This window comes from Marmota flaviventris, chromosome 14, assembly GCF_047511675.1.
Source record: "Marmota flaviventris isolate mMarFla1 chromosome 14, mMarFla1.hap1, whole genome shotgun sequence".
Lineage (NCBI taxonomy): Eukaryota > Metazoa > Chordata > Mammalia > Rodentia > Sciuridae > Marmota > Marmota flaviventris.
Genome location: NC_092511.1, coordinates 62043961 through 62248595, shown reverse-complemented (window position 1 = coordinate 62248595; position 204635 = coordinate 62043961). Strand labels below are relative to the sequence as shown.

The 204635-nt window shown below is 41.1% G+C and overlaps 4 protein-coding genes and 1 pseudogene across 5 annotated transcripts; 3 read left to right on the top strand and 2 right to left on the bottom strand.

Annotated features, from left to right (window-relative positions):
• The first annotated feature begins 52954 nt into the window (after positions 1-52954).
• Slc4a5 (solute carrier family 4 member 5) lies at positions 52955-126146 on the top strand. Its single transcript, XM_027943830.2, has 23 exons — positions 52955-53022; positions 73572-73732; positions 74543-74698; positions 76137-76238; positions 78556-78611; positions 81916-82073; positions 82570-82657; positions 83604-83758; positions 91347-91535; positions 93176-93350; positions 95217-95350; positions 96038-96309; positions 101085-101143; positions 104773-104973; positions 108787-108900; positions 110427-110588; positions 111348-111526; positions 112800-112872; positions 118127-118195; positions 118833-119006; positions 122527-122682; positions 124377-124461; positions 126038-126146. Exons 1-23 carry the CDS (start codon positions 52970-52972, stop codon positions 126070-126072), a joined length of 3006 nt encoding a protein of 1001 aa, XP_027799631.2. The 5' UTR covers positions 52955-52969; the 3' UTR covers positions 126073-126146.
• LOC114099503 (large ribosomal subunit protein mL53 pseudogene) lies at positions 62655-63063 on the bottom strand (annotated as a pseudogene).
• Positions 126147-130693: 4547 nt separating the features above from the next.
• On the bottom strand, positions 130694-141604 carry Mthfd2 (methylenetetrahydrofolate dehydrogenase (NADP+ dependent) 2, methenyltetrahydrofolate cyclohydrolase). Its single transcript, XM_027943820.2, has 8 exons — positions 141489-141604; positions 137468-137652; positions 136160-136282; positions 135639-135791; positions 134435-134542; positions 133317-133409; positions 132808-132933; positions 130694-131959 (listed from the first exon to the last, which is right to left on the bottom strand). Exons 1-8 carry the CDS (start codon positions 141587-141589, stop codon positions 131796-131798), a joined length of 1053 nt encoding a protein of 350 aa, XP_027799621.2. The 5' UTR covers positions 141590-141604; the 3' UTR covers positions 130694-131795.
• A 6074-nt stretch (positions 141605-147678) lies between these two features.
• On the top strand, positions 147679-165975 carry Mob1a (MOB kinase activator 1A). 2 transcript variants are annotated; one of them, XM_027943778.3, is made up of 6 exons: positions 147680-147921; positions 151631-151797; positions 154762-154855; positions 156424-156557; positions 160812-160975; positions 162965-165975. In XM_027943778.3, exons 1-6 carry the CDS (start codon positions 147908-147910, stop codon positions 163040-163042), a joined length of 651 nt encoding a protein of 216 aa, XP_027799579.1. In that variant the 5' UTR covers positions 147680-147907; the 3' UTR covers positions 163043-165975. The 2 variants fall into 2 exon arrangements, with proteins under 2 accessions (XP_027799580.1, XP_027799579.1); XM_027943779.3 differs by lacking the exon at positions 160812-160975 and having other exon boundaries at positions 147679-147921.
• Positions 165976-169456: 3481 nt separating this feature from the next.
• Positions 169457-178719, top strand: Bola3 (bolA family member 3). Its single transcript, XM_027943819.2, has 4 exons — positions 169457-169565; positions 171854-171974; positions 175136-175224; positions 178476-178719. The coding sequence occupies exons 1-4, from the start codon at positions 169512-169514 to the stop codon at positions 178539-178541; spliced, it is 330 nt and encodes a 109-aa protein (XP_027799620.1). The 5' UTR covers positions 169457-169511; the 3' UTR covers positions 178542-178719.
• The last annotated feature ends 25916 nt before the right edge of the window (positions 178720-204635 follow it).

Genomic DNA, 204635 nt, shown 5'->3' with positions numbered 1-204635 from the left:
CTATATATCATATACCATAATTCTATAGAAAAAAGTCTTGACTAACATACAAACAAATGTATTTAATACACTTTGTAGTGGTGGAGCTTGATTGTAGTGTTTCTTGTACTCAACTTTATGGTCTATCCTTGAAGTCCAGATGCAAGTTGGGATGAGTGTCAATTTCTGAGATCTTTGGAACATCTCAGATGCCTCTCATCTCACCTGCCTTATCCACTTGAAATTATTTTGTAAGGAGATGCTAAAAGACATCATTCTGATCTATGAAGCCAATGTAGGCACTATGAAAAGCAGAATGAAAGCACTATGCCTGCCCACTGTCATCCTGGAACCACATTACAAAGTAGAAGTTGAAATATCTGTTTCCTCAGCAATGCCAGGATATTATTCTACTGGTGCTCAAGGAAATTTTATACCCAAAATACGGACTTTGAAAAATAGTTCTTTCAACAAATTAAATCTTGATCAGGATTTGGACACCTTTTGTGATTTCTGAAGGTTATCTTCTTGGGTAACCATATATAGTAGCTGAATGTTTTCTACAATAAGGTTCTGATATCTAATCATGCAAATGATGATGTTTTATACCCAAATTGGCTTAGGTAATTTTCCCTTTTGAAATAATTTTAAGGTGACCAATCTAAGTATCTGGTCCTGATTTCAACATGTAGCACTTACTGGGGCAGAATCTGGTAGATCTAGCTCATATTCAGGACAGGTTTATTTTCTGACTGGGTCACCATCTTGACTCTTTCCTCTGTGCCTATTAAGTCTCCTTTAGTGTCTAGCTTCTTTCTTGCATGCTTATATTTTCCTTTATTTTATTTGTTGAAAGAACTATTTTTCAAAGACTGGATTTTAAAAATCTGCATCTTTATGATATTATCAGTTTCCTCTGTCTTATGCATTTCTTAATTGTTAAATTGTTAGTTGGATTTAGAGCAATGATTCTCAAAGTGTAGTTGGCCAATAGCATCAGTATCACCTGGGGATCCTACCTATGTCAGAGAGGCTGGCCATACAGGTCAGCTTCTTGATGAAGTCTAGCATCCCATTTCTGTGAAGTTACTCATGGAAACAGAAAGATCGAAACAGGATGAGGAGGGATGATATATTGGGTGAGGTCTGAGTAATTGGTCTCTTGATCAGGTAACATGCTCATTATTGCTAAGTTTTTATTTTCTATCAATGAAAAATTTGGATTTCTTTCTGCATTCAGAGCAAATGGAGAGTTGAACATATTATGATTAAATATTTAGCTGATTTAATACACTTTGAAAACTCTATCATTACTCATGATTCAGTGTTTCCGGCCCTTCACCAAGTGAGGGGATAAGGGTTTACACTACCCCAAAGGTTAGGCCATCAAATCTTGACACTTTCTGGAAGATAAGGTAGCTCAGATATGGCAGACCCTTCTCTCTGAGATTGGAGTTTTAGGCCCTCTACATACTCCACAGACAAAGGTACCTGGTTTAGAAAGGTCCTTGGCTTGGGCCCTGTAGCTGTAGGGAGACTATAAGCCAGGCTTGTTTTTCCTTTTCAGAAGGGAACTTTCTGATCCTGGTAAAAAGGGTCAGTCCAGGACTGGCCATCCACAGATAATCAGAGCCTACTCAAGCAATTGAGCAAGAACCAACAGGTGAAACTGAACTTTTGTGAACTTGGGAGTAAACACAACTTGCCTACCATGTTGTGAAATCAAATTGTTTTCCAAAGTCTCAGTGAACAAATCTGAGGTAAACCACTTTTAATCCAACTTGGTACTCTTTTGTAAAAAATAAAAAGTAAAGGATAGGCTCTAAGTATTTTTAAATACTCATAGAACTGAAAACTAAAGAATGGATTTTATTGCATATAAGTTTTAAGAAGTGAAATTTACACTTTTTATTTTTTAATAGTGGGTACTGGGGATTGAACCCATGGGTGCTTTACCACTGAGCTCTATTCCCTGTTCCAGTCCTTTATTTATTTATTTTTCTTAAAATTTGAGACTGGGTCTTGCTAAGTTGCTGAGGGCTTCACTAAATTGTTGAGGCTGGCTTCAAACTTGCTACCCTCCTGCCTTAGCCTCCTGAGTCTCTGGGATTACAGGCATGTACCACCATACTTAAGGAATGAGTTTTTAAAAAGGAGTACTTAAATTTACAATAAGACATGAGAACACTTTCTTAAAGTTTTTATACATTTTAATGGTGATATTGGAAATTCATTTTTCACTGTGGAAAAAAAATCCTAAAATATATTTTAGAAGTAGGTAGTTAGGCTCCTGTTTTAAATGAAGATATGTTGTCTGAAAAAGTAACATGCAGAGTGAAAAGCGGTAAAGAGACTGCAATTTATCCTTTTTTTTTTTTTTTAACAGGGATTGAACCTGGGGGCACTTTACCACTGAGTCACATTCCCAGCCCTTTTTATATTTTATTTAGAGACAGGACTTGCCCAGTTGCTTAGGGCCTCGTTAAATTGTGGAGGCTGGCTTTGAACTTATAATGCTCCTAGCCTTCCAAGCCTCTCAGATTAAAGTCATGTGCCCACACCCAGGGCCATTCTACTTTTTTTGGGGGGAGGGTGTAAACTGGGAATTGAACTCAGGGGCACTCCACCACTAAGCCACATTCCCAGCCCCCCCCCCTTTTTTTTTTTGTATTTTATTTAGAGAGAGGGTCTCACTGAGTTGCTTAGCACCTTACTTTTGCTAAGGCTGGCTTTGAACTCAAGATCCTCCTGCCTTAGCCTCCTGAGCAGCTGGGATTACAGGCATGTGCCATTTGCTCCTGGCCTCATTGTACTCTTTTTTTTTGGAACTGGGGATTGAATTCAGGGGCACTTAACCACTCAGCCACATCCCCAGTCCTGTTTTGTATTTTATTTAGAGATAGGGTCTCATTGAGTTGCTTAGTTTTTTGCTGTTGCTGCAGCTGGTCTTGAACTTGTGATCCTCCTGCCTCAGCCTCTTAAGCAGCTGCGATTATAGGCATGTGCCACTGTGCCTGGCTCCATTTTACTCTTGATGGACCTTTGGCTTGCTTCCAAGTTTGAATAGCTACAAACCATGCTATATAAACATCCTTCCTTGTTAATGTGCCTTGGTACACACATGCAAAAGTTTCTCTAAGGAGTGAAATTAGTCATTTGGTATGTGTATTTTCACATTTATTAAATATTGCCACGTTGCTTTTGCAGAGTGGCTGTACCGGTTTACACCTTCACCAGTAGAATGGATCCCCTTGGCTGGATTCAAGTCTGTCCCTTTGGGGGAGGGGTGGGGTGGGAAGATAAACCTGGGAAGGAATGAGGAAGCCAGGCAAGGGAGGCCCTCAGTGCCAATTCAAGGAGTTCCAACTGGATTTGACTGCACTGGCAAGCCACTGGTGATTTTGGAACAGGGAACAAAGTACAAAAATGGGTTTTTAGAAAGGTGAGTCTTTAAAGCTCTCTTTTGATTTGGGTTGGGAGAAGGGTGGTAATGATGGTGGGATTTGGCTTAGGCCAGTGGCAGGACTCAGGCTCACAGGAGAAGAGATTTGTGGAGAGAGGGCACAAAGGGGAAACTAAGCAAATGCCTGGGTGCAGAGAACTGGAGCATCTCAGATCTACCAACTGGTTGTCCTTACATAATCCAGTTAGGTTCTCACATACTGTTTGTGGGAGTGTAAGCTGCTACAACCACTCTGAAAAATAGTGTGGCATTATTTAGCAAAGATAAAGATGCATATGCCCAAATGGCCAAGAAGTCCCAAAATATACCAAAGCAAAACAAATAGACAAACAAAAACACCCCTAACAAAAGAAGGAAAGAATTGTCAACAATGTGAGATATAGTAGAAGAGTCTATGAAGAAAAGACCTGAAAAGCGTCCACTGACTTTGGTAGTTAGGAGTCCGATGATATACTTTACCACAGAAATGCTTGTAATTCTGTAGGGAATGTGGTGTCAGAGGGGGGAGGGGGTAGGAAAGGGAATCAGTACAGGGCCTACTGTCAGGCTGGTTGGCTTAGAGCAGACTCAAACATATGGAAACACTTAGTTTGTGATCAAGGTAGCATTTCAAACCAGTGGGTACAGGATATATAATCTGACAATTGGTGATAAAACACATGGGAAAAACAAAGTTAAATCCTTGTCTGACACCATATACCAAGTCCAGATGGATTGAATATTTAAATATAATAAAACACAACAACTAAACTAGGAAAAAATATAGATGTATGTAAGCTTGGAGATGGCTAAAGCTTTTTTCAAACTAACAAAACTAGAAATCTTAAAGCTTTAAAAATATGGATAAATTTTACTTCATTAAGCTTCACATACACACACACACACACACACACATACACACATAAAGAAGAAAAACAAATGACCATAAAATTGAATGAAAAATGACAAACAAAAATATTTACAAGACAATCAGTCCCCTGTGTGTGTTTTATTTCCATGGATTCAACCAAATTCACACAATATATTCAGGGAAAATAGCTGCGTCTATACAGAACACGAATAGACTTTTTTCCATGTCATTATTCCCCAAACAATAGAATATAACTATTTATATAGCATTTACATTGTATTAGGTATGACTAATATAAAGATGATTTAAAGTACACGGGAGTGTGCTTAGGTTCTGTGCAAATACTACACCATCTTATATAAGGACTTGAGCATCTTAGGATTTTGGTATGAGATGGGGAGGGTGGAACCAATTTCCCATGGATACCAAGGGACAAAAGGAACTCATAAACAAATAGGAAAAAAACACATCAATGTCAATATGAATATGAATATACCCCAGGTCACAATTGCTCAGTACCAAATGAAAAAAACAACAGAAAATGGAAACTCTTAGTCAAGATGATGAGTTGAATTTTTGTATTCTCTTTCTTTCCTAAATCCAACTGGAGCTGTATTTTATAAAAAAGGAAAGAAAGAAAAGGGGAAAAAATTCCCAAAGCAGTGCTGGAAAACAGAAAGGTTTACAGTAGATATCTATCTCTCCCTTCTGCAGAAAAGTCCTATGTCCCTGCTTCTGTCATGGGTTCCATATGGGATTGCCATGTTCTTACATAGAGCTGGCATCCCAGCCATGGAAAATGGCCCAGGCATGGGCACTGTTAGGGGTAGGGATGCCTCTCCCCACCTTAGGTTCTGTTTCATAGAACAAACATGAGAGTCAATCAGAAAGCCAAATATATTTTTACTAAGTTGGTAAAGAGAAACCCTGTGATAGATTCTTGGATTGGCTCTTAACTTCCTTTTCATCCTCCTAATTGAAGAGATTAGAAAGCTGAAACTTTTATTTCCCAGAACCTCTTTACTACTAGAGTTTTGGGTGTGAATTAGATACAACTATATCACCTTTGCTGAGAAACTTGCCTCCTGGTAGAGGAAAGAGGAAGTCACCTAAATGAGTAGAATGGGAAATTCAGGCTCAGAGACAGTAGAATCAGGGAGCCGCTTCAGGGCACTGTGGCAGTTGTGGGGGCTTCAGGTTGTGTTCCTCACCCCTCCACTTTGCCTCTCTCTTTGCTCACACAGAAAAGTCAAGTGACTGTCCTTGTGTAACAAGACAGAAAGACACTGTAAGTAAATATGGAACATGTTTTGGTTAACAGCTAACTAGGCATTAGGGCTGAGCATTAGGGAAACAGGCGGTGTACCAGCCAACTCCCTGGACACTGGACACAAAAACAATGTTTCCAGGGTAATTCCTTCCATATTTCCTCTCTCAGGAAGAATCCTCAACCTGTTCTCTTTTTGTATCCTGGAAGGAAAGCTCTCCACTTTATATCTTTCTTTCCCTTCACTTTCCCAAGTGAAGCTCACCCTCAAATCCTTGTATCATGAGGAAAAAAGAAAAAACAACTAAAATATTTGAAATAATTGTCCAAATGATTTGAACAAAATCTGAGTAGGTAGAAATCAAAGGGTTTCACTTGAATGCTTTGGAGTAATGTCCCAACTGGTCTTTCCACCTATGTTACAATCCATTCTTAAGGCAATTTTTCTGTTGTTGTACAAAGTCCCATTCCACATTTCTCAGAATTCAGGCACTTTTGGATGTTTAGGTTTCTCCATAGAATGGCCCAGCCTGTCGTTACAGGCTTCAGCCTTTATCTCCCCAACCTGCCCTGTGCCCAGGGAAGATGTTCCCCAGTTCACAGGTATTTAGACTGTGTTCTTATACCTATCAGGTCTTTTTTTTTTAATTTTTTTTTTAGTTGTAGATGGACAAATGTAGATGTATATTTCTAAGGCCATTTCCTCCATAGAGCATTTCTTTGTCACAGAGAGTCCAGGCTAGGTTTAGGCCTTTAGGAGGTAACCAGTGAACATTTGTGGAATGAATTAACACACACACACACACACATACACACACACACATCCAAATGATTTGAACAAAATTATGTGTGTGTATGTGTATGTGTATGTGTGTGTGTGTGTGTGTGTGTTGCTGCACCTTTCTCTCTGCTGCTTTTTGGGGATTCATATTCTGCCTGTGAATTTGTCTAATTCCCAACTAGCTGAAACTCCCTAACAACTGAGACCATACTTTGACCTTGGACTAAAGGGGTTTCCTGGGTCACAGACCTTTAATTCTTAAACCAGGAAAGTTTCAGTCACCCCACAATGTGTTGAACTCCCTAATCTTGCTTTTCTTTGTTTCCATGGATTATTAAGAGAAACTAGGATGTAGGGTTTATGTGTTGGCTCAGCCTTGGCTTCCAAAATGTACCTTTCTATGTGCCTGTTGTTGACCATAGAAGTGGAAACCATGTGATATAGGAATAAAGAGGTCTTTAAATTGGAAGGTAAATTTCCTATATGAAAGAGAAGGCAACCCATGAAATATAAAGACTGAAGACACTCAGGCCACAAAAGGGACTGTAGAAGAAGAGGGGCAGAGTTCATTTTTGATTGGGGCTTCCAACCTCTGCTTTTCCTCCTGTCTATGAGTCCATAGGCAAGTATTATTTTCTGAGCATGTTTCCAAATCCATAAGGTTAGGGATGAGGATGTTCTCCTTGCAGGACTGTGGAGAAACCTCCACAGGGGAACATGTGTGTATGTTCAAGCACAGCACCTGGTCCCTGGAGAGGCTGTGACTTCCTGGCATGTCCTCTCCCTGTCCCCAACACTGTGTCTCTATCCTCTCTACTTGACCTTCTGTCATTTTCCCTCATGTCCACTCACTGACTTTCTCTTCTTCCTTCCTACTTCCCTTCCCACTTTCTATTCCCTACTTATTTCTCTCTTATATCTTTCCTACTTACAGAAAAAAAGAATTGATTTTTAAAAAAAGAAGCCCCCAAATCAGTATAAAACCTAGAAAACCCACAAAGCATACAACATTTTTCTTACAGAATGTGGCATGTTCAAATGCCTTCTTGTTTTCCTTGTCCGCATCCTCTGAAGTCAAGATTTGGGATTTGCAGAGTTGGGGTTATAAGTGGGATATAGAATGTTCTTGATGTCAGGACCATGGAGAAAAAAATGTGAAAGTTCTAACATCTTTTCTGAGGATTTTCTATTCAAAAGGATCTGACTCTCTTCTGGAAATGCCTTGGTTTTGTTGTGCTTGGACAAGCTGAACAGGCAAGTAACAAATCTACCTAGGACACACTGATTAGATAAGCAATGAAAACCATTGAAGACACAGACATGAGATTAAAAAACATAAATGTTACTTTTATAGTGTCTAAATAGACAAAGACTTTTTGATTCAAAAATAGTTGGTTGGTGAGGCAATAGAGGAGGGGCTATGTTAATAGCAGAGGTGGGTGGGTTCCATCTGAAAGGCCCACCCTTAGGGATTGAATTCAAGGGCCCAGGACTCACGGGCCACTACATTGGGGGTGAGTAGAGTGGATTTCAAATATATGGAGTTATAGTTTAATTGTAGATTCTGGTTTGGGAATGTGAGTGAAAGGAAACTGGGCAGTACAGGCAGGAATCCCCAGCCCACTGAAGGTCCAGTGAGAATTTTATTGCTTTCTGTTAAAGGGTGGTGCAAGACCTAGAGAGCAAAAACATAGGGCAATCTGATTGTTTAAATTAATCTGTAACTATTCCTACATAGTAAAGTGCGAAAACAGAATGTTGGCGTTGTTCTGTAGTGTTGGGCTCCCCTGCTTCCCTTGGTTTCTCTCCTTTAGAAAGGGGATCATGTATTTGTATGCACATCTGTGCAGTGTCAGATATCTACACTAAGGGGCTGAGACCTATATCTAGTTATATTTTCTGCACAAATGTCTGACTTTTGAATCCTGTGCTCTTGAGCCATGGAAGGCACAGTGTTTTGTAGTGTGCCTACTTCACACTTCCAATTCAATGAGGGTTATTTATAGCATCTTCTCTGAGTATACTTAGAGTACAGAAAAGATAGACTTATATAAAAATCCCCACTTCAGCTAAGCTTTCTGGCCTGCAGAAGGCATCCTTCTTATCAAGGATTTGCTTCTTGAAGTTTTTAGAGAATGAGTTAGAGGGAATACAGATAGAGTGTCCAGGGAGCTTATTCCCATCTCCTTAGAAGGGAGGGGCATATCATTCTTGGGCAGCAGGACTACTGGAGATGGGCTGGCTTTCCAGAGAAAGATTCACTCAGCCATTGATGAAATTCTGACTTAGAGACCCAGTCCCTTAGCTTTGTGGGCTTCTGTCCTGAGAGAGCGTCTTACCCTTATCCAAGCAGGCATCCTGGGATTTGGAATTCATCTGTGAGCTGATAAGTATGTGATGTTCCTAGGAGTACCCTGGAGACAATCCAGCCATGTTATTACCTACCCCTCACTCACTTATTTTGGGTGGACCAGTCTAAAGAGAGTTCTCTTTCCCCATCCACTGACTGTACCCAGTAGGTAGCTCTTGTTTGACTCACTTCTTGCCCACCCTATCACCAGTCAAGTTTATCTTCTAAGAGAGGCACTAACCAAACAATTAGTAATGAAGACACTCAACATCTCTTCCTTCTACTGCCCTATGAGCAGGGATGGTGGCCATGTCAACAACAGAGGCATTCAAGCACCAATGATAGCATCATGAGAAATGGATGATAGGGTGTATTTTCCAGTGTTCCCATTCCCCAAACCAGAATCAGCTGGTTTCAAATTTCCTTTTCTCAGCCTTCATCTATAGAAGAGTTTCTTTCTTGAGTGACTTAAGATCTACTTCCTTATCTTAAGAGTTGGGCTCTGTGCAGTTTCTGTTAATTTGTTCTCTCAAAAGTATATAATTTGGATTTTGAGAACCGGGCCCTCTAAAATTCTCTTACTCAAAAGAATGGTTTTAGCTCTGTTTGAGGCCTACTAGGTAACTGTAGTATCCACTTCTGGTACCACAGGATTTAAGCTGGGTTGGGCTGAGACCTTCTCTAATGTTTAAGCCTTCTTATTACAGAATAGGAGCAGCCTTAACAGAAAGTTTCCACAACATCTTTGTTTCTGCCATCTTACCCTGTCTGGGACACCTGCAACACCATTATCAGACTTACTAGAAAACAGACTCACTTTTTAGGAAGAGTCAATTCAATTTAACCAGGATTTATATCCATCTGTACTGTGCTAGACACCATGTAAGCTTAGCAATGTCATAGTGCTGCCTAAGGTAGAGTAATCCCTCTTGATCAGCAGTTTAGTCCACAGCCTATCAGTGTCTCCTGGGTTTGTGCAAGGCACTTTTCTAGGCTTTGGGAGACTAGCAAAAGATATGGGGATAAAGAGCATATGGGCTGGGCTGGGGTTGTGGCTCAGTGGCAGAGCGCTTGCCTAGTACATGTGAGGCAGTGGGTTTGATCCTTAGCACCACATAAAAATAAATAAGTAATTAAAGGTATTGTGTCTACAACTAAAAAAAATTTAAAAAAATGCACATGGGTTGTCATGTAAACTAATTAGAACAAATTTTTAAAAAATAATTAAAAAAGAGCACATGGGCCTCTTTGGAGAGCTTATAGTCTAGTGGGAAAGACAAGTTATATGCATATTAATCAACAATCAAGATAATATTATGCATCTGTTCCATTGGATGATCATGATTCATGGGGTAAGATTAGAAAGCAACTTGATTTTTGCCTCTCACTACTCTTTTAAATTTATTCTGAGACTCCTGATCTTGCTCTGTCCCTGAATGATTATTCTGATCACATGATTGTTCTGGTCATCCTTAATCTTAGTTTCATTTCAAGAATTATAATGTCTACTCCTTTCAAGTTTCCATCCTGATGAGGCCTCTTCTGCCCATCCTTGGGTGCTGCAAAAGGGAAGCCTGAGGGCGAAGGAGGGTGAGGAATCCCTGGTTTCCACTCTTCTTCACTCATTTAGCTACAGGGTTCTCCAACTCCTTCAAGGTTGTTGCCTGGAGATGCAAAGAGGTTAAAGATACAGGAAAAATTTCTCTACATATTTTTAGTCTTAAGCCTCACCAGGATCCTTGGTGAAATGTGGTGATTATTTTATGAGTTCCTGCTCTTACCCCTGTTTTTCCCCTCAAAAACCAAACTTAGAATTCCCCATCTGCTTATCTCCCTCCTCAAGGAGAAAGCCTATGTGGCCAGGTGGAAATTTCTCCACTTCTACCTGCAACAGTCATCTTTTCCTTTCCCTTCTTTCCCCTGACTTGGGAAAGCTGCTATCCTTCCATGGTTTAATATCACAGATCCCCAAAAGTCATCCAGCAGAGTCAAGCAGATCTGTTTGGCATAGAAAATGAGACCAACATTCCTTTTGTGTATAGGACCATTCTTCACCAGGACTCATAATACATCTTGTAATTTATCTCTACATTTAACATAACCCAATCAAAGTAATAAAGGTATGTTTTATTGTTCTTTTTGTGGTAAAATAAACACAACACAAAACATACCAGTCTAACCATTTTTACATGTGCAATTCATTGGCATTAAGTACATTCACAAACAACCATTGTCACCATCCACCTCCAAAACTTTCTCATCATCCCCAACTGAAACTCTGCACCCACTAAACATTAACTCCTACTCCCTGCTTCTCTAGCCCCTACTTTCTGTCTCTGTGAATCTGACTAGCTACCTCGTATAAGTAAATTATACAATATTTGTCCTTTTGCTTACCTCATACAGCATAATGTCCTCAAGGTTCATCAACATTTCATTACTTTTTAAAACTGAATAACATTCCATTATACATATGTATCACATTTTGGTTATCCATTCTGATGAACATTTAGATTGTTTCTACCTTTTTTTCTATTTTAGCTATTGTGCAAAACACTGTTGTGCATATTACCTTATGAGTAGCTCTTTGAGTTCTGGCTTTTTAGTTCTCTTGCTACATATGATCGGAAGTGAATTTACTTAGTTGTTTTTGATTAGGAAATACACATACAGTAGAAAATGTAAAAGGCACAAGAGATCATACAGTGAATGACCTGTGAGGCCCTGCCTCCCAGTTCCTCTCCCAGGACGTATCACTGGAACCAGTTTCTATGACTTCTTCCCTGGAGAGAACATGTACTCATAAGCAACCCACATACAAATGGTGGCCATAAACACTCTTGTACACCTTGATTCTTCCACTTACAGTATTTTAAATTTTCTTTTTCTCTTTTATTTCCTTCCCTCTCTTCCTTTCTCCATGGAAAATGAACCCAGGGACTCACATATCCTAAGCAAGTGCTCCACTGCTAAGCTAAACCCCTGGCCTTTTTTTTTTTTGAAACAGGGTCTCACTAAGTTGCCCAGGTTGACCTCAACTCTGTGATCCCCTTGCCTCAGCCTCCTGAGTAACTGAGAACTGAGATTACAGGTGTGTACCACCATGCCCTACCACTTACCAATATTTCCGTTTTCTTTCCTTCTTCTTTCTCCTCGTTCTCTTCCTCTTCCTCCCTCCTCTTCCTCTTTCTACTATTCTTCTTCTTCATTTTTTAAAAAAGAAATTCGAACCTTATTTTTTTTCAATACTGGGAATTGAACCTAGTGTCTTGTGCATGCTAGGCAAGCCCTCTACCACTGAGCTACAGCCTAGCTCTTCTTATCAATATTTCTTTTTTTTTTTTACTAATAAAAATTGTATTTAATTAGAATCATTCAGAATGTCAACAAAACAGCTGCAACTTTTTTTTTTTTGCAATTACAGAGTGTATTCAGTTAACAGAACAACAATTATTATTATTATTATTATTTTAATATTTATTTTTTAGTTTTCGGTGGACACAACATCTTTATTTGTATGTGGTGCTGAGGATCGAACCCGGACCGCACGCATGCCAGGCGAGCGCGCTACCGCTTGAGCCACATCCCCAGCCCCACAATAATTATTTTGTATATGCTGTATCAGAGACAATTGAAGATGAAAAACTACCATCCCCATATATAAATAATTTGTGCTGTGCACCAACAAGAACCTGCTTTAAATTCCCATGCCAACTTATAACCCCCACAGTGCACCAGGCAAGGTTAGTGGCTATTGAAAATACCATCAGGACAAGGCTATCTAAAGACATATTCGGTAGTGTGTTAACTATACCAAAAAAAGACACTGTATAGTTGAAAAACAAATCTTAGCCTTACATTCCAATTTTTTTTTTCTTAAAGGGAGTGAGTTTTTAAAAGGGGGGCTAAATACTTTATAGTAAAGAAAAAAACTGTGCTAGAACCAACTTATGTATCATCATTATTTTCTTCATCATCTTCTTCTTCCTCTTCTTCATCCTCTTCATCTTTGTTATCTCCTTTCTCTTCCTTCTTTTTGTTGCTTTTTTCATTCTTGACAACTCCTTTTTCTTAAAATATTTTATTAGTTGTTGGTGGAGCTTTATTTTTATGTGGTGCTGAGAATCAAACCCAGTGCCTCACGCTGGGCACACTCTCTACCACTGAGCCACAACCCCAGCCCGACAACTCTCTTTTTTGCTGTATCAGGTTTGCCTTTAGCTCAGTAGGCAGCAGTATCCTTTCATATTTTTCCTTCAGCTTAGCAGCTTTCTTTTCATAAGGCTGCTTGTCATCTGCAGCAGTGTTACTCCACATCTCTTCCAATATCACCAATGGATAGGCCAGGATATTCTCCTTTGATTTTGGGGCAATAACCAGAACAGAACAAGAAGGCCGTCGGAGGCCTCTTTGGTGCATTGGGATCCTTGAACTTCTTTTTTGTTTCCCCTTTAGAAGGAATATAGATTTTCATTTCTTTTTCATAATGAACCTTGTCCACCTTTGCCATGTCTTCATATTTTCCCATCTCTTTAGCAAACATGGTCTTCCACCTCTCTGAGCACTTCTTAAAAAACTCTGAGAAGTTGACGAAGAATCTGGATGCTTCTTCTTGTGTTCCTCCTGGCAAGTTTGCACCAAGAACACATATGATGACATTTTGCCTCTCAGCTTCTTAGGATCTCCTTTGCCCATGTTTAGTTGCTTTTCCTCAGTGAGGCACAGTCGCCCAGTGCCCATCTGGCTCTCACTTGCCCCAGCGCTGTCTCCATGGAACTCAATGTACTACAATGGCTGTGAAAGCTGGAGCCGCTGCCACCTCCTCACTCTCTCTGCTCTGTACATTAGTCTCTAGCCAGTGAGACTCCTATTGGCTCTCTTACCAATATTTCTAAAAGACCATGTCATAGTACTATCCTCATTCTATCTAAATGCTTCATGGTTTTCCAAAGTACAGAAAAAAATTTTTTTAGATCAATTCTCTATTGATGGGTATTCAAGTTTTTTCCAATGTTTTGTTGTCACCAACCATGCTATAATAATAATAGTCAGAATTTACTCCATGCTAATAATGTCCTAGGCCCTAGTTAAAATCCTTTCCATGTACTTATCATGTGATTTCCATGACAACCCACAAACATGTACACAAAGAGGTAAGTAATTGCACCAAACCATTTATCTGTCTTTGTCCACAGATGAGAGTGTGTCTGTAAGATAACTTTCTAGATGAAGAATTGAGGTTACCAAAAAGTATGTGCATTTTGAAGTTCTGTATATACTGCCTAAGTGGTCATGTTGAGGCTGTGCCTATTTATAGTCTCCCTGGCAAGTGTATATATGAGAGCCCATTGCCCTCTACACTTGCTGTTGTGAAACTTCTTGATTTGCTAATTTGAAAGATGAATAGTGGTATTTTATCATGGTTCTAATTTGCTCTTTTTTTTCTTTTCAAATATTTAAGGGCTGTTTGATTTACAATTACTGTTTTTTTTTAAATTCATAAAATGTTTCCATATTTGATCTAGAGGAATCTATGGGCAAAGTGGCCTGGTTTCCTCTAAATTTTAGTTTTGTTTATAAATTTTCTTTTTGTGGCTCAGGGGCAGAAGCCCAGGGCCTCCTGCATTCTAGGCAAGCATTCTATCACCACTGAGCCATATCAGTAGCTACATCCCCAGTCCTTTTTGTTTCATTTTGATACAAAGTCTCACTAAGTTGCCCAGGCTGGCCTTGAACTTGATGTTCCTCTTGCCTCTGCCTTCTAAATATCAGGGAATAAAGGTTAGTGCCACCATGCCCAGCTTATTTATAGATTGATGTTTGTTTGGGTTTTTTAAATAAACAATAAAGGCACAAGATAGAAAATTCAAAAGGAGCGAGGGTAGAGATAAGCTCCCTTCTGTGTTTTTTCTCAATTCTTGTTTAAGGCAGGAATTAGGCCTCCTCTTCTCCAGTGTGTTCTAATGGTCGTAAGCTGGGCTGTGCTGTTACCCTGAGTTGCTCTATTTCTGAAATGTTAAATTCTAACATCCCACTCTGACCCCACCACTGTCCTCTTAACTCCACCCAGCACCTGACCTTCAACTTCAATGTGACTCCTCTTGGGTCCTTTAGAGAATGAAAGGAGCACACTAATAATTAAACCAAAACAATAGGGGCAGATGGTGACTGCCCAAGGCAAATAAGGATGTAGTTGTCTTAAGGAGTAGTCACATTTAATGTCAGGGTAGAGATGAATAACCTGAGCTGAACTCAACCAGGGGGTAGTTTCCTGCATCCACAGCCTAAGCATCTCTTCTAGCTTGATTTTTAAAAATAGTTCATTTCCCCAATACTATCCTTAAAATATCCTTTAGAATACCAGTTTCAGATTCCCTAAACTCAAGTGTATAGAAACATGTTTATTTGTAAAACTTTCATCTGTATTTTGAGTCCTCATTTCTAAAATGTCACTGACACTTAATCCCAGTTGGTTCTGAGTTTCCTTTGTAATTTCCATTTTGAAGCCAGTTAGAATGGAGTGGAGGATTCTAGACCCTTAGGGGCCTTTGTCCTTATCTTATTTGGTCTTGGTTATTGGTACCTGCAGGCCATGGTAGGAATTAGTCTTTCTCCCTCTTCATGCTGCCTACTGAATTTGCCTGGGTTCCTCTTGGCTCAGATACAACCAGCAGCCTTTCTCTTTATACCTCGGAAGCAAGACACAGTTTTTCTCTGCTCTCAAACCCACAGAGCTATAAGGTATGCTACCTTCATTTTGGGGCTCAGCCCAGGAAGAGGGATCAAGACCTTGGTCTTCAGGACCCACCAACATCAGTGTCTCTCAGTGTCTCTTGTCTTTGTCCTAGGGAACCCTTCTTGGATGAGAAGTTGGGGATGGTCTTGAACTTTCTTGTGATCATTTTCTCCCTTACTTTACTTTAGGTCTAGGCCAGGAGTCTCTCCTATTCCTAAGTGAAGAGGCTATTTTACCTATTTTTATTTTCACACATCCTCTCTGAGGCACTGAGCTTGGAATGGCTGAGCTATTAGAATGGGGGAAAGGAGGGAGGTAAAGGAAATATTAGGCTGGTGGAGGCAATTGATAATATTGCAGAATGTAATTTTGCAAGGCATAAATAAATGTCTTATTCTAAGATGTGCTTCTTATATTAACTATTATGATTTTATTATTCTGTAGATCTTGTAATCCTTCCTACCCTCTTCCTCCAGGACAGTTCAGCTGTTCGCCAGCCGTGTGAATTTGGGCAAATTACATTATCCTCTTTAAGCTTTAGTTTCACATCTATAAATGAGAAAAATAATAGTTCCTATCAATTAAGTACTTATACTTGCCAAGCACTGTTCTAAATAATTTGTTTATTGGTTCATTTAATCCTGGCCATAAACTTCTGTGATAGCTACTATTATTTCCATTTTATGGGTAAGGAATCACCTCTCACAATTGTAAGCAACTTGGTAAAAGTCATGTGATCTAGCCAGGCATGGTGGTGCCCGCCTGTAATCCCATTAGCTTGGAAGGCTGAGGCAGGAGGATCTCCAGTTCAAAGTCAGCCTCAGCAATGGCAAGGGACTAAGCAACTCAGTGAGACCCTGTCTCTAAATAAAATATGAAAGCGATCTGGGGATGTGCCTCAGTGGTTGAGTGCCCCTGAGTTCAATCTCTGATACTTAATAAAAAAAAGTCCTGTCATCTATATTTGACCTCTGTTCCATCCTGTCCTTCAAGAATATTAATAATGACTTCACAGGGTTACAATGAGAGTTAACTGAGGTAAATTATGTAAAGCTCAGTCCAGCATCTGGCAGAGTTCTGAACTAAAACTTTAGTGATGCTTTTTTATTTTTGTTTTATTTTATTTTATTTGGTCATTCTCATTTAAAATGCCACTGGAATTGTATTTGACATGTATATAAATTTCTGAATATTTAACACATTTGCCCTATTCAGGTTTCCCATCCAGGAATATGATGCCTCATACATGTTCCTTAACAAAGTTGCTTTTTTTTTTTTTTTTGTATATGAAACATGCATTTCTAGACAAGTATACTTCTAGATGTTTTTACGGTTCTGTCACTATTAAAAATGACCCTCCCCCCCAAAAAAAGTCATTTCCTTCATGGTATCTTTTAATCAGACAGTGTTGGTGTCCCCAGTTTCTTTTAAATTAATCACACCTCCCCACTAATGCCTCCAGAGAGGTGGTTTAAATAATTTGAGCCCTCTCATTTTGAACTGTTGACATAAAAATCACTTTTCCCATAAGGCAACATGCTGTGACACAATGTGAGGCACAGGGCGAGAAGCAGCTTTCCAGGGTGGCTCAAATTGGCCAAGGTGACCAGAGCCTGTCCCCTAGCTGAGGAAGTACAGTCTGGGGGACAGGGGGAAGTGGCCAGCCCTTCTTGCTGCCTGCCTGCTCTGGGTTCATTTAGGGGACATGTCTGAGAGGGGTTCCCAGGTACCTGCAGCAACTCTGTGGTCTTAATGTATTCCATTTGTGTTTGCCAAACGATGGCTTCAGTGGCAGCTTTGCCAAGGACCGAGCTTGCCACCTTGAGTGTCTGTTTGCTTAACAGAGAGATGTCATCCAGTAAAGCTTCAGTTTTCTCTGTGGAAAATAGGTATTCATCCATGTCTCTGAACACAGTTGACTGCCTCCGTTTCAGACCTCAAGTGGGCAGCAGAGAGCAGGCAAGAGGAGAGAACAGGACCTTGGTTCAGGGTTTGTTGGGGATATTGGTCCTCAGAGAAGCAACAAAGTCTGCTCTACTCCTGCAAACTGCCAAAATAGCACTCATCCCCACACCCCACCTCCTTAGATATTGCCAGCTTCCTCGGGTACGATCATTGTAATAATGTTACCAGTTAATAGTAATTACTCCCTGTGGGCCGGATACAAAGATTTCACATACATTGATTTACTCAGATAGCGGTAGATGTGATTATTCATCTTATTTTTTTCAGTTGAGGAAATTAAAAAAAAAAGAAACCTTAAAATGACTTGCCTGAGGTCCAACAGATTGTAGAGCTGGAGTTTGAATCCAAAAATTTGAGCCAAGCTTTATTCTAGGTATCAGAGATACATCTGTGAACAAAATAATTCCTTGCCATACTAGAGGGAAGAGACAAAAATAAAAAAATTAAACAAAGCCAGGTGGTTCACACCTGTAATCCCAATAATTCAGGAGATTAAAGCAGGAGGATCTCAAGTTTGAGGCCAGCCTCAGCAACTTAACAAGACCTGTCTCAAAATAAAAGTAAAATGGGCTATGGGTGTAGCTCAGTGGTAGAGCACCCTGGGTTCAGTCCTCAGAACCACAAAAACCAACCAACCAAATAAAAAACCCAAACAAGTTAAGATAAAACAAAATAAACAAACACAGATGTGGTTTGGGATAGAAGTGATATATGTGCAAATAAAGTAGAGTTAAGGACAGAGAGGGGCATTTTAGATATGCTGTCAGGAAAGGTATTCTTGGTAGATGGCATTTGACCAGATAGTTGAATACATGAGGGAACAAGTCATGCTGAAAGTTGGAGAAGCAGTAAGTGCAAAAGTCCTGAGGTGAGAATGAGTTTGGGGTGATGGAGGAGCAGGAAGGCATACATAGTGGTTGATGCAGTGTGAGCTGAAGCTGTAGTTCACAGCAGCAGTCAGAGAGGAAGGGAGAGCACCATCCACAGCATAACCTGGGCGCGGCCTCCTAAATTTTCCCAGATTCTCTTTAAAATATCTCTCATCATTTTTTGCCTTCCCGTGGCGTTCTGATACCATCACAGTATGTCCCCTGCTCAACCCTGGATACTGTTCAAAAGCAGCTAAAGCCGACAAAAATCTGGGGCAGCCAGTTATTGTATCACCTGCCAAAGCTTGGCACTAACAATCTGGAAGCCAAAGAACATACACACTGGAGTGAGTCTTGCCCAGATTAGGGGGAACTTCTTGTAGTTAAAGTTCTAGAAAAGTCTGCCAGGGCCTCCGAAATGACTCCTTAGTCACACTAACAAGGATAGAAAGCTTCTTCTGTCTTTGTGGAAATTTGCCCCATGTTAGAGTTCTTACCAAACCTGCCCAAACCCTGTTGAATGTTAAACCCAGGTAGGATTCAGATGGATGTGGCCAGGAGATGGAAAGGAATCTGTCCCTATGAACAAGTTTACACATCTCCTAAGGAAATGGAGGTAACAGAGGTCAAACGCTACAAATTACTAAGAATCTTTGGCTCCCCCTTCTGGTAGAGTCCTGAAGAGTGAAGTGGCCCCATATTGAATTTTCCATTTCCTGGGTTAGACCCTAGAACTAGAGGAGCCAGAATGGTCTAATCCAGAATTTTTTTTGACCACTGGGGCTAACTCTCTTTTGTGGAAGCTGGCCTGTGTATTATAGGATGTTAGCAGCAACCTTGGCCTATCTGCACTGTGGGCCAGTAGTACCCTCCCTTTGGTAGGGATCTTCTCTCCAGTGTCTTCAGATGTAGCCAACTGTCTCTAGGAGGGGAAAACACCTCTGGTGGAGAACCACTGGGGCCAACAATCTTCCCCTTTCCCCAACCAATGCACAAGTCTCAGTTGTTACCATTCTGTTGGTGAGAAGGATTGAAAACACCCCCAAACATTTACTGTACTACAAATACCAACTGGTAAACTAGTCTTCTTGGCAGAAGGCCAGAGGACAGGGAGAGGAGAGAAAAGGGGTGGTTGGATCTTCTCTCAATATTTTTTTTTCTCACAAAACTAAACCATGGGAAGGAGCAGGGATGGAGTTGGACATACACATCATGGAACTAGATCTCTCTCTTACCACCTCATCCTTTCTCCAACACACACACACACACCTACACCTCTGCCACTGTGTATTGGCTGTGTTGCTGTGTTCTCTCACACTAAAGGCTGCGTTTCTCCAGAAATGAAAGAGAGCTTAGCACAGGAAGAGAAGGTTAATGGATGGGCTGATTTAGACCAAGAGTTGGCAGGGCAGGAATAAGAGGCTAAGATTATCGTTGAGGGAGTCCGTAAAGGGATCTGTCATGAAGTCCAGGTCTAAAGGCAAGTATATGAAGTCATGAGGAGCTGGCATAGAGGGAGAAGAGAAAGATGTTTGAAGATTAGAATATTTTTTGAGGGGGGGGTTGAAAAGCAAGAAAGAAGGGAGTCAGAGATTAAAAAGTTGTTCTTCTGGGTCTCAACATCTGACCCATCTCCATGAATATATGGTTGTTCTGCTCCAAAGACAAATCCACTTAGACTTATAGAATCATAGGATATTAGAGCTTGAAGAATTTAGAGATCACTGAGTCCAGTCAACTCCATGAAGGCTCTTTCACTAATTCCACAGTATGGGACTTGTCTATGTCCTCTCTGTGCTTATGAACAAATGAGAAATAAGACACAGAAGCCAAGCAGCTAAAACTTGAAACAGATTTATGACAGAGCTGATTGGAGAAGGTTGTTTAGATGTACAATCAGGCCTCCTAATTCTTTTTTTTTCTTTTTAAAAATATTTTTAGTTGTAGATGGACACAATACCTTTATTTTGTTTAGTTTTTTTTTTTTTTTTTTCATGTATGCTGGGATCGAACCCAGTTCCTCATGCATGAGGCAAGTGCTCTACCACTGAGCCACAATCCCAGCCCAGGCCTTTTAATTCTTTCTCACAGAATTAAACTTATCTACCCAGAACTGGAAGACTTCTCTGTCCCTCAAGGTAAGAACTCTGGGAAGTTTAATGTGAAAAGAAGAGGAGAGGAAGGAAGTGCAAGCCTTCTCTGGGGCATGCAGTTCCCAGGAGAAGGAAACCCAGAGGAATCTGGGTCATGGCCCCGGCCTGCTGTATTTTACCAAACTCCCCAAGCACATGAGCTACTCATCCCCAACCAGAGGGGGATGAGTGAGTCTAGATTTTCTCAAGACTTCAGAAAAGACAGAAGCTTCTAGCTTACAGGGCAAGGTAAAAAGGCTTGGAGGGAGAGTGATAGGTTGCCCTCTAAAAACCACCAATTAATAAGTGCAATGTCTGAGATAAGGACATTGAGGCCCAGAGAGGTGAAGCAATTTCACAAAGATCACACAGTTGGGGGACAAAATCAAGTTCTCCAGACAATGGCAAAGTTTGATCATTTCATTTGTGTAATTGCAGAAGGTCTTTTCTCCAGGTAAATCAGCATAATAATAAGAGTTTCCTATCATTTAGAAGGATTTCTAACTCTTCCTCCATCACCGTACTGTTCCCACTTCCTCCATCTACATCTCCACCTCTGTCTATACCACACACCTCCATTCTACCACTTATTACCTCCATCTACACCTCCACTACCATTCTGTTACTTCCATCATTGACATCACCTCTGTCATGTCCTGCATCATTGCTCCCACCTCCCCATTTGTCAGTAAGCAGCCACCAGCCACCCTCTGTGGGTGGAGAGGCAGGTGTAAGGCTACTTACATGGTTCAATCTAGAGAAGTCTCCAGTGCCTTACTGATCAAAGGTATCTCCAGTTTTTGGTGTCATTTGATGCCTCCAAAAAGATCATCTTATAGAACTTTATGAAGATTGAGACAGTAATAGCTAAATGTAAGTATATGTTTTTATACAAACTCATAGTATTGAGCGCCTAAATCCTAAGTCATGCCCTAAGTTGACATCTACATCTATAGGTACCTACAGTGTGATAGGATCCATCACCAGCATTTCAGCTATCTTAAAGCTCTTATCACCTAAAACTTGAAGATGTTCAAATGAGCTGTAACTTTGAATCCACTGGGGTCATCCCAATATGTAGCAACAGGCTCAGTCCTCTGTAGGATCCTAGAAATGCTGTCGTGCCTCTCTGGACCTCAGTTTTCCCCAGTATAAAATGGGCAATCTTGGAGTAGGGTTAGATCATCTCTAAGTTTTCTTGTAGCTTTAACATCCCTCTAAGTCAGAATCCAAAAAAGACCTGGGATAAAAACCATGCAGATCGATAAACTGGCATTTGAAAAATAAGGCTGGAATATACCACAGCCATAAAAAGATCTTCAAGTTAAAATCCAAGAAGAAATTTGGAGCAAAGTCATCAACCTATGACTCTATTCAGACCCTGCCCTACCCTGGTCAGTCAGCCAACCAGGCATTTGTCCCTGACCCTGCAGGAGTGTCCCTTCCCCCACTCTGGTCACATGGCATGCTGCCACTGAGACCCAGAAGTCAATCTCCGATGCCCCAAATACAGTTCAGCCTGGAAACCACAGAGAGCCCTTCGTGCTACCCAACAGGAATAGAGCAAGTGGCTCTGGCCTCCCTGGGACTTGGATCCTGGTTTCCAGCACTAACAACAGGAAGGTAAGTTTGCAGCTTGAAGCTTCAGAGAGTAGATGAAATCATTGAGGTGAGGCAAATGTGCTTCCTAGTATGAACAGAGCATTTAAAAGTGAGTTTCCCACATACTGAGAAGGAGAAATACCAGGAAAGCTGGGTAAATCCTTCAAATGAGCATTGGATGCTTGCCTTTCCTTTAAAACTTATACTGTATTTTGTTCACGGTTTTGGATGCAATTTTCATTTCAAATTAACAAAAAAGTTCGGAGACTCATACTCTCTGACAGCCTGGTGGATTAGTTCTATATTGTTCTCATCTGATGGAACTGAGAATCTTTCTCTTCTGGGCATATAAATTTCTGTTGTGTTTGCCAATTGTGTGAGATTGGTTGAAATATTTTCAAAGTAGGTGAAAAGCCTGAGACTCTCTTCTTTCCCAGAGAAGTTTGGGGAAATAGATTACAACTGTTAAAATAAATAAAGTAAATAGATAACACCTCTGAATAGAAACAGAATAGGGACTAGCCTTATTTCATTAGACATTTTTGTTTCTGGGTTTTGAATATGGTACCTGGTGTTATTATTGCTAGGTTGCTTATGGATATTTGCTTGTTTTGTCCTTCCTCTCCAGGGGCATGCGTGGGTGTTTGCTCTGCAGGCCCTGAGGCAATGGACAAACCACAGTTGGAAGGTGGTGTTTCCCTGGCTTCTAACTTAGCTTCCTAAAGCCCAGCAAGATTCTGTGTCATTCTTGTTGATTCAGTTCACAAAAATAATTCCAGGTCGACCCTTGGGGGAGTCCTTTCTGAAATACTCTGGGCCATCAAAAGGGCTTACCAGATGTCATGTGGATTGGTCTACTTCTTAGATGTTAAGGTCAAATGCCTTTAAAATACAGGGTGGAAGGAAAAAGCTCTCAAAGGGCTGATTAATGAGTGTGGTGCAAACATTTTTTCTAGTTATTTTCCTTCCAGAGACATGGATGTCTAATCTTGCAGATTTATTACCATACTTTGCCCTTCCTCCCTATAATTAAGCTGTTTTGTTCTGTTTGTTTCCAGCATCTAGAACAAATATCTGGAATAAAATTGGATACTCAATAAGGATTTGTTGAATTGAACTGATGTATCCTTGTGGATGGGGAGGGAGTGGGTACTTAACTGGCAGATAATTCCATCGCCATGGTTTTGATGACTAAAACATGCTGGGCATATTTGGGATGGCTGTTATCATTACCCTCTTTCTGTGCTGCATGTGACAGCTATTTGGGGAGGGTGCCTTGAGCTTCATTTTCAAGGGTAGCATTCTGGTTCTTAGCCTTCTAGACTTAGAGTATTGATTTTGTCAGTAGCATTTTAGATTCTTAGGTATTGAATATGGTATCCCAGATGTAATTCCAGGGTAGTGGTAGGGGAAGTGAAACGGAAAGGAGCCTCTTAATGACCAGGAAAGTAAAAGATTTAGTCTGATCTCATTGATTCAAAGGTGATTTATAATATGAAGATAGATGGGAGAATAATGGTGACCGTGGCAGTGGAGGGCCTGGTGGTAGGAAAAGCTGCCCTTACAAATTCTTCCACTTGCTTATGAGTTCTTCCACATGCTGGGACCATCACCACAATTCCTGTGGCAACATATTATAGTGGATGGTTTTACTGGTTAGAATTTTTGGGCAAAAGTAACTCAAATCAACTAAAGCTAGCTGAAAAGAAAAGAGGGTCTTATTATGAGGCCATTGGGGGGGGGGGGACGTGTTTTGTATATAGGAATTCAGGCAGACTTCAGTAAAAGCCTGGGACTCAGAAGTGGAAGGCTACCAGAAACCTATACCAGACACCCTGTACCTCTCACATCTTCACTTCTCTTTATCCTCTTCCCTTCTTTTCTTTTCTTTCCCTTCCCATCCCTCCCTCCATTTCTCCCTTACTTCCTTGGGTTTGTGAATCACAAAGAATCTATTTGAATCCTGGCTCCACCATGACTGTCTCTATGACCAAGGACAAATTACTTACTTCTTTTTGTTTCAATTTCCTCATCTGTAAATGGAGATGAAAATTATGTGTTTCACTGAATTATAGTGAAGATCAAATGAGATTATAAAAGCAAAATATCCAATATTTGATTAATATACATTATATGAAATGTTAGAGATAGAAATTGTTTCATAAGTTAGGTCAGGGCTTTTTTGGTGGGCAGTGCAGCTGCTGATCAGAGCAGTAACTAACCCAAACACTTCCCATATGGCCAACACTCAGTTTAAGATGAATGGCTTCCTTTGATGATCAGGGGTAGCCTGGGTTCTCCTGATTCTGCACATTTCTGGAAGGGAACTTTTTTCAAGCTGTGAGAAAGTAGGAACTAGCATAGAGGAGGTGACAGGTCAATGGTGTCATCTGGTCCAGAACTGGGAGGTATGCATCTACCTGAACATTAGCTACATCATATCTCCTTATGTTATGGTTTGGCTATAAGGTGTTAATGCAGGAATATTCAGAGTTGAAATGATTAGATTATGAGAGCTATAACCTACCCAGTTCACTCTAGTTTGAATGGATTAACCGGGTGGTAACTATAAGCATGTGGGGTATGGCTGGAGGAGGTACATCACTGGGGGTGTGCCCTGGAAAGGCTCATCTTTCCTGCAGCACCTTTGTACTCTCTCTGCTTCCTGGCTGCCAGGAGTGGAGCAGTGCTTTTCCACCACACCCTTCTGCCATAATATTCTGCCTCACTTTGGACCAGAGCAATAGAATCAGCCTATCATGGACTGAACTTCTGAAACTGTATGACAAAGAAAACTTTTCCTTCTCTGAGTTGTTCTTGTCAGGTATTTTGGTTATAGAGATGAGAAGTTAACTGACACAGCACACGTCTAGTTTTATGGAGTTCTCATCTCTATTTGTGTCTGTATCATCATTTTGTATTTAATTTTCTCCCAATCTGAGAGCCCACAGTACTTCAAATATGAAAGAACACATTTTCAGGGGATGGGATTGTGGCTCAATGGTAGAGTGCCTCCTAGCAGATGTGAGGCATTGGGTTTGATCCCTGGCACCACATAAAAATAAACAAGTAAACTAAAGGTATTGTGTCCATCTACAACATATATATATATATATATATATATATATATATATATAATATATAATTTTTAAAACATGCTGAAAAACGATTTCATTTGTGTTAGTCAGGAACTCTCAGTTTAAAACATCAGAAACCCAATTCAAAGATGAGAAAAAAAATGTAAATTTAACAGCTCAACACAACTGAGAAGGTCAGTTCAGGATTAACAAACTCTGGGAATCATCAAGTGAGCACTTCTCTGATTTTCTTCTCTTGAATACCTCCCTCTAAATGACAGGCACAATAGTAGCCCCCAAGCTTATTAGTTTAGCAGTGCCAGAGTGAGCAGTGTTTGGGGATGGATCAAGCAGAAATGTCCTGGAAATTCTGATGGGCCCACAATCTCTGTGACTGGGAATAGGGAGTGTTTGATTGGCCAGGCTGATACATGTGGCTTTTCCTGATTGGGGCTGGAGAAAGGTGGAATTAGCCCCCACTAAGCCACTTATAAGAGCTTTTATGTGGAAAAAGGAGTCTGTTACTCAACTTCTCTGTACTCTTCACACTATGGTGGATAGCTTGACCAATTTTTTAAAAAATGGGCCCAATTTAATGGAAAATACAAATTAGACTCTGAAGGTCAAGGGTAGTTGGTATGTTTTCTCTCATGTGGAAGCTAGAAAGGACAAAGGAAAAGAAAGGTGGTGAGGAGAAGATCTCATGAAAATCAAAGGGAGATCAATAGAGTAGAGGAAAGGGAACGTGGGTGGGGCAGGAAGAAGGGGAGAGAAAGAAGAAATAATGGGAATAATGCTGGCCAAATTATATTGTTGTGTATATGTGTAAATATGTAATAACAAGTCCTATCATTATGTACAACTATAATGCACCAATAAAAATATAGAAAAAATTACACATAAGGAGTTATTGCCTTTAAAATGGTGATTTTAAAAGTGCCCCTAGATCAGCAGCTATAGCTATAGCTATAGCTGCTTGTTGAAAATGCAAATTCCCAGTCTCTACCCCAGATCTACTGAATTCAAAATTCTGCCGTAGGATTGACATGCTGCATTTTAACAAGCCCTAAAGTGACTCTGAGGCACCCTTGAGTTTGAGAACTACTGCTTCAAATTGCTGGTCTGGGGAAGTAGCTCAGGGGTAGAGCATTTAGTGCAAGACGGTGGGTTCAGGGGGCTGGAGGTGTGGCTCAGTGGTAGAGCTCTTGCCTAGCATGTGTGAAGCACTGGATTCGATCCTCAACATCACATCAAATAAAACAAAATAAACTTATTGTGTCCATTTACAACTAAAAATATTTAAGACAAAAAAAAAGGCCCTGGGTTCAATCCCCAGGGCAACACAAAACAACAACAAAAATATAATTCATGGCCTGGGATTGTGGCTCAGTGGCAGAGCGCTTGCCTCTCAAGTATGAGACACTGGGTTCGATCCTCAGCACCACATGGAAATAAATAAATAAAATAAAGGCATTGTGTTCATCTACAACTAAAAAAAATTTTTAAATACAATTTACTATGATATATCAAAGTGCATAAATATATTCTACAGTCATCTATGACTGATTAAAACAAAAAAAAAGTTTAAAAAAGAAACATGATTCACTTTGAACAAGTAGATTTAATCATGAATTTTCAAGGATATAATTATCACATAAAGTGGGGACACATGTATCATATTAAACTATTTGCCTTAAATTTTAAGATAAAAATAATATAAAGCCATAATTTAAAAACCAATTAAAACATGTAAGAGCTTATGATAAAAAGCAATGGAACTCCATCCTGGCTTTTCTCATACTCCAAAGTGACACTTCCAAAATCCAACCAAAAAGGCTTCTTTTTAGCTTTTCTGTTGATTATATATAGAACAACAACAATAATAATTCATTTATGTAAAACATGGAAGATATAAGTAAAATAACACCATTAAATCTTACCTCTCTTGGAGGTAAACTGAAACTAGTGTGTGTTGATTCTCTGCATGATTTCATACTTATAAATATAACAATAAGCAAGATTGGTGGTGTTTTACATGTTTTAAAATTTTATATAAATAGTACTTTGTAACTTTTTATAACTTGCTTTTTAAAATCATTATGTTTTTGAGATTTATGCTTGTTATGGAATTCATGCCTAGGGTTGGGGAAAGTGACTATTGGCAATCAAGGGCCTGTGTCACTACCTGAACAAAATGGAGTTCTATAAACAGGGAAGAAGAGAAGGGAATGAATGTTGGACAGTGTAGGAGACACTTCTAGATGATCACTCAATGCCATTTCTCCTTTCTTTCCTTACTAAAAGAATGCCCTAATATAGCATATTATTTGCCTACTTAAAACTTGATTACCCAAGTCCTTTGTGACATTGTTCCAGAGCTAAAGCCTTTTGAGAAACTGAGGCAGTTTGAAGATCCCCCTATTTAAACCCCGATTCTTGCGACCAAGTCAGAAAGATTTCAGACATATTGCTTGGAGTAATAAGCATGCTTTATTGAAGGGCTAGGAAAAGGGAAAGGAAATTCTCAAGGGGGAAAGTGGGTCCTCTCAGAGAGGAGAGAAATGATGTGTCTCTCCTATATTCCAGTTTTATGAAGATCCTAGAGAATCTTCCAGAGAGTCCTGCCCAGGTCCACCTCTTGACTTTTGACTGACAGCAAGGTGACATCAGACTTTCAAGTCCCCAATGTCATGGCATGTCTAGGTCCCCTTAGCCCATGCGGAACCATCTAATTGGCTTCTTAATCATACATTCTTATAGATTTTATGGTTAGGAGGAACTATCCTTATCTTCCAGAATCTGGTCTGTGCAAAGGGTCACAAAAGTCTCTCCATTCAACTAACTTCCTCTTATCAATGTTATTTCATGTCTGCATTTCCTTGCAGATAACAGGTAGTTTGCTGAGGAATCAGACATATCCTTTCCACTTAGGCCAGGCAGGGCTGCAGGCAAATTGCTTTTTGGGAAAGAAAGCATGTGGGGGTCAGCACAGTGGGTCCATTTTATAGAATTTTTCTCTTAACCTAGTGTTCCCACCATCCTCATCTATCTGTCCCTTAACAATATGACTCATATGTGGTTGAATGACAAAAGATAGTTAGTAGTTTAAACAGGTAAATGGTTTCATTGTTCTCCATAACAAGATGTTGAAGTACAGGATATCCAGCACTGGTAGTATGAAGACATTAAGAACCTGACTTCTTCCTCCCTGTGAATTTGTAGTTAGCTTATGACCTTCATTCTCTACACTCCAGGAATAGTTTGCCAGATAAAACATAGTTTGCCTAGTTATAATTAAATTTCAGCTGTCAATGAATTTTTTTTTAGTACAAATAGAGCCTAAAAATTGCATGGGACATAACTTACATGAAAAATCGTCATTTATCTGAAATTCAAATTCAACTGGGCAAACTATTTTGATTTGCTGAATCTATAAATGCTATCTGGAAAGAAAGAAGGAAAAGCAAAGGGACTTTCTTTTGTAGAGACTTTATCTAGGAAGGGACTCTTCCCAGATCTTTCTGATATTTCTTTAGCCAGAAACAGCTAAAGGGCATCTTGGGGAAGTGATTATTTTTAGTTGGCCACAGGGCTGCCTTGAATCCAATCAGAGCAGAAAATGAGATGGATATCAGGCAGGGAGTTTATAGCATCCACCACAGATGTCCTATGACATCTTTTATCTCTCCATCCTCTGAAATAGTTATATCCAGTGGTGATATTCAAAGTATTTAACAATCAATATGACTTTGACACTGACCAATTAGAGTGTAGCTGACCATGAAGAATAAGCACCTGCCAAGATCAGCAGCCAATGTTAGTCATATTGGTGGGTACCTGCTAATATCACAATTTTTGGTAAAATTAATATTTACTTTTATTTACTAGGACTGTAAAAATATTGATTACAGTTGAGTAGAGGGTGCCATCTTTACTTTCCATTTTTCTAACTCTTTATTCTTGACAGATTTTTGATATCCTCTCAAATACATCAGTCAAATATATCAAAATAATTTTTTCTTGAATACATCATGTCCAGAGCCTGCTCTAAGACATCCTCATTGTTTTTTGAGCCTCTGTGTAGCTCCTCTGCTAGAACTTCACTTTGCCAGTCTCTTTCTCTCTCTCTCTCTCTCTCTTTTTTTTTTTTTTGGTAGCAGGAATTGAACCCAGGATGCTTAATCACTGAGCCACATCCCCAGCCCTTTTGATGTTTTATTTTGACACAGGGTTTCACTAAGTTGCTTAGGGTCTTGCTAAGTTGCTAAGGATCTTGCTAAGTTGCTGAAGCTGGCTTTGAACGTGTAATTCTCCTGCCTCAGCCCCCAAGGTTGCTGGGATTACAGGTTTGCTCCACTGCACTCAGCTACCTTGCCAGTCTTTTTTTTTTTTTTTGGTGCTAGGGATTGAACCCAGGGCCTTGTGCCTCGTGCATGTGAGGCAAGCATTCTACCAACTAAGCTATATCCCCAGTCCCTTGCCAGTCTTTTGTGGTAAATTTCATTTCCCAAATCCTTGCTGTATTCCTTTCTTAATATTCCTTCATCTTGCTGAAGTTCTTCCTTCAATCATTTCCTGAGGGAAAAAGTCATAATAAATAAATTTTTGAGGCATTTTTATGTCTTAAAGTGCCCTTAATCTACGGTTTGCATTTGATCGATAGTTTGATTGGGACTGGAGTTCTAGATTGGAAATATTTTTTTTTTCTCACATTTGGAGGTACTCTTTTATAGCTTCCACTGTAGTGATCGAGATAATGACAATTCTCATGTCTTTTTTTTTTTTTAATATTTATTTATTTATTTATTTTAGTTTTCGGCGCACACAACATCTTTGTTTGTATGTGGTGCTGAGGATCGAACCCGGGCTGCACGCATACCAGGCGAGCGCGCTACCGCTTGAGCCACATCCCCAGCCCAATTCTCATGTCTTATTCTTTGTAGGTGACTTATTTTCTTCTGGAAGCTTTTAAGATTTTTTTAAAATTTTTGTTTTTTAGGAGTATTTTTTTGGTAAGTACTCTTAACCCATGATGTTCTAACACTTCATGATGATGTGACTTGCAGTCTTACCTGAATATAAATATAAATGTGTGTGTGTGTGTGTGTGTGTGTGTATGTATATATCTTTGTATTTGTGTTCTATTACCTGACATATTGACATATTCCTTCAGCTTTATGTTCTCTTTTATTAAAAGTTTTTCTTCTAGAATTTTAATTGCCAAGTATTCTTTCCTATTTGAAAGTTCCAGATTTATAGCATTCTACTTTTATTTTTGTCACAGATACAATGCTTTTTCTTGTCTTCTTAGAAATGTTAATTATGTAGGTTGTTTTCAATGGTTTCCTTCTCTGCTTTCTATGGTTCCTTGGCTCCTTTCTCCTAGGAGCCTTCTTGTCTATTTTGGTCTCTGTCATTCTGATGATTCCTGTCTGCCTGCTCATATTTGGAGTGGAGCTGTCAAGTCTGTGTGGACAGGCCAAACTTATTGAACTATGGGCTTACAGTGGGCAGTTGGATGGAGCCTTCACTATTTTGTTAGAGGTCCCCAAAATATAGAATCTGTAAGTCTTCCAGTCTCTTACCTGGAGGATCTAAGCTTCATTTATTTTCTAGGGACCAGATAAGCAGAGAACTGTGGAGTAACGGTCTTTATTTCACTCCCTTTCCTGCTTAGCTATCTAGGGGCCTTCAGATTTAGCCTCTCCTTCTTCCAGGGGTTTGAAGCCTAGAAAATCTGAGATTTTTTTTTCCCTCTGTACCACTAGTGATTGAGCACAGGAGCGTTTTACCACTCAGCTACATCTCCAGCCTTCTCTCTCTCTCTCTCTCTCTCTCTCTCTCTATATATATATATATATATATATAATTATTATTATTATTATTATTATTATTATTTTGCTAAATTGCTAAGGCTGGCCTCAAACTTGGGATCCTCCTGCCTCAGCCTCCTGAGTTTTTGGGATTTTAGGTGGGCTCACCACACTTGGCTGAGATCTGAAGATTTAACTGACTTTTTAGGAAGATTCTCAAAGAAATTCCCCTGTCTTCAGCACCACTGTACATCCTGGTCTTCAGTTGTAACTACTGCCTCTGATTTCCTCTTTTTCTATTTTTAAGAAACATTTTGCATAAGTAGAAGCTATCTAATCCCTGAAAGTTCAGATAAAGTTTTTTTTTTTTTTTAAATGTGTTCCTGGTATTTATTTATTTTTCTACAAAAGTAGAAAAACCAATGATGACCCTTTTGAATCTATTATTAATAGTTATTGTTGATTCAGGTTTTCTAATTCTTTTTAAGTCAATTTTGAAATTTCGGTTATTTTTATAGTAAAGTATCTTTTATTAACCTTATGACTAAAAGATATAGTTCCAGAAATAAACTATATGGGTTTGAGCCTATTTCTCCATCTGGACATTAATTTAAGCTCTGTTTTCCTCAGTTTGCTCATCAATAAAATAGAAATAATCAGAATAGGGTTATAATTCAATGGTAGAGTACTTGCTTAGCGTGTGTGAGGCCCCGGATTTGATTTCTAAGACCATAAAAAGAGAGCAAAGTGGTAATGTTATTTATCTCTTAGTTGTTGTTGAGAAAATTCAGTTAAGTAGTACACACAAAGCATTTAAAATAGAGCCTGGCACAGTAATGGCAGCTATTTTATCTAAGTTTTAAAGTCCATTTGCATGAATTTTTTTCATAGAATTCTCTTATAATCCTTGAATTCTCTACTCTATTTTTAGTTATGTCCTTTTTTTCATTCCTTATGTTGTTACCTTGTGAATATTCTCTTTTATTCTGGAATCATCTTGTGTAGCGTGCCTTATAAATAACCTTTCCAAATAATTGCCCTTGGATTCGTTAATCATCTTTATACTTTTTTTCTATTTTCTGCTTTTATCTTTTATATTTATATTCTTCTACTTTCTTTTCTTTGGGTTTTAGTTCTTGTTCTTTTGGCTTCTTTAGTTGAATGCTTATCACATTTATTTACTTCCCTTCTTTCCTTCTCCCTCCCTCCCCCCTTTTCTCTTTCTTTCTAATTCCTTCTAAGTGTGCTGCATTCCATACATTTAAATATATAGTAGTTGAAAATGTTGAGTTCCAAATATTTAATAATTTCCATTGTGATTTTCTATCAAATCATGACTAGAAATTATTTTTAGTAACACACAATAGAAATACTGAGGCTTTTTGTGGCCTGCTATGTGTGCTCTCTTTGTAAATGCTCCATTTTTACTTGAAAAAAAGATATGTTCTATTTGTTGGAAATGCACACATATATGCATATATATGTATATTTATACACATACCTATATATGTAAATTTGAGAATCTTCTTTTGCTTTAGTTTTTTTCACGTGCATTAAGGTCTCCCACTCTGAGTACAGGATCTGACAACTTGTCCTTGAAATCCTGGCCTTTTTTGTTGCATACATTTTTGAGGTTTTGTTCATCTTTTACTTTATAGTCATGAAGGTGGAAGAAGAGAAGGCTGGGGCAGGAAAACTGGACCCCATGTACTACAGGAGATGTCCGGATCAAGGTAAAGACACTTTGAAAACATGATGCAAATCCTAGGAAGCTCTGAGAATTCCTTGGTGTCAGGCTCGGGATAGAGCTCAGAGATAGAGTGTGGGCTCAACATGTGCCAGGAATTCTCCTGAGAATTCCTGGTCATAACAGCATTTCCAGTTAGACACTCTGGAGAGCTGGTCTTTTTCCTTGACTCACCAGTGTCTCCTCGAAGCAGGTAGGACCAACCTTCACCATGTGTTAAAGTGACCATGTGATTGGGTAGGAGATAGGAAACTGGCACTCTGCCTGCATGAATTAGGTCACAGCTTCATCAGCATAAATTTACCTAATTTTACCAGATTTACAAACTATGATTAGTGTTAAATAGCAACATTTAGTAGATTCTGAAAATGGCAGCTTAATTAAAAGCATTGCAAGAGGTATTGAAAGGGTGTTTTTGTTGTTGCAGAATTGCCGACTCAGTGGCCCTAAGCTTTCAGCACAGACAGATGGTTTCTGATTTAACAACATTTTGATGTGATTTTTTTATTTTACTATTGTGCAAAAGCAGATACATTCAGTAGAAACTGTGCTTTAAATTTTAAACTTTGATCTTTTCCTTGGGCTAGCAATATGCTGAACAATATTCTGTCATGTTGCTGGGCAGTGGCAGTGAGCTGCACTGCCAGTCAACTAGGAGATCTTGATGGGAAACCATTGATACTTCCTCACTCAGCCAGGATGCTAACTGCTCAGAAGGTTCAATGTATTAAGTGCATTTTCAGCTTATGATATTTTCAGTTTATAATCGGTTTATCTAGATGTAACTCACTGTAAGTTGAGGAGCACCTGTATTCTATAGAGTACAGATCTTAGGAAGGGGCAACCTGGTAGGCCTCGTGCTCCTACCATTATCCCAGCCCTACTTGGAAGGAGGCATTAACCTTGCTTCCAGCTGGACGCTTGCTGAGCTGCAGAATATGTAGGACCTCTCTGGGGCTGTTGATGAATCAAGAGGAATGCAGTGTAGAGTTCCTAGGAGAGCTTGGCATGTGTCCTGAGCCAAAGTCTGCAAGATATTCACCATGGGAAAAGAGATCCTGCAGAGCCAGGAAGGAGAATTTGGGGTTAAGGGAGGAGTAACCTCTCCCCACAGTTCACCAACTAAACAGTCATGCTCTGATGATTATGATAGGAGTCAGGAAAAAGTGGGACAAGTTAGATGTGGGGCAGAGAGTAAAACATTCCCCTAATAGCCATGTCCTCTGGGTTCTTTAGTATGCATATTCTTCATGTGTATAGTCCCATGATTACAATTTTCATAAGCATGTTCCCATACATGATCCCATCCTATCCTCTCAAATACCTTGCCAAACCAGTAGAGAAAAGATTTTCATTTCCATGTTACAGATGAGGACAGTAAGTCCAGAGAGGTGGGAGGCCTATGGCCACAGAGTAGGTAAAAACTAGCCAGAGATTACTGAGGGTAGCAGACTCTTGGGTAGAGGCTTTTCTGATGCACGTATTGCTTCTCATTTCTGTTCCTGGCCTCAGGGGTAAAGAACAGGAACTTGAAACTCCCAAGCATGCTAAGCTCTTAGACTGGAACTATTTACCTCAAAATACTGGTGTTCTAGAATTACAGCTTGCTTAAGAAAATGTAGTGCAGCTTAAGAAAATGTAGTGTAGGGTATAGACCAGTGGTTTAGCACCTGCTTATCAGGCATAGGACCCTGGGTTCAATCCCTGGTGATATACACATATGAAGTCACACTGTACTGGGGAGGTAAGAGGATGGAAGAGAGTTTGTCATTTTGATACTATTGTAGAATTAAGCAACCAATCTATGACAAATAAAAAAAAAACAGGTCCATCCTGAAGCTAAACTATGAGAAGTTTCTAAAATATAGTAGTAACAAACAAAAATGACCACAGAGATTTCCAGTTTTCACTTTGACATGTAAAGAGCTTCAAAGTTGTCACTCCCACTCACACAAAATAGCTGAACAAGCTGAACAATCAATCATTTTTCTTTAATGCAAAAAAGAACTGAGGCCACAGGAGCAAAATACCATCCCAGTAATTGGAAAGCAAATATAGAGAATACAGGTCAGCTTATCTAAATCCAAACCTGATAAAGCGAGTAACTGGTACCAACACTGAAATGGTAATTTCAACAAATCAATGAGGGCTGAGTGTGGACTAATTTGAGAGTTAGAGATTCCCAGGGCCTAGTCTAAGAAGCCCTCACAATTTCATGACTCTTACCTCCACAAGTCCTACAACCATCTTTCAGTGAAGATCAGCAAAAATTTCTCTCATGTTTGTTCAGGAGGGGAAATGTTTTGAAATATGCCCAGAGTGTTATCCACAATAAAGATCTACCCATGGGGTGGGGGGAGACTTTGCCAGAGCCTAATCCAACTTTGTGGAAGAGAAAGTACCCAACTCAGTTTTCTGCCTCAACTAAGTTGGGAAAAAACACACTTGAAAGACACAGCACATGGATACTGGCTTGCTAAAAGGGTGGGACCTAATCATAGGATTATACAATTCTTTGCTTCCTCCCATAAGTCGCCACCACTTCAGCAGGGCTTCTGTATAATAGCAGTGGCTCATAACTGAAAGAATTGCGAAGCTCAGACCCTAAGAAGGAGTTTCTAGGGAAACCTAAAAACAACAGAGGTACAATAACAAGGACACAAGAGGAAACGGAAAATCTCTGACACTACTATAGCAAATGGTAAACATTGCCTAATCACTTACTAGAGAAACATAAAACCTCACACCAAAGGCTTACTTACCTCATAGTAATTCATATTGGGACAAACAATATCTTTGACTTTTAATTTTCTGGTATTAAGGCTCTAACTTGAATCACTTACATTCTGAATACTGATGCTACTTTCTTCTTTTGGATGTTACACTTCATTTGTTTTCCTTTATTCTTCTCCCTCCTCCTCCTCCCCTCTTCATATTCCTCCTCCTCCTCTTCTTCTTCAATTATCAGAACTTTACACTTTGTTTTCTTTTCTTTTTTTTTTTGAATTATCAGAACAGAAATTTAAAAATAACTATGATGAATATGCTTGGAGTTCTAATGGGAACAGTGGAAAATATGCAAAAGCAGGTGTATAATCTAAGCCGATAACACTCTAAGAAAGAATACAAAATAAGTGCTCAAAAATACTATAACAGAAATGACTGATGCCTTCAATAGATTTATTAGCAGACTTGGTATGGCCAAGAAAAGAATCAGTGATCTTGAAGCTATGTCCATAGAAATTTCCCAAACCCAAAAAGAAAGGGGGAAAAAATGAAACAAAATATACATAGACTGTATAGAACAACTACAAAGGCAAAACATACACATAATAGGAATATCAGAGGGAGAAGAAAAAGAGAAAGGAACAGAAGAAGTATTTGAAGTAACTGGCTTAAGATTTTCCAAAATTAGGGCTGAGGCTATAACTCAGTGTCAGAGTGCTTGCCTAGCACACGTGAGGCACTGGGTTTGATGCTTAGTACTACATAAAAATAAATAAATAAATAAATAAGGGCATGCTGACCATCTATAACTACAAAAAAACTTTTAAAGATTTTCCAAAATTAAAGAAAGAAACTAAATCGCAAATCTTTAAGGAAGATCAGAGAACATCATGCAGGATAAATATCAACAAGCTAGGCATATCATATTCAAGTAGGAAAAAAAAACAAGAAGAAAGAGAAAGACTGTAAAAGTTAGAGGGGAAAATCTCTACCTCTATGGAGGAACCATGTGAGCAAAAAGATAGTGGAATAAAATATTTACAGAATTAAAAGGGGGAAAAATTCCACTACCTAGATTTTTTATCCAGTGAAATTGTCCTTCTAAAGCAAAGGAGAGAAAACGACTTTCTCAAACAAAAACTGAATTTGTTGTCAGTAGACCTCCTTTGCAAGAAATGTTAAAAGAGCTTCTTCAAAAAAAGGAAAATTATATAGACCAGATACTCAACTGTATACAAATAAAGAAATAGCATCATAGAAGGAATAACAGAAAAGCATTTGTTCAAAATAATAATAGTAACAACATATTAGAGATTATGCACATGGATAGGTAATATGAATGGAATGAGTGGTTAAGAGGTGGGAGGGAGAGATTGCTTTTTTAAGTGTCCTGCACTACCCAAGAAACAGTACAATGTTATTTGAAAGTGGACTTAGATTAGTTGTAAGTATATATTGCAAACTTTAGGGAAAATACTTGAATTTTTAAAAATGTATACTGGGACTTGAAACCAGGGTTTTGCACATGCCAGGCAAGTATTCTACTGCTGGGTTACATCCCAAGCTCTAGAATTCTTTTTTTTTTTCCAAGTCCAGTTGATTTGCTGAAAGAAGGTGAAACCATATAAAAGGCTCAATTAAAACCTGAGTAGGGGGCTGGGGTTGTGACTCAGTGGTAGAGCGCTTGTCTAGCATGTGCAAAGCACTGGGTTTGATCTTCAGTACCACATATAAATAAGTAAATAAAATAAAGATTCATGAACAACTAATAAAAATATTTTTTAAAAAACCAGAGTAGGCATAACAATGAGAGAAGATTTCAAAAATAAATAAAGAATAACTAACATGAACACAGTCACAAATAGAGTAGACATTAATCTAATTATATGAATGATCAATTTAAATACAAATGGCTTAAACATATAAATTAAAAGAGTGTCAGAGTGAATAAAAAAACAAAATTCATCTATAGGACAGGAACCCCTACATTAGATATACAGGTACAGCTAGATAAGGGGGCTGGGGGTGTGGCTCAGGGGTTAATTGCCCCTAGGTTCAATCCCTGGTTGGGGGGTGGGGGATAGAAATAAATAAATAAATAATGAAGGGATGAAGCTGGGTGCTATGGTGAATGCCTATAATCCCAGCTACTTGGGAGGCTGAAGCAGGAGGATCACAAATTCTAGGTTGACCTGGGCAACTTAGTGAGAGCCTGTCTCAAAAAAATTTTTTAAAAAGTAAAAAAAAAATAAAAACTTAAAAAAGGGTTGGAAATGTAGCCTGGTGGTAGCATGCTCTAGGTTCCATTGCCAGTATTGCTGGAGGGGTCTGGGGGCAGGGTGCAGGAATAGAAAAAGATAAATCATGCTAACACTAATCAAAAGAAAGCAGTAATAATTATTTTAATTCCAAGGTAGACTTCAGATCAAAGAAAATTTCTCTCTTTTTCTTTTTAAACACGGATAGAGGTAAGCATTACATAATGATAAAAGGGTCAATTTTCTACAGAGACTTAAGGATCCTTACCATGTATGCACCTAATAGTGAAGCATCAAAATACATGTGGCAAAAACTGATAGCACTGCAAGAATGACAGGCAAATCAACAATTATAGATTATAGTTGTGAACTTCAGTATCCTCTATCATTAAGTGACAGATACAGCAGGCAGAAACTCAGTAAATATATAGTTGAACTGAACAGCATCACAAATCAACTGGATTTCATTGACATTTATAGAACACTTCATCCAGCAACAGTAGAATGTACATTCTTCTCAAGCTCCCAGGGAGCATTCACCATGAAGATCAAAATCTGGGCCATAAAATATAACTGAACAAATTTAAAATAATAAAAGTCACGCAAACTATGCTCTCATATCACATTGGAATTAAATGATAAATCAGAGAGAGAAGACATATTATTAGCATCAGAAATGAAAGAGGGGCCATCACTACTGATCCCATGGACATTAAAAGGATAATAAAGAAGCTGGATGTGGTCATGCACTCCTGTAATCCCAGTGACTCAGGAGGCCGAGGCAGGAAGATTGCAAGTTCAAAGTCATCCTCCGAAACTTAGTGAGGCCCTAAACAATTTAGCGAGAGCCTGTCTCAAAAATAAAAAATAAAAAGGGCTGGATATATAACTCAGTGGTAAAGTACCTGGGTTAAATCCCCAGTACTAAAAACAAAAATATTAAAGGAATATTTATGAACATTCTTAAGCATACAAATTTGATAATTTAGATGAACTGAATTAACTCCTTGAAAGACACAAGCTACCAAAATTTACATGGAGAAATAGGTAATCTGAATAGGTTATTCCTATTAAAGAAACAAATAATAATAACAACATCAATAATAATAAACAACTTTCTAAAAAGAAAGCACCAGGCCCAGATGGTATTAGTAGTGAATTCTACCAAACTTTAAAGGAAGAAATGATACAATCTTCTACAACCTCCTTCAGAAAATATAAGCAGAGAGAATATTTCCTGACTTATTCTGTGAAGACAGTGTTACCCCGATTCTAAAACCAAATAATGACACTATGAAAATGGAAAACAATGGGCTGGGATTGTGGCTCAGAGGTAGAGCGCTCACCTAGCATGCGTGAGGCACTGGGTTTGATCCTCAGCACCACATAAATATAAAATAAAGACATTGTGTCCACCTATAACTAAAAAATACATATTTTTTAAAAAAAGAAAATGGAAAACAACAGACCAATATCTCCCATGAACATATATGCAAAAGGCTAAATATTAGCAAGTTGAATTCAAAAAATATATAAAAAGTATTATATGCCATAACCAAGTGGGGTTTATCCTAGATATGTAAGATTGGTTTACTAATTGAAAATCAATTAATGTAATCACATAAATCATGTTAATAGCATAGAAGATGCCAAAGAATTGACCAGAAGACTTCTGAAACCAAAAGGTAATTATAGCAAGGTCATAGGCTATAAAGTTCATAAACAAAGTCAGTTGCTTTCCCATATACCAGTCGTTGCAATTTGAACTTTAAAACATTTGCATTAGCACCAAAAAATCATAAGCATAAATCTAACAAAATATATACAGGATCCATATGAAGAAAATTGTAAATCTGATCAAAGAAGTCAAAGATCTCAGTAAACACAGAGAGATTTCATGTTCCAGGGATAAGAAGATTCAATATTGTTAAGGTGTCAGTTTTCCTAACATGATTCAATAAAGATCCCAGCAAGTTACTATTTGGGATACTGGTAAATTTGATTCTAAAGTTTATAGGGTAAGACAAAAAGCCCAGAATAGCCAACACAATATTGCAGAAGAATAAAATGACACTATCCAACTTTAAGACCTTCTATAAAGCTCTGATGGTCAAGACAGTGTAGTACTGGCAAAAGAATGGACAACTTGGTCAGTGGAACAGAAGAGACAGCCCAGAAATGGACCCAGAAAAATATAGTCAATTGATCTTCGACAAAGAAGCAAAGAGAATTTAATGGAGAAAGGATAGTCTTTTCAACAAATGGTGCTGGAACTAGACCTCCATATTTTAAAAAATGAATCTAGACATAGTCCTTACACCTAAATTAATTTGCCAAATTAATTCATAGTGGATCTTAAACCTGAAATTCAAAACCATAAAACTTATAGAATGATAGCATAGGAAAAAAATCTAGGCGACTTTACAGTTGGCAATCAGTTTTTAAGATACAACACCAATGTACAATGTGTGAAAGAAAAAAATGAAAAGGTAGACTTTATTAAAATTAAATTTTCTTCTTTGTGAAAGACATTGTTAAAAAATGAAAGGAAAAAATCATAGATGAGGAAAACATATTTGCAAAATACATTTCTGGTAAAAGACTTGAATCCCAAAATATACAGAGAACTCTTAAAACTGAACAATAAGCAAACAAACAACCCTTTGTGTGTGTGTATATGTGTGTGTATGTGTGTGTGTGTGTGTGGTGTTAGAGATCAAATCCAGGGCCTTGTGCCTTCAAGGCAAGCACTCTACCAACTGAGCTATATCCCCAGCCCAAAGAACCCAATTTTTAAATGGGCAAAACAAACAGACACCTCACCAAAGAAGATACCCAGATGGCAACTAAATATACAAAAAGAAGCTCAAGGTTGTATGTCATTAGGAAATTGAAAATTAAAGCAAAAAACACTATGCTCTTGTTAGAATGGCTAAAATCCAAAACAAATAACCTTGACAATGTCAAATGCTGATGAGGCTGCAGAGCAACAAGAATGTTCTTCCATTGCTGGTGGAAATGCAAACTATATAACCACTTTGGAAGATAGTACGGCAGTTGTTACAAAGCTAAACATAGTCTTATCGTATGAACCAGCACTCATGGTCGAGATATTTACTCAATTTTATTAGAACAAGCAGAACTCCCATCTCCTCATTCTTGCTTGTCTATAACATTGATGACCAGATATGGCTTTGACAGGTAATCCAGGAGCAAGATTCTCAGTCCAAAATGCCAACTACCCTCTTTGGTTGTTACTGGAAATCATGCATTCCACTGAGTGCCTTTTTTTTTTTTTTAACTAACAACCAAGAACTACACAGACTACTTACCTAAAAACTTTTTACCAGAAAAGGGTGTATTTAGGTTTCTCAAAGTCAGCAAGAACCTTAAGTCAGAATTCCACCAAGAAGCCCAATTGCCATGTAACCCTGGATAATACACATTGTCCCCAGTAAGTCTGTGAACAGAGGCAGCTGGAATTCCTCAGTTCTCAGGAGGCATATTCTGTTACTAGTTTAACATCAGAGTTGTCTTGAATTAGTCAACAAATTTAAAAATAATTAATAAAGTTAGTACAGTTTTAGATTTACAGAGTAATGAATTCCTTCCTACTCCCACCTTTACCCGAGCCCTACCCCCACATGGTTTCCCCTATTGTTAACATCTTGCATTAGTGTGGTACATTTGTTACAATTAATGAATAAATATTGATACATTATTATCAACTATAGTCCAAAGTTCACGCTTCCTGTTGTACATAGATACTTCTGTGGCTTTTAACAAATGCATAATGACATGTACTTATAAACCATTACTGAATCATATGAAATAGCTTCACTACCATAAAAATCCCATTTCATCTACTAATTCTTCTCCTCCCGTCCCCTAAGTCTCTTTTCTACTATCTCTATTATTTTGCCTTTTTGAAAATGTCAAATAATTGGAGTTATACATCATGTGGCCTTTCACACTGGCTCTTTCAGTTAGCAATATACATTTAAATTTCATGCATGTGTTTTCATGGTTTGGTAGCTCATTTATGTTTATCTCTGAATGATATCCCATTGTAAGGAAGTATCATTCTTTTTTTATTAATTTATTTTTTTACACAAATGGAGTACAACTTTTCATTTCTCTGATTGTATGTGACGTAGAGTCACACCATTCGTGCAATCATACCCATACATAGGGGTAATAATGTCCATCTCGTTCCACCATCTTCCCCCCTCACATACCCCCTTCCCTCCCCACCCCTGCTCAATCCAAAGTTCCTCCATTCTTCCCTTGCCCTGCCCTCCACCGTTATGGATCAGCATCCACTTATCAGAGAAAACATTCAGCCTTTGTTTTTTTGGGATTGGCTTACTCTGCTTAGCATGATATTCTCCAATTCCATCCATTTTTTACCTGTAAATGCCATGATTTCATTTTTCCTTAAAGCTGAGTAGTATTCCATCATGTATATATGTATCACAGTTTCTTTATCCATTCATCTATTGAAGGGCATCGAGGATGTTTCCACAGTTTAGCTATTGCGAATTGAGCTGCTACAAACATTGAGGTGGCTGCATTGCTGTGGTGTGCTGATTTTAAGTCCTTTGGTTATAGACAGGAGTGGGATAGCTGGGTCAAATAGTGGTTCCATTCCAAGTTGTCTAAGGAGTCTCCATACTGCTTTCCAAAGTGGTTGTACCATTTTGCAATCCCATCAGCAATGAATCAATGTACTTTCCCCCCCACACCCTTGCCAGCACTCACTGTTGCTTAAATTCTTGATAATTGCCATTCTGACTGCAGTGAGATGAAATCTTAGATTGGTTTTGATTTGATTTCTCTAATGCAATTTTTTCATAAATTTGTTGATCAATTGTATTTCTTCTTCTGTGAAGTGTCTGCTCATTTCATTAGCCCATTTATTGATTGGGTTATTAGTTTTTTGGTGTTAAGTTTTTTGAGTTCTTTATATACCCTAGAGATTAGTGCTCTGTCTGATGTGTGTGTGTGTGTGGTAAAAATTTGCTCCAATTCTGTAGGCTCTCTATTCACCTCACTGATTGTTTCTTTTGCTGAAGTAGCTTTTTAGTTTGAATTCAATGATATAATGCCAATGTATAATGTGTGAAAGAAAAAAAAACTTGTTACATACTAGCGTACAAGGTACTCCTTCTAGCAACTACTAAGGTGGTTCAGAAATGGAATTCTGTCAAACCTAAGTCTTGGGACTTTGGCCCCATCCAGGCACCCCTTTGGTTTTCATTTTGCTTTTGTGACCCCATCTTTTTGTAACTAGTGGATATTATGGAGAAATGCCAATGTTTAGTAATTCTGCATCCCCTTCTCTTTTGTGCTGTGTTCGTAGACTGCCCTTCCATCCATATTGGGCTTCCAGTCCCACGTTACTCTCAAAGAAAAAGTGACCAGAAGGGACATCTTTCAGGCCTACAAAAAGTTCGTTGGGGACTGCGGCCAGACAAGCCACAGCAGGAACAACTGAACAACCCAGGGAGAGGAACAAGCAGTCAGCACGGCAGCGTGGATTTTATCGGCAGGACTCGTGAGTTCCTTGACGGCACACATATTATGGGGATTCATCCTGCTAGTGGGTCCAGAGGGGCACAGCAGGGCAGAGGAGATTCTCTGGAGAATGTGGGTAATGCCCTTGTGGCTCAACTTTGCTGTCAGGGCCCCTACTGCTCTGGTTCCCTTGCTGATCAGCCTCCGTGCCCATGAACGCTTACAATCAGCCTGAAGCCCTATGTCTCCCTATGTGGATTTTGAAACCTCCACATAGGTGTGTATGTGTATGTCAAGGTTTAATTCTTGGAATTATTTCTCTCTAAATTCCTAAATACTACACGGTTGTCTTAAGAACCAATAACAAACATGAGAATTTTGCCTGGGATGTTGCACTCAATCAACTTAACTCCTTGTTATATACCTTGAACGTAAAGGGTTGGGACAGAATTGTCCAGTCATCTTGCATCATAGGGACCCCTCAGAAGCATTCTTTCAGGACCACAAAGCCCCCCCAGTCCTTTCTCTATTCCTGTAGAAATCAGTTATAGGCTAATTAAAAGTCAGTATCTTGCTCCTTCCTGTGGAAAGAAAATTGTTAATCTTTAAAGGAGTAAAAAAGGATTGGAATTCTAGAGAATAGCTATGACATTTGATTCTTTCTAGGCTTTAAAATGTTTCTGGGTACATGATTTAACCCTCAGCATATCTTAAATCTACCTAACAATGGTATTTAATTGGTTTCTACTATATACTTGTACCATCTTGAGCATGGCAAAATGAGTTTATTTTACTATCTACACTTTCAAAAGAGTGTCAGATCAGTGACTGTGTCTTAGTGTCCTGGTAGGAAACCTATGCACCTCCTAAAGGTCACTGGAGCCACACTCTATCATGCAGATTCCTATACCAAATAAGACTCCTCATTGGCACCAAATCTACCAGGGGCCTGTGGCTTTTCCAGAGTAAATATGTCTGTGTTAAAGATGGAGTAGTGAGGAGTCCTTTGAAAGAGTCCAGAATAAGAGATGTACTCTGATTAAAATATACATGCACACATAAAAACGCACATGCGTAAGTACACACACACACACACACACACACACACACACACTCAAGAGTAAGAACATTAGAGGCTAAGAAGAAACCAAACCTGGTGGGCAGACCTCCTGCTCCCCATGTGAGTTCTGGATGCCAAAAGCATACTGATATGGTCTCATCCCCCAGAGCCCCCCACCTACATTCAGGGGTGAGGTTGCCCTTTGAAAATTGAATCTGCTGAGTCCCTTCTGAATTAGAGAAGAGGAAAGAAGTTTAGAATTGATGTTCTATGCTCAAAGGGTTTGGAGGAGGTAACACACCATATCACAAAAGTGGCTATGAACAGTGGGGTTTTGGTTGCTTTGGTGGTTTCTGATCCAGTTAAGGGAACATTGGTTTAAACTGGAAACCAAAGGAGAGAGAACCAAAGGAATCCTTTGGTATATTTGTTCATTAGATACATTTCCTTTGTGGCCAATTCACATACCGTGTGCATTATTGACTTGTCCCTGGCATGACTATGGAACAGGGGAGATAATGGGAAAGCCTAGTAGGTCAGGACACTTCAGGTCATGTCTCCCAAGCTGGAATGCAGTAAGGATCCCTTTTGAAGAGAAAATAACTTCTTATGATTTCATGAAAATGTATTTGTATTTATTCTTCATCCCTTTTGTCATTTGACGCCTTAAATCCTGAATCTCTAGTAATCACCATTGTAAACAGCATTCCCTCCTCAAGCACAAGAGTTATTCTCCTAAGAGCAAAACAAAAAACTCTATTAGAAGAAAACCCTGAGTTAGTAACCCCTTAAGGAGGACTCATGTGGAGCACCCTAGTTTGCAAATGAACAAATGAAAACCCTGATAAGTATAAAGTTTTAATAAACTTATTCTTTGAGAGTTACCTAAAATGGACTCCAGCCTCCTCACCCACATCCTGGGGAGGTCTATGCCTTTGCTTAAATGTCTATGGGTTTCCAGAGGCTTCTAGTCTCAGTATCACCCTGGTTCTGAGTTCATGCCTGTGAGCTCAGTCTTGCTATGTTTTGCCTCCTGCATCTGCTCACTGCTTTCACCTCAGCGACAGTTCAGTTGTGGAGTTTTGTTCTTTGGTTTCCATTAAATTGGTGATTTAAGGCCTATGTGTGAGCAGCAGGCTTTGTGGAAGTTTTGGGTTCGTGAACCTTGCAGAGATGCACAATCTTGAAAATGAGACACTAGGTATCCCTATTGTTAAAAATTCTTTGACCACTGAAAATTTGTCCTTGGACACCATGGTCTGTAGCATCTCAGTCTCCTACCATATTTTTGGTGCTTCCTAGCCCACCATCACCGCCCTTTTGGGTTTTCTCACAGTACCTTGTTGCTTGGTTTCTGAGCTCCCTTTTGGCTTAGAAAGGAGAAGAAGCAACTGTGTTGGTTTTAAATGATAATATCTTTACTTTATTGCATTCATATTCACAAAAACAAAATAATAAAAACAACATGCAAGTGGAAGACTGAGACATTTTATACTTCCTAAATTATGAATTATGTGGAACATTCAACTGCCTTCTTCCATTTTGGTTCTCTCAGAGTGGGTGAACGCCAGCAAGACGGGTGTCATCATTCTCTTTTCCCCGTGGGGTCTCCTACAAATGCTCAGGGTCTTTTTAATTTCACACCGAAGTTGATACCCTTTCTAAAACTGGAGGAGCACAGTGACCTGGGGGACTCAGAAGAAAAAGGCTGAGAGATCCTTTGTTTAAATTTCTCAGCGAGCCTTGCCAGAAGTCCCCCTGCTCCAATACACTTGAGATCTTTCTGATCATGCATGAGCATTTTGGGGGAACTAGCCATGCACATGCCAGCATCTCCCAGTCCCCCTGACCCAGCTGAGCTTTCTTCCTTCCTCAGAGCCAGGGCCAAGGTGACTTTCCTTGAGCTTAATCTGCCTCTGCTTTGCTCCACTTTCTTTGACCGATTCCCCACACCTTCTTGTTCTATTTCATCACAGTGACTCAGCATTCCTTTATAACTCTTAGACTTACAGTTTTCAAGAAGGTTCTCCATACCCTAGAATTTTACATGTGGAGACTCATGATTGAGAAGGTAATTTTATCACAGTATCAGAAACCTAGTTGAGCTGGATTGGGCAAGGAAGAAGAGACAGAAAGAGAGAGGGGAGGGAGGAGAGAGAAATCACTTATATTGTAAAAGCAAAGGAGTTTCTTACAGTCCCAAGACAGTGGAACAGTCAGGCTCCAGTCGGAGGATATGACATCTTCTCAGTCCCCTCTCTGGGGCTGCATGGTCTCCTCTGCTTCAGCTCCAGGTCTGCTTCATTCCTGTTTCCCTGCAGCTCAGCCCTTTCTGCCTGTCTGTGCCCTAGGCTCACTACAGTTTATATGTTCTCTCTCCTGGGAACCATTAGGAAAGGCCCAGCTAACTCAGAGACATGGTTCAAAATTTCAGGCTTAGGTTAGGTGTCCAATTTATTAACTGCTCCTGATCCAGTTAATTGTGGCCAAGGGCATAGGTCATGTGTTACCCAACAGCTCCCAGCAACTCATCCTTATGAAGCTGGAAGACATGGCTGGACAGACAGACCCATATGCACAAATGGGAAGAATCTCTCCTCTTCCTCTCTCAGAAAGTACATTTGAAGTTTATGTACAGTTTCAGAGAAAAGAATTTGCCCATGAAACTAGTACTGGGAGCCTCCAAGTTCCCTCTCAAAGGCTTTCATGCCAGGTGTAGTGGTGCTTAACATGCTTGTAATCCTAGCTACTCGGGAGGCTGAGGGAAGAGGATGGCAAATTCGAGGCCAGCCTGGGACAACCTAGTGAGACCCAGTCTCAAAGTAAAACATAAAAAGGGCTGGGATGTAGGTCAGTGGTAAAGTGCCCCTGGGTCCAATCCTCAGTCCTAGGGCATGGGGAGAGGCCTGCTTAATACAATGGGCAAGAAAGACTTTAGCACTCTCAGGTTTTGTCTCCCACTCCCCAATACTCTGTGGCCTCAAGCCACTCAAAGCAACTCCTGCTACCCCCCTGCTCAACCCCCAGCTCCATTTCCTTATTCTTGGCTCCTTTCTTGCTGCAGCTAATCCCAGCTGATGTGCTCATGAGTGTTAATCAGTCAAATTCACTCACCCAGCAAATATTTATTGAGTGCCCTTGCTGTGTGAACCCCGTGTCAGGGGCCAGCAGCGTGATGTGAACAAGACAAACTCTGACCTCCAGAGCTGAGTGTCATTTAATGTGGAGCCTAAGAGAGATGGAATCTCTGAAATCCTGATGCTGACTTCCTGGAGGTCAAAAATACCTCCTGAGTCTTTACTAGGAGTTGAAGTCTCCACCCTGCTTCCTGAAACTCATCTCCACTGAGCTTGTGTTTCTCCCAGTAACTGCTTGTTGAATTCATTCCTCCATTTGTGCCCATGCTATGTGACTCTTATAGTTGGCTAGGTGGCATTTCTCATTATGCAGATGAACTTGTAAGTTACTGTATGCATGTAGGACCTGCAGTGCATTAGAGAAACCCTGATGAGGTAGGCCAGCTTGTGGTGACCTAAACTTTCTGTGGGCAGGAGGGAGGGGCATCAAGGCAGGGGAAGGACAGGGGTGTTTAGAAACTGGAAAAGACTGAGCCCTTGGAATGCTCAGAGAGGACAGGCTGGTGACTGGTAATAAGGGAGGAAGGGTCACACCTCCTAGATACAGCAATAATAGCAACATCATGTATTGAGTGTTGTATTCCAAGCACTATGCTAGCTACATTATATATATAATCTCCTTTACTCTCCAACAATCCAGGATAGTAGGCATAATTATTCCCATTTTATGAGTGGGAAAACTAAGGCTCAGAGAGTTGAGTGCCTTACCAAGATCCTACCACTAGTAATTAGTGTAAAGTGTTGAACCCAGGTCTTGGCTGATGTTAAAAGAGAGGATCATTCTGGCATCCTTGGTAATCTCTTTTTCATGTTTTGAGGCCACCTGATTTGGTGTGACCTGCAGTGGCTGCTCTGCAGCACTTAGGAGGGACTGGGCCAACCTCAGCCACAGTGCAGTGCAAGCTGTGGGGCCCAGGACCCTCAGGGGAGCCCAGCCACTCACTTCCCACGAGGGCAGAAACTCTGGGAGGCTTGCTACAGAGGTCTATGTGATGGAGGCTTTGCTTGGAGCCCAGCATTCAACACATGGCCCTCACTCTCTGCCTCTGTTTTTTCACCTTTATAATGGGCATGTCAGATTTTCAAGACTTAGGTATGAACATGTAGTCAATAGTACCAGTCAATGGGACAATGTGGAGTGGAAGATGTCAGAAAGTGTGGGCTCCCTCTCTCCCAGACCCTGCACTGAAGCCTGGGGGGCCTTCTGTGGTGTAAAGTGAGTGTCAGTTTTCTAATCTGTGAAATGAAGTGTTTGGACACAGCCATCCTTCAGCTCCCTCTCAGCTCTAAGTCTTAGTGAAATTCAATGTTTGTAGCTTCTTGGAGCTGCCACCACTCAGTGACCTCTAATCAACCTTGGCTTATTCTAAGTACTCAGTAAGCACTTGCTGAACTAAACCCAGGAGATTAGGAGTTTCTCAGAGGAGCAAAATAATTCCCCAGTGGGGTTCACCACACACCCTGAAGTGACCCGTTCCCACCAACCATGGGCTCTCAGAAAACACCCACATAATAAGAACTTTTGGAATTTTATCTCACATGGTCAAACAGGAAGAAGACCCAGAGTTTGCATTTAAAGTTGGGAAAGGAGAGAAAGCAGTTATATGAAATGCTATTGAAGAAACATTGCTTGCTATGAAAGGTTGAGCCCCCACAGCAAACACCTTCTTCCATCACCCTACCTCCACCCCAAGGCCTTGCCACGCCACTCTCCAGACAATTTACCCTAGGCAGGGGCTCTTAAGGAGGCCCCAGGAGTCTCAAGGCAAATCCTACCAGGGCCTTTATAAAGGAGTCTGAGGAGAGGGGCCTGGGCTGTCCTGGAGCTTCCAGGAAAGGAGGAAGGGCACACTGGGAGAGGGAGGGGCAGCTCTGCCAGTCCTCTCGCAGGTCCTTAGCCGCCGCCAACCGTGCTACTGTAGGGAACAGCTTCTTGCTAGTTTCCACTGCAGCCACTCAGCCCTTTTTTCCAGTGCACCTGAGATCTCCCTCTCTCTCCTTCTCTTCTCTCTCTCACATACTGTATCTTTAATTCACTTTCAATGTAGTGTTTCTCTCTCACATAATTTCTCATAATCTCTTTCACACTTACCACATCTCTGTTCTCTCTACATATAGCCCTCTCTCTCCATCACCCTAGTCTTCTTTCACACATTCTTTCTCCTCCTTTGCTGTCTCCTCCTCCTCCTCCTCCTCCTCCTCCTCCTCCTCCTCCTCCTCCTCCTCCTCCTCCTCCTCTTCCTTCTCCACCTCCCACTACATCTCTCCAGCTGCTTAACTGGAAACAAAAGTGAGTTTGTTGTGTGAAGAACAGGACTTGTGGAGGCAGTGGCCAGAGTGACAGCAGGAAAAACAGGCTGGGGTCAGAGGCAGCACCGACAGCCGGAGACTCCAGCACTCGGCTATTCCAGGGAGCAGGTAATGCCCCATTCAGGGTTGGCTCAGGCCTCCTGCCCTCTGGCCCACCTCATCTCTCCATGGTCATTCCATTTATTTTCTTTCTTCATGGCTTTGAAGGGGGAAGGGGACTCCAGAGTTATGGAGTAGTAGGCACAGAGTCTCAAGGGGTGGCTTGCCCTCCTCTTCAGAGAACCATGTGTGCTCTGGTGTGGCTGGGATCAGGACAGCTGGTATCCAGGGTTGCTGGGATCCAGAATGGCTTGGTAAGGGACACACCAGAACCTAGAAAGACAGACAGGTCAGGGCCAGATCACAAGAAATGTTTTGAGTCTTATCACGAAACTTAGGCTTTAGGCAGTGGAGAGCTGGTGAAAGTTTTTCCCCTGGATGGTAACATAATCAAATCTACATTTTAAGAGTAATTATTGAGGGCTGGGGATGTGGCTTAGTGATAGAGTGTTAGTGTGAGGCTCTGGATTCCAACCCCAGCATTGCCAAAAAAAGAGTAATTATTAAACTCTGATCCCATGGAGAATTGGTGTGTGGTCCCTAGAAGCAAACAGTCATAGTCTTCTCCCAATTTGAAGAAAAAATAGAGTTTTCTCAATTGTTGGTTTTCTTCTATAAAATTTCCTTAAATCTTGTGACTGTCAGCAAGTGTCAGCAATCAATAAGCCAGTGAAAAGGAAATAAATTAAAAACAATAATAGAAACTTTTAGAAATAAAATCAACATAAATAAATGAGTTACTTTGATCTACATACAGATATATAGTATTTTCTGCTAGTAAAATTATTTTGAACTCATGCATGATATTCTAAGGTACTACCTAAAGAGCACTGTGACTCCCAGGAATCCACTACATGAACATGTTTGAAATGTGTTAAAAACAAACTCTGTTGCTACTTGGGCCATGGTGATACCTTGCAACCAGAGGCAGTGGGACAGAGGGTGGCTACTGCAGTGATAGGAGCAGGAGATGATGGAAGGCAGAAAGAGTCATATTAGTCAAGAGGAAGGATTCCTTTTGTTCAAAGATGGATGGCAGTAGGAGTGAGGACACAGAAGGACTAAAGAGAAGACTCTTGATGGATTTCATGCCTGATAGCCTTTATTTTCTTGGTGAAGTGGGGTAGAAGATGAATCAAGAAGCTTAAAGAGAGGAGCAAAGGTTAGGAATGGCATCGAGGGTAAGAAGGGTACAGGGAGGGGAACTGATGGGGATGAGTGGGAGGTGGCTGCACTTGAGACCTGCTGAGGGTAGACCTCTCCATTTGCACTGTTGAGTGGTTTCTATAGCAGGGCTCATGTACCTGAGGTCTGGGATTGGCAGTGAGGGGAGGTAAGCACCTGTGAAAGTGGCTCACTTTCATCTTTTTCATCTTAAGCCCTGTGTCAGGTATTTTATTCTCCTTAAATGATTTCCTCCTCCCCACAACCCTGTTCGCTTAGACTGAATTTACCCATGAATAAGTGACAACTCTGAGATTCGTGCCCAGGTCTGCATAGATTAGAAGTCCATTGTGCACTTTGCCTCCCCCTGGAAACCTCAGACACCTTTGCAGAGAAGAACAGGTCAATGAATTCTTGTTTGGGCCTTGACTGGCTGGTTTTATCAGCAAGTCAAGAAGGAATCAAGTGAAAGACATGATGAGAGAATAGTTGAAATTACTGACCATGGGGGGCCTGCTGAGAAATGAGTGAGGGCAGAATGGAATGATAGACTGAGGGTATGAGAGACTGGAAGGAAGGAGAGGGTGATGAGGTTGGGAGGCAGTTGATGGGAGATTGGATCAGGACAGGTCAATGGGGTTGAGGAGGAGTGGATGTATCTTGAAAATTCTAATGTGGAAGTGGAGATAAGGGAAAGACAGGTGAGGTGATGAGAACCCTAGGGTATCTAGCCTGTGCATTGGAGGGGACAGAGATGCCTTTAGCCAAGGCATTGCTCACCACTTCCACATCATGCTATTCTTCTCTCTCACTTGCTATTCTTCTCTCTCACTTGCTCACCGTGTTCCAGCCACACAGACTGGCACATTCCTATCTCAGGGTGTCTGGAACATCCAGAATGCTCTTCTTCCAGATGTGTGGAAGTGGCTCACTTTCATCTTTTAAATCACAATTCGAATGCCTTTCATGATCTTTCTATCTCCTGTAGCTTCCCTGGTCATGTTTTGTTTTTCAGAACACGTATTATTATCTAAAAAGGTCATTTATGGGTTTGTTTACTTATTTATTATCTGTTTCTGCCACTAGAACAGAAGCATAAGACAGCAAGGACACTTGGGTCTTTTCACAGCAATATAGTCCAATATCTAGAACAATGTCTAGCACATAATAGGCTTCCTAAATATTGGAAGGAAGGAAGGAAGGAAGGAAGGAAGGAAGGAAGGAAGGAAGGAAGGAAGGAAGGAATGTTTGGGAAGGGTGCATGTTCAGTATAGGTCACTGAGATTTGAGGAGACACTCAGATGGCAATTTCCAGTGATCCATTGGGGATCAGCCTGGGCACTCAAGAACACGCCCACCTTGCCAATGAAGAAAGTGGCCCACGTGGCACATTGGTGCAAACATGTTCTTTTGCATAGCTAACTACCTCTTAATGATCACCTTCCAGGAGGTAGTCAGCTCCTGAAAGAGTTAGTCAAACCAGTCAGTTTTGGAAAAAAAGGACCCTCCTGGGTTTGTTAGGATCAAGTTGGGTTACAGCATATTTCACTTTTCTATTCTGTTCTTGGTTCTTGCTGCTGTCCTGACTTTGGCTATTTTCCATCCTTCTCCACTGTTCAACCACCAGACTCTTGAGTCTAAATACAGACCAAATCCTTATCTTACCCACATCCAACCAAAGTAATGTGAATTCAGCTTCATCCAGAAGCTAGACTTAGTTTTACTAAATCAGGACATACTTTTCCTTTTCCTTTGACTCCTGCCCCATTTCTTTTTTTATCATTTTTTTAGTTGTAGATGAATACAATATCTTTATTTTATTTGTTCGTTTTTATGTGGTGCTGAGGATTGAACCCAGTGCCTCACACATGCTAGGCAAGTGTCTACCGCTGAGCCTCAACCCAGCCCTCTTGCCCCATTTCTGTTGGTCTTGTAGCCCTCCTGCCTTCCACAGGGCACTCAGCACACCCTCCCACCCTTCCTTTTCAGGGTCTCCAGCTGCTGAGCAGCTCCAGGACATCCTGGGGGAGGAAGATGAGGCTCCCAACCCCACTCTCTTCACAGAGATGGACACTCTGCAACATGACGGGGACCAGATGGAGTGGAAGGAGTCAGCCAGGTGAGGTGGAACCCCAGGAGGGAAATAGAGGGTGGCTTCCCACTGCAGTATTACCCAGGGACCCAGTTGGGCTGACCCTCCCAGTGGGAGTAACACCTTGCATCTTGAGTCTGCCAGGGAACTTTCTGGACCACACATACTCTCTTGCCTTTCATCCTTTGGGTCCACAATTGTATTGGATATTAAAGAGCAAACAGAAACTTGTTTTTATCCTTAAAGAAATAAAAAGCGGGAAGATAGGACAGTCACCCATGAGACCTTGAAAGAATAATAAAAGAACATATATTCTTTAATGGTAATATCAAATGGCTGAAAGTATATGCTGCAGAAGGGAAACTACCAAGCAACTGTGGTGGGGGTGGGGCGGGGGCTTCCTGGAGGAAGGAGAATGTGTGCTATGCACAGAATGATTGTAAAATTCATTTTGTAAAGTAGGAGCTGGGGGTGTGGTGGGTACTGGCTGCAAAAATTCTGACCTTTCTTTCCCCCAGCAATAAACTGTTTCTATAGGCCAGAGCCTCTAGAGGTTCTTGTGGGAATGGGACCCATACTGGAGTAGGGGCACCAGGGTACCCAAAACCTCACAGGTACTGTGAAGAGTTCATTTATTGGGATGATGGAATCGCTGTGAGTGGCAGGGAAAATCCAGATGGAAAGGTCTAGTGGGCTGCTGGGGAAAATAAAAAAAAGATGTGGTATAGCATTTTTGGCTGAACAAGTAGAATGAGCTTCAGAGGTGGAGCCATGAGGAAAGAGGGGGTGCAGAAAGAGCTTTAGATACAGGGGAAGGAGAGAGAATAGGAGACCTGGAAGGCTGGAGGGGAAGTGCTTGGTGGAGTCACAGGAGCTGAGGGAGGGTCAGAGTAAGGAGTGGTTAGTGCTGCCCATGTCTCTGGTGCCTGCCACTGAGTGGCCCCTGAATTGAACTGGCCTGGTCAACAGTGTCACATACTCCAAAAAGCCCAAGAAAAAGGAAGGAAATTATAAGAGCAGCAGGAGGGACAATGGGAGGAATGTGAAGAGGGTCTGAAAGATAGTCTGTCCTGATGTTTTTCAATCGTGTGTGTGTGTGTGTGTGTGTGTGTGTGTGTGTCTGAATATGCCCCTCCTCCCCCAGGATGGAAAATAATTTTAATTAACTTTATGAATTAAACTTTAGTTTATTCTAATGAGAGACATTAAATATTAAGGAATAATGTTGGTCATATTTGAGCTCTGGAGTACTGCAAATCACTAATGGTTAGTGTCAGCTACCATTTTTTTTTTCATTCTCTTAAAAACCGGTTTTTCCCTCCTGGAAGGCAATAGTGCTCTGTTGAGAATGCATGAACTAGCTCCCAGCTGTGCCCAGGACTGGCTTTGTGTGGCGGCCACCATGATACCCAGGGCCTCTTTGTGTGGCGGCCACCATGATACCCAGGGCCTGACAGCTCTCTCCAACTGTAGCCTGGGCTCCTCCCTCACCCACCTTCCTCAGTGGCCTGGGCAGTTGCTGTGCAGTGAGAAGCAGCAGATTTCAACATCCTTGGGATTCCCTGGGGCAACTGGAAAAAGGCCACACTGGACTAGCAAGTCCCCACAGGCCTCGGGAGGAATGAATCCCTGCTCCACAGCTGGGCCCAGCCCTGTGTGCAGTACCAGGAGCCTATTCATTGAACTCTACCTGCTGAGTGATTCACAGTCTCATCTCATTCAAGCTACACCAGTGACCCTGATGAAATGGAAACTATTTCCTGTTTTATTGATAGGATCCGGGGGTGAAGAAGGACAAGCAGCTTGCCAAGGGTCAGAGCACACAGGTGGCTGAGTCTGGATTCTAGCCCAGGCCTGTCTGACTCCCCGGCTTGAGGGCTTAGACACTTTGTTGGGTTTTCCTTATTTTCTCAGCCACTTCCCTGCCCCTCTCCAACTTCTAGGGATTCTATTTTGACTTCAGAGGAGGACTAAAGGCAGGTCTAAAGGCAATTTAATATTAGAGTTAGAGATAAATGGGAACAGCTGCTGAGCCCAGCAACCCTAGAACTCCATCTATCCAGAGTTGACAAGAGGGGGCAGGATATTTCAAATGACCAGTGCCCAACCTAGATTATTGTGGCTGTGAGGGCCTGGGGCCAAAGCCTGAAGCCCTGTGCATGTGTCTCTTCTGCTCAAAGTGTGTGCAGAGTGAGAAAAGTGTCTTTCAGAGGTCTAGAAAATAGACGGTGCCTTCTCCCCACCCTGGGCAAGCTCTGCACTCAGAACATCCCCCACCCCCGGAATAATTGCCCGAAAGGATCACACCCACTATGTGGGACTATCACATACCCATGAGCCCTTGCTGAGAAGGCTTCAGGGCCCTCAGAGACCCTATTGTTGCCTGTTTCTATTCTTCCTGTTTGGATGCATAGTGCCCCCAGCACCACAGACCAAGCATTGAAACTGATATAAACTGTAGAAGAAAATGTTCTAAGAGGCTCCTCTTAAACTGTAAAGTGTTCTGGCAGGTACCATCTGCAAGGTGGTAGGTTTTTCTGCAAGGCAAACTTTCTGAGGACAGCATCTGAGGAGACCCTGGAAGGGCCTCAATATAGCTGGCTCAAACCCATGCTGAAAAGAGAGTGGTGACCAGAAGTACAAATGGCTGAAAACAATTCCAGGCAGATCCCAGAGGGGACTGGCTGAGGGCCAACTTGGAGGCAGTGGAGGAGAACACCTGAGGGCCTCCAGACCTGACTCCCTTTCTCTACTTCTGCCCCATCCTCCTGTAATCATCTCTCCAGCTAACTTTTCAAGGTATGACCAGCAAACCCCCAGTGAAGTCAGAAGGATTTGACCATTGGCTAAAAGGCCCACTGTGGCCTGGACCACTTGTCTGGGTCCTCCTCCCGGAAAACTGTGAGAGAAGAGGGGCTTGAGTCAGACCTATTTGGAGCCTATCACACTATCAAAAGAATGGGAAGCATTTCCCTGAGCTAGCAGACTCTGGGACCCACCTCTGGGAAGCCAGAGTTCTCAGAAGTTTGCAGAATCCAAGAATTAGAAAATTCTAGTCAATTCTGGGCCTCCTTGAAGTAACAGAGGACAATGATGGAGAGTGGGAGACATCCCCCCACGAAGACTCTCAGGGTCCTACAATATCCACATCAAAGAGAGTGGGGGAGGGAACCCTTTAATAAAAGTATTTAATTTGTTGCAGGGAGTGTTTGCTTTATTGAGTTAGGAGATTAAAAGAGTGAAAATCTCAAATCCGCAAGGAATTTTCCCTGGTGGTGCTTTGTCGGGGTTATTAGTTTGGGGGATGTTTCAGGCCCTTGAAGGAGTCACTCCTGCATGGGTTTAAGTGGCTTTTTGAGCTCGGCTGAGCCTTGCCCTGTGCACATAATGGGGACTGTGTGTGCCGCGTCATTTCTAATGTGATCAATGCTGGTAGGTCAGGCTGTTAATAAGATAGATTTTTATTAACTCTCTCTTTAGCATTCCCATGAGAGAAATGCAGCTTGCCTTTTGCTGATAATGACCTTGCCTAAAGGGAGGGCTGGATCAGGTGGGGTGGGGGTGAAGTCCTCACCCTGAGTAAACAATTTGCCCAGAATTCCTTCCTCTATCAAGCCCACCTCTGCCTGATTGTAAGGGGAGGGATGGGGAGGGGTTGGAACCCACCCAAGTATGGAGGGCCCTTTGGGGTTACTCAGAAATAACCAGAGCTTAACGCCTTCTAAGAGCTCTGAAAGCAAATTCCAAATCCAAGCTGTTCTGGCCTTAGCTCTGAGCAGACCAAGAGTGTGAACTTGCCAGAAGGCTCTTATGAGATACATAAGTACTGAGAACATTCTACAATGACAACAAAAGAGCTGAAAGAAGTGCATGAGAAGTGGGTCAGCTTAGTTGGGCCAAACCAGAGCAGTACATTTTCAAAAGCCCTGTGTGGTTCTCCACACGTAGGCAGAGATGCTTTTTCACTCCATACAGGATAGAGGAGAAAGCCTGTACTTCTGTCTCAACTCTGAATCTGTTCCCATTCAAGATCTTGTGTAATGCCCTCTTAGGATCATTTTTCCCTCTCAGTGTGAGGCAGAATGCATCTCCTGCCTTCCAGTGTCTCACCCCACCACCTGCTCCATAATCAACCTTATAGGGCCCTACATTAAAGCAGAGCAGACAGCTGAGAGCTCCCAGTGCAGAAGTCAACAAACTTTGTTCATTCATTTGGGTAATGTTTACTAAGTGCTTACTATCTGCAAGCCCTGGGCCAGATGCTAGAGAAAGAAAAATGGCCAGGGCAATGCCAGCCTTGCTCTTTTGGACTCTTTTGGATACCCAGGGAAATAAGTAGGTTCTGGTAAGTGGGGGGGGGTGTGTGTGCTGTGAATGCACAGCATAGGTACATCTAACTCAAGCAGGAAGGGCTGAGGAAGGCTTCTGGGAGGAAGAGGTGTTCCCACTGAGAACTTAAGGATGGATCAGAGTTAGGTAAGAGAGGTCAGCAAAAGGGGAAGAGGCTCCTAGGCCAGGATAAGCAGACACATAGAGGAATAGACAGAAGTTCCCTGTGGCTGGACTAGAAAACAAGGGGCAGAGACTGATCATGCAAGTCCTATGCACACCATGCTGTGGAGTTTGAACTTGAAGCTGAGAGACTTAGAGGGCCACTGATGGGTTTTAGTTAGGAAAGGGGCAGAATTGCGTATGTATGTGAGAGAGATTATCTGACTTTAGTGTGGAGAATGGTAAAAGGAAGCAAGACTTGGCTAGGAGGCTGATCCAGGGAAGAGATAATGAAACCCTGGACCCCATGTTGGCAATGGGGATAGAGAGAAGGGATGTACTTGAGATAGAACTTGAAACATAGTGTTGGAAGGACTTGGTGACATGTGGCATATGAGGGAGAAGGATAGTCAAGGGAAATGCCCAGATTTTCAGTCTGAGCAAATGGATACCTCCTGGTAGTAGTTTAGGAAACATAAAGAGTAGTAAGGTTTTAACGTGTTGGGCAGTTTTGTTTGTTTGGGGGCCTGGTTGATGATGAGTTCTATCTTGTATAAGTTATATTTGAGGAAACTCTAAATGGAGTTGTCTAGCAGGTCATCATATGGACATCGAGGTCTGGAGTTCAGTACAGAGGCAGAGAACTGGGAAGCATCAGATCTAGATGGAAATCAAATCATAGAAAAGTCTAGGGCTACCCCCAGGGTCTGTGAAGTGACAAGAGAGCCCAGGACAGAGCCCCAGACTTTCAGGATGGGTAGAGAAAGAGAATGAAGCCTGAGAGGGAGAAAACTGAGAGCTAGAAGGGGAAAGAGTAGGGGCTTTCTCTTGAAAACCAAGGGCAGTGAGATATTCAAAATGGAAAGAGGGGCCCACAAGGAGGGGAGGAACTGTAGAGTATACAGAGGGTAGAGCATGGAGAGCAGTCTCAGATGGCAAAAGCCAGACAGCAGTGGGTTGAGAAGAGAGACAGAAGGAGAAGGTGGTTCAGCTAGACAGTTCTGCCAAGATGTCTGTCTGTGAAGGGCAGGAACAAAAGAAGTCTCTGGAGACATAAGCATGAGCTCAAGAGAGGTTTGTTTGTTTGTTTGTTTTTTAGGGGATGTTAGATTTGAACATACTTAATGCTGATGGGAAGAGACCAGAAGAGAGTTGTTTAAAAGGGCTACTGGATGGAGTCAGGTCCTGGGAGCAGGTGGAGGGGCTCCTTGCAGTGAGTTGAGAGAACTGTGGGCTAGACACTTTGCTTTGAGGAGAGGGAAGTAGAAGAGCAGATGGATTGCTGGTATACCTGAGCCAGGGAAGCAGGTCCAGCCCCATGGCCATGGCTGTCCGGTTTCATTGTAACAGAGTTATGCATGAAGATTTGCAGTCAGATGAAAGCCTTTTGAAGGCTACTTGATTTCCATCTTCGGCTGACCTACTGGTCTGAATTACCATGCTATTTGCCATAACCAAGCTGCTTTTATATCCAATATCTAACTTGGTTCCTTCCCTCTTTCTTCACTAAACACTAACACCTGAGGCTTATGCTAGGCTAGCAGGGATTTTAAAAAATAAATCTGAGCCGAGCACAGTGGTGCATGCCTGTTAATCCCAGCGGCTCAGGAGGCTGAGGCAGGAGGATTGAAAGTTAAAAGCCAGTCTCAGCAATTTAGTGAGGCTCTGTCTCAAAATAAAAAATAAAAAAGGGTTAGGATGTGGCTCAGTGGTTAAGTGCCCCTGGGTTCAATCCCTGGTGAGAAAGAAAAGAGGATGAAGGGAAGAAGAAAAAAAATCTGAACTTGGATCAAATCCCAGGTAAAAGAATGCCTGTGGCCTGAGAGGCCCTGGGTTCCAGCCAGGGCCCTCACCTGCTAGCTGTGTGCACACAGAATAGGGGTTATCAAGGCACTCTTGTTCCCCCAGGGACTTAGTGATCACATACAGTTAGCAGAGCTTAAGACAGGGCCACACAAGAGGAATCCAAAGTCCTGCAGATAGGCTGGGGAAGCACCAGTCCATGCCTAAGGTGACAGCCAAGCAGTGACACAGGCCACACATGGTTGCTCAGTATGGTAAGATTGAATTAGTTGGCAAGTAAGTGTTATAGGAAGTCTAATTAAGTGAGGAGAGACTAGACCATTCACATCTTCATCCTAGATAAAGTGTGACTGGCAGCTCTTCAGAAACCCTGGAGGGTGGCTAGCAGGAGGATGACACAACCAGAGGCATACTTGGACAGTTCCTTCAGTGGCAATTGTCATGAGGGGAGGAACCCTACCATCAGACCACTTGCATGCCAAAACCTCCATTTAATTTTCCTGCCTATTTTTTATCTATCTATCTATCTATCTATCCATCCATCCATCCATCCATCCATCCATCCATCCATCCAAAGCCATATCTACATATCTCTTTTTATGGAACATCTCAAACACAAAAAGTAGAGAGAATAATATAATAAATCCTCATGTATTTATCTCTCAGCTTTATTAGTGATTAATATTTATTCATCTCCACTACCTTTTTTGTTTGCTCTTAGGAATTTAGTTTTGTTGCTTTATTTTGCTAGAGCATTTTAAAGATAATCCCAGGCATTGTGAACATTTCAGTATATATCTCTACAAAAATCAGACTTCTGATATAAATATAACCACAATGCCATTATCTCTCCTAACAAAATTGAGAATAATTCCTTAATGTGTGTGGATATCTAGACTAGAACCAAATTTCTCTTGCTGTCTCAAAAATATCTTTGTGCTGTTGGTTCGTACAATTTAGGATCAAAACAACGCCTACACACTGATTTGGGTGCCTGTGTCTCCCACCTTATCAGATTTAGAATTGTCACATAGCAGAGGCCAGAGAAACAGTCCCCTGAAAATCCTTCAGCAACAGTATTTTATACTCAAGTCAAATGTTCCTGTCTTGATGCCCATGTCTTAGTTCCTGTAGCTAAACTCAAGTGATCTCATAGAAACCGTGAGTGATGCTCAAGGAGGAGAGCAATGTCACTGTCATTGTTAGGACATTTTAGGCTGCAAGTAACTGACTCCCACACAGCTAACTTATGCTGGAGTAACCTCATGGCACTCAGGGGCAGTGATCTCTCCAGTGCCTGCCCTCTTTCTCTACTTCTCTCAGGACTTTTTGTTTATCCTCTGCTGCTGGTTTCTTCTGTCTTTGGCCAGCCTCAGCCTCCATGTTTACATCTACTCAAGGGATCCTCCCACAGTGGATGCCTGTTCCTTATTCCCAATTCCAAATTCTGCAGAGATTGATCTGCCCAACTTTGACTGTCCCATCACTGTGGCCCAGATTAAAATTATGGGAGGTTATGGGAAGGACTATCTATATCCTGGGAAAAACATCTCCATGGATGATAGGCAGAGAATATACCTCAAATAGACCTTTAAAACTTAGTAGTAAAGATATGCACTTAATATGACCAATTTTTTCACCACAGTGAATGCATTGAATGCCAACCAGGACTTTCAGGATGCTTCAAGTTGCTCTTGAGAGTTCAGGTGGTGGAATTTTGCAAATTCATCCAGCTCTTGGAGGAATCACACCCTGTATTTGTCTATGGAGATCTGATGTCTTGGCAGTACTCTATTAATCCCAGAGCAGTGGAAAGGTAGAAGCTCTACCTGTGGGTCTGATAGAACTTTGGAAAGTTTGTCTTATCTATACTGCTCTTCTTTCATTCTGAAAACAAATGAGGGAATGTTGTATTAGGTCCTATAGAAGAATTAAAATCAGTAAGGTAGGAATTTGTTCTCAAAGTGTTCCTGGCATCCCTGGCCAGAGGCCCTACTAGGGTTCCTTCCCATGAACTGATTTGTCCACATCAGAATAAAAAATTACATAAGAAGGAGAAAATGAATTTAATCACAGTTTGGTTCAAACTGGGAAGGCAGTTAATCTGCCTTCACCATCCTGTGGAAATGTTACAATTTATAGGATTTTTTTTTTTTTTTTTACATTTAAAAATTTTATTCCACTTTAAAAAAAAAAAGACTGATGTAATTCCCTAAATTGATTTCATTATGCACACTAATGGGGGTTAATCCAGTATGAAAAACTACTTCAGGTACTCTTTACTGAAGGTAGTGGTGAGCACTAAGCAGTCATGTGCTTTGGGAGAATCAAATTAGCCACAAAAGTGATTAATATAGACCAGGCAGGAGAATGCAATAGTGATACAAGACCTTTTTTCTTTAATATTTTTTTAGTTGTAGCTGGACACAATACCTTTGTTTTATTTATTTCACATATGCTAGGCGAGTGTTCTACCACTGAGCCACAAACCCAGCCCCTCAAGAGCTTTTTTAAAAAATATTTTTTAGTTGTATATGGACACAATGACTTTTATTTGTATGTGGTACTGAGGATTGAACCCAGTGCCTCACACATGCTAGGCTAGCCCTCTACCACTGAGCCACAACCCCAACCATCAAGAACTTTTTAATTATTTATTTCTGGTACTAGAGATTGAACCCAGGGGCACTCTACCACTAAGCTGCATTCTAGTCCTTCGTATTATTTATTTATTTATTTATTTATTTGAGAAGGGTCTCACTAAATTGCTGAGGCTGGCCTAGAACTTGTGATCCTCCTGCCTCAGCCTCCAGAATCACTGGGGTTACAGGTCTGTACCACCTCCTGGAATTAATACTGTTTTAGACAAAGAATGTTGATGGCAATTGGAAGAAGCTGGTAGTAAGTAACCTGAATAAAGTGCAGTAATTGGGATTTGAACGAAACAGAAACGTAGGGTTTTACTCCAGAGAGGATAGTTCAAGTTATGACAGGGGATGGGTTGCCCTAGGAAGAACACAAAGAAGAAAAAAAAGATGAGGGCAGTATGCCTTTATGTTTAAGAAGCAAGAAAAATCCAAGAGGGGCAGGGGTGCCACGAGAAGGTGAATTAAGAGTGACAAAAGCTAATGAGATAGAGAGCTGAGGATTGAGGAAATAGCACGTTTGGTAAACAAGAACAAACGGTATTTTGAGTGATGTAAGAAGCCATATTAAAAAGGGTTAAGCTGTGAGTGAGGGTAAGAAAGAAAAAAATTCAAGTTCATTTAAACCTCTTCTCACCCTTATCTTCTCTTGCCCCCCCCCCCCCCCAACCATTGTAGTGGCAAAGCTCTCCCATCCCACCCTGCTCCGTGGCACCCTCCAGATAGTGACTTGAATGATGAAGTCGCGCTTAAGTGTCCTTGTCCCAAGTCAAAATCTGCTTGTTGGTTTCTTTCGCGATGTCACCGTTCAGTACCAGCGCCAGGTTTGTCCCGGCTCCCCGCTGGGTTCCTGGCCCGAACGTGGGAAGCGAAAGCGATGAACGGTGAGTTGAGCGCCACGCATTATCAGGCGATGCCCGTCTCCGAACAGCACGTCCACGCAGGGCTCGGAGCCGTCATGCCTCACGTCTGCAATAACCATGCAGTTGAGATTGGTGGCGCGGACCTTCTCGCTGCTTACCGCTTGGAGAAAGGTTCTCGTCGACTCCACGTTTTTCTCGAAGGGGCAAAACTGAACCCGAACCTGCTTGACGGATCGCAGCCGGAGCCGAGCCAAGGCCGCCGCCATGGTGACCTTCGCCCCAGAAGGCAATTTATAGGATTAAAAGTCAGGAAATATGTATGTATAGATTTATCCAGGCTATGCTAGCCAGAGGGATGGCATAATTTCAGTTTTTCAAACCTTGCTGGCACCTTCCCAGGAGTTGGGGCCAGTTGCTCAGTTTCCACTCTCAGCATGAGGAAATTCAGTTGCAGAAAATAACTTATCAGAAAATCAGGGACATTGGGGCTTTTAATTGTTTTCTTTTTTAATTTGTTATATATATATATGGCAGTAGAGTATATTTTGACATATACATGGAGTATAACTTCCCATTTTTGTGGTTGTACACGATGTAGAGTTACACTGGTTGTGTATTATATATGAACATAGGAAAGTTGTTTCTGATTCATTCTACTATCTTTCCTATTTCCATTCCCTCTTCCTTCCCTTCATTCCCCTTTGTCTAATCCAATGAACTTCTATCTTCCCTCCCCTCCCTCTTATTGTGTGTTAGCATCCATATATCAGAGAGAACATTTGGTCTTTGTTTTTTGGGGATTGGCTTATTTCACTTGGCATGATAGTCTCCAGTTCCATCCATTTATTGGCAAATGTCATAATTTCATGATTCATTATGGCTGAGTAATAGTCCATTGTGTATATATATATCACATTTGCTTTATTCATTCTTCTGTTGAAGGGCACCTAGGTTAGTTCCATAGTTTAGCTGTTGTGACTTGAGCTGCTATAAATATTGATGTGCTGTGTCACTGTAGTATGCTGATTTTAAGTCTTTTGGGTATAAACTGAGTCAAATGGTGGTTCCATTCCAAGTTTTCTGAGCAATCTCTATACTTTCCAGAGTGGTTGTACCAATTTGCAGTCCCACCATCAATGTGTGAGTATACCCTTTAAAGGGACTCTGTTTAAAAAGTACTAATGATTTAGTACAGATTTTTTTTATTGAGGGCCAGGTAGATTTTTTTTTTTTTCTTTTTTTTTTTTTTGCTCACAAATGATCTCCTCCTGTACCTCTTCTCCCTTCCATTTTCCTCTTTTTAACAACCAGTAAGTATGTCAAAGAGTTCCCTAGCCATCTAGACATACAAAAACAGGCTGTGGGTGGCTTGTAGCCAAGTAGGCATGGTTTCCAACCCCTGAGATATTTTAAAAGGCAGGTGTGTACTCAGACGCAGTAAAACTTGGGTCAATACTGACTCAAAGGCCTTTGAGAACACAGGCTCAAAGGCCTTGCCCTCAAACCCTGTCTCTCATAAATTTCATAACCTTAGGCAGGCTTCTCATCTCTAAGAGTCTCAGTCTCCTCATCTGTACAATGAGAACATGGGATAGATTTGAGGATTTCATGAAATAATACATGTAAAGCACTTAGCATACACCTAGAACCTAGAAAGTGCTCAGTAAGTTTTAGCCATTAGTCTAAGATAGAGAGCCCACCCTCTGTCATTTTCATTATTAGTAATGCTATGTGATAAATGACACATAGAGCAATGGCAGACAGAGGAAGAAGCAAGCTCTGAAACCTGGGCCCCTGGGGAGGCCTCATCATGAAAGAAGTAGCCTTGGACTAGGACCTAAATAGCAGAGGTGGAAGAGAGAAGACCTAGTGGAAGAGCAGGCCTCTCCTGACAGCAGTGAAGAGAAGGTTCCAGCAGACACTGAGGGAGACTGACAAGCCTGTGAACACTGTTCCCATGGGGTAACTACAGCTACCTCCTAGACACAGACAAGGGGCCCTTAGAGAGGTTTGGTTCCAGAAGACTTTCCCTGAAGGAGCCAGTTCAGGATTTGCCAGTAGCTTTGTCTGATGGCACTCATTTAGCTGTGAGATCCCCTCCCCTTTGAATGAAGGCATCATGGACTTTTCACCTGATGGTGGGCTTTGGTGCAGAGGCCAACCCTCTCCACTCACCACAGTTCCTGGAATGTATACCCTCTGCCCCACCTTGCCAGATGCATGGCGGCAGTTACTCCCTCTCTGGGATGGGGTGGTTCTCCAGGAAGTCCTGAACTCCCTGCTTCACCAAGGCCCTTAGCCAAAGCTCTTGGGCAGCAAAAGGAGAGGATTTCAATCACAGGGAGTTGTTCAGCCATGGGAGAGAGTGGGTTCTTTCCAGAACAGTCAAAGATAGAAGGCCCCATCTTTCTGGTCCAGGTCTCAGACATATCTCATCTTCAGAGATGGAGGCTTCCAGACATCTTATTCTAAGTCTTACACATTTGACTCACTTAGTTAATGTGCCTCATTCTGATACTAAGGGACTTACTGATGATAGTTTAGCTTTCCCTGTGCATCAGCCTATAAGAAGAGAATGCAAGGGCTAGAGGAGTAGCTGGCCTCTAAAATTGTTATAAATCTCATTTTAAATAAAATAAGTTGGCCTTTAGGTTTATCTAGCAGCCCTCGTGAATTTGGTTATCATTAGTCATCCTGTCTGGACCTCATCATCTCTGGGACACTAAAAAGACAAATTTCTTTCTTTCTTTTTTTGGCAGGGAAGTGGGGGTACCAGGGATTGAACTCAGGGGTACTCAATCACTGAACCACATCCCCAGCCCTATTTTGTATTTTATTTAGAGACAGGGTCTCACTGAGTTGCTTAGCGCCTCACTGTTGCTGAGGCTGGCTTTGAACTCATGATCCTCCTGTCTCAGCCTTCCAAGCCTCTGGGATTAAGGCGTGTGCCACTGCACCTGGCTAAAAAGACAAATTTCTGAGTCTAGACTAGGGTGAATACCTCAGTAGGCCTGTGAGGTCTTGCCCCTTCTTGGTACTTTCTAAATTTCTTATGTGTGTTGACGTCAGCTCTATGGATACCTGGTCTTTTATATGTTATAATTTCCAGATTCACTACTAAGTTTGGCTCGTGAATATATACACCATATTTGTAGCTTAACACTTAACACTTGTAGAAACAACTTGTTACATTATCTCACATGCATATTTTCATGTATGTGCTTTTATCCAGTATGGATTTACCAAGTAAATTGTAAAAATGGGCCAGAATTTGTTTAGGTGTTCCCCTTTTGAAAATAAAAATTTCTTCCATAGATCATTTCTTGGTAACTATTTCAAAGACAGACACTAGAGAGTACCTGATGTTTCCTCAGACATCCCTAGAAAAAAATTTAATTGGATCATAAGTGAATTAACATGAGTTTTCATTTTCTGCTGAGTAATTCAGAGTCCTGATATGACTTACCTGTGAAGTAAAATAGCTTTGCTGGATAATGGAGAAAAACTCACATTCATATTACTTATAAAAATGGATCTGTTAAAGTCACAACGTTTTTACAACAGGCCTTAGGCAGAAAGCAAAAACATGTCTTGATGCTTTGTAACCACACATGGGAATCAGGCTTTTGGGTGATGGTGATGAGTGATGGGATGGAGTGGGAGAGCTACAGAATGGTCTGTACAGAATCAAGTCTAAGGCCACATTGGTAATGGCCACAGTGTGGGTGTGCACTTTGCAAATTTGGGGTGAATAAACTTAACTTCATGAAAGAAACAAAGTCACACAAATATAATTCTTCAAACAAATGTTTGAGACAACACGGCCTTAACATTAAATGTTGCATTTTTGTTTATTTTGACAAACTAACCAGGACACAATTTAATAATAATGATATAAAAATAGGTATAGAAAGAAAGTACCTTATCTCTGATCACAATATGTATCTATTGTCTGCAGATTTACTCAAATCCACCTAATGCCAGATCGTTTTATTTCCTTCTCAAAGAACTACTGATGTCTGATTCTCTGCTCCCTGAGATTCTAGTGTAATTAGACTGAGTTTCAGTCTGGATTTGGAAATCTGTAAAAAGCTGTCAGATGATCCTAATATAACCAAGGTTGAGAACCGCTGATACTTACTGTAGCCAGGCAGGTCTCCACCTGAGGTGGTGGGTGGGGGGGACTAGAATTCAGGTCTCCTGGTGTTTAGCCCTTTCCATATCTTCCTTGAAGCAGATAGCCTCCTCTTCTCACAGTCTGTGTTTTGAGTGTTGGAAGCTCTGGCTGTCCTGGGTGGCTCACCCCATGATGTTTTCTTCTGCTCTTTTTATTAACAGAACAGCAGTGACCTCTAATTGTCTCTATGACCAAGTTACTAGGTATAGAAAAGGCCTCAGTTCTGGACCCCCTCTGCGTGACAGAGAACAGCCTTCTGTGACATGTGACTTTTCAAGGTTCTGTTCAGCTCCATCCAAGACGAGAAAGGGGCACCTGGTGCTGCCCCTGGCAAATGCACAGGCGGAGTCTACCCGGCTGCCCAGACCTGAGCGAAGTCCCTAAATGTCTTTTTCCAACCCAGAGACTTTTCTTTCCACTTGACCTGCTTTTCTAACTCTAATTCCCCACATATTGAAGCCAACTATGGTATAAAGGTCACTTTGCAATGAGTTGTTTGGGATTACATTAACCATTTTATCAGCCTTCCATGAGTTTCTAAGCCTATTTTTGACCAGAGACTTTTTAAAGAGCCCATTTCTTTATTCAGTTTAGAATGGTTTGAACATTTTATTATGGAAAATTCAAATTTCTACAAAAGCAAAATGCAGTAGAAATTTCATCACCCAGCTTCAACAGTTACCAGCTGACTCAGGGTCAATCTTATCCCTCTATTCCCTTCCCCAACTAGTTTTCAGACACCATATCAATCTATCTGTAGATACTTCAGTGTGTGTCTCTAAAAGATAAGGCCTATTTCTTTTCATTTTTTTAATTTTTTTAATATTTATTTTTTAGGTGTAGATGGATACAACACAATGCCTTTATTTTTATGTGGTGCTGAGGATCGAACCCAGGTCCCGCCCGTGCTAGGCGAGCGCTCTACCACTGAACCACAATCCCAGCCTCCTATTTCTTTTTATAATAACACTGTCATATATAAAAAGAAATGATAGGAATTCTTAATTTCACCAAATTATCCAGGCAATATCCATATTTCCCAGATCATTTCATATTTTTTCATAAATGCAATCGGTCTACCCACTGCATTGGGGGAATATATCTCTTAAACCACTTTCAGTCCACAGTTTCCCCTTCCTTTTTTCCCCACTTGCACTTGTTATTAAAGGAACTGCATCATTTGTCCAGTCTGGTTTTCCACATTTTATTCATTGCATACCTGTGAGGTTGTTTAACATGGTCCTCTGCCCCCTCTGTTTCCTGTAAATTCATGGTTGGGTCCAAGCTTGTCTGACTCCAGTCTGACTTGATTTTTCTTTTAGTACTGGGGATTGAACCAGTACTAAATTGAATAAAGAAATGGGGATGAGCACGTTACCACTGAGCTATATCCCTACCCTTTTTTATTTTGAGACAGGGTCTAACTAAGTTGATAAGGTTCTCATTAAGTTACCCAAACTGGCCTCAAACTTGCAATCCTCCTGCCTCAGGCTCCCTGGTTGCTAAGATTATAGGCATGCACCACCACACAACATGCCCAGCCAGCCTGGCTTTTCTACAAGACCATTTCATAGATGGAGGTATACACGTCCACCAGAAGGCTGCTCATGTCCCACTCATCTTTGTGCATACGTGCTTGATGTTGCTAGGCTATGATGATTCTTGCTTATGCCATTTGAGTATTTTAGGACTTTTTTTGCAATGCTGGGGATCCAACCAAGGGCCTCATGCATATTAGGCAAGCGTTCTACCACTGAGTACATCCCTAACCCAACCATTCTGAGTATTTTAAAGTATACTAAACAGCCTGAGTTTCAAGCGGTTTTGTTTTTCTCAGTCATTTTGTCATGGCCAAACTTTACCCAAAGTGATCACAGAGGTCTCACAACCCTTAGGCAGTATGGGGAAGCATTTAAGGAGAAATAATTGGGGGACACCAGAGAGGAAAACAGTGGTCCCTGTCCTCAAGAGGCTTCATATCTATTTAGTATTTGTTAAATACCAAAACTGAAAGCAGTATTGACTACAATTAATTGTTATTTTAGGGTCTGAGATGTTGTCCTGGTGAAGTTCTCTAGTATCCTGGAATTTTAAAAAATCCAGTTTTTAGGATTCTGGTAGTAGGATTCTGGCAATACCTTGACCATGGAGACAGGTAACTTTGTTTTTCAGCAGATTGTGCTCAGGTGGGTTGGTGCCCTTGTCTCTGTGTGCATGGAGTTAATGTATGGTAACAATACAAATAGTTGAAGTTCTGGGAAGCAGAGAAGGTACCTCATCTTTGCTATCTGGAGTTAATAGAAGAGGCCTCAAAGAGATGGTGTGCTCTTACCCACTCCTTACAGATGAAGTTGAGTTTGCACAGGCAGAAAGTCGAAGCATGGATGTTAGGGGAGAGATGCTGAGGATGTCCAGCATAGGAAATTTGTGAGATAGTGTAGATAGCAACAAATCCAAGTTGCCCCACTGAGCCACATAACACCCTGGAGTTGGTAGATGGAGTAAGGCTGTAGAGTAGTAGCAGAAGCATCTTTGGCAACAAGCTGACAGTATAATTTATCTTGTGTATTTTTTTTTTTTTTGTACCAGGGATCAAACCTAGGGACCCTTAACCACTGAGCCAAGTCTCCAGCCTTTTTTTTATATTTTATTTAGAAGCAGAGTCTCACTGATTTGCTAAGTGCCTTGCTAATCTGCTGAGGCTGGCTTTGAACTCACAATCCTTCTGTGCCTCAGCCTCCCAAGTTGCTGGGGTTACAGCCGTGCCCCACCACACTGGCTATCTTGTATATTTTTTAACAGCAGAAAGAACATACAAAATTTATTACATACCTAAGGCCTAGGAGTATTATCAAATGTTCGTGCATTTTTGAGCAAATTTGGGGCCAATCTGAATAGGAGAAAGGTTGAGCATCCCCTCAACTGAAACATTTGGATTTGTCTACTGATCTCTTCCTTGAAAACTCTTAATACAAAATAAAACTTTTTGATGCTATACAAACTTGGATCTAACATAATTTAAATGATATTCCCAAAAATGTATTTTCCATTGAAAAAACTCAGCTGCAAATTGGAAGTCTCCAAGGAACTCTGTCTCCAGTCCTGTTTTAGGTGTTCACATTTCAGCCCTCTCCTATCAAATCTTACCATCTTGTGTCTAATTCTCCCAAGGCTTGCCAGCTTCCTGGTTCACTTGTCTCAAATAATTTGTATTCAATTAAGAATTAAATACTGATAATGCAAAGGACTTATACAATTATGTGAAGAGGAAATCTAAGGAAAAGATGTTCAACTGTAAATGAAAGAATACAAATGTGTAGTTTTTCAAGTAACAAAAGAAAAAAAGAATGAAAATTATAGAATCTGAGAGACTTTAATGAAATGTATGGGCTCATGAACATTTTAAAAGACTCTAAAATGATGTGTATATTTATGGACATGAAAGAATGCTCACTAACTTCTATGCCCTATGGCCCTTGTGATGCCATTAATGTAAAGTTAGTTAATGTAAAGATCTAGAATGGTGGTCAGAAATATCATCCATGATGTCATCTGGTTGGAAACACTTTGAATGATTTTACTTTCTTCTTTTTTATTGTTTTTGAAATCACAAGAGTTGAATTCTGTATTTTTAACTTATTAACTAATACTATCAGAGTGTATTTTATGTGCTGGCACTTCACTGATTGCTGTACACGATTATTCCTGAAGAAAACAAAGGTGATAAGAGATTAAGGAATTCACCCAAGGTCCACTCTAGGAATTGATGGAGCTGGGATTCAAAACCTGGTAGTGCTGCTCCACAGACTGGGCTCTTACTACACTAATTGCCAGATAGGATCAAATTAATTTAAATCCTGCCCCCTCAAAGGCCTACTCCCTTGCTCAAAAGTAACTATGGGTAATAGATCCTTCAAAAACTTTTGCTAGGCATTTTCAGACGTGTGTGTGTGTGTGTGTGTGTGTGTGTGTGTGTTTCTTTTTCATAAAATGGGGTGGATATGTCCCATCTATCAGTATGTATAATTCACTCTCATGATTTTTATTTACCTCTGGAGGGCATTCTGCAGTATGGATGTGTGGAATTGATGGAACCAGGCTTCTGCTGAAAAACTGGTGTGTGTGTGTGTGTGTATGTGTGTGTGTGTATGTGTGTGTGTGTGTGTGTGTGTGTGTGTGTGTAGAGCTAATGTTCGGTATATGCCTACCACAATGCAAATAGTTGAAGTTCTGGTGGGCAGAGAGGTTTTTTCCAGTATTTTCTTCCTAACAGATAAAGTTACAGTGAACACTTTGTATGCATATTACTGGATATAGATGTGCAATTGAAGTCCTGTGATAATCTCCTGGAAACAGAACCGATGGGTCAAAAGGCACGCACACGAAGTGGAAAGAAGCTTCCCACATCAAGAAGACCATGCCAGGGGCTGGGGATGTTCCCCGGTTAGTGTGAGGTGCTGAACATGATCCCCAGCACAACAAAATAAAAAGGCTGTGCCATTACCCCTGCAGCACATGAGTGGCCCTGTCCTCATATGTTCACCAACATAAGAAGTTGTCCGGGGCTGGGGATGTGGCTCAAGCAGTAGCGCATTCACCTGGCATGCGTGCAGCCTGGGTTCAACCCTCAGCACCACATACAAACAAAGATGTTGTGTCTGCCAAGAATCGAAAAATAAATATTAAAAAAAATCTCTCTCTCTGTTTTAATTCTTATGAGAAATGAAAGAATGTTAGTTCATTTGTAATAATTTAGAAGCTCTTGATTACTAGTGAAGTTGAACATCTTTTCATTTGTTTCTTGGTCACCTTCTTTTTATTGGATAATTTGTGTTTTTCTTATTAATTTGGAGGATCTCTATTATAGATATTGTCCTTTTTTTTTTTTTTGATACTGGGGATTGAACTCAGGGGTGCTCAACCACTGAGCCACATCCCAGGCCTATTTTGTATTTTTATGAGAGACAGGGTTGCTTAGTGCCTCACAGTTGCGGAGGCTTGGCTTTGGACTCACAACCCTCCTGTCTCAGCCTCCCGAGCTGCTGGGATTACAGGCATGTGCCACCATGCTCTACTAGATATTGTCTTTTTTAATATTTATTTTTTAGTTTTAGTTGGACACTATATCTTTATTTTATTTTTATGTGGTGTTGAGGATCAAACCCAGTGTCTCGTGCATGCTAGGTGAGCACTCTACCACTGAGCCACAACCCCAGCTTCTAGGTATTGTCTTTCGATGTTCTGTTTGACACAAATGTTTTCCCCAGGGCATTTTTTTTTCTTCAAACTAGCTTATTTTTTATATTGAAGTTTGGTTGTATTTATTTTATTTTTATGTAATCAAATCTGTCAATATTTTTCCTTTTTGGTTTTATATCTTGTTTAGAATGTCTTTTCCACAATATCTACCAAGAATATAATGCTCTCCTAACCCTCTCTTCTTGTACATCTACGTTTTTGTTTATACATTTATTTCTATATTTTAATATTAATGAAGAATTTGATTTTGTTCAGTGAAAAGGAGAGATTTATTATTTTTTTTATTTTTAGGCTGGTCAACTTTTAAACAACTCCTTCATCTAAACCCAAGTTCTGTTTCTAGACTGTTCCTTTCATCCCTTTTTCTATATTTGACCTAGGATCACATTGTTTAGTTACTTATGCTTTTCACCAGCAAGTTTTTGTATCTGCTAAGGTATGTCCCATCCCCATTTCTTGTCTTTTTAAAACCTTCACCAACCCTCCCCAGGCATTTACTTTTTTTGAGTAATTTCAGAACTAGATAGTTAAGGTCCAAAAATACTCCTTTGAGATTTCAGTTGGGGCAGATAGAATCTTCTGCTAATTGGAGTCTGTAGCCTGGACACCTAGATCCCTTGGCAGTTCTCTAGGCTGTCCAGAGCTGCCCTCTGATGGAGAAGGATAGGAGGTGCTGCCTCTACCTGCTCTCCAGGGTCTTCCCACTCCACCATCTCCATGAAACTTGTGATTTCCAGTCTTCATGGAAGCACACATTCCTGGTTAAAGTTATTTCCTTCTCCAAGTGACATTTGGACTTTAATCTGAACTTTCAGAGCCAAAACCCAGAATGAAAAATTTTGGAAACCTCAGACCCTGCAGCAGAACCCAGAAGGAAATACTTTTGTCAAGGAACAATTTCCTTCTCCCAGAACGCCACACTGACCTGCCTAGGGTAAAACAGGTTCCAGTTGAGACTTTAAAAACAAACAAAATTAACAATATTCTTATAAAATAACCTAAATGTATCAAATTTTAAGTGTATACGTAAATAAGTTTTAGTTAATGTCGAGTTGTGCAGTCATCACCATATTTCAATTTTTAAAACACTTTCATTACCCCCAAAAGATTCCTCAAGCTTATTCAAGGTCATTCTCTGGATGCAACCTTGTCCTTAGCATGACAGCATCAGGAGGTGTGGGGACAGTGAAGGGATCCCCAAGAGAGCCTCCATTCATGAGTCTACAGCCAGTGCTCCCAACAACATGGGCCCAGAGACCTACATACTCCTGGGGATACCCAGGTGGGGCCTCTTCCTGGGGGACTGGCCATGCTGAGCCCCATCCTTACCCCTTCCAGGTGGATAAAGTTTGAAGAAAAGGTAGAGGAAGGAGGCGAACGCTGGAGCAAGCCCCATGTGTCCACGCTGTCCCTGCACAGCCTCTTCGAGCTCCGTACCTGCCTGCAGACGGGGACAGTGCTGCTGGATCTGGACAGCGGCTCCTTACCACAGATCATAGGTGAGGTGGGGGCCACCACAACATCTCTCCTGGGGTCCCTACAAACCAGGGCAGCTCTTCCTGCCTTGTGCCCATCTTCAAGTCTTGTGACTGGCTTATCCCTGACACCTGCCTGATTCTACAGAGACCAGCTTTGGCTGTGATGTCCCCCAGTCAGCATCCCAGCTCCTCCAAGTTTCAGCTCCATGTATATCTCCCTCAGGGAGGAAAAGATCATCCTCTGAAATGCTGTCCAGGAATGCAGCAATAAGAGAGAGTACTTCTACCATGGTCAGACAAGTATGGCCATGACAACCTGTTTCTTTTCAGGGTAAAATGGATCATTGTTCATCTGTAGGAAATTAGCTGCCACTTAGAGCAGTGTCAGAAGGAAGAAGTGGCTTGCCTTATCCTCCCTAAAATGTCTATGTGTTTTGCTCTAGCACATTTGATTTTGCCAGAAGTATTTTGCCCAAAATGCTTTTCTTAAAAAATCCATTTTAGGACTAAAACTATTTAATAACAGTACTTTGTGCTTCCTGGGACACTTCCATATGTTCTATTTCATGGGATTTTCATAACACTGACAGAAAGATAGATGCTTCTATATACACATGCACAAACACAGAGACAGGCACATGCTCTTGTACATGAAGAGACTGTTTGTGATGTGCCCAGGTTTCCACAGTTAGTGGCAAGGCTGGGACAATTTCCACATCCCCTGTCACCTTTAGCTCACTTTCAGTCCCACTAATAACAGGAGAAATTGAAGACCCTCACCTTGGGTCCATTCTGTCCCACATGGACCAGGCATGTTCGTTTCCCACTCAGATGATGTCATTGAGAAGCAGATTGAGGATGGGCTCCTGCGACCAGAGCTCCGGGAAAGGGTCAGTTATGTCCTCCTGAGGAAGCATCGTCACCAAACCAAGAAGCCCATCCACCGCTCCTTAGTGGACATTGGAAAGTCAGTCTCTTCCACCTCAAGTAAGTTGGGCTCTCCACTGCTAGCCATTGGGTATATGAGGACAGTATCAGGCCCCAGTGCCCAGGTGAGCCCACCTTGGTGACTAGGAATATCTGCCTTCATGACCTGGAGAAATTCTGCTGTTGGGGATCCCTCATCTTCCTTCTCTGGTAGGCTTCTGAGGACTCCAGTTGCACCCTAATGTGACTTTATCACCAGAGCAGAGCAATTCCAGGAAGAGAGTTGGTTCTCGGCCTATTTTGCATACTACAATCACTTGGGATGTTGGATCTTGTCCTAATGCCTGGTCCCTGGCCTGGAGAGTGGGATTCAGTTGGTCTGGAGCATGGCCTGGGAGAGAGAAGAATGTTAGAAAAGTGCCCAGGAGATCCTTCCATGCACACAGTACTGAGGAATGCTGATAGGATGGCTTGTTTAGGAAAGGACCTGAGAGTTTCCCACTGAGCTCCCAAGAGGAGCTAAGAGCCTTAGCGGGAAATGTCACACATGGGGGTTTGTTAGAAGTGGCTGGGTTTGCCTCAAAGGTTCCAGGACTTATATGCCTGGCAGCTGGTATCATTCTGATTAGCAGAGCCTCAGGCCTGGGAAAGAGGATTGTCTATCTCCAGCCCTCTGTTCAGTATCTCAGTAGAGATGCCCAGAGACACTGACCCTCCTGAACCTGTCAGATAAATGCAGGAACCAGAACAAAGTTGATAAAGTTGCTAATAAAAACCCTTCAGGACTGGGTGATGTGGTGCACACCTGTAATCCCAGCAACTCAGGAGATTGAAGCAGGAGGACTGCAACTTTGAGGCCAGCCTCAACAATTTGCTGAGACCCTCAGCAACCTAGCAAGACCCTGTCCCAAAATAAATGAGAGCAGGGGAAGTGGCTCAATGATAAAAGACTCCTGGGTTCGACTCCCAGCACCAAAAAAAAGAAAGAAAAGAAAAAGACAGCAAATCCTTAAAGAATCTCTTAAATGAATTATGTAAAATCAGGAAAGTGTTTAGCATATCAGTATAACAGCAGCTACATACTCAGCACTTTCCATGTTCCAGGCAGTGTTGGGAGTGCTTCCTCCTCTGTGAACTCATTCCATTCTCACAATGACTTGTAGCATAGGTGCTGTTCTCATCCCCAGATGAACTGCCTGAGGCAGAGAGTTTAGATAACTTGCCATAGGTCACCCAGCCAGTAAGCGGTGAACTCAGGCATGAGTCCAGGTAGTCTACTATACCTGGCACCAGTTTAATCAATTGTCTATCACTTTCAACAGTGCAAATATTTCCTCTGTAATCTTGTTCAGACCATTAACTGACTTCTGGAAAGGAAAAGGACACACTTGTGCAGCAAGCTTTATTTAGTTGAAGTAACTGTACAGGAATAGCCTGCTAATCGGAAAGACTGCACTGTGCAAGCCTTCCAGAACCAAGTGTCTTCTTCTTGCCCCAGATCGCAGTCCTGCCCGGAGCCCTGCAGCTGGCTCAAGTCTACACCGCTCCACTGAGGACCTGAGGATGAGACAGAGCGCAAATTATGGACATCTGCGTGAGTGTGACTTCTACCACTCAGTGACAGCTTCGTTCTGATCATGACAGCTATGGAATGTCCATGTTTTCATAGATGGAGGAGGTGGAGGACAGGATCTATCTAGAATTCTCAGAACATGTACCAGGAGTAATTGAACTTTTACTCTAATTTGGGTTGTTCTGAGGGTCTGATTGACTCCTATACTATTCCAAATAATTCCTCTGAACAATGGAGCTCAAAGTCAATCCCTGGCATGACTGATACCAACCCTGTGTTCTAGGCATGTTTCTCTTAGTCTAAACCTTGTTTTCATCAAAACGATGACTTGCCCTGTTTTCTGGTGAAAAGTCTTCCTAGAAATGGAATTAAAAACAGGTGAGATCCTTTACCCGCAGGTCAATTAGACAGCATTTCCATCCCTGATGACAATCTTTCCAACAGGAAAAAGAAATGTGGGCAGAGTTGTTGCCTTTTATTTGCTAGGAACGGATTAGGGGGTTTGCGAGGTGAAAGGTCACTGACAGGTGATGATCAGGTGAGCTATGAGAAAAGAGAGAACTTAGAAAATGAAGAGAAAAACAAAAAGCAATGTGGCATATTTTCCTTCAACTACTTTTACTAAAATTCTGACATTTGAACAGGTGCAGCCCAAGACTGTGCCACTGATCAGGTTGGAGGAATGACTTGGGGACCATGTGCCTCTGCCCATGGCCTCTGCTACTGAATGCTCATTTTTTCTTTGTACCAATGCCTGAGTCCCAAGTCTCCCACCCTGTTATTCCACATAGGGCTGCTAGGGGACAGTGGGTCAGTACACAGAATGGGGATTGGGCAGACCCTCCCTTCATTATCATGGGAATGCCATGCCTCCCTGCTTCCTGTTGGGAACCCCAACAACAGGCTTGAGTAAGTGACTACAGGTTTGTGTGAACTGTGTCATAGTCAAGGTGTGCACCCCACCCCATGACCACCCACTGAATGGGCCACAATGGAGAAACCTCAGTGAGGAGGGAACACACAACTGAGTCTTGGAGATAAGCAGGTTTCCAGAAACAAGGGGGAGGAAGAGGCTGTTCTAAAACAAAGACACAAACAGCAGGCAAAGGGAAGGAGCTATCAAGGGAAAGAACACTGGTTCAGTTCACCAGGCGCATAAGGGTTAGGGGAAGAGAATGTCAAATCAAACAGGGCCTTGTGTGCCCAGAAAAAGTACCCAGACATCATTCTGAAGGTAATGGGGACCACTACAAAGCTCAAAGCAGGAGCAGGCCATAATCAGATTTTTATCTGAGAAGAATAAACAAGAAATGGGCAAGACTGAAAGCAAGAGACTGAGCCGGCATTCAGGAATACAGAGGAACGGACCAAGGTGGCATATAACCACCTGTGGGAGTAGGAGAGGAAGAATAGCCACAGCTGGCTCCTAGGTTCCTCTCTGAGTGACCGGTAGGCGAGAGGGAGGAGGCATTGAATGGAATTGAGCCTGTGGGGAGAATAGTTTGGTGGGAGATAATGAGTTGAGTTTGAGGTGCCAGATGAGGCTGCTCTAGTGAGTCTGGAGTTCAGAAAAGAAATGGGACTGGAGATTTATCCTCAGTGTCATCAGGCCAGATTTGCAGTAGGAACACCAGCAGTGAATATGATTGGCCAGGGAGGGAGAGGTGAGGCCTCTAAGGGCCTCTTGACAAGACAAGACCCCGAGGCAAGTCAAGAAGGAGAGGATCCTGGGATGGAAACAAGAGAACAATGTTCTGGAAGCAAGAAGTGATCATAGGCCAAAATCAAGAAATTCTAGATCTGAGAGGGTCCACTGGATTGGCTGCTTGTGGGAAATGAAAACTGATTCCCAGAGGAAGGAACTCTTGGCAGTTCAGACGATACTTTGACTGTTGGAAGCCTATCTTCCTTCCCTCTTTCAGCCCCTCTCCAAACACTGTCATTGGTCATGGAGGATGGAGGTGAAACGAGTCTCTCTGGCTGACATATTTTAAGCTTAGTGACATCTGGCTCCTCACCTAAAACTGCATCTCTGTACCTTCTCACATCTGGAACAGACATCTTAGTTAAGTCCAAGAAGTTGAAGCCAAGAGGTAGAGACCAGAGTGAAGTAGATTCAGAAGTGAAAAGGAAGAAGAGGAACCAAGAGTCTAGTTATTCTTTCAAGAAAGTCACCATTGAAGGGAAATAGAGTGAGAGGATGTTAGCTTAAGGGGGCTTCAGGATTAAGGGGAGGAGTTCTTATTTATCTTATGAACATGGGAAAGGAAGGAGTAGGAGCCAAGGGAAAAGGACCTGCAAGATCCTGGCTTCCTCTAATGACCTTCTTTTCCTTTTCTCCTAGGTCACGCCCAGAGCAGAAGTATGAATGACATCTCTCACACCCCAAACACAGACCAGGTAGAAAAGCCCCTCAGCTTGGCTGCAGAAGGGCTGGGCAGGCAGATCCTTTGGGTTTCTTTCAGGGGCAGAGAGCTCCTAGGGGAACAACAAAGGAGTGGCTGTCCCCAGGAAGTACCCTTGAGGAGGACTCTGGGCTGCCTTGGTGACAGCCTTGCCCATGAGTCAGGTACTGACTGAATTTGCAGTGCTGGCTCTGTTCCAGGCCGGGTGGCCAGGAGTGGGGGACAGATGAGGTACCAGCTGTCCCTGAACTCTGGATTTGCTGGAGAGAGGACACAGCAAGAACATATAGCTTCACCTTCACCTCATGTACCACTTGTACCTTTAAAGATGGGACAGGAATTGAGAATGGCAGAGAGGAGAAAGGGGAGTCTCCCCATGGAGGAAATGATGATAGCTAATTAATTGGACTGTCTAATGGTGTATCTTCTTTCTTAGCGAGGGCAGGAGAACATTGACCTAGTCTCCCACAAGCTGGGCTGCTTGATGAGATCAGAATACCACAAAAGGTTGAGTCCAAGTCCTAAGGCCCACAGCCAGGAACTCAGGGACCTTACCACCGGGGGGAGCTCACAGGAGGACCCCTCAATCCTGACCTCTGTGTATCTTAAGGGCAGGATGTCCTGTGCCCCAGAATAAGTAAGGAAGGTGACAAAGAAAACTGAAACAAACTCCCTGAGGAAGGAGATTCTGGACTGCCTTGGTGACTCTGCCTAATCCATCAGTCAGGTACTGACTGAGTCTGGCTAGAGTGCTGCCCCTTCAAGGCACCCCCAAGTCTGGTGGAAATCAAAACAAAAGCAGTCCTCATATCCAAAATACTAAAATAATAACAATAACATGAACCAACATTGAGGGTCCATATACAGCATGTACTACACTGAGCCTAGCATTTTCTGTGCATCATGAAGGCAACACCATCATCCCCATTTGACCTATGAGAGAACATTGAGGCTGGACATGGTTAAATAACATGTCCAGGGCCATATTGCCAAGAGGTGGCAGAACCATGACCTGACCCAGGCAGTCTGACTTTAGAGTGCTTACTTGGGAACAATTTAGAAAGCAGTCAGTCTCCTGAAATATTATTTGAAGAGGAACACCACTTCATTATAGTCATGCACACTGACAATGGAGTAGGATAAGAAAGCATTACCTAGAAAAATCTTTCATAACTTATTTTAGTAAAAGTCTCAGTGGAGTTAAGAATACTAGCTGTCACTGTACCAGGCAATGCTTTGATTTAAGGATTGGAACTTAGCACCTGATACCAGCATGTTTCTCCTGACTGGCACCTGATGCTGCTTCTCAATATTTGTGACATCAGTGCTTGGTACCCCTTTATCTACTCTTTAGGTGTGAGCCCAGAGGCATTGACCCTGCACTCTTTCTCCATCATTGGTTTTGCAGGGTTAAGCTCCACGCTCACCTCCAGCTGGTGGGTTCCACAGCTCCCCCTGCTGCCGACCCTGTACTGCAGGACTAGGCCAGAGCCTTCTGGTTCAGGAAGTAGGGTCCCATGGATCCCTGGTTGGACAAGCTTGTACTAGGCTGTAGCCAAGTCAGAGTGACCAGAAAACCAGTATGACTCCATTTCTGTGTTGCCACTACCCTGATTTCCTGATCAAATGTGTCACAACCTGCAAGAAAAGACCAAGGCCCTGTTTTCAATTCCTCTTCTTTTCTAGATCACAAGTGGGTGTGTTGGGCCACTCTGTTGTGGTGTTGCTCTCAAAGCCTCATTCTCCAGGGTGCTCCTACCCACCCCAACTCTTCTTTTCTCCCCTGGACTCCTTCTCCTCCCCCACCTCCCTCTCTTCTACCAGTCTGATGCTTGGGGGTGTGGGTGCTGGCATGGGGACAATGGGTTTCCTGGCACACCCAGCCTTCCATCCTAAAGAGCACTGTTTATTAATCAGCTGACTGTGCCTGAGACAAAGAGATTTTTTGAGTATTAGGGACTCTGGCCTTCCCATCAACTCCTGCCCTTGCTTATTCTCACCATGTTAGGATCCTCAGGACTGTTGCTGATTGCCTGGGAGGTTGTAGAGGTTTGTTTTCTTTCCCATTGAATTTAAAAGATTATAAGGGTGCAGGCCTTGTTCACGTGTTCTTCCTTGTGTTGGTGGACCACCCTATCCAGTGTGTATCATACCCTCCAAGAACTAAATCAGGAAACAATTGGCATAGAGGGGAAGGACCTGTTGGCCATGTCCATGCCCACAACTGACCCCTCTACTGGTACAAGAAGAGACACAGGGGACCTGTGTCTTCACTGAGCCTAACAAGAAACAGATATTACTGTGCCCACTGGAGATATTCCAACAGAGAGTAGACTGGAGGGCAATCATGATGTCCACAGAAGCTCCCTTCAACCCTGGCCTCCACCTGAAGGTGCTGGCCTCCACTCTGTGTCTGCCACTGTAGACTGAAACCAGCCTTGCCCTCCCTCTCCTTCCTCCTACAATATCACCTCTGCCTCTTATCCATCCCCTTACTGCCCAATGAGTAGGCAATCTGAAAAAGTAATTTATTTTAGGATAAGGAGTAAGAAGAGCTTGTATGTGACTGTCCCTGGGGCATTCGTATCATAAGAGGACTCAGGGGAAATAAAGTCATAAACAGAGAGAGTGGGAACAATACCTGGCATATCCGACCCTATCACTGTATTTTATCTTCCTGCCCTGGACAGACACTAATCAGAGAGACTCCCCAGTCCCAGGCCACCTTGAGAGTCTCACCTGGAAAGTTGCAGAAGTTATGAGTTTCCTAGGAGGTCCTGTGGTGATCAACCTGGGACAACTGCAGACTTAGAGAATGGTCACCAGTCTTCCTGTGACCAGGAAACATGTAATGAGGGGAAAATTAAGCCATTCCATGCTGACCATCAAAACAGGCCTCACCCACCCTCTACCACCAAAGGTGAAGCAGAGAGGAGAGATCTGGTCAGCTGGACTGTAAATGCTGAGATTCCCATCTGCTTGGACAAAGGAGGTTGTCCAACAGATCTCAGGGCTCTCTTCTCAACCCCTTGACCCACACTGCAGTTAATCAGTCTTCTCCCATCAAAGAATACTTCAAGGGTCAAGTCACTATCTGTATTTTCCCATCTGCAAAGACTTAATTGGTCTCTGGGGTTAACCACTATTCAGTCCCTCATCTGCAGAATCAAGGAAAGTGTTTGATTATTTCTTTTAGTCTTTTGAGAAGTACTGGGAAATTTTTTTAAGTTAGGCTCCCAATGAGGGAGGAAGAGCATGTGGAACATTCTTGGGTATCTCATTTCCCCCTCCCTGAGCAGCGGAAAAACAAATTCATGAAGAAGATCCCCAAGGACTCAGAAGCCTCCAATGTACTTGTGGGTGAGGTGGACTTCCTGGATCAGCCATTCATTGCATTTGTGCGTCTCATCCAGTCTGCCATGCTAGGTGGAGTGACTGAGGTGCCCGTCCCTACCAGGTGAGAGAGAGCCTCAGAAACCTGCCACCATGCCAGTCCTGAGAGTGCCAGCTGTCTGTGTGTTCAGCAATCTGTGCTTATAGGGACACCCCTAAATGTAGATATTTGCTGGACAAGAATTTTATAGTTTATTCAAAAGAATCATAGAAGAGAAGGCGGCAAGAGAAGAGGGAGAAGCACTTGGGTGGGCTCGGGCAGCAAGACAAAGGTGAGGATGCTCCAGGGGGAGCTTAGTGCAAGCGAAAGAGGAATGTTTCTCCAACAAAAAGATTCAAAGGAGGGAAGCTAGGGGCTGGGGTGTAGCTCAGCAGCAGAGCACTTACTTGCCTAGCATGCATGAGGCCCTGAGTTCAATCCCCAGTACTGCAACATACACAAAAAAGGAGAGAATTCAAAAATTTAGCAATGGATACTACCAAAGAATCCTTCTCTTCAACTTGATCCTATTTTTCTTTCTCATTTTTCTCCTCCTCCTTATACTTCATCTTCTTTGCAGATTTCTGTTCATACTGCTGGGACCTTCTGGGAGAGCAAAATCCTACAATGAAATTGGCCGTGCCATTGCAACCCTGATGGTAGATGATGTAAGTGGTGACTCCTGAATGTCATAGCTCCTGCACCAGCACTGTTCCTTCATTCACTGAGTCATCTAACAGGCACATTTGAGCACCTACTGTATACCAGACCCTGTGCAGGATACTGAAGATTATGAGATTCAGGGAATAGTCAATGGGTCCTTTAGAAGCACCTATCAAGTGGGAAGGACACAGTTATAATAATAAAATTAACCATGTGCTAGCTGCCTAGGCAGTCAAGGAGGGATTCACAGATGAAGAAGCTGTATAACTCAGATGAGCAGGAAGTAGGTGGCCCAGTATCAGTCTAGAAGACAAACCCTCCCAACGAAAGGAACAGGGATCAAGGCTCAAAGAAGCTGGATGGAAGTGATCCAATACAGGCTCAGTATAAGAACTTTGAGGACAGGAAGTGATACCAGAGAGGTGAGTCAGAGATTATGCAGAAATTGTGAGCAGATTCTAGAGTTCATGAACTCTGTCCCCAGAGTGATAGGCTGCCCAGAGGACTTTCCACATTGGCATAATCTGTAAGTCAGACAGCATGCTCTGGAGACAGCAGGCAACCTGACCCTCTAAGAGTGAAGGGCTAGAAAGTAATATATGGATTTGAAATATGAGCATCTTGGACTGGACTTTAGGTTTTCTAATGTGCTCCTCTGTGGAAAACTGAATCCAGAAGTGTTCAGCAATTCAACCAAAGCCCTATAGAAGGAATATGGAAACCTGGGCTTTGGATAGCAAATAGGCTGTCTTGCCTTGGTGCTGGCTCTAATTGGGTCCTATTTTCCCCTGGTACTGTGTTCTCACCCACCACAAACTAAGTAAGTTGGCAGTGGGAGCAACAATTGAAAGTGATTCCATTGCAGCTAGCTGTGATGTGCTCAGGAAGGTGGATAAGAAGGGAATGTCAAAAAGAGAGCTGACCCCTTTTTTGTCCCTTGATCCTTGCCAGCTCTTCAGTGATGTGGCTTATAAAGCCCGCAATCGCGAGGATCTGATTGCAGGAATTGATGAGTTTTTGGATGAGGTCATTGTTCTTCCCCCTGGAGAATGGGACCCAAATATCCGAATTGAGCCACCCAAGAAAGTGACCTCTGCTGACAAAAGGTGTGTATATGAGTGGAAGGGATGGGGATGAGGAGATGAGGGAAAGCAATTTTGTTGGTATCATTTTGTTTCTCTTTGTAAAAAATCAGAAATAAATATGGCTAAATGTGAACATTTGTAAAATTGGGGTGACCTCTGTGTGGGTATTGTTAGAGCACTTTCTGCATTTTCCCATCTTTTGAGATATTTATTGAAGACGTGAAGATGTTCCAGGGACAGTCCTGAAGGGCTGGGACTCTCCTAGCATTGGAAACCCCACTCGTTCCCATCCCTCTTCTTCTTTTTTTTAAATTTTTTTTGAATTACATTTTTATTTAATTGCTCTTTATTTGTCAGTGGTATGATTTCAGATATTTGTGCAGCCATTTGTTGATGCTGTTTAATGTCTAATACAATCTCTTATTTAAAGTTGATATTCCAGTTGGGTATGGTGACGCATTCTCATTCCTGTAATCCCAGAAGCTCTGGAGGCCAAGGCAGAAGGATCCCAAGTTCAAAGCCAGTCTCAGCAATTTAGCAAAGCTCTAAGCAATTTAGTAAGACTCTGCCTCAAAATAAAAAAATAAAAAGGGCTGGGAATGTGACTCAATAGTTAAGTGCCCATGGATTTAATACCTAGTACCATTAAATAAATAAATTTTATTTATTTATTTATTTTTCATGTATTCAAACTATATTTTTTATTGGTTGTTCAAAACATTTATTGTTCAAAACATTTATTTTTTATTGGTTGTTCAAAACAAAGCTCATGACATATCATCTTTCATACATTTGATTCAAGTGAGTTATGAACTCCCATTTTTACCCCAAATACAAATTGCAGAATCACATCGGTTACACATTCACAACTTTTACATAATGCCATATTAGTGACTGTTGTATTCTGCTGCCTTTCCTATCCCCTACTATCCCCCCTCCCCTCCCCTCTCATCTTCCCTCTCTACCTCATCTGCTGTTGTTTAATTCTCTCCCTTGTTTTCCCCCCCTTTCCCCTCACAAACTCTTATATGTAATTTTGTGTAACATTGAGGGTCTCCTACCATTTCCATATGCTTCCCCTTCTCTCTCCCTTTCTCCCCCCACCCCACTCGTCTCTGTTTAATGTTAATCTTTTCCTCATGCTCTTCCTCCCTGTTCTGTTCTTAGTTGCTCTCTTTATATCAAAGAAGACATTTGGCATTTGATTTTTAAGGATTGGCTAGCTTCGCTTAGCATAATCTGTTCTAATGCCATCCATTTCCCTGCAAATTCTATGATTTTGTCATTTTTTAGTGCTGCATAATACTCCATTGTGTATAGATGCCACATTTTTTTAATCCATTCATCTATTGAAGGGCATCTAGGTTGGTTCCACAGTCTAGCTATTGTGAATTGTGCCGCTATGATCATTGATGTGGCAGTATCCCTATAGTACACTCTTTTAAGATCCTCAGGGAATAGTCCGAGAAGGGCGATAGCTGGGTCAAATGGTGGATCCATTCCCAGCTTTCCCAGGAATCTCCATATTGCTTTCCAAATTGGCCTCACCAATTTGCAGTCCCACCAGCAGTGTACAAGTGTACCCTTTTCCCCACATCCTTGCCAACACTTATTGTTGTTTGACTTCATAATGGCTGCCAATCTTACTGGAGTGAGATGGTATCTTAGGGTGGTTTTGATTTGCATTTCTCTGGCTGCTAGAGATGGTGAGCATTTTTTCATGTACTTGTTGATTGATTGTATGTCCTCCTCTGTGAAGTGTCTGTTCAGGTCCTTGGCCCATTTGTTGATTGGGTTATTTGTTATCTTATTGTTTAATTTTTTGAGTTCTTTGTATATTCTGGATATTAGGGCTCTATCTGAAGTATGAGGGGTAAAAATTTGTTCCCAGGATGTAGGCTCTCTATTTACCTCTCTTATTGTTTCTCTTGCTAAGAAAAAACTTTTTAGTTTAAGTAAGTCCCATTTGTTTATTCTTGTTATTAACTCTTGGGCTATGGGCGTCCAATTAAGGAATTTGGAGCCCGACCCCACAGTATGTAGATCGTAGCCAACTTTTTCTTCTATCAGACGCAGTGTCTCTGATTTGATATCTAGGTCCTTGATCCATTTTGAGTTAACTTTTGTGCATGGCGAGAGAAAGGGATTCAGTTTCATTTTGTTGCATATGGATTTCCAATTTTCCCAGCACCATTTGTTGAAGATGCTATCCTTCCTCCATTTCATGCTTTTAGCCCCTTTATCAAATATAAGAAAGTTGTACTTTTGTGGATTGGTTTCTGTGTCCTCTATTCTGTACCATTGGTCCACCTGCCTGTTTTGGAACCAGTACCACGCTGTTTTTGTTACTATTGCTCTGTAGTACAGTTTGAACTCTGGTATTGCTATACCTCCAGATTCACACTTCCTGCTTAGAGTTGTTTTTGCTATTCTGGGTCTTTTGTTTTTCCATATGAATTTCATTATTGCTTTATCTATTTCTACAAGAAATGCCATTGGGATTTTGATTGGCATCGCATTAAACCTGTAGAGAACTTTTGGTAATATCGCCATTTTGATGATGTTAGTTCTGCCTATCCATGAACAGGGTACATTTTTCCATCTTCTAAGATCTTCTTCTATCTCTCTCTTTAGGGTTCTGTAGTTTTCATTGTATAAATCTTTCACCTCTTTTGTTAGGTTGATTCCCAAGTATCTTATTTTCTTTGAGGATATTGTGAATGGAGTGGTTTTCCTCATTTCCATTTCAGAAGTTTTGTTGCTGATATACAGGAATGCCTTTGATTTATGCGTGTTGATTTTATATCCTGCCACTTTGCTGAATTCATTTATTAACTCTAGCAGTTTCTTTGTAGACCCTTTTGGGTCTGTTAAATATATTATCATGTCATCCGCAAATAGCGATAATTTAAGTTCTTCTTTTCCTATTTTTATGCCTTTAATTTCTTTTGTCTGTCTAATTGCTCTGGCTAGTATTTCAAGAACTAAATTGAATAGAAGTGGTGATAGAGGGCATCCCTGTCTTGTTCCAGATTTTAGAGGGAATGCCTTCAGTTTTTCTCCATTTAGGATGATGCTAGCCTGAGGTTTAGCATATATAGCTTTTACCATGTTGAGGTAAGTTCCTGTTATCCCTAGTTTTTCTAGTGTTTTGAACAAAGAGGGATGCTGTACTTTGTCGAATGCTTTTTCTGCATCTATCGAGATGATCATATGGTTCTTGTCTTTAAGTCTATTGATGTGGTGGATTACATTTATTGATTTCCACATATTGAACCAGCCTTGCATCCCAGGGATGAATCCTATTTGATCATGATGCACAATTTTTTTGATATGCTTTTGTATTCGATTCGCCAGGATTTTATTGAGAATTTTTGCATCCAAGTTCATTAGAGATATTGGTCTGTAGTTTTCTTTCTTTGAAGTGTCTTTGTCTGGTTTCGGGATCAGGGTGATGTTGGCCTCATAGAATGAATTTGGAAGAACTCCTTCTTTTTCTATTTCTTGAAATAGCTTGAAAAGTATTGGTATTAATTCTTCTTTGAAGGTTTTGTAGAACTCCGCTGTATACCCATCCGGTCCAGGGCTTTTTTTGGTTGGTAGTCTTTTGATGGTTTCTTCTATTTCTTCTTTTGTTATTGGTCTGTTTAAATTGTGTGTGTCTTCCTGACTCAATCTGGGTAGATCGTATGACTTAAGAAATTTATCGATATCTTCATTATCTTCTATTTTATTGGAATATAGGGTTTCAAAATACTTTCTAATTATCTTCTGTATTTCTGTAGTGTCTGTTGTGATATTGCCTTTTTCATCCCGTATGTTAGTAATTTGAGTTCTCTCTCTTCTTCTCTTCGTTAGCATGGCTAAGGGCCTGTTGATCTTATTTATTTTTTCAAAGAACCAACTTTTAGTTTTTTCAATGTTTTTTTTTGTTTCAATTTCATTGATTTCTGCTCTAATTTTAATTATTTCTTGTCTTCTACTACATTTGCTGTTGTTTTGCTCTTCCTTTTGTAGGTTTTTGAGGTGTAGTATGAGTTCATTTATTTGTTGTTTTTTTCTTTTTTTGAGGAAAGAACTCCAAGAAATGAATTTCCCTCTTAAAACTGCTTTCATTGTGTCCCATAGATTCCAGTATGTTGTGTCTGTATTGTCATTTGTCTCTAAGAATTTTTTTATCTCCTCCTTTATGTCTTCTGTAACCCATTGATCATTCAGTAACATATTGTTCATTTTCCATGTGATGTAGGATTTTTCCTTCCTTCTTTTATCATTGATTTCCAGTTTCATTCCATTATGATCAGATATGGTGCATGGTATTATCTCCACACCTTTATATTTACTGAGAGTCACCCTATGGCATAATATATGGTCTATCTTTGAGTAGGATCCATGTGCTGCTGAGAAGAACATGTATCCACTTGATGATGGTTGATATATTCTATATATGTCGATTAAGTCTAGGTTATTGATTGCGTTATTGAGTTTTATAGTTTCTTTGTTCAGCTTTTGTCTAGATGATCTGTCCAATGGCAAGAGCAGTGTGTTGAATTCCCCCATAATTATTGTGTTGTGGTCTATTTGACTCTTGAACTTGAGGAGAGTTTGTTTTATGAACATTGCAGCATCATTGTTTGGTGCATACAAATTGATAATTGTTATGTCTTGATGGTGGATGGTTCCTTTTAACAGTATATAGTGTCCTTCTTTATCCCTTTTGATTAACTTAGGTTTGAAGTTGATTTTATTTGATATGAGTATGGCCACTCCTGCTTGCTTCTGAGGGCCATGTGAGTGGTATGATTTTTCCCAACCTTTCACCTTCAGCCTGTGTATGTCTTTTCCTATCATATGAGTCTCCTGAAGGCAGCATATTGTTGGATTTGTTTTTTTAATCCAGGTTACTAGCCTATGTCTCTTGATTGGTGAATTTAAGCCATTAACATTTAAGGTTACAATTGAAATACAGTTTGTACTTCCAGTCATGTTTATTTATTTATTTATTTTAGTTTGGCTAGTTTTTCCTCTTTGGTTATTTTTCTCCCCCTTTACTGAGATACCTCCCACTGTTAGTTTTGGGCGCTATTTTTCAATTCCTCTTCTTGTAGTATTTTGCTCAAAATGCTTTGCAGTGCTGGTTTTCTGGCTGCGAATTCTTTTAGCTTTTGTTTATCGTGAAAGATTTTAATTTCATTGTCAAATCTGAAGCTTAATTTTGCTGGATACAGTATTCTTGGTTGGAATCCATTATTTTTCAGCGTTTGAAATACGTTGTTCCAGGATCTTCTCACTTTCAAAGTCTGTGATGAAAAATCAGTCGTTAACCTAATTGGTTTACCCCTGAATGTAATCTGCCTCCTTTCTCTTGTGGCTTTTAATATTCTCTCCTTGTTCTGTATGTTAGCTATCTTCATAATTATATGTCTTGGAGTTGGTCTATTACGGTTTTGGATGTTTGGGGTCCTGTAGGCTTCCAGGATTTGGCAATCCATTCCATCTTTCATCTCTGGGAAGTTTTCTAGGATTATTTCATTTAATAAGTTCTCCATTCCTTTGGTTTGATCCTCTGTGCCTTCTTCTATCCCAATGACTCTCAAATTTGGTTTTTTTTATGAGATCCCATATCTCTTGGATAGATTGCTTGTGAGATTTAAGTATCTTTTCTGTGTTGACTATATTCTTTTCAAGTTGATAAACTTTGTCTTCATTATCTAATGTTCTGACTTCTACTTGATCTAGTCTATTTGTAATATTCTCGTTAGAGTTTTTAATCTGGTTTATGGTTTCTTGCATTTCTAGGATTACTGTTTGGTTGTTTTTTTTTTTTTTTAAATCTCTATCTCCTGGTAAAGCTCGTTCTTTGCAGTTTGAATTTGTTTGTTTAGTTCGTTTTCAAAATATACTTTCAATGCTTGGACTTGCTGTCTCATGTCTTCTCTAATATTCCGTTCCATCTGAGTTAGGTATGCCTTGATTTCTTTCCCTGTCCATGTTTCTGATGCTTCTAGGTCCTCCTGTAGATTTAAGTTGTCCTGCATTGTTTGTAGTCCTTTTTTCCCTTGTTTTTTCATGTTGTTCACATTACTTTCCAGCTGTTTGACTGCTTTGTAACTGCTTTCTCCTATACATTTGTTTTGGCTTTGTATATCTCTGTTGTCTCTCCTTTGTGGTGGGAGATTATGTCTAGAAATGTTGGGCTTTATTGTACTTTAAAGCTGATTCATTCAATTCATAAAAGGCTTCCAGGTTCTGTATGCATATAGTGATTTGTTGTTTGTTCTTAGGACTATATGTTTAGGTTAGGTGCTATGATGGTACGAGGGTTAGTATGTCTTGGCTACTTTAGAAGATTGCTCTACTGAAGGTGGATACTAACAGGCAATTGGATCAGGGTGTTGGTAGTAGCTAGGTATTTAGGAGCCCTATAGACAGCCTCGAGACATTCACCTATTTACATTTATACAATTACACATAATGGAAGACGTAATGCTTGGGATGAAAGTTGGGGGGTAGGGGAATGAAGGTGCTCTTAAAAAGAAAGGAGAGAGAGATAGATAGATTAGAGGAGAATGAAAAGAACAATAAAACTTGAAACGGGAAAGAAAGAGAGAAGGAAAAGGGGAGAAAGGAACAGAGAGAGAAGAAGAAGAAGAAAAATATATTGAAGTCTTAGAGATCCATTTTCTTCTCTTCCAGTAGGCGGAGCTGTGCCCTCCGAGCAGAGCTTCTGCTCTCTACCTGCCCATAGCAATCCCTGTAAGGCGTCTCCTGGGAGTCTCTCAGACTTGTCAGTCCAGAGCCATTTCACTTCTCCGGCCCTTATCCTCCTTCCTCCTGTCAGCCAGCCAGCCAGGTCCTGTTCACCAGAAACGGTTCCCCAGAAATCTAGTTACACTTGCAGCCCCACCGCGTATCCCATTTAAGCCCCAGTGCTGTGGTAAACTGGCGGCTAATACCTTGGGAGTCAGCGCTGGTGATATGGGGGGTTGGGGGTCGGGGATCCCCTCTGTTTCCCTACAGACACGACCCCTGAGAGGTCCATGAAGTTTCCTGGCTGCTTGTATCTGGATGGGGAGGGAGTCACACACCTGCTAAAGTGGATTCTGCTGGGAAGGAATTCTGTCAGCCGAACTCCGATGACGTCACCTCTCTGCTATGGCAGGCCCCAGGCTCCTTGCCCGAGTGTCCAAAGGGAGGGGTGGGACTGGTCCATCCTCGGTTGGCTTCAGCTCCCAGCTCGCTATTTCATGAAGGCTTGGCTAAAGACTTCTTCTTGCCAAGCTGTGTCTCGGAGGCTAGCAGGACCCAGTCACATTTGCTGCTGGCAGACGGGCCGGCAGCCGCGCCACAGCACACGGACTGTGGCTGGCAGATCTGGACCTCTGTGTCTCCTGGCAGGGATTCGCTCGTCTGGGGCAATCTGTCGCTTCAAAAAATCCTAGTAGCTCCCGGCCGGTCTCTCTTCAGTGGAATTTTGCTAGGAGATTCTCCGTTGGTAGAATCTAAGCGTTATCTATGCGTCTTTATGACCCCATCACTGGGGGGGTATTGAAAACGCTGCCTCCCCGCCCGCCGCCATGTTGGATCTCCCATCCCTCTTCTCTTCCAGGAAATCTGTGTTCTCCCTGGCTGACATAGGCCAAATGAATGGCTCCGTGGGAGGAGGTGGCGGCTCAGCTGGAGGAGGAGGCGGTGGTGGCGGTGCTGGTGGCGGTGGCAGTGGTGCAGCAGGCGGCGGGGATGATGGAGAGATGCCAGCTGTGCACGAAATTGGGGAGGAGCTTATCTGGACAGGAAGGTGCCCACCCCAGACCTGAGAGAGACCCTGCTGTGCTTTCAACTTCTCTCCTTCCCACCACTTTTCCTTTCCCACCACTGGGTACAGCACCAACATGGGGCCTTAGAACAGACCAGTCTTTTTCTTTTTCTTAGTCTTTTTCTTTCTGAGCCCTCCAAGCCCCTCTTGGATCCTGAGGAGGGTTGCCAGAGCAGGGAATAGGCAATCTGTCCCAGGAGTGGAGGAACCCAAACTTTTCACTAGACATCCTTTGGTACCTGTATTCATTTCCTAGAGCTGCCAAAACAGAGCACCACAAACTAGGTGGTACAAAATAACAGGTTATTTGCCCACAGTTCTGGAGGTCAGAGGTTCAAAATCAAGATATAGGCAGGGCCATGTTCCATTTGAGACTCTGGGTAGAATCCTTCCTTGCCTGCTCCTAGTTTCTAGTGGTAGCCTACAGTCTTCATCATTCCTTAGCCTGCAGCTGTGTCTCTCCAGTTTCTGTCTGTGTCATCATGGGCCTTCTTCTCCGGGTAGGTCTGTCTTCATGTAGCAATGCCCCTTTCTTTTTTCTTTTTTATAAGGACACCCATCTTATTGGATCATAGCACACCCTAATGACTTCATTATAAACTTGATCAAATCTGCAAAGACCCTGTGTCCAAATAAAGTCATATTCATAAGCCCTGGGGGTCAGGGCTTTAATATATCTTTTAAAATATATTTTTGATATATTTTTTGATAAATTCTCCTAGCCTGGGTTCTTTGCCAGCTCTTAGTGTCTCTCAGGTTAATCTAGGCTTCAGAAAGGACTTTGAGAACAAAGTCATGCTTTATATACCCTTGGCTCTATACCAGTGATTTTCAACTGAAAACAACTTTTCCCTTCTTTAATCTTCACCCTACCCTCACTGGCTCCTGCTACTCTCTCTACCTTTTGGCTCAGGGAATTTGGCTGCAGACCAAATGTCTTTTCATTTGTCATAACTGGAGAGGAAACACTACTGGCATCTAATGTGTAGAGGCCAGGGATACTGTTAAATACCCTACAATACAAAGAAGAGAATCATTCCAATAAAGGATTATTCAGTCCAAAATGTTAATAGTACTGAGGCTGAGAAACCCTGCTATAATAAGTGCTGGTTTAGGAGCTCTGTGGAATAGCATGCTCAATAAAAACTGTCCCCAAACCTAAATTTCCCACTCAATTGTTCCAGGGAGCAAAGAAACCAATTATCAAGGTTTGAATGTACCCTCAATGAGTTCACGTTATAACCTGGGATATCTCCATCTTCTATAGTTGGCCATACCTATATTTACCATGCACAGGGGCCCTGTAGATAGTCAGGGATGTGAGGAGGACCACCATCTGAGGATCCCAGAATGTTCATTCCTATGGGATAGTCTCATCGGAACCTTCCTCCCTAAAACAAGTTATGTCCACCCTTCCCAGGGTGAATGGTGCTGACTACAAATTTTGGATCCTGCAAGAATTCTTCTCTGGTTCCAAATGTGCTGGTGAAAAGATTCTTGTCCCTAGCCATCCCCAGTCAAATTCCCTTCCTCACCGCAGATTCTGCAGGACCCTAAAAATAGCCCTGCCCCTGCACTGGTGTTTGTGGTAAGAAAGCTACCCATGGGCCTGTCTCAAACAGGTTCTTTGGTGGACTGTGTCTGGATATCAAGAGGAAGTTGCCTTGGTTCCCAAGTGACTTCTATGATGGCTTCCACATTCAGTCCATCTCTGCCATCCTATTCATCTACCTCGGCTGTATCACCAACGCAATCACCTTTGGTGGGCTTCTGGGAGACGCCACCGACAACTATCAGGTGAGTGTGAACGGGGGACATGACAGAAATTGTAAGTAAAATCTGCTGCCACATGGTGGCAGGTTTCAGTCACTGTCTAGGTTTATGCCATTCTTTTTTATAACCCTTTACCCTTTCAAAAGAAGGAAGGAAGGACAGAGGGAAGGAAGGAGGGAAGGAAGGAAAGAAGGAAGGGAGGGAGGGAGGGAAGGGAAGGGAAGGGAATGAAATTAATAATTACTAAAGATCAAATTTAAGGATGATATAAATATGCCAACATTTAAAGGGGAATTATTTACTTTGTTATTTGGCACTTTACCCCCTGATAATTGAACGAACTTAATCAACACAATTAGTTGAGTTGTTAATTGTGAACTTCTCCCCACTTTTTTTTACACCAACTTTGGTTTCTTAACTTGGAGTTAAGACATTTACAGAAGGATGGTAATTTGTTACCATGACAATAAGGCAGACCTCCCTGGGGAAAATAGCTCAGCAGAGACACCCTCCTTCCTCTCCAGTGAACACCTTATGGGGATAGAGTCATTGGGAAGCTTAGGGTTCCAAGGAAAGGACTCATTTCCCCAGGTAGGTCAGATGAATGCCTATTGCCAGCCCTTATCTCTTCCCTGAGTTTCAAGTTGAGTATCCAGCTACCTCCCAAGCATATCCCTATGACTGCCCCTTGAGATCCCCCAACTCACACAGATGGCATTGTGTCCATTATCTTCTCTCCTGACCTGTTATGCATAAGCCTTTCCCAGTATAACAAGTGACACCATAACGCATCCAGTTGTGCATGTTAGAAACTAGGCATCATCCTTAACTCCTAAATCCCGGCTTCCCCTGGTGGCCCTTATGGCATGGCTCTACTTGCCTCTTAAGCCCTCATCTCCTGCCATTCTTTCTCAGAATTCCTGATCTACTCATCCATTGTATTATCTGTTTTCTATCAATCCTGATCATCTTTAAGTTCTTCAAAGACATGCTTCCTTTCAGCTCCAGCCTTTGAATACACTGTTCCCTCTTTGAGGACACTCATTCTCTTTACTCCAGTTAACCCTGTTCTCTTGAACAATCCCTGTTCATGTTTTCGGTCTTGGCTTCCATGTATCTACATCTAGGGTGGCCTTTCTGACTACCTTTTCTCTCCTATTATATATTCCTATGACACCCAGAACCCATCCCACCTTATTGCACTCCTTGACAGAAGTTCTCAATGGGGACAGTTTTGACCTAGGAGACATTTGGAAATATTCAGAGATAGATTTGATTATGACAACTGGGAGGAATGGCTACTGTCTTTTAGTGGTAGAGGCCAGGGAGGCTGCTAGACATCCTATAATACACAGGACAGATCCCACAACAGAGAATTAGCCTGGAATACCAATAGTGTTGAGGTTGAAAACTCCTGATATATGGAAATTGGTTCCTTACCTATATCCCACTAGACTGAACATGAGTTATCTTATTCACTGATGGGTCTCCAAACCTAGCACAATGCCTGGTACCTAATAGGCACTTAATGGATTTTGAAAGAATGAATGATCTTAATTCTAAAGATATCAAATAGATGTTTAAATGAATGAATATTTAGATGGATGAATGGGCTGTCCTCTGTGAGTAGGATGGACACAAAACAAGCATATCCATGGTTTTCCAGAACCTGGAGTGCCAAAAGCAGGTCACAAAGGACCTTCATCCAAATTGAATTAGGTTAAAACTGACATGGTAGCAAACTGTGGGAGATGGGAAGCAAAATTTGGGGAGAAGAGAGGCCAGAACAAAAGATGAACAAAAGCTCTTGGAGAGATACCTGGGTTGCAACCTGAATGCGGAAGCCTCTTCTACTACTTCTGCTAAGTCTCACACTTCTCATGCCCCCAGGGAGTGATGGAGAGCTTCCTGGGCACTGCCATGGCTGGCTCCTTGTTCTGCCTCTTCTCGGGACAGCCTCTCATCATCCTCAGCAGCACAGGGCCCATCCTCATCTTTGAGAAGCTCCTCTTCGACTTTAGCAAGTAGGTACCTTTTGGTGATGCCCCCTGCCATCTCTTGCACTTAGGGCTGTTAGCCAAAGCCAAGACACAGTAATAGGCAGGGACTAGGAAGTGCCAAAGCTACCTTTAACAAGGGAGAGATTGTCAGGTGGATCCTCCTGGCTTCTGCCAGCTACCTGCCTTTAAGATGACTATTTTAGTGTGTATTAGCACAGCCCACAGGGAGCAATCCAGGCAAGACAAGGGAAGAAGACTCATACCATGCTGTTCAATTAAAAGTCAGTGTAGTGTTTGAAAGTCTTGGGCTGGAGGTCAGAAGGCTGCACCCAGACCCAGGCAACTCCCATCACTCCAGGCTCTGCTGCCTCATCTACACCCCAAGGGTTTGACTCAACTATGCCCAAGGCCTGCTCCAGCCCTATTCATCTGAAATTTCCTGTTTTTCATTCACGCTGGGTGTCTGTGACCAACTATGTGGGCACTGAGTCCCTCAGAACCTTCCTGCATACTTCCATGGGATCTTTTCCTAGACTTCTCAAAGATCAGGCAACCCCACCCAGGAATTGTCCCTGTCCCCAGTCCTTTGACTGTCCCTAGGAGGGAACCTGTGCCATGGGAGGGGGAAATGAGCTGCTAAGGGTGGGTCTGGGAAGCCAAGCACAGGAATCCTGGACTGGAGGACCCCCCCACTTTCCCTCTGCCTTCCAGAGGCAATGGCCTAGACTACATGGAGTTCCGCCTCTGGATTGGCCTACACTCAGCCATCCAGTGCCTTGTCCTGGTGGCCACAGATGCCAGCTTTATCATCAAATATATCACCCGCTTCACCGAGGAGGGCTTCTCCACCCTCATCAGCTTCATCTTCATCTATGATGCCATCAAGAAAATGATCGGTGCCTTCAAGTACTACCCCATCAACAGGGACTTCAAGCCCGACTCCATCACCACCTACAAATGCGAGTGTGTCGCCCCTGACACAGGTGACCGGTAACCCCAGACATGCCCTGCCCACCCCCCAACATACTCTCCCCTAGGACCACAGCTCTGTCAAATGCAGGAGAGCCTGTTTGAGAGGGGCTGTTCAGCCCATCATTCCAAGGGAGCCACACAGGGTATTAAACCCAGTTTTTGGAAGGAAACCAAGAGAACAGTAGCCTTAATATCAACTCCCAGGGCTATGATCAGAAGGGTATGGGGGTATCTCAGGAAGGCATAGGCACAGTTTGCCTCAGTGCAGGGTGATGTGGAGGCTACACCTGTCAGCCTGCTACCCAAGCCAGAGGTAGATCTTTTGGTGCCTAATGTCCCTCCTCATATATTATATTTTTTCTATCATTGCATGACACCTTATTCCCAAAACATTGCTGCCAATGTGGTCTCATACTTTATAAGGCGAGAGCACATCAGATGGATGAGCATCTCTATAAACAGGAACACATCCAGTGTGGAGGGCTTGCCAATCATGCCAATAGAAAAACAGTTGGATAACCTGGGGTTATTTAGCTTCTTAGGGATAAGAGAGGCATGAGAGAAGAACTGTCATGCCACAAGGGACACAGGATGTAGAACAAATCGAGGAGCCGAAGTTTCAGGGAACCAGATGCTAGCTGACTCTGGGAAAACTGTGCAATGGTGGGAGTCGCTATCATGGGAAATATCTGCCTCTTGGTTGATAGCCAGTTACTTGGACTCTCTGGAAGTCTGTGTGCCAAGAGATCCCCATACTAGGTGGGAGGTTTAATCAACCCACTGGTCAACCTGATAATAAGTATTCAGTGCCATTCTTGTGGAGTTACTTTATGGACCAAAACCTGTCATCTGGAAACTTAGAATTTCTCATAGAGTCTGATCTCCTGACCTCCCTTGCAGCCATAAGCATGGCCCTGAGAACATTCAGTGGGGTGTACCCAGGGTACTGCAGAGCAGGAACAGGAGATCCACCCCACTTCTCCAAGCAGCACCAGGCTGGACTCACAGAGAGCAAACTGAGGCCCAGAGGCCACCCAAGGTCACACCAAACCTCAGTTTCCCTAGATATAAAAGGGGGACGTCAATGTTGGCTCTACCAGTTTTGTGGGGCTCTTATGAGGTTTTCAAATCTATGCCCAGGTTTGATTAAAGGAAATAAGTAAACATTTGGGGTTTTCAGTCCCTTAATACATTACTATGAGCCAGACAGAGTGATCTCAGCCTCACCTGTGATCGTAGCTACTCAGGAGGCTGAGGCAGGAGGATCACAAATTTGAGGCCAGTCTGGGAAACTTAATGAGACTGTTTCAAAATAAAAGTTTAAAAAGGACTGGGGGTGCAATTCAATAGTAAAGTTCTTGCCTAGCTTGATTAAGGCTCTGGGTTCAATCCCCAGTGCTATCAAAAAATACAAACAAATAAGCAAAGAATTCAAAAGCGTTACTATGTATATTAAAAAAAGGTGATCACAAGTCAATCAAAAATATTGGTGTCACAATTTTTTAGGGTCTTTGGAACTTTATGGAAGATAAAATGCCTTGTCTTCAAGGAGTGTGGTTTTGATTACACCCCTGCTCCCTGTCACTGCGCTGATTTTGTAAAGAAGTCAAGATTTAATTTTTTCTTATATTTTTTCTATCATTAATGTTGGGTTATTCTATTAAAATCCAGTGATAGGTAAAGCTACCCTTGGTCCTGAGTCAGGGCACATTGCTTGTCCAGAACATTGAGGAGATGCTACCCACTGGCCCTTTTTATTCTGCCCTGGGGCAAACCCTGCCTCTGGGCCAGGTTCCATTTGGGTGCTCTTGTTTACAGCTTGTACATTCCTGACTCCAGATTCATTACACTGAGCACAAATTTCCCACAAACATGACTTTTAGAATCATATTCCTTGATCTCTTTCTATAAACATTCGAAATTCTGGAGTCATATGAAGACCTTTGGCTATTCTGAAAATCATCTATCCACAGGAGAAACCAAACCTAAAAATGCCCTAGAAACAGAGGATGAAGGAACATACAAAGTAGCATTCAAGGAGCATAATGAAGCCACTTCATTTCCAAATAGCTTCCTCTCTGGTCTTGCCCAGAGGCTTCATGTCACTTCATTCTTTGGGTCATGCTGTTGTCATGTTTCTCAAAGTGTGGTCCCCAGACCCACAGTTTTAACACCATCTGAGAACTTGACAGAAATGTAAATTCTTGGGCTGTACCCCAGACCTGCTGAATCAGAAACTGGGGCAGGGTCCAACCATCTATGGATTAACAAACCTTCCAGGTAATTCTGATGCCCTCTCAAGTTTGAGAGCTTCTGCTCTCTTGAACTATTAATTAATACGCTGAGCCATTATTAACTACTAACTCCAATAAGACTAGGTCTTCAGGGGTTGGACTGTAGTTCAGTGGTAGAGTACTTGCCTCTAATGTCTGAGACACTGGGTTCAACTCTCAGCAATATATATATATATATATATATATATATATATATATACAATTAAAATAATTTTTAAAAAGATTAGATCTTCAGTTTCTTCACTAAGAATAAAGGAATTGGAACCAGAACAAGTTAGTTCTGATTAGGAGAATATAGAAAGGAAAGTTCTAGATATGTAGGAAACTAGGGAGTGGGGAACTAACTGTGGTTTCTTTCCAGTTCATGAGTCATCTAATTACTAATTGTTCCATATTCTTAGGTTTACTGAAAAGAAAAAAAAAACAGCTTAACTATGGCATACTCTCATTCTTTGTCATTCTTCCTAATAAGCGCTTTTTCGGGGGCACTTTCTTTTTATATTTAACTTTGTTTCCATTGTAACTGATTTGTATTCTGTTTATGGATGCTGCAAACACTGATTTGGCTGCTTTCAATCCCAAGTGAGTACCACTTTTTGCACACTAGAATTTTACAATATTTTTGGACCCTTTCTGGAATTTTCCATGTTATATTTCTTCCATCTTCATCTTGAGTAGCTTTCAGATAAACTCTATAAAGTTCTTGATATAAAATAATTGATAAGCCTAAGGAAGACATCAGGAGGATGTCTGGCCTGAAAACACTGGATGGTGGAAAATGTTTGACCTCCCCAAGTTTAAGCACTAACAGGGAATTCTCTAGCATGTCAGTGGGTCGCCTAGAGGCAGCTTCTTGGCCAGCTTCTCTGTCCCTAATGTTAATTGTGCATCATGTTCTTTTGGTCAACAATGTGAGGAAAGGCAACAGATGTCCTTGATTTCTAATAAGTAACACTTTTGTCAGAACAATCTGAACAAACCACTGGGTTTATAGAACTCCTAGTAATGTTCTACAAACTGAGCAAGACCGCGTTTGTCAGCAACCCAGTCCAGCTGCCCCAGAAATGAGCACCTTAGCAGGGCCCTGTAGTCTATCCAACCCTGTGGACAGCTTGTTAGTGGTTGGGAGAAGCTTCAAGATTAAGCTCTTCTCTCTGAGTTCCTAACCAAATGTGGATAGTCAGCAGGGGCCAAATGGGGCTTGCAGAGCCTCTCAGGCTTATTGCCAGCAAACTGGCTGGGGTTCCTTGATCTCCCCACACCTGCCACAGGGGAACTGCTTAGTCTGCCTTTGCTTGGAGGAGGAGAGTGAGGCAGGCCTGGCCTTCACTTCCACCCCTGTAGTTCAGGAGGAAGAGAGAGGGCAAGCAGTGGTCCTCCGAAGCCTGCCTTTGTCATGAGTAGCCACCAACCCTGGGGAGCCCCCCATGTGGGTGATGAGCTCTCCCCGCAGGAAGGAGCAAGAGAGGCCCAACAGAGAGAAGGGAGAGTGGAAAAGTCCACATGGAAATGAGAGAAGGCAGATTATGTTTCCTCCAGCTTTCCTCAGGAACTGAAGGGACCCATAGGTGCTCCACTTAAAGGGACACTGAGGCCAGGGAAGGGAAGTGCCCAGCAAGAGACACAGTGAGAACAAATAAAAACAGAACCTTCGGGTTCCTGATTCTTCTTCAGGTCCTACACTCAGGTTATATTTTCCTTGTCTTCTATTAAAGGGGCAGATTAAATAAGAGACTATCAAAGCCAATAAGTTCAAACAGGCCCAGCTGACCTTAAAAAAAAAAAAAGCACATCTGGAAAGGGGCAGGAGAGAAGGGAAGTGTTGGTGGGGGGCGGGGATGGCAAAGCTTGCTGTACCGAACTGGGAGGTTTATATGCTCTGGGCCAGGCTGCCTGGGATGGGATCATGGCTCCAAGTATGAGCTCTGTGACCTTGGGCAATAGGCAGGTTAAACTCTCTGGGCCTCAGTTACCTCATCTGTAAAATGGGGATACTTTACGGAGATTTGGGAACTTAAATGAGTGTGTGTGTGTGTGTGTGTGTGTATATATATATATTTGGCATAGTGCAAAGCATGTAGTTAATCCTTTAAAAATGTTAAGTCTAACAGCACCCAAATGGGTCTAGTGGCCAGTAGAGATTCACAAGGCACATTATTCACCAACTTGTCTTAGCGTCAGATTCTTTATTTCAGTTTTTTCAAAACCAGCTGTTTATTGTCAGGCAGAAGATGTCCTACAACAGCTGGCCCAGCCTTATGTCTGAGTTCTGGCCCAGGCCCCCTCCCACCAACCCATCCCTAAAGACAGGGGCAAGAGAGGCAAAACAAGGAAGGTGAAGAAGGGCCAGATATGATGAGCTGTCCTCATGATGGGAACCAATTTGGCTCTAAGGAACTGGAGTGAAAGGAGAAAGGGTGGGAGCTTCGTGGGGATTGCAGGTTCCCCATCCCAAAGCCTCTGACCTTCCCCATGTCCTTGCTCATCTACAGTGAATACAACTGTGTTCAATGCCTCAGCCTCGCCAGCACCAAACCTCAATGCTTCTCTGGTAAGTCCCCTCCTCTTAGGTCAGACGGTCAGGTGCTGTTTTGTGGGTGGGGGTAGTGAGAAGAGACTTGGGAAATTGAGACCAATTCATGGCAACTCAGACTCACAGAGGCCAATCCCAGGGGCACCCGCAGAGCTTTGTAAATGTGTACTTTTATTTTAAGATGCTTACGTACTGTAAGCATCCCATCTTAAAACATGCCTCTTCTATTGCATGCATTGCAAAAATATGATATATACCTACAAACGAAGGGGCGGTAGCAGTGAGGATGGTAATAGGGCTGTACACACAACTGGAAACAAAGTTTCCCTTTCATCTTTCTTGGTTTTCCTTCCCTTTCTACCTTGGACCACTAGTTCCCACCCAACAATTCTCTAGTCCCAGAAAATTTAGTAGTGCTCCCCGTCCCTAATGAATCTGACCTGTCCTTTGACCTCCTTAGTCCCTGGGACTTCTAGGTCTGGCCTACCTTTCCCAATAATGACGGGTGGTGGCCTTCAGGAGCCAATGTCCCAGCCTAAATGGGTCTAATGGTGGGAAGCTCAAATCCAGGTGAAGGGTAGCCTTCATAGGCCTTGGGAGAGAAGTGGATGCTTTTAGGTTGCTTCTTAAGTTACCCTGCACAGGCAGTTGGTGACTCTGCTCAGACAATTCCAATTGACAATTTAACCTAAGGTTTTCCAAATCCCAGGTCTTGAGAGAGAAAGAAAAGAATCAGTCAGTGCCTATTTCTCAATTCCTATTGTGTGCAAGATGCTACGTGCACTAAGAAATCAATGTGGGGCTGGGGGTGGAGTTCAGTGGTAGAGCACTTGCCTGGCACATGAAAGGCCCTGGCTTCAATTGCCAGCATTGAAAAAAAAAAAAAAGAGTAAATAAAGAAGACATAGATAAAGTTGGTCCCTGCCTTCCAACTTCCTTTTGATGTGCTTGTGAAGATGCACGTGAATAGTTATGGGAGGCAGGGGCTGGGATTGTGGCTCAGCGGTGGAGCGCTTGCCTAGCACAGGCTGGATTCAAGTTCGATCCTCAGCACCACATAAAAAATAAAGGCATTGTGTTGTGTCCATCTACACCTAAAAAATAAATATTAAAAAAAAAGAGCTATGGGAGGCATGAGCAGGGCATGCCATGCATCAAATCTAGGCCATATATGTTCTTCCAACCCTGGTGGCAGGAAAGAAAACTAGCCGAAGAGTCCAGAGAAAGCCTCATGGAGAAAGTGGAATGTGCTATAAATATATTTATAGTCCGTGGAAACATCCATATCCCTGTATCTGCAAAAAATTTTAGAAATTAATAAGCCCATATGATTTTTAAAAAAAGACAAAGTGGAATGTTTAAGGTTGGGAGAAGGTTGATTCAATAGAGAGAACATTCCAGGCGAATGGAACATCAAAGACAGAGGGCCAAAGAAGAAAAGCACAAAACCTGTGCAGGAGACAACGAGTGGACTAGTTCAGCTGATATGAGAATGGAAGATTGGGGAAATCCCAAGAGGCAAACTGGAAAAGAAAAGTAGGACAGGCCTGTGGGGCAGTAGAGGAACAATATCTGCAGGGAGCATTTTAAATTATATGTGGTGATTGAGGGATATGGCTGACATTCAGTGGATGGGGTCCCAAAATGCAAGACAGCATGAGACAGTCTCACACCAGACCTCCTCACTTATGTGTCATTAGCAAATCTTGAGGCTGAGCGGGAGGATCGTAAGTTTGAGGCCATTCTGGGAAATGTAGTGAGATCCTGTCTCAAAATAAAAAATAAAAAAGGCCAGGGGTATGGCTCACACATAACACACACACACACACACACACACACACACACACAGGATTAAAGCAATAGAAGCAGCAATTATAATTCTCATAATTCTGTGGGATGACTGGCTAGTTCACTGATTTCACCTGAACTCAGTTTTGTGGCCTTTCAAGCTGGCAAGCCTGGTAGGGATTTGTCACAGGTGGAACAGAATGGCTCTACCTGTCTCTCCATGTGGTTTTCTCAGTCTTGAGTTTGTCACAGCATTGTGTTATCAGGTTTCCAAGAGTGTGAAGGCAGAACCTGCAGGCTCCTTTCATTGCCTCCAAGTCACTTCCTCCCTCACTCTGTTGGTCTAAGCAGGTCAAAGACCAGCCCATATTCAAAGGAGTGGGAAAACAGACTTCCCCTTTGATAGGAGGACCATCAATGCCACACCGTACATGAGTGTGGATGAAGGAAGGCATGATTCATTAGGGACCTTATTGTAATGCTCTATTACACTTGTCTTAATACAAACATCCCTTATAGCTAGTTGTAAGCATCTGTTTACTTCATTATGTAACGTTTCTAAATATTTACACATTAACTTTTTAGGTTTTTTTTTTTTTTAGGTTTTGTTTTGTTTGTGGTGCTGGGGATTGAACTCAGGGCCTTGTACATGCAAGGTAAGCACTCTACCAACTGAGCTGTATCCCCAGCCCTTACACATTAACTTTTAAAAATATGTATTAAATTGGGGCTGTAGCTGTGGCTGTGGCTCAGCGGTAGCGCATTTGCTTGGCATGTGTGAGGTACTGGGTCCTATCTTCAGCACCACATATAAACAAATAAATAAAATAAAGATCTAACAACAATTTTTAAAATGTATTAAATTGTATTATATTTAAATAATACATTTTCTTCCTTCTTTTACTACTCTTAGGAATACATAAATACAGATATTCTTCAGTATTCACAGAGGTTTAACTCCAGGATCACCCAAAGATATCAAAATCTATAGATGCTGGGGCTGGGGTTGTGGCTCAGTGGTGGAGTGCTTGCCTAGCATGTGTGAGGCGCTGGGTTCAATCCTCAGCACCACATATAAATAAATAAAATAAAGTCCATTGACAACTAAGAAAATATTTTTAAAAATCCATAGATGCTCAAATGCTTTATATAAAATGGTATAATATTTATATGCCCCATCTCCTGGATATTTTAAATCATCTTTAGATAACTTATAATACCTAATACAATGTAAATGCTATGGAAATGGTTGTTATATTGTATCATTTAGGTGGTAATAGTAGTCTGTACATGTTTAGTACAGATGTAATTTTTAAAAAAATATTTTTGATTCACAGTTGGTTGAATTCAAAGAAGAAAAACCCGTGGATACAAAGTATATAAAATTTATATTTATATATAAAATTGCGTTGTTTTGCATGCCCTGAATTTTAGGATCTGGGACACAAACGAGGGAAATAGCTGAAATGACCTAAGAATGGACTGGCAAAGGAGTGACAGAAGGGAAGGAGAGGAGAGAATAGTGTGAGATGTCAGTAGACCCATGGTTGGTGGACAGGGACAGATGTCCAGCCTACTGAAGGGGAGGGCATTCCCGCCACTGCTGCATAGTTTCTCATTGCTAGCAAAGATATAGGGTGCACCCCAGAACACAATGAAAAAACAAGTGTCAGCTTCCAATCCTCCCAGGGAGCTGCCTGCTTATGACTCCTTGAACAATCCTGTCCCCTGGAACACCATTCTGTTACTGAAGGCATCATGGTGGTGGGTGTGTGGGCTGCCTGGGATAGCAAGGGGAAGGACAAGGCCAACCTGCCAGGAAGGTTCTGACCCTTTCTCTCTTATGTTTGGTCTCCAAGTACGATCCCCTTAACCTCACAGCACTGGACTGGTCCCTGCTGAGCAAGAAGGAGTGTCTGAGCTATGGTGGGCGCCTACTTGGGAACTCCTGCCAGTTCATTCCAGACCTGGCACTCATGTCCTTCATTCTTTTCTTTGGGACTTACTCCATGACCTTGACTTTGAAGAAATTCAAATTCAGCCGCTATTTTCCTACCAAGGTAAGTGCACCATGCAGTTAGGAAGAACCTATAGTCAAACAACTATTGAGAAAAATGTCATCAGCTGGGCTGGTGATGCCTGCCTGTAATCTCAGTGGCTCAGGAAGCTGAGGCAGGAGCATCCCAAGTTCAAAGCCAGCCTCAGCAAAAGCGAGGCACTAAGCAACTTAGTGAGACCCTGTCTCTAAATGAAATACAAAATAGGGCTGGGGATGTGGCTCCGTGGTTAAGTGCCTCTGAGTTCAATCCTTGGTACCCTTTGAAAAAAGGGCCACCATGTGGGCACTGGCTCATGTGGGTTTTTCAAGTTAAAACACATACTTTGGAGTTAGGGAGAATTGGAATCTCTTGTTGATAAGCCCTTTGGCAACAATTAGTTCATATTTTCAGACTTTTACCTTTAGTCTTCCTGTGCAATAATACCTAATGTGTTTTTTAAATTTTTCAGTGCACCGACAACTAATGAAATTGAAAATCTTGTCATGTGTTTATTGACCATAAGGCCATTTGACTTTCTTCTTGGAAGTTTCTGTTTAAATCCTCTTGCACAGTTTTTATTGGGTTGTTCTTTACTTTCTGATGTGAAAAAGTTCTTTATATATTCTGAATACAAATTTTTTCATGTTGTGATATCTTTTCCCACTCTGTGACTGACCTTTTTACTTTTTTTAATACATTTTTTAAGTTGTAGATGGATACCCTACCTTTATTTTATTTGTTTATGTGGTGCTGAGGATCGAACCCAGGGCCTCATACATGCTAGATAAGTACTCTACCACTGAGCTACAACCTCAGACCCCTTTTTACTTTCTTCTTCTTTCTTTTCTTTTCTTTTTTGGTTGGTGCTAGGGATCAAACCCAGGGCCTTGTGCATGCAAGGCAAGCACTCTACCAACTGAGCTATATCCCCAACCTAATTTTTAATGCTATTATAAATACTCACTGCTATTTTTTAATTTCAGTTTCTGTTTGTGTCTGGAATAAAATATGTATTAATCAAAACTGCACTTGCAGGCTGGGGTTGTAGCTGAGTGATAGGGCTCTTGCCTGGCACTGGGTTCAATCCTCATCACCACATAAAAATGTAAATAAACAAAATAAAGGTGTTGTGTCCATCTGCAACTAAAAAAAAATTTAACTGCATATGTGAGGAATGGCTGTGCCATGGGAAGGGATGTTTGGAAGAATTTTAGCAACTCACTCATACCATAAATCCCATGCATGCTCTCCTAAAGCCATTTTAAATAAATAGTATGACTAAGGGCAAATGAATATTATGAATAATAAACTCATTTAATAATAAATGAATATTATAACTATCATATGAATAGTTGAATTTTCCCCAATATTTTCTAAAGACTAAATAAAAGGTTCATTAGGAAGCTTTGCAAAAAAACAACTAAGTAAAAACTCATGGAACTGCAACACAAATGAATCCTAAAAACAAGCTTCCTCACATCCTCCCCACTCCCACCTACATCATCTCCCTAATTTCTTCTTACGTGAAAATGCTAGAGCAGTGGCTGATTCAGAGAATGTCTGTTATTTTCAGGATGAAAAATAATTTGCATAATATTTCTAGGGCCACCAATATTTTTCCCTTAAAATACTTAAAAACTGTTTTCTTGTCTCCTGGAATTTTGTGTTGCAGAGAAAAATGAGGTTACACTATTTTACACTCATCAGGTTGGTTAGCACTCCAAGCCTTGGAATATCAGGTATTGGAGATTGAAAGTGATAGATGAGAGTGTCAAGAGGTATGTTCAATTTGGAGGGCAATGGGCATTCTATGATAAAGCTGGAGATGACAGGACCTTCAAACCAGTACATCCACTCCCAGGTATATACCCCAGAGAAATTCTCATGTGTGTACAAGAACAGTCACAGAAACATTGATTCCAAGAGAAAAACTAAAATGATCTAAATGTAACTATTAATATGAAAATAAAGAAACAAATGGAAAATAATCATGCAAAGATTGAGCTGCAAATAATATAGACTACAGCTACATTTATCCACAAGGAAAAATATCATAAACATAATGTTGAACAAATAAAGCAAATTGCAGAAGATTACAAATAACATGTTACCCTTTATGTAAAATTTAAAAACAAGCAAAGCAATGCCATGTTTTGTTGAGGGATATGTACACACTTAGTCTAAGTAGAGACTTCATGGGAAAAGTAAACTCTGAATTCAAACTAGTGGTTCTCTTTAGAGAGCTAGTACAGGGATGTCACTGGGTGACAGGAGAGATCGTCCACTGGATGGGTAAATTTTTATTAAGGAGCAGGGGAGTTCACAGCTGTTTATTTTGTCTATCTTCATATGGGATTGGACCATATGAAATGGCCTATATTTGACTGTTTTGTCCTACAAAAAAAAATGGCAGATTCACATAGTTAACTTGATAACATTTTTATTTCAGTGCTAGGAAAATTGTGGAAAAGAAATATAAATGTAGCACACTACTTGGTTCTGCTGTGACCAACGCTGATACGATCCTAACAACATAAAGATGTTATTGATTTTCACCTTTCGGAATCCACTTACAGATAAAACACAAAAGATGTGTCTACACAACAGTGTATGATCTCCTCAGCTTTGACATGTAAAGATCAAAGTGAAGGCATCATAGGTGGAAGGGGGACAAGTAAGAGAGGTGGTGACAAGCTCAAGTACAGTGATCCTCACCTCACGTGACAGAGAATGAGAGATATTGGCAAGAGTTATGAGATATTTAATTACATAACACAAAAGTACAAAGGAAGCCCATAGAAAGAGTTTTAAAATGAATAACAGAAATTAGGAATGGGGAAAGGGAAGGAGGGGTAATATAAGTAAGTCTAAACTTTATAGTAATGCCTTTAATTAGTAAATCAAAATATGAAACTATAAACATATTAACTGTCATGGAATAAACCTCCAGAAACAACTAAAACCAAGACATATGTCAGGAAGGTGGGACCAGAATTAGAAAAGCTAAGGTAGGGACTTTGCTCTCCACTGTCTTTTTTACACTAAGTGATTTTTCAGTCAGTCACATGTTATATTAATACAATTTGAATGGGAAGTAGGATGTGTCCTCACCTGCCTCTGCCCCTTCAAATTGCTTTCTCTGAAGAGATATAAAATAAAGGTGGCAGATAGACATTGGGGGACCCTGTACCCTGAGACTTCCCAATATAGAATAAGGGGAGGGATGGGGTCAAGAGGATGCTTTCAGAAAGGGCAGGGAAGTCAGATCCAGAACTAGCCTGGAATAGGTCTCCCAGAAATAAGAATAATGGGCTGGACACTCTTGGTGGACAGGTTTGAGAGTAGCTAGAGGTCCCCTATGTAATTGGGGCAGGGGTGAGAGTTTCCCTCCCAGCCCAGGGGTGTGACAACCTGTCATGTTTTTGAGAGCTAGGGTTTCCTTCCAAGTTTAACACTTGCCCTCACCACCCGGCAGCTGGCCCCATCCAGTGTGTCATATCAGAACACATCTTCAGCAAGGGTTTCCAGGGCCACCCAACATCCTAACAACTCCCACTTTGACCACCGGTATCCCAAGCACTCTAAATGTGCCATAGCTCCTTTGCACCTGAAGGTAGGTGCTATCTTTATCTTCTTTTCATAATGGAAGAAACAGGCTCTATGGCATGCTTCCCCAAGGTCACACAGCCAGCAAGGAGAAGAACCAGGATTTGAGCATAGGCCTGCTGACTTCAGGGTCCTGCCTTTAAGGGGTCTCCTCTTTGCCACCTGCAGATTGGGTCAGCCTGGAGCAGGGTGGATGTTTCACTCACTAGCTTCTCTTTTTTTCTGTAGGTCCGTGCCCTGGTGGCTGACTTTTCCATTATTTTCTCCATCCTGATGTTCTGTGGAATCGATGCCTGTTTTGGCCTGGAAACCCCCAAGCTGCACGTGCCCAATGTCATCAAGGTTTGCCCCTTGCCCCTGATCCAGGCAATTGCCCTGCCTGCCCATGAGCTATAGTCCTTATCTCCTCTATGCTCAACATTCTTCTCTCAACCAAGTCACCCTGTAGGTTCTCAGTGTACGCTCTACCATTTTCTGCACAGCCTCCCAGGGGCAGTCCTTTGAGAGGTGGGTGGGGACATATTTAGAATGAAATCTTGCTGTGTACCCTAAGGAGTAGGGAAGGTGCTAGAATCCACACTCCAGTCCAGCTGAAGCCTTTTGACTTCTATATATGGGTTTCCAATTTCCTCACCTATGACAGTCTACAAACTTGGCCAACTGGAATCTACTGAAAATGACCCCTTGTAACAGTGATTCTCAAAGTGTGGTCCCTGGACTAGTGTCACATTGTCACCTGGGAACTTGTTCTTGGTGAGTCTGTACTCCCAGCACTCCCAAGGTGGGAGGACTGCTTGAGGTCAGGAACTCCAGACTAGGTTGGGCTAGTGAGTCCCTTCCTAGAGAAATGAAGGAAGGAAGGGAGGGAAGGAGGGAGGAAGGAAGGAAGGAAGAAAAAAAGGAAGATAGGGAAAGGAGGAAAGAAGGAAAGAAATGCAAATTCTCATATTCTTATTCCCATATCAGAAGTATGGAATCTGAAAGTCTTGTGGGTAGAACCCAGCAATTTGTGTTTTAACCGGCACTTTAGGTGATTCTGAACATGTTCAAAATTCAAAACCACTGTCAGAAATTACCCATTAGTCCATAGTTGGTGCCATTTTTTTGTGGCTAAGTTCAAGCCCTGTTCCCTCACAAATGCACCTGCCATCTAAGCAAGGTAGGAAGTCCAGGTTCTAGAATGTTCCTCTGCCTTTGAGGCCTTGATCTTCATGATATTTTTTCAGGGTTTTACTGAGTAACTTAAACACATCTCATACAACTCATGCTGGCTCTTCAAAATAAAAGTGTCCCTTTCTTTTAAATATAAAATATTATAAACGTCAGCTTCTGCAATAGCTAACCCCTTTGTCCCCTTTGCCAGTCTGAGTTGATATTCGGTGTTTTGTTTTGAAGTACTGGGAATGGAACCCAGGGCCTCAATGTACGCTAGGCAAGTGTTCCACCACTGAGCTACATCTCCAGCCCGCGGTGTTTGTTGTTTTACAGACAATTCTATAATGCACTGAACCCAGAATGCTTTATTCTTGTCTCTTGGACCTCATTTCTGCTTTTTGTTCTTTTGCAATTAGTGACTGCATATTCAGCTGCCTTCTGATCTTTATTTCTGTTTCCTAACCAATCCTAGGGCAATCACAGCAAATTATCCCATTAATTCTGTAGCCCCCACCTGTATTCATGCCACTTCCCATAGCTATGTGCCTCTGTGATCTATTTAAAGTTGCAGGTGCCTATTGTCCTTAAGGGAAAAATATTGTTCTTAAAAAGTTCTCCCAGTTGGGGAAAAAGTGAGGTGGTAGGAAAGGGGCCAGCAGGCAAGCACCTGGCAAGAGAGACAGGAAAGGGCCCTCTTCATTTGCTCTGCTCAGCCCACACGGCCTGACCGAGGCTGGTTCGTGGCCCCCTTTGGGAAGAACCCGTGGTGGGTGTACCTGGCGAGCATCCTGCCCGCCCTACTGGTGACCATCCTGATCTTCATGGACCAGCAGATCACAGCTGTCATTGTTAACCGGAAGGAGAACAAGCTGAAGGTAAGGCTATCCTTTGCCAGGAGCAAAGTTAGAAGGATTAAAGGAGGGAGAGGCTTCTTTCAATACTTTGAGCAGAAGACAAGTTCCCACTTGATGTGTTGTGGAGTGGGTGGGGGTGGGGTGACTTCCAGCAGGGCCAGATGATTTTGAGGACCAGGACCAAGCCCAAGCCCAGGCTGGGCCCCTGCATACAGAACCCTTGCCTCTTCCAAAGTGACCCTTCAACTCTGTACCTCCTGAGAGTGAATTTAGGAGTCTAGGCAGATGCTGACAGGAGGACAAGCCTGAAGTCATAAGGCAGAGGAACTTCCTTAGCCTCCTTGGTCCCTGAAACTCCTCTCTCTCTATGCTTCTGGGTCCAAGAAGACTTGGGCTACTCTCTCCTTGACCCCAATATAGACCAATCGAGGGTCCCAGCTGGGGCATCTCATTCAGGAACTGCAGATACTGTGGCCACTGGGTGGAAACCTTTTTCCCCGGGGACCCAAACCTAGGACTTTTCCAGGCCGGAACATCCCTCTCCTTCATTACCTATGTCCCTTACGTGGTTCACCCTTTCAGACAAGGTGGCAACTAAAGCCACCTTTGAGGGAGGTGAGACCTGAACACCTCTAAAGTTCTTACAGAGAGCACCTCAGAGTGGTAGCCCCTCAGAGTGCACTCTGGAAGGCAGAGGAGCCTTTGACTGTGTTCCACAAAATGGCTGCTCTGAGGAGAAACAGGCTCCCAGAAGCTTCTCCCATCCTACCACCTGTGCAGAAGGCTGCTGGCTACCATCTGGACCTCTTCTGGGTGGGCATCCTCATGGCCCTGTGCTCCTTCACGGGGCTCCCCTGGTATGTGGCTGCCACAGTCATCTCCATTGCCCACATCGACAGCCTCAAGATGGAGACGGAGACCAGCGCCCCTGGGGAGCAGCCCCAGTTCCTGGGAGTCAGGTAGGAGGAGGTCAGGGCCTGGATCACCTAAACAGGAGTGACCCATCTAGGGAAGGGGAAGGCAGCTATTCTTACCATTAAGGAATCTAGGGACAAAGGGTCCCTGCTCTGACAGCCCAGGAACTAGGAACAGGAGTGATATTGGAAGGGAGGGAAGAAGGGAGATGAAAATTTATTTCTAAGTGGTACTTTTTAAGAAAAAAGTTAAGACTATTAAGAAATAGTCTCCAAGTAGCACATGCACATGCACGCACGCATGCACACATACATATACAAATATGCCTATACACACGTGAACTCCAAAGATTCACCTCATAGACCATGATAGAACCTCTTCCTGTCCTTCCCTTTTCTCTTCTTCAAGACCCTCCAGTCCCCTGGGTCTCCTATTTTCCAATGCTTTATATTCTTCCAGAAAGCCTTCCTGGGACCACCACTATCCTCTATACCTGGTCCTGACATGTTCTTTCCCTTGCTCCTCATGTCATGCCCCACGCCAGGTCCCTAAGCTGTTTTGGGCTGGGAATCACATCTGCCCTATAGAGCCTCTGAGGCTTACACCAAATCCTAGCATTCTCCTAATGGAAGTTTCTCCCTACTGCCTTGGGATATGTAGGCTACCTGATCTGCTCTGTGAGAGGCTTCTCTGCCTCATGTAGGGCTCAGGACTAGATAGAACACTGTCCCCTTCCTGTCTCCTGAGCTCCTGGTCTAAGCCATCTTCCCCAGAGCCCAGGGCTCCAACCTGGGCTATGTTAGTGCCTGGGCACTCAGGAAAACTTACCTGCCTCAACCTCTGACATCTCCTCCACTGGAAGCCAGGCCCCCTTCCCCAGCATCAGCCATGCCCTGCCAAAGTGGGATCTTACTTCCAAAAAGCAAGGTAATCAGCACTTTTTATTACAACAATCTCCCAATGTAGATGTCATTATTATTTCTATTCTACTGGCTCAAGGTATCATGGTCTTGTCTGATATCCCACAATGAGTCAATGGCAGAGCCAAGATTCAATGGAAGTCCATCAGGATCAAGCACCCAGCTATTAGGCACTGTACTGAACAAGTTCCTTGATGCCCCTTAAAAATGCCGTGGCCTCCTTCAGGGGCGCCCCTGTCTTCCCTGTGTAGGGCAGCTGGGCCTTAGGCTAAAAGGCAGAGCCTGATGCAGAAGCCATGGCCTTGGACACAAGTTTGAGGGCCCACAGAGAGGCAGGAGGCTGGGAATGGTCACCAAGTATCTCTGGATCTCCCCTGACTGTGCTCTTCTCCACCAGGGAACAAAGAGTGACTGGGATCATCGTCTTCATCCTGACAGGGACCTCTGTTTTCCTGGCTCCTGTCCTGAAGGTGAGGCTCTGCATCCCACCCAGGGCCCCGTCACACCTGAAAAGACACAAAGCAGAAGACTCAGGCATGGGGAGTGTCCCTACACAACCCAGATATCACTGGCCAACCGGTCCCTAAAAAGGCAGGATTTTCAGTAGGCTAAAGTGATATTTCAGAGCCATTGCCACTGTTCTCTGTAAAGTGGTATCATCTGTGATCATCACCCATCCTCTCTGCTCTCTCACAGCCGCCCACACTCTCACCTTCCCAGAGGACACTGTCCCCTGGGAAAGTTCTGCCAAGTTCTGTCCCTGCTTAGATCAGGAATCACCCAAGCTCACTGGAGGCCTTCTTGCTCACCCATTTTCTGAAGTTTAAACCTCTGGGAGGAGAACTCTTAAGCTGTGTTCCAGGCCTATTCTCTGCTCCTCTGATTTGAATTTGTCGAGCTCCTAAGTGACTTTTTCCCATACAGTTGGAAGATTCTCTTGCTCATGTCCCACTGGACCCGCTGGAAGAGACTAACTACAACAGGGGGACATTGAGCCAGAATGGTCACTTTCCAGTCAGGACTAGGGTGTTCCCACCAGTTCTCTCAACTGCAGCCAGTCGCCTATCAATGGCCCTTTCCCTCAATCAGTGCACACATAAGACTTTCATTGCTGAATTAAGGTTACCTGTAATTGCTCCAATCTTTGCGGTTCTTTTCCCTCTCTGAATGTCTTAAAACAGCTCATTTTGGGGTTGACCTTATTAAAAGACAAAGACTAGAGAACCATGATGCTAATTGATTCATTTAGTATAAAAAAATATTTCTGGCTTGAGAATCAGTGCTGGGCACACCTGAGCAATTGGTTTAAGGTTGGGGAGTTTTAAAGAAATGTTTTCATTGTGTAGGAGACAGGTTACACACAGATGGTTTCGTTTATTTAAGAGTGTATTTTGAATGGCCAGAGAATGCTGACTTTTGTGGAAAGGGCTCAAAAGAACCATCATGCGTATCATTCCTGATACCGCCTGACAAGCATTTGTGTAAAAAAATAATTTGAACCTAAAAACAGCATACTTTAGTGGCCAAAAGTTACTAGAAACACTTTGCACATAGCACCTCTGGCTATCTTTGCAGACTCAGACTTCAGGCAGTCCCAGGCAGGCCGCCCAGCTGCTGAGCATGTTCATTAATTCAGTCTTTGCACACGAGCTTTTGATGCATAGCTGAATAGAAACAAAGCAGTTAGAAAATTCCACTATGGTTTCCTTCCTTTTGTTCCTTTTACAACATGATGGATTCTTTCATGAACACATTTCTCATATTCTGTGTATACATTTTCTAGGACTTTACACTCACACTTTTGACCTCTGATTTTAGTAAATTATTGTTTTTGTTCTAATGTTGTATATCTTCTTAATGTAGGTCACATGCTGACTGCAGTATAATTAAAATAATTGAAATGAGGGCTGTGGGGTATAACTCAGTGGTACAGCACTTACCTAGCTAGCATGCAGGAAGTCCTGGGCTTGATCCTCCGCCCTATAGGAAAAAAAGAAAAGAACAAAAAAAAAAAAAAAAAAGAAGAAGAAGAAGGAGAGAAAGGAAAATAGTTCTGTGCATAAAATTTGCATTGCTAAAGCCTTTGGTGTGGTCATCCTTTAAATGATGTACAGTCACATTGCTCCCTCTTGGGTGACATTTTGAGCAATAATAGAAATTCCCTTTTGTTACAATTCTTGGGCCAAATGTTGTAACTCTTTCAAGCTGTGTACTGTATTTCTCTATAAATGTATGCACCTTGTAAAATACATTGTTTAAAGAGAGTAAGTCAGATATGGGGAAATGTTATTGTTCTGACAGTCAAGGAAAAGTTTGCAAGGTTCCATATGGCTCCAAGTGCTTTGATAGTATCTTTGCATTCAATCAAAGCACAAAAGGATTTGAAAATCTGCCCACCAGTATTCTTCCAGAATAAGAGTACCCCCCCAAAAAAAGATCAATACACTTGATTTATCCAACGTTTAATCTATTTGACAAATTTTGTAGCAGAACTGACCTGTCTAGGGTTTTAAATTATAAGATTTAGGATTTCTGATTCAATTTTATTAAGGTATGTACTTTTTTATAAAGCTAGGCTTTCAAAACTGTTAGCTAACTAACTAAAGCATAATTAGTAACTGACATCAGTACTAAATACTGGATTCATTTTATATTTAAGACAAGAAATTTGGTGTAGCTGTTCAAGAAAAATATAATTAATCAAGACGTGAGATCCTAGACTCTATCTAGGAGCTTCTCTCTCTGCCCCTTCCCCCTCTCGTTCTGTATCAATGAATGGTTGTGTTGATATTAGACAATAATGTTTATTGTTAGAGGATCAGTGATATTCTTTAGGCCTTCCATCACTGATTTGTAAATATTTCATTATCTTGTCAAACGAAGCTTCAGTAGGAGGAAGTGAGCATGTATTTGACGGGTGATGTAAATTACTTAACATATTGAGCAAATTTCCCAGTCCACCCCAAGGCTGTGAAGTTTTGTTTTGTTCACACCTTCCCATGGCTTTTTGAGACCGAGGATTTCTGCATTCTGCCTCAGAGGAACTCCTATGATGCCTTAAAACTCCCTTATGGACCCCATGTTATTCTCCTGGTCCCTAACATTACAGAGGAAAGTTCTGACATCCTTATGATTGTAGTACTGTGATGATTGTTGATCTAAAGCTGACACTAGAGGTAACTTTCTGCCACTTTTTAGTTTCATTAATGTTTGAAAAGGGCCTTTTCCTGGAGAGTCAAGGAAGATTTGTGCTGATGAATCCAGAATTCTAGATCACAGCCCTATCACTGGTAGGAAGAAGAAGAAGAAGGAGAAGGAGAAGGAGAAGGAGAAGGAGAAGGAGAAGAAGAAGAGGAGGAGAAAGGAAAATAGTTCTGTGCATAAAATGTTATAGGCATTTGGGATTTTCTGGGAAAGTTGCAAATTACAAGACAATTTCCTTGACTTGAAAATGAGGTAACTTTTTATCAGTCACTGATGACTACAAATCATTTAAGACTTAATCCAGTTTGTTTTCACACTTAGTAGAGTAAAAAGGGAAATTGTAAGTGAACTTGAGTTTGTGTTGCTACAGATGATAGCTAAGTTTTTAAATTTAAGTGTTTATTTCTCTCTCAATTGCCTCCACACTTTGAGGGTGATTAGGACAGTGATTCCTTAAAATTTTTACCTTATCTCATAATTTGGCAAAAATCTCATAAACTATGTGCTAATGAAATGATGGAAGGGTCACATATTTCCTTTTATTTTGGGGGGGGGGGGTACTGGGGATTGAACCCAGGGCACTTTACCACCAAGCTACCTTACCAGGTCTTGCTAAATTGCTTAGGGCCTTGCTAAATTGCTGAGGCTGGCCTCAAACTTACAATCTTCCTGCTTCAGCCTCCTGAGTCACTGAGATTATGGCTGTGTGCCACTGGCATATATTTCCTTTTTTAACCTTTAGTTCAAATGTCTTGGATTGTTTATAGCATGTAGGTCCAAAGTGTGCTTTGTATGCAAACAAATATAACTTATCCTAAAATAGAAGTTATTTACTTGTCTGGATTCATTAACATTCTTAAATGGCATCTACAAGTTGAGCAGCCCTTGTTAGCATCATACTTTGTGATCACCAAAGAGTTCTACCACAACCCAGAGCAAGGCAGGACAGCCTTTGTTCACAGTGGCAAGAATTGGGTACAGCTAAAGGAGAGGATAAAATAGCAGAAATACAGCTTGGACAGAGGTGAAGAAATGCCTCAAAAAGTTTTTAAAAGCCAGGTGTGGTGGTGCACATCTATAATCCCAGTGACTTGGGAGGCTGAAGCAGGAGGATCACAAGTTTGAGGCCAACCTAAGCAACTTAGCAAGGCCCTGTCGCAAAATAAAAAATAAAAAAGCTGGGGATGCAGCTCAGTGGTAGAGTGCCTCTGGGTTCAATCCCTAGTACTCGAAAAAAAAAAAAAAAAAAAGAGTTTTAAAGATTTGAAATGCTGGGGACGGGATTGTGGCTCAGTGGTAGAACACTTGCCTAGCATGCATGAGGCATTGGGTTTGATCCCCGATACCACATAAAAAATAATAATAATAATAAAATATTTTCTAGTTGTGTCCATCTACAACTAGAAAATATTTTTTTAAAAAGATTTGAAATGATGATGGTAGTGCAGTATGAATTACATGAATCTACTTTTGAAAAAGAAAACAACTGTTGATGTGTGTACACATCAAACTCCTAGTGTTAGTTGATGATTAGTGGTTTTTATGTTACTAACACATTTGTTGGTCCCCCTGGAATATAGAACTTAAAGGGGTCCTTTTTCCATTCAATATCACAAAGCAAGTAACTAGACTGACTTGAGCATCCATGGCCCGAGCCTTTATTCAGTGACTGAAGAATGGAGAAGTAGGTTCCCAGCTCACATTTGACTTAACTTACTTAGAGTTGATAAGTTGGGTATAGAGCAGCAGAAATGAGGGGAGGGAATAGGTTAATGAAGGGAAGGAATATTCATGTAATTTCCTGCAACAGGTAGAGACTTCTACAAATTCAGATGCACTCTCCTTTTTGATCTACTGTTTCTGGACACTGTGTGGCCAGTGAGCGTGTCTTTAGCATGGAAACTAGATTTTAATGAAGCTGGAGATCAGCTGTTACTCTGGCAAACATTTTAGATCCAACTGGTTTTGGCTAGCCTACCTGAAGAGGAACTTTTGGTGTTCAGACATCCTGTCATCAAAGGATGAGGTAGAGATTTAGTAGGCAGTACCCTGGGCAACAGTTTACATACTTCTGTTTTGCTTCTTTTTTGTGATTGTGTATGATATGTGATTTTTGTTAAGTGGCCTTGGTACTTCCTATGATTTAGGTCAACTCACCAAAGGTCCCTGGCCCCCTGCAGGCCCAGCAGCTTTAGGGGCCTCAGCTAAGGCTGAAAGTGGAAGGGGCTGGCAGGAATAAGCAGTTTGTGGAGCTTTCCCACTTTCTAGAAATGTCTTCAGCCAGACCACAGGGCTTCCGTGGGGCTGGGAGATGGGCCAGACCGGAAGAACAGCAGCATGCTGTGCATCCCCACCTGCACCCACACTCTGGTTCCAGATCTTCTCTCAGACACCCTCAGTTCCTCCAAATATACACCTCCTTGGCTGCCTCTATGGTTGGCAGACACATTTGTCCAGAACAAGGAGACCAAGGACTCATCCCAGGCAGAAGTTCAATCCAAAATTCTGCTCTCATTTCAGTACATCCCCATGCCTGTGCTGTATGGAGTCTTCCTCTACATGGGCGTGGCCTCCCTGAATGGCATCCAGGTAAGGCCCTCCCCTCCCCACCTGAAGTCAGCACTCCCTAGTGTCACCAAGACCCCAAATTCTTACTCTCCTGGTTCAGTGAAAGAATAATAGCAATATTCTATGTGAAGCAAAATAATTATATGGGGCACTTTACAGGTGTCATTTAATCTATATAATTAGGTCCTTTGATCCCAACCTCACAGGTGGGGAGACTGCAACTCATAACTCAAAGCCTGGGTCAAGCCAACTCCAAAGAGCACTTCACTGTACCTCTCTCTTCTCTTCCCTAAGACAACTCCACAGAAGAAAGTTTTTTGCTTTGTTTTGTTCTATATTAACCACAAAATCCCAAGATGACTTGGATAGTTCATGGGTCCATTAAATTGCATTTTCCTTGAACAGACCATGTTCATTTTGCAGCCACCTCCAGGTCCATTACCCTCACCCAGGCCTCAGGATCCTCCCTCCCTCCAATATTGCATACCTGTCTAGACACCTCCAGAGTGTCTTACTTAATGCCTGAACAAGAGTCCCCTCCTGAGACCCTACCAAGTCACCCCTTCCCTTAACCCCATACCCCAGCGGACCTGCGGAGGGATGTCGGGGCTGGGAGTATTTCCTGGCAACCTTGCTGAGCCCTCGCTATCCTTGTTAGTTCTGGGAACGATGCAAGCTCTTCCTGATGCCGGCGAAACACCAACCAGACCACGCCTTCCTTCGCCACGTACCCCTGCGCAGGATCCACCTTTTCACCCTGGTTCAGATCATCTGCCTGGCTGTGCTTTGGATCCTCAAGTCCACTGTGGCCGCCATCATCTTCCCTGTCATGGTAAGGTGGGCGCGGGCTTCGCCGCTGCTGGGCAGGTTAGTCTAGGCAGGCTTCGCCACGATTGCGTCACCTTGCAGCACCCTTAGCTTTCTCCCCAGTGGCTTGGTTTGGTTCCTTTGGGTGACAGAAGCCAGTCCAGAACAAATTTAAAGTTGTGAGGCCAGACCAGGTGGAGGATAGAGAGAAGGGTGGAGGAAAGAATGTCAGTGTGGCAGGTGGATCCTGCAGTGACAACCCGCATGCTGAGGTCCCCACCCAACTTTCCTGCTGGGGGAAGGCCGGAATGTGGAGAAGCTGGACACATTCAACTTCAGACCCGAGTTCTCTACTGCCAAACCTCAAGCCAATCTCGAAAGCCGATGCATACTAAATATAAATCTTCTCCCTGTGCAAAATTAACGAATTTGAAATGGTAAATAGTATGTTAGTGGTGCAGAGAGGGAACAGAATCAGAGATCAGGAATTTCAAAAACCCAATGACAATATAAAGTTTGAGCTGGGCATTCTTTGACTATTCTTTTATATTTTATGGAAATTCGAAGTTATTCCAGAATAAAAAGTTAAAAACAGCCATGCCTGTAATCCTAGTGGCTGGGGACACTGAGGCAGGAGGATTGCAAGTTCAAAGCCAGCCTCCGCAATTTAGAGAGGCCCTAAGCAACTCAGCAAGACCCTGACTCAAAATAAAATATAAAAAATGCTGGAGATGTTGGGCTAGGGTTGTGGCTTATAGGTGGAGGGCTTGCCTAGCATGCATGAGGCACTGGGTTTGATTCTCAGCACCCCATAAAAATAAAGGCATTGTATCCATGTACAACAAAAAATATTTTTAAAACAATGCTGAGGGTGGGGATGTGACTCTGTAGTTAAGTACCCTGGGTTCAAACCCTGGCACTAAACATAAATAAATAAATAAGGGCTGGGATGTTGCTCAGTGGTTAAGCCCCCTGGGTTCAATCCCTGATCAAAAACAAACAAACAAACAAATAAATAAATAAAAATAAAAACAAACAAAAACCTGTTGCATCTGGCCCTCTAGATAACCCCACCAGAAGGAAGCTGCCCAGCCCTTGCTGGGGGACTGAAGCTTGGGGGCTAATGCTCCCAGAAAGCCTGCAGGCCTAGATTAGGAACCAAATCAAGGACACTTGTGGAAATGTGCACTCCTAGGAGATCTCTAGTAAGTGGTTCTTGACTCTGGCTGCTCTTTAAAAACTATGAAATCAACTAAATCAGAATATCTTCAAGAATCCCAGGCTTTGGTATTTTAAGTAAGTCTACAGGGAGCATAAATATGCAGCCAGGGTTGAGATCCACCACTCCAGGGAAAGGGACATGGATCCTCCCCAACAGTATCCTCCTGGGCCTCAGAGATTAGAAAGGGAAGGATAGTGATAGTCATGATTGCCAGTACTGAGTGCTGTTCCACTCAGCCCACACCAGCCCCTGAAGCACTACTACTTACCCATAGTTTACGATCAGAAAGATGAGGCTCAGAAAGCACAGGGAGTGACAAACTCAGGACAGGACAGAGCAAGATCTGCACCCCTCCTGGCCTTTTTTTTTTTTTTTTTTTTTTTTTTTGGTACCCAGGATTGAACTCAGGGGCACTTGACCACTGAGCCACATCCCCAGCCCTACTTTGTATTTTATTTAGAGACAGAGTCTCACTGGGTTGCTTAGTGTCTTGATTTTACTGAAGCTAGCTTTGAACTCTCTATCCTCCTGCCTCAGCCTCCCAAGCTGCTGGGATTACAGGTGTGCACCACTGTGCCCAGTGCTCCTGATTATTTTTAAATACAGTAGAATTCACTCTGCTCTGTAGTTTTGGCAAATGTAAAGAATGGTGATTCTACCACTGTAGCTGTGATACAGAACAGCTCCATCACCCCCAAGTTCTCTCTTGTTGCCCTATATGTAGACAACCCTTTGCCACCCCTGTCCCTAGCAACCATTGATTTGCTCAGAGTCAGGAGTTTATTGTTGTTGTGGTGTTTTGATTTTTTTTTTTTTTTTTTTTGGTGGTACTGGAGATTGAACCTAGGAATGCTCTGCCACTGAGTTACATCCCCAACCCTTTCTTAGTTTTTTATTTGGGACTGGGTCTCTCTAGGTTGCCAAGGCTGGCCTTAAGCTTGCAGTTCTCCTGCCTCAGCCTTCCAATTAGGTGTGCACCACATGCCCTGCCAGATCCAGGAGTTTTTAAACCCAGGTTTATCTGACACCTGAGCTCTTCATGCTCAAAAAATTATATCAGTGAGGAACCAGTATTAAATCCAGCTAGAAGGGTTTGCTTCCTTGCCTCATTTAATGGCCAGTTTTCAGTGGTAAAAAAGACAATATGTATAACAGACCATCCTGGGTCCACTGAGTTTGTTAAAAGATCACTTATTTCTCCCTTTAATTTGTCCATTCTGAACAGAACCAAACTTTCTTTAGAAATTCCATATAGCTTACTATATTTTATTTGGCTTTTGTTAATGGAGAGTTTGACAGTTCTTAAAAATGGGAACAGAGCAATTCACAATGGCCAGGCTATGGAACCAACCTAGGTGCCCTCCAATAGATGAATGGATAAAGAAAATATGGTATATATACATGATGAAATATTACTCAGCCATAAAGAAGAATGAAATAATGGCATTTTCCAGTAAATGGATAGAACTGGAGTCTGTCATGTCAAGTGAAATAAGCCAATCCCCAAAACACCAAAGGTTGAATGTTCTCTCTGATATGTGGATGCTAACACACAACAAAGGAGGATGAGGAAGGGAAGGATAGAAGTTCATTGGATTAGACAAAGGGGAATGAAGGGACAGGAGGAGGGATGGGAATTGGAAAGACAGTAGAATGAATCAGATATAACTTTCCTACATTCATATATGAATACATGACCAATGTAACTCCATATCATGTTCGACCACAAGAATGGGATCCTAATTAGAATAAGTCATATTCCATGTCTGTATAACATGTCAAAATGCACTATACTATATCAAAAAAGAACTAATTTTAAAAAGAAATGGGAGTAGAGAGGCAGTGGGTCTCAAAATGTGATCCCTGGGCCAGCAGCACTAACATCACCTGAGAAACTTATAGAGATACAGATTCTCAGGCTCTACCCCAGACCTGATGAATCAGAAACTCTGGGGTGGTACCCAGCAATGTTGTATTAACAAGCCCTCCAGGTGACCCTAAAGCACACTCAAGTGTGAGAACCACTTAAAGAATGACTATGGTTCTCCAGCCATGGTCTCTGTGCTGGCTCCCCACTTCAGCTGACACAGGCTCTGTCCCACACAGTCACTGGTAGTCATAGTCACTCACCTGGGAAGCCAAAGGAGAGGAACCAGGGGAGTAGGGGAGGTGAACATGGTTTGTGGGGACTTTGGAATGGCTCCAAAGACCGATCACAAGAGCTGCCTGAACTCAGCTGACTGAGGAAGAAGGAATTATTTAGCCCATCATTTTCTCTGAACTCTCACAAAACTTCAGCCTCTCTGTCTGTCTTCTACCACAGATCCTGGGCCTCATCATTGTCCGAAGGCTTCTGGACTTCATCTTCTCCCAGCATGACCTGGCCTGGATTGACAACATCCTGCCAGAGAAGGAGAAAAAGGAGACAGACAAGAAGAAGAAGAGAAAGAAAGGGGCCCACGAGGATAGCGATGAGGAGGTGGGGAAGATATGAGGCCTGGGCAGAGTCGGGGAACCAGTAGATCCTTCTGCTTCCACCAGGGCCAGGGAGAGGGTGGCTTTTCACGCAACTGTAAGAGTGCCTGCACCCAGTCCAGGATAAGCTAGGGCTTCTACTTGGCCTTGGTCTGGGATGCTGAGAGCTCATCTGTTCTTGTAAATGTCCTCAGGTTGGGCCAGAGCCAGTGAGCCTCCCTGCCCAGGAGCAGTTGACTAGCAAAGCTCACTCCCATTTCTGGTTTTCAGGGCCATTGTCAATAGTGGCACAGATTCCTGAGAGAATGGCCCAGGAGATGGTTCCAAAATGGAAGCCCTTTATAAGGAGTATCCTCCAAAGAATGGAGCAGGCCTGAGGGGAGAGGTCTGATGGGGACTTTTAAGTAGACTGGACTCTGGGATAGGCAGGAGGAACTAGAGATAAGCTTTGCTTGGGCCTACCCCGAAAGTATTGGGAACAAAAATTGGGGGAGAGGTATGTGTCCTCACTGAAAAGAGAATGGCTTCCTCTTCCATGCCTGGGACCACCTGATTGCCCCATCTATCCCTCTCCTCTCCCATGCTTCCTCCACATCCCACCCCCAAACACTCAGTCAGCAGACAAGGAGCCAGCCAGAAGTTATAGCAAATCTCAGAACATTAGGCAGAAAGAGTATCTGGTTCAAATGTTCATTACAAATGGTGACACTGTCCCTCCAAAGGGAAGTGTTTTACCCAACATAGACAGACAGCTAAATGTCTAAGAGGGAATTAGGAAATCATTCTTGAACTCATGCTTTCCATATACTGAACTGCCATGTCATTTCCTGAGACCATGCCTGACTCCCAATCTCCCAGTCTCCCAATTGTACCTGAATCACAATCCTTTATCCACCTTGTCCTGTTTTCCTGGGATCTCACCTTTTGCAAATTAAAGCTGTTCACAGGCAAATCCTTGCTCACTGGTTGGTGATTAAACCATCCTTTGATGGTTGTAATTGGCCAAAACTTCCTCTGTCTTGCAGGAAGGGGACGGTCTCAATTTTTTTATTTGTTTATTTTTTTATGTGGTGCTGAGGATTGGAACCCAGTGCCTCACATGTGCTAGGCAAGCGTTGTACCCCTGAGCCATAACCCCAGCCCCCATATAATTTATTCACATGTTTTTTTGTAGATAATTTTCAAAAGTAGATTCTAAAAGAAAGAAACAGAGTCCAGGTGTCTTTTAAAGACAAATGCTTATTTTTTTTTCATTGGTTCATTCAGTAAATATTGGAGTGGATCTCAAATGTCAGGAACTATTCCAAGGTTGAGGGTAAAGCATCTCAGGATTATGTGATACATTTAATGGAAAAAAATGGGATTCAATGTTCACAAATTCATTTTATACATGTCTTTATAGCAACACAGATATTGTGAGGTTCAGTCCCAAATGACTGGTTGCATGATAGATGAAACTGTTCTGAGGAGCGACATTCCTGGATGAATTCCTTTCCTGTCTACTGGGTATCTAAAATGGTGGGCCAATTGTGTCCATTTTTCCTTAGTGGGTCCAAGAGCATTTGCAGCACCCCCTGTTTAGTCTGGATGTGGAGGAATGGTGGTTTGCACATTGTGGATGTATGCATTTTCCATTTGGCAAGAAAGACAAAGTGGTTGTGTTGGTGTTTATCGGCTTTTCCCACTGTTTTTCTCCAGCCCCAGTTCCTCCCTCCCTCAGTTATAAAGATTCCCATGGAAAGTGTCCAATCAGATCCCCAAAACGGTATCCACTGCATTGCCAGTAAGTAAAACACATGGTGTCTCTCCCTTCTTACTCACTACTAATCCTCCACCTATTTTCCTAAGGAGCTTCCATCTGTAACTCAGGGGATCTAATCATTTTAGATGCCAGAGTGATGAAACCAGCCTAATTCCATCTTAAGATTGGGAGCCATCTCATCACAAAGTCATGAAAAGTTAATTTCTGTTTTACAATAAATTACTGTGATTTCTAAACTTGCTTGGAATGCCAGCCCATGCCTTGAACTCACCCATGCCTGGTTTTCCCTGACCGGATAACAACCCTCTCTGAAACCTTAGTGGCGCCTCATAAATTCTGGTGTTGGGATCTGAATTTACTCTCTAACTTGAAATGTTGTATTATCCTTGTCAAAATCCTATTATCTGTAAGTTCTCAAGACACCCCCCTTTTGTAACTTTTTGTGCTATAAAACCATGTTCCTAGAGAGCTGGGGTACTGTTCTCTAACCCAAGGATTTCGGGAGAGACAGTCCCGGCTGGAATTACAAGCCTGCTTTAATTTGATTTAAAATTGGAGTCGGTGGTCTTTTCTTTGCATCGTGGTTAAACAAGAGGACTCCTGTGATAGGCAGAGGTTAAAGTGAACTGGGCCATGAGGGTTGGGACTCCAACCAGATGAAAATTTCAGAGCACACCCTGAAGTCTCCTCCTTCACTTTAGGCAAAACTCCCCCATTTCTGCCTTTCCTCTGGCGTCTGCAGCACCATCCTGCCCTTTCCTGCCTTGTTTCAGACCACATCAGTCCACCTGGCCCATGGAGCTGCCCATATCTTCCAGTCATTGTTGAAATGATTGCAAGCTCAAATCAGAGCTGAGTGTTCCCCTTTAGAGAAATAGGTAGGCATCTGGGCAGCAAGTCAGAACTGAAGGTCCTGGGGTTGGGCTGTGATTCTGTATGAAGCACAAGCATCCTCCATGTGCTGAAAGAGAAGGCTTCCAATCAGGCATTGCTTACAAAGACCCTGCAAGATTCTCAAACTGCTTCTAATCCTTCCCAACTGGTGGACAGTGCTGTCTTTAAGACCACACAAATATCCTGATCCAAATCCTGACCTGGTGCTCCTAAGATAGTGCTTACTTACCACTGTCCTCAAAGACAGAGACTGGGGGAGGTCACCAGAACTCCTGCCAGGACCCTCCAGAGCCCCAGAGGCTTCCCCTCACCTCTCTCCATCACATTGCCTCAAGGTGTTTTTTGTACTCCTCACTCTCCCTCCACCTGCCTCCTGCCTCAACCTCCCAAGCTGCTGAGATTACAGGCATGTACCATGTACCACTGGCTCCCCATTCCCTTTTGTTGACTTCCATCATCCTTCCTCTCTCCTCCCTGGGCCTCCCCATGCCTCACTTCCTCCTATCCTGGCTCAGATCCCTCTCTGTGAAGGATTAATTGACCCAGAGCCACCCATCTCTGTGAGGCCCCAGTATTCCTCTGGTATACTGTTGGCCATGGATCACAAAATAGAAAAGAGGAGGAATGGTGGGGAAGCACGGAGAAATAGGATGCTCTCTGGCGTGACTCTCAAACCTGCTTCACATCTGACTTTTTCTTCCAGGAAAAAGATCTTCCAGTTGGAGTTATTCACTCTGATTCTTCTTTCAGTGGCTCAGAACTCGATCGAAGGTAAGGGCTATTAGGTAGATTCCTTGGGTATTAGCTAAGAGACTAAGTAATGGTCAGATTGGGGGACTAGGATTTCCCAGTCCAGCTGACATCTTAGTAGAGGAAGACAAAGGCTGACCAACCTGATTATTGGGGGGGGGGTGGTCAAGTAACAAATGTGTCTTCTTACTGACATCAATTACACAGTGACAAGCATCTTTCATGTGCTGATAGAGTACACAACTTTAGAAAAGGAAATTTAAAATATTATGTAGAATACTGAAAGTAAGTATTGAAAAAAAAAGGAAACAACATACAAGAAAGTTAGACATAGCTTAAGTACATGTTAATAAAAGCCCGGATACTAAGGATCAAAATACTAGGTTCGCAGGGTACAATGGCGCACACCTCTAATCCAGGCAGCTCAGAAAGCTGAGGCAGGAGAATCACGAATTTAAAGCTAGCCTCAGCAAAATTAGGTGCTAAGCAACTCAGTGAGACCCTGTCTCGAAATAATATACAAAATAGGACTGGGGATATGGCTCAGTGGTTGAGTGCCCCTGAATTCAATCCCTGGTACCAAAAACAAAAACAAAAGCAAACCCACTAGGTATTCTAATACTCTATGGGGTCACATAACAGCAGGACCAATTATCACTGGTCATAAGGAAAGCTAATTAAAAATCAAATATTAAATGAAGATAGAAACAGTCAAAAAAGGATTCAAGACCTATGCCAACAATGTGATTCCATGGTGTTCTTGATGGTTAACTATCCATGAAAAAAGCAGAACTGCTTGATGATTATACAGGGGGCCCAAAAATGAAAAAGAATTCAGGGGCAAGGAAGTCTTTGCCTATTATTACTAGGGAAGCTGGCAGGGACTGTGCTAACCCTAATGTATTATTCTCTAAATTGGACAAGGAGTCATTCTGTATAAGATCCAATTCGTAAGTGTAGAGGTATCCCAATTAGAGAGGCAGGTAATTTTCCATCCTTAGATAGCACTCAAGAGTTTTTCAGGAAGCATATAGGATCTCCTGAATTTGGGGGCAAAGCTGCTTCACAATGCCAAAATGGAGATACTTTTCACCAGTTCAAACCTCTGAGCTGCAGGCTCAAGGACACTATATCTCAGAAGTGTCACATCTCAAAATATGTTCCTTCATATCCCTTAACTCCAATCTGGGGTCCTAAGCCCTTACTGACACTGATCTTTATGTATGGATAGTCACAGAATAACAATTTGTCTATCCTGATTTATCTTCATTTAAAAAATAGTCTACACCAAATCAAATCTCTTAATTGCCCCCAATTTTAGGCAGTGGAGAATTTGGACCAGGAAAGGGCATTTCCAAATGCCTGATAAATTATACAGAGCTATGGTAGGGGTCAGAAATGGAAAAAAAAAAAAAAGTCATAACTGTGGATAATATTTCCCAATCACACTGGTGCCTTACCAAGTCTATGGAATTAGATGGAAGCAAAGATGACTAAATAGCAGGATTTTGCTTTGGTAAAGAAAAATGCTTAGCAACATGACCCAGTTAAGTAAGGTTGAGCATCAGAGATCTACCAGGCATGATAGTTGGTCCCTGGGGTTGTAGAGGGACATGTAAACAGAAGGGGAGTACCATGTGCAAGAACAAGAATGGGTACACAGGAGAGAAGGCCAGTGATCTAAGGAAGGTTATTAGCCTTATCAGGAGAATCTACCACAGATAAATAGGACCCTGACAGAAGTACAGTGTGGGACAGAGCATCTTAGGCAGTGGGAACATGTCTGAAGCACCATTTGAAAACATACAACACAAAGAGGGGACAGAGTGGCACTCAAACTAGGAAAGTAGGCAGGAGTTCAAGCATAGGTGGCCCTGTCTTGCTTAGGAGCTTGGATTTTATTCTTTAAATAATAGGGAACCAGTCAAATTTGTGATTTAGAAAGTTCGACTTGGTAGCAATTTGAAGAATGGGTTGAAATGGCATGAGATCAGTTCAATGGCTGTGGCTAAAAGCCCAGCAGACTGGATGCTTTGTTTCCTTGGTGTGTTGAGAATTCATAAGCAAAGACAGAACTGTTTGCATTAGAGCCCTGCTCTGGAGAATAGGGTTCAAAACACCCCAAATTAGCTAATCATTCTTCCCTCCTCCTCTTTCTTGTTCAGCATCACCTTGCACTTCAAAATCTCCTGTCCAACTTCACCTGCTTTCAGCTATCCCAGGAGCCCAGTCTTCATGGTGCCACAGGTGAAGATAGAGATGGAGTCTGACTATGACTTCACAGACATAGAAGAATATGGAAGAGAGGCCCACGGTGAGACCACCCTTTAGGATGATGCAGCTTCTCCCTGCCTGGGCAAGGGCCTGGTTTAGTTTTAATTGAGTCTTAACTTCTCTGTGCCTGTCTCGTTATGTACCGGAGTGGGTCCTTCTGCCCTATAGAAAACTGGCCATCCTTCAGTGGAAAGTCCTACTTAGATGCAAAGCTCTCTTCATCCCTTTGTAGTTATTACAATATCTAAATGTAAACATTATACCTTATTTTAAAATGCAGTTCAGCATAGAAATCATAACATTTCTTTTGAAATGAAAAAAAAAAATGCTTGCCTCTTAAAACCATAAGATAAATGGGCAATAGTCAATTTTATACTTAAGACAAGTATTAATTAAAAATTTTAAAGGTTAGATTGAAATCTAGGTGGTTTTAAAGAACTCTTAACGTACTCTTACAATAGGCCAAGGCTGGAATATTGTTTTGCAAAATTGCATATTTTTATGCAATTTTGGTTGGCTTTAACAGGTTGACATGTTATTACTTCTCCATGCAGAGTGATGCTGGAAAGGTCCTACCTTTTCTCTGAATCTCATTCAGCTCAGTTTGAATCTGCATTGTGGGCCTTGGTCTAGAAGTGTGACTGGGGCTTTCCTAGATTGAAAAGCCAGTTCCAAAAGTCTGTTAATGAAGGAACCAATGCATCAGAGTGGATAAAGTTTTTTAAAATGAAATAGTCACTGTTAAAGTGAACCTCAAATCACATGAGATCCACAAAGTGATCCTTTAAATTTATTCACTGTTTTTTTTTTTTTTTCACACCTGGATTCCAATTTCTTTATTTGGAATAGGTCCTTCCTACAAGTTTTCAATGACTGATCCTCAAAGTCAGATTTCTATTTACATGAACATTACATGTTAGGCAGCTAACACTTTGGAAAATTATAACTTGGCAATGTTAGTCAAACTAGTCCTTTAAAAGAATGATTAGAAGCAATTTGGGTAGATTAACACCAATTATTAATGAAGCAGACCCTTTCCCCATTAAACTTAAAAAGATTAGACATTTTAGGTTTAATACACATTGAATGAGTGAGCACCAACTGTTTATGTAATACCTGCTATTGCCAGATAACCACATGCATCTGACATTTTCTTCTCCAAAACAACTATGGATTTGAATTTTCCTTAAATTTAACCTCAGAGCTCCCTTCCAAGGAATACTGCCAAGAGGTAAAGCTCTAAACTTCTGATAGCAAAATTATTTAGCTGTTCACTAATCCAGAACCATCCTATTTAAGTACAAAGTCTTTATCTTCATTTGTACCAATCCTGGGAGAGCTAACAATCTAACATTTAAGTTTTAAAGCCTGGCTGATTTGAAATAGTACTGTCCCCATTAAATTGTAGAAATGTTATGGATTCAGGAGTAAATGTGCTTGATTAATAAAACAAACTGGAAAAGTATGATGTTAGCTTTTTGTTGTAAATTGATCCATGTAATTTTTACCTTATATATCCTTTATATTTTGTATATACATGAACATTTTAAGTCTTTAACAGGTTGACATGTTATTACTTCTCCATGCAGTAATTTTTTCCACTTTTAATGTAACTAAAATTCAATAAAAATTAATCCTGTCTGCTCATCTGACTCCAGGTTTAATAATTTAGGAAAGTCAGCAGGCAAGACATATAGACATAAGCTATACCTCACTTACAAAAATATCGCCAACAAACTAGCAAAAGAATAAAGCAAGCTGGAAGAGCACAAGGAAGGAGCAGATCAACTCCCCAGAGTTCTCTCCCTTTTGGCTTCAAACTGCCTAGAGCAGGAGCTACTTGCATGAAAGTGCAGATACATAGCTGTGATTCATAATACGCAGGGGCCTATGTCAAGTATCAGGATGTGCACCACACCGTCCCTAATCAAACTGATACTTTAAACACATGCACACGCATGCACGTGCGCGCGCACACACACACAGACACACACAGGGTGGGCAGAGGTGGTGATGGGGAAATAAATTTACTATGTATGTGTGTGTTGAGAACACAGAAAGGAGAAAATCCTTTGTAGTGATGTGTAAATTGAATGCCTGGTTTAGAAAACACTCAGAACCATTTCAATGAAATTTACAGATTAAGTTCCTAGTTTGACATTACCTGCTGGGATTAAGGACTAGGCTGGTTTCTTCACAGTTCTTTAAACCAATTTGTTTAAGGTTAGAGGCTGGGTGTTACCAAATATAGAAATAACTAGATTATATCCAATGAGAAAAGTTCACTCTGGTTAGATTACAACTAAGACAGTAGTAGGAGACAGTATTTCAGAAATTCATTCCACACCAGACAAATGTGTTTTATTTAAAAAAAAACAAAAACAAACAAAAAAACCCCACCTTTCTTTAAAAAACAAAAACACACACACCAAAAAAACTTTCATCAGAAAGTCTAAATTCAATATTAACTCAAGCTCTTTAAAAATCTTTCAGGAAAGCTCACAGAAAAGCAGGCAGCTGTGACAGTTCTTTGGTGGAAAAGTTGCATATTTACACCAGCTGCCCAGTGATTATCAAGCCCAAGTGTTATTTTTCAAAAATAGGTTTCAAGACATAACAAAGAACCATACAGATACCCACTAAAATACAAAAACTGAATAATAAAGTTTAAGGATATAGCAAAATGGATTTAGCAAAAAGGATACAGCCAAATATGGCAATACACATGAATAATTTATAAAACAAGCCTTTCAATCCTAGAAAACTACAATGGGGAGAACTCATTGAAGGCCAAGGAACACAAAGCAATAGCAAATGGAACAACCCAAGACATTTCCTAACAACGAAGCCAAAAAATAAAAAAAAGACAGCTAGTAATGTTGTTTTTCTTTTTTCCAGCCAGTTCAGTTCTCTTTGGATAAATTTGGTTATTGATCAATATGTATAAAAATTATGGTGACTTTTTTTTTCCTCCACTCTATTACCATTTCTTCCTTTCCCCTAATTTTCTCTAACATTTTTTTTTCCTTTGGTTTGACCAGTTGAACTCAAAAGGCTTGGAACCTAAAATGAGTATCAACTCTTATTGGAAAAGCACTTGGGAAATGCAATCCTAGAAAAGGCAAAGTTTTAACCGGAGTGGCTTGACAAAGTTAAGCATCCATTCTCGATGTGACAAGTCTCTTATGTTAATCACTAGATTAATGGCTTCTCTTGGCTAGATCATATGATCCAGCATGACACTGGAGTGTTCCCTGGTGAGGTACTGCAGAGCTATGTGTGCACAAAACCCACCCATTTTAAGCTTTCAATAAATACAAAGCATCATTTTAAACCATTTCAGTAAAATAAATTAAAAGTATTGCATTTCTAATGACATGCTTGATCACCTCGTGGACTGGCTTGAAGTGCTATTCATGGCAGAGTAGACACAACAGTTAATTGGTGGCTACTCCAAGTTCTTTAGACTTCAGCACTTCCCGCTCTTCAGGCCTCAGCACTTTTTTTGCAGCAATAATGGTATTCTTCATTAGCATTGCCACCGTCATGGGACCAACACCCCCAGGGACAGGAGTGATATAACCGGCTTTCTTCCTGACTCCTACATGGAAACAAGACAGGCTGATTCAGTTACGGCAAAAAACATTATGAAAGGTGCATACAAAAAAAAAGCAATAATAAACATAAGCACCTTCATTAGCCTCAAAACTCATTAAAAGAAAATTATATCTACATCACTGAAGAGTAAATGATTTTGAACACACTAGTGAAATAACATGCACATAACATGCAGTTGTTCAATGAATATCTAATAACTATAGTTTTCTGGTCATACTTTTCTTCCATGTTAAATAAATTTAAAAAGAAACATCTTGGTAGGTTAACTGTAGGAGAGGTAGGGAAGGGTGTAACTGACAATAAGCATTACCTCAATACCCGCCTACAACATTTTTTAAATCTTGAGTATAATTTGCCCAAAGTACCTAAGAAATTTTGTACATCTAATAACCTGTAGTTTTCCAGCCATACGCCATGATTTTTTTTAAATTTGGTTACCAAGGATTGAACTCAGGGGCATTCAACCACTGAATCACACATCCTCAGCCCTTTTTCGTATTCTATTGAGAGACAGGGTCTTGCTGAGTTTCTTAGGGCCTCACTAAGATGCTGAGGCTGGCTTTGAACTTTTTTTTTTTTTTAACTATTCATTATTTTTTAGTTTTAGGTGGACAAAATAAAATATCTTTATATTTATGTGGTGCTGAGGATCGAACCCAGTGCCTCATGCATGCTAGGAGAGTGCTCTACCACTGAGCTACAACCCCAGCCCCAGGCTTTGAACTCTTGATCTTCCTGCCTCAGCACCCTGAGCTGCTGGGATTACAGGTATACACAACCATGCCCTGCTTATTTGTTGTTTTTATATATTTTTAAAATTACATCATTTACCTTCAAAGTCTACATCTCCAACCAACTTGGGTTTAGCAGTTATAGGATCCTGAATTCTGTTAATTCCCACATCAATGACTGCAGCTCCTTCCTTGATCATATCTGCTGTGATCAGATTTGGAATGCCTGGCCAATGGAGATAGGAATGATCAACTTAGTACTAAAAAGAAGATTCTACCAGTCAGATTCTTGCCTTTCAATTTCTAGAGACTTAAAAGAGCTAATTAACGTATTTTATAACATGTTAAAGAATCAAGGGACCATTTAAATTCATATAGTAAATGGAACTATTTTTAGGTGTAAGGAAAAACTTTCACCTATCCAGTCTATAATGGAGTGCCAGAAACCAGTATTCCAACCATAACTCCACCCTCATCTTTGAAGGCAGCTCAAAAAATCATTACGAGGGGAAGGATGAATGGCAATGAGGCAGGTGGATCCTAAGAGATGAGGTACAACTTCACTCTTCTGAAGAGAAGTCCTTCAAGCCCTCTCCCTTGAGTTCTTACCTGCAGCAGATATGACAATATCTGCAAGAATTGTGTGCTTCTTCAATTGTTCTTTGGGAGTGTATCGATGAGATATTGTAACAGTGGCATCACCTAAGGGAAAACAAAATAGATGTCTTGATTACTGAATCAAAGCTGATTAGGTCTCAATTAATCAAGTCATTGTAGAAACTGATCTCTGAAAAATAACTGACTTAATGCTTGTGCCCTATTTTCTGGACATCTAATTGTTATTTGCTTTTGAAAATTAATGCTCAGTATAACTTTTACCCATAGTCTTTGCTCTACCCTTTGGAATCATACATAATTAACTTTATTCCTTATTGTACTTCACAGCTTTCCAAGAATTTTATCTTGTCTAAGATATAATTGTCACGAGGTTACAAGTGTTATTTATTTATTCATTTATTTATTTATTTATTTAGTACCAGGGATTGAACTCAGGGGCGCTTAAACACAGAGCTATATCCCCTTTTTTATTTTGAGATAGGAATTCATTAAGTTTCCCAGGACCTCGCTATATTGCGGAAGCTGGCTTTGAACTCGTGGTCCTCTTGCCTCAGTCTCCTGAGTCGCTGTGATTATAGGAATATACCACCACGTCCAGCTGCTTTTTTGTTTTTTTAAGTTAATGAAAAAGATAGCTGGAAATATAGTTTTGCTACTATTTCTGATATAATCATGTAAGGTTGTTATTGCAACAATTACATGTGATAAATGATTTATGAGGCTTTTTCTTAGATAAAATAACATAACTTGACATGACACATGGCAGTCATATCAAATCAACCCTTTGCAGTTGTCTGAGATATTTTTCTACCAAATGATACAGAACACTATATTAACTTCAAATAAGAAGTGCTTCTTAGCTCCAACCATCAAAGCCACACCTGAAAATTTCTAATTGCCTACAAAATGCTTTACTCAAAACTCAAATTGATTTCTAGGTTAATTCCATAATAAATGAATTAAAACTCCTTGATGATACTGAGTAGTTTCTATACAAAAGTTACTCACTGAGTAAATGTTAACAGAATTACAACAAATATACTTCTGTTGTCTCTGAAGGATCTCCAAAAAGGGAGAAGAGAACACTGCTCTGAAAGCAATTTCCTTACCTCCAGGTCTTTCATGAGCCCCATCTGTGTGTAGTAACATTGCAATGGGCATTCCAACATTTTTTGATCTTCCAGCCACAACCACATTCTTCCCTAGGGTTGGAATACCTATGAAAAAATGTATATTTTTGCATTAAAAGGAGTGTCAATCCATCGAAAATGTGCAAAAAAAAACAACAGATGACCTGGGACACGAATCCAATTTTAATAGTGAAGGAAATCACTAAGTTTATTGCCTCATTAGTCAGTCAGAGTTAATACTTGCTACACATAGAAAGGGCTAAAAGAAAACAGGATAGCCAGGTGCAATGGCACATGCCGGTAATCCAGTGACTTGAGAGGCTGAGGCAGGAGGATTACAAGTTCGAGGCCAGCCTCAGTAACTCAGTAAGACACTGTCTCAAATAAAAAATTAAGGGCTGGGGATGTGGCTCAAGTGGTAGCGCGCTCGCCTGGCATGCGTGCAGCCCGGGTTCGATCCTCAGCACCACATACAAACAAAGATGTTGTGCCCGCGGAAAACTAAAAAATAAATATAAAAAAAAAAAAAATTCTCTCTCTCTCTCTCTCTGTCTCTCACTCTCTCTTTAAAAAAAAAAAAAAAAAAAAAATTAAGGGCTGAGGATGTGACTCAGTGGTAAAGTGCTTCTGGGTTCAATTACCAGTACCTAAGAGAAGAAAAAAGGAAACAAGAGAATATGCCCTATAAATTAGAAAATGTTATAAGAATGTAGACCACCACCACTATTAAATCTTAAGTTCCTTTCCTGAGGTTTCTGAATTAAAGTCTCCAAATATTCACAGACAAGTGTCAAAAGAGGTAAGCACAGCAGAGTAGGAATAAAAGATGTGGACTACGGCTCCACTCATTGGAATTGTAGGAATTTTTGCCATTTGTAAGTATAGGTTGCATATTCCTTATCTGAAATACTTGGGACCAGAAGTGTTTCAGATGTCAAGAGATTTTCAGATTTTGGAATATTTGTATAGAAAGTTCATCTTTATAATTTTATCATATTGTGTGTGTGTGTGTGTATGTGTATGTGTGTGTGTATATATATATATATATATGTATATATATATATATTTATTTATTTATTAAATAAGTTTATCACTTGAGAATCCCTAATCCAAACATTGACAACGCTTTACCCATACTTCCTTGATAATTCTAACAAGACATAAGATTCTGGGATATACCTACCAGTTCGCTTAATTATTTCCCACACGCCCCATGGGGTAGCAGGTAACATGGAATACTGGTCCAAACACATTCGCCCTACATTAATTACATGAAAGCCATCAACATCCTTGTCTGGAGAAACAGCATTGCAGATCTTTCTCTCATCGATGTGTTCTGTAAAGAAACCAAAGCCCAGCTTTAAATCACTATATTGTAGTTGGGGGTATTTGACTCCATCTTATCTGATTTGTTATACAAATCCATCCCATTTCTGACTTGCCTCCCTGATGCACTTCATCTTTACAGACGTCAAATGCCAGTATGGCAGCCAACACCCTTTTTTTTCCATTGCTTCCCTCCACTGTGGTTTGTACAAAGATTTCAATATGGAGACAAGTGGTATTTTAAGTAGATCCGTCCCATTTCTAATAAAATAATCTTTTTACCTTGCCTTTAAGTCAAATTCACATGAAGGGCCAGGTGTACAAGGTAGCCAAGCCTCTCCATGGCTCAGACACCATTAACTAGAATGTAAAACTCACCTGGGAGAGGGAGTTGAACAAGCAGACCATCTACGTTTTCATCATTATTTAGTTTATTGATTAAATTCAACAGCTCTTCCTCTGAAATTGAAGCTGGTTTCACAATTGTCTCACTGTTGATTCCTATTGTAAGAAAATGATGAGTTACTTACTTAGTGAGCACTACTATGTTGCCAGCCAAACTCTGCTACCACAGGGATTTTTAATCATTGGATCCACCCTGGCAGCTGAACCAGCTCACAAGAAACCTAAGAAGTTTAACTTTGCACATATATAGGCTACAGAAGACTAGCTCGACACTTTCATACATTATTCTATGCAATTTTCATTACTCTCATTTTAGAGACAAGGAGACTAAAGCAGACAGATTAAAGCTAGCTTAGTGCTAGGAGTGGTGGTGCATGCTTGTAATCCCAGCAGCTTGAGAGGTTGAGGCGGGAGGATTGCAAGTTCAAAGCCAGCCTCAGCAACTTATGAGGCCCTAAGCAACTTTAGTGAGACCCTGTCTCTAAATTAAAAAAAAAAAAAAAAAAAAAAGGTGATGGGGGGTTGTGGGGGGAGCTTGAGATGTAACTCAGATTTTCAGCTAAAATGGCAGGAGGTCTCAATTTTCAGTGATCACAGAGTACACCAAGGGTTCAGAGGCTGGTAACTCCATCCAGCCACACTGGAAGGCCAGAGGAAAGGGCACCTTTTGCTCAGACCACTGACCCACAAGTGAGTGGGCACAGGTGAATCCGAACCCACCACCTCTTGTCCGAAGTCACGCAGTAATCTGTGGTACTGCAAGACCTACAAACCTCCTACCACCTGGACCCAAATCACTTCTAATTGCATGATTAGTTTTGCAATCAATCAGTGAAGAAGTCAAAAGCTATTTCTCAGAAGTTGGAGTCATTTCCTTCAAATCGGTGACTGTTTAACCACATCACTAAGATGACTTAATGTCGTATTGCTCAATCTTTCCCCGTTACCCTGCTGCTTTAAAACTGCTACACCCAAGTCAGAGACTCTCATTATTCCTCAAGAAAAGCAAATATAAATATCAAGATCACCTGTAGAATGTTAATGCCAAGAATTTAGCTCACATTCCAGAAGACACCAAGAATGCCAATCAAGTTCCTCCTGTCCCAGTCAATAAGCCTCCCCAGTAAATTGGATCTAATTTCTTCACAACATTTTGGATACAATTCAGTCATATTAGCCTCCTCTGTCTGAGTTTTCTAATCAGAAAAAGGAATCATAAATTATAATGGCGTCTGCCTCAGATTCAACTGAATGGCAGAAAGGTCTGAAAGTGATACGTACCCACATCTGCAGCTGCCCTGGTTTTGTTGAGGACATAGGAATGACTTGCAGGATTCTCACCAACCAGAATCACACTCAGATGTGGCCGCTTGTTGCCAGAGGCTACCCACTCTTCCACCTCCTGCCGCACTTCCTGCTTGATCTGCTGGGCCAGTTTCTTTCCAGAAATGACAACAGCTTCATTTCTGCAGAAGGCAACAGAGTCACAAAACCAAATAGCTTAGATTTCTGTAAAAGTAAGTTGTTATTAAACTCCACACTTTTAAAGCTTAGATTAAAATGCCTGGTGCCTAGTATGAGGTGGTGAACATGTGTCCAGCTACATGTTTAGTAAAGTGCCATTACTTACAGAAAAGAATCTTGTCCTTAAGCAAAAAGATCCCACAAAAACAAGTCTTCTCTTTAGGCTTCTGCCCTCAGTGTCATATGAGCATTGCTCCAACCTTAAGAACAATGAAACATCAATTCCCCTTATAAATACATGTTTAATTCTCAGGGACACAGCATCTTGCATGGTCATATAGGGTTAATACTCAAGGCCAATGGTACTTAAGACAGAATTTCAAATCTTTAACATCTTTAAATCTTTTTAATGCCTGTTTTTTATTTGCATTGTGAACATCTTTTTAATGCCTGCTTTTTATTTGCATTGTGAATAAATACCTACTCTAAACCAAATCTCAATGTCTTATAGTAATAGAGAAAATTTGTAGCTAAAATTTATATTAATCTGTACTCTATCTTGTGAGGTATTAAGATCTCAACAAGAACAAAAAAAAGACAAGAACAAAAAAAAAAAGGTACCAAGATCTCTACCCAGATTTAATGTAATGATACTAATATGGTACAAAAATATATAATAGCATTTAATTTATATTGAAAACATTCTTAATATTCACAAATCATCTAGAGTTGAATAGAACTTCATTAAGAGCTTTGCTGATATAAATACCCCTGGCAACATTCCTGATATAGATCAGGAATGATTAGTAAGTATCTGGAATACCTTTCCTTGACCAGAAATACATCCTCAACCCTAGAATGCTACAGTATCAAATACTTCTTAAAAAGAACATAAGATAGGGGCTGGAGTTGTGGCTCAGTGGTAGAGCACTTGCCTGGCTTGTATGAGGCCCTAAAAGATCCATTTACAACTAAAAAATATTAAAAAGAAAGAAAGGAAACAACTTAAGATAGTCATGTGTATTGAATGAAGTAATGTATATAAAAATGTCAGGTATGTATGTTCAATAACATTAATTTCTTACACTCTTCTCTTGGTTGTATGTACACATATATCCTTAATATACAGTGAATATATTTTCGCATAGTCAAAAGGAATTATTCACACGCACAAATGCACAGACATATACTCAGTGAGAAGCACTTAGCTTGCCCTTCATAAAAAATTTCTTTGAAAAGCAGTAACTTAGAAAAATGGTAGCAGCTCACTTGGACTAAAAATGATATACTAAAGTTAAGGACACAGGGTTCTTGGAGAAGCCAGTGTTCCAAGCCCCAATCTTTGCTTCCAAAAGCAGGTTCTGGGTGTTATGCCAATTTGCTTTAAAAAAAAAAAAAAAAAAAAGTCAGAAGAGCAACATGAACTAAAAATAAAGCCACAATGTAATGAAGATCTTTCATAATATAACTGCATTTTAGCCCTCCTCTGCTTCTCACAACTCTTGCAAAATGTGAAACACATTAACTAACTTCCTATCATCTCTTTTGCCCAGGGGCAGATAAGTCATTGCTATCCTCAATAAACAGGGAAATGGGAAGAATCAGCCCAGTCCCATAAGAAATCCAAACATTATAATGCTTTTAGCTAACACATATTTAGGAATTAAGTGCTTTTGCAAATGTGTTTAGAAATTTTTTCCATTCAAACAATGAATCAACAGAATAGAAGAAGTCAAGAAGTCTGTTCCAGTAAATTTGAAATTAAAATTCAAGTCAGCACCATCTTCACTTTCTCTTTAACCCAATGGCTTAGTCATTTTCCATCAAACATCAACCATTAGGGGCATTTTACAGCTCAAAATCAACTTATTTTGGGGAGAGGTCTATTTCTTCTTACTAATAGTACCAGTAATTAGTGAAGGAAGATACAAAAGGGAATGGAATTAACATTTATTTAATAGTAGGTACTTTGTTAAAACTTTTACATACATCACTCTCAGTTACCCTGGGGTTATTATAATAACCCTCTTGCACAGAAGAGGACACTGAAGATAGTAGAAACAAGACTCAAATGCAGACTTCTGCCTCAGAGTTCATTTACCCCTCTCCCCCACTATCTCCTAGGCTATAGTACTCATCTAACCACAGTGTTTGTGTTCCTGAAACTCTCAAACAGCAAAACATGGGCTCTGTTAATAACAAATGTGCAGTGCAGAGCACATGCATTGCCTTCAAACATGTGGAGCCCACTAGTAATTCAGAAAGGCAAGCAGTAAAATCAGAACATTTGTCATCAGTGTTTAAGCAAACTGGTTTAGTTCTAAGATCTTTATAAATATCTTTTCAATCAGAAAAGCCTAAGAAGGCTCTGTCCTACAAGCACATGTGGTCAGCACTTAGGAAGAGGGAAAAGAACAGACAGTAATGAAAGAGGAGACCAAAAGGCTGATCAGAATCAGACCAAAAAGTCTTGATTGTCCCCTTCCACATTCTCCTTCAAAAACTCACTCATACTACACAGATTCTACATCATGAGCTGTAACCAGCAGTGCCTTGGAAATACCTTGTGTGTGTGTATGTGTGTGTGTGTTTTAAGTTGTAGTTGGGCACAATACCTTTATTTTTATTTTTATGTGATGCTGAGGATCGAACCCAGTGCCTCGCAAGTGCTAGGCAAACGCTCTACCACTAAGCCACAACCCCAGCCCCTTGGAAAGATCTTTAACAGCATTTTTACAAGAACAGTGTTTTATCCCCGCTAAATCTGCACAGCTTAGCAGAGTGTCTGGAACAGTGAATATATGTTGGGGAAAAAAATAAAAGTTACTTTTAAAGATATAGGACTCTAGCTGCAAAAGATCTAAAGATTGACAGGAAAGAGGGTGCAGAAATGTGGGAAGAGAAATCATAGTCCCTCAAAAGACTATTCAAGCTAGGTTTAGGAATGGAACTTTGAGGTTCAAAAAGATCAAGAAAAACCAATTACCTACCTCCCTAAGGAAATTCAACCAGAGCTTTCCCTGTCTTCCTCCTGGTATTTTTTTCTCCAATTTTTTTTTAATTGTGGTAAAATACACATATAAACTGTGCCATATTGATCACTTTTAAGTTTACAGTTCAGCTGTATTAAATAATTCATATTTAATAGAAGGGCAACCATCACTGCTATTCATCTTCAGAACTCATCTTGTAAAACCGAAACTATCCATGCAACAGTAACTCCCCACTCCTCCTTCCCCAGTCCCTGGAAACCTCCGGGTATTTATCACCTCAAGTTACCCAGGTTGGCATGGGTCACTTCGTGGAGTGGATTGCAGTCAAAGCCCTGAAGACCTCAGTACATTCATTCACAGCCGCGAAGCCGCACTAGGAGCGCAGAGCGAGCCACACCCACCCCCCGGAGGAGGAGCGAAGCGTGGGTACCCCTCTAGCAAGCGGGCTCCGGGATTTCATCAGACTGCACCAACCCCATCCACCGCTAGGGTCTCGGGAAAGGACCGCTAACAGAAGGCGGCTCTTTCGGAACCCTTCCCGGCGCTCGCCCAAGGTTTCCCAAGACGACTCTCCGCATCACAGCCAGCGTCGGCAGGTTCTGGCCGATAACCTCCTTATGTTCCCATGTAAAAAGGGGCACCCCAGAGTCCTTTGAACCTTCGCTCCGCACTGTCGGCTGCGGCATCACTCGGTGCCACGTCGCCCCGCCACACCCCTCCAGGCGGCCACCACCGCCAGGGCGATGCTCAGAAAGACGTACCTCAGCACCCCACCGGAAGCCTGGCGGCCCCTGTTCTCCGTTTTCCCCGGCTTTCCGTGCTGTCCCGCTTCCAGATTCACTTACCGAACTGCGGCCAGGTGGAAGGGATGATGGAGGAGGTGGCAGCTTTGCGCGGGCCGGAGCAGCCGGGTGGCCAACGCAGATAACAGTGAAGTTGCAGCCATCGCCAGGGCTGGTGCCCGTGCCGGGAGAGAAACGCGCGCGCGGGCCTTGCGGTTATACCTCCACCCCGTGGTAGGCCCCGCCTCCCACCGACACCCATTGGTCTCTGCCCCACTCTGCCGGCTGTCCTGGAGCCGAGAGAGCCAATCGGTTGTCTCCATTAAACGTAAGCGGTGCAGGATAGAGCCCGGCTTATGATTGGAGCAAGAAGAGCCGGCAGCCTGGCTCTAGAAGGCTAATAAGTCTGAGTAGAATGGCCTGATTGGCTGAGGAAGTCAAGCCCCTGCCTGACGCAGCCATTGTCACCCACGCCTGGCCGACAGGAATTAGAGTTCATTCATTCATTCATTGAACAAATGTCTGAGGGCGTACTGTGTGCCGGGTCACTCGTGGAGTGGATTGCAGTAAAGTGTGGATAAAAAGGCAGATAATCAACAAAGAAATAAAAATGGAGTTGGAAAATCAATATTTGGTAAAGTCATAGTAAAAACTGATTCGGAATCCTCAATGAATGTCGAAGCAACTGGATGAAAGTTGGATGTGGAATGAGATACTTACATATAGGTTCACCAGATGTAGCAAATAAAAATACTAGACGTGCAATTTTTTTTAAGAGAGAGAGAGAGAGAGAATTTTTTAATATTTATTTTTCAGTTCTCGGGGACACAACATCTTTGTTTGTATGTGGTGCTGAGGATGGAACCCAGGCCGCACGCATGCCAGGCGAGCGCACTACCGCTTGAGGCACATCCCCAGCCTCTAGACGTGCGATTAATTTAGAATTTTAGATAAATAATTTGAGGAGGTCAAATTTGTATTTTAAAAAGCACTTATTATTTTTCTGGAATTAAAATTCAACTGGTTTTTCTGTATTTTATCTGGCAGCATTTTTGCACAGTCTCAAACTCTCTCTCCAGCAAAATACTTATTAATAACAAAATCCAAGTGATCAAATTTAACATCGCCACATGAAACAAACATATTATGAGTTTCTCAATAGATGCACTGAGGACACATCACTTCATAGCTTTAAACAAGTCTGAAAATTAAATGCAGTGATTTAGGAAAACTATAAGTCTCCTATAAAGTGTTACAGATTTCTCATTTTTACATTGAGAAGAAAGATCACAGACCTGCAATGTAAAAACTGTTCAAGAACAAAAACATAGTCCTAGCCAGGCAAGGTGGTGTACACCTGTAAGCATAGCAGTTCCAGAGGCTGAGGCAGGAGGATATCAAGTTCAAAGCCAGCCTCAGCAACTTAGGGAGGTCCTAAGCAACTTAGCAAGACCCTGTGTCAAATATAAAAAATAAAAAGGGTTAGGATGTAGCTCAGTGGTTAAGCACCCCTGGGTTCAATCTTTGGTACCAAAACAAAAACAAAAATAAAACATATTCCTAAATGTGGGGGGAAAAATACATATTCCTGAAATTGGTAATATGCTATAAGGTTTTAATCTAATCATGAGGAAATATCAGACAAGCCCAAATTGAGACACTCTACAAGATAAAACATTTGTACTCTTCAAAAATGCCAAGACAATGAAAAACAAAGAATGAGGAAATGTTCTAGATTAAAAGAGTTTAGTTATGACAACTAAATGCGATATGTGAGTATGGAATGGGTTCTGGACCCTCTAATATTTTTGTTTCTCTTCTTTTTTCTCTTTTGCTATAAATGGCATTATAGGACAATTGTCAAAATGTGAATAAAGTCTATAATTAGTTACTAGCATTGTAACAATGCTAATTTCCTGATTTAGCTAATCATATTGTGACATGTAGGAGAATGCACACTACTTGCCTTTAGAGATAAAAGGACAACTTACTTTCAAATGGTCCAGAAAAAATAAGGATATGTAATTAAAATAAGGGTATGTATATAAGTATGTTTGCTGGGTGCTCCTTTTTCTATCTTTCTCCCTCTCCCTCTCCATACTTTTGTGTGTGTATATTTAAATATATATATACCAGTTGCAGTGGTACACACCTGTAATCCCGGGTGCTCAGGAGGCTGAAGCAGGAGGACTGCAAGTTCAAGGCCAGCCTCCTAGGCAACTTAGTGAGAACTTGTCTCGGAATAAAAAATAAAAAGAGCTAGATATGTGGCTCAGAGGTAAAGCACCTCTGAGTTCAATTCCCAGTACCCCAAAATAATTAAATAAATAAATATGCATATATGTGTGTGTGTGCATGTGTGTATAAAATATATATATGTGTGTGTGTGTGTGTGTGTGTGTGTATATATATATATATATATATATATATATATATATACACATATATATTTTAAATATCCTCTTCTTATAAGGACACTTATAGTCAGATTGTATTAGAGCCCAACCTAATGCCTTCATTTTAATATAATTCTTGTTTAAGGCTATATCTCCACATATAGTCACACTCTAAGGATAAGGTTTTGGGGCTGGGGATATAGCTCAGTTCATAGAATGCTTGCCTTGTATGTACAAGGACCTGGGTTCAATGGCCAGCACCCCCCCCCCACACACACACACACTCACACACGATAAAGTTTCAACACTGAATTTTAGTGGGGACACAATTCAGTCCATAGCAATGTGTATACATAAAGAGAAACTGATCAAACAAATGGCAAATGTAAGATAGTAACAGTTGGGGAATCTGAAGGAAGAGTATGCCAATATGCCTTTGAACTTTTCCTGACACCTTTCTATGTCTGAAATTATTTCAAACTTTAAAAAAAGTGATGTTTCTGACCTCCTGGGGCTTAGCATAGGCAGACATACAGTGAACAAGAAAAAAGACTAAGAAAAAGAATATGGTGCTGAGAAGACAAGACAATGGATGTGGGAGGTCGTATAGTCTGGAGCATGCCCTACAGGTTATATGACTAGGTACAATGATTCCCAGAAACTGTCCCCAGAAAACTCCATATGGAAGTACCTTATGGTTGGCTACCTGGGCTTATAACTGTAAAGAAGGAAAGGAAATAGGCATGCCCAGTTTCAAAAAGCCCAGCCCTCTTAAAATTTTGAGAATTCTCTTTGCCAAAAGTGTGAACTCTCAAGAGTGAAATTATATGTGAACATCATTGTAGGTGTTTATCATGTTTAACAAAAAGGATGTGTTTCTATGTTCCCACAGTATTATATTGAAATACGATTTGTGAAATAAAAAAAGACTTTATACGACAATTTTTAGATCAAGTTCTGTGGGATGAGGTGCTCAGGCTCTTCTATACCCAATCCCAATCAGTCTTCCTGCCTGCTTTCTTCCCTCAGACCCAACAGAGCACATCATGTCCTTTTATAAAGTGGTCACATTCCTCCCTGGTTCCTAGAAGCACTGTTACTCATCCCCTCAAGGCTGCACCCCCAGACTATCTGACCTAAAAGTTTGACCTCTAGACCGCCACATCTAGTTCTTCACTGGGACTTGTATAATTTCTCTCCAAAATATCTCTCAATTTCATCTACAGCTCTCCCCACTGACCTATTCCTGGTCAACTACATCTCCACTCAGACAAATAAGATAACCTCTTATCTGTTTTGGCTTTTAAAAGAGTATACAGCATTGTCCTTCTGAACACCTTTCAAGGGTGACCACCTGGCTTCAAACAGGTTAAGATTCTTGGTGACTGATTTCATTTCACTTCACGTTCCCCCTTGACAGTCACATTCTCACCGCACTGGCTTCTTTCAGTTCCTTGATCACAGCAAACTCCTGACTGCTTCAAAGCCTTTGCATACTCTGTTGATTCTGAACAGAACCCCACTTCTTCTTTCGATCAGCTAACTCATACTCTGGAGACTTAGTTTAAATGGCATTCAAACTCCCCAGTCTCTCTTTGGTCCTTCCTGTCACATTATTTTAATGCTCTTAATGCATTCAATGCTCTTCAGTTTCTACAACTGTAACTACATATCATCTACTGGTATAATCATTTGATTAATATCTATATTCTCCAACTGAAGACAGAGGCCAAATATTTTGTTTAGCAATGAATATGGCTAACACCACAGTCTGACTTCAGGCTTAACCATTTTCAGAGTGGAAACCTTCATGTGGCTTTTTTGCTCGAGTGAGTTTTTAGTGTCTGATAAATTGGATTTCTCTTTCATAGTCTACAACCTGAGTCCCAACATAATGGTCAGGGACATCTTAGCAGTTTTACTGTCCTTTTATACTTACCTGTGACTGAGGCTAAAACATGAACTCTGAAAGCACCAACTGGCTAGGAGAAGCAGGAACCCTCTGTGACCAAAGTGGATTTAGTTGATAGTGTAAAGCTGGAGGTTTGCAAATGATGAGACAGCACACTTACACAGAATGAAAATGCAAGGTTGCAAATCCTGTCCAAGGAAGCTGGAAAGGGGATGAATAGGGGGTGGGTGAGAGGTTCAAGAGAGGAGGGACTGGTGTCTTTATAATTTGCCATTTAGCTTTTGTTTTCAGCATCTGCTATAAGCAGATGGTGTGCAGTGATCTCTCTGTTCAGCTGAGATAAGGAGGGAATTTTAAAAAAACCAAACTTCTCCAGTCTTTGGATAGCCCCTGTCTAGTGGAAAACAAATTGCCCTGAAGCAATTAGCAATCAGCAATTTCTCTTTCTCCATTTGCTTCTCTCACCAGGAAATCTTATTTTTTTATTCCTAAGGGGACTATACTGATATCAGTCAAATATTGACCTGGGATTTTCACCTAATCCTGAAGATTATCTCTTTTCCTCCATAAATCTAACAATATTAAAAGCTTTATCTAATAAATTGCTGATCTTTCATTGATTTAATAATTTTTTGGCTTAAAAAACAATCCAATTTTTAATTCAAAAACATTCTTGAATCCTTTATTTTCATGATGTTTTTATGATAATTGTATTACTTAGGGAATATAAGTTATGAAAAAAAGTATGAGTCTGCATCCTTAGGTATATAGCTTCTCTTCAGGTATATCAAATCATGTTTTAAATTATAAACTACAAAATTCAACACAATAAAAAAATTAATTCAACACAACAGGTGATATTTGAATGAAATAAAATCAACATGAAAATCATGGTAACAGGTACAGGGGACAATCTTATTTACACCAGACCTCCTGCACAACCATTTGCTGAGGTATTTCTCTAGTCTCCCACAATTTCCCTTTTCCTTGTGTTCTTCATTCCACTATGGTGTGTGTTAGTGGTCACTTGGTGTTATTGAATCCTTCACCCACATTAAAAACCTGTACATGGATGTTCATAGTGACCGAAAAATAAAAAACAACCCAAATTTGTCCATCAATAGATGAATGGATAAACAAAATTTGGTGTGTTCCACAATGGAATTTTATTCATTTTGTAAAAGAAATGAAGTCCTCAAATATGCTAGAGGCGTGAATCTTAAAATATTATGCTGAAGCCAGTCACAAAAGATTACTTACTGAATGATTCTATTTATATGAAATGTCCAGAATAAGAAAATTCATAGAAATAGAAAGTAGAGGGGCTGGGGTTGTAGCTCAGCGGTAGAGCACTCGCCTAGCATGCGCGAGGAGCTGGGTTTGATACTAAGCACCACATAAAAAGTAAATAAATAAAACAAGGGTAGTGTGTCCAACTACAACTAAAAATAAACAAATAAATAAATAAAATAGAGTTTTTTAAAAAGTAGTCTATTGGTTGCCAGGAGTTGGGAGCGACAGGGAGTGGTATGGGATGAAAACGCTCTTAGAACTAAAGTGATGATGGTTGCACAAATCTTAATACATAAACCCAAAATAAAAAAAAAAACGCAATGAGATGTACATTTTGAAGGGGAGAATTTTATTCTATGTAAATATATCTCTATTAAAAATTAGTTTAAATTTTTTAAACAACTGCAGGGGTGTATATTGCTCATAATAGCGCCTCGGCTACCTGGGTAATAAGGATGAAACACAGCAACACCAAGCTCCAGCAAGTGCAAGGCCAGCCCCTCTTCCGTACCACCGCGTTCCCTCGCCACGCCTCCAGGAGAGGGAAGTCCCGACATCCAGAACGCTGATTGGCTTATCTGTAAGAGCGGGGCGGGATGAAAGGGATGTCAAGTCCCTTTCTGAGGGGCGGGGCGAAGGCTTGGCTCGCGAGATTTTGCTGGTTCCGCATTTCGGATCTGTGAGGTGGGGGAGGCGGGGGAGCCAGACGCAGCGGTTCACTCAGGCCTGCAGCCTCTAAAACCCGAGCTCGGAGACCCTGCTGCCCTCCTTCCGCTGTCCGCGATCAGAGGACCGTTCTCTTCCTCTCGGTTCCCGCGCCAGTTCCGAATCCTGACGGGGCGGGGGCCAGCGGCCCCTCCCCTGCTCTCCTAGGACCGAAGATGAGCTTCCTCTTGTAAGTAGGGCCCGGCGGAGGGCGCCAGGCTGAGGGCGGAGGTCGGGGACGGCCAACAGGGTCCCGAGATGGTGACCCGGCCCAGGATCAGGGTCGGGTGGCTGGCGTCCACTCTGCCCCTCCTCGAGTCCACGGGGGTGGCCGACAGTAGGGAGGGCCTGACGGAGATGAAGGTCGAGGCAAAGGAAGCTGAGCTTGAGGTTGGGGCGCTGAAAGGCCCCGAGGCCGACAGAGCCTTCAAACTTTTCCGCTCGAGCACCCCCGAGGGCGGGGAGGCGTTCTGGAGGCCTGGCCTTGCCCGGGGTTCCCAGTTTCTCTGCAGTCTCGAACTCTAGTGACGATTCTTGCTGACTTAGCTTTTTACTCTATCGTATGTCTGGTTTCGTCATTGTCAGTATTAAATTACCCCCATGGAAAAATGCTGCCCCAGGAAAATGTGTAATATCATAGTTGGAGAGAGCTGGAAGTAAGATGTGGGCCTTGCAGCCAGACTCTCCTGTCCACTTTCGATTCTGCCCACTTACTGATTTTATGACTTTTTAACTACTCTTGGCCTCAGTAGAATCTCATTTTAGAAAGAAAGCTTGGGCCCAAACGAGGCTTAAATGGACAATTTTTAAGTTCTCAGATTTTTATGCACATTGAGATTTGAGAAGCCTTGCTCTATAGCATCTTATTCTTAGGTGGTTCTCTCTCATACAGTATTGCTCAGCTGTATGCTTAAATAATCATTTTAGTGATGAACATGATCCACTTGTTTGGCATTTTAAATTTTATTGAAATACAGTGTTTCATAACCAGAGTTTACCCCTTCTTTAATGTGAGAAATTTTAGATTCTTTCTAGTATTTTGCTTGTTGATGGACACTTGAGTTGTTTACACATTTTGGCTATTCATGAATGCTGCTATGAACATGTTTTTGTGTGGCTACCCCGTCTTGGGTATATACCTAGGAGTGGAATTGCTGGTTTATATGTTACTTCTGGGTTTACTTTCTTGAGGAACTGCCAAATATACAGCATTTTACATTCCCATCAGCACTGTGAGAAGGTTTCAATTTCCCCACACCCTCTCTAGCACTTGTTAGTTGTCATTTTGATTATAGCCATCTGAGTATAAAGTGGGATCTCCTGATTTTATTTGCATTCCTCTAATGACTAATAATATTGAGCATCTTTTTTATGTAAAGTCTATTCATACCCTTTATCCGATTGTCGTTTTTAAGGTGTAAGAGTTCTTTATAAATTTTGGATAAAAACTTCTTACCACATCTGTGATTTGCAAGTATTTTCTTCTATCCTGTGGATCATTTTCACTGTCTTGGTGGTGTAATTTGAAGTGCAACAGTCTTGAGTTACACGAAGATTATATTGAATCTTGAGAAATTATTTCATGTTAGTTTTCTAGATTTAGTGATTAACAGCTTATTTCTGTGTGTAAAGGGCTGGTCCTTCTAATTTAATACTCCCTCTTAAATGTAGTTCTTTATCATATTAATAAAATCTTTATCTATATTTGATTTTTACTGTTTTCACAATTCTTTTTTTCTTCTTTTTCTTTTTGGTGGTGGTGGTATGAGGTATTGAACATAGGATTTTGCATATGCTAGACAAATGCTCTACCACTGAGCTACATCCCCAGCCCTTTTTATTTTATTTTGAGACAAGGTCTCACTAAGTTGCCAGGCTAACCTGGGTTTATGTGCCCCCATGCCTGGCTTTTTTACTTCTTACACTCTTGTTTAAAATTCAAAATCTTCAGGTAAAGTGAAAGTCCACTGTTTATTTCCTTTCCCTTCCTAGAAATAATTACCAGTTTTAACATGTATTGCTTTGATACTCTATGCATTAACAGATTGGGCTTCTGCTGTACATTTGGTTCTGTAATGTATTAGCCATGTTTTGAATCTTTCATGTGAACATATGTATGACATATGTATTCTGTCTTCTTCTTTACTACAGTACAGTATTCCATGATGTGGATGTACTATAGTTAGTTTATTCATTTACTGGTAAACTTTAGGATCGTTTCAGGTTTTTCACTTTTTTTTTTTTTGGACACTAGGGATTGAACCAGGTGTGGACCCCTAAATCCCCTCCATGTTTTTCACTATTAAAAATAATCTTGGAGCTGGGCACAGTGGTGCACACCTGTAATCCCAGGGGCTTGGGAGGCTGAGGCAGGAGGATTGTGAGTTCAAAGCCAGCTGCAACAATATAGCAAGGCCCTAAGCCACTAGCAAGACCCTATCTCACAATAAAATATAAAAAGGGCTGGGGATGTGGTTCAGAGGTTAAGTGTCCCTGGGTTCAATTCCCAGTACCAAAATCATTATCATCATCATCATCATCTTGGAAATCCTTATCTACAAATCCTTATCCACATCTAGCAGAGTTACCTAAAAGTGGAATGGATTGATTGGGGAGCTTTTCAAAAAGTGTTAGAAGGTACTGCCATATAACCCTACTAAAATGTTATTCACTTTGCACTTCCAGTGATAGCATGTTAAGATACTCATTTCTCCATACTTATTAATATAATCATTTTAACTTTTGACACTCAGACTAGGAAAAAATGTATCTTATTTAAATTGAACAATTTTTCTTCACATGTTTATTGATCATTGTACTTGTAAATTGCCTCTTTTGTCTCCTTAGCCCATTTTTCTAAAGGGTTCCTTAACAAATTCTAGAAGTCCTTTATTCAGTTAATCTTGTGTAAATATGTTGCAAGTACTTTTTTGTTGTTGTTGCCTGTCTTTTTGCTCTTTTATGGAAGTTTTAATTGTTCTGATTTAAAATTGTTCAATTTTTTTCTTTAAGATTTCTAGGGTTTGTTTCATTTTAGGAGGACCTTGTGGATGGTGTAAAATAGGAGTAAAAACTTTCCCCATAACAAGTTACATCTGTCTCATTTATTTTCCCTGCTACAACTTCAGATTGTTTGTTTCTTTTTCTGCGGTTTCCTTTGATAGCATCTCAAATATTTCAGTGTAGAAAACTGGATTCTGAAACGGAGAACTTCAGAGCTAACTCCCTCTCTTCACTATTTTCTGCAGGTGGAAATTAGGTCAAAAGGTTAGGATTCTCAGGTAGTCACAGAGCTAGTGGCAGATCAAGGACTAGAATCCAAGTATTTTCTTTGGTTAAAGTATCCTTTATAGTAGGTTTTCATTCCAGCAAAATTGCCTTATTTGTAAAATTGTGCTATTAATTCTGTTTTCATGAGTGAAAAATATAAACCTTTTTTTTTTTTTTTTTGAGGAGGTGCTAGTGATTAAAATCAGGCCCTTGTGCATGTTAGGCAGGCAGTCTACCATTAAGCTACATCCCATCCCTAAAACATTCTTTTTATTGTGGTCATCAAATCCCTTCCATCCTGTCCTTTTCCAAGGAATTTTTTCTTTTTTGGTACTAGGAATTGAACTCAGGGTGCTTAACCACTGAGCCACATGTCTAGTCCTTCTTTATATTTCATTTAGAGACAGGGTCTCACTGAGTTGCTTAGGGCCTTGCTAAGTTGCTGAGGCTGACCTGAATCTTGCGATACTCTTACCTTAGCCTCCTGAGTGGCTAGGGTTATAGCGTTGCCATCATACTTGCCTTAGGAATTTTTTTTTCTCATTTTACACAGTGATTTATATGCCTAAAATTGTGCCGTTCTGCTTTTAGTACTAAAAATTCATACATTTTTACTTTTGATCCAACAGCAGTAGCCGTTCTTCTAAAACATTCAAGCCAAAGAAGAATATTCCTGAAGGCTCTCACCAGTATGAACTCTTAAAACATGCAGAAGCAACTCTAGGAAGTGGGAATCTGAGACAGGCTGTTATGTTGCCAGAGGGAGAAGACCTCAATGAGTGGATTGCTGTTAACAGTAAGTTTTTAACAATACTTAATTTCATTGGTTTTTGGAAAGATCTTGCTAAAATCTTGTTAATGAGTTTTCTTTTATAGGCATACCTTTTATAATATAGTATCTGTAAGGAAACATAAGCACGAATACATCCAAAGCTGTGTTCTTCAGAATACGTAATTGTGGCTTGTGTGATTGAGTAGAGAAACGTGAGTTTAAAAAAAAAAAATGAAATGCTTTGAGGTAATTCCTAAGGAGAATACCATGAAGAGCTGAGTAAGGTCAAGTAAAAGATTAATACATGCATGAATTCTATCATGGACCATGAGTTTCTAAGGAATCCATCTGGGCCGTTTTGCCTGCACTCCTAGTAGTACTCATTTGCCTATACATACAGAAAAATTGATTGCAGTTTCTATGGGCAATCAATTGATTTATGACTTAGGAATAGTCAAAGGAAATTGAGAGAGAAAATCAACGGATCCATGTGCCAAAGGGTCATTCTGAGTTCAAGAGAATGATGTCATGGCATGGACTGATGTGTTGAGGTTAGAGTGCCTCTTGTTACTGAGATGAGATAGTTCTGAGAACTTTTTAATAGAAAATTTCAAACATAGAAAAGTAAGGAAACTAGTGAATTCCCAGGTATACATTATCCAGCTTCAGCATGTATCAATTTGTGGCCAATTTGTGCTTCTGTATCCCCTGTATTTTGAAAAAAATCCCAAACATATTATTTCATCTATAAATACTTCAGATGTATCTCTAAAGACAAGAACTCCTTTTAAAAATAATGATAGTACTGTCATTCTTTAATGTTTTAATTGTCTGTTCACATTTCACTGACTATCCTATATATAATTTTTTTTTTTTTTTTTTTTTTTGGTATTGGGGATTGAACCCAGGGCACTTAACCACTGAGCCACATCCCCAGCCCTTTTAATATTTTATTTAGAGACAGGATCTTGCCAAGTTGCTGAGGCTGGCTTTGAACTTGTGATCATCCTGCGTAGCCTTCCGAGCTGCTGGGATTACAGGTGTGTGCCACCTCACCCAGCAATTTTTTTTTTTTTTTTAATTTAAGCTTGGTTTTAATTAGGATCCAGGAAAAACCTCTGTGTTTCTTGAATCTCTTAATCCAGGTTTCTCCTCATTGCAGTCCTTTTCCCCTGCTTTCTTCATTGTTGAAGAAACCACATTGTTTATGTTCCAAAGTATTAATTCTGCTAATTGGATCCCCGAAGTGTCTATTGTGCTGTCCCTCCTTTTATCTCCCATATTCATTGTTAGATCTGAAGCGGCTCTGTCCAATAGAACTTTTTGTAAAGATGAGAATGTTCTATATCTTGAAATGTAGCTAGTGTGACTAAGGAACTGAAATTTTAATTTAATTTGAATAAATTTTAATATAAGTAGCCATGAATAGCTAATAGTTACCATGTTATTGCAGATTTGGAATCTTGATCAAATCCAGATTTGATTTTGTTATTATTTGTTTGTATGGTAGACTACTTGATAGGTAGTAGTATGTATATCCATAGAATCTAGTCCTTTTTTTAATCATCCAACTTCCTAGTTTATTTTGTCGATGGTGGTGGTGGTACTGGGGATTATGGGTACTGGTACTGGGGATTATGGGTACTTGACCACTGAGCCACATCCCCAGCCCTATTTTGTATTTTATTTATAGAGTCAGGGTCTCACTGAGTTGCTTAGAGCCTTGCCATTGCTGAGGCTGACTTTGAACTTGGGATTCTCCTCTCCTGTCTCACCTTCTAGAGCTGCTGGGATTACAGGCGAGTACCACCATGCCTGGCTCCAACTTCCTAGTTTATAGTAGAGTTTTACAGGTTTGGATAAATTTATAATGATATATAACATTATAGTATCATCACAAAGTAGTTTCACTGCCTTAAAAATTTTCTATGCTTTGCCTATTAATCTCTCCTTCCACAAATCTTCTGGCAGTCACTGATCTTTTTTTTTTTTTTTTTTCTGTCACCTTATCATTTTTACTGTCTTCACAGTTTAACCTTTTCCAGAATGTCATATAGTTAGAATTCTACAGTGTGAAGCCTCTTCAGAATGGCTTCTTGTACTTAATAATATTTATTTAAGTTTCTTCATGTCTTTTGGTTTTTAGCCCTAATATTTTTAGCCCTGAATCTTCCATTTTCTAGATTTATCAGTCACCTACTGAAGAATATACCAGTTACTTCCACGTTTAGGCAGTTATGAATAATTCTGCTGTAAAAAATACCTGTGCAAGTTTCTCTGTAGATAAAAGTTTTCTTTTTATTTATTTATTTTTTAATTAGTTCCTTTTAGATAGACTTGTTTTTTCCCAGTAATACTTGGACTTACTCTTGACTTTCGGGTCTTACCTTTTTGTATTTTTGTATTGTTCATTTCTTTTAATTTTGTCCCTTCTGTTAGATGGAGACCCCAGGGCAAGGGATTTTTATGTTCTCAATATGCTGGAGGCTTCAAATATTTATGCTGAATTAGATATTTTAAATGTTTGTTGATATAGCTAATATATCTACTCACAGAATATTTCATAGCACCTTTTTTTTTTTTTTCCTCTTTCCTAACAAATCATACTGTCTTGGTCTGATTAATAAGCTATGGATTTTTCATTCCCTTGAATATAACCAAATTATCTATTCTAATGATGTGTAATATTAAGTTAAAGTTTTATCTCTAGTATTTTGCTTTTCTAAATGCTGGTTAGAAGTTTAGTATATTAAAAGTTAACTTAGAGTCAGATATGGTGGCAGGTACTTAATAGTCCTAGTTATTCAGGAGGCTGAGGCAGGAGGATCATTTGAGCCAGGGAGTTTGGCACCATTCTGAGCAATACAGAGACCCCCATCTCAAAAAAAAAAAAAAAAAAAATCATCCACTTGGCCCTCAACTGATAGGTCTGACATTTTTATTGTGTTTATACAGATATTTAACACAGTTATGCCATTCTCTCCGCAGCTGTGGATTTCTTCAATCAGATTAACATGTTGTATGGAACTATTACAGAATTCTGCACTGAAGCAAGCTGTCCAGTCATGTCTGCAGGTCCCAGGTGCATATACAGCCTATTATATAGGTGTTTGGATTATCTTGCTTTCTCACAAATTGATATATAAGTTAAATAATAAAGACTTTTTGTTTATCCTTGTTTGCTTATGTAAAGGTAATTCAGTTTTATTAGTTCTTGAGTACTCACCTACTATAGCTATGGTTGCTTTGTTTTTGTGATGCTGGGGATTGCACTGGTGCTTTACCAGTGTGTAACTGTTAATATTAAATATTTTGATATGTGATTTCTCAGTGTTTGATTTATATATATCATAGTGAGTCTGAATAAAAGTATAGAAATTTGACATAAGTTTATCTTGCATCACAAAAATACAAAGGTTCTGTTTTGTTTTTTTAATTTGATTAACAGATTAACATTTACCATTCCTCTTGCTAGTTTTTAAATAAATTTCTTAAGAGTTTTTAGTTGACTTTTTAAAAAATATTTTTTAGGATCTTTATATGGGCCTTTATTTTATTCATTTATTTATATGTAGTGCTGAGATTTGAACCCAGTGCCTCATGCATGCTAGGCAAGCGCTCTATCACTGAGCCATAACCCCAGCCCTTTAATTGACTTTTTAATATTTGATTGTTTTTAAATTTTGCTTATTTAGTATTAACAAAATGAATACAATTTAATAAAAAAGATGCTAGGTTGAAAACTATTTTGACTGTAATAATTTTCAAGAAATATTTTAGAGTAGAACTCTTTCTTACTTACATTGTAAGTGAGGGTGTGATGAGATTAATATTTTTGTTGTATTTCCTTAGTGTTTTCCCGTCCTATTTTTATTGCTGTATTTTGGGAGGGATATTGTTATTTTATGTTATAAGTTTTATTCCTTAAACTTTAAAAGAAGTTAAAATAGAGCCAATGTGGTGGCACACATCTGTAATCCCAGCAACTCTGGAGGTTGAGGCAGGAGGATTGTGAGTTTAAAGCCAGGTTCAGCAACTTAGGGAAGCCCTAAGCAACTTAGCAAGACCCTGTCTCAAAAAATAAAAAGGTCTGGAGAAGTGACTCAATGGTTAAGTGTTCCTGAGTTCAGTCCCTGGTACCAAATACAAAATAGGAATTTTAAACTTCTCTGTAGCTTAAATACTTTATACAGTTTTGCATAAATCTTGTTAATTGTTCTAGCTTAGCAAAGGTGAAGGGAGAAAATATACATGTCCAAAAGGTATTTCTCTAACATTCTCCAAGAAACAGGATTTTATAATCTTGGTTCCATTGGTGATAATAATTTATGGCCAAGGATCTTAGAATGTAGTGTATCCACCACCTCCTTGCTCAGTCCTTAGCACTGTTCTCCTTAGACAGGAATGCAGTTCCCAAAGCTGTCCTATAAAATATCTATCAGCTGCCACATTGTCTCCCCTTTTTCTTCCAGTTACAGTTGTCACATTTTAGAATATTCTATAGGGAACTTACAATAATCTTCAATAGAACTTTAGGTAATTTGTTAAAGTTACATATAGTATATTGATAAAATGTGGACCTGCTTTGATTGTAAGTTACACATTTGTTAATGGTTTTGAAAACTATGGGTAAAACACTTTTCTTTCCAGATATGAATATCATTGGGCAGATGGTACTAATATTAAAAAGCCAATCAAATGTTCTGCACCAAAATACATTGACTATCTGATGACTTGGGTTCAGGATCAGCTTGATGATGAAACTCTTTTTCCTTCTAAGATTGGTGAGTTAATATTGTAAAACTTATTTTTCTTTCTGAATGATAGATGTAATCTTTTTAACACTTTTTTACCTTAAAATAATTTAATAGAGACTACTATCTTTTTCTCCAAAAAGTTTTTCTCACTGTATCATTGTACCTCCATTATGTTTGTGTCTGTTTCTTCATCACACTGTTTATTTACCCATTTTAAAATCTTTACCAAATTTTTTTGAATTTGTTTTAATGTGCATTTTAAAACTATTGATGAGATTGAGCATTGTTTTGTTTATTGATCACCTATATTTATTTTGACCTATTAATCATTTCCTTTATGATTTGGATTTCAGTAGTGATGAAAAAGCTTTCCTTACTTCCAGGTTATAAAAAATACTTATGTTGGGGCTGGGGATGGCTCAAGTAGTATGTACTCGCCTGGCATGAGTGAGGCACTGGGTTCGATCCTCAGCACCACATAAAAATAAAATAAGGATATTGTGTCCACCTAAAGCTAAAAAATAAATATTTTTTAAAAAACTATTTATTATTTTTTTAGGTGTAGATGGGCACAACACAATGCCTTTATTTTTATGTGGTGCTGAGGATCGAACCCGGGTCCTGCCCATGCTAGGCAAGCGCTCTACTACTGAGCCACAATCCCAGCCCTAAAAAATAAATATTTAAAAAAAAATTGCCATTGATATTCCTTAACAAATTCTTTAAAAAAAGAAAAAAAAATACTTATGTTTTCATCTAGTATTTTTGTTTTTCCATGTAAGTCTTAGGTCAGGATTTTTTTCTTGTGAATGCTGCCTTCATTTTTTTCCAAACACAATAGCTAGCTACTTTGTCCCAATATTACTTTTGAATATACAGTATGTCTTTTCTCTCCTGATTATCTCATGTACACAACAAACTGCCATATTTTTTAGGGTCTTTTTATCTCTTTATCTATTGCTATGGAAATTCCACTGTTTTAATTCACCTTGTCATGTATCTTTTAGCGTCTTCTAGGACTAGTGTCCCTTCCCTTCTCTTTTTTTTTTTTTCAGAATATTCCCAGCTATTCTGCGATATTTGTTCTTCCAAAGAACTTAGAATCATTTTCTTAAGGTAAAAAACTGTCTTAGATTTTACTTATGATTACATCCAATTTTTACAGATAAATACAAGGATTCTTGTTCTCTTTACAATACTGAGTCTTCTTAGCCAAGAAAAACAAGATAACATTCTTTATTCACTTTTGTCTTTTATCTGCTTATAAAGATCTATAGTTTATTTAATCCTTCAAGTTTCTTAAATTTATTCCTAGGCATTTTATACTTTTTATTGATATCTGGTTTCTGATTATTATTTGATATGTAAGAAAGCTGTTGATTTTTCTATAAATTTTATAACATCAAACTTTGTATCCATTAGTTTTTGGTCAGTTCTCGAGTTTTTTAAGTATATAACCTCATATGAAGATGATGTTAATTTGGCCTCTTCTTTTCTGCTATGTATTCTTCTTGTTTTATGCTTATCTAATTGCACTGACTTCCAGAAAAATGCTGAATTATAGTGACAATGGCAGAGCATCCTTATTTTGTTTCCTTATACTTATTGAAATACCTGTAGAATTTCCTCAGTAAACAGGAATTTCTTGTTAAAGGGGTATGGATTTTTTTTTTAAATCATATTAATGAAATATTGATTCACTTCTATTATAAAAATGTTTTAAAATCTGGAATGGTTGTAAGTTTTTTTTTAATCAGAAATTTCTCTTGTATCTACTATTGATGACTATACGACTTTCTCCATTCTTATTTATTTATGCTAACCTTTTGCATGCTAAAGCACACACTGCCACTGAGCTATACCTGCAACCCCTTCTTTTCTTTTTCTGCTAGAAGAGTTTTTCTTACTTGTTAGTATTTTGATGAAGATTTTGGCATCATTATTCAAGGAGGAGATTAGTCCTTGTCATTTTCAATTTGAGTATCTCTGAGCAACATATTGTTGAATTCCTTTTTGCAATCTAAGTAGAGGCTTTTTCAGGAGAAAAATTTATATCAAGTTGTTACACTTGGTCTGTTTGCTGTGGTCACTTTTTCCATTCTGTTACTTCCTTTCTCACAGATTCTTTATTGTATACTGCCTTTGCTCAAATATGTTAAATTCCACTTGGAAAGTACTTAGATCAAAACAAATTACTTTTTTACTCACTAAGGTTTCCCTCTTATAGACAGAAAACATTTTTTACTTTATTCTTTTTTCTGAGATTCCCATTCTTTGATAATTAATTCATTCTGATGGTCTAGAATCCCCCCTTATGTTATGACTTACTTTTATTCATTATTTATTCTTATTAGAACTGTTTATTATTAATATTTAGTAATATATTCAAGTTATTAATATTAAAATTCCCATTTGTACATTTTGAATGAACGGGTATTTGATTTTTTTTATTTTTATTTTTTATTTTTTAGTTGTAGTTGGACACAATACCTTTATTTTATTTATTTTATGTGGTGCCGAGAATCTAACCCAGAGCCTCGCACATGCTAGGCAAGCATTCTACCACTGAGCCACAATCCCAGCCCTGGTATTTGATTTTTAAAATCTGCCTTTTTAATACCTGAATACAAGATCCTGCCCACAGAAACATTTCCATAAGCTCTGGTGTAATATTTGAAAAGTCAAGTTTGACAAGACTTGGGAGGGAGCAGAATAACCACAAAAATCTGCAAAATATACTTGATTTTGAGCAGTTAAGGAGTAAGAATAAAAGAAAGAATGCAGGGAAAGAGTGTTTAAATAAGCCTTTGCTTTCTAAAGGGTTGAAAAAAGGAGGTATTTTAAGAATAGTATTGTGGAACCGGCATTTAAGGCTAACTCATCTTGGTTGTTTTGGAAGCAGATGCCTTCTTAGTGTTTATTCTCTGTAGCCAGTGTCAATTGTATTCTTTCTTACAAATTTGTCAACCAAAATTTGTAGGAATGAGCTAGACACTGTGATGCACACCTGTAATCCCAGTGGCCCGGGAGGCTGGGACAAGAGGATCACAAGTTCAAAGCCAGTCTAAGTAATGTAGCAAGGCCCTAAGCAACTTAGTAAGACCCTGTCTGCAGTTAAATATAAAAAGGACTGGGAATGTGGCTCAGTGGTTAAGCACCCCTGGGCTCAATGCCAGTACCAAAAAAAAAAAAGAATTGTTAGAAATGTAACCAGTTGCAATCCTGTCTCCACTGTTGAGAGAGAGAGAGAGAGAGACACCCCCCCCCACACACACACACACAGCCACCTCTTTAAATTGGTGTTTATTTTCTTTGAAAAATAGGGAGGTTCTCTTTCCTTTTTTCAGGGTTCATACCCACCTTTTAGGCTACAGGAAAATGAAAACTGGCTTTTCCAAAGTAATTCACAAGATAAAATGCCTTTTGTGGGGGTGGGGGTACATCGGATTGAACTCAGGATCTCACTGAGTTGTTTAGCGCCGCCTTTTTGCTGAGGCTGGTTTTGAAATTGCGATTCTCCTGTCTCAGTCTCACAAGCTGCTGGGATTACAGGTGTGTGCCACCGTACCTGGCTGAATATAAAATACTTTTTACATGTGGATGTTAATGACTCAAAATGTACCTGTACTTCTCTTTGGGTAGGAAAGTTTCCAGTCCCAGTTGAGAGAGAAAAAGTATACATGTACTTTTTCTTAAGAGTTATAAATCACAAAACAATACTCTATTTATAATTAAAATACTGTTGGATTTAATCTTAGGAAGAAACTTTGATATTAAACTCTAATAGTAAAATTGCTTATTTGAGCTGGGCATGGTGATGCACACCTATAATCCCAGTAGCTTGGGAGGTTGAGACAGGAGGATCATGAGTTCAAAGCCAGCTTCTCAGCAAATACTGAGGCACTAAGCAACTCAGTGAGACCCTGTCTCTAAATAAAATACAAAAAATAGGGCTGGGGATATGGGCTCAGTGGTCAAGTGCCCCTGAGTTCAATCCCTGGTACCCCAACCCCCCCAAAAAAATTATTTATTTGAATTTTGATTCAGCAACATCTTGTATAATTTGATGCCTGTGCCTGCTGTTCTGAGGCAATCAGAAAAGGGTGTCTGTGAGGAATATACTCAGATTTGGGAGTTTTTCACTTTGTCTTTTCAATATATAGAAATAAGCTTGTGTGTGCTTGTAAGTGTATATGTATGTTGCAGGTGCTTATAGCACTGTCAAAACTTGCTGCTATTCAATTAGATAAAAGATTGATATATGTGTATTTTGGGTTATAGGTGTCCCATTTCCCAAAAACTTTATGTCTGTGGCAAAGACCATTCTAAAGCGTCTGTTCAGGGTTTATGCCCATATTTATCATCAGCACTTTGATTCTGTGATGCAGCTGCAAGAGGAGGCCCACCTCAACACCTCCTTTAAGCACTTTATTTTCTTTGTTCAGGTAAGTGAACCATATTGATTTCTGAGTCATGCAACTTGGACTTGTTTGGATTGGTAACCTTAGTAGACCAGTGTGTCTTATTTATAGAATGTAGAGCAGCTAAGCACAAGCAGGTTTTCTCTTCTGTTTTATTTTTTTCCCCACATTGTCTTTATTAATCTATACAGCAGCATCAAAAGGTATTACTTCCATTGGGCCTTCTGCCTCTGGCTTCCCCAGGTCTGTGGTTAGGATGTATCATTGAGGGACATGGCCTATTGTCTTTAGAGCACTTAATTAGAATGATTACTTTTAAAAATCAAAAAAGGGGCTCAGGTTGTAGCTCAGTGGTAGAGTAGAGCACTTGCCTTGCACATGTGAGGCACTGGGTTCTAGCCTTAGCACCACATAAAAAATAAATTAATAAAAATTTATAAAAATAAAAATAATTCACATTGTTTGAAAAAAGATCAAAGAATTGGGCTCCTTCTAGCCTAACTTAGAGTTGTATAATTTTGTATGTAAAATATAAATATGTCTGTCTAGATATCATTTTATGGAAGGAAAGCCTAATAGCATTTCAGTAGATATTGTGTACTCTGGTTCTCTGTGTAACACAAAGGAAAACATACCATAGTCTTTCTTTTCTTCCAAGATTGTTACATGTGAATGTTTGGGTGTAAAAGTAAAAAGTCTTCTACCCCAGAGGTGGCCACTATCAAAAGTTCAGTTTGTAGTTTTCAGGTAATTTCTATGTAAATTCAATTATGTTTTATATATATATATATACACACACACACACACACACACACATACATACACACACCCACACACACATATATACATACAAACACATATGTATATAAATATCTTTTATACACAAACACATGATATGATCGCTATAATCAGTTATTTAATAAGTCCTCTAGCAAAGAATATGGGGTGGGGGATAGCTCCTACTTTACTCTCACAACAGATCTAATGTATGGGTTTTCCCCCATATACACTAAGCAGGCAGTCCATTTTACAGCAGACACCAGCTAGGTGTCCTCTAATCTAACTCAACTAAATTCTGACACTAACTATCTGGAGATAGTGTGAGATCCCACAACTTCAGAGCTTAGTCCCACAAGTCCTGCCCCCAACTTCAGACATCAGTCAAAAGTAGTGGGTTGTTCCCACCCACCAAAAAAAAAGTAATGGGTATCATTTCTGATAGAGCAGCTATAAATCAGGATTCCCAGGACACCCTCCTTAAGTTTGATTAATTTGTAGGAGTTGTTCACAGAACTCAGGGAAACACCTTTACCATTTTATTATGAAGGATATTTTGAGGGATACAGATGAATAGCCAGAGAGAAGAGATGCAAAGTGTTGAGTCCTGGGAGAAGGGATATGGAGCTTCAATACCATACCCTTTCCAGGCATAACATCCTCCAGAAACCTCTATGTGTTCATCTATTATCTAGAAGCTCTCTGAATTTTGTCTTTTTGGATTTTCATGGGGAGTGCATTACTTCGCTGTAATTAATTACATCATCATCCGTTAGTGATTAACTCATCCTTCAGCAGCTCTTTTCTCTCCATGGTTGGGTGGGATGAAAGTCCCAAAACACAGTAATCATGCCTTGATCTTTCTGGTGAGCAGCCTCATCATGGTACTCTTCAAGGGCTCCCAGCTACCAGTCATCTCATTAGTGCCCAGAACAGACACTCTTGCCACTCTGAAGACTTCGAGGATGTTAGGAGCTGTATGTCAGGAAAACAGCCATGAGGAAGACCAGTATATATCACAATATCACATTTGTGGGGCTTTTAGGGTTTTTTCAAGAAACACTAGTATTTTTAAAAAGAATAAAAAATAATTGCTTTAAAATGTTTACAGAGCTCATTAGATAATTCTTTTGAATTTCAGAAAACTAGGGTTGTGAATCCTTTCTCTAAAAATAAGAAATTAAAAGAGTTTTAATTTAGGACCATTTTTAAATTTTGTTTTTCTTCTCTTTTTAGGAGTTTAATCTGATTGATAGGCGTGAGTTGGCACCTCTTCAGGAATTAATTGAGAAGCTTGGCTCGAAAGACAGATAAATGTTTCTTCAAAACAAAGTTACCCTCTTGCTTCATCTACTGCTAGAGATATTTCATTGTTATCTGTTATAGACTAGTGATACAAACTTAAAGAAAACAAGATAAAAAGATACCTGTTTTCTGTGTCTACAGGTAAAATTGTCCCAAAGGTAGGTGGGCCTGATAGTTTCAGAATGAGACCTTAAGGACACAGCAAAATCAGAGGGACTGTGGGACCATTCCCATTATTGTCAGAGTCATACTTGGTTGTAACATGTAATTACTAGCCTGTAGTTTTCTTTTTTGCTCAGCAAAATGATTGAATCTGTTTCAGTTGACAACATAACACATAGTTTTTACCAATAATTTATTAATTAGTTTTCAGAACAAATTTCCTAATAGCACAATCAGATCAGTGTTATTCTGCTTTTATTTTACAAAAAGGAAAGTTATTTTTAAATTTCCTTAACATTTAGAACTTTTGTGTCACTTTGGATAATCTTTAGTTTCAAGTTTGAATGCTAGTGTTTTTATAGATAAGAATATATATTTTTTCAAAATCCACAATCACAGTTTAAATCTCTTATGGCATATGTGGAATGGGGAGTAACCAAAGTTATTTTTAAAGTGACTTTATTTTGTAATCTTTATTTGGGATTGTATTCACATCTATCTAAATTATTAGGAATGTGTGTGTATCAGAGATAATTTTTTTTTTACATTCTAATGATGGTCTTGTAGGTTTTTATTTTGAAATGCTTCTTTCAAATCAATTAATATATAGCTTTTGATTAAGAAAAAGTTTCCAAAAAAAATTTGGCAAACAGGTCTCAAAGCCACTGTTCATTTATGTTGTTTTTCAGAGGCCTTACAGTTCTGGGTCAGAGAGTTGTAGAAAGTACTCAGAGTATTTTATTATTTTATTTCTTAAAAATGTTACTTCTGTATTTTTAAGAGTAGTATAGAAATGCACAAACTTTATCCCAATAAGGACAAAATTTAAAACCACAATAAAAAAAAAACATGAAGGTGCATACATTTTATAACACAGCTAAAGGTTTGGTCTGCTACCTATACTTGACACAGAGTGTGTATATAAAGTCAACATAATGGGAAAATAGGTTTAAAAAAAAAAAAAAAGAACAATTTTATATCATTCAGTTAATTACTCAAAGGTGGATTGAGTGTCCATAGGGGTTTTATCCTGTTTGTATCAAAACTTGAAATTCTTCTCTTTCTACTGGGATAAAAGAATCTTCACATTTAGTGAAGAAAATGCCTGTTTTTTATTTGATTGTTTGAAGTCTGTCAAAGCTTTCATTCATCATCATTTTGTGTTGCAGAGCTTTGGATTTTGCAGAGTACTAACCAGACTCCTTGATGTCTTTGATTTGATGAGGTTTTTTAATAGCTCAATTTCAATAAATTCTTAAACAATACACAGAATTTTAAAGGACATTATTTCATTTAATTTAAGCTGAAACCATCATTGTTTAAGGAATTCAAGAGTAGTGTAATCACGAAAAAAAGAGAAAAGCCCTCTGTAAAACATTCTATAGTTCATATTTTAAATGTATTGAGAGGTCCAAATGTCAGTCATTCTGCACATTTTCTCTAATTATTGGAAATGAGAGTGGGTTCCGAACGTGGCTGGGTGCGGTGGCGCACACCTCTAATCCCAATGGCTCAGGAGGCTGAGGCAGGAGGATCGCAAGTTCAGAGCCAGCCTCAGCAATTTAGTGAGGCACTAAGCAACTCAGTGAGACCCTGCCTCTAATAAAATACAAAATAAGAATAGGAATGTGGCTCAGTGATTGAGTGCCCCTGAGTTCAATCCCTGGAACCCCCTTACCTCCTCCCCCCAAAAAAGAGTGGGTTCCTGAATGACACCTAGAATGTAATTACCTCTCAACCTCCAACCCTGTGGACTTTTTATTTTATTTCTTGTGTTACCAAGGATTGAATCCAGGGCCTTGCACATGCTAGGCAAGCGCTATACAACTGAGCTACATCCCAAGCCCCTTTTTAAAGTTTATTTCAAGACAGGGTCTCAGAAGTTGCCAACTCTGGCCTGGGACTTCCAATTCTTCAACCTCGGCCTCTCAAGTAATGGGATTACAGGGCAAACACAATGGTATCCAGTGGCTTTAATTTTTTTAAGTCTACAAGGAATGAAATTGTCTCTCAATTAGGTTATACTTTCATCATAATTTCTAATATTTCAAATATTCTCAAGGTTTTTCACTTCTCTCCACTATTTTTAGTGACAGAAATTCTGTTTTCATGAGTAAGCCCCAAAACAAACCAAAGATGGTCACATGGTAGGACAGTAGTAAAGGCAGCTTATTAATGGGTTGTAAATTTTAAAATTGTTGGTAATTTGAGATTTAGAATGTAGTTTTTTATTTTGTTTTCTTTTACTTTTTAATGAAAACATTACTAGATTCCCAAACCAGTTTGGCTCAACCAACAGTGCCACCTAAACATTACGTTCTTTGTCGACTTCTTACAGCAGGAGAATTGGAGGAATGGGAAAGGATGGGAAGTGAATGGTGCCTTCCTGACATGGCTGAAGAGCCACTCTTTGAAAAGTGTTTGAAGAAATCATTGTGTCTTGGTCTCACTTTTGATTTACCTATTCATATTCAGGGTTTCCCTGTTCTTCAGTACTCTCTTCTCTTCCCTTCCTAAGAGGAAGTAGTCTCCTCAGAGTCACATCTCTGCTTCTCATAACATGATTACCATCATGGGGTGGAGAGTGCTTGCTAAATTATGCAGCTAATCCTGTGGTGCTTTAATTTTCAGGCCTTTAAAAAAAAACTTGGACAATGATGTATAGATTTTTGTTTAAATATTCAAACTGCCTTGTACTATAGTTTTTATATTGAAAGCCAGTTGTATCCTTTATTCTTCAGATTTGCATGAATAAAGTGTCTTTATGGGCTGCCAGCTAACAGGTATTTCTTTCATCTTAGACTTGCAGAGCTCTAGCTTATGTGGCTGCTTACTGGAAAATGCAGATATGTATTCACCGTGACTTTAATAACAAAGACAAAGTTTTTCTAGTAGTGCAGAAGCAAGGGGAACAATCCTCATGGTGATAATAACTTGCAAAGTGACAGTAACTCTTGAAAACCTTGTGGAGGTTCCATGATTATACTGTTAGCTTCTGTCTGAGCAGCAAGACACACCATAAGTAGAGCTTCTGAAATGTGAGTCCTTACCTCAGAAGTACAAACAGATCAGGCCCAAAGAGTGTAAGTCCTAGAAATGTGTTTCTAAGCAGACCCAGTTATGATGCTGGAGCTTTTTCTGCCTCATGACAGGAAGCTATCTTTGTCAGTATGGAACTCTGGCCAGAAAAATGTTGATCTGGACACCAGACTGAGCACCTTCAACAGACACAGTATTTCCCTCCAGAGATTAGTTCACTAAGTGGACTTGGTTTCTACTATTGTAGAATTCTGGCAAAGAGGGAAAATAGTCTTTTGGTCTTCCTATTTTTGCATTCAATTTTGACATTTCAGGCTGTAAGAGGAGGGTGATATTACACGTGGTAGCAGTTATTTTATTGAAGTATCTGCACTGAAATTCACTTGGGTTTTCTTTTCATTATTAGACTCTGTTCCAAACAAGTGTTCTGTAAATCCAGATGGATTACCAGTGGGCTATAGACTTATTATAGAGCAATATTCTGTGTTTGTTCTACATTGAAAGTAGTTTGCATAAGTTAGTCTTGGTTACCATCTAAAATATTTTAAAATGTTCTTTACATAAAAATTTATGTTGTATTTTTAAACCTTTAGGGGCTTTATCTATTTTTCTAAGTCAGTTAACTGTACTTTTAAAAAAAGTATTTTGTATCTACTTTTGTAACTTCATCAGAATAAAATATATTAAAAGCAAGAAATGACTGATATAAAGTATGTCTCAACACACTGGCTTCTATTTAAATATGAAAACTTGATTTTTGAAGGTTCTGTGGATATTGAGTATATCTTAAATTTTGAAAGTGACTACCATTGCATATCATTTAATAGCTAAAATATTTCCTTAGCACTTACAGAAGAGTTCCTAAATAAAACTAAGTATCTTATTTACCAGGACCAACCCTAACCCCAAGAAACAGATTGCTAGTGCATATAGTGACTGAAATCCACACCAGACAAAAAGTAGTCTCCTCCCTACCAACCTAATCAAGTTTTGCACCTCTTTTGTATATTCCTAGGTATAAGATTGGAAAGTGTGACTGGAATCACTGATTTTCTTACCTTGAAATTGAGTATTCAGTGTATATCTTTAAAACACTCTCCACTCCAAGCAGCCATTTTTTTTTTAATTGTTGGAGAAATATGGTATGTGAGGTCTACAGCAGTGCTAGAATTGTTTTTAACATTTTTTTGAGTAGAGTTAAAAAGTGACTGATGTGGCTACATGGGGGTTAATAATAATTTTTTATAAGATAATGGGTAATCAGTTTGGGATTTTTTTTCTAACATTTCAGTAGGCTTATAAGCAAACACAAAATGATGTTCATAAGGGTTTCTAATGGCTAAGTGTTTCAAAGCTATTTCATACTTTATAAAAAGAGTGAAATCCAAATAATCTTGGGGCATGCCAGAGTCAGAATTCAAAACTTCACATACAGAAACCATGTCCAAACCATGCCTTGGATCTTCTCAGTAAATACTCTGATAATGTCCTCTCTACCTAGGGACACTACAACCTGTGCCATTATCACTGGCCACTAGATGTCAGTGTCCCCTGCCACAGATGTCTGATAGTCCTCTAAACTGAGGGTGTGGGAAGGAAGCAGGGTCGGGCAGAGCCAATTATTCAAAAGTCATAGAATAATATGGGTAATTGTTGAAAGTTGGAGTCACACTTTCAATAAAGGAGGAATTCTGCAAATACAAATTTGTGAGTTTGATTTAATCGGAGTCGCTTGGTTACAAGTGACAGATTCAGTACTTATTTCCAGCAATGCTGGCTCCCAGTTGCACAAGCACAAACATCTGTCTCCTCTTAGCTCTGCTTTCTTCTGTGTCTGCTTTATTTGTAAAATAGTTCTGCCCAGATGGTTGCCCCCAAGCAGCTCCAGGCTTTCTATCAGCTTAGCTAACCCAGTTGAAAAGAGCATTTCTTTAGTTCTATGTAAGGTCACCTCACATTGGTCTGGTTCAGATCATGTGATCAACCCCAAGCCAATCCCCATCTAGTTATCCTGAGTTGGATTCTGTGTTCACTCCTAGAGCTGGAATTGGGTGGGCCTCATCTGAACATGTGGTTTGAATAACAGTGGTTCACCACTACATTGCTTGAAAAAGTTGTTTTGACAGTTTTAAAGTATCATTGACCTCAATGAAGAAAATTGAAAAATTAACAAATTATCCCCGATCATACTAACCATAACTTTTTAGGAACCAAGCAGAAAGTGTGTCCACTAACAGTAGCCCAAAGGAGAAATGATGAGGGCGGATACATAGGAGTCACTCAATATCAGAATGAATGAGTATATTTATAAAGAGCAAATATTGGTCCAATCCATACAAGTACAACACTAGAGATATTGATTACATAGGCCAGAGTGCAGTGGTAAAAAGCTGATGAATCCTTCAGGGCAGCACTAGATCACATGCTGCAATTACAGCTCCCGAAAGGACTTGGTTGTATTTTGGCTTTGACTTGTCTGACAGTGCTCCATATCCAGGCAGGCTTGCTGACCAATTGCCTCAGCTTACAGGACTCCTATGATGTGTGGGTCCAACCTGTGCCTCTGCTGGGCAATGTCTAGCAGCATCTTAAACCCAGACCTTTCCTACCTCATCCGCAATATCCAGTCAGACTATTTATTCCACTCACCTCCCAAATGTCTCAGTTCACTCCACCCATCCCTCTTGCCACTTAATTAGTGGCAGGCCCCTCATTTCTCACCTGGACACTGCATTATCCTGGGACCTTCTGTCCTTGTCTCCAATTTCAGCCCCTTACATTCCACCCTTTCTCACAGAAGCCAAGGTGATCTTTCTAAAATGCAAATCAGAAAATGCGTCCCTTGTTTACATCCTTCCACGAGAGAGACCCTGGAGAGAAACCCGAGCTCCTCAGGTCAGAAGCCTGCCCGGCTGCAGCGATGGGGAACGGGATAGAAGTTCCACCAGGGCACCACGGTGAGGAAAGGACGTACCGCGCTCCCAGAGCTGGTGTTGCTGGCTGCGGAGGAAGGGGATTTTGACCTGGCCAAGCCTCTGTCTTGAACCAAGACAGCAGAGGCCGGAGGAGCCCGGTGCTGACCAGACCGAGTCGGGGCCCGAGCTGGGCGGGCTCCGAAGTTCTGGGCACCGACTCCCCGCGGCCGGGGCGGGGCGGGGCAGACTCGCGGCCTCCGAGCGGCAGGGGGCGGCCTCGCCCACAGCGACAGGTTTCGGCCCTGGCTCTGCATCTCTCGGGAGGAACGGCGATCTCGGGCTGCGGGCCGCTGCGGCCCGGCATGGCGGCGTGGAGCCCCGCCGCGGCAGCGCCTCTGCTCCGCGGGAGCCGCGGGGTGAGCGGGCTGGGTCGGGGCTGTTCTCTCCGGGCGAAGCTTCGGGGGGACATGGCCGGCCGCCGTCGGGGCTCTAAGAAGGGCTCCCGGGGGCGCGGGCAGTGCCGGAGGCCGCGCTCTCTTTCATTTTGTTCGTTCATCCGTTCACTCCACGGCCATGGGCGCGCGGAGGAGTGTGAGGCCCTGCCTGGCGCGATCTGCTGCAGCTTCGGCACTGGGTGGAGGTCGGGGTCCAGGGGGACAGACACATAAACAGTTGTGTACACCCAGAAGAGAAATGTTGATTCGCGAAGCGGAGGGCAGTTGCCTCGTCCGGGGTCCAGGCGTGGGTGCCAGGCGCTGCGAAGAAGGGTGGTCTGGGCCATGGGAACTTCGGCCGAGCCTTTGACCTTGACCCTCCAAACTCCGCAGCCCCGGGCAGAAAGCCCTGTAGAGGGCACTCCACTCGTGCCCTTCCAATCCTTTCTGCCCCTTCTTGACTGTCTACTTCTTTTCCCTTTGGGATTGATCCTGCCTCCCTGGTGCATGCAGAGGTGTTCTACCAGCCGGCTACTGTCAGCTTGGGTAGTGGTCCACTGGGGACTTCGTCAGGCCTTTTAAGGCGCTGCCCACAGGTGTGCTAAGATGATAGATGGCTTCTTCCCAAGGATTCTGCAGCGCTAACCACCCTCTTCCACTTACTGGTTGCCCATTCTGCTTGCCATCTGGTTACCCTCTGCCTTTCCCTCCACCAATATTCTGTCTCCCAAAGCACCTCCACCCCTGCCCCTGCAATCTCACCCAACCTCAAACATCCACTTTTTGCTTTTCTCTACATAGCACACAGACCTAATTCCAGATTCTTCTCCCGACCTGCATTTCAACTGCCTGCCAGACTTTCTTTGCCTGTGCCCAGTGGGCATGCCCCTAATCTGCTCAAAATTCATCCATCCATGAGGGCTTCTGAGAACCAGCACCAGGCTTCACTGCAGGCTGCTATTTCAGGACAGTTGCTTTCTTGGCCTTTAAGAGCAATTGGTGAGAGAGTCCCATTTGCACAACTGAGATTCTATGACAGGACCCTACTCTGGGCCATCAGGAAAGACGGGTGAAGAAGTGGCACCTTCAGCACCAGCACTTGCTAATAATCCTGGGGTTTTGCCTGCCTTCCAATGCCAATCAGGGACCAGCCCAGTGATTCTCCTTCCTGGTGTCTCCCTAGACTAGCTGTACAAGTCACAGTTTTCTGCTGCTTGCTTTGGTACCAAGAGCCTAGGTCACACCTGGGGTTATATAGCCTAAGAAGACGAAAATCTCTAGCCTGGCACTCAGCCTGCCATGGTCTATTCTCAGCCTCTGCTCAGCATGTGTGGGGTCCAGCCCCAATGGCTGCCAACCTGCTTTTCTGCTGCTTCCCTCCTAAGGTTTGAGACATGTTCCTTCTCAAGCACTGGCTTCCTCTGGTAACCATCTGTGAAGTGGAGGTGGGAGATTGTTTTCAATGGTGAATAACCCAAAATTATTCCTTCTTCAGGACATTTAATACAACATCTGTCTCTTCTCTCTAGTGAGAGTTAGTACGTGGTATAAAGGGGAGCTGGCAGTAGGTTGTGAAGTTACCTTCCCTTGCGGAGGGTGCAGCCTGTTAATCAGACCTCAAAAGTGAGTAGGATTTGACCCCACTCTGCAGGGCAGTAGATGGGCAATGCCACAGTAACCTGGCAGGGTAGGTCTGAGGCAGGTTCCCTGGCCTTTTCTCTGACTCTGAATTTTTTTTTTTTTTTTTTGTACCAGGGATTGAACTCAGGGACACTAAACCACTGGGCCACATCCCAGCCTTTTTTTATATGTATATTTTATTAGAGACAGGGTCTCACTGAGTTACTTAGGACCTCACTAAGTTTCTGAGGTTGGCTTTGAACTCACAGTCCTCCTGCTTCAGCCTCCTGAGCCACTGGGATTACAGCCTGGCTCTGAATCTTACTAACAGAGCCATCCTTGGGCACATTACTTAGCGTCTCAGTGTCCTTGACTGTAAAACTCTTACAGTACTGTCAAAAGGTAAACGTCTTTTGGATTGGGTCTCAGGCCTTGTCAGAGTAAATTATTTATGATTTATCTTTGCTCCCACCCCAAAAGTTCTGTTCTGTGTCCTCGGAAGCTAAATGGCCACTTGATAGCACATATTCCCTCTGACATAACTCATGGCTGTGCAGTGAGGATCAGGGGCCTGTCTTGTAGGGGAATGGCAATAGCCCTGGGGGCAGTACTGTCTTGCTCTGCCATGAGCCTTTTCTCTTCTATGGCAGTTTCCTTTGCACTGTGTCCACCGGATGTTTGCATCCCAGACTGAAGGGGAGCTCAAAGTGACTCAGATTCTCAAAGAAAAGTTTCCTCGAGCTACAGCTATCAAAGTCACTGACATTTCAGGTAAGGCTTTCTCGTCATTCCCACAGAACTTTGATGAGATTTTAGCCTGTGGAGAAGCAGACAGCAAGGGGCTAGGGAGGGAACTTGGTGCCATACCAGTGGCCTCTCAGTATGTGTTGCTTTGGGACAGAAGGACCTTGGCCTTTCCTACCTGATGTTTTGTGGAGGTGGAAGTTTCAGAAATGTAAGAGGGGGAAACTGTGAGGGGAGGGCCTTGCTGGGAGGATTCAAAATTGCAAGCCTGGCCTATCATGAATGAGATCCCTCTCAGTCACTCCAGAGTTTCTCATTTCACTAGAGGTAGGCCTTACTCTGATTCCCCCACATTCTCCTGACACCCTGGAATGTCAAAGCTCCAGCTGCCTTACTTTCCTCAGGATACAAGCTCAGAAAGGCCAAAGGATCTTTCCAGGCCCTTGAAGAGAGGAGGCAGTAGAACCAAGGCAAAACCAGGACTCTCTGCTAAGCTCAGTTACTAGGCCAGCCAGCCCACCCTTTCTCAGGCAGCCTCTGATACTCAGAAGTTCAGGCTGACTGTAAGGAGCATGCTGGGGACACAGCTTCTGCACTCACAAGATGGGGAAGACAGGCTCTTTATCCAGACACACACATGGGCAGCCAGATAGGCTTGTATCTCCACACCCAGACTTAACCACTGCTTTGCCACAAGAGCTCACCAACAGCATTTACATGGATTCTGAAAAAGTTCTAGGAAGCTAAAGATCTGTCAGAATGATATGTCAGGGGACAGCTCTGCAGGGTCGCCAGGCAGTGCTGAGACCTTGATGTCACCAGGCCTTTACCTGTCCCAGGCCTAGGGCAGAGCTGGAAGTTTTCCCTCAGTTTGGCGCTGCCCAGCCCTGGATGGAGTTCTAAAAGGATGTTGTGATATTATGGTGTACATATTTTGGTTTTTGACCACAATTCCTGGCTTATAGCCCCTTTCCCCAAAGCAGGCCAGAGATATTAGAATTTCTCTTTCCCAAGACATTTCATAGAAACTAGTTTTCTCCCACCTTTTTTTCTTGGAGCTGGCCATAAGGAATTCTCTGGTGATTATACCCCTTTTTCAGAAGGAGTCCTGCCCTGTGTTCACAAGGAAGAAATTCTGCACAGAGAGGCCAGGAGGAGTCTGAATAGATAGCTTGCTGGGTTTCCCCACCCAGTATATTAGCAGTTGTGCCTTTGCAATGAAGTCTCCAGAAAAATATCAAAGGACAGGATTCAGAGCTTCTGGGTAGCCGAACACATGGAGATTCCTGGAGGTAGAGCTCTGGACAGGCTATGAGAGCTCTGTGCCCCTTCTCCCATACCTTACCCTTTGCATCTCTTCCTCTGTATTCTTTGTATTATCCTTTTTTTTTTTTATTGGTTGTTCAAAACATTACAAAGCTCTTGACATATCATATTTCATACATTAGATTCAAGTGGGTTATGAACTCCCATTTTTACCCCAAATACAGATTGCAGAATCACATCGGTTACACATCCACATTTTTACATAATGCCATATTAGTAACTGTATTCTGCTACCTTTCCTATCCTCTACTATCACCCCTCCCCTCCCATCTTCTCTCTCTACCCCATCTACTGTAATTCATTTCTCTCCTTGTTTTTTTCCCATTCCCCTCACAACCTCTTATATGTAATTTTGTGTAGCAATGAGGGTCTCCTTCCATTTCCATGCAATTTCCCTTTTCTCTCCCTTTCCCTCCCACCTCATGTCTCTGTTTAATGTTAATCTTTTCCTCCTGCTCTTCCTCCCTGCTCTGTTCTTAGTTGCTCTCATTATATCAAAGAAGACATTTGGCATTTGTTTTTTAGGGATTGGCTAGCTTCACTTAGCATAATCTGCTCTAATGCCATCCATTTCCCTGCAAATTCCATGATTTTGTCATTTTTTAGTGCAGAGTAATACTCCATTGTGTATAAATGCCACATTTTTTTATCCATTCATCTATTGAAGGGCATCTGGGTTGGTTCCACAGTCTAGCTATTGTGAATTGTGCTGCTATGAACATCGATGTGGCAGTATCCCTGTAGTACGCTCTTTTAAGATCTTCAGGGAATAGTCCGATGTATTATCCTTTATAATAAAACCAGTAAACCTAATGTTCCCCTGGGTTCTGTAAGCTGTTTACACAAATTGTACCCTAGAAGGGGGTTGTGGGAACCCTGATTTACAGTGGGTCAGTCTGAAGCACTGGTGAAACAACCTGGGGCTTGTGACTGGCATCTGCATCCAGGTAAGTGGGGTCACACTGAGTTGGATTACAGATATTCAGCTGATGTGCGCTGCTGTAGGATGGCTTGCTTGCCAGTGGAGAGAAATCCCCCCACCTGTGAGGTCATGGGCAGGTCTGTTGTGAGTGCGTAATGGGAGAAACCGAGTTTGAGTGGGTTTTTCATTCTCAGTCATTGAGTCCAGGAGCCTGAGTGTAACCAAAATGTGGATTCCTCAAGCACATGACATGAGAAGCAAAACAAAACCTGTTGAGTAGATTGTACTTCTCAGATAGTGGCCTGGTGTTCCCAGTGCAGGGGACGTTCTCCTGTGCTTTGCTTTGTTTTAGTGCACTTGGCCAGAGCTGGCAGGGCCCACCTGCTTTAGGGCTTCACTGTAGCTCCAGGTCCAAGTCCAGCATATTCACTGTGCCCCTGGTTCTCTCCTGCTTCTTTGCTCTTTTCTTTTCTTTTGGATGGGATCACAAGTACAGCCTTTAAACCAAATTTAGTGTATTTTTTGCATTTTTAAAAATACAGATTGCAGATCCTTTGGAATGAGGAATACTGAAATTTAGTCCTTCCCACTCTCTGCCGTGGCATTTGTTGTCCTACTAAAAGAAAATACTCTATATTCCTTAAGTTTAACGTGCTTTGTGCCTTATATTTCCTGCCCACAAGTGATAATCCTGGGTAGCACAGTGGCCTTCCAAAAGAAAGAGCACATTTGGGTTGAGGCAACCTGGAAGAAGCCTGCCAGGAGGTGTATGTGGTCAGATCAGAAGCCGTGATCTTTTTTCTACCTGTCTTAGCAACATTCCTAGATGCCAAATAATAATACTTAGACCTTCTTTGGGTTGTATTGTACTTCCAGGACACATGGGACCATGGCTGTCACACTTAATAATCAAAACACTTTTGACTTGTGTTTATTTTAGGAGGCTGCGGGGCAATGTATGAAATTAAAATCGAATCAGAAGAATTTAAGGAGAAGAGAACTGTCCAGCAGCACCAGATGGTTAATCAGGTCAGTGGAGGTACCAATGATCCTTTGCCACTGGCCTTCAGCACCTGGGGGATGTGGGCAGAGCACCGTGGTTTTCACTGGCAGTCCTAGGAAAGAATAATTCAAATTCCACAATTGCACAAACAGGACTGGAGACCTGAGAAAAATGAGATTGTGGGCAAATATGGATTTTATTCAAAATTGGAAACAAGCCACCCAATTGTTATTTTGTAGTTGCTTGTCTAGTGAATAATGTTTGTAAGCAGGCGCAGTGCTAAAGGATAAGTGTTTTTGTAGATTTGGGCTTTTTTTTTTTTTTTTTTGCCTCCATTTAGGCCTACTTTACAGGTGGATGAATTCATGTACAGCATGATTGAGAATGGCTCCAGCTGCCCCAACCCAGTGACAGAACATTTGGGCCCTGGAACTTCATGTTCAAACAAACTAGGGTCCATTTATGCTTGGTTTAATTTGAACTTATACCAGCTTTGGCCCTAGGGCCTGTGTCTGTAACTCACCCTGTTCAGCAGGTGGTTTTTGTTTTGTTTTGTTTTGACATCATTCTGAAAGGTCTTGCACATTGTAAACTAGTTTAATTTTTGTAAAGCACAGCTATAGTCAACAAGATCTGCAGCGGCCCCTCGTACATTGCGTTCAGGTGTTCTGCACTGCCATTTGAAGACACCCTGCTTCCCTGCACACACCATCCAGCAGCCTGCTGCTTACTCATCTATTCTTTCTGTATCTGTATATTTGCCCAGATCAGATCTCCTGCCTAGACTGCCCTTCCCCTCTTGCTGGCTCAAATGCTCTCCCCCTCCCTCCCTGGCAGGCCATGAAAGCCCCTCCACCCTTCGACTCCCTCTGTCAGCTGCCAATGTTTTCTGCCTTGTGTCCTGGATACTTATGCCCCTGCCGTTTATCCCTTGGAACCTGGGAACCCTTTGTGGGCTGGTTCCATCTTTTAATTTCTCACAGCACATAGCCCTACAGCCCTAAGGAATGCTGGTGTCTGGGCTGTTGCTGACAGCAACATTCTTCCATGGGTCAGAGTCCAAATAGAATACAGGGGAGGGAAGATGGGGTGGCTCAGCTCATCCTGATCTGGTGGAATTTGGGTTTTATTCTCAAAATTATGTGGTTGCCTGATGTAACCTACTCCCCAGGTGCCACAAATGCCACAGCACATGGTTAGGGCCCTGATGAAGGTATCTAACTATACCAGGTGGGCAGTGTCTAGATGATTAAGTTTGAGGATATTAGCTTTGATAGAGTCACATGGGAGGGACAAAATGAAACCTCTTTAAAGAGCAGGTCAGTTGACCTGTAGGGGTCTGAGCTGGGGCCTGGAGTTGCCCTGCTTCAAGCAGGTATTAGCACCCATCTAGGAGGAGATGAACCTGGGAATGACCAGCCTCTTGTGCCCAAGGTCAAGCTTCCCAAGCACATTGTTTTGTCTTCAAAAGTGGAGTGAGAGTGGGGTAGGAGCCTCATCCAGCACACAGGATGTCAGAGTGGGGCCCTGGCAGGCCTGGGTCAGGGTAAAGCTTTCCTTCTGGATCTTTTCTGGCCATCCTCACACCTAGTGATGTTCATCTTGGTGACACAGGATCCAATTCTTGGTCCGGAAGTCCCTTGCTGTGGTAAATAGCTGTTGCCCCCTCCCTCCTGTGGCCTCTTTCCTGTCTGCTGCCTGATGGCCCTCCCCTGAGGGCACCTCTGCTCATGTTTCCCCTTTTGCTCAGTGTTCTTCCTAACCTGGGATTTCCCACCCTCAGGGGATCTGTCCCTGCTCTTGCCTGTTCTACTCCAGGCTGTCCAGCTCTAGGGCTGCCTCCTGCTGGGGCCCCTTCTCACCCACTTGAAAACCAGTGTGCAGGAGCGCCCCCCTAAGGACACCTGTAATCGGGCTGCCAGGCTTGCAGCCTTCCAGGGCCATTGCTGCCGGCCTGGAATCTGATTTTGTTGCTTTCTGTTTTGTGAACTTTTACCTTTATTGTTCTTCCACACCTTCTCCTCTGAGTCCCCAGCTCCCAAAAATGTGGTGGATATAGCAGAGCTCAGAAATGCTTATCCAAGGGCTGGGGCTGGGGCTCAGTGGTAGAGCGCTTGCCTGGCATGTGTGACGCACTGAGTTCAATCCTCAGCACCACATAAAAAAAAATGAAATAAAGATATTGTGTCTACCTTAAGAAAAAAGAATATGTTTCTCCAAGCTATGTCTTCTCACCATGCACTTTGGCCAGGTTACCTCTCCCCCTAGGGCCTCAGCTTCCTTCCTCTCCTGTAAAGTGACCCAGGTGATCTCAAAGGCCCTCTAGCTGTGGCATGTGATATGTGTGATACTGTGGGGGTGTTGGGAGCCTTCAAGGAGCCGCACAGAATGCAGGGAGAAGGTGTTAGGAGAGAGAAGTGTGGAGACCTGAGGTGGCAAAGCCCAGAAGTTTCCTCAATCCAGGACCATCAGCTGAGCCGTGATTGGGCCCTCATCCAGCCAGCGAGGCCCAGGAGTGTCTTTAGCTTGCAGAGGGCAAGTGGTCCCATGTGCTGTACACTCTTCACCCAGCTGCCATATGAGGCTGTAAAAATGGGGAATTTGTGGCATTTGTGTGGTTTTAAAGAATAGCTGCTCATGGTTTGAAATAGCAAACATAGAAACAGCTCTAAAGTTCATTAGGGGACAAGTTGAAAAGTTATAATACATCTGTATCATGGAACATGATGCCAAGGCAAAGAATGACACTTTATGCTTACTATGGAAAGGTCTCCAAGGTAGATGGTTAGGGAAAAGCAAAGTATAGAACAGTGTGTTTGAAATGTTAGCCATTTGTGGTTTTGAAAGGCAGTGGTGTGGAATATACATTCATGTCTTTATGCATTTTACCCCTGTAAATATATACAAGAAACTACAATAGCAGTTTCCTGTTTGGGATGGGAGATGAAGGACAGGTGTGGAAGGGAGGCTTCACCATATACCTTCTGGTTTTTCAGCTATGGTATTTTTTTGTTTTTGTTTTGTTTTTAGATCGAGTCTCACTATGTTACTTAGGGTGATCTGGGATTCCTGAACACAAATGATCCTCCTGCCTCAACCTCCCAAATGCTGGGACACTAGGCCCGTGTCATTATGCTCAGCTTAGATATTATTGATTAAAATAATTATAAAGGAAAAAATTTCTTAGACAAAATGTGCAAAGTCTATTTCAAATGTATAAAGATATTCTTAATTGATGGCAAGTACATAAAATGATGATGCTCTTTTACTTACTCAGGCACTAAAAGAAGAAATCAAAAGCATGCACGGACTGCGGATCTTTACCTCCGTCCCCAAGCACTGACCACACCCTGACTGCACAGATGCTGCTGCCTGAAGCCCTGGGTGAATTTCACTGATGGCATTCTTCCCAAGGCATTTGCCAAAAACTTTATCTATTTTTGGTCATAGACATTTCTATATTATAATTATAGAAGAGATGTTATCTATTTAGATGTTAATTAAAGGCCATAGATACCTGACACTTTGGGAGGGTTGTGACTAATGCTTAAAGTTCATTTATTTCAGGAGTATGTTCCCTTTGTCCAGAGTGGTCATCTTTGGACAGTTCTGTCCTGCCACTAAAGACAGAATGAGCGCCATCTTTTTGTCTTGTGAAGAGGTTTTCTTAGAGCTGGGGGTGTGGGCTCAGTGATAGAGCGTTTCCCTAGCATGCATGAAGCCTTAGGTTCCATCCCCAGCACTGTGAAAAAACAAAAAGTTCTGGTTTCTTTCCCTTTATGAAACTGCTGAATTCTCTTTATCATATCAAAAGGAAGAAAAGGTCCTTTGCTTTGGCTCTTCCTTCATCACTCTTGCCTTTCCCTCCAAACTTCTTCCAAGAATTATCTTGGACCCTTTTTATACTCTGGAGCAGACCTAAGGATTTAGGGTTGCTGAGTCTGCATCCTCTCCTGTGTTTAAAGATCCCCTACAGTCTGCCTTTCAAGGGAGGACTAGCCCGCCTCCTCTGATAGGAGCAGGGGGTGGGGCTGGGCCTTATCAGACTCCTTTGCAACTCAGCCACAGGCCATCTTGACTCAACCCCTGGCAGACAGACCTGCCCTGAATTTCTCAGCAAAAGACACTAAGAAGCAGGGATATGGGACATGAATTCCAGCTGCTGTGGCTGCAACATCTGGTGTTCTGGGTGGTGGCTGCATAGTCAGTGTTATAGGCTGCTGTCTCTGAGCCCACAACAGTAGCTTCAGTATCTGGGTCTGTAGCACAGTTTGGGCTTCAGCTGCACAGACTGCCTTATTCCTACCTGTTTTCAGAAGCTGACTTTCCAGTGTTCTCAGAAATCCTGTGACTTTTCCTGTATCCTTGCACTAGATTCTTCCCTGATTACAGAAGTCAGTCATTGGCGGATGCTGGTAGCTGAGAGCCCTGGTGAGTTCACCAGCCCTTTGCAATGTGGGCTCCTGCCCTCCCATCCCTACCTTTCTACTGTTCAACTTCCTCAGAGGTGACCACATCTACCGCCTCTCTCGGTCCTCAGCTCCCTGGTCACCATGCTGGTGGAAAGTTGACATCTATTCCTTCCTCAAACTCCTTTTTGTATTTCATAGGTTCGACCACCAGAGAAGTCAGTGGTCATTGTCTGTTCTGCAGGTGCCTCCCTAAGAAACAAGGGGATATAGGTAGAGCAACCTTAGGTCCCCATGTTTTTTGGACAGCACAAATTTCAAACACTGTTCACATACCATCTCCCCATATTGTGGTTTAAAAATATTCTCGTCTACACCGTGGGGTTGGGAGGAATTGATATCCTGCTAGGGCAAAACTGCCTTTGACGTGGAATGGTCACTCAATTCTATCAGTGCTGAGAAGATGGGACAAAACTAAGAAAACTGTGTCCGAGGGCCCAAGCCACCTCCGAAAGGGTTAGATAGCAGGAAACATCTAAGACCATAGTCCCAGAGGCTAGCCAGATGGTAGTGATCAGCGAGGATGGAGAAGCCACAAAATTAGACCCATCAGTTACTTGTATGGAACCTAATTGTCCTCCTTTTAAGGTTGGGCTCCACATACTGATCTGCTCCTAAAGAGTAGAATACAGGGTAAGTGACGTGCAATTTTACAGACAAAGTCCTAGAAGGCACTATGACTTTCCTCGTCACCCCTCTAAGCACCCTGTTGTGAGGACACATGAGCAACCTATGGAGAGGACCATATGGTGAGAAACTGAGGCCTCTCACCAAGAGCCAACCTAACAGACTTACAAACAGCCAGCCAGGAACAGGCCTTTACCAAGACAAGAGCCATCTTGGAAGTGGATCCTTTGGCCACTGTCAGAAGATCGCAGCAGGAGCCAGAACCACCCAACTGAGCCATGCCACACTTCCTAACCAAACTGTGAGATATAAATATTTGTTTTAAAGCACTATGTTTTGCAGCAATAAAGAATGTATTTGCACATTAATGAAGCATCTCATTGATGAAAGGGTTGAAGGGCCAAACTGCCTTTTAGATGGGGGCACATCTAAATATCAGAAGCAAAAATGCCACCGACTCTCCTCTTCATCATTTGTTTCAAGATCTGCAGGGTTTTTTTTTGTTTGTTTGTTTGTTTGTTTTTTGGTACTGGTGATTGAACCCAGGGGTGATTAACCACTGAGCCACATCCCCAGCCCTTTTTAATATTTTATTTAGAGCTACCGGGATCACAAGTGTATATGCCACCATGCCCAGTCTGCAAATCAGCTTTATTGTTTCTCATTCTAGATTGGTGTCCACTATATCACTTAACCACCAGGAACTCTTAATTTTAACATCTTAATGTTCAGGACATGAAAAGGGCATACTCTCCTTCCAAATTCCAGGGAAAGCCTGGTGTGAAATAGTCAGAGAGGAGTGCTCCTGAATCCAGAGCCACCTGGACTGATGAGCTGAGGGCCAGGAATCTTGTAAAACCGCAATCTCTGACTGGACTCTGGTTTGGGGTGAAGGAAGGAGTTCCCAAAAGAAGCTGCAGGTGTCAGGACAGGGTTGTTCCCCAAAGAAGGGGTTAGGGATGGAAAACCAGGTGTTCTCAGGGTGAGGAAAAGGTTAGCAGGCCTGCCCTCCTAGGAGTGTCCAGATGCCAGAGACAGACATTTCCCCAGTGTCTCCCCCTGGGACTTGAGGCCAGTGAACTGTCCATCCTACCACTTTCCAGGCCTCTGCTCCTGATTCTGTCAATAAGAATGCTTTAAAGTAGCCTCTCTACCCCCATTGTGCTTCCTCCAAAATTAAGAGGAAAGACCAGAGAGGAATCACAAGTTTTCTTTTAATTGATTAAAAAAGAAGAAATTGTTTAATCTCAGCAGCTAGAGTAGAACATTGCAGACTGATACAGCAACTCCTAGCTTTTTGATTAGATGCTACTTGTGGAAACTGCTGAAATTATATAATACATTTCAGAGCTGAGTACTCTTAATTTTTTTTTTTTTTTTTTTGGATATAGGCGATTGAACCCAGGGATGCTCTATCACTGAGCTACATCTCCAGTCCTTCGAACTTTTTATTTTTAGACAGGATCTTGCTGAGTTGCTGAGTCTGGCTTCAGACTTATGATCCTCCTGCTTCAGCCTCCCTAGTCACCAAGATTACAGGAGTGTGCCACAAAATCAGTCTGAGTGTCCTTCTAAAGGACAGTGGCAGTGGGAAATGCAGTTCTGCGTGTGTGTGTGTGTGGTACTGGGGATTGAACCTAGGGTCTTGTGCTTTCCAGGCAAGCACTGGGAAATGCAGTTTTGAGGAGGATGGCTTGCTGATTGAAACTAGGGGAAGCTCCCCAGTCCATAGTCCTCACCCTAATTCCTCTTGTGCCCCCTCAGCCTTGGGTGTCTAACACCCAACTAGCAGTGTATGGGACCAACTGGTCCGAAACCTGGGAGAGGACCTGGTGCCAGACACAGACAATGGTGAGGAGCCAATAGTCCCCAACTTCCTCTCTAGGGAACTCAAACTGGGAAGGGAGAGTAAATGACCCAAGACAGCCAATCCATAGACAGGCTAGTGGCTGATGGGAAGTTCAGGGCAAACAATCCAAGGAATCCAAATTGGGAAATACGGAGAGAAACTGAAGTTGAAAAAATGGATGGAGAGATAATCATCCATGAAGGGCCATAGCAAGTAGGATGAGGGAGATGATAGTGATTCCAAATCTGGCTGCAAATTAGAACCACCTGGGGTATTAAAAAATGCCCACATCTGAGTCCCTGCCAGGTCTGAGGCTGGTTAGTGAGGGTTGGAGACGGTGGCGGCTCAGAGACTAGGTAAGCCATGTGAAAGTTAGAACCCCTGGAGGGAACCACTTCAGACTCTAGAGCCTCATGAAGCAGACTTCTCACTCCTCGCTGACTTCTTCCCATTCCCTTTTCCCTCCACAGAGCTACTGGTCACCATTGATTTACCAGCTCATCTCCATCTCCTACCTGTTTGGGGAAATTAAACTCCTCCATTCCTTATGAGGAAGGCAGAGGGCGGGAGAACTCAAGGCAACTAGAGCTGCGGCAGGTCCCAGCCAAGCTTGGCACAGGACAGGCCTGTCCTAGGAAGTGGTTGTAGCCACAAGTGGCCAGTTTATCCTCTGTTTGGAAAGCAGCCCAATGAGCCTGTAACCCCATAGGCTGGTTTCTAATCACAGGGTGCCGAGGCACAGAGAGGAGGTGTGGGTGGAAGCACAGGATCAATCCCTAGCTCCAATTGTTGTGCACTCCTACTCTGTACTTCCTTGTCGTGACTGTCAGAAACCTCATTTTGCTGGGCACAGTGGTGCACACCTGCAATCCCAGTGGCTCAGGCGGCTGAGGATTGTAAGTTCAAAGCTAGCCTCGGCAACTTAGCTAGGCCCTGAGCAACTTAGCAAGACCCTGTCTCATAATAAGAAGATATAAATAAAAGGGCTGGGGATGTGGCTCAGTGGTTAAGCACGCAGGGATTCAATCCCTGGTATGGGGGAGGGGGGAATAATAGAAAGAAAAGAAGCTCATAGCATAAGTCAGCAAAAGGTGGCTTGCTAGCTAAAGTTGGCTTTCTAATAGCCACCTAAAAACCCTGAATCCACACCACATGCTTCCTTACAGCTCTCCTCTATTGCACCAAATTGGAGCATGTCTCAACTCTTCTGCCCAATGATCTCAACCTTTCTATTTCATCAGGTCTTGTTAAATAACACTCTGTAGGAGGTCATGGATTTGGATTGGCATCTGCATGGGGCCCAGTAGACCAAATATAGTTTAATCACAACAGAAGCTGTGGGCTGGCTGCAGAAGGCCCTATTCTGTTAACTGATTAGGCTGTAAATAACTAGTTAGGCTGTAACCCATTGACAAGGCTGTGGTCAATTAAGTTGTTTTTGACGCCTTGCACCTGTTTTCCTTAAGTGCCGGTCTGATTGCCACGTTGACACAAGTTCTCAGAAACTCTGTTGGTTCTGGGAACTACCTTCTTCATGAAAAGGGTTTTGTTTTGTTCAAATAGAGTCCTCTAAATTCAATTGGTCTAAAAAAATTCTCTTTTTACAATATTGACATAGCAGGATCCAAAACAGAGCTCCAGAGACCCCCAGGAGCACTAGGTAAGCAGAAGGGGTTACCCAGTTGGGCCCATCCTGAGCACTGAGATCTTGCTGTATCTGGAATGGTAGGTAAGTTTTATCTCAAATCCCAAAGTTCCCCAAGTTTTTGTTTTGAGCTATCTGAGTCTGCATGAACAAAATTTTGATCTGGATGGATCAAAATTTGGATGTTGTGGCAGAAACGGGACTGGGCCCTCTAGGGAAGTCTCAGGTTTCCAATTGGGTCAGACAGAAATTGAACTGGGTTCAGTAGGAACAAACCAGACTGTCCTCTAGAGAGGCCTCAGATACATGACCAGATCAGAGGAAAAAACGAAAGAAGCAAAAACTGATGGGGTTGGGGATTAGCTCAGGGGTAAAGCTTGCCTAGCATGCTGCCATTTATTTAATAACAAATATAGTACTAGTCTCAGTTTGATGTTTGAATAAATTTGAGTACTGAGACATCTTGTTTTAAATGCAGTGTAGGGAAGGTCAGTGTTTTGGGTCTGTTTGTAGACAGGAAAAGTATTGACCATGAAGAAACATGTTGGCAAAGATTTAGAAATGGTGCCCATCTACAAAATGGTGCTATGGAACAGCTCAAAACTGCTTGCTTCCTAGGTTGTCACTAGAAACCAAAGTTGCTGGGAGTTTAAAAAAAATCATAATATGTGGTAACTACAACTAGAATCAACTCCTTATGCAAGGAAAGTAAGATGTATTTGGCAGGTAAAGCAATACTGTATGAAAGATGTGTTTTGCATGAGGGGAAAGTATTAGATCTAAAATAGAATGACTGCTTATCTCAAAACGAGAGAGGGAAAATATATGACAAGTAATTGAAGGAATGTAAGAAGGTTGTGAAAAGCTGGAGAAAGATGAATCTTGTGAAAGGAACTTTGTTTCAAGTTCACTAAAATTAAAAAAGAATTACTTAAACTTGCTAAAAACCAAACTTCCTTTTTTTTGGTGTGTGTGGTGCTGGGGATTGACGTTGGGGCCTTGTGCATACAAGGCAAGCACTCTATCAATTGAGCTATATCCCCAGTCCCAAAACTAAACATTAACATCAAATATAACTATGGCTGTGTGCAGTGGTGCACATCTGTAATCTCAGCCACTTGGGAGGTTGAAATAGGAAGAGCACAAGTTCAAGACCAGCCTTAGCAACTTGGCAACAAAAAACTGGAAAATTAGAATATGGTTCCTTATGTTAATACAAAATTTTGAGAATTGGTCTGTTCTTACTAAGAAATAGGGCTTCATTAGGTCTCTTGATTACTTAGGAAAACCAAGTCCTTTTTATTGAACAGCTTGGATATTTTTCCTATGACTCTGCGACTTTGTGTTTGCTTTTGAAGTTTCTTGACCATCACTGTGGTTAGATGAATGATTTGAAGTGACCCATGATCTTATTTTGATCAAGAGTTTTGAAACTTTCATATCTTTTTTTTTTTTTTTTGTACTGTGGATTGAACAAAAAATGGTGGAGTGATTTTCCACCAAGATGCATCCCAGTCCTTTTTACTTTTTTATTTTGAAACAGGGTCTCACTAAGTAACTAAGGATTTTGTAAGTTGCTGAGGCTGGCCTTGAACTTGTGATTCTCCTTCTTCAGTCCCCCAAATCACTAGGATTATAGGTGTGCACCACTAGTCCTGGTGAACCTTCAATACCTTTGAGAGATCTTCCAAAATCACATTCTAAGTTATTTTATTTGTTTGTTTGTTTTTTACCTGAAACTAACCTTGGGATGTTCCAGAAAGGCCCCTGGACCATCTGAAAGGAGATGTGAAATGAGCATATCCAGTAGGCCTAAGTAAATTGTATGGAAAGAACTGTCAAATAAGTGAGATTGGATCTTCTTTGAGTTGTATTTATATGAAGATGTTGATAATGTATTTCAAAAATCATACGAAATTCTTCACATAGTCCTGATATAAAGCTGTCTGTCATAATTCTGGTTATTAAGAAGTAGTCTGTAACAGAAATAACTGAATTTCCTTGTGAATTGTGGTGGTGTTACTATAATAAACCCTCATTTCACAGAAGGTTAATTTACTCTGGTCCGTAGTCTTTCTTCAAAGAGGCTCTGGAAAGGACTCCATCAAGTGGAGGTTTTTGATCTCTGTGAGATTATATAATTGGACTGGGTAAGGCTTCTGGAATTCTAATGGAGAGATTGACTGGTCATAATCCTGTTAATCCAGCATCAGTCAGAACAGGAATTGACTGAATACCAGGGAAATAAATGCCTTGGGAAATTTTCATGCTGGGTCAGCCAGTACTGGAGCTGCTGCAATGCAGTTCTGAGAAAACATGGTCCCAGTATATGAGAGCCAGCCACAAGGTGCCGTGAGATCCAAGAAAGAGAAAGATCCAGGATGGTAGAGTCCACTTTAGTGGAGACAGTGATAGAAATGTGGGCCCAGGTGTAGCAAGGCCAGGGATCCCCATGATTTGGGTCAGAAGGAAGGGGCTTATATAACAGGACAAAATGACTTCATCTGTGCTGAATCATGGTTTGGTTTTGTTCAAATAGATGCTACTAAACTTAATTGGTCTCAGGAATCTTCCTTTCGACACTCTAATTAAGAGAAGGGTCAGTTCTATCATTAGGCACCTAATTTCAGGGAGCTGATCTCATTTCTCAGCTTGTGGTAAAACACCCCATCACTGAGTTCAGACAAATTTTTTTTAAACATGCTTATTAGGCCAATGGGAAGGTACAACTAAAAGATGCTGGACAGTCTTTTCTTCTACCATAGAACTAGAAAAAAGCAATTTTTTTTTTTTTTTTGTGGTACTGGGGATCCAACCCAGGACCTCGTACATACTAGTCAAGCACTCTACCACTGGGCCACATCTCCTCAGAAAGAAACAATCCTATTGACTACATTAAAATAACCTCAGTGAAAACCCAATTGTCCATAGAAGTCCAGTGCTGAGCAGCTGGCAGGGAACTTGACTGTGAGTAGAGCTGCCTTATCATCGCCCACAGTTACAAAAACAAAGTTCATCAGGGAGCAGAAAAAAATAAACACAAAGAGTAAAATGTTAAAATAACTGAGGGTCAAGTAATGCTTTTAGTATTTTCTATCAAAATAGTCTTTATTGTGTTAAAACAGTCTTAGACTTACAGGAGAATTTTGGAAATGGTACAGAGTTCCCATACACCCTACATCCAATTTTCCTGAAATTAACATCTTACATTAACATGGTACATTCATTCCAATTAATGAACCAATACTGATGGACTATGAAAGCACTTCACTTATTCATATTTTTTCAGTTTTCCCCAAATGTTGTTATACCACATTACATTTAGTTGTCACGGCTCCTTGGCTCCTTTTGGCTGTGATGGTTTCTCAGACCTTCCTTATTTTTGGTGACCCTTCAGTGTTTTCATAGCACTGCATTCAAATATATTGTATGGGGGAACTGTGGATCAGTTAGAGCAATTTAAAAAACAAAACCATAAAAGAAGAAAGTCGCAATCGGTTGACCAATTGGAAGTTACTCTGTTCTGAACAATCTAGCAAACATTAAATAATCACATTTTTAGTCACCACACTAAAAAAGTGCACTGATATTTAAATAAATAAAAATAAAACAACTGCCAAGTTGTGGATATTGTGAAGAAGCAGTTGCACTTTAAAGAGGGTGGGTTTAAGAAGGGCAGTGTTTGAAGCCAGGCTTGGCAGGCTAATAAACAGGGTTAGTGAGAAAAGTCTTCTATGTTCACACTATTGATATATACATGTGTCTTAAAGATATATGAAGAAAACCACATATAAAGAAGATTTTTTTCCCCTTATTTAACAGACCTGTTAGAAGAAGACAAAGAATAATTTAGGTGGAAATGGAAATTCATGTGTCTTGAAAATATAGGAAGAAAACTACATATAAAGAAGCTGAGGTTTTTTTTCCCTCTTATTTAACAGACCTGTTGGAAGAAGACAAAGAATAGTTTAGGTGGAAATGGAATTCCTGGTCTGCTGGGAATTGTTTCAGTGCTTTTCTGAATACTTCAGGCAGGAACTGAGACTAGAAAATACCTTCATCTGTTTAGCCAGTGTCACACATCATTTAACTTAAAACACTCATCATACATTTATGTAGTGACCCCCTGTCCCCCTTGCTCAATGCAAACTGAACTATTTTCTGAATCAAATTTGTACAAATTTTTAAAACTTCACAGAATAACACGTTTTACAAGGCAGGCATTTTAGAAGCTAATATTGATTTGCCCTATTTTGGACTTTTCCAGTGTTTAGTCTACCTTAGATTGGAAATAAGTTCATCATCTGATATTAAAAAGTCTGATTTTTTTTTTTTTTTTTGAGATTCTGGGGATTGAATCCAGGGCCTTGCACATGCTAGGCAAGTACTCTACCACTGAGCTACATCCCCAACAAAAATGGTCTGTATACCATTTTCTTGGTTAAATACCTAAAGCTGGTGATTTACAAGTACTAAAGAAAGTGGAAGAAGAATTTATGGCTCATTAGAACAAATCCCTGTTTCTCTTTGTCATAAAACTTCCTTGAAAGAGAACCAGGGGATCGAGATGACATGTACTCTTTTTATTGAAAGTTCTCTGTGTAGTATCAAACGCTGGATCTAGGTGGATGTAGTGGTGAATGCCTGTAATCTCAGTGACTCAGGAGGCTAAAACAGGAGAATCACAAGTTCAAGCCCAGCCATAGAAACTGAGCAAGACATTGTCTCAAAAATAAATAATAAAATGGAGTGGGATATAGCTCAATGGTAGAACCCCACTGGATTCAATCCCTAGTACCAAAAACAAATAAAATTGAATCTACTATGTTAATCTGGTGGGGGAAGTTAAATTGGTGTCATATAAAAATCAATAGGTTAATCAAACATCTTCAAATTTCAATTAGATCTTTAGGATCAAATGTATATTATAGGACAATCATGGCGAAAAAGATGATCTTAACTATGCTTTAGGAATAATACAAGACTTTTAGTAGTGCAAGTATTTATTCTTTACTCAAAAGGTGAGATTTTTGTTTGTGATTTGCTCTAAGTGAATAATGATAAAATTTAACAAAAGAGTATAGTTCAATTCATGAAGAGATACAATATGACATCCCAGTGTATTTCAATTTATGGCTGACACTCTGTAGGAGAACTGAAGTCTTTGGTTCCCCGGTGATGCTATACCATACCTTTCAATTCAGAATTAACAGAAGTTAGAACCTGATTTTTATTTATAGATGCTGCCAAAAGAAATACTCATCAGATTTCAAATGGCACAGTCATAAATTGGCAATTGGCAGTGTTTCCATGTAAAATACCATCTCAGTGAGAGAAACTTGATTAGAGTCAAAACTGGCCAGGAAACCTCAGGTGTAAGGATGCCTAAGAGGTCACTATTTGGCTTTATGAAGACTTGTGACTGTAGCATGGTGCTCTCCATCCATCCAGCTTTTGAAGAACTATCTATTACAGGCACAACTCGGGGAAGAGACAACTCCAGAATTTTTAAAAGTCTGTGATATTTAACATACATCTTAACACCTTTGGTAAGACCTCTCTGGGGTCCTGGGTTTGCGTAGGTTGTCAGACTGTCACATGGTGGTGAGGGCATCCCCTCCACCTCAGCCATCTTGACTTCAAATGGCTGGCCTTTGGTTAAGGTCTTTTAAAATTTTTGTCTGAATTTTGTTAATTTGTGATCCAAGCTAGTCAGGTTTTCCCATTTGAAGATTATTTAGGTAGCTGTTCAATTTTTAAATGCCCTTCTCTGAACCATCTGCATTTGGATTTATATAATTCATTCCTTTGTAGCTTTTCCCATCTTTGCTGAGGTAGGTTTCTGAAAACCTCCACACTTTAGACTTTTAAAAAATATATAATTTTATTTATATATTTATTTTAATGTGGTGCTGAGGATCAAACCCAGGACCTTTCATGTGGTAGACGAGTGCTCTACTACTGAGCCACAATCCCATACTTTAGACTTTTGAAGCTGTGAATTTGGGGGTCTCAAGATTATGAGCTCATTGCAGCAATGTCTTCCTTCTTGCTGGTCGGAAGACTTATCTATCTATCTATCTATCTATCTATCTATCTATCTTTGGGGTGGGTACCAGGGATTGAACTCAGGAGTAGTCAGCCCTGAGCCACATCCCCAGCCTTATTTTTGTATTTTTATTTAGAGACAGGGTCTCACTGAGTTGCTTAGCACCTTGCCATTGCTGAGGATGGCTTTGAACTTGTGATCCCCCTATCTCAGCCTCCTGAGCCTGCTGGGACTTATTTATTTTTATGAAGAGCTGTAACATGCCTTTGGATTTGTTCCCAAATTTGATTTCTGGTTTGTCGTCTGCTCTGGAGTTTGAGTACACTACACTGGCATGCTCACATCTCCAGGAGGCTCAAACTCTGACTTAATAGTTGCTTTTAGCAGCTTAGGATGTTGAACATTGATTTAGCTGCCATCACATTTCCCTCCCAGCAGTTCTCATTGACTGCTGTTGCCTGTTGATCAGCCTTGGCCGGTGTCTTCATTGTTTCTCATTTTGCGATTTTCCTTTCCTCCATTGCTTGTATTTTCTGAGAGACTGGAAATAAAAGGGTGGTAATATTCATGCAGCTCATGGTCAAACTTCTTGAGTTGATAATAATCTGCTTTGCTATCCTCTGCCACTGGTGACTTTTTTTGGGGGGGTGCTTGCTAAGTTGCTTAGTTGTTTAGGGCCTCACTGAGTTGCTGAGGCTGGCCTTGAACTTTTGATACTCTTGCCTCAGTCTCCCAGGTTGCTGAGAGTACAGGCATGTGCCTTCGTGCCCAGCTGGTGACACTTCTTGAGCTTACTGGTATGAATTTTCTTCTACTTTTAAAAACATGTATGTAAGCATCAATTTCTCAACATACTGCTGTGCTCTCTCTCTCTTGTTTTCAATCAGGTTCAAATTGCCTTTTATGATGATTCAGGTTGCTTCCAGCAGGTCTCTGTTGGAGTTTGTGCTTTCCCTGCACCATGAAGGTATAATTTTCTCTCCCACTTCAGGTCTTGAACCTCACCAGCTGAATCCACAGATCTGGAAGGTCAAGTTCTCTAACTTGTATGGCATGATGGTCCATTTCATTGGCAGGGTGAGATGGAAAGCTTTGCATGAGGGACACCTGTAATCCCTTCCTCCTCCCAGTCCTATGTAGGTTGATATTTCTTCAAAAGATTCCTGAATTGAAGGCAAACACCTGTAGTTCCAGTGACTCTGAAGGCTGAGGCAGGAGGATGGCAAGTTGTAGACCAGCCTGGGCAACTTAGTGAGCTCCTGTCGGAAAATAAAAAAGGACTGGACACGTGTCTCAGTGGTGAAGCATCCCTAGGTTCAATCCCCATACCAAAAATAAATAAATAAATACTGAGCTGTTTTGCATAATTGGGTTCAATCTATCTTTTCTTGACAAATATAATGAATTTTCCAAGAATATCAATTCTCCCTCTGTGTGTTTTTTTAGGTGGTCAATATGAACTCAACACTCAATGCAGGGGGGCAGAAAGGGACAGTGCTCACCCATAGCAGGGCTCTTACAGGTCACCCCACCTCCAGCTCTTCCCAGCCTCTCGTCCTCCCCCAAATCCTGGTTGCTCTCCTTGGGCCTTTTCAGCTTCTATTCCTCACCAAAGTGACCCCAGGAGCCCATGCAGGGCCCGTCATCCCAGGCCCTGAGTGCTATGACATGTAAGTGACCTGGGTACTGGCAAGCCCAGCAGAGTACACACATGTGTTTCTTGCCTCATCCTCCTGAGTTGCTGAGATTTCAGGCATGCACCACCACACCTGGCAGAACAGATTTTTTTTTTTCTTTTTTTAAGGAGAGAGGCTAGTTTTTTATTTCACTCATTTTTTAAATTAGTTTTCCTCCCCCCCTCCTCCTCCTCTTCTTCTTCTTCTTCTAGTTGTAGATGGACACAGTACCTTTATTTTATTTATTTATTTATTTTTTATGTGGTGCTGAGGATTGAACCCAGGGCCTCACATGTGCTAGGCGAGCGCTCTACTGCTGAGCCACAGCCCCAGCCCAGAATAGAAATTTTTTAAAAAATATGTGCAGCTACAAAATCCTTTGCACATTTTATGCAGATAAATTTTAAAAACATAAAAATAATCAGAAGAAAATACATTTTGCCAAAATTGACTCTAGTAAATAGAGAAAGCATTATCAATCTCTATAAAATAATAGAGAAATCAAATATACCTACATGTAGAAGAATTCTACCAAGCCTTTAAATATTCAATAATCCTTATACTACACAAATTTTTCCAGACTAGAAAATAAATGAGAATTGTCAAACTTTTTAAAGCAACTTCAAAACTCATATCAATCTGATGTAGCTTATACAAAAATAACTATAAATCAAACTCACATAAGAATTAAAATAGTTTACTCCTAACTCAATATGCTATTAAGAAAATGAATCCCTATGACCCAGTGGGTTGTGTGAAAAAAGAAAAATGAGATCATACCTGGAAATCCATTAATATAATGTATCATACTTTTTCCATATATCCTGAAAAGAACTTTTAAAAAGATGTAACAGCAATTTCTAATATTTACAAAAACTAATATGAGTAATTGGATTTTTAAAAACATGATAATACATATACCTGCAAAAGTCAACATTTTACTAATGGGTAACAAAACAAGATGCTCAATATCTTTATCTTTTTTTATAGTATGAATTGAACCCAGCCACATCCCCAGCCTTTTTAATTTTTTTTATTTTGAAACAGGGTCTCGCTAAATTGCTGAGACTGGCCTTGAACTTGTGATCCTTCTTCCTTAGCCTCCTGACTTGCTGAGATTACAGGTGTGTGCCACCATATCTGACTTTCCATCACTATTTAGCATTAAAGTGGAATTATTGGCTAAAGCAATTACATGAGAAAATAACTGAACATAAGAATTGGAGAGCTGGGGATACAGCCCAGTTGGTAGAGTACTTGCCTTGCATGCTCAAGGCCCTGGGTTCAATCCCCAGCACCACAAAAATAAAAGAAAGAAAGAAAGAACCACTTCAATTATTAAAAATATAATTGGAAAAGAAAAGGTAAAACCATCTCTATACAAAAATGATATAATATAGCTGGAAATCCCCCAAAAGATTTATATTAAAGCTAACTCAAAATAATTCAACAAAATAGTAATATATAAAATTAATGCAAAAATTAAAAGCCTTCAAATGTAATAACAATAAACAGGATTAAAGAGTACCCAATTTATAATATAAAATCAAAAGATAAATATTTTGGCATAAACTTAATCAGAAATGTGTAAATCCCATATGCAGACAACTTCAACACATCCTAAGAAGATACAGAAGCAGACTTGAGCAAATGGAAAATGTAAACTTATTCTTGGATAGAATGACTCAACAGTATAAAAGTAATTCCACCTACTTTGATTTATAAAGTTATTGTGATTCGAATCAAAATGTCAAGTTTTTTTTCTGGCACAAAACAGTTCATTTTAAAGTTCAGATAGAAAGAAAAACATGCAAGAATAGCTAGCAACTCTTTAAAAAAAAAAGAGCAATAAGGAAACACCAGCCCCACTAGAAGTCAAAATATACTTTAATTGCATTTAATTAGTATGGAAAGCTAATATTAAAATATACCATAAAGGGACTGGGGTTGTGCTCAGCAGTAGAGTGCTTGCCTAGCACATGTGAGGCCCTGGGTTCGATCCTCAGCATCACATAAAAATAAAAAAAAATAAATAAAATAAATGTATTGTGTCCAACTACAACTAAAAAATAAATGTTTAAATATATACACCATAAAAACACAAAACATTGAGGTACATAAATGGACTGACCAGAGGAACTGACCAGAGTATGAAACTTTAGAATGCTAAGGTGGCATCTTAAATCAGTAGGTTAAAGGCAGTTTTGATTAATGCTACTGGGATAATTAGCTACTTGGGAAAGTATAAAATTGGATCTGTTTCTAGACTGTGCATGAGAAAATGGATCAGAGATTTAAATGTTAAATTTAATCTCTGATTTAAATTTAGGGGCTGGGGCTATAGCTCAGTGGTAAAGTGCTTGCCTCACATGTGTGAGGCACTGTGTTTGATCCTCAGCACCACATAAAAATAAATAAAGATATTGTGTGTTCATCCGCAACTAAAAAAAATTTTTAAAAAAATGCAAGACAGTCAAAGGCTGTATGTTTTCTCCTATATGTGGAAACTAGAGAAAGAAAAGGAATAAAAAAAAAGGGGGAATCTTATGTAAATAAAAGAGGAAAGGATGGGGACCTTGGTGAGGATGGAGGGAAGGAATAGGGAAGGTACTGGGGAATGAAATTGACCAAATTATGTCATGTGCATGTATGAATATATAACAACAAATACCACTGTTATGGTAATGTTAAGACACCTATTTAAAAATTGCAACTACATAGCTGGGCTCAGTGGTAAAGCCATTATCTAGCATGCCTGAGGCCTTCAGTTTGATCCCCAGCATTGCAAAGTAAATAAATAAGACAGTATTTGTTAAGTATTAGAAGAAAGTATGGGCCAATTCCTTTGTAAGTTAGGTGATATTTCCTAAGTATGAGAAAATCTAAATGGAACAAAAGAAAGATAATTTAGATAACATAAAAATATGGGAAAAAAGTCATGAGCAAAGACAAATGAAAAATGAGGATAAAATATTTGCAACATAGAATAGACCACAGATAAAGTTTAAAGTGCCAGTTATCTAAAGAAATCCTAAAAATTGAGAAGGTAGGCAATTGAGGGAAAGTAAAAAAAAAAAAAAAAAAAAAAAAACATTAAAACGATGGATAGGGGCTTGGGATGTGGCTCAAGTGGTAGCGCGCTCGCCTAGCATGCGTGCGGCCCGGGTTCAATCCTCAGCACCACATACAAACAAAGATGTTGTGTCCGCCGAAAACTAAACAATAAATATTAAAATTCTCTCTCTCTCTCTCTCTCTCTAAAAAAAAAAAAAAACGATGGATAAAATACACGCATATATGGGCTGGGGTTGTGGCTCAGCAGTAGAGAACTTGCTTAGCACATTCAAAGCCCTGTGTTTGATCCTTAGCACCACATAATAATAAATGAAAAATAAAGGTATTGTATCCAACTACAACTAAAAAATAAATATTTTTAAAAAATACACACATATACAGATAACTAAAATATATATCTACAAATATCTAATAAAGATATGAAAAATGCTCAACTTAAGAGAAATTAAAACTATGTTAAAATGCTTTTTCTTATTGCTAAATGTTCAAAAATTGGAGGACATGATAGCTGAGGCTGTGGAGAAACAGATGCACTCATACGTTGTTGATGACAGAGCCAAATGTCAGGGGATCTGGGAATACTTTGGTTAAACAATCCTATTTCTAGGAATTTATCCTGAATATAGCACACAATGTGAAAATAAGTATGCAAACGTTTATTCACTATGGCATTATTGATAATAAGTATAACCAAATGTGCAGACATGAGAGACTGGTCAAAGGAACTATAGTATAGCCACACAATCAAGTACTATGAAGGTGTAAAAAAACAATGGGAAAGTCATATTTTAAAAATCATAAAGAATGTACATACACACAAAAAACTATCAAAACTGATACATGAGCTGAGTGCAGGTTGCATGCCTGCAATCCCAATAGATCAGGAGGCTGAGGCAGGAAGATCACAAATTCAAGGCCACCCTCAGCAACTTAGCGAGACCCTGTCTCAAAATAATCAATAAAAAGGAAAAAAGTGTTAGGGATGTAACCCAGTGGTTAAGCACCCTTGGATTCAATCCCTGGTATTAAAAAAAAAAACAGGGCTGGGATTGTGGCTCAGTGGCAGAGGACTTGCCTCACAAGTATGAGGCACTAGGTTCGATCCTTAGCACCACATGAAAATAAATAAATAAAATAAAAGTATTAAAAAAAACTAATACATGAGGTAACAAGGTTGCAGAATATAAGGTTAATATACAAAATCAATTGTATTTCTGCACCCTATCAATAAATAATATGAAAAGAAAACAATTCCTTGTATAATATTATAACAAGAATAAAATACTTAGGAATAAGTTTAATCAGAGGGGCTGGGTTTGTGGCTCAGAGGTAGAGTGCTCGCCTAGCACGTGTGAAGCCCTGGGTTCGATCCTTAGCACCACATAAAAATAAATAAATAAAACAAAGTTGTCCAACTACAACTGAAAAATAAATATCTTTTAAAAAAGTTTAATCAGAGATGTGAAACTTATGCACAAAAACTGTATAATAGGGGCCAGGGTTGTGGCTCAGTGGTAGAGTGCTTGCTGAGCACTGGGTTCGATTCCAGCACCAAATAAAAATAAACAAAATAAAGGTATTGTATATATCTACAACTAAAAAAAATTTTAAAAATTATATAATATCATTGAAAGAGACTGAAGAAGACCTAACTAGAAAGACATTGCATTGTTCAGGAATTAAAATATTATTATAATAGCAATACTCTTGGGCTGGTGTTGTTTGTAGCTCAATGGTAGAACACTTGCCTAGCACCTGTGAGGCATTGGGTTCAATTCTCAGAACCACATATAAATAAAATGAAAGTTCACTGACAACTAAAAAAAATTTTTAAATGGCAATACTCTCCAAATTGATCTAAAGATGCAATGAATTAATTTTAATGCAACACAGTACTCCTCAAGTTGATCTAATAATGCAAGATAATCCTATCAGATTTCCCTCTGTTCTTTTTGCAGAAATTGACGAGCTGGTTCTGAAATTCATATGAAGATGGATCCAGTCTAGCCAAAATATCTTGAAAATGCATTTGGAGTATTCTCAATTCTTAATTTAAAAAAAAATCTACAGTAATCAAGAGAGTGTGGTATTAAATTAGAATAAAAATATAGATCAAAGGAATATACTTGAAAGCCCAGAAAAAACCCTAACACTTATGGTCAACTAGTTTGCAACAAGGGTGCCAAGGTAATTCCATAAGGAAAGAACAGTTTTTTCAACAAATGGTGCTAGGCATGTGGATAGCCACTGCTATAGTCTGGATGTAGAATGTCCCCAAAGGTCCATGTGTTAAAGGTTTGGTCCTCAGCTTGGTGCTATTGGATGGTGATAAAGCCTTTAAGAGGTGTGGCCCAGTGGGTGGTCTTTAGATCATTGGGGGCATGCCCTCAGAGGGGAATATGGGACCCAGCCTCCTCTTCTGGCTCTCTTTCATGTCCTAGCCATGAGGTGAACAGCTTTGATCTTCCATGCTTTCCCCGCCATGTCATACTGCCTTGCCACTGGCCCCAAAGCACCAGAGCCAAGCAATCATGGACTGAAAGCTCCAAAACTATGGGCCACAGTAAGCCTTTTCACCAGGTGCAGTGATGCACACCTGTCATCCCAGCAACTTGAGAGGCTAAAGCAGGAAGGTCATAAGTTTGAGGCCAACTGGGCAACTTAGCAAGACCCTGTCTCAAAATAATAAAAAGGACAAAGGATGTGGCTTGGAGGTAAAGCACCCCTGTGTTCAATCCCCAGTACCAAACAAATAAAACTTTTAAAAAGTATTTTTCTAGTTGTTGTTGGACATATGCCTTTATTTTTACTTATTTTTATGTGGTGCTGAGGATTGAACCCAGCGCCTCGCACATGCTAGGCAAGCACTCTACTGCTGAGCCACAACTCCAGCCCCAAATAAAACTTTTTTATAAATAGATTATTTCAGGCATTTATTACAGTAACAAAGTTGACTTATATAGTCATATTGAAAAAAGTTGAACCATTTCTTCACCCTATACACAAAAATTAAACTATATCACAGATCTAAATGTAAGAGCTAAAATTATAAAACTCTTAATAAATTTGTGTGACCTTGGCTTAGATAAAGTCTTTTCAGATATAAGATCAAAATCACACATGATAAAATAAGCAATAGTTGGATTTCACCAAAATTCAAAACTTATGCTTCAAAGGATACCTCCAAGAAAATGATAAGACAACCTAGAGATGTGGAGCCAACTTTTGCCTATCAAGTATCTGATAAGGAATTGGATCAATTTCTCACATCCTATGCAAGAAAAATAAGGAAATGGACCAGAGTACTAGAGGAAATCATATACAAAGAATTAATGCAGCTCAACAATGAAAAGATAACCCAATTTAAAATCAGGCAAAATATTTGAACAGATATTTATCAAAGAAGATACACAAATGACCAAAAAGTGCATGAAAAAAATTCTGAACTAGAGTAGCTATTGGGAAAATGAATATGGTCCCCACTGTACATATGCATCTACTCTTGTTGCAAAGAATTGATCATTTTGTTCAAACCTGGGGTGTTTTCCTGGTGGTCTCTGGCAGAAGGGAACTTAAAGTATAAATATGGGAAGGAGAGGAGAATCCCCGGATGTTAGATTGGAACAAGAGCTATCAGTTTGAACTCATAATTAAAAAAAAAAAAAAACATATATCTCCTAAATCCATCCACTAAAAGGCCAGTAGCATCAAACATGTCTGTTTCCCAGATTTTGGTTTCTAAATATTCTCCCTTAGAAAAATATCACAGCTTCTTAGAGAAATGGCTGGTCCTAGGACAGGGTTGGGGAAAGCATGAAGTAATGGTGGAATATCCTGCTGTGACATAAAACAAGGAAGAACTCAGAGGGATGAGTTGAAAAGCCACAGGATCTAACAGGGCTGCCATGGTAAAATTATGTGCAATTTGAGTATCAAAATGAACAACAATAGGTATTCATTTTAAAATACTCAATCAAAAACAAGAATTTGACTTCCTATTACTACTAATACTATTGCTAATAACATAAAATGAGAAGGGAAAATGCTTTCTTATCACAGAGAAATGGCCACAAATGAGTGTAGGAATTATAAGATTGAAAAAAAAAATTTTGCCACAACCATGCCATTGATGCAGGGAAGAATCATTGTTGGAAACCAAAACCACTAGGCAAGAGATTTTTGGGGAACAGATTACTCAATCAATCACACCCCCCCCCCGCCAGATCACTTATTAATTACAAAAGGGAAAATTTTTAAGGCACCTCTGCAATAGAGAAATTTGTTAAATGCTACCAAGTAACTTAACATTAATAATAGGACAGAGCAGCCCCATGTACCACCGCAGGTGATGAACTGAGAACATAAGTCTGGGTGGTAGTTTCATCAAATAGTTTTAATTTGAATTTAATAACAAGGAAACAATTAGACAAACCAAAACTGAAGAACATTCTGCAAAGCAATTGCCCAAGCCTCCTGGAGGATGGCAGCATCATGAACGAAAATAGTAGTATGGCCGTAGGCTGCAGATGAGAGCTAGTGCAGCTGAGTGTACCACGTGGTTTGGGATTGGATCCTGGCTTAGGAGAAAACACATTCACAAAGGACATTATTGCAATAACTGAATAAATTTGAATATGAAATCTCTATTAGATAATATATCAATTTCCTGGGTGGAATAATTATTTTGTGGTTGTGAAAGAGAGTGACTGGCCCACATGTCCTATGAACAGTATTTACAGAGTATGAATCTTGATATCTGCCACCAACTCCCAAATTGTTCTCTCATATGCTCGTGTGTGTGTGTGTATACCATAATATATATGCATACAAATAAATTCTGCATGTCAAAACACCTGAAGTCAAAACATCACCAATATGCCTTTTCCACCCCAAAACTTTTAAAGAAAACTCCATAATTGCATACAAATATACCATGCTAAGTGAACTTCAACCCAGACATAATAATGAATAGGATGAAAAAAACTATTAGAAAACACTAGGTACTCACTTTCTTCTCATTGCCTTCCAAAAAGTAGCCTTTAAAGAATAAAAAGGTTTTGTATTAGATTCTGTAAAAGCTGAATTCTTTTAGATTTGTAAAGTGTCAAATTTATAGAAAAGTTTGTAAAGGGACAACGAGCACCCATAACCCTTCACTTAGATTCACCAATTTTTATCATTTTGTTTATTTGCTGCTGCCTTTTTTTTTTTTCTTTTCTTCTTTTTTTTTTTTCCTTTTGGTACCAGGGCACTTAACCACTGAGCAACATCCCCAGTCCTTTTTTATATTTTATTTATCGACAGGGTCTCACTGAGTTGCTTAGGGCCTCTCTAAATTGCCAAAGCTGGCTTTGAACTCTCAATGTTCCTGTCTCAGCCTCCAGAGCTGCTGAGATTACAGGCATGCACCACCACACCTGGCTATTTGCTTCTGTTTCTGCGTGCGCGCGCGCACACACACACACACACAGACACACACACACACAGATACACTTCATTTGCCTCTGCCTCTGCACTCCTCCCAGGATCTCCCCTGCCCCATTTCCTCCTAGCTCTGTTCACCCCCTCCACTGGCAACTGGGGCTCTGCAACTGGGCCAGGGCTGCCAGTCAGGATTGGCACTCATTGCTCTGTCCATGAAACACTCTTCCCCAAACATCCACTGAAATCCCTCTTTTCTTTCCTTTCTCCCAAATATATCAGAATGCAATTTAAAAGTATTGATCCTGGCGATAAAAAGAAATGAATTATGAAGTCACACACACACAAAAAAAAAACATAGAGGAACTTAAAAGGCATGCTGATAAGAGAAAGAAGCCAATCTGAAGAGATGATGCCAATTATATGGTATTGTGGAAAAAGAAAAATGATGGAAACAAAAAAAATAGATCAGTGGCAGGGGTGGAGGAGGGTGACTAGGTAGAGCACAGGGGATTTTAGGGCAGCAGAACTGTTCTGGTGATATTGTAATGGAGGATACATGAATGAACCCTAATGGAGTTTAGTTACATATCTATCAGTATGAACTCATCAGTTCTAACAAACCTACTAAACTAATGTAAAATGTTAATAAGGTGGTGGGGGTTATGATATGCTATTTGGGAACTCTGCCTTTTCTGCTTAGTTTTTCTATGAACCCAAAATTGCCCTAAAAATTAAGTGTCTTAATTTTAAAACCAAGAAAGTATTAATTCCCACCCCCCCCCCCACCGCCCGCCATGGTTCTGGGGACCAATGTTCTTCCACCGAGCTATATCTCTAGCCCTTTTTATTTCTTCTTTTGGGATAGGATCTCACTTAGTTGCTCACTTTGGCTGGCCTTAAACTTGCAATACTCTTGCCTCAGCCTCCTGAGTAGCTGGGGTTGCAGGCATGCACCATTACACCCGGCCACTTATTCCTTTGTTGTACCATGATATTTATTTTATTTCACAAGAATGTTAGAATTTCTAGCCACATGGGGTGATAATAAACACCCAGACTTTTAATCTCAGCATGGGCCTCTGCTTTGAATGGTGTGGACATCTGACCCAATCTCACACAGCCTCTGCAGCAAGCTCCTCCTCTCCCAATGCTGCTTTTCTGTCATTTGTTCATAACTGTGTAAATGGCAAATTTTTTCTCCCATTTATTCAGACTAAAATATGGGAGCCATCCTCATCTCCTCCCTTTCCCCCCACCCAACCCACATCCAACCCCCAAACAAATCCTGATTTATCTACCTTCAAAACATGCTCAAGCTGACCGCTAATCACCTCTGCTTCTCCAGCTGCAGGATCCTTGCTGGATGTATTTCCCATTTCCTCTTCCTAGGCTCTCTGCTGCTCCCTCCCCATGTGAGTTGGAGCTCCAAGTCTGGTTACCCATCTCTCTCCTCTTCCTGGCTGGCTGCACAGTGTCCAAGCTCCTGAGGACCCAGAACCAAGCCCCTTCTCTCTCCCTGAGGCATCTCAAACACAACCTGGACTTTGATCACCATGGACTGCTGATAGCTTCCACAGTGGCACCCAGTCCCTATCCCTGTCCTGGGGACCAGACCAGAATTGGTCTCTTGCAAGGTTGTTGTTTAGCCATCTAACAGGTCCCTCAAATCCTTTATACTCCAAAATGGAGGTGAGCATCTTTCTTTAGTTGCCTAGGTTCTTCCTCTCCTCCCCTATACTAAGGGAATGGTGTCATTCTGGTGCCCAGCTCAGAAACCTGGGAGTCATCCTAATGCCTACCTCAGCCTCCTCCATACACAATCACCAAGTCCTCCTCTTTCCCCTTCCATTTCTCTCTCCAGGTGCTTTCCCTTCCCTTTGCCACCTCCATTGAGACCATAGTTTTGTGGCCTCCAGCCTGGTCCCACCAGTCCACCTTCCTCACGGCTGAAGCTGACCTGCCTGTCCTTGCTCAACCCGTGGGTTCCCACTGCTCTGTGGGAAGGTCCACCTTCTCAGCATGGTTGACAAGTTCCTTCTCTAGCCCTGCTCACCTTTCCATCTCTTCCTGCCTGGCATCCTCTTTTCTAGCATGGAATGACTTACATTTTCTTGAATGGTCTGGATTCTCTTCTCTGGGCCCTTGCCCTTGCTGTGCGCTCTGCCTGGAATGACTTCTTCCCATTCCCACTGGCTGTTCCCCACTCATCTTTGGTCACCTAGGGTAGCTAATGACAACAGAAACATTATTAAATGTTCTATTGAGCCCTTTAACATGCCAGGCACTGTACTAGGTGCTTTATAAACATTAGCTCATTGGATTTTTACAACAATCCTAAAAGAAAGAATGACTTCCATTTTACAAATGGGGAAACTGAGGCTCAGAGAAGGCAGGTGAGCTACATTACTGAGGTCATGGAGCATGTGGGCCAGAGCTGGAAACTGACTCCAGATATGTCCAACTCTCTCCCCTGAACCACATGGCCTTGGCCTCAGTTTACCTCATCTATGGAATCTTTTCTGAGCCTCTTGCCTAGATATGACCTGCTCCCAAGTGTTCCCAGCACCCTCCATGTGGACCCAGCTCTTGTGCTTTACCTACTTCCTACTCTCTATCCCCAGAGCAAGGTTTGTGGTGCAATTGTGAACTGGAGGCCTGTGGACTACAGCTTTCGTTCAGGTTCCAAATGAAACCATGACTGAAGAGCCAAGATGTGTGTTGCAGAAATGCTTCCTCTGCTGATTAGGAGGAAGAAGTTTCTAGGACTCTCACTTCTTGTTGGAATGAGCCACTTTCGACCAGGCTGTGAGGCTTCTGTTCTTATTTGGCCCTATTCCGGACATTTTTTCTTCCTGTAAAGCTTTGTTTACTGATTTTGAATCATTTACTCTGTGTCTTTTATGGGGAATTCCCTGTATTCACAAGAAGCATATCCAGTCAGGGTTCTTTGTGGGTTTTTAAAAAATGACTACTGTATCTCATTATATATTCTTTTTTATTCCAACTTTTAATTATAAAATGTTCAGATGTATGGAAAAATCTTAAAGAATAGTTCAATGAATACCCAAACCCACCAATTATTTCAATTTTTAAATTTTTTCCACATTTTTATTGGTATACTATTTTTATTGGTATAATTATACATAATAGTGGGACTTCCCATTACACATTCTTACATGCATATGGCATAGAAATATCATTTCCCTGATAATGGAAATGATATTTCTTCTCCCCACTCCCTGTGGCCTTTTGCTATACTGGTCTCCTTTCTATTTCATGAGGTTCCCCCCATACCTTTCTTTTCCTTTTTTAAAAAATATTTTGTTTTTAGTTGTAGTTGGACACAACACCTTTATTTTATTTATTTATTTATTTTTATGTGCTTAGGATTGAATCCAGTGCCTCGCACATACTAGGCGAGCACTCTACCACTGAGCCATAACCCAGCCCCTATAACTTTATTTTATTAATTTATTATCTTATGTGGTGCTGAGGATCAAACCCAGTGCCTCACACGTGCTAGGCAAGCACTCTGCCATTGAGCCACAACCCCAGCCCCTCTTTTCCTTTTTCCTCTCTAGCTTCCACAAATGAGAGAAAAATATGACCCTTGACTTTCTGAGTTTTTTATTACGCTTAACATAGTGCTCTCAGGTTCTATCCATTTTCCTGCAAATGACATAATTTCATTCTTTTTTTTAATATCTAAAAAAATGTTCCCACATTTTTAATTGGTACATTATAGTTGTAAATATTGATGGGATTTGTTTCATAATCATACATGCACACAATACACAATATAAAAATATAAACTTGGCCAATGGCACTCCCTAGCACTTCCCCATCCCTCCCGACTTCCTGCTCTTTGGTCTCTTTACTGATCCCCCTTTGGTTTTCATGAAATTCCCCCCCCACACACACACCTTTCTTTTTCTTTTTCCTCTCTAGCTTCCACATATGAGAGAAAACATATGACCCTTGACCTTCTGAGTTTGACTTATTTCACTTAATGTAATGGTCTCTAGTTCCATTCATTTTCCTACAAATGACATAATTTCATTTTTCTTTATAGCTGACTAAAACTCCATTGTGTATATACACTACATTTTCTTTAGCTGTTCATTCACCTAGTATGGTTCTATAATTTGCCTATTATGAATTGTGCTTCCATAAACATGTACATGCACATATCATTATAGTATGATCACTTTAATTCTTTAGGATAAATATGGATGGGTGGTATAGCTGGGTCATATAACAGTTCCATTCCTAGTCTTTTGAGGAAATGCCAAACTGATTTCCATAATAGTTATACTAATTTACTTTCCCACCAACACTGTGAAGGTGATCCTTTTCACCATATCCTCTCTAGCTTTTATTATTTGTATTTTTGATGGCTGTCATTCTCACTTGGGTGACATAAAATCTCAGTGTAATTTTGATTTGCATTTCCCCAATTGCTAAAGATGTTGAACATTGTTCACATTTGTTAGCCACTTGTATTTTTCTTTTGAGAAGCATCTGTTTAGTTCATTTGCTCATTTATTAATTGGGCTGTTTTTTGGTGATGAGTTTTTTTGAGTTCTTTCTACATTCTGGATATTAATCATGTGAGAAGAATAA

Coding starts and splice junctions, on each gene's coding strand:
- Slc4a5 (XM_027943830.2), top strand. CDS start 52,970: ATGGACACTCTGCAACATGACGGGGACCAGATGGAGTGGAAGGAGTCA. Junction 82,074..82,569: donor GAGGTGCCCGTCCCTACCAG/GTGAGAGAGAGC, acceptor TCTTCTTTGCAG/ATTTCTGTTCATACTGCTGG. Junction 112,873..118,126: donor TCCTGGCTCCTGTCCTGAAG/GTGAGGCTCTGC, acceptor CTCTCATTTCAG/TACATCCCCATGCCTGTGCT.
- Mob1a (XM_027943778.3), top strand. Junction 151,798..154,761: donor TGAGTGGATTGCTGTTAACA/GTAAGTTTTTAA, acceptor TTCTCTCCGCAG/CTGTGGATTTCTTCAATCAG. Junction 160,976..162,964: donor ACTTTATTTTCTTTGTTCAG/GTAAGTGAACCA, acceptor TTCTCTTTTTAG/GAGTTTAATCTGATTGATAG.
- Mthfd2 (XM_027943820.2), bottom strand. CDS start 141,589: ATGGCTGCAACTTCACTGTTATCTGCGTTGGCCACCCGGCTGCTCCGG. Junction 132,934..133,316: donor TATTGTCATATCTGCTGCAG/GTAAGAACTCAA, acceptor TCCATTGGCCAG/GCATTCCAAATCTGATCACA. Junction 131,960..132,807: donor TGGAGATGTAGACTTTGAAG/GTAAATGATGTA, acceptor GTTTCCATGTAG/GAGTCAGGAAGAAAGCCGGT.
- Bola3 (XM_027943819.2), top strand. CDS start 169,512: ATGGCGGCGTGGAGCCCCGCCGCGGCAGCGCCTCTGCTCCGCGGGAGC. Junction 169,566..171,853: donor TGCTCCGCGGGAGCCGCGGG/GTGAGCGGGCTG, acceptor CTTCTATGGCAG/TTTCCTTTGCACTGTGTCCA. Junction 175,225..178,475: donor AGCACCAGATGGTTAATCAG/GTCAGTGGAGGT, acceptor TTACTTACTCAG/GCACTAAAAGAAGAAATCAA.